This window comes from Lissotriton helveticus, chromosome 10 (genome assembly GCF_964261635.1).
Source record: "Lissotriton helveticus chromosome 10, aLisHel1.1, whole genome shotgun sequence".
NCBI lineage: Eukaryota > Metazoa > Chordata > Amphibia > Caudata > Salamandridae > Lissotriton > Lissotriton helveticus.
Window position 1 is genome coordinate 488152124 of NC_136071.1, and position 288358 is coordinate 488440481.

At 46.3% G+C, this 288358-nt stretch overlaps 1 protein-coding gene across 2 annotated transcripts; it reads right to left on the reverse strand.

Annotated features, from left to right (window-relative positions):
- Positions 1-1318: 1318 nt before the first annotated feature.
- LOC144784285 (calcium-regulated heat stable protein 1-like) lies at positions 1319-160416 on the reverse strand. 2 transcript variants are annotated; one of them, XM_078662968.1, is made up of 4 exons: positions 160251-160416; positions 72857-73061; positions 45858-45980; positions 1319-1710 (listed from the first exon to the last, which is right to left on the reverse strand). In XM_078662968.1, exons 1-4 carry the CDS (start codon positions 160399-160401, stop codon positions 1548-1550), a joined length of 642 nt encoding a protein of 213 aa, XP_078519094.1. In that variant the 5' UTR covers positions 160402-160416; the 3' UTR covers positions 1319-1547. The 2 variants fall into 2 exon arrangements, with proteins under 2 accessions (XP_078519094.1, XP_078519095.1); XM_078662969.1 differs by lacking the exon at positions 160251-160416 and adding an exon at positions 134440-134460.
- Between the last annotated feature and the right edge of the window lie 127942 nt (positions 160417-288358).

Consider the following 288358-nt stretch of genomic DNA (forward strand, 5'->3'; position numbering starts at 1 on the left):
TGCTACATGTCTTAATTACTGAAGGTGCCTGATCCTCCTCTGGCTCCAGATATCTCAGGTGCTAAATGCAATGAACTGGCGAATTACTTCAATTCTAAAATTCAAAACATTTTAAGTACATTGCCGCAACTTGATTGCGTAGCAGATGTCTGTAGCCGGTCTCTGGCTCTTGGCCCTCAGCTTGATGCATTTGACCCAGTATCAGTGGAAGAATTCCTTAAAGTTTTGGCCGCTATGAAAAGTGGCTCCCCTAATGATCCGGTTCCTATGCGGATCCTTAAACAGATTGCTACCATCATTGCTACCCCGGCAACTGAGCTAATTAATGCCTCTCTTTTTCAGGGCACTGTCCCACTCAGTTGGAAGGGGGCCATCGTAAAGGCACTTTTGAAAAAACCGCAGCTCGACCCGCTGGAATTGGCCAATTTTCGGCCGATCTCATTACTTCCAGGACTCAGTAAGATCACAGAAAAAATGGTGAATTACCAACTCGCCCACTTTCTGGAATCTAATGAGTTACTGCGGAGTTCTCAAACAGGTTTCCGTCCAGGCCAGGGCACTGACACCGCCCTCCTCTCAGTCATCGAGGAGGCAAGGTGTATCTTGGATTCGGGAGGATCAGTGGCAGTGATCCTCCTGGACCGAAGCGCAGTCTTTGACACGGTGAATCACCGTGTCTTAATTCAGCGCCTATCCGACGTAGGAGTTGCAGGGTCTGCCCTGGCCTGGCTAACATCGTTCCAGTCTAATCGCACCTTCCAAGTCTGGGAGGGCAACTCACGTTCTGCCTTAATCCCCCTCCAGTGTGGTATACCTCAGGGCTCGTCCTTGAGCCCCACATTGTTCAATGTGTACATGTCTACCCTGGAGGATGTGGTGGCCCAGTTTGGGATTAAAATAGTGAGTTATGCAGACGACACTCAACTTGTCGTCTCACTCTCCCAAGTGGACCAACGTCCTGAGAGTCTTCACTCCTGCTTGACGAAAATACATGCCTGGATGAGCGAGTCTTCCCTTAAACTGAACGGGTCTAAAACAGAAATGATGTTATTAGGACATAAGGTGACTTCTATACCTGTCGCCATTTGGCCTACCTGTCCAGGCACTATATTTATTGGGAATGATACAATGGTTTATATTTATATTATTTAAGGTTATATTGCACGCAGATTTCACCTGATGTACACAACATGCTTAATGCAAAGTCATTTTAAAGTGAAGAACAGTATTGCTAGACAGTTCATAAAATACATTATCTGGCATGCTAAAATGAATAACAAATCTCTACTGGCAAAAAAAAAGACCATACATTATAACATTGATTTAACCTCTTTAATGTATGTTTCAGCTTATTTTAAAAATACGTTTTCCTCTTACACTTATACAAAATGATTGACAAATGTAATATATTCTCTTCGTGAAAGGCAGTGTGTGTCAAATATTCATGGGGATGGGTGGGAGGGATGGAGGTATTTAGGGCAAATTACAGGCATCTTTGTATCTGCCCACAGTCTCTGTCAAGGATCAGTGATCATGGGGATTGGGGTTTAAGGGCTGATAACATGGCCAGACCACGTCTCGTGCTTGGTTCCTGGGGCCAGGTGGGTGATCACAACGTCAACAGCTTGTATCTTCTCATTCTTGGGCGGAACAGTACAGAGCTTGTAGGTGACCTCATCCCCTTCTGTTGGAACATATTCCCCTTCGATGCTGTATACAGAGAAAAACAGACAATTCAGGTGAAATAAAACCTTTTCAATTAAAAATGCTAACACATTCCACCTCCCCACCACCCAAAACAATTGCAAATCGTGCAATGTGTGTGCATCCATAAACTGATGGAGCCGAAGAAGCTTATTTCCCAGTGCTCCTCCACGTTTTTTTCCTGTAGTTGAAAACAACCCAAAAAAGATAATCCAGAAAGAATTGCAGCTGAAAGCAGAGAAAAATAACAGCCAATAGATCAAAGGGAGCAAAGTTAACGTATTTGCATTTAGCCAAAGGTTCTCATTTCTGTTCCTGTCACACCTTTCACCACTTCTCCAAGCATCAGATCACCCCCCCCCTGTAATCTGGTCAACAAATAGTACAAGTTTAGTTTTATTTTCCAGATGCAGATTGGGGTTTCCTAAACAATTATTTAAAAACATAATTAAGCAACATATCTTCAAGATATAATACATGCTGTCATAATTCTTAACATAAATGATTAAAGAAATACATTTGAGATTTATAGCCTGGAATTATAGTCCATGTGTGTTGTCCATGTCTCGCCGCTGCACACCCTTCTCACCCTGATCCCTCAAAAAATATTTACACTTTTTTCTACCAGGGTCCACAATATGCTATAGATGTCTTCAAATTTCCCTCTGGGAAGTTGGTCTTGATTTAAAAAAAAAAAAAAACTATAGTACTTTTACTGTCCACTGAAGGCAAAGCAAAACAACTGAATCATCACATCAATGAGAGGCTAAGACAGTTCCATTTGCTTGCACTCTGCTGTGATTCCCTAACCAGATAAACTACCATAAGGATCGTGACTATGCCAATCTGAAGCACCAGAAATACTTTCTTAAATTCAGAGATAAAAACTATCTGGCTGCATAAGCAGTTGAATGCTGCCATCACGATCTGCAAAAGGCACTTAACATTTACACCAGTTGGTGCCACTACAGAGAAACTATTGCATTTTTATCACAAGAAAATGGATCACAATGCAGGAGGGTAGGATGAACTAAGATACATATCTTAGTTCTCCCCAAGACTCTTTCCACTGATCTGCGTGCTTGGCACAGTGTACAGTAATCAGACCCACAAGGATTTCGCGATTTGCCGCGAAATCGTCACTTTTTAAAAAATGCCGCAATTCTTACAAAAGTGCCCGCGAAATCAGCACTTTTTCAATTTGGACGTGAAACTGACTGAACATTGAAAGTCAGCATCATTACTCACTTTAGGCATTTGTTTATACCAGTATTGCATTCCTAGTTCATTTCTACAGAATAGGACAGTCTCAACATACCACTACATTCCTAGTTCGCCTCTACAGCAGAGCGCAGTTAATTTGTTGGGACATCACTTACAATCCATTGCATGTCCTATAGAAACATCTCTTCGCAGCATGTCTTGGACACCCCCTAGAGCACTATTCCTTAACTAGACTTGTTGTTATGTATGCCTCCAAGCAGAGGGAGTGAGTTCACGAGACAACCCTCGAAGTAGAACAAAGAAGAAGACACGAGCAGACCGGCGAAACCCACAACCGAGTAGTATAAAGTAATATCATGATTGTGGTCCAGAATTACAAGGCAGAATTCTATAAAGACTATAAATCAATCTGCCTCGGGCTATTTAAGACAGATGTTTACTCAATCAAGAGCAAATGCTTGTCAAACTGTCTCAATGCATTAAATAGTGTGCCTGCTTAAAGTGCCTAGACATCTATGCCACGGTAAGGCGCACTAAATACATGGAAAAAGAGTGCAATGCTAATAGCTGGAGTCTGCGTACAATATTCTGGGATTTACGTTAGCAGAGGCTAACGTCAGCAGTACTTTGATGGACTGTGTCATCCAAGTATAAAATGTTTTGAAGGGTTTATACATATATCTCTACACAAGAATTTACACGAAGTTCCAAATTTATTTAGGATTTTTGTTTTGTCAACAACTAGACTACAACTTAGGAATTGACTATGCACTTTCGCATTCTGGCAGCAGTCATGTAAGAACCAAAAATCCCACCCCATACCTTCACAATGATAACACTATTCTTTCCCTGGCAGTTCCAACCCAAAACACCTTTTCACCATTTCAAATTGTACATCTAGGAAATTCCAGTTAACTGTTGTAAAGCGGGACGAGGCTCCACTGGACATTTACCAACATTGCTTCACTCTTGACAATATCAGAGTAAATTGAGGCTGGAGTGAAAGGTGGTGACTCCTTCTCAATGAGCGTACATGCCTAGCTAAGGAACAGACAACATGTCTGGATGGTGCATCCTTCAAGTATCAGGTCCACATTACCACCTAGTGGTGAAGCCGTAACTCGCTTGGTGTGCCACAAAGAAGCACAAAAATAGAAGTTATAACTGAGTGACTCATGCATACATTTCCTTAGCTAGACAGAAGCGTTGCCTGATTGCGGTCTATAACCTGTTCTCAGTAACGCTGCTGCAATGTAACAAACAGTAAGGGTTCATCTATTGTAACAGTCTTCATATAAAGCACAAGGGCAAAGAGCAACTCTGTGGTGCAGACCTGTGGGCTATCGCCAGCACCTCTGACCTATCGCGGAGACCCTGATTAATCCCATAAAAAATATTAAGAATGCCCCGTACCTACTCATTTCCCATTTCCTTGACATGATGCTAAAATTATAATCTTAATTTATTACTATAACATTAACTTAGAGGTCGACTTTTACGTGCCATATTTATTTAGGGCTAGCATGTGTGTGTGTTTTTTTTTATATTTTACTGATATGGTTTTATAGGCATAGTCCCAAAACAAACTATATTTGATTGATTGAGAATATATTTTTACATGCCAAACATTTTCAAGGCTTGGCTCGTGCATGGACTCTTCGAGCGAAGACTGACCCTTAGCTCGGCTTGTGGTTAATTTATTGGCTCACTCACCTCTGCTTAATAGAAATATCATTCCTGGGCAGAGATACATGTGTCTTTAATTATTCTGCAGTAAAACTAGGGGTTACCAGGGATTGTGTGCTAAATTCTGTATCATAGCTTGTTACAAATGGAGGCAAACGTGAGAGGATTTTTACAAATATTCTTCCCTTCTGCAAATCAGGAAGTTAGCTTTAGGATGTGGGAAGAAGAAACCAGAATCATTTCGAGCTTTAAAATAAACGGGCAGAGGTAGGATTTCAAAAGGTTTGCATACTAACAAAGTCAGTTATTTTTCTCACAGTGGGCCTTCTCGGACCTGTTCAACGGGCCATGGCCTGTCCACGAAAGCGGTGTCCAGCCGCCCTCAGACTCTCAGGCGAGAAAAGGGTTAAGGATGTGCCAAACACCGGACCCGCAATGTGTCAAAAGGTGTGATAACTGCTACCAACCTATACTAAAGTAAATGGAGAATTGCATTTCCAAGGGATAACAGCCTTCACCTGTGGGCTGTTTCCTCGGTTTCATATTCCAGGTTGCCTATTCAAAGTGGAATACTTTGCTAAAACAGTTTCTATTGATTTAAGGCTGAAAACGAATGATTATGAGTAAAATAAGGTGCCGCAAAAATGCCGCTAAATTTCCATATTTGTGCCGCTAAATTTCCATATTTGTGCCGCTAAATTTGCGAATCCATGACGCTATATCCTGGGGGAGGGGGGGGGGGGGGGTCTGAGTAATGTACTTGTGGGCTAGTGATTTGTTTTATGCAAATCACTAACCCACAGGTACATTCGTGCAGTATTTTTAATCCGTGAAAACGATTCAGAAAACATCACCTTGCAGCCACCTCTTCCCCCTACTCAGCCAGGGCCCCACTATTACCCTCCTACAGCTTTTTTAATTCATGGTGCTGCACCTCTCCTGCACGGGGCTGTCACAGTGGTCTACAGAACTAGGGGCCTTATGTACAGAACACAACTTTTTAGGTTTCGTCCTGGCGTTGCAACTGCGTAGCAGTTGCTCCGCCCAGGCGAAATCTAATGTTAACTCTATAACGGGGACTTGAAACCGCCCCTTCTTCCATTGGCTAGCTCCATAAATGGAGGCTAGCCATTGGAAGAGATTGCCTGTCAATCACGTTTTCCCGTTAAAACGCGATTCGGGGGCGTTTCTGGGTCTTTTTTAAGCCCCGCCCCTTTTGCCGTGTGCCCCCGGCCGCGCTGTGATTGGCTGCAGGCCCGGGACACCCCCGTGACGTAATTTCCCGGGCCGCGCTGTGATTGGCTGACGTCACGGGGGTATCCCAGGCCGGCAGCCAATCACAGCACGGCCCGGGACCTGACTTGTTTTTTTCGTCGCCTGAATACAGCCCATTGTAATTTGGCACAATAAATCATAAGTAAAGTGGCTCGGATTCCCACGTTCGACTTAATTAAATGAAATCCCTGGACGGGAAACTTGGTAAGTGGTGCTATCCACATATAGGCAACGTCCACTTTCACACTATGAAGCAGCGCTTTTCCCGTATGACACATTGAAGCAAAACCTCCGGTCGCTCTTGCCCCGTCTTCTTCCGAGTGTGTGCGACGAAAGCAGGGCACCACGCCCAGAGAATGGGTAAGGTGAGGCAGAAGCCGCAGGTGCCTGAGTCATTCTTACCCTGACGTCACGGAAGTCAACAAGGGCTAGACCGCCCTTCTCTGGAACGTGATACTGTTGGGCAGCAGCCATGTTGGTATGGGGAACTGAACTAAGCTGCAGACGTTCTACACTAAGAAAGAGTTTATACGCATGCGTCTTGGATTCTCGGTTCCAAGCGATCGTCCTACCCGGAAGTGCGAGTCTGGGCTCGGTTCCTTACCCTGCAGTCTCTGCTCCCGGTTCTCGTGTGAGCCTGTGATCATTGCGGCGCCCAGCTGACTTCAGCCGCTACTATGGCCACCTTAATTTCGGTGCCGTTGAAGAAGACCTCAGAGGTGGACCTGGCAAAGCCTCTCTTCAAGTTTATCCAGGTGACCTACTCTGGGGCCGGTGACGAGCAGGCCGAGTATTGCCGTGCTGCAGAAGAGCTCAACAAGCTCCGCAAGAGTGCTACCGGGCGACCACTGGACAAGCACGAGAGCAGCCTGGAGACCGTGCTCAGGTGGGGCTTGACGGCATCTGCTGCTATGTAGAGGGCGCCTTCCATAGGCCAAATCTAACTATTTCGAGTGGGCGATAAAGTGTTTTGTAGTTGTAGAGTTCTGGCAGCATAATGTTCCAGCAGTTCTGCCTATCAAATTTATAACGATAATCATTTCCCTCCTGTAGGCTCTCTGAGAGCAGCTTTGAATTACAGTGCATCTGAATGTGGCGGTAGACCTCAGCTTTACTTGGCCTCTTTTTTGTCCAACTTTAAATGAGTGATGGATTCTCCAAATGATTATATTTGGGGAGTTGTTCCCCTTAATTCATGTATAATTAATGTTTAACGTTGAGTGCTATTGGCCAGCCAATACCAGATTGATTCTACACTACTTTATCAACCCCCCTTTACATTTACCTATAGTGGCTTTGAGTTGGGTCTGTAGTTGTTACATATGTGGTGACGGTTTTAAACGTGTATTTATTATGCATTGTTGTAATGAATTGACAGTATCAGTTTACACGTTTGATTTTATTCCTTAATTGTAATTTAGCACACGCCCCACTAGTAAAACACAGTATATCCAGGCTTCTAACACCAATCACACTGTCTCGCTCTTAAGCTGCTGGCATGTGCAATATTTATCCCTTAGTCACAGTTGTTGGGAAAGTCTTATGTTGGCACACACTCTAAACTGGTGTTTATGCGTTTCTTGACTGTGCTGTAACTCTCCCCAAGTATTAAAGGGAGACAAACTTTTTCCAATGTTTGAGGATAAAACCTACTTTGAGAACACACAACCTACATTATTATGGAGCACCTTGGATGTGAATGCAGCATTGCATTGCTCCATGATGCACAAGGTTAAGTGGGAACAGATCTCTCTGTGGCGTTTGCCTACTCAAAAATGGAATGGGAATCTAGAGTCGTGATGGTAATGTTTATCTACTAGTTCCTCATATGGAGTTTGTACATGGTTCACCAGATGTTGGTCAAAAAATAATATGCTTTCTAAAGCAATGCCGTTAACATTGAGAAAATAATAGAAATTAGTCATACATTGGAGTACACTGTAACCAGAACTGACTTGTAAATGAAAACTCATTGTATTTGCTTCACGTAGGAATTACCTAAAAGTAGGCAGTATGAAAACTATCCAGATTCCAAGTATTTCTTGGCAACTGTGAATAAATAATACATTTTTTAGGTTTCGTCCTGGCGTTGCAACTGCGTAGCAGTTGCTCCACCCAGGCGAAATCTAATGTTAACTCTATAACGGGACTTGAAACCGCCCCTTCTTCCATTGGCTAGCTCCATAAATGGAGGCTAGCCATTGGAAGAGATTGCCTGTCAATCACGTTTTCCCGTTAAAACGCGATTCGGGGGCGTTTCTGGGTCTTTTTTAAGCCCTGCCCCTTTTGCCGTGTGTCCCGGGCCGCGCTGTGATTGGCTGCAGGCCCGGGACACCCCCGTGACGTCATTTCCCGGGCTGTGATTGGCTGCCGGCCCGGGACACCCCCGTGACGTCAGCCAATCACAGCACGGCCCGGGACCTGACTTGTTTTTTTCGTCGCCTGAATACAGCCCATTGTAATTTGGCACAATAATTCATAAGTAAAGTGGCTCGGATTCCCACGTTGGACTTAATTAAATTAAATCCCTGGACGGGAAACTTGGTAAGTGGTGCTATCCACATATAGGCAACGTCCACTGTCACACTATGAACCAGCGTCCATTCATACCAGTTAAACATCGCATCACATTCTTAACCCCCAAATCCACCCCTATTTCCTTCTTTTCTCTTCAGAGTATCGATGAGTTGATTGATCGGGCGGTTCCTGCCAGCATCCTCCTGGGGAGGCCACTGAAGTTGGATGACCCCGTCTGTGAGTGCATTTTTGTTTTCTTTTTTGTTGAGATGCAATCCATTCTTTTCAATTATGCACTGCCCCCACATTATAAAAAGAAAGATACTGAATCCCCCCCCCCCCGCCCCCCAATCCTTCAAGAGTTTTCACTTCAGAATAGACGCATGCAGTGAACATTCTGTTCTCATGTGAGCATCCACTTGGCGCTGTAAACAATAAAAATACTCTATAGCAAACCTCGCTGCATAAAGGAGTATAAACAAACACGATGCACCTGCTCTGTGGCACGCTAGTACTCTTATGTCCTCAGACTGAAATAGAAAACAAGACTGTCCAGGTACTTGCTGCTGCTTTTTTATTTTCTGTTTAAGGCGCCAGGCTGGCTGTCAAATTATCAAAACATCTAGTGACTAAATGAACTGTCAGAGCGACTCTTAAAATGCCAACACCCCTTCCAATAAGGGCTGTGATTTGATTCTAAACTTCAGACCCCGCAGCTCCTGCGAGGTCCAAGGCCAGTTTAATCTGGTTAGGTCGAGATGACGTCAGACTCTGCGGTACCAACAGAAGCGAATAGCAGACATGAGGGGAAATAGTTCGCGCTCTGCAAAACCGGGGGTGGTGCGGGAGATTATTTGTGGATTTCAGGCATGTGGGGATTGCATTTCGTGTGTTTGCGCTTTTACGGTGAGATTATAGTGGAAAACAAGCAGCAAACCGTATTTTAACTTCCTCTGGGATTGTAAATTAATTCAGCAGCAATTGAAACACGATTCGGCAGTTTTTTTCCTCATACATGACACCAGGGCTGGCTTTAGGGTGGTACGACCGGTGTTGGGGCGCTGTGTTTAGCAATAACTTACAATTTGAAAAGCAACTGCTGCAGAGTTCCTTGTGCCTCCAGCTTTCAGGCAGTAATAAAGATGTCAAGATAACTGTTGTGATTGTTACTGCTAGAGAGTGAGATGCGGTTTGTCTAGTGGCAGTTTTGACTTGTCATGAAGCAGATCAGAGGGTTAATATGCCTGCTGCAAAGAACAGATCTGTATATTTTATGTGGATAGCAGAGTGGCTTAGTAAAGCCTGCCTTTACCAGCCCTTTAAAACAAACTGTATGTGAGAGGGACTAAGGAGAGATATGGGACCCTTTTTAAAAAATATATTTATAGGAGCTCTGTGTGGGGAGGGCTCTGTGTGGGGGGCTCTCTGTGGGTGTGTGTGTGTGGCATTTGCGAGAGATTAAGCTATTGGCATCGTAAATGACAATGCCATTTATCTGTTTTTAAAACCAACACATAAATAAAAATGTTGTCATTTACAATGCCAATAGCTCTAACTTTTGCAAAGGCGAAACCGTTGCATTGTAAATGCTTGTTAGGAGTGGGATCAAGTCTTTGCAATTCACAAAAGAGGCTATGCAAATCGTTGTGAAGGACATACAAGAGGAGACGCCTTCCTCATACTTGCAAGTTGCAATGGGACACATGAAAACTGTTTTTACTTGCAGCCATTACAGGACTTGAGGACTAGGTCTGCTGTCCTGAGTTGCATATTTTTTTAAAGGGGGATAGCCCACCTCCCCAGGCCCTGTAGGGGTGGGGGCTCCCAGAAGGGCCCATCTGCATTTTGTAATTATAATTATATGTGGAACGGCCTGCAACATCCCACCCCGAGCCACTGGTGGGCCCTGGGAAGACAATCCCCCGGCACCATGTGATTAAAAAGTGGCGGAGGCGTGCGGCCCACCTCTCTAAACCTTACAAGGCCCCGGGGACTCCATCACCCGGGGCAGGTTATTGAACTGTGCCCCGGGGAACCCACCCCTGGACACAGTTATGTTCCCTGCCTGCAAGGATGTGGAAAGGTAAAGAAGTGTGCTCCCATCTGGCAGGAGCTCAAATACTTCTGGTTCCCTGCCCGTGTTCTTACGGGTAGGGAAATGCAATTGCTCCCATTTGGCAGGAGCAAGCAGAACTAAGTAGCTGCTCCCGCCGGATGGGAGGAATGCTGGCTCCGGTGAGGCCCTGGGGCTACCCAGCGATCCCCAGCGTTATGTTTGGGCACAGGTGCCATGAGCTCTACTCCCTCAATAGTAATGCATGTGACCACGGGGATGAGTGCCTGGGCCTCTTAGTCCTAATTGTAATGTTTGTGGTCCCAGAAGATTTAATTCCCTGGCTTCTTAATGCTTGCAGGAGGGGGCACGCCCCCTCGCTGAATGTTATTGTATTTGGCCAAAAGGAATGAGGACCCTGGGGCTTCTTAAGGCTTGGGGAGAGGGTCATGCATCCCCTTCTCTTATATTTAAAGTATGGCGCTGAAGGATGGAGTCCTGGCCCCCTTTGGGCTTGGGGGGAGAGAGAGGGGGGGGGATGTGACCCTTCCTCTTTAAAAAGAAAAAGGGGACCCTGGCCAATAGGTGTTTGAGAGGGAGGGGGCTCAACCTCTTCCTATGATGGGGGTGTGCTTCAAGTGGGGGGGTTGGATGCAGATCCTGGGTGCAGTCCAGGTCATTTCAACCAGCCTGTGCTGAGTGGGGTTGGGCTGATAACAAGGGTTGGACAAATCCCATGCCAAAGGATGTGCGTGGTTGCCTGACTGAAGGGGTGGGTGCAGCGCCTGGCTGGGATTGGCTTTACGTATGGAAATAAAATAATACTTTCACTTAAAATAAAGCTCGAAATTCGCTGAAAAAAATCGAAAGGTTAAAGTGACGTTATAGATGGGTGAAAATTTCAGTGACAACATAATGTCTTAAACTCAAGAAACCACTCAAATTCACCAGTTCTAGTAATCTCAAGTACCTATAACTTTTGCCCTAAGGTATGCACTTCTAATTTCCCTACATATTACATCACTCATGACCCGTTCTACGATATCACTTGTAACCTAATTGCAACTTCTAAAATGACACCTTTGATGACAAGACACTGCATGGCATGAGCACTAGTTATATTTACCTTAGGGCACAAGTTGTATACTAAAACTGGTGAATATCAGTGTTTTTCTTTAGTTTAAAACGTTATGTTGTCACTGAAATGTTCACCTAGCTATAACGTAACTTTAACAATTGGTTTTCAGTGAATATACATAAAATTAGCACAGTAAAAGCGTTATAATAGTGTTGTTGACCAGAACAAAACCGCTCAGAATCCTGTTTGCCCTTTTTAGGTCTCAGGCCCACTCTCCATCTTGTGTAATAATGGTAACATCCTCTGTGTGTAAATCTCCCATAACGGTTTGCCTCTCGTGACAAATGAAAATCTAAAATAGAAGGACAAGTTTGTCGGGTGCACTGTGCGTTTCTGTGAAATGTCAGTCTGAAAACTACACTGGACAAAATATAGGTTCGATGCACTGCTAGATACTGGGTCGGCGCTTGTGTACAGACGACTTTTCTTTGTTGCGGTACATGTGCTAATGGATAAAGCCAGAGTGAATTTCCATGCCTCAGTCTAACTGGTAGGTTTAGTTGTGTTTATACTATAGAACGCAAGAGGTGGGAAACGCCCTTCAGAGTCCCATTCAAATGACTGAAATGATGTGAAGCCAGAATTACAATTTCAGGCAACGTGATGTGTAATTAAAATAGTGGTTTCTGAAAGGGAGCGATTTGTAGCCTCATCACGTCAAAGAAGCAAATGTGCTTCTGGTGACTTTATTAAAATGAGATGCAATGTCTTTTTAAACTCGATGTAGACTACACATGAGAAAACGGTCTATTCTGAAAATACCTTTTGGTAAATATATGAAGGCAAATGGAATGAATCATACAGTACACAATCTGTGTTTGCTACGTAGAGTCCCCGAGGACGTCACGTCAAGGAAATGTGGCCTTCAAGCTAAAAGAAGTTATTCAATTGCGGGTTTTTCCTTTGATCCTTAACAGAAAGCAGATCGCAGCAGCTGTAAATGCAAAGGACGATCCGCATTGACTCATTTTCTGTAAAGCCTTCAACTTCTTGACAGCGACAAACCCACAGAAATGCTCACCGTAAAAACGGCATTCTGTTTTACGTTCAATACAAAAGCTCAACACTCTCGTCAGATCAAGCCCATAGAGATTCACCCCTTGTTTGAGGGGTGTGGCGCAGAAACAAATATGCAAGAATGCTGACGGACTGGCCTACGTGGAACCTTCGGCAGAAAGATACCCCGGGTCCTCGGCACACCTTTGATCAGGAAGTTAAGTGGCGTATGTGGGCGTGGTGCACTGACGGCGCCTTTAATTGATCGACACGACCCGCAGAGATAATTGCGATAAGGATACTCTCTTGATAGTAAGGAGCTGTAAGCAACAACTCTACATTGGCTCAGACGATACACACATACGAAATACAAGGACTGAGTTTAGTTCCCACTACGGTATGAGGAAGGGCTTCAGAGGAAACAGGAGTCTCAATTCCTTCAGAAATCGCATTACAACCGGTGATATAAAATGCGACGGTTGGGCCAGGCAAACTGTAAAACGCTGACAGGGCGAGAATACAGCCTTTAACTGGGCCCACCCCAGCACCTTGCTGGGCCAGTGACAAACAATACAACTGATAACTTGCTATACACTACCCACACACTTTTTCTCAGCATCGCAAATTAATTTGGTCGAGATTGAGATGACAAATTAAAACAACTGTTTACACTTGTCAATCTCTGCACATGGAGGCAGCGACTGCTCTCAAATGCATGCTTTAATATCAATGTTACTCGTGCACTGACTGGGAACTTTTCTTATGTACAGCTTATATCACCCTTACTCCCGCTTTCTTTTTTTTTTTTAAATTCCTTCTTGTTTGCATCTGTAATATATTCTTGATGTGATTGTTTGGCAACAGTTATTTTGTAAAGCCCTCCGACGCCTCCATCCCACGTCTGCGCTATATAAAATCACAAAAAAACCTTCCAAGATTTAACTGCAGGGCCGTGTCCTGATGCTGAAACAGGAGGACCACCCGGAAGGGTAGCCTGATCGAAGAGCAAACGATCAGGCTCAAGAGATCTGGGTCCCACCCCTTACTGGCCCAATCAGAGGCTACAGAGATAACTTGGGCTTGACTGTTCTGAGAAGCTCATAACTTGAGGCAGGAGAAGTAGCAATGGAAATGCAGACAAGGTCTGTGTTCCTCTGCAGGCAAAATGCATCTTCTCCGCAGAATGTCCACTGCATAAGTCTTGACACTACACATTCTGTGCAGTTGCAAAATGACCCAGTCAGTGTACCACCTGGTGGAAGTCTTAAGACACCTTAAGATGATGGCGGCATGCACGGTCCACCAGCCAACATCTGATCTGGTATTCAGCGACTCCACCAAGTACGTGACTGCCAAGAAGATACCTGTGGTATCTCCTAAATCTTCTATTTCCATTGTGGTTGCTATCTATGACATGTTTGTGTTCTTTGGTTGGGTTGCCATGTAGCTTATGTCATGGTGGAATCCTTGTGCAACTTGGAAGATTAGTATGTCATTGTAGGGTTCTGAAAGAGAGCGGTTGGAGCTGATCTGGATACTGGTGGATAGGATCTTTTGAAGAGGAATAAACCAGTTTCCTTAAATTCATCGTTGTATGATCCTGCTTTAAATACAACACTGGCGTAGTCGGCAGGTCTTCAACTAAGAGATCCTAACACACTCCAACATACAGTACTGTGGGAAGCTAATGTTACGTTTCAAGCTGCTGGTGAGACTTTATTAAAATCTTCTTGGTGCGTGTTTCAAGTTGGCCGGGAGACTTTACCTAAATATTTTTGCGTATATGATTGGCGCATATAAACCTCAATTTTGAACAGCATTTTCATTACATGCAGTTTCGGCACACAGTGCTCGCTTTTATTATCTTGTGAAGTTTGAGCTGGGAGCGATCGGTGTGCACTGCTTTACTTGGGTGTTGAAAATTAAGTTTGACCGTGAGTTTTACATTGCAGCTTTTCGTCACACAGTGCTCACCTTGTCCTTTGTTCTTGACGTTGGGAGCAATCTGTGTGCTGCTTTCGGGTCTACATATTTATGAACATGGATTGCGCTGGGAAATAAAAACATTTTTTTCCAATGTGGGGTAATGCGCTATGTATTAAAATTTAAACGCAAACAAGCAACGGTAAAGCTATACTCCCACATCGTTCTGCAATTGTTGAGCCTGCATCGCCATGAGAAGAATCCCTCAATGTAACAACACGTGATCCCAAGTCTAGTGGGATGATGCACCTCCTCAACGTGGTTGCTTAGCTAAGACTATTGGTTGTGCTTCAACGCGACCTGAAGCTTCTTCTACGTAGTTGCTTAGGAACAGACATTGTCTGTACTTCTTCGAACTTAGGAACTGAGGCCTACGAAATGATTATTGTGTGAAACGCGTCTTGGCAAGTTATCTTGCGTGTGTTTCTACTGCGATGCACAAGCATTTGGTATCAAAGCTTTATTCGAGAATTATACTCATAAAAGCACAAACATACATTAAAATACATAATTAAAAAGATTAAATTCAAATTTATACAAAATTTTAAGACAGTTGTGCAAACATAATCAATAAAAAACTTTGATATATAATTACACAAAACCCACAAAGAGTACCCCGATCAATTTGCATTAGTAAGAATTGCCCTCCGTCTAATGGACCATGCCCACCCCAAATACTTTGCTGTTGGCTAGGACAACAGGCATATCGGTGGAGGTACAAAGTATTCGTAATGCCTCAACACCCCTTAGTGTCCCTAGATTTCTACAGACTGGGGCTAACCAGGCTTTTCTCTGGGTAATATAAGCTATGCACATAAATAAAAAGTGACCTATACTTTCGTCTGCTGCACCACAGACTGGGCAGCAGGAGGTGGTGGAGCTCCTCCACCTACCCGTCAATGATCTCAAAGGGAGGGCACCTGATCTTAGCTGGAAGAAGAGCTTCCTATCCCCATGGCTAGTAATACTGTCCCAATAAGGTTCTAGTGCAGGACATTGTTTGACTTCAAGAAAGCGCCCTGTCATGGTGTCAGATCTTGTTTTTTTCCCAGAGGCTTTCAGCTACCCAGTCCCAATATAGGCTTTTAATCGTATTTTTACTTGGGAAGGGTTCCACAGATGGATTGTCCCATAAATTGGAAAGGCCAAGATCGCCTAAGGCAGTCCTGAGATTTTTTAGCCAAACTATCTTGTGGAAAGTATCAGCTTCAATTATGGCCAAGAAACCATCTGCATAATGCCGGATCTCCGGGGTGGTCCAGAGGCGTCTCCAATAGAGAATCGGGCGCAACCTCGCTTGGTCGCTAACTGGTCTTCTCCCTAAATCAAGACCAAGTGGGATTAATGGTGTACTCTGCGGGAGTCCTGTGATTCCCCTAAGAAATCTGTTCTCGGATAACTGCAAAGGGAGGAGCTTCCCAAAACCCCACAGCTCTGCCCCATAGAGGGCAGACCCAAGAGCCTTGGCGTCATATACAGCCAAGACCGGTTTGATTGGCTTAGTCTTCGACTTTTTGTGTTCCGCCCGAAGTGCCCCTGAAATCTGTTGGTGCCTCAGAACCGCCTTTTCTACGTGCTGGGACCATCTTGTGTCATTTGCTATCTGTATTCCCAGATAGGTAAACACACTGACCACCTCAAGCTGACAGTTATTCAGAAATATCTTCTGCCAGGGTCTACGTTTTGGTGTAAAGGCCATCAGCTTGGTCTTAGCCACATTGACTTCTAGGCCATGCTCCCCACAAAAGAGATCGAAAATATTCAAAGCTCGCTGGAGGCCAGCCGGGGTTTTGGATAGAATTAGCGTATCGTCGGCGAACATCAGGATCAGAACCCTGAGGCCAGCCAATGAAGGCGCGTCGACACTGGCGTCCAGCATCCGAGCCACTATCCCATTAATAAATAGGGAGGAGAGCAGGGGAGCCATTGCGCATCCCTGCCGCACTCCACGCTCGATCGGAAAGTCAGCAGATGATTCACCATTCATGCCCCATTGAACTTTGGCGAAATTACACTCATGCAACCTCATTATCAGGGTAAGTAACTCAGCCGGAAGACCTGTTTCGCTCAGAACTGCCCAGAGCTTCCTCCTTGGGACCAGGTCGAAGGCAGCCCGCAGGTCAACAAAAGCAACATACAGGCTGCCCTCGCCAAGCACCACCGTCCCCCACTGCAGCAGAGCAAAGCGAAACACCTGGTCGATTGTACTTGTTGCCGAAAACCAGCCTAAGGGGACAGGGCATTGTTCTCATCAACCCAGTCCATTAGTTTGTTTACCACCATCCTCCCTACCACTTTTTGGACAGTGGCGATCAAGCTTATCGGCCTGTAATTAACCGGGAGAGACCGATCCCCTTTTTTATATATCGGTATGATGATTGCTCCCTTCCATAGTTCAGGGACCGCCGTTCCCTTTGCTATAGCATTTCCCAGAAGAAATACATATCTGGCCCACCTCACCTTGTCGTTGACAAAAACATCAGAGAGTACTCCATCTAAACCCGGGGCCCTTCCCCCAGGGGCAGCGTGTATTGCGACTTCGATTTCTTTAAGGGTAAATAAATTCCCGGTAGGGAATACAGCCGAAATTGCTTCCACTTCCTTAAACTCTGCTGTCTCCGCATATTGGGGTTTAAAATGATCCACCCAGGCACCCTCGGCGACATTATTATCGGGTTTATCAGGAGTTCCACCTCTACCCCACTTGACAATATTCCAGAATAACCTGGAATCCTTAGCCCCAAAGCCTCTTTTAGTTCAGCCCAATGCTTTTCGTCCCATGTTTTTTTCGCTAGGGATATGCTAACCTTGTAGTCCTTCCTTGCGCCACTAATCGCTACCCTGTCCCTACTCCTTATTGCTCCGCCCAAACTTAACCTAGCTACCCTGCACTGATGGTTAAACCACCTAGCTGGTTTGGGTGGTTGTTTCCCGCTTGTCTTGCGAGGCCTCAGGAAGTGCGGTTTTAAGAGGGAGAAGAGCCTGTCATGTATATCAGTTATTTCCCTGGACCCAGGGATTACAGGGTTTGCATCCTCCATAGCGGTGTTTGCAATATCTACCTTAGTACTTATAAATGCCATAGATTCTGCATTAGCCAACACACTCGGCCATTTAAGTCTGCGCATGTCGTTGGCCATAATAGGCAGTGGGCCATCGGTCGAAAGAGAATTCCCTGGTTTGTCCAACCCCCAACTGTGGGTCACACAGAGAGGATTATGATCACTCTCCAATCTGCCCTTAATTTCCATGTCGCATACCAACTGCCACAAGTTTAGGCTACAAAGAACATAATCTATCCGGCTTTGATAACGGCCATTGTCGAATGTGCAGGCGCCTTCCCTATCGCTCTTCGTTCTCCCATTTAGGGCTCTTAGTCCTTGTTCCAGGCAAATGGCATTCAGTTGCAATATATCTTTCGTCCATCGTTTAACCGGGGCCACTGCATGTCTTCCTCTTGCCCCAGGGGAACATCAGAGCTATCCAATGGTTCGAAAGTCCTGTTTAGGTCACCAGCTACTACAACTTTATTTCCCAAGGACTGCATTTCCAAATAAGTGGACAAAGCCTCTAGAATGGGTGAATTCCCTATGATACTGCCCCTAGCATAGATGTTATAAATGTCTATCCCTCCCCAGTGTTCTGATGCTAGTCTTACCATTTGGATATCCTTGCAACCCAAATCCACCACTTTGATTGTTGCATGCAGGCTTTGCCGTATCCAAATTATAAGGCCTCCCATCGGTCGGTCGGCCCCTGCCGCCTCTGCTAGCCGGAATTGCAAAATTTAGATAGCCAGGGAGAAATATAGGATCGCAGGCCCATGTCTCTTGGAATAGACCTACATCAAAGCCATTAATGAAGTCTATCCAATTCTGGGATTCCAGCTTACTACTCAACCTCGCAATGTTCCATGAGACCATGTTCCCTAAACAGGGACCTTCTATAAGGGCAGTTCTTACAGACACCCCAGAGTGGCGTGTTGGATTTCCTACAAGCCCCTCCATGTCAACATTTTTGTCCCCATTATTTTGCACGACCTCCAAAGTGCCAGTAGTGCCAGTTGTAATTAGATCTTCATTTGCAAATACCCCAGAAATTGGAATAAACTCCCCACATGTTGCCTTCGAATTCACAATATCCCTGCTAGTGCTAATTTCATTTGGCTCCACATTTTCGATTAACGAAGGAGTTAGTACAGACTCCCCACATATATCCCAAAGATTCATTTTCTCCCAGTTGTTCGTGGTGTGATCAGATTTAGGTTCGACATAACCCACCCTGGATCTGCCATCACTTCAAAACGATTGTATGTTGGTACATTACAATAGTTTCCCTGATGAAAGGGTGCAGCGAAAGGAACAAATCCTGGAGAGGGGGAATGTTGAAGCAACCTGCTTCAGGAACTATGCCAAATTGAATGCCTGGTGGTCTTGGATAGAAGAATGTAAGGTCCACGACACCAATTCCAGCACTGTTTGTGCCCCAATTGTGTCTCGTGATCAAGCGTACCACCCTAGAATCCTGGAAATTAACAACAATACAATCCCCCTCCATGCTCTTGGGAGTACATCCTATCCAATCTGTCCTTCTTACTCCAATGATCAACCCGTCCACTTCCCTGGGCAATGGTCTATTGATCCTTAACCAGTGCATTACTCTGTTTTTCAGCATCTGGAAGGATTCTCTTTGCCCAACCTGCAAAGGTGGAACATTGGTGAGGATAGCAACGAAAGGATAAGAATCTGCGGGGAGATTCATAGGTGGTGTCCTGCGAGGGGCCCTCATAGGAAGTGTAACAGGCGGACCAGGGGCAGGAACAACAGGGCGGGATGTTGGAATGCTTGGTGGGGGTTGGGAATTGTACAATACAGGGTTACCAGTTTTAGAACTGTCTTTATTACCCGTGTCTACAACATCAGTGCATTTTTTGGATTGGAGAGTATTGCTACTCGAGCTATACGGTAAGTGTAAGGTAGTCTTTGGGACTTGACCCGTTGGCCGAGGCCTATTTGTAGTAGTAACTACAGGGGGGAGAGGCTCAGCAGCAGAGACACTGTTTGCCAGCCTTCTAGATTTTGGAGGGTTGTTGCTATCACCCACCCTGGGGTAGGACTTGATTAATGTTTTGGTGGAAAATAAATTATCAAGGGTAGCCTGCTCGAAGTGGTCAAGTCGATCAGCTAGTCTCTTGACTCGATCTTCGATAGGAGTCAAGAGAGACCTCATCAGCCCTTCCAACTGAACGATCAGGGGTGGAACAGGAGATAAGGTCTCGGCCGATCCCACCGTTGAAGGGTCACTCGGGTTAGATGCAGGGCTAGCCGAGGTGACTCCATCCTTAATAATTTTGGCCCCATCGGAGCCAACCCCATTGGGCTTGCAAGGGGTGCACAAACCTAATCCAATTTTCCTTATTTTTTGGGGATGTTTGGGAAGATAGCACTTCTTTGGAGCAATGCATCTTTTCCTTTTGATACACGGTTTGTTAGTGACCACGTGGGGTTGCACTCTCGATTGGACAGTATTTACCTCACTAATAGAAAAGTTAGTTGGTGTAATGGGCGAGGTAGGAACCAAGATGGTCTTATCACCCGCAGGAAAGTTAATCGATGGGCCAGATAACTGGGGAAAAGCATAGGGTGTTTCTAATACCGCTGGCAGGGATAGATATGATAGAGGGACCAATGCCGGGAAGCCCAGAGATGGCCGTTTCTCCAGAGGAATTTTGAGGAGTTCGATAGATAGCCTACGCTCAGCGCGTCGCTCCGCCAAAGCAATCTCCTTATCAATATCTTGGGTTGCCCGACTGAAATATTTGTCTAGGGGACCCAAGATTGTTAACCCCATCTCCGGCTGGGGGGAACTTTGGACAGGGGTAGTCAGAGGGGAAGGCATACTTAGCAAGCAGTATATTTAGCAAGGGGAGGACAATATAAGCCAAAAACACAATTTATCAGGTCACAGTAACAGACTAGGTCAATGAATTGAATGTTCAGAGAATCAAAGTGTCAAAATGGCTTACAAGTGATATCAATGTCCCCAAGCAGTAACGCGATGTCAGAGAGTGGGCCCAGCCCAGCCTCCTTCGGCCACAGACGGTCCCGCCCTTGTCCAGCGCAGCGGTAGGCGGATCTTGCTATGTAGAGTGTGGAGAGGGCAGGGGGCGTGTCAGGCAGGGAGAGCGGACCAGGTGACTCAAATGGATCTATACAGGGACTCCCGGGATACGGAGTCCCTGTTAATGCTTGCAGCCCTGCAACAGTCAATGCCTCAGCCCTCGCACTCCACCACAAGTCCTGTCAGTTCTTCTCCTCGTCCCACGAAGCGGGACCCGCGCAGCGGGTCCGGCGAGCGGTCAACAGCAGCCCCAGAAAATCAGCAGGTATCGAAGCAATGGGCAGCAACCACAACGCCAAACGGACACAAAAGATTCCCACTTGTGAGTCACATGTTAGTTACTTATTCTTCTAATTTTACTGCGATGCGCATGCATTTATTTTAACACAAATTATTGAATATGCTACTTACCAGTATGCATCTGTTCTTGGCATGTAGGGCTGCTAACATTCATATCTATTGCATAGATCGTCGCCTAGTGTTGGGTCCGGATGATTGCACATTGTTGTCCTGGAAGAGTCTTCGAAGTATCACGAGATAGGTGGCTCCTCCCCTGGACTACAGTGCGCATGGGCATCGGCTCCATCCCCAGATTGTTTTTAGCCATTGTGGCAGAGATGGAGTGAAATAGTGTAAATGATGTCCATGCTAATGACTAATGCAAGAGAGTGTCTGCAGCCGCTACGGGCACCGGAGAGGAGGGCGGGCGATATGAATGTTAGCAGCCCTACATGCCAAGAACAGATGCATACTGGTAAGTAGCATATTCAGTTCGAGGCATGTGGGCTGCTAAATTCATAACTATTGCATAGAATACCCAGCAGTCCCTCCATTAAGAGCGTCTGCCCGTGCCAGCTGCAGAAGCTTGAAAAAGTGTTTTGAGAACAGCCTGTCCTACAGCTGCTTGCTGTTTGGAATGCACATCTACACAGTAATGTTTGGTAAACGTGTGTGGTGTAGCCCAAGTGGCTGCTCTACAAATGTCTTCCAAGGGAATGTTCCCCAGGAAAGCCATGGAGGCCCCCAATTTGCGTGTGGAGTGCGCTCTTGGGGGTATTGTTAAAGTGCGTTTCGCTTTTTGATAACAGATTTGAATGCACTTAACGATCCATCTGGCTATTCCTGCTTTGGAAATGGGGTTGCCTTTGTGCTGTGGTGAGAAGGCAACAAAAAGTTGTTGTGTCTTCCTAAAGTGTTGAGTTCTGTCAATGTAGTACATCAACGCCCTCCTAACGTCTAATGTATGAAGCATTCTTTCTGCTACCGTTTGTGGGTTTTGGAAGAATGCAGGCAGGTCAATAGTTTGGTTGATATGAAACTGTGACACCACTTTTGGAAGGAATTTGGGGTTAGTGCGGAGCACTACCCTGTTAGAATGTATTTGGATGAATGGCTCTTGGATTGTGAGCGCTTGCAGCTCGCTAACACGTCTGAGCGATGTGATAGCAATGAGAAAAGCCACTTTCCACGTCAGAAATTGAATTTCGCAGGAGTGCAGTGGCTCGAAAGGTGGGCCCATCAGCCTAGTGAGGACTACATTGAGGTTCCACACTGGAGCTGGTGGTGTTCTTGGAGGAATGACTCGCTTCAGTCCCTCCAGGAAGGCTTTAATGGCAGGCACCCTGAAAACAGAGAGGTGCTGCCTATTCTGGAGATAAGCCGCTATGGCGGATAAATGTATCCGAATGGAAGCGTACGCTAGATTGCATTTGTAAAGATGTAACAAATAGCAGATGATGTTAGGAATGGATGCATCTAGCGGGTTGATATTGTTGTCAGTACAGTAAAAGACAAACCGCTTCCATTTCGCTGCATAGCAAGCTCTGGTCGTGGGCTTTCTTGCCTCTCGGATATTGTCCATGCATTCTGGAGGCAGGTTGAGGTAGCCAAATTCTAAGACCTCAGGAGCCAGATCGCCAGATTGAGCTGTTGCGGATCTGGATGCTGAATGTCGCCATGGTTCTGCGTCAAGAGCCTGGATGTGAGATGCAGCCTTTGATGCGGTACCACGGAAAGTTCTAGAAACGTGGTGCACCATGGTTGGCGTGCCCATGTTGCAGCAACCAGGATGAGAGTCATCGAGTGTTGCTTTAGCTTTCTTGCCACCAGCGGAATGAGAGGCGCTGGGGGAAAAGCGTACGCAAATTTGCCTGACCAGTTCATCCATATCGCATTCCCTTGCGATTCCGGGTGAGGGAACCTGGCGGCAAAGCTTTGGCATTTTGCGTTTTCCCTTGTGGCAAACAGGTCTATCTCTGGATGACCCCACTGCTGGAAGTACGGGTGGAGTACTGATGGATGTATCTCCCACTCGTGCATTTGATGGCTGTATCTGCTGAGCAGATCCGCCATCTGATTGTCCTTGCCCGGGAGGTGTTCTGCCATGAGGAAGATGTTCCTTTGAATGGCCCACTTCCACATGCTCTGAGCCAGATGAGACAGCTGTGGTGAGTGAGTACCGCCCTGCTTTTGGATGTAGTACATGGCTGTCATGTTGTCCGTCCGGATCAACACGACCTTGTTGCACAGATGTACTTTGAAGGACTTGAGCGCCATGAAGATTGCCATCAATTCCAGGTAGTTGATGTGCAATTGTTGTTGCTGCGTTGACCACAGTCCCTGCACCGTGTAGTGGAGCACATGCGCTCCCCACCCTTGGAGAGATGCGTCCGTTGTTAGGACAATCTGTGGCACAGGCTCTTGGAACGGTCGTCCCTTGCAAAGGTTGTGTGGATTCCACCAATGCAGAGAGTTGTATGCCCGACCGGTCACCAACACTAGGTCTGTCAGTTGTCCCTGAGCCTGTGTCCATTGATTTGCTAAGCATTCTTGGAGGGGACGCATGTGCAACCTTGCGTGTGGGACTATGAAGATGCAGGAGGCCATCATGCCTATCAACTGCATGAACACTCTCGCTGGCAGGGAGTGTTGCGGTCTGAACCTTTGGATCAGCGACTGAATGCTGTTGATTCTGACTGGGTTTGGCTGAGCCATAGCAGTCAGGGTGTTTATTGTCGCGCCCAGATACTGCCGCACATGGGCTGGTTGAAGGTGCGACTTTGGGTAGTTTAGGGAGAACCCCAGGCTGTGAAGGAGTTGAATAGTGTGGGACATGTGTGAGGCGCACTGTCTTTCCGACTTTGCTTGAACGAGCCAGTCGTCGAGGTACGGGTAGACATGTATGTTTTGTCTCCCGAGGTGCGCCGCCACTGTCGCCAGACACTTTGTAAACACTCTGGGGGCAGTAGTCACCCCGAAGGGTAGGACTTTGAACTGATAGTGCTTGTTGAGAATGGTGAACCTGAGGTATTTTCTGTGGGACGGGTGGAGTGGGATGTGGAAGTAAGCATCCTTGAGGTCTAATGTTGCCAGGAAGTCCCCTTGGTTTAGAAGGGGAAGGATCTGTTGCAGTGTCAGCATGTGAAAGTGTTCTGACAGTATATACATGTTGAGAGGGCGTAGATCCAGAATGGGTCTGAGGGATCCGTCCTTCTTTGGGATGAGGAAGTACAGAGAATAGACCCCTGTTCCTTCCTCCTCCACCGGCACGAGTTCGATTGCTCCTTTTTGCAGCATTACTAGCACTTCCTGCTGCAATAAGTGCAAGTGCTCTGCCGACATAGGACGTTGTCTTGGGGGAATGTTGGGAGGAGTGGATATTAACTCCAAACAATAACCGTACTGGATTAGTTTTCTAACCCACCTGTCTGTGGTGATGGACGTCCAGACCGGCAGGAACTGCTGGAGTCTCCCCCCGACAGGTGTTGGATGGTCGGGGGGCAGTGACAGGGAGTCACTGTTTGTTTGCGGCAGAGGAACGGGAGTTGTTGTTCCCTCTGCCTCTGCCCTTGGCACTGTTGCCTCTGTAACCCCCTCTACCCTGCTTGGGGTACGAGGATTGTGCACCACCCCTCGCGTATTGTGTTTGTTGACCCAATTGTCCTCTGGTAACACCACGTGCTCCTGAGCGACGAAAAGTGTTTCCCCTGAATTGTTGAGACTGAAGCGCCCCCATGGACTTAGCAGTCTCGTTGTCCTTTTTAATTTTTTCAAGGGTGGTGTCTACATCTGGACCAAACAGGGTGTCAGGATTGACGGGCTGGTTGAGGATAGTAGTTTGGATGTCAGGCTTAAATCCAGATATGCGAAGCCAAGCTTGTCGCCTCAACATGACGCTAGTGTTAATCCCCCTAGCCGCTGTATCTGCCACATCAAGTGCACACTTTATTGCAGCGTTGGAGATAAGCTTTCCCTCTTGTATGAGTGTTTCGGCTGCTTCTTTAAACTCATCAGGTAGGTGTTGAAGGAGCTGTTCTAGGGTGTCGTAATGCGCCCTATCGTATCGTGCTAGTAGTGCCTGCGTGTTTGCGATACACCATACATTGGCAGCCTGCGCTGCCACCCTCTTGGCCGATGCCTCAAGCACTTTCGACTCAACAGCCTTATTCGACTTTTGTGGGCCGGAGGGCGACGGAGTCGATGAAGGAGCAGGCTTTGTTATTTTTTGTAGGACGTCGGCCATCTTAGATTTTGTCGAGTCCGTAGGTTTCGGTTTCGACTGAACGTCGGCCATCTTGTGTCCCGTAGGCTCCGAAGGTTTCGGTTTCGATACGGGTAATGGCGGCTCCGCTTGAGTGTCCGTGGCCGGGCCAGAAGGCGGGGCCGGGGAGAGCGGTGCATGGTCGTGGGTAAGGCTGAGTGGCGATCCCGTGACCTGAGCCTCAATAACGTAGACCTCGGGGCATAGCTCTTCCTCTGAGCTATCTTCCACGGCCCCATAAACTTCTTCGTCGTCCCCTACCTCCTCGACGTATTCAAGGTCTGGGGCCTGTCCTCCGATGTATTCCTCTGGATCGGCCAGGACCTCCGTCGACGGTGGCGAAATCTGGAGATGATGGCTATCGCCTTCCTCCTCGGGGTCGCCGAATATGTTGTCGGGTGCCGGGGTCGCTCGCTGGGCCTCAAGGCGCACCGCGCGCCGAAGCTTGAGCGTCTTCTTAGACCTGAACTTTGAGCAGGCCATGCAGTTTTCTTCGTTGTGGTCCGGCAAAAGGCATTTATTACAGACCGGATGCACATCGATGTGTGGATATTTGGATCCACAGACGGGGCAGAACTTGAACGGGCTCCGCTCCAGGTTAAGTTCGTCGGGTCTTGCTGCGACGAGAAGGCCTCGATGTCCGAGGAGTTACTCGACTCCGGAGATATCCGGCTTAGAGAGCCGGACGACGCTCGAGACCGTACGCAAACAATACCGACGCAGGTAACGAAGGCCTTTTGGCCTTACGATGAAAGTTTATCGGTTCCGACACGGAGACGTCGAAACCACATCCGAACCCAATGGCGGAAAAAAACAATCTGGGGATGGAGCCGATGCCCATGCGCACTGTAGTCCAGGGGAGGAGCCACCTATCTCGTGATACTTCGAAGACTCTTCCAGGACAACAATGTGCAATCATCCGGACCCAACACTAGGCGGCGATCTATGCAATAGATGAACTATTGTTACTTACCTGTAAACAGGTGGTTCTCCAGTATTGGTGTCTTTCATAGATTCACATGCTTGAATATTCCCCGTCGTCGAAGTGGGAGTCCCACGGTATATAAAAAATAGCAATAATGCTAATATAACATAAATGATAATATCATATAATAATAAAATAGAGATAATACACTGTAAAAACCTCTACAATGGTAACTTCCATAGGAAGACAGTATAAGAGAAAAAACTCATTTGTAACATATCAGTGTCATTATGTTGGTCCAAACTGCAGCCAATCAGGCTCACGCACCCTCTAGAACCTTCTCCTCAGAAGCTCAAGCCCTCAGATTTTCGTAGCACTAGTAACAATAGCGTATGAGGAGAAGAGAGCCTCTGAGGGGAGGAAGGGTGGGTCGCATGTGAATCTATGAAAGACACCAATACTGGAGAACCACCTGTTTACAGGTAAGTAACAATAGTTCTTCTCCAGTATTAGGGGTGTCTTTCATAGATTCACATGCTTGAATAGAATAGATAGCAGTAACTCCTTAGCACTGGGATTGCAAGCATCTTCAGAAGAAGTAAACACATAGCTTAAAAGCATATAGCAATCACAGAAGAGAAAGGAGGAGGGAACAGAGGCTCACCTTATTTAAAGAGATGGCGAAGCACTGCTTGCCCCACTGCGGTATCCGCCTCGTTGATGGAATCCAAACAGTAATGTCTGGTAAAGGTGTGCCTATTCGACCACGTTGCCGCCCGGCAAATCTGGTGTAGAGGCACTCCGGCAAACAAGGCGGTGGAGGACGCCATCGCTCTCGTCGAATGTGCCTTTACAGGACCCTGTAAAGGCTTGCCAGCTTGTTGGTGACAGTAGGATATGGCTGCTGAGAGCCATCTTGCAAGTGTCTGTTTTGTCACTGAATGTCCCCTTCGCATTCTTCCATATGCTACAAAAAGCTGATCTGATTTGCGGAAGGGGGCAGTTCTTGAAATGTAAAACTTTAGACAACGGCTGATGTCTAAGGAATGAAGGCGTTGTTCTGCCGGTGACTGTGGATTCGGAAAGAAAGTCTTCAAGAAGACAGGTTCGTTCAGATGGAAATCTGTAGGCACTTTTGGCAAAAAAGAGGGATTGGTCCGAAGAGACACCCCATCTGGTTTGAATTGCAAATAAGGAGGCTTGATTGTGAAAGCATGAAGATCGCTGACACGGCGAGAAGACGTTCGGGCCAAAAGCAAAACGACCTTCCAGGTAAGAAACTTGTTGTCTGCTCTGTGGAGTGGCTCAAAAGGAGGCTTCATGAGCTGTGACAATACCACATTGAGCTGCCATGCCGGAGGCGGGCGTCTGATAGGAGGAAACTTCCTGAAGAGACCTTTAAAGAATTGTCTGATAATTCTGGATGAGCAGAGAGAGGTTGAGCCATCAAGCCTGAAACGTGAAATAGCTGCCAGAAAGACCCTCAAGGTGGCATGAGAGAGGCCAGACTGAGCAAGGCTTAGAAAGAAGGGCAACAGCTGTTCTGGGGCAGAAGTGAGTGGGTGGACATTTGCTTCTGCGCACCAATGGCAAAACCGTTTCCACTTTAGTTTGTACGTTTGAACAGTTGAGGAAGCTCTAGCAGAAGCCAGAATCTCTCTGCATTCCTGGGGCATCTCTAAATTCGCGAATTCGAGGAATTCAGGTTCCATGCCCATAACTGAAGAGTGGTCGGGTCTGGATGGCAGACTTGGCCCTCGTCCATGGACAGAAGATCTGGACGTGGATGCAGACGAATGGGCGTGCATTGGGACAACAGAAGAAGTTCCGAGAACCAAGCCTGTCTGGGCCAACGAGGTGCAATCAGTATCAAGTGGCAGGGTTGCCTGCGCATCTTCCACAACGTCCTCGGCACCAATGGTATGGGAGGAAACGCATAGGCGAACAGGCCGCTCCAGTCCATGAGAAGGGCGTTGCCGCTGGACCCCGGATGAGGATGCCAGCTCGCAAAGGCGGGGCACTTCCGATTCAGTGGAGTGGCAAAAAGGTCCATCAGGGGACGACCCCAACGGCGGAACACCATGTCCAGAGTTTGTTGATGAAGCTCCCACTCGTGGGTAGACGATGTGGACCTGCTCAACGAATCCGCTAGGATGTTTGAAACCCCCGGCAGATGGACCGCCGTCAGGGAGATTCGATGATGAAGAGCCCAGTTCCAGATCTTCTGAGCTAGCCGAGACAAGGGCTGAGATCTTGTGCCGCCCTGTTTGTTCATGTAGTGCATGCTGGTTGTGTTGTCCGTTTGAACCAGCACGGACTCTCCTTGCACTACTGGCAGAAAAGATCTGAGAGCAAGGAAGATCGCCAGCAGCTCCAATCTGTTGATATGCCATGTTCGTTGTGACGGTGTCCACTTCCCTTTGATTGAAAGGTCTAGGAGATGAGCTCCCCAACCCTCCATGGATGCATCTGTGGTCAGCGTCAGATCCGGAGGAAGGGCCAGAAAGGAAACTCCTTCGTTTAGGTTGGATGGTTCTCTCCACCAAAGGAGACTGTCTTTCATGCGAGACGAGACTCTCACTAGATCGTTGAAGGATCCTGACACTTGGCGCCATTGCAGGTCTAGTTCCTCCTGAATAGGGCGAGTGCGGAGCCTGCAGTTCGGAAGCAGAGCGATGCAGGACGACGCCATCCCCAGAAAGGACTTCAACATGCGCACAGAAACTGACTGTTTTGAACGGATGAGGGTGACCAGACGTACTATTTTCACCTGTCGTTCTTGGGAAACGAAGGCTTTTGATAATTCCGTGTCGAGAATGGCACCCAGGAAGTTCCTTCTTTGTGATGGTGTTAAGTGTGACTTGTCCACGTTGATGGTCAACCCCAGTGACTCGAAAGTCCGCAGGCAGAGACTTGTGTCGTGAGCCAGCTGAAGAGGAGACGGAGATTTCAGAAGGCAATCGTCCAGATAAGGAAAAATCTGCACTCCTTGAAGACGTAGATAAGCCATGACTGGGGCCAGGACCTTCGTGAAAACACGAGGTGCCGAACGCAGGCCGAAAGGCAGCACCTTGAATTGGTAATGGACAGTGCCCACCTTGAACCTCAGAAATTGGCGATGTTGTTGCAGAATCGGCACATGAAAATAGGCGTCTTGCAGATCTATCGTGGACAGAAAATCTCCGCTGCAGAGAAGCCGCAAGACTTCTGACAATGTGAGCATGCGGAAAGACTGCTGTTTCAGAAAGAAATTGAGCGCCCTCAAATCCAGTATAGGCCGCCACTCTCCCGTCTTCTTGGCAATGAGGAAAAAACGTGAGTAGAAACCTGTCCCTTGTTGTGATATAGGAACCACTTCGACTGCACCTTTTAGTATGAGAAGACGAACTTGATGTTGCAATTCTAGAAAATGGGGAGGTGGCGGGCCTGATGGCGGAGAATGAGGAGGAATCTCTGTGAACTCCAAGGCATGACCCTTGCGAACAATGTCCAATACCCATTGGTCCGATGTTATCAGAGACCATTGGGAATAAAACTGCGAGATTCTCCCTCCAACTCCTTGTGTGACATAAGAGTCACTGGCGTTTGTTGTTGGCACCCCTATAAGTAGGTTTTCCTTTATAGGGTCGTGACTGATTTTGGCGAGTAGACTGCTGAGAGGAGTAACGTTGATTGCCTTGGTTGAATTGGCGGTACTGAGTGTGTCCTCCTCGAAAATTCGTGGAAGACGAACCTCTTCCACGGGCGCCACGAAAGGGCTGCTTCTTAAATTGTAAGGAGACTAGCGATTTTGCTGTATCGGTGTCCTTTTTAATTGACTCAAGCGCCTCGTCAATGTGAGCGCCAAAAAGAGATTCACCGTCATAGGGCATGTCGAGTATCTTCGACTGGACTTCTTGCCGGAAAGAAGTGGATTTAAGCCAGCCCTGGCGGCGGAGAGCCGCAGCACTGGCGAGGATGCGAAATCCCGTACTCGCCACATCAATCGCGCAGTCAATCATTTCCTCTGACGCCCTCATGCCATCCTGGAGAACTTGCTGGGCTTCCGCTCTGGACGCTTCTGGAATTAGAGAAACGAATGCGGAAATGTCCGACCACATTTGCCTGTCGAAGCGACCTAGAATGGCCAACGCATTTGCAGCGCGTACCGATGTAGAGGACATGGTGGAAAATTTCTTCCCAATGGCGTCCAAACGTCGACCCTCTCTATCAGGTGGAGTAGTGAGAGGAGTCGCCGGATTACGGGATCGTCGCTGTGCCGCCTGTGTGACAACCGAGTCCGGTTTGGGATGCGACAGCAAACAAGCAGGTGAACCCGCAGGAGCCTTGTACTTCTTTTCCAGGCGAGGGACTTGTGCCGGCAAGGAGTTAGGAGAATGCATAATTCTTATCCCTTCTTTCCATACAAATTCTATGATTGGTATGGTGTGAATTTGTTTGTATGGTTTGTTTTTGAAATCGTAGAGAAAGCAATCTTCTTGCCGTTGTTCTCTCGGCAATTTAAAGCGGTCCGCCGCTTTATTCATCAGCACATGGAAGCTTGCTGTATCAATGGTAGGCGCATCACCCGCCTCTGGCTGTTGCGGAGAAGGTGTCTGTATCCGATAGTCATCGTAATCCGCCATATCTGGATCCTGATCATCGTCAGTATCCTGGTGTAATTCCCCTTCTTCACTGTCCGACTCATCCACCCCGTGCGCACCAGGTTGCGGAAGAAGAGGGGGGTGAGGGCGGGGAAGCTCTGTCAAAACAGGCTGCTCCAAAGACTGTGGATGGGTGGCAGGGCCGGAGTCCTCCGCAGGAGCGTGGCTTGGAGTACCCTGAGGGGTAGGCGGAAACCTTCTGTTGTAGTCATCCAGCATATGCTGGAGGTTTGAAAACAAAGAAACTGGAAAAGATGCCATAGGCAACTGGACAAATTGGTCATCCGGTTGGACCACTTCCTCCACGTCCTCCTGGTCAGAACTGGAGTCTTGACATTTTATAATCAATTCTGATGGACTGTGAGCTTCATCGTCATCATCTTCCCCCATAGATCCAGTCTCGTGATCAGTTGCCATCAAAGGCGAGGGTAATTGGAGATCAGGAGGCGGCAGCTGCATAGAAGAATCCCTGCCAGAGGTCAAGGAAGGCAGTGGTACCAGAGGCATGGTGGCAAAAGAACCCGATCCTGACGAGGATCCTGAACATGCCGCTGAAGAAATCGCCATCGTCGACGAGGTAGGGCCCACTGAGGGATTCGTCGTCGACGGTATCGTCGTCGACGGAACGTGCGTCGACGGAGCCGTCTTTGCTGGAATCTGAGGAGACGGAAGCCTCGTCGACGGTGTCTTCGTCGACGGTATCTTCGTCGACGATACTTTCGTCGACGGTATCGTCGTCGACGGTACCTTCGTCGTCGGAACCGGCGTCGCCTTCTTCGACGACGACGCCGTCGTCATGGAGCTGGTCGACGGAGCACTCGACGTCGACGGGGCTCTCGTCGTCGGAACCATCGTTGCCTTCTTCGTCGACGATGCCGACGTCGACGAGGTGGTCGACGGAGAGGCTGACGTCGACGGGACCTTCGTCGACGAGGAATTCTTCGACGTCGAAGAGGTTTTCTTCGTCGACGGCAACTTCGTCGCCGACGAGACAATAGGGATCGTCGACGGGATCGTAGGAGTTCTCGTCGACGTCGAGGATGTCGACATCACCGTCGTCGACGACGAGGAAGCAGACGTCGTCGTCACAGAGGTCGTCGACGAAGACAGCAAAGCCAATCTTGTGGACGGAACGGTCGTCGACGAGCCCGTCGACGACCTGGGAGTCAGGACTGTCAGAATACTGATAGAGCCTGGACAAGACGCCTGAGAGCCAGGTCTCGTGGGCGTTGACACAGAAGGCATAGAATTTGAAGATTGTGCCACAGGCAAAGCCAGCTTTTTCTTTTTCTGAAGAAAAGGAGAAGGCAAGTCTTGAACACTCCCACGCTTGGAAGGAACAGTGGAACAGCCTGACTGAAGACTTACTGCGTCTGACAGAATATCTTCTTTATCTTGGAGGCGCTTCAACCATATAAGAAGGCGACCTTCCCTGTCTCTGAGAGTCTTAGAAGGAAGAGCTCTACAGATTTCACATTCATCCACCTTGTGGTCAGGGTACAGGCAGTAAATACACTTTTGGTGGGGGTCCTTCTCAAACAAACGTAGTTTCCCACATGAAGAGCAAGCTCTAAACAAGGACTTCTTACTTGACATTCTTGGAAAAATAATTTGAAGAGACAAACTTTGAAGAAAACTGAGCAGAGCTCAGGGAGACTCCCTTCACACGACGTGCGGTAGAAAATCTGAGGGCTTGAGCTTCTGAGGAGAAGGTTCTAGAGGGTGCGTGAGCCTGATTGGCTGCAGTTTGGACCAACATAATGACACTGATATGTTACAAATGAGTTTTTTCTCTTATACTGTCTTCCTATGGAAGTTACCATTGTAGAGGTTTTTACAGTGTATTATCTCTATTTTATTATTATATGATATTATCATTTATGTTATATTAGCATTATTGCTATTTTTTATATACTGTGGGACTCCCACTTCGACGACGGGGAATATTCAAGCATGTGAATCTATGAAAGACACCCCTAATACTGGAGAAATGAATTTAGCAGCCCACATGCCTCGAACAAAATTAGCTTCAGCGATTAGCACGCTCTTTGATGTTTTGACATTTTCTAAAAAAACTCACTGCGATACGCACGCATTTACTGTAGCACATGCTTCTTACTGCGATGCGCACGAATCTACTATAGCGCATGTTCATTTATACATGGTGATTAATATATTTATAATAGGAAACCTTGCAAAATTTGTGTTTTGCTTCAGCGATACGCACGCTCATAAGTTACTGTTCACTGTGATGCGCAGGAATTTGATTTCGTGATGCATGGGACTACTTTTAAGATTTAATACTAGCATTTGCCGTGTTTATTATTTCACACACAATTTTATTTTTGCTATGAGTTTCATTTTGAGTGGTCATTTTCAAACATTGCAAGTTCTAATTGAAATATAATAGAAGAATAAGAAATTTTGTTAACTAAGAAATAGCGTGCTAGTATTCCTTATTTCAAGTTTAGAATTTGATGTTTGGTGCCAATGAGAACATTACTGCTGCCTCCAATTAAGTGGAAGAAATGGAAAAAGGTTTTCGAAAGATATGAGAGGGTCTGTGGTGCATCATTAAGTGCTGAAAGAAAGTCTTCCTTGTTACTTCGTTGTTTGGGCTCTGAAGGCCAAGATGTCTTAGATCATTTACCCGAATTGTCTACTGCTGAAGCTGAAGGTTTAAATGACTATGAAATTTGCATATGCAAAGTAGACAAACACTGTCTTCCCAAGGTAAGTACGATACTTGAAAGGTATCACTTTGGGAAAAGAATGCAACGCGAGGAAGAAACGGTAGAAAGTTACTTAACTGATTTAAGAAACTTAGCTTCTTCATGCAGATTTGAGAATTTGTGTGACAAGCACATTCGTGATCAGTTCATGTTGGGTTGCAATATGGATAAAGTTAGGGAAGAGCTATGGCTTAGGGATGAGCCGACCTTGGATGAAGTCTTCGCTGTAGCTGTAGCTAAAAGAATGGAACACTCGCTTAAGTGTGTAGCTATTATCAACAAAGATAAAATGGAGGGACACCAAAGTTCAATTTGTGAACGAAAAGAAATCTATTACTAGAACTTCACAAGAAAGAACAAAAGACAAGGAGAAGTTAGTTAATAATAAAGGAAAAACTAATCGTTCCTCTTCCTTCTCCTCTTTGAGATGTTTTAGATGTGACAAGAGTGGTCATCTTGCTAATGATAAAAAATGTCCTGCACTTAGCAACATTAGCAGTAAGTGTAAAAAAAGGGGCATTATCCTTCAGTTTGTAAAACCAAAAATCCACCAAGAGTTAAAAAAAAAAAAATCGATATCTTTGAGGGTGATGGTGTGTGTACAAGCTCAGATGAATTTGAGTGTGGTCAGATTGTTTCCCAGATTGGTTGTACTGCTACCAAGAAGTCATGCCCTTTTGATGAGATTCTAGTGGATGGGGTTTCGACCCGTGTTTTGTTTGACTCGAGTGCGAAAATAACGATTGTATCTAATGAATTGTACATGAATGAGTTAAAGCACAAGGTGAAATTATTCAAACCCGATATATCTCCGGTGGCTTACGGTGGAGAACCAATACAACTACATGGTTATTTCTTGGGTATGATTGAATATCAAGGAAGGATGATCTCAGGAAAGATTTATGTATCAAAGAAAGGAGATAGTTTAATAAGTTGGTTGCATCAAGGGGATCTTGGTGTTTACTTGGACCCCAACTCTGATCCACAGATATTATTAAAAGACCCGGTGTGTGTGGTTGGAAAAGATTATGATTCTGAATTTACAAGGAGCTTGAAGATGGAATTTCCTAATGTGTTTAGAGATGGTCTAGGTTGTCGGACGGGTTATCAGCATAGAATTAAACTGAAAAATAATTATATTCCCTCATGTTGTAAGGTCAGAGGAGTACCTTCAGCTGTAAGAGACGAAATGGAAAAAGAGCTAAACAAATGAATGGAAAATGGAATAATTGAGGAGGTGGAAGGGACTGAATGGCTTTCTCTGGTGGCCGCTGCAAGAAAAGCAAAAATGGAGTTTTGCGTTTATGTATTGATTTGCGCCAATTAAATAAAAGCGTGGTTGTTGACAAGTATCCCCTCCCTAACATTAATGAATTATTGGTGTTACTGGGTGGTGTGAAGATTTTTAGCACTATCGACCTTACGTCAGCGTACCATCAAGTTGAACTTCAACCATCTTGCAGAGATCGGACAGCTTTCATTACCCCTTTCGGAACTTTCAGTTTCATTAGGATGCCTTTTGGGCTTGTCTCTGCGTCTTCAGTTTTTCAGAGAGTGATGGAGAGTTTACTCAAGAGGATTGATGGAATGTGCATTTACCAGGACGATATACTTGTGTTTGGTGATGACATAGAGCAACATGATTCTCGCCTCAAAGCTATACTTTCCAAGTAAAGGCAATTTGACGGTGAAGTTTGAAAAATGTAGATTCAGATCAGATTCTTTAAATTATCTGGGACATAATCTCTCTGGTAAGGGAGTCAGACCAAAGGAAGATTTAGTTGATTCTATTCATAAGTTGTCTGCGCCTAGTTCTAGAGAAGAGCTCAAGAGCTTCCTTGGCATGATTGAGTATTATGCCAAATTTATTAGAGGATTCTCAGAACTTACATCAAATATGAGATTGCTTCTGAAGAAAGGTTCGAATTTTGTTTGGTCGAGTGCATTTCAGGAAGACTTTTTGTCTATTAATAAAAAATTAGCTAGTGCGCTATTCCTACAGAGTTTTGATACTAAATTGAAATACGTATTAACTACTGATGCAATTGTAAAAGGGCTGGGTGCTGTGTTACAGCAGGTAGGTCCAAAGGGAATGAAAACTATCATGTTTCTTTCTCCGAGTTTGAGAGAACCAGAGACGAGGTACTCTGTGGTAGAGAGTGTGTCTCTAGCTATCTTTTGGGCTGTAAAGAAACGCAAGGAATTTTTGTGGGGTGTCGATTTTGAAATTAGAACGGACCATAAACCTTTAGTGGAGATATTTGAGAATAAAGGTTTGGATATGATATCAAGTAGAATAACCAAGTGGATAATTGGTCTTCAGGAGTACTCGTTTTCTATCAAGTATATTCCAGGTGCGGATATATGGTGGCAGATGTGTTCTCGAGATTAGTTTCTGAGGGTTCCGAGGTGGATGATGGTGTGGATGAGTGGGTCTGTACTGTGGAACCTAATCATATTTCTGAAGAGAAATGGTCCAATGAGGTAGCACAAGATGATACCCTCAAAGAAGTAATGTTCCTGATTCAGAGCAAATGGATAAGTGCTAAATGTGGTTCTGATGTAAGTAAACCCTTTTGGTATGTGAGGGATGAACTGTCTTGACAGTGGAATTTTATTCAGGGGTTCCAAACTCATTCCTCCTAAGTGTATTAGGAAAGAATTAGTGAGTTTGGGTCATGTTAGTCATCCTGGGATCACCAAGACAAAGGAGAGGTTACGTTCATCTTACTGGTGGCTAGGAATGGATACGTTTATCGAGACAGAAATCAGTGACTGTGTTATGTGCAGTTTGAGTGATAAGTCCAAAATACCCAGGGTACAGCCTATGATTGTGAGGTTTCGACCTAAATGTCCATGGGATGATATTTCTTTGGAGATATTAGGACCTATTAACTTGAGGGGTTCTCAGATAGATTTGCTGGTAATAATTGATATGTACTCTCGATGGCCTGAAGTATTTCTTTTGTCTAACATTGATTCAAGCAGTGTCATTAAATGTCTAAAAAAACTATTTAGTAGAGAGGGAATGCCTAAAACCATTCTATCTGATAATGGTGTATAATTCGTCCCTAAAGAGATGGAAGAATTTTTAGGATCTTGTGGGATTTTGCACAAAATATATTCCCTCCATCATCCTGAGGCAAACGGTATGGTGGAAAGGTTCAATAGGGTTAGAAGAGACCATTCCACTTGCAAAATCCCTTTCGCTGGATTGGAGGTGTGAAGTTCTTAAAAAAATAGAAGAGTATAGAAGGACTCCCCATTGCACTACTGGGAAAACTACATTTTTTCTGTTTCGGAGGAGAATTCCTAACACATATTTGGAGCCAAGTTGGCTTAATAAGTACAGTTTGAGCAAAGGTAAAGAGAATGTGTGCAATGAGGATAATCTAGAAGAAAGAAAATTCTAAAGTTCTTAAAAGAAAGATGAATTTTGTCAATAAGAAATCCGTAAAGTTATTGAATGTGAAAATTGGCGATTTGGTGGCAATCAAAAAACCTGGGCACGTTTTGGTAGTCAGTCATTGGTAGTATTTTAACCACTTGGATGCTAAACATCAGCTTGGACATTCAATGTAATTTCCATTGAAATCAATGGAAACTCCATGACGAGCTGAGCTCGTCATGAGCGTCGAAGGAGTTAAACCAATGACTGTCATTAAGGTTTTTAGGAATGCTATCAAGACTCAAGACCATCGGGTGTGGAATCTTAACAGAGTTGTTGTCTTGAAAAATGGTCACAGCAATGTGTATAAGAAAGAAGATTCCATGAACATGGAAGAACTTGATTGTGATAAAAAATTAAAGAAGAAACCATCTACTCCTGCTGTGGAGGTTCGACGTTCGTCGAGAGTTTAAAAATGTCCTAGTTATTTGAAAGAATATGTTTAGTAAGATTGTTTTGTCTTTTTTTTTCATTTTGTAGGGAAGGGAGATGTGTGGTATCTCCTACATCTTGTATTTCCATTGTGATTGCTATCTATGACCTGTTTGTGTTCTTTGGCTGTGTTGCCAATCAGCTTATGTCATGGTGTAATCCTTGTGCAACTTAGATTAGTATGTCATTGTAAGGTTATGAAAGAGAGCAGTTGAGCTGATCTGGATCCTTAAATTCATCATTGAATGAGCCTGCTTTAAATACAACAATACCCTGTTGTGTAGCCATGCCCAAAGGAGCAATGTTTCCTGGCACAAGATCTAGGACAGTACATTGCCTCACTTGTTGCAGTACTACATGGCAATCATGTTTTTGGCAATTAATTGATCCAACCTCCCCTTGATGGTCAGTAGTAAGACTTTTAAGGCCAGCCGGATGGCATGGAGGTACAACTCTATGTGGACTCTGCTTATGACCTCCAACCTCTTAACTTCTCTTCCCTCAAATGATGCCGCCTACCCAGAGACAATGCATCCGTCACTACTATGCGCTCTGGCTAGAGTAGGGAGATTGGCTTCCTGCAAGATAGTTTAGTGTCCATCTGCCATCATGGAAGTAAAGTTGACCAGAGAAAAAAATCATCAATGCTTCCTTCATGCAAAACTTTCCACGGGTGCTAATATTTATGTTTCATTATCAACAACTTCCTCCTTCAAAGTCTTCGTCTCCACCTCCACGACTAAAACCTCTCTGTCCTCGTCGCCTTCTGGTCCTTCTGCGACGCGATCTTCCTCCTCACTGGAGAGTCCCAGGTCCTGCAGCGAAGGTGGTGGTCCTTGGCCTTGCATATTGAAGTTGGCTTGTCACTGCCTTTCTCTCACCCTCAACGTCTTCAAGGTGAAGACGGAGCAGGCGTTACAGTCGTCACTTTGATGATCTAGCGGCAGGCACAGATTGCAGAGCGGGTGCTGATCCTTCTGTGCGTACTTGTGGTGACAGTTCTTGCAAAACGTGAATGGAGTCTTGTCCATTACCATGCACAGGGAGCCCCCTGCATGCGCATTCTCCGATCGGCGAAGATCTTGTTTTTCGACCCTTCATCGAACTCCGGTCGTCTTGTGTTGAAAGTCGATAAAGATGTCCTACCGGTTTTTAACGTCTATTCTTCTCTCCAATCTTCGGAGCTCCTTCCGTATCGATCCAGACCCAAAGGCGAAAAAAAAAAAAAAGAATCTGAAGATGGAGACCAAAGGTGGGAGCTTCCCGAGGAAGCACATTGATGTCACAGAAGGACACCAAATGGTGGTATGTCGAAGCCCACCGACAAAAAAAAGAAAATATACTACAATTCCGGACCTAACCGCTAGATGACGGAATAATGCACATCATGTGAATCCAGAAAAGATTCACGCTGCAAAATGGTAGTTTTTAACGCACGTTGGCCTGTTTTTAAACAATATTTATTTGGGCATCTCCATATTGATTTAGTCACATCTTGATAATTGTGTTCTGATACATGCCAGCAATACCCATAACAATGGCAGGTATTTGTTAATTTCATATTTTACTTAAAGGTAACACTCTCCTTGTACAGTCCTGAGGAGGCAAGAAATTCAACAGGCCGAAATGAACGACTTTCCTTGCATAAGGAGTTCACAATAAATAACCCCAAAAAACATCAATCTATGTATAATAGTATATAGGTCTTTTTGACAGATTGGGTGGCAAGTGGATACATATGTGGACTACCTAGGAGATGGAGCTAGCATATAAAATAAGACATGGGCTGTTAGTTTATTCTCGTAAAAAAAAAAAAAAGTATGAGGAAAGTGTAAAATGTTTACAAAGATATCATTGCCTATGTTGGAGTTGGACACTATTTTGTAAATGAGAAAATAAAACAAACAAGAACCATACCTACAGCTATCTTGAGTAGTTTTTGTTGCAAGGTTTAGGTAATCAGCAGCAAATTCATGACAGTAATCCAATAGCAATTAATATACTATTGTTGATGAAATAATGACAATGTTATCCCTTGTGGAATAATCCAGTCTAGTTTGCACTGATTTTGTAGCATTTTTCATCATTGTGCAGGCTGGTTTGAAGAGGTGTTCAAGCTTGTAAACAAATGTTTTAGTACTCTGTCTCACTTGCGCCTCCCTATTCATCTGTACGTCAACACAGTAGTGTTTTGTGAACGTATGCACTGATGACCAAGTGGCTGTCATGCATATGCCATTTACCAGAACATTTGTCAGGAAGACTACTGTAGCTCTTTTCTTACGTGTCGAATAGGCTCTTGGTTTAATTTCTAGTTGTATGTCAGCTGTCCTGTGACATCTGGATTTCTTGATTAATCCACCTCGCAATGGTGTTCTGGATTTCTTGATTAATCCACCTCGCAATGGTGTTCTTAGGGACTGAATTCCCTATGTTATTGTCTGAGAATGATACGAAAAGATGTTTTCCTTTCCTGATTGGCTTTATTCTCTCCATAGAATACATTATTGCTCTTCATGCGTCTAGTGTAGGTAGTGCTCTTTCTGCCAAAGATGTTGGCTCTTGGAAGAAGCTAGGTGTGTGGATTGTCTGGTTTATGTCAAACTGGGATTTGACATTTGGTAGGAAATGTGGGTTGTTCTCATGACTATCCTGTCCTTGTGTATTTGCATGTATGGTTCCTGGATGGTTCATGCTTGCAACTCGCTTACTCTACGGAGAAAAGTAATTGTGATTAAAATGGCTGTTCTAAGTGTGACCAATGATAAAGTAGCCTTGTGGAGGGGCTCAAAGGGTTTTTTCATCAGGTGGGTCAACACTACATTTTGGTAATTAGGTTTTGAAGTGAACTTTCAGTAAAAACATTGGACTTCTAAAGCACTCCCTTTTGTATATTGTTATTCACTTTATTTAGGTTACGTGTTGGGGTACTTCTTGGTGGGCTATTCTTTTAGATCCTTCCTGAAATCTCTTGATCACAGGAGTGAAGAAGTTTCTTCCTATGTTACCTCTTGTGTAGGACACTTTTGCTGACATGCACTTTTAAAGATGCATAAATTAGTTTGTTGTCTAGCAGGTGTGTGAAGTATTGTATAACTGTAGTGTCTCCTGTCCTGCAAGAGGCCAAATCTCTGGTCCCACCTTGAGTATCTCTCCCACTTAGCTATGTAGCATTTCCTAGTTGTCAAACTTCTTACTTCTCTGAGGACTGCCATTGTTTTTTCAGGTAGTTTCAGGTGTCCAAAATCTATGTCTTCAGGAGCTATGCTGCTAGACTCTGTGCGCTCTGATCTAGGTTGAGAATCCCCCCTTCCTGCATGAAGAGCAGATCCTGTAATGCTGGTTGTCTCAGCACCTTGTTGGGTGCCATCTCTATTAGGTCTGGGAACTAAGGCCGTCTCGCCCACTGTGGGGCGAGGAGTATTAAAGTCATCTACAACGGTCTGCGTTTGTTGATCACTAATGGTAACAGTGGGATTGGGTAAAAAGAGTGAGCAAATCTCCCTGACCAGTCTACAGACAGTGCATTCCCCAGAGAGTGTTGGTGTGGATGTTTGGACACCAAGGATTAGCATTTTGCATTTTCTGGTAGTGCAAAAACTTCTATTTCTAGTGGCCCCTGTTGCCTGAACATATTTTTGATTACGGTCTGATTCAGTTCCCACTATTGTGAGGTAGATGCTTGTCTGCTCAGCTTGCCCACTTCTACGCTGCCTTTCCCTATTCGTTGTATTGTTGTTATGTTTGTCTTTGGATGGCCCATTTCTAGCCCTATTGTGCTAGCCTTGAAACGGCAAAGGATTTCGTGCCTCCTTGTTGAGGTAGGACATAGTTGTTGTGTTGTCTATTTGGTTAGTATGGATTTTCCCCGAAGCTGATTCTGAAATACATTTATGGCTAGGAAAAAGGTTTTCAGCTCCAGTATGTTGATGTGTCTACTGCTTCTGTTCAAGAGATCTCTCTGATCTTGAGCTTCCCCATATGAGCTCCCAATCCCATATGAGAGCTGTCTGTAGTAATGGCCACTTTTAGAGTTGGCAATATGAAGGGTCTTTCAGTCGTTATATTTATCCTGCTCCACCACACCATCTCCTCCTGTACACTTTGTGCTGCAATCACTAAATCTTCCCAACACCCAGCTGCTTGCAACCATTGGCTCTGGACCCATTCCTGAATTAGTCTCATGTGTAACTGTGCATATGGTATTAAAGGTATGCAAGAAGCCATCCTCCCTACAGTTCTCACACTCAAAAACGGAACCTTCCGGTACTGGCGAGCTCCTTGTTCTATCAAAAGCATTCTGTTCTCGTAAGGGTTTGCTTTCGCTTCTGCTTTGCTGAATCTTGCTCACAGAAAGTGTTTCTCTTGTTCTGCTGCGGTTGGCTTGCTTATGGAAAATCTCAGTCGTGAAGCATCATCACTGTTTTTGTTGCTTCGGCACTTGTGTAATGAGTTTGCTTGTACCAACCAGTTATCTAGGTAAGGGTGTACATGTATCCCTTTCCTTCTCAGGTTTGCCGACACTGCTCCTAAGCATTTTGTAAACACTCTACAAGACGATTTGATACCGAATGGTAGCACATTCAATTGATAGTGAGTTATATCTATAACAAAGCACAAGAATTGCTTGTGATTTACTGGGATGTGCAGATATGCCATCTTTAGGCCTATAGTAGCCCTATAGTCTCCCTGCTGAATGACATTTTGCAGCATTGTCTTTTTGAACTTCTGTGCCTTTAGGAACTCATTTAAGAAACAAAGTCTAGAATAGGTCATAGTTATCAGTCTTGCTTTAGGATCCGAAAATATGGCTGATCTCCTTCTGGGCACCCTCTCAATTGCCCTTTTCTCCAGCAAATCTTTCACTTCTTGTCATAGCCAAGTTTTTTCTTCTCTTGTGTGGATGTTTTTCTTGAACTGGTGAGCGTTTGACTAATTCTATGCAATAGCCATGTTGAATCATGTGAAGTATCCACTTTTCTGAAGTGACCTTCCTCCACTCCTGGAAGCAGGCTCCTATCCATCCAGCCCCAACCACAGGTGTTGAGTGTGATTGGGGGTGTTGGTTTTCTAAGCCACTTGCTCAATGGTGCAGCCTCTCTCAGTGGCTGTGATAGGTCTCTCGCCAGTCTACGAAATGGTTGCCTCTGTGGTTCTTGGTACTGCCACATTTGGGTTCGGATCTACACTTGGCTTGCACTTTGAAAGCTCTGGTGTGTGGTAGCACTATCAAAGCCGCCTGGTCCACCAGTCTTCTAGTGGGTGTACATCCTCACCTTTGCTGTTCCCTTTACTATAGAGCTCCTATCAATTTTGCAGTATAGTTATCCTTCTTCAGCTGCTGCAAGGCATCATCCACTGAGCTCCCAAAAAGGTGTTCCCAGTTGAAAGTTGTTTTAATGATATTTGCAGGAACATAATTTTGAAGCCCGACACCGGCAGCCAGGTATGCCTGCTTTGGGTTGCCCCTGCCATCATTTGTCTGCAGCAGCTAGCGAAGATTTCAAACAGGTGTTACTGGTAGTCTTCCCTTCTTCTACGAGGGATGCCGCTCTCTTTTGATACTGATTCAGTAAATGTTTAATCAGCTCTGCCCTCTCCTCTAGTTAGCTATGCGCCACTGTGTCGCTGCTCGTCTTACAAATGTCCTACCCACCATGTCCATTCTCTCACTCTTCTTATCTGGAGTCGGTCTGGAAGTAGTTGGCACCTTTGCCCTGTTCGAGGCTGCAATGATTGAGTCCGGTGATATTACTTCTAATGTATAGTGGGTCCTTTGAGGTGTGCTTGTACTTTTTTCAGCCCTGTGTTTCACAGACCTGCCAGTTGCAGGTTCCTTGAATGTCTCTCCTCTGGTTCAGTATGTTTGGCAGAATGGGCAGGTATTGACTCTTTCTCTGGTGAAGGTAGCATTGTGTCGAATAAAAATATGTTTGAGACTTCTCCCCCTCTTATTGTACACAATACTTGTCTGCAATCCTCTTTATTAGTTGGTTGTACATGGTAATATCATCCAGGGGCGAAGGCCTCGACAGATGTGTGTATTCCCTCCTTCGGGGATTTGGTTAAGAGGTCCTGCCATTGTGTTTAGAGGTATGACCCATCCTTGTCTTGAAAGAGGCCCAAGACTTTGGTTCCTCTTCCTCATTGGAGAACGCCTGATCCTCCTCTTGCTGTCGCTCTAGGGTCATTGGAGGCTCTAGTTCTTCCAAATCCTTGCCCTCTTGTGTGTGCTCCGTCAAAGCTTTTGACAGAATTCTGAACTCTGAGAGAAGAATTTAAATCTTTCATTTTCTGGAGGACTGTTTCCATCTCGGCTTTGAGACACCTATTCTTCCCTTTGATCTTTTCGGTGTCGAGTGTGAGTGTCCATCACTTTTTCGACATTGAGGCCTCTGGTATCGGCATTTCACTTAACCCTTTCTTCGCCTTCACCTCGACGTCGTTTGTCTGAGACGCCAGCGTCTTTTTGGTGGCACGTCCGCCTGCGGTGTCCTTGATGTGGGACCAGAGGGGCTCTTTCAGTGCCTGCTTGACTTTGGTCAGCAAGACCTTTGGCACTGAAGCAGCTTTTGGTTTCTAGAGTCTGTTGTTCGAGGCTCGTCCACACTCTTTCTTCAACATTACCTGTGGCTGTTTATCCTTATGTTTTCAGTGTTCTCGTTAGACGTTAATTACCTTCTTTTCGATGTCTGAGTCCTCTCACTTGTGAGGTTTTCCACCTTGCTCAATAGCCCCAGGTCTTCCAGCGATGGAGTTTCCTTCCACCCCTGCATAGCGTAGTGTGCTTGCCTTTGTTTTTCCCTTATTCTTAAGATCTCTGATTTGAATTCCTACAGGCCTCACAGTTGCTAGCCAAATGACCTCTTGGTAACAAAGGTTACACACAGTATGGTTATCCTTCTGGCCTAACTTGTAATGACATTCTAGACAGGACCGAAAAGGTATGTTCTCCATATAACCCTGAACAAGAGACCCTCTGTCAGTGCATTCTCCAATCTTACTTCGATGTGAAGTCTCCTACAACCCTTACTTTGTTGCGCGTCCGGGAATAACCCAACCGGATTCTCTAAATCAGATCACGTTACCAACAGTTATCCTCTGAAACGTTAGTGTTTTCTTCAACAAACTTTCAGGATAATCCCCTCCTTTCGGCAAGGGTAGATCCTTCAGCGATGCTTCCAAGACCTAACGGCGTTGAAAAAGAATGAAGATTGCAACCACGTGTGCAGGCTTCTGTGGAGGGGCATTTGACGTCAAGAGAGGTTGGAATGGACACTAAATATTGGGGACAGGCTGCATTAAAAAAAAAAAAAAAAAAGAGAGAGAAGGACTACTATACAAGAGAAGAGTTTCACACCCAACTACTAGTTGGCAGAATAATGCACTGCATGTAAATTCTGAAAAGATTTATACTGCAAAAGGGTTTCTGCTGGATGGAAGTGCACTTCTTTTCGGGTACTGCTGGTGGTAAATAGGATTCCAGCTTAAACACATGCATGTTGCCATGTTTGCAGCAGGAGAAAAGAACTTGGAGGAAACCACTATCCTTTGCAGGTGAATATGGTATGTCCTCATAATACACCCTTTCACAAACTCCAAGTCCATGTAAGTTAACACAGTGCATGCCCACACCATACTCCAGGATTCTGAATAATGGAGGAAATTCTCTGGATACCAAATAAAATTAAACATTCCACAAGTTAACTGCTTTAGAGAAGAGGCCAATCGCAGCAGATTATTCTTGCTGTATTCAGAAAAGGACTCCTTCCACAAGCAGACAGCAGTCCACTTGCTGATTACAAATCCTGATTTTTCTTTTGCCTAGTAGACACCCAGATTCCATTTTGGGACAGTGAATGTACAAAAACAATACAAATGAGTTAAGATGCACCATAATGCAGGTAACTCTGTAGTTCACTGCACCTGAATTAAAGTACGTACTTCAATAGTCTTAAGGTTCAGTCATTAAGAAGCAGATTTGTTTTAGCCCCACACAAATGCACATCTCGATCATCAAACCAAAAAGTCCAAAAATGTCAACATGACTGACTGTTCCCAAACCCATTGAAGATGGGAGCCTTGAATTCCATTTGTCAGCATTGAAGTCATTTGGGAGTAGTCAGGGGGGTCGACTCCGACCTTTAAGTTGCTCCCTGCTACTCCTGGCACTTCCTTTGCGACCCCTGGCCTCAGAGGAGCCAAATGTTTTGGTTCCTCTGAGGCTGAGGGTCGCAAAGGAAGTGCCAGGAGTAGCAGGAAGCATGTTAAAGGTCAGAGCTGCGACCCTGGACTACTCCCAAATAATGTCCATGTCTTTCAGAAGAAAGTTTATGCACTTTCCTGTTTGCAGATCGCTGTTGCAGCTATGAAATAAAACAACAACAAATCCCAAATGCCCCACTTTATCACAGTTAAACCAGGGACTATCAAACGCTTACTCTGAAATGTGAAGGAATATATCAGGTCCACCATCTGCAGGAGTGATAAAGCCATGACCTTTGGAACGACAGAAACATTTGCAGACACCTTTATACTCTGGGCCTTCTGAAGCACGCGTCGACCTGTAATGAAAATGCAATGAAAGATTTCATAAATAATGTTATACAAATGCATTCCTAGACAAATTGAAACAAATACTGGCACAATCCAGTGCAACAAATAAACAGCTACAATTGCATGAGCTGGATAGGTAATGAAGGCACTATACAACAGCACTGATAACTTATGTGGAGTCTAAGTTAATGATTTGGATGTAGCACTAATGTAGGTCTTAATGAATATGCTACTTACCAGTATGCATCTGTTCTTGGCATGTAGGGCTGCTGACATTCATATCTATAGCATAGATCGCCGCCTAGTGTTGGGTCCGGATGATTGCACATGGTTGTCCTGGAAGAGTCTTCGAAGTATCACGAGATAGGTGGCTCCTCCCCTGGACTACAGTGCGCATGGGCATCGACTCCATCCCCAGATTGTTTTTAGCCATTGTGGCGAAGATGGAGTGTAACAGTGTGAGCGATGGCCATATTAAGAGTAAGTGTAAATTCTGCAGCCGCTACAGGCACCGGGGAGGAGGGTGGGCGATATAAATGTCAGCAGCCCTACATGCCAAGAACAGATGCATACTGGTAAGTAGCATGTTTAGTTCGAGGCATGTGGGCTGCTGAATTCATATCTATAGCATAGAATATATAGCAGTCCCTCCATTATCGGCGGCCGCCTGTGCCAGCTGCAGACGTTTGAAAAAGTGTTTTAAGAACAGCCTGCCCTACAGCTGCTTGGAGTGCACATCTACACAGTAGTGTTTAGTAAATGTGTGTGGGGTAGACCATGTGGCTGCTCTGCAAATGTCTTCCAAAGGGATATTACCAAGTAAAGCCATGGAGGCCCGCAACTTGCGGGTGGAGTGGGCTCTCGGGGGGATCGTTAAAGTGCGCTTAGCCTTCTGATAGCAAATTTGAATACACTTAACGATCCACCTGGCTATACCTGCTTTGGAAATGGGGTTGCCTTTGTGTTGGGCAGAAAAGGCAACAAAGAGTTGGTTCGTCTTCCTAAAATCTTTGGTCCTATCAATGTAGTACATTAAAGCTCGTTAAACGTCAAGAGTGTGGAGCATCCTTTCAGCCACTGTCTCTGGATTCTGAAAGAACACAGGCAGTTCAATAGTCTGATTGACATGGAACTATGAAACCCCCTTAGGAAGAAATTTAGGGTTAGTGCGCAGCACCAGCCTGTTGGAGTGAACCTGTATGAATGGCTCTTGTATGGTGAGCGCCTGGAACTCACCAACACGTCGCAGTGACGTAATGGCTATTAGGAAAGCCACTTTCCATGTTAAGAACTGAATCTCGCATGAATGTAGAGGCTCAAAAGGTGGACCCATCAGTCTTGTGAGGATCACATTAAGGTTCCAAACAGGAGCTGGCGGGGTCCTGGGAGGAATGACTTGTTTCAGTCCTTCTAGAAAAGCCTTAATGGCAGGCACTCTGAAAACAGAGATGCTGCCTGTTTTGGAGATAAGCCGCTATGGCGGAGAAGTGTATCCGAATGGAAGCATATGCTAGATTACATTTGTAAAGATGTAACAAATAACAAATGATGTCGTGAGTAGATGCATCTAGCGGGTTGATGTTGTGTTCTGCACAGTAAATGACAAACCGCTTCCATTTTGCTGCATAGCATGCTCTGGTGGTGGGCTTTCTCGCCTCCCGTATGATATCCATGAAGTCGGGAGGCAAGTTAAGGTAGCCAAATTCTAAGACCTCAGGAGCCAGATCGCCAGGTTGAGCTGTTGCGGATCTGGGTGCTGAATGTCGCCATGGCTCTGCGTCAAAAGTCTGGGTGTGAGGTGCAGCCTTTGATGCGGTACCACAGAGAGTTCTAGAAACGTGGTGTACCATGGTTGGCGTGCCCACGTTGGAGCAACCAGGATGAGTGTCATCGAGTGTTGCTTTAGCTTTCGCGCCACCAGCGGTATTAGAGGTGCTGGGGGAAAAGCGTACGCAAATTTGCCGGACCAGCTCATCCATATCGCATTGCCTTGCGACTGTGGGTGCGGGAACCTGGCGGCAAAGCTTTGGCATTTTGCGTTTTCCCTTGTGGCGAACAGGTCTATCTCTGGATGACCCCACTGCTGGAAGTACGGGCGGAGTACTGATGGATATCTCCCACTCGTGCATTTGGTGGCTGTACCTGCTGAGCAGGTCCGCCATCTGATTGTCCTTGCCTGGGAGGTGTTCCGCCATGAGGAAGATGTTCCTCTGAATGGCCCACTTCCACATGCTCTGAGCCAGATGAGACAACTGTGGAGAGTGCGTACCTCCCTGCTTTTGAATATAGTACATGGCCGTCATGTTGTCCGTCCGGATCAACACGACTTTGTTGCACAGATGTACCTTGAATGCCTTCATTGCCATGAAGATTGCCATCAGCTCTAGGTAGTTGATGTGCATCTTCTGTTGCTGCGTTGTCCACAGTCCCTGCACTGTGTAGTGGAGCACATGAGCTCCCCAACCCTGGAGAGAGGCGTCCGTCGTTAGGATGATCCGTGGAACAGGCTCCTGGAACGGTCGGCCCTTGCAAAGGTTGTGTGGATTCCACCAATGCAGAGAGTTGTATGCCCGACCGGTCACCAACACTAGGTCGTTCAACTGTCCTTGAGCCTGATTCCACTGATGTGCCAAGCACTCTTGAAGCGGACGCATATGTAGTCTCGCGTGCGGGACTATGAAAATGCAGGAGGCCATCATGCCTATCAACTGCATGAACACCCGTGCTGGAAGCGAGTGTTGTGGTCTGAATTTCTGGATCAGCGACTGAATACTGTCGATCCTCACAGAATTTGGCTGAGCTGTGGCAGCCAGAGTATCTATTGTCGCGCCCAGATACTGCCGCACATGGGCTGGCTGAAGGTGCGACTTTGGATAATTCAGTGAGAATCCCAGATCGTGAAGAAGGTGAATGGTGTGGGACATGTTGGCAGCGCACTGCCGGGCCGACTTTGCTTGAACAAGCCAGTCGTCCAAATAAGGATAGACGTGAACGTTCTGTCTCCTGAGGTGCGCAGCCACTGTCGCCAGGCATTTTGTAAACACCCTGGGCGCTGTGGTCACTCCGAAAGGGAGGACTTTGAATTGGTAATGCTGATTCTGAATGGTGAATCTGAGGTATTTTCTGTGTGATGGATGTAGTGGAATGTGAAAATATGCGTCCTTGAGATCTAACGTTGCGAGGAAATCCCCTTGATTGAGCAACGGAAGAACCTGCTGCAGCGTGAGCATGTGAAAGTGTTCTGAGAGAATGTACTGGTTTAGGGGCCTGAGATCCAGTATGGGTCTGAGGGACCCGTCCTTTTTCGGGATTAAGAAGTACAGGGAGTACACTCCTGAACCTCTGTCTTCCACTGGCACGAGCTCGATCGCCCCTTTTTGCAGCATGACGAGCACCTCTTGCTGCAATAAGTGCAAATGCTCTGTTGACATAGGACGGTGTCTTGGTGGGATGTTGGGTGGAGTGGACGTTAACTCCAGACAATAACCATACTGGATAAGTTTTCTGACCCACCTGTCTGTGGTGATGGATTTCCAGACTGGCAGGAACTGCTGGAGTCTCCCCCCCGACAGGTGTGGTATGGTCGGGGGGCAGTGACAAGGCGTCACTGTTTGTTGGTGGCGGAGGATCGGGAGTTGTTGTTACCACGACCTCTGCCCTTGGTGCTGTTGCCACGATAGCCGCCTCTACTCTGCTTGTTGTAAGAGGTCTGCGCCCCACCTTTAGTGTACTGTGTTTGCTGTGACATCTGGCCTCTGGAAACACCTCTATTGCTTGAGCGACGAAAAGTACTACCCCTGAACTGCTGGGACTGGAGAGCCCCCATGGACTTTGCAGTCTCGGTGTCTTTCTTTATTTTTTCTAGGGTGGTATCCACCTCAGGTCCAAATAAGTGATCAGGGTTTACAGGCTGATTGAGGATGGTGGTTTGTATCTCCGGTTTGAACCCGGAGATTCTCAGCCAGGCCTGACGCCGCAACATTACACTAGTGTTAATGGCCCTGGCCGCGGTGTCCGCTGCGTCCAGTGCACATTTAATAGAAGCATTTGAGATGAACTTCCCTTCCTGAATGAGCATCTCTGCTGCCTCTTTATACTCATCTGGCAAGTGTTGTAACAGGGTCTCAAGTGTATTATAGTGTGCCCTGTCATATCTGGCCAAGAGTGCCTGAGTGTTTGAAATACGCCAGATATTGGCCGCTTGAGCCGCCACCCTCTTCCCTGATGCTTCTAGCACTTTAGATTCCTTGTCAGGGGGAGGAGCATCACCAGTAGTTTGTGAATTTGCCCTCTTCCGGGCATTAGAAACAACTAGAGAGTCCAACGGCAACTGGCCCTTGATGTAGGTAGGGTCGCCAGGTGCCGGTTTAAACTTCTTTTCAATTCTGGGGTTTATAACCCTGGCACGTGTGGGTTCTTTAAAAATGTCTGCAGCGTGTTTTAAAACACCCATGAGCATTGGCAGAGTCTTGACAGTCTTTTCAGAGGTGGAAAAGGTATCGAACAGGAAATCCACCTCAATAGGGTCAGCATGCAGCTGGACGTCGTGATTTTTAGCTGCCCTCTCAATTAGAGCATTAAATGCCGCAGAATCCTCAGTAGGAGAGGTTTTGACAGTATATACTTGAGTGTCCGGGGCAGTTTGCGGATCCCCCGGGTCTCCAGCATCTGCCCACGAGTCATGGTGATCCTCAGGATCAGTGTCTGCAGGGAAGTTGTACTCCTCATTGTCCCCATCCCCAGCCTCCACATCTGAGTAAGTGGGCGAGGGCTGTTCAATGTTCTGACCCCGTGGATTAATTGGTTCAACCAGAACCGGGGAATCCGTAGAAGCTTTTTTCCTTTTCAAAGGAATTGTGTAGGACTCCATAGGCTGTGCCGGTGTGATCTTTCGCTTGTAGAAAGACAGTTTACCGGTGTCGGCGTCGATAAATTGTTCCGACTGCTCCTCCATTAGGGGTTGTCGATGTTTTGTGCTCACAACGGCCTGAGGAGGCTTCTGCCCCGTGGACACTTTCATGGTCGCGTCGTCGACCGTCCTGGGCGCGAACGCCTTCGGCGCCACTTTCGGCGGCAGCGTGAACTGGATCGGCGCCGTCGACTTTGGCGTTTTGGCAGCGGGCTTCGGGGTGGAAGTATCCTTCGGATCGACCGCGGAAGCCTTGTTTCTGATGTGTTGCAACGAGTCCGACACCTGCTTTGTGAAGGATGCGGACGGTTTCGTCGACCCGACAGGCGTTCTCGGTCCGCCAGCATGTGCTGACTCGAGTGTAACAGTACTTTTGGCCTTTTCTGGCCGATGAGCAGGATCGACAGCTTTCGGAGCGCCGTGTCCTCAGTCCGTGTCGACGGCCTTCGGCGCCGACGATTTTGGGTCGGCGGCCTTGACAATCGGTTTTGGTGCCCCGGTCTTCGGCTCGACGCCCTTGAGCGACTTCGGCTCGACGGCCTTGAGAGACTTCGGCTCGACGGCCTTGAGCGACTTCACCGGATCGACAACCTTCTTCGGCTTCGGCCGCCCCGACATGTCTGAAGACGAGGAGGCGACCAGAGCGACAACGCCGTTGTTGCGTCACCATGCGCTTTATAAAACCCCCTAAATAGAAATAGAAATAGAAATAGCGACAGACGTCTTCTGTTTCGACAGCGTCTCTGTTACTTTCGGTTTAGTCGAGACCGAAGCTTTCACTTTCTGTTTCGATTTCAATCAATCAAAGCATTTATATAGCGCACTACTCACCCGGAGGGTCTCAAGGCGCTGGGGGAGGGGGGTCCGCTACTGCTCGAACAGCCAGGTCTTGAGTTGCTTCCTGAAGGCGAGGTGGTCCTGGGTCAGGCGGAGGTGGGTCGGGAGGGAGTTCCATGTCTTGGCGGCAAGGTAGGAGAAGGACCGTCCCCCTGTGGTGGCTCTTCGGATGCGGGGGACGGCGGCGAAGGCGTGGCCGGTCGATCAAAGCTGGCGTTTGGGAGCGTAGAAGTTGAGGCGGCTGTTGAGGTATCCTGGGCCTTGGTTGTGTAGGGCTTTGTGTGCGTGGGTGAGGAGTCGGAAGGTGATTCTCTTGTTGACCGGGAGCCAGTGCAGGTCTCTCAGGTGTCCGGAGATGTGGCTGCGACGGGGGATGTCCAGGATGAGACGTGCTGAGGCGTTCTGGATCCGCTGGAGTCTCTTCTGGAGTTTGGCGGTGGTTCCGGCGTAGAGGGAGTTGCCGTAGTCCAGACGGCTGGTGACGAGGGCCTGGGTGACCGTCTTCCTGGTCTCGGTGGGGATCCACCGGAAGATCTTACGTAGCATGCGCAGGATGTTGAAGCACGACGAGAAGACGGCGTTGACTTGTCTGGTCATGGAGAGGGAGGAGTCCAGGATGAAGCCTAGGTTGCGTGCGTGGTCTGTTGGTTTGGGTGCGCTGCCTAGGGCGGGGGGCCACCAGGAGTCGTCCCAGGCGGAGGGTGAGGATCCCAGGATGAGGACTTCCGTCTTGTCCGAGTTCAGTTTCAGGCGGCTGTTCTTCATCCATTCGGATACCTCTTTCATCCCTTCGTGAAGGTTGGCTCTGGCGGTGGCGGGGTCGTTGGTGAGGGAGAGAATCAGCTGGGTGTCGTCGGCGTAGATGATGTTGAGGTTGTGCTGGCGTGCGATGTCTGCGAGGGGGCTCATGTAGACGTTGAAGAGGGTTGGACTGAGCGAGGAGCCTTGAGGAACGCCGCAGATGACTTCGCTGGCTTCAGATCTGAACGGGGGGAGGCGGACTCTGTGTCCTTCCGGCTAATGACGGCTCCGTAGAAGTGTCCGTAGCCGGGCCCATAGGTGAGACCGTGGATCCAGGTGCAAGATCTTGGGTAAGGCCATGAGGCGATCCCTCGACCTGAGCCTTAGTTATTGTTCGAACGGGGCATAGCTCTTCTTCTGAGCTATCTTCCATGGCCCCATAGGCCTCATTGTCGCCTCCTACCTCGTCGACGACGTCTTCTGTGTCGAGCATTTCGACGTCTACGTCGGAGTCGATCTCTACCGCTGGAGTCGAAATCGGCTCTTGATCTTCCTGCTCGTCTGCTTCATCCCCCTCGAAAATGTTCACCGGTGCAGGGGCCGTCTGCTGGGCCTCCTGGCGCGCCACGCGCCGAAGTCGAATCGTCTTCTTGGATCGAAAACGGGAACAAGCCATACAGTTGGCTTCATCGTGATCCGGCGACAGGCACTTGTTGCACACCGGGTGGGCATCGATGTGGGGATACTTCGAGTTGCACACGGGACATCTCTTGAACGGGCTCCGTTCCATGATGTATCGTCGAATAAGTCTGGTTGCGTCGACTGGGCCTCGAGCACAGAAGAGCCACGCGACTCCTCTGGATGTCCGACTCGGGAACTGAGCCGGAACAGAGCTGGGCACCGAACGCAAGACAATACCGACGCTATAGGAAAAGGCCTTCAGGCCTTAAGGAAAGTTTATATCGATTGCGAACTTGAGTGATCAAATATGCATCCGAACCCAATGGCGGAAAAAAACTATCTGGGGATGGAGTCGATGCCCATGCGCACTGTAGTCCAGGGGAGGAGCCACCTATCTCGTGATACTTCGAAGACTCTTCCAGGACAACCATGTGCAATCATCCGGACCCAACACTAGGCGGCGATCTATGCTATAGATATGAATTAAGCAGCCCACATGCCTCGAACATAAATAAACAGGCGTATCACAGAACTGGGTAACATCTATTAAGAGCCTACACACAATTCAGTTTTTTAGCATCTGGCTGCACACAGCTGTAGTTGACCTTTAGCTTTGATGTGATGTATAGAAGGTGGGTCACCGGTTGAAAGAAAGCTATTCTTCAGAGGCTGCATGGGCAGAACGATGGGATGTCCAGCTCTGTGGTAATAGGATGTGTATGGAATTTATGAGCACAGAGTATGTGGGGGTGCATTAGATTTAATGCTTGCAGAAGACCGCTCTGAAGCGTCTTTGTTGGTGTGAGGTGTTCCTGGATATGCAGGGATAGACAAGCAGTGTCTGGCAGTAGACTCCATTATGGGAGAGTGAGATGGAGTGTGTGGTTTGCAGCCTTGTACTTAAGCTTCAGGTTGATGTCAAGCAGTTCATTCAGGAGAGTAGAAATTGGGCGAGTAATCACACACCTCCTTTGAACATGCTTGTGAGTGGTCGAGTCCTACTCTGGAGAGTGTTTCTCAGCTTTGATTTTGTGCAACTGGACAGTACTGGGAGGCTGTGACAGAGGGCGGCAATAGAGACTTCCAGGAGCCCTACAGGTTCGGTCGTGGACCCGATATGAAGCTCTTTAAGGTTTGTTAGCCCTAATACTGTGGAAAACAAAACAACAGGTAAGCTACAGGTCTTGACATATATATTCCTTATGGGGACAGCTGCAACAAGGAGCCATGTGGTATTAATCAATAGTATACCACAGTGGCATGAATGAGCAGACAACTGTGTCAAATACCTATTGGTGTAGAGGTAGATACATGTCTTATTGTAAACAAGACCACTGGTCAACAAACTTGTGTTACTGTTAATGGGCACACAATTGCTGCTATTCACTCAACAAATGTGGCTATCGAGCATGAAATCTCCCCTGTGCCCTAATTCAGACACCCTCTGACACACTTGCCGGCTTTAATGGAGATCAACCTTGGAAAGTGCGCGCGCCTCCCATACCAGAGACAGATCAGTTTCACCGGGCGCATTGGCTGCTGTGCCCGCGCAGGAGGCCAGTATCGGGAAACGCTGCATGGTGGCCTAGCACGTGGTCGGCCAGTGGCGGTGGCAGCCGCCAGGGACCAGCGGGGAGTATCCCATCCCCCCACATACGCACTCATCGTGCCCACCGCGAACAGCAATAGGGGGGTGCCATAGCTGATACGATCGACAATCAAACACCCAGCTTGGCCAGATTGAAGTACCGGCAAAGACTCCGCCACAGGCGATCAGTGGGCCTGACCACACTAGGAAACTGCTTCGGGTGTTCAAGAGCTGCGGACCTATCCCTCTGGTGAGTGAGCCTGACGTGTACGCCCCTAACATGAAGCTTAAGGGTGGCACAGCGGTGCAAGCAAATAAACTTGACAAATACGAGGTTCCCTAGCAGGTCCCCCCAGATGAAGGAGCCCAGGGTGGACAGACGGGAGACAACGAGCCATCCCTCAGCTTAGTGATGACGGCCATCCAGGTGCTGGGAGCTACGCTTTAGACCAGAATAGACAAGTTATCCATCTAATTGAACTTGTTAAGGTCCGACATGAATAAAACTGCAGACGGAGTTAAGGTAAATGAGACAAACGTTCTGGAACTCCAAACCTACAATAAAAAACTTGAAGAGTGGGTCCAACAGCTCATCCACCAGCACCGCCAGACGGCCCTTAAACTAGAGGACTAGGAGGGACGAGCGCTCCGCAACAACATAGGAGTGGTAGGGGTCTCGGAGGGCACAGAAGGACAGAGTATGGACCTCTTCCTCGAGGATTTAATCCTCAACCACCTCAAACCGAAACGGCTCTCCTCTCTTCATGATCGAGAGGGCACACCGGGCACCTATTCCGCAACCAAAAACTGGGGCGGCTCCCAGAACCATCATCTCAAAAATCCTCAACTACAGGGACCGTGACGCAATCCTACAAGCAGCCCGAACACAAGGAGACCTACGCTACGAAAATGCAACGGTTCACTTCTTCCCAGACTTTACACTTAAGACCAATAAGAGCGGTGCTCCTTTGATGGGATCAAGAAGGCGCTGCGAGAGAGGAATCAAATACATTATGTTTTTCCCCACAAAGCTTAAAATCATGGCAGATGAGAAATCATTGTTTTTCACGACCCCAGCGGAGGTGCAAAACTGGTTGGATAAGGCGACTACGCGGAGATTAGCGACGACCGCAGGAGACAACTGGAGGGACACTCGCGCCCACTCGCCGGGCTCGGCAGATCGGACTTAGACAGGCGGAGTCAACGATCCTGGAGATCAAGGTCCAGCAGCCCGGGGACACTAGCGGCCAAAAGAGACTGAACGAACCGGTTGGTGGTGTTGGGACTTATAAATCTGCCCCAGCAAACTGTAACATATAAACTTTACTATGAGGAGGTGGAGTGGGGGGTATGCCATAATATACTGACCCTGCGGGACTGATGGGTCCTCTAACGGACATTTTAATTGGATATGTGGAGGCAGGCCACCGGCAGCCGGAGCTGGTGCTAGCCTCACAACCGTTGATCTGTTCCTGGGGCGATAGGCACTCTGCTAGTTGGGGATGAGGGTAGTTTTGAACCTACGTAGCAGGGTAGCAGGGGGGGGGTACTATTTTCAGTTTCATTGTAAACAGTTCAGGGATGTTGTGAATCTATAAGCAGTTGTGCACAATTTTGCATTGTGTAGTACACTGATGAGAATTATGGAGTTTTTACTATTGGCTTTGACATGGCCTCATGTCATCTTGTTTTCTGACTTTGCCTTGCTTGAGCTTTATCTGTGTGCACAGCAGCGCTTGCAAGTTGTTTGGGGTAATCACGTTCAAGGATTGTTTTGTGAGAGATCGTTTAATGTACCCAGAAGGCTTTGTGAGCTTCATCGAGATAAAGGCTGGAACATGCGAGATTTGGAGAAGGGGATGTAGGAACTACTTCCTGCCATGGGAATGCTTGCTTCGAACCTGGCCAGTTCTGGTAAGATTCCTCTGGCGCGGGGGAGGTCTCTCCCGAACCTTCTAGTGTGTTTTGAGATTATAAAGCGGAGGGTTGTTGACTTAGAAACCGGGACGGACGCGTCTACGTCGGAGCGTGTAACCCTGGTTGCTCAGGGTCTCAACCAAGGCTGTTTAACTTCCCCAGTCAGGAGTGGGCTGAGATGCAGTGTTTGCACCAGGTGAAGTATTGAGTTTTGACTAGTGCCATTGTGATGTGTGGTTCCAGTGGCTGTGGTCGTCTGAAGTGTTGATTTTTGGTTATTGCCATTGTGATGTTTGGCCAGTGGCTCTGATCATTTGATGCGCTTTCTGTGTGAGTGAGTTGAGGTGCACATCCAAAGTAAAAGTTTGATATATAGATCTTTCTGATCTCTTGCAGGACGTCCAGTATATTTGCTTGAGTCTTATCTCATTATTTGCTGCTTGTTTATTCATTGTATTACTTAACTGCTACATTTACCAAGTGTGTTATTATTGCTTGCATATACACATGTATATCACTATATATCTCCTTGTGTATTTAAATGTTCAGTATTTGGCATCTGGGAAAGCCTTTCTTTTAGAGAGCATTGTGTAAAATAAAACCCCAAGTCTTATTCTGAAAGAGTCCTTGCATTTTGTAAAATAAAACCCTTTTCTAAAGATGTTGTTTGTTTTGTGTTAAAGTCTTTTGCTTCGCCGAGTTTTGAGCTATAGTGTGGAAGCTGGATTATCTGATTGGCGAAAACAAGACAGTACATTACAATTTATTAACATCATTAAAAGCTAAGTCTAAAAAGGAAAAGTTTGTCGGATCATACAACTTCTTTCCTACTGAGCTAAAACTTTGAAAGTAAGCTGGTGTGCAAAAATACAAAATTAAAACGTATTGCTGACTGTGTTGGTACTTAAAATGGACTGGTAGGTCTGGTTTATCGCATATTTGTGCAAAATAGGCTAACATTTTATGGACCTGACCAACCACTGATAGTCCTACTGGTTTGTCTGTGGCATATTTCCTATCGCTAAGGAGAAATGTTTTTGTGCATCCTATCGCTATAGGAGGGATCTTTAAATGCTTCCTATCCATATGAATGATAGAATGAATGATCAGGGCATTCATAATGTACATTGGGAAAAGCCATGAAACAATGGCCCTCACTTTGCTTTGGCACTAAAGTGGTCTGATGTGAAAGTTATCCAGCACCAGGCTCTTCACGAAGAGCTATTTCAAAGAATCTGACTAATTTGCAATTTAACTGTGGATCACTGGGATTAAAAAACGCTATTATGCCTTCCCTGCATGTATGAATGTCTGTCAATTAAACTTTTCTTAAAAAATATTGTAGATGAGGAGTGCGCAGGAGGGCACATATGGAAATCGGATTGCTAAGATATTCTTTCTGATCGTTGCAGTGCCTTCATGCTGTTGAATCGATGTATTTCCATGCTGCTCTGGCTGCTAAGGCTGATTTTATAGCCCATGCATAGAGACAAAATGCTTTGTTCTATGCTTGCTGGGAATGAGATGGACATATATGGTGTGGGGAGAGCATATTACAATGCATTATAACCACCTATGTATGCAAGCGGAGCTAAATTTGATTTTGTCTTCTAGAGAGAATATCAATTTTGTGGCTCTGTTGGTTCCACTTTTGAACACATTATATGGCGCACCTGCTGCCCACAGTTCTGTTGGGCTCAGTAATTTACTAGAAGTGTTAAAATATTTGTGATGTTCCTGTTGTCGAGGGCTGACCATAAGGCTCGGTTTGGGTTGTCTTGAGCACTACTGATCTTGTACGAGTGTCTCTTCGCCCCCCCCCCTCCCAATTGCTGCTGCTCTTCTTGCCAGGTCTTGCTTGAGGAGGCTAAATTCTAGATCAATTTGTGCTAGAGACGAGTTCTGAGGTAGGTTAAATGCTTGCCTAAATGTCTGTCTGTATTTTAGCCACTGTTGATGCATTCCGGCCCGTCATCGCCACACTTTGGCAGGTGATATTTGGCAATAACTTGGAGACAATTACTGTTAAAAGTGGCTGAAATAAAGGCCCATTCAAATTTTTGCCAAAGTAATAAAGGCTTGGATAAGGGCAGACCCCTTCTGCTTGATGTATTGTTTTTGATGCATAAAGGTTCCTCTTGAACGGAGGTATAAGCCAAAATATTTAAGTTTGTTACGGATTCAAGCGGAGTATCATTTAGTAGGAATCTTGGAGAACAACCCAGATGAGAGCAGACAGACGTTGTTTTGGTTATTGAAACATTTACCTCCAGATAACTATTTTTCACATAGTGAGCAAGTACATTCAGTGATTTTTGTGCGCCCACTTTTGTTTGGCTGAATAGTACGATTTCGTCTGCATATGATTGGGGGAAAAGGAGAGGGCCCAGGCGAGGAGAATGGGAATTTGCCTGGATCAAGGCGGGTGGGAGTAAAGAAAGCCTTCTATCTAGAAGACTACCACGGCCCAAAATTCATGCAGGGTGATTATTTTAACATTTGTCCAGGTCTACGGGGAAAGATACCATGCAAAGGTTTCGCCCCAGCAATATTCCACAATAGAAGGCATAAAGCATCTGGTTCAGGTACTTGAGTATTTCCTGTGGAGTGTGAAGCATTTAAAGCGGAGGAAAGCCAGTGCCATCTGGGCCCGATGTGGTTTGTCCGAGGTGTATCCGGGCGTTGGTCCTCCAAGGGATCGGAGTAAGTGCTTCTTGCACCCCTCAGAACAGATATGAGCGTCTTTGCTGGTGTGGAGGACAGACATTTTTTAATAACAGCAGTTAAGGGTAGTTGGATGGCTGAAGTCTTTTTAACAAGATGCCCCAACTTTCAAAGAATGATGGGAAGGAGTATATCAAGTCTACAGTTTAATTTTATTTGCAGGTGGTTAGAGGGGATTCTGTTTGATGACAGTTGTCCGTTGGCTGGAATTCTACTGCTAATAGGTCTACAGTTGAGTTGCTATGGCTCTTAATTCTGGAATCTCCCCAAGAAACCTTAGAATATTTACTCTGTTGAAAATGTCCTACTTACCTTGGGTGATATATTCTGGCTGGAATAAAGTGGTTAGGCTACCCTCCATTTTACAATTGAACTGGGGAGTGGGGTTGGTTTCAAGTTAGCATCCAGGTTGATGAGTTATGGAGACGCAAGTGCGCAGCTGGCAAAGACCAAATAAAAATGGCTTTTCAATGAATTGCCACTTAACCCAGGGGATTTTTCTCTTTTAGAGTTGCAGTTTGAAGAGGCAATATTTGTGAATAAGGTACTACCGATGGGTTCTGCGATTTCTTGCGCCGTTGGCAACTTCAACCACTTTCTTGCAATGGTCTTTTACGAGGAGGTGTGGGCACAGACTGGTATGTCACTATTTAGGTGATTTCCTGTTTGTAAAAAGGGAAGAGACTTGATAATGTTGAAGAGCTCTGAGGAATTTTGAACAGTTGGCACAGGACATGCGTGTGCGACTAGCTCCAGAAAAGACAGAAGGTCCGACAACATGTTTGACATTCCTTGGCAATGAACTGGACGCTAAAGAGATGACGGCAAGGCTACCAGTTAACAAAAAAGCAAAAAATGCAAAACGGTTTGGGCAGTGTGATTAGAGTGAAGGCTAAAATGAGGTTGGTTCAGAAACTTCGAGGCTATCTGAGTTTTGTGTATAGAGTTGTAAAGTCGCAGAGGACGTTCTGCAGGCACACAAGTCTGGCTATGGTAGGAACAAGTTTGCCACATCATAGGGTGTGAATATCTGCTGTAGTGAGGGCGGAATAGTGTATATGGAGGGCATTACTTGAGGAGTGTAACAGAGTTTATATTTGTTTCTTGGAAGAGGACACATTGTGGCAGGTGCAGAATTTTATTTTAAAGACTTGGCAAGTGCAAAGGGTTTTGTCATATTTTTGAATGGAAGGTGGTGCGCTGAGTAATGACAAACATTGGCTGACCAAGGGACGGAGTAAAGCGTTTTTGGAGTTTTTGCTCTCCAAGTTTCTTTGGTCTGGGGGGAGGAACTGGCCGACTGGTCAGTGATATTTAATTTGGATGACAGGACGGTTGAGCAGCTGATCAATAGACAAACGAAGAGGTACTCCTCAAGAGTTTTGAGGCTGCTAAGGAGTTTTTTGTTGTGGTCTTTATTGTTGGATATTGTGTTTACTGCTAAACAAGTACAAGACAAAGAGGGACCCCTTGCAAGGATCAAGGAAAATGAGGTACTTTCAACCAGAAAAAAGATAATCCCCTTGACCACACACTATTGTCAATACACAATGATTAACAGTACATCGAATTGTAAGTACCATAATCAATTCATACATTTCAAACATTTTTTTTTATTATTTCAGTAGATTTTTATTGAAAATTATATTTACATGGTGCAAAGATTTTTAATAACAAACAGAATTAAAAAAGTTTGTTTTTTTAAAAAGTTGACATCACAATTATGATCCAATCAACATTTAAACATACAATACATGTAATACAATGGAAATTAATCAGCTCAAGTTACAAATACCGTTATGACCAGCATAACAGAGACAACAACGTATGTAAGACACAACACCTTGTCATTTACTATTGCACATCTTATGGAAATTACAATACAACACAGCGAGTGATACATTGATTTAATCAGTATCTACACGTCTATGTTGATCCTTCAATTGCGCCTGCAGAAGCATTGTATTTTTAAATATTTTAAATGTTGATTGGATCATAACTGTGATGTGAAACGTTTTTCAACTTTTTTTAAATTCTATGTTTTTTAATAAAAATCTTTGTTTGAAATGTATGAATTGAATATGGTATTTACAATTTGATGTACTGTTAATCATTGCGTATTGACAATAGTGTGTGGTCAAGGAGATTATCTTTTTTTCTACTGCTTAACAAGTGGCAGGGGCAAAAATATAACCAATTGTTTATCCAGTTCACAGTAGCAGAGATTTTGGAATTTGGCACAGGGAACATAAGAAAAGATGACAGAAATGCCATTGAAACGTAGGCAGTAAGGAGAATGAAGGTAGCTGAGTTGGTGGAAAAATCTGTAGCTGTTTTTACAAGAAAAAGTGGAAAATATGGCTGAAGTTTACTAGGTTTTGGTGCATTAGGCTAGAGGGGGAAGAGAAAAGGCGGGGGGGGGGGGGAGAGACAAGGGGATTTGCTGGATTTTGTTAGGAGTTTGATAAAGAGGTTGTTGCAAACTACCATAGCAGTTAAGCTGGCGGGGATACCATTTTATGGTAAACTGTGGTCGGGATGTGACTCGGTGGAAGGGGACTGGGTAAAGAGAGTTTTCAGGGGGCTGGGGAAAAGTGGGTGACGCAGAAGTTATGGGAGCCTGTGACAATAGAGGTATTGGAAAAGTTGATGATGTTTTACCTTTTTATTGTTACGAAGTTTGAGGTTAGAGTTTTTACCTTAGCCATGCAATGGATATTTTTTCAGTGCTTTCAGGGTGTTGGAGCTGGTGGGTACAAGAAGGACGTGGGCCATTGTTCATAACGGAGTATTTCTAGAAAGTGGCAGGCTGAGGTTATAGTTGCGAGCATCTGAAGTAGACCAAAGGGCAGAGGTACATGGCTATGGCTAGGGGCCAGTGGCAGAGAGCGAATATATTTTGTGAAAGAATAGCAGAGGTTTTGATTTGGCAAAAAAAAAAAAAGGAGATTTGAATAGTGTATTACAGCATTAAATGTCTTGGTAGGGTTGCAGATGGCTTTGGACAGGTTGGTTGCAATTTGGGACTCATTCGTTTAGAATTGGTGCATTGACAGAGGCAGCAAGATTAGGTAGGACATGGAGGAAGACACGACGAGTTGAAAGATGGTATTCCAAGTGCTGTGAGAGATATGTGAGGAAGTGAAAGGGGGTTTGGAGCAGTAGGTGGGGCGTGTTTATGAACGATGTTGGTGGTTTTATATCTATGGTGTTTTTGTTTCTTTCTTGCAGTTGGGTATGGGGGACCCTGTGCAGGAAAAACAGTTACTTTTGGATAGTTCGACACTTTTGTGCACCGGGCAGCGCAGATCAGCAAATATATGACTAGTTCATTGGACTTACCATTAGCAGGCAAAAGTATTGTGGTGGGGAAAGAGTGGCATGCCATGGCGGGCCCTTTAATCAAGGTTTGCTGATCTGTATTTTAATAGGGGAAATATTGATATGCTACTCATACATTTAGGAGAAAAAGACCTGCTGCAAATATCTAATTTGACTTTGCTTAAGTACAATGAGGAGGGTTTACTTTTATTTAAGAATATTTGGTCAAGTATTGGCATTGTGTAGACAGAGTTTGTTCTGCAGAGGCACCGGAGGGGTGCAATGGTACTGCAATGGACAAGGCCCAGAGGAAACTGAATAGGGCTATGAGTGTTCTCTGCATGCAGCCTGGAATTAAGGTTTTGGTGCATATTAATATACGTGAAGAGCATAAATATATGTTCAGGAATGTCGGGGCGCATCTATCGAGATTCTGTAAAGTATTTTACATTATGTAGGTATGTTTTTGCTGGGGAAATTGTGGCCTGAACGGCTGTGATGTAGAAGGCTGGAAGACTGAAGATGAAGGACGAGAGTCTATTGTGTGGTAGGAACACACCTTACAGCATGGGTCTTCAAAGTGTGGGGCGCGCCCCCTTGGGGGGGGGGGGCGCAGCTTCACCTCAGGGGGGGCGTGCACTCCACTTCACCATTTCATCTTCCATTGTTGCTTCCTACGTTGGAAGTACGTTTCCTGTCTGGGTTGCAGGCCCCCATCTCGAGTTAGGGCTCTCTCTGATTGGAGCATTCAGAACAGCAAATCAGCATGAAGTTTCTGCAACACTGACGTTCCTCCATAGAAATGGACAGCAGTACAGATGCCCGGGAGTGCCGCGAATTTTGCACACAAAAGCTGCAAAATACTTCAACTTTGCTGATAAAGCAGCGCTTCACCACTGCTGCCTTTTGCCTCCCGATTGCTTAACTTCATATCGGGTTGCTGACCTGTGCCTCGCTTTTGAGGGCTTCCCCAGCGAGGTTATCATGGTTTGTAACCTCGCTGCTAGCTGCCTTTCGCTCCAAGGATTTGAAAACGGGTGCATTCTTCCTGAGGATTCCATTCACCAGCACGCAAGTCTGAAGAGTTTTTTTTATTTTTTTTAAGTCTCCTTCCTTTGATTACAGTCGCAGGTGCTCATTTAAAATGTTCAAATACGTTAGAGCTGAGAACACAAGCCTGAAATAGCAAATATAGTGAAATATGCCACCCGTCTTTCGTAGGGAAAATATAAATGCTTTCTTATGACATGTTTCTGAATCTTTGGAAGGCTGTCTTCTTTATAAGTCAATTGTGTTAACAACTGAATGGCTCTTGATGCTGCTAAAGAAGAAAGGTATATATCCTCTTGAATCACTTATATCGCATATATGTCTGATGTAGATGTCCCCTAGGCCTTATTGAAAAACTGTGGATGACCTTCTACTGGCAACACCTGGCCATACTCCATATAATAAGTGATTTTTCAATTGTGTCAGAAAGCCTGTTTTTCGGGCCCCTTTTCCTGATATCTTATCTAGGGGCAATGATGTGGCACAACAGCCAGAGCTGCTGACTTTGGAGCTGGGGAACAAGATTCAGTTCTCAGCATCTGCTCAACGTCCTGTGATTCTGGGCAAATCACTTAATCTCCCTGTGCTTACAAATAATGAACGTGTCCTTGTGTAATGTGAAAGAGGATCCTGTAAAGCGGCTGTAGTATTCCATGTTAGAGTATTCCATGTTAGAGTTGTAGAGTAGCATTCTGTGTTAGAATTGTTATCATACATTTCCACTGTAACATTTTATGTGGTGTTGAGATGCACTTTCAACTGGGCTTCTGCTGAAGGTGGTTGTTCAAGCTGTCTATTACAATAAACCTACCAACTTCTACCTGGACTCCTTGTAGCTCATTACTACACAAATTTGGCGACGATCGGGATCTACATTAATCATCAAAGACCTGCAATCAATTTTTTAAGAAAAGAACCCGCTCTTTCAAGGATTCAATTTGGTGAAGTTAAAGGTTACTGACAGCGTTCGCCTTCACAGCTTAAAGAAAATTAAGGTATTTTTCCTCTTATGTGTACAAAGATTGCACCAGCGGCTGTTTGTCTCTTTCCTGTGCTTTGATTGCACCAGCGGGAGTTGAGTCTCATCCGGTTTATTTTTTTCTCTTGTTTGAAAGTGGAGGCGCGTTCCTGACTTTCCCAAATCAACTAGCGCTGTGTTATTTTTTTTTTCCTTCTAACGCGATCGTTTTCTACAAATGTATTCTATTTTTGTGCCTTTCTCCCAACTTTAATAACTGTTCAGTCATACTTGCATCATTTAAAAACTTACCGAGCGAGCGCTGCAGCCCGTGCCTCATCAACGTCGTCTGTGTGTAGATTCCACACACACGTCACTGGTTTACCGTCATCACGCATGCATTACGCTCTTGCGTGTGCGTTCCAGCTGCCATTTTGTTTGCCCTTCATCTCCATGGAAACTACCACGATCGTTTTCCACTAACATTCACGATCGTTTCTCAGTTAGTTGCCTCATATATGCACCTCGTTTTGCTACAATCGTCTACATCCCTCATGATACTAATTTGACTTTGCCTAATATACAATTTTTACCACATCGTTTTTTTTTCTTCTAAAAAAAAAAGCTAGAAGAAAGAAGACTTGGAATTCCTTTTGTGACTACTGCTGTACTGACAACGGTGACTACTTTTGTTATTTTGGGTATTTGTTCCTTGTTATATACTGTTTAAATATTTTTCATTTATGAGAAATTATATGTGTAGCTAATTTATAATGTCAAACAACATTGTTTCCCCTGCACATTTTTTACCCACAGCAGGAGATCCAAAGGTAGAATGGGATCTTTGGTATCCCACATTTTTAGCTTATGTGGATGTCGTTGAGGAGGATGGTTGTTCTCCAAAAAGAAAGTTAGCGTTACTAAAGAATTGTTTAGGTGGTGCAGGACTCAAAGAATTACAAAGTTTACCTCCTATAGAAAATACAAGTGGTGGGGATGTAAACGTTTTTGAAATTGTCATAAAGCAGCTAAGTGCTAGGTTTGGGAGAAAAATTAATATCGTAATGGAAAGGTTTAAATTCTATTCCAGAGCACAAAAAGATGATGAGTCTATCGAAAATTACGTAGCCTCCTTGCGCACCTTGGCTGGGTCTTGTGCTTTTGAGACCATTAATTTTGAACAGGTCTTGAGGGACCAAATTATGATGCGCACTAAAAGTTAAAAAAAATCCAAGAACGCCTTTGGATGGGTACTGATTCTTCCCTTAGTGCTGTGTTAAATATTGCCAAAGGCATTGAACAGTCCGAATTATTTGTGAATGAAATCAGAAGTCAAGATGCTAAATCTAAGGTAGTCATTCCTGAAGTCTCATTAGTTAAAAATTTCAATAATTTTAAGAAGACTTCTTTTCCTCCAAGAAAGGATTTCTCTGGAAGAGAGAGTAAATTTCCTGTGAAAAAATCTCAGGTTATCTGTTACAGATGTGGTGCTAATGATCACGTAGGTAACTACAGAGGTTGTCCTGCCTGGAGCAAGATTTGCATAAAATGTAAAAGATCTGGTCACTTTAGCAAAATGTGTAAATCTTCCCAAAGAGTACATTTTTTGTCTTACGAAGAATATGATGATACTGAACAACCTTCTGAGATTAACACATTGTTATGCGTGGGCGATTCAAAATGTAAAGGATTTCCTACTGATATCATCAATATCAATGGTAAGGAGATCTCCATGTTAATTGATTCCTGCGCCTGGTACACTATAATCGGCAAAAATGTTTTTAACCGATACTGGCACTCGACCAAACTTTTACCACCAGATGTACATCCTGGTGGGTATACGGGTAAGAAAATTGATATAGAGGGTTACATGTGGGCAGATATTAAATTTAAAGATAGAACGACTAAAGGGAAGGTCTATGTCTCTTCCAAAGGAGCATCCATTTTGTGTTGGCCTCATCAACACGATCTTGGTATTAAGCTTGATCCCAATGCTTCTCCTCCTGTATACGTAGTCCCTCCTGAAAATGATTTCATTTCCCAATTAAATAACAAATTCCCATCCATTTTCTCAGACAACTTGGGAACTTTTGTGAACTTTAAACACCGCATCATCCTTAAAGATTCAGCCATACCCATCCGACATAAAGTAAGAAATGTTCCTTTGGCATATCGCGAAAAATTAAAAGGAATCTTATCGGATTTGGTTGATAAGAAAATCATTGAGCCAGTTGAATCTTCTCCATGGGTTTCGCCAGTGGTTTTGTCGCTTAAGAGCAATGGCGAACTTCGTCTATGTGTTGACCTTCGTAGTTTAAACAAGGAAAATTGGATCGATAGACATCCATTACCCCATATCCATGAACTCATTTCTTCTCTGTCAGGTGCATCAGTATTTTCTACGCTAGATCTAACTAGTGCATACCATCAGGTTTTGTTGCATGACGAGTCAAAGTTCTTAACGACCTTCATCACTCCGGAAGGCATGTTTCAATACCGCCGCATGCCTTTCGGTTTAGCCAGTGCGGCCTCTGTGTTCCAAAGGCTTATGAAAACTGTCTTAGAGGGTTGTTTGGGTGCCATCGCATTTCAGGATGATATCCTTATTTATGGAAAGAATTATGAGGAGCACGATGTTAATCTAGAGAAAGTTCTAAAGTCCGTCCAGGAAAAAGGTTTAACGTTGAAATTGTCCAAATGTAAATTCAGACAAAGCAAAGTAGAATATCTTGGTCATGAGATTTCTTCTGAAGGTATTAAACCTAAGTTTAATCACATACAAAGCATTTTGAAAGCACCGGCACCGTCAACCAAGGAACAGTTAGTTTCCTTTTTAGGTCTGACTGAATTTTATAGTAAGTTTGTTCAGAACTACGCCTCTAAAGTACACTCTTTAAGATCTCTGTTAAAGAAAGATGTTACATTTATTTGGTGTAATGACCAGCAATCTGCTTTTGACGTTATGAAACAAGAAATAGCAAATGCTCCTTTTCTCAGACCATTTGACCTGGGTAAAGAATGCATAGTATGTGTGGATGCAAGCAATACTGGTTTGGGTGCTGTGTTAATCCAGAAGGGTAATGGGGATGAACATGTAGTTTTACGCTTCCAGGACATTGCGTGGCGCTGAATATAACTACTCCACCATAGAGAAAGAGCTTCTAGCATGTACTTGGGCTTGTGAGCATTTTAGGCAGTTCATTTAGGGGACCAGGTTCCGCTTAAGAACTGACCACAAACCTTTGATAAATATGTTAGCAGCTGGTGGGGGCAGAACTTTAACTGCACGTTTGGCCCGCCTAGCTGCGAAATTGCAAGAGTTCCAGTGTATTGTGGAATATATTCCTGGTCGCTTAAATGTACATGCCGACTGCATGTCCAGGTTACCGTTAATTCTATTTCTCCCGACCTATCTGACTCTGATGTAGTTTTTAACATTGATGATGTCAATGAATGTAATAGCTATGATTTATCTACTGGCATATCTGAGAGTGCTTGGAGAGAAGCAATGTGTAATGATACTTGTTTATCTGGTGTTGTGGATTATTTACAACATGGTTGGCCCCAAGAAAGGTATCTGTCTGGTGATGTTCTTTCCTTCTTCAAAGTTAAGGATGAACTTATGTTTAACCAAGGTTTTCTGATTCGTAGTGACAAGATTGTCCCTCCTTTTACCTTGAGAGAAAAGATTGTATCTATGGCGCATGAAGGCCATATGGGTATGTCCAGCACCAAAAGACGTATCCGTGAATTTTACTGGTGGCCCGGGATTGATAGAATGGTTGATAAGTGGGTAAGTTCTTGTCCTCCATGTGCCAAAAGTGACAAAACTGTGAAACCCCTATCCACAGAAATTTCTCCCATCGAGTTTGTCACCTGTCCCTGGAAAAAACTGGGTATTGACATAGTTGGACCTCTATTTTTGTCTCCGAACAAAGAGGTTTTTGCTTTAGTCTTAATCGACTACTTTTCTAAATGGCCTGAGCTCAAGATTGTGGACAAAATTGGTTCTACACAGGTTGTTCAGTTTTTGGACGAAGTCTTTTGTAGAGAAGGGATTCCAGCTGAAATTGTATCTGATAATGGTCCACAATTTGTCAGCAAAGAGTTTGGGTCTTTTCTTGAAAGGTGTGGCATTGCTCACAAAAGGGTGTCCAATTACAATCCCCAGGCCAATGGTCAAACGGAACGCTTCAACAGGGTCATCAAGGAGTCCATCCAATTAGCCGTTAAAAGCAATCTAGATTGGAGGAAAACCCTGTGTGCTACATTATTGTCCTATCGAACCTCCCCTAACTCAGTTACAGGTTTGTCTCCTTTTGAGATGCTTAGAGGTAGGAAACCTGGTTCAAAACTCCTCCCTTGGTGGATGAAAATTAAATTCCCAGTTGAATCTTCCTTTGACTGTGATGTAGTTAGGGATAGAGTTGAGAAATACCAAAAGAAAATGAAAAACAATTCCATGTCTTTAAACAATTGCAGTAGGAAGATTAGTATTGGTGATTTTGTACGTGTCAAGTTTGGAAAGTCTGTTGGGAACAAGTGGAACAAATGGTCTGATCCTTGCAAAGTTATTGAAATCTTCTCAAAAGCTGTTCGTGTTGAAGGGGGTAAAGTATGGAATTTCAGAAGAGTTTCTCTGTGTAAAAACCCGAATCTGTTATCTCCTCTTCCTTCCCACAATTCCCATCTGGATAACAAACCTAAGAACCCCATTACTGAGGATCATGTACCTTACTCTGCTATGGTTGACACTTTCATGCAGGAGAGTCAAGATTCAATGGTCCCTGTTCCTGCGGTTGGTATTTCTCCTCAGAATGTTTCTTTTTCACTTGTTAATGAAAGCAACGTTGACAATTCCAATTCCCAAGAGAATGTTCCCGGGTCTCAAAGTCCTGTTTCTCTAGACAATGTTGTTCCTAACTTTATTCCAAGGAAGAGTTCTCGAGTTAAGCAGATTCCTGCGAAGTTGCATGATTATTTTTGTTGAACTTCTCCTTAATTTTTTGCTCCTCTCTTTTTAATTTTTTTATTTTTACTTTGTTTTGTTTTCTTCTTTCCCTCATTTTGTCTTAGTTTTTTTTTTGTTTTCAAGGGGGGAAGGTGTGTAGTATTCCATGTTAGAGTATTCCATGTTAGAGTTGTAGAGTAGCATTCTGTGTTAGAATTGTTATCATACATTTCCACTGTAACATTCTATGTGGTGTTGAGATGCACTTTCAACTGGGCTTCTGCTGAAGGTGGTTGTTCAAGCTGTCTATTACAATAAACCTACCAACTTCTACCTGGACTCCTTGTAGCTCATTACTACAGCGGCCAATCCCTTTGGGTCATGTTTGTGCTATATAAAATTGTAAAAAATATATAAAAAATGTTTGTGAGCACTCCAGTTTCTAAGTACCACTCAAAACTGGGGTCCTCATTTACAAGGAAGTGCTGCAGCGCGGCACCCCAGTCCCTTTGCCGCGCTGCAGCACTTTAAAAGCACAGACATGTATCACATCTATAAGGGTATTACTGGATCCCTTTGCTCTCCCCTGCGCCGGCGCACAATTTACTGCCACGTGCCAATGCAGGCACCCTTGTACCATGGTGCAAGTATGCCTGCGTTACGGGATGATTGTTTATGGGCAAGAAGGGACACCTACACATAAACAATCTGAAATGGCATTTTTCAACTTCTATGTGTGCTACATTAGCCACATAGAACTTGCAAACCATCATTTTTTTAATGATTGATTATGTGCAGGAAGGGACACCTTCCTGCACATCAACAATCACCAGAGGTGATTTCCTCTTTCTATATGTGCTGCAAAATGCAGCATGCATGGAAAGAGATAAAAAACTAGGAGAAAAAATACATTTATCCTTGTTGCGCCTCCCTACGCCTACCATGGGGAGGAGTAGCATTCAGATACATTTCCAGGTTTCAATTTTTTTTCTAAATCTGGAACTGTCAGGTTCCATGGGTGTTGCATTGGAACACCCACAGCAACACCCGTGCAATGCCCCTTTCCCTCATAGTGCTGCGTGTAAAGGGGCCATTTTTACAAGGACAGGCAAAGCCACTCAGGGTGGCTTTTCCCATCCTTGTAAATATGGAGCAGCAAAAGGCGCTGCTGGTGCATCACAAAAAGTGATGCACTGGTGGCTCAAGGGGCCAGATGTAGTAGCAAGAATCCATCAACACATTGGCTGTCTCTTTGGTAAACCTGTCTCAGTTTTGAAATTGTATGTATTGATCTATGCAAAATGTTGTTTTATGTGTAACAGAATGCACCCTTGTAATTTTGTTGTGCACATTTTTTCTGGCAGACTTTTCATTTGAAGTTTGTAATAAGCATCTGTCACCTAAACACAGGCAGTATAAAAACTGCAGCTTACTAACCACTCTTACTTTCATATTATTTGCCATGTACGACCTGGACTCTGCAGGTGGGAATGACTAGCAATGATGCAGAATGCGCCAGCTTCCAGAATTTGTTGTCAAGAGGGGGGGCTAAAAAAGTTTGAAGACCTCGGCCTTACAGGGTAGCTGTAGTTTTGGGAGGATGAAGAGTCAGGTGCAGGTGTATCCACCCTTTGGGAGGGGTTGATGGTGGGGGAGGATGACGAGGAGAAGAGTTTGAGAACGCAGACAAGACAAAGCAGGGTTTGTCTGGGGACGATTGGTAGAGAGTGAGAGAGATTTGGGATGCAAAGGGAGTGTTGTAGATGGAAAAAGATAGAGTGAGACTGCAGAATAAGGGAATCCGTATTGAGGAAGGTGAATATTTTGCAGTTTGAGGGAGGGGAATGTTTAGGAGTAATTAGTGAGGACGGTTTATTGAATGCATTTTTGTAAATGATGGTTCAATGAACTTCAAGCCTGTCCTAATAAAGTGACCTTTTGTGCTAAACAGGTTTGTGATCTATTTTTATTACACAAGCTGTTGTAGTACCACTTTACTCTGTAGGTGTTGTGTAGGGAAGGTTCGTTTTAAAATAGAGGCGCAGAATGAGCAAGACAGAGCGTTTACATATAGAATGGGTAATTATATATTAAGGACCGATTTTATCATTAAGAGGTTTGGTAACATCAACCACCTATCACTGTAGTATTCTAATACACATATCTTACCCGATAAATCTTTTAATGTAGCATGTTAAATTTGGTTCAGCTGGCAAGCCTAAGGTGCTTTTTAACAGGAAACTGAAGTACATTTTATCTCACGAAGGATATTCCATCAGCTTTCCGCAATGGTGAGATAAAAATGTGCTACTTTTTGCACCAGTAATGCTAGTTTTGTTTACCTTTCATAGGGAATATGCAGATCAAACAGTGGAAATAACGTGGCTGGGCAGTGCACACTTAAGCTTTTATGACGCAAGTGCATTGCCATAGTGAACAGGTCATCAGAGGGTGAAAAAAATATCTTCCTGACCGAAATCCATAATTCACGAAACTTTCAGTTAGCTATGGAAAATGATTCGTTGGTACAATGTTATCCCAGTGATACATATATGCTTAACAACTTTTTATGTGCAGCAGACAAATATCACACACACTACTACAAAAAAACATTTGGTCATGTGATCCAAGATTTAAGCGCATGTGCATTTTAGGAGAACCACTGTGACCGCAATAGAATACCTAGCATCTTAACTGTGATTAAAAGGAACCAGCAAGTCGTCACACATGTCTTCCCAACAGTATGTCACAGATCTTTATATACCTGGCCCAGTGTTGGGTGTTTATCCATTATTTTCAAATACTTAACTTCGAGAAATAGAAATGTCAGCCATTTATACAGAAACTTCCTGGCTAGTTCACATTTCAGTCCAGCTTGTACTGCTCAGGTCTTTTTCTTGTCATATAGGACTGCCAAAAACTACTAGTGAGAGGCATTAGTCTCTCAATGTTGACAGGAAGTGTCGTCTATTTGGTAATTTTTTCTCAATGCGTAATTCCGGAAAAAATGCAGAGACACAAAATACACGTCAATAGGGTGAGTTCTAGTCCAGAAATAAAAAGACAGTCCCTCCTCTGCTCACAAAAATCTAAATATCCCAGCCCATTTCCTGAAGCTTGGTTTGAATGATCTGAAAGAAAGACTAATGCGGTCCACTACCTAGCCTGCCCATATTCCTACAAGTTCAAATCAGTGCCTTCACTCACGCGGAGTATGTCCTGGTCCGCCGGGTAGGTATCGGGCTGGGAACACGGAGACCCCTCATGGGTGAGTGCGAGCGATCACTGGGTCTGTGGTTCCCTTGCAGGTGGTGCTTTCCTGGTGGTGCTGGTGGTGAGAAAGACACTGGAGAGCCATTTGCTTGGGCAGGGATGTCAGTTGTCGATTCAGTAGACATATTTGTGGTTACACCTGAGACGCAAAAAAGGACAGCACATCTGTTAGTGTACAACTTTCATCACCATTTTTTAAAGACAACTCATATACAAATATCTGCATATGACCAAGAGCAGTATAACAAGTAGCTCTAATCAAGTCATATTTACATTCCATCGCTAACTTCTGTCTAGTTTTTTTAACCAAAATGTATCTAGTTATAAATCATAATAATTTGGAGAAAACAGTACATACAATTCACAGAACTTGGAAGAATGGAAGCGATTTATGTTAAACTTTGTTCCGCGGTGGGACAGAGGAGGTGGGGGTATGGGGCAACCTGGCAACATTATTAGGCTTAGAAGCGAAGCTCCCGCCCATGCAACCACTATCCTCATTGCTCTTGCCTTACTTTTATGTACTGTCCATGCCCACCAGGCCATAAAAAAACAGGGAGACATGGGTGCCAGTTAGAGCTGTGTGCAGCCTTAAGGAGAAGTGGATTACCAGAGACTCTGACCAGCAGCAGTGTGGTAGACATGGCTGCCTGGAGGCGCTTGCCTGGCTGAGGTTAATGAGGACCTGCTTGGAGAGACAGAGCTTTGAGAACGAAGACAGCCGTAGTGACTTGGGCGCTAGACATATCCTGGTGCTGGTGGCAGAGATGGGTCGGCTGACTCCCTGATCACCTAAATCCAGGGCCTTCTGCGCCCTTGGACACTCACCGGAGATTAGGCGGTATCCCCTGTGGGAGGTGCAGCCAGTTGAAATTGGAGGCACAGCTGCTGGGGGACGCACTCAGCAGCCCAGAGGCATTGGGCTGGCTGATGCCGAACTCCATGGCCATGGAAGCGCTGAGTGCATGGATCAGCCCTGGTTCGGGCGACAAGAGGAGTTGGAGCAGGTGGGAGAGGCCAACGCCCTATGACTGGCACTGGAGCAGAGGAAAAAGACAAATGGATGTTGCATGTTCGACCTGCCTGGGTACACTGCCCTGTTGACAGTGTCAGAAGATTTGAAGATGAGGCAAAAAAAAAAAAAATTAACGTACCTGCACCCAGCTGTATCACGCTCTTCTTCTCCAGTCCACTGCAGGCACAGGCTCCCAGACCCGCCCTGTGGCCAATCATGCGCTGCTCTCTTTCATGACAGCACTGAGTGCCCAGAATTTGTGCTCACATGGAGACTGGGAGTCTGTGCCTGTTGTCTCTTTCAGCATTCCGTCCATCATGAGCTTGCATAGCACTTTTCGCCCTAAGTGGTATGGGTATGCCCAGACATGGGTCCCTTGCTCACTGTGCCACTGGATTCAAGCTAGCCTGGCTGCGAGGGGGTAAAACCCAGAAACCAGTCCTAGGATGCTCGTTTCTGGTCCAGGGAGGACCCGGCCTGGCAGTTCGGGCTGGACTATTCCCATGAAGAGCAGGGTCAAGACTGATTTGCATATGGCTGGGTCTAAACTGGGGTGGCATGGTGAGCAAAAGAACAATGGATTTAACCCTGATCTTTTGACTGGGGTTGAATGTCTGATTCATTCAGCATTCTCTCCATCATTTGTTTCGTAGTGTGGTCTCCACACCGGCAAAGCAGCTCGGTTTGGAGACCGCTTCTGTGCGCATGTCTGTTGGCTGTCATGAGATGGCCGGCCAAACCCACATGTGCACTGATACCAGTGCTTCACTTCCCCTCCAGTGACTGTCATCCCCCTGGCCCCACTCTCAAAAACTACGCCAGGAAAGGAAATGCAGCATTAACCACATGCGCGCGGCGCTTTTTCCCGCTGTGCGCTGAGAATCGCGAAATCCCGTGGTTCATGACGAGCTCAGCTCGTCATGAGCGTACGAGCGGTGTACCTCATGACGAGCTGAGCTCGTCATCAGCATGCAAGGGGTTAATAAATAAATACATTATTGTAGTTTTATTTTTCCTTTCCTGCCGTTTCGAGGCAGATAGCAGGGGAGAAGGCACTCCTCCACCATAGGTGGATGGGAGAACTGGAAGACTCAGTGCGAGACTTTAAGACCAGGTTCAGAGACTTTCATCTGCAAACAAGACCGTTAGATGGGGAACAGGATGCCCCACTTCTGGGGTTCCATGAGGGGGGGGGGGGGGGGGGGGCGCAGAAGTCTCTCTCCCTGAGCACTTTCTGTTACAATGGTTTTAATTAATTATACCTACAGATAATCTTTTGCCTTGTTTCATCATCGGACAAGATCACAGCCTGGTAGCCCTTCCCAGTCAATCATACCCAGAATCCTTAACATAAAGATCGAGGCACCAATCTAAGAGGCCCAGTAGAGTGGCTAGCTCATACATGACACTCTGAGATTACTGATTTCTCCAAACTACACTATGCTAGTTCAGCAACAATGAAAAACATTTGAAGGACTCAAGCAGGTACTCCCTGCTATTAACAGACTATCGTCTTCTATTCCCGGCCAAACTAAAAATGATTTAGCAATCTAAAGCCTCCTTTTTGGAGACCCCTGAGGTGGCATGGGAGTGGGGGACCAAACACTGCATTTTGAAGAGGCCTGGCTCTATAGATAGAGTCAGCCTTTCACTGATGGCGAGCCAGAGTCACAACAACACAAAACCATTATCGAGTGTCACACAGTCGCAATTAAAAGGCTGGCAAATTTAGGGTAGCCGGACGGGGATCTGGCTCCAAGACAGCTTCCGCTGGTGAAGCCATGATGACCTGCAGACTTCCTGAACTCTGTATGAGATCTTAGAGGAATGCCTCCTCCCTCCCCTTCACCCCTACAGCACTACCTGGAAACATACAGAACCTGCAGCATTATGAGCCTATTCAGATCTGGTGGAGAGGCCCAGGGTTGTGGTTGGTTGAGAAAGGGCTATTTACACATCTAGATACATGGTCCACCTAGAGATTATGATCTTGTTTGGAGGCGCGGTGGGGATGCTCTACACTGACGATCTCCTCTCACTTTTGTGGGTAGAGCGCTTTCCCAGTTGCTTGTTCCGGTTTGTAGATTACAGGAGCAAGTTAAGAGGGTTGTTCAAGTCTGGGCGACAGATGCTTGCAGGTGGGAAGTGGAATCAAAATTATTTAATACAATATCATACAAATACGGATGGGTTGGCACACACTGGAATATTGGCCAGGAATGTCAATGGGCTCTTTCATAGAATTAAGGGGGAAGCATAGCTGCAGTATATTAAGAAATTAGTCCAAAAGGTCATGGTGTTGCTGAAGACCCACAAACTGTGACTTTGGTTACCAACTCAAACGTCTTAGGTAGATACAGGTATATTAGGGTGTGTCATGCAGGTTTTACTAGGGGGCTCCAGAGGTTTAGCAATCCTCATATATAAAATCGCTCTCACAAGTAATAATAAAATCCCATACAGACAGACAAGGGTGTTTCCTCATTATTAAAGTTTCATTGGATCCCCTGGGTGCTATGTAGAGTCTAAGTACCCCCTTCACTGGTAATTCCCACTTTGCAGGCCTAGACTGAGGCTTGCTTGCCAACCTGCGGAGATGCACTGATCCTAGGTCGTGACGGAGGCCACTGTTGCTAAATCTGTAGACACCCCTTCAAACCTCAACCTCTTCCAGAACACCAGCCCTATATAAATGGGCGACATTAATGGGGCTAAACAATGTATGGCACACATGGCATCTCCATGACTGACACTTTACACCTGCCTCTGCTGTACATTATTGCAGCTCATGGACTACTTTTTACTATCCCATTCCATAGTATGCCCGCAGTGAAGGGCATCTGTATCCTTCCCAGGGATGGCTTGGATCATGCTCCAATAGAGTTAATGATACACATCCCTCAGTTGAGTCAACAGGGCGTTTAATTCTGGAGTCCCTGGTGCTTCAGACATGACTCCATTGTGGACCTCGTATGTTGCTGCATAACAGAAAATTTTGCCCACAACACTCCAGAGTGCTTCTGGAAGGCATTTAAGACGGTGGTGCAAAGATAGGCCTTTGCTGCAATACGTGGCAGAGAGCAGGACAGGGTGAGAGATATAGTGGAGCTGGAGGCCCCATCTTACACCCTGAATGGGCGAAAGCAGATACCCACCTAGGAGTATGGCATACCATGTTAAAAGTACTATCTACATAAATTATGTTAACACAACGGATGTGTGGATTACAAGACAATGATGCTGGGTGCAATTGGAAGGCTTAACAGAATGTACATTTTTAAGGCTCTTTAATTGTGAAATGTCATGTCTAAGAATTATGTTAATTCCATAAAAAGGCATAAGTTGTATCCTAGAACGCTGTGAATGCTGACATGGGCATTGATGAAAATGCCATGCCCTTGGCGGGTTTGCTTATTGTTGCTTTTTTTGGTCCCAAAATAATGGAAAAATGTGTAGTTAAAGAAATTAACCAATGTTTTAATAAGATCACTATAGAACTTCCAATCTGGCTTCACAATGGGGCACAATACCAAATTCCACTGCTCAATGTTGTGGACAACGCGTATCAGATTCAGAATATGGGGGTGAAGTCTCTTTTCCAACTCTCCTTGACCCCTCTGCTGCATTTGATGGCATTTCACAATGCCTGGAAGCACGCCAAAATCAGACCGTTACATAAAAAACCCTCCGACAACCTCAGTAAGCTCAAAATCCACCGTCAATCTCCTTGTTCTCATTCCCAGCAAAGGTACTGAAAAAGATCATCAACAAGCAACTCATGACACACTTGGAACAGAACCACCAACTCAAAGCCTCCCAATCTGGGTTCAGTAGCAATCGCAGCACTAAAACTGCCCTCATCGCAGCAACCCTTAACTCTGAACCCGCCTTGACCATGGAGGAACCGCAGCTCTGATTCTCATTCAACTCTCTGCAGCCTAAGTAGGTCTTAAACAGGGTGGGGCTGAGAGATGACCCTTGAGGGATGCCGCAGATAATCGTTCTGTGTTTGAAGGTGTAGGGAGGCAGGTGGATTCTCTGGGTTTTTCTGGTGAGGAAGGAGGTGAGCCATCTGAGGGAGTCTCCCTTGATTCTAATGTAGTGGGATACGGCATTAACTGCTGCTGAAATGTCCAGGAGAATCAGGGCTGCTGTTTCTCCTCAGTAAAGGAGGACTTTAATGTTACCCGTGGCAGCGATGGGGGTGGGTTTGGCACTGTGATTGGCAAGGAATCCAGACTGGGAGATGTACAGAAGGCTGTACTCCAGGTGTTCCGTGAGTTGGCGGTTGGTGGCCTTTTTGAGGACCGTGGCAGGTTAAGGGAGCAGAGAGATGAAACTGATATTCTTGAGCTCACTGTAATTGGTGGACGGTTTCTTGAGGAGGGGGTTTAACCTCAGCGTGTTTCCATTCATCAGGAAAGGTGGTCACTGCGATGGATGCATTGAAGATGGTGGTGAGTTCATTGCTGAAGGTTGAAGATGTGGGGGCAAGGGTCCACCAGTGATTCTAGGTGGATGGAGTTCATTATGGCTGTGGTTTTCGGATTGGTGAGCTGCACCCAGGTGGTCAGGGATTGCCTTTGTGGGGCAATGAGGCTGAGGATGTTGGTGGGTTGGAGCTCGAACATTTTTGTTGAAGTAGGAGATCTTGGCATGGAAGAAGTACGCCAAGTAGGCACAGAGCTCCTGGAAGAGGGTGATGATGTTTTCAGAGGCTGAGGGGTAGGAGAACTCTGACGATGTTGAATAGCTCTTTCCAGAGGTCGGCACTAGCCTTGACGCGGTTGGCAATGGCGCTTTTTTTGTCCTTGTCAGGAGATAGTGGTATAGGTTAAGAGATGTTTTCCAGGATGTTTGGTTTGTGGTGTCTTTGCTGATACGCCATCTTCTTTCAAGTTGCTTGCAGTTTCGTTTGGTAGCTCTTATTTCCATGGTATACCAGCCTGTTTGGAGGGTCTCTAAAATGTTGTGGGCTTCATCGGGGCGGCTCATCAGCGCAGTCAGAAATCTGGGCCTAGAAGTTCTTGACAGCCTGTTCTATGTTGGTTGAGGTGTCTGGGTGGTGTCTGGGTGGGAGGAGTTGAGGGTGTTGATCTATTGGCTCTCAGACACTTTGTTCCAGTTTCAGGGAGGGGTGCTGGGGGGGAGGGAAGGGGGCTGTGATGAAGAAGTGGACAATGGTGTGGTCTGTCCAGGTGAGTTTTGCGACGTGGCTGTACTGGACTCTGTCGCTGGCTATGAAAATAGGGTCAAGTGTGTGTCCTGTGGTGTGCGTGGGGTTGGTGACCAGTTGAATAAGGCGAGGGTGTTCATGCTTTCGAGATTGGAGGTGGTGGTGTCACCAGGGTCATCAATGTGGAAATTGAGGTCTAGGAGGAAGATGTAGTGCTTGGAGTCGATGGCAAGTGATGCGATGAAATCAGGGATGGCGTAGCAGAATTTGAGGCTAGTGCCTGGAGGTCTGTTGGCAAACGTGCCTCTGATAGTGATTTTGCCGTCTCTGTTGAGTTTGAAGTTGAGATGCTCCATGATCAGGGTGGCGTTGTCTGCGATGGTGGTGCAGTGTAGGACTACCTTGTGAATTATGGGGATTCCACCTCTGTGTTTGTTGACGGAGTCTTTGTGTGTTATCTTTTAGCAGTCAGGCACTGCTGAGGCAAAGTCAGATGCCAATGCGGGGTTGAGACAGCTCTCTAAAGACAGTCTATTTTACCTCAAGATGCATTCTTCACAAAACCTCCAGCTTGATGCCCTCTTAAATCCCTGCTACAAATTTGTAAATTCTTCAAAAGAACTTGATCACAATACTGTACTTTATTAAAAAAAAAATACAGAATGGATTGCCCAACTGTTGTATGTCCACATACTCTTTCATTGTGGAGATTTCTTGCATTTAGCTGGGAGAGAAGATTGAATATAGGTGTCCAATCTTTAGACAGAAGCCGTTTTTCACAACCATACCAGTCATATTACAATCCTACGTTTTCGTGCCAAGTCATATTAGTCAGAAACTAACATGGCGAGAAAAAAACAGATCTTTGAAGAGGGAGAGGAAGGCGGAAATACAAGAATTAAAATGGAGTATAGAAAAGATTGACAAAGTAAGAAGGCAAGAGGAACAAGGGAAGAGAAAAACAGAAGGAGAAAAACAAGATGGGAAATGCACTTCCTTTTCTTAATACACATTCCTGATGGAATCACTGGAGAATAAAGTCATATACGGTACCAATACAATCAAAGTGCTGAATTAAAGCTTTACCCATTTCTTTTCTTTTGTACAATTTAAGGTTTTAACAGATGTTGCAAAAACTCCATTTTACAGTTTCATGTTGTGCAGGGGGCATCAATTGGCTGGGCTTGCTTATCGCACTGTAAAGACGGCGTGATTTTTCATATTTTATATATGATATGGGGTGGGTAGGGGTATTGAGTGGTAAAGGGGCTTATGGGAGGGTGAGGTGCTCGCTGATAAGGGTGTTTTTATGATGGATTATGGGTATAGTAGGGTGGTAAGGGTGATTTTAGGGTTTAGGGGTGGGTAAGGGTATTGGGTGGTAATGATGTTTTTAGAGTTGGGTATGGGTATTGGGGGTAGGGGTGGGGGTATTTTTAGGGTTTATGGGCAAGTAAGAGTATTTGGTGAGAAGGTTGCGTAAATAAAAATAGGGATTTCACTTACCTGATATATACTTACCCTTTAGTTGCAAAGGCAATATGTAGTAAAGGCCATGTGTGGTAAAGGCATTACATGGTAACGTCATACAACCAAATTAATGGCCTTAATATAAATAAACACTAAAAACTAAAAAAAATACCAGATTAAAAACACTACCAGCAGATACTAGGAGACACTGAAAGCTATGAAGTATGCAACCACAAAAGCGGGAAAAGGAAAAAAGGTACTCTTTCTGTGAAAGACCCCAAACCAGTGAAGGAGCCAATATACTTTTTAGGTCTCGCGTCTAGCGGTGCAGTGTGCAGCGCGAAACATTTAGTAGCTAAAAATGGGGTTTCGGAGAGTGACGTAGAAATCGCACACGCTTGTGCTTTTCCTTTTGTGTCCCGCTATTGGCCTTTGTGTGCTTTTTTTTTACCAAGACAGCACGAAATAGGCCAAAGGCGGGCGCATAGCTCCGCCCATGGCCTATTGGTGTCTATTACGCGCACCAAAGGCCATGTTGTTTCAATTATCTTGCCCAGGCATGGGCGCGATAATTGAAACCACATGTTTCGCTGTGGCACACGCACCACTCGCGGGCTTCTTTGCTTGCGATATCGGTTTCTCTAAACTAAGTCTACAGTGGCTGGTCTACTTTGTGCAATTACTAAATACGTGGCAGCCATCTTTGAATTATTACATTAGTAATTCTCCATGTTTGAGTCGGTTTGGTACCGCTGGTACTGTACTTGTATAATCATCTATTATTTGAGAGAGCATCAATATTAAGAGATGGCTCGGATCTTTCCGGTTAACTTTTATAATCTCACGCTGACAGCAAACTTTCCGGTCACAAAGGGCGATGAGGTTCATAGTTTCGAGTTATTGTCCATGCCTATGCCTCACCTACCGCGAAGTGTTGTAATTGTTAAAAGATGCAGAGCCTGTGTGTGGACGTTTAGTGTCTTACTTGAAGCGTAGACAGCTGTCGGTGCTGAGTTTTAGTCTGCGCCTTGCCGCTTCCCTTCTTGGTGACAAGCGCTATGCGAAGCTGGGGCCCTAGATTTGCACCATGTCATGGCGCTCTGTAGTACTGGCGCTGCTGCTCCTGTGGCTCGGATGCACTAGCTGCTATGCCTGGGCATTGGCCAGTGATGGGGTGCCTGGGCTGGACTGCCCATCTCCTCTGCCGTTCTACGGCTCCCTGCTTGTTCCCCGCCCTCATACGAACACTATCTTTTACCTCCCGGGGACGAGTATGGGCGGTGCTCCCTCCGGGACTGCTGCACCGGATGCGGGAGCAAGCCCGTGGCATGTTCAGCTTTGGCTAAGACAATTATATGCGGCATGGCTTCCCACAGGACGAGCTCAACCCGGTGCTGTTCGGTGGACGTGGCCCTGACACCAAGAACCTCTACGTATTCTAGCGGCTGAGGGCCTCTGTACTGCCAGTGTGTGTGCAGTGTATTCGCTTGTACTGTTCTGGGCGACCAGTGTGTGTGATCTTGGATTATTTATTTTTTTACAATTATTGTGTTGTTTTTTTTGTTGGGGTGAGGGGCGGTTAACCCTAGGATTCTAGTGGGGCAGTTTCTGGGTGAAGACAGGTATACAAGGTGTGTCCTCATATTGCCAAGGTTGCTGAAGCATTGATTTGTAAAATTTTGTGTCACACATTTACATTTTGGACACCATTCTTGCGGCCAGATCGGAGATTAGATTCTTGCAGTTTTCATTTAAATATATCTTTTTGATGTGGCTAAGTGAGATAATCCTTGAATGTGTATTGCTGTCCACGACCGCCCCCAAAAGATTTTTTACCTGGCTCCCGAATCCTACCTCTCTGGCCTTTCAAGACTGTTGATTTTAGAAATAGACTTTCGGAAGTACTCACAATATAGCTATTGTTCTGCCTTACTTTACGTTCTGTGAAGGTGAACTACAGATTAGCATTTTTTCCTTTTCTGCAGAAAGAAACATAATACCAAAACAAGCATTTGCAATGCAATAGGTCTCGCATTATTAAAATTTGAGCTATTGGCATTACTAAATAATGCAACACCAATAGCTCAAACTTTAATAATGCGAGAACTATTGCATTGCAAATGCTTGTTTCCCTTTCTGAGCAGTAAGAAATTTCATCAAGAAATGCTGTACAACAGGGAGATAAACACTGACTTTGTGTGGATATGATACAAGATGAATAGTGGTTGAGATACAGAACAGACATGGCAATTTTCATATTTACATTATATTAGCATAAATACGTAAAAGGAGTTAGAGAATAGGAGGCAGGCGAGTTACAGATGAGGCAATCAATCATCTGTCCTACTTTTGTTGTTTAGAAGGTGTCCTTAGAGCACTTTTGAAAGTGAGGAGATAAAGATATCGAGAAAGCACATTTCAGTGATATGGGACAATTAGATTAGATGAGAAGAGAAGAGACTTACCAGAAGGATGTTTAGGAGTAATAAGAGGTTAAAAGTATCAGAGTCACGGTAGTGTAGAGGTACAAATTGTTGTGTTATGCAAGATAAATAGTTACAGAAGAGAAGAGATCTTAAAACTGTGTGGTGCATAGCAGTGTGAAAAGAGACAAGGATGTGTTTTGCGAATGCTGGGTACCTGGCATCAGCCCACAGTGGCTGTTACATAATGTATGTTACTTGATATACGTCTTGAAAAGTCTGCTAGTAGAATGTGGCCTTAAGTTCAATCACAAACGAAACTGGACGACTTAAAGTGACCATATGTGTGTCTGAGGAGACTTTCTATCTCCCTTTAATATTCGGTGGCAAGTCAGAACTTCAGTGACTGAGTTATTCTGAAGCCAAACTTTAAATGTATTTGTTTTATTTGCAAAAGCATGCACGTGATGATGCAACATATAGATTCTTAAAAGAAAAACGGCAGTAGATAAGATTGAGTAAAGCCAGGCATGACCCTCAGATGTAATTTTCTGCATTCCAAAAGGCTGGTATTTTAAAACTTTGGTCCATGAAACACAAATTGTCTGTCCACTGTACCATCATTCAACATCACCTATGAATGCGTGCCCTCATTCTACCCAATTCAGATATAGATCAAGTTAAAGCATAAGAGTAACAGTTTCAGATTTAAAAAATACATATACAAAATGCCGAACGTTTGGCTCTTTAGATAAAACAGTATAAAAATGTTTTATTTGATAATAATGGGAAAATAAAAATGATCTGTTAGTTTTGGGTACTGTTACCTTAAGACACAGTTACATTATCGGTGACCAGTCATTTAAACAGGGCTATTTCAGATTCATTCATTTCTGAAAATGGCCGTCGTCAGAGAATCCGTCGCCCTTGTGGGAGACTGACGAGGACCTGCATTTTACTGGAGTAAGTGTGGAATGTCACATCAAGCGGGTGCACGAGGCTATTCGGTAGTTCAACATGTAGGTGCAAAAGTAGCGGAGAGATCAGGGAGACGAGTAGCACCACGAAGTCAGTGGGTCAGACATTCTTCGAGAAATAATGCACACCGTTTCTTTGTTTCTCCAGACACACATACATACTTTATCCGATACTGACCAGGAGAAGGCCAAAGTAGCAAAGGCTATGGCCAAGTCAAAACGTACGTGGCCTTTATTAGTCACGGGCAAAATATCCGCTACACTAGTGTTATCTCAGATAAACGCGCTATTATGTCAAGCTGAGTAATTATGTGCCATTCGGAGAAAAAAAATTGGGCAAGCGCATTGCAATGCTGCAAATGAGCAGACCGCAAGCGGCTGTTTGCGGGTCGTGTTTTTAGTGCTTCTTTATTGTTTTCAGTGTGAAATCCATACACTATACCCAAAATGGATGAGATTATGCTCTCCTCACTAAAAAATAGGGCACAATTGCGATTTTGCATTTCCGTTAATTTCCCCAAAATGCTGAAAATTGCGCGTATTTCGTACCCTTAATCAAACCCTTGATATACAACTATGCTGATTATAGCATTGACCTCGAATAATCAACACGACAATACTTTCCATAAGTGTCTTCTTTAATATCAACAACCCCTTGGCAGGCGAGATGTAAATCCAAGGACACGAACAGTACAAAATGACCTTATTTATATTATAATATATACCTTAGACTGCATGCAACAGGGATTCGACAACTAACACATTCTACCCATGCTATACTAGATTCATTAACAATACTAATATATATATATATGCGGTTCATCCCCTGCTTTAATGACTCTTTGGTGTTCGTGGCTGTGACGGTATTGGGGGACCGGAGGAGGCACCGGATGACTGGCACACCAAAGCGGTATTTCCATCACAGCAAACTCCAGAAGCTCACGCTGTTTCCTGCCCCCCCGCCTTTGACATTTCACCATTAACGGTAACATTCCTGCACCTAGGCTCCAGGCACCACTGAGTTGCATCCTGGGATCTGTAGTCTTGCACCACATGCAGGACTACACAGGTGTGGGTACTAACCCTAGGGGTGGAGCTGGCTTGCATTAGCAGGCGTTTAAAGGAGGGACTCACCTGCAGCATGACATCTCGCTGGTAGGATGCTTTGGGCGCTGAGGAAGGCAGAATGGCTGCCGAAATGCATTCGCATCTGTGCCATTAAAACCAGTGTTTCCACCGTTTCCTCCTGGGTCGCTGTTTTTCTTTCGTTGGGAAGAATCTGTGTGTACAAATTACAGCGCTATCCAGAGGCGCTTTTTGCAGATGACCCCCGTCACGTTTTGGGCGACCAGCGACACTGGAACCTTCGGACTCTTGCAGTCCGGTTTATTTTGCCAGCGTTTGTTGGACTGGCTGCAAGCCCGCCATCGAAGCCGAGGAGAAAAACGAGCAGTTTTGGAATGGACAATTTCATGCTGGGTAGAACACATTGCGGTTCATCCCCTGCTTTAATGACTCTTTGGTGTTCGTGGCTGTGACGGTATTGGGGGACCGGAGGAGGCACCGGATGACTGGCACACCAAAGCGGTATTTCCATCACAGCAAACTCCAGAAGCTCACGCTGTTCCCTGCCCCCCCGCCTTTGACATTTCACCATTAACGGTAACATTCCTGCACCTAGGCTCCAGGCACCACTGAGTTGCATCCTGGGATCTGTAGTCTTGCACCACATGCGGGACTACACAGGTGTGGGTACTAACCCTAGGGGTGGAGCTGGCTTGCATTAGCAGGCGTTTAAAGGAGGGACTCACCTGCAGCATGACATCTCGCTGGTAGGGCGCTGAGGAAGGCAGAATGGCTGCCGAAATGCATTCGCATCTGTGCCATTAAAACCAGTGTTTCCACCGTTTCCTCCTGGGTCGCTGTTTTTCTTTCGTTGGGAAGAATCTGTGTGTATATATATATATATATATATATATATATATATATATATATATATATATATCTTCTCATGAGCTATTTCTAGAATTGACAGGATCGTGGTCAATTGCATTTAAGCATTAACAAGTTAAGACAGTATGTTGTTTATGTCTATTACTAGCAAGATTGCATTGGCACTAGCACTTTAAATTGAGCACATACGCCCCTACACGCTGTCATGTGATCAAGGCCGTGGTCGACCGAAACGCGTAATGGTGGTGTGGTGGAGAGCAGAATAAAATAACCAGCTCCAATTCCTGGGTTCGCCTCGTCATTTTTCTGCGTGACTGCAGAGACGTTTTGTATGCCTAAAATACCTTCGGGACTGCTTCCCCGGATTTGGCGAACCCCTCCACGCTTGGGCTCTTGGGCGAGAAGCTGTGATTCCTGCCGGGATCTTTCCTTCCAGACTCCGTGAGGAGTGACCCGAGTGCCCCGGGAGAGTGGAAGCTTCGGACATAACAGCAGGGAAGACCGTGGGAGTGGTTCCGGGTCGGAGGTCGGCATCCGCTGACTGAGGACACAGGCTGCTTCTGCGAGTACCTGTCTGCCAAACGGAGCTCCACAGTAAGTCCCGAGTGGAGAGTGCATTGTATATCCGTCACAAGACTCAGCTTATTTAACGGATATACATAGGATTTATAATTCTGAAGCTCACATCTTGACACCATGTCCACCGACACATTGCAGGGGCGAATAGAAGCGGCGAAAAGTATGTTTACTGACTCCCCGGCTGGGGAGCTGTCTGCCAGTACAACGGCAACCCCTACACAAGATACGCATGGTAATGTGAAAGATTTGTTTAAAGCGCTGGAAAAAGCCAGTAAGGCCGAACAATCCAAATGGTGGGAACACTGGTCACTCACTGGATATTTAGAGGTCGGTAGAGTACCACGCGGCTTAAGAAACATGCTTGCGCCGTCCTACGAAAACCCCGACCCTCGCATGCTTGCAGACTGGGCTGAGTGTAACCTGGAATATTCAAAGAAATTAATGATTATACTTGCCCGGGATTCAACTGGTCCCTGCTTCGGAGGCTTCTTACAAGTGCAAGGTATTGCAATAGCCCGGTGCCCGCCTCTCAACACACTGGAATTCAGGGCGGACGCAACGCGGATCGTGACTTCACGGAGGTGGAAATCTGCATTGTCATTTCTACCCCTGGCCGTCTGACAAGTATCTTTGAGGGGCTGGAACGCTCGGGGACGGAAGGAAGCACCTAGTGATATCAACCTCTGGACATTGACTGCCTGTCATGTCGTGAACCTGCCACATTTTCGTGAATCCACATGGACACACCGCATTAAACACTTACCTGTGAATTGCATCCTGGGGTTTGTAGTGGTTTACGAACTGCAAGCTGTGTTGAAACTCCACAAGGGGGTGTGATGACCCACAACCAATGGGATGGTGGCAGGGGGATTTTAAACGAGTGACTGTCTCCAGTAAACAATTGATGGCAACTGAGGAAGGCCACAACTTGGCCGAAATGCATCTTGCCGAATTTCAAATAAAGTGCTTCCATCAGTGTCTCCGGTGTGGCCTCTACCTCTTCAGGTGTGGGAGGAGTTGCATTGATTTATATCATTTCTTTAATTCACATAGAAAATCATTAAAATGATTAGGGTTCTTAACAATTCTACCACAAGATGTTTTTACCTCAGCAGAATATGAAGACACGTCTTGATTCTCCTCATCTTGCGTTAGTTCACTACTACTTCCAATCCTAGATTCACTATCCTACAAACATCCTCTTCTCATAACACACTCCTTACTCTCATTGACGCAAATATCATCATGACATGTTCAATCACATCGGGGGGGGGGGGGATAAGATTTTCATCATTACCATTTAACCAGCAATAATCATGGCTTGGAGTAAGATCTTCAATCAACTTACCACTACATTTTCCTGTTAGAGCAAGGCGACTCATGTGCCAAATGTCTCCATTATCCAATACCAGTGTTTTTTTACTTGGACAATTCTTCTAGGTTCACTCAACATACTCTCCCCTTTAGGCAGTTTTTACCACGCTTCACATGTACCCACTGACCAACTTGTAGATTTACTGGTTTAGTGCCATGCTTCATATCTTAGTAACACTAATTTTTCATTTGAGATTTTTCAATGTTAATTTTTACAATTTCCAAATCATACTACTACTTTTTTTTTTACTGCTTTCCATCCATCCATGATTCACCTTAGAAAAGGGAATTCTACCTCTCATTATAGAACAAGCATTTGCAAGGCAATAGGTCTCGCATTTGCGAAATTTTAAGCTATTGGCATTGCAAATTGCAATGCCTTTTATTTATCTGTTTTCAGAATCAACACATAGATAAAAGGTTTGTCATTTTACAATGCCAGTAGCTTAAATACTCGCAAATGCGAGGCCTATTGCATTGCAAATGCTTGTTTAAAGGGGGCCTCAAAACGGGTGTCTATCGGGCTCTGTTGTGTACCCTGGCACAGGTGTACCGTTTATTTCCGGACTGCAGTGACAGCAGGCACATGGATGTGCATTGCTCACCCTGCTCACTTCTCACTAGTGGAGAAGTTACGGCATGAGGTCATGCCTGGTGAGGTTGTAGGGGGAAGGGAAATCCTTTAATGAGTCATTTTCTCTCTGGATTTCCCTTGTCTTTTTGAAACTCAGTAACAGCAGCATTGCCGTGGTGTCACCAGGGCTTTGAGTGGGAGCTTTTTCAATATTATGCATGATCCTTTTAAATGTAGAATTGTGTTTCAAGAGATCATCAGAAAAATGAACCTCAAAGTTTTTTAATGGAGAAAACTGAGGATCCACCATCAGTGTTTAATACAAATTTGCACCAACCTTCACAGTTTTGCCCTCCCATTTCTGCACTAGGCCTAGAGGTCCTAGTGTTTGAACGTAAAGTATTGGAAGAGATCAACTCCTTAGAACACATTCTGCAGCGTTAATCTTTTAATAATGAGTCATGATGATTGGCGTGCTATTCGGAGCTTACAAGAGCATCCATTGACCACCATAAAATTAGCGGATAAAGGTGGGGCGGTGGTTGTTATGAACACCACAGACTACGAGAATGAAGTCATGAGACTGCTGGATAAGCGTGAGAATTTATCTGCTGCCTAGTGATCCAGTTAGTGAACTACATGGGATTATTAAAGAAATTGTCGGAGTGGCAAAGGAGAAAAAGTGGATCACTGAAGGAGGCTGAATTCCTGGTGAATCCCAAACCAAGACCCCCGGCGTTCTACATATTACCAAAAATACATAAGGCTCAAAGGCCCCCGCCGGGCCGCCCCATAGTTTCGGGCGTGCAATCAGTCCTCGAGCCTTTGTTACAGTTTGCAGATTTCTTCTTAAGAGAATCCGTAATAAAACAACCCTCATATGTCCAGGATACCAGGGATATCCTCAACATTTTGGAGGACATACAATTTGATGCAATGTGTGACTTCTTGGTTACGACTGACATTGAGTCACTGTATACGAGTATACTCCAGGCCACCAAGCTGGTGGCAGCAGCGCGGGCACTTGGGGAACAAGAGTGGTTTTACGATACTCCACAGTCTTCCGTATTACAGTACATTGAAATAGCTCTTACCGTGAACTATTTCTGCAAGGCTCTGGGACATCAACCTTCGCCCCAGTCTGTCCTGCATTTATGTGGGCCAGGTCGAGGAACATTGCATCGATCATCCGTCTAACACCTTCCAGAGGAACATTCGCCTCTGGAAGTGGTATATAGACGATGTTTTAAGTATCTGGTCTGGAACAGAGACCAGGCTGCTGGAATTTCTAAATTGGTTGAATACTGTAGACACAGTTTGAGATTCACTTGGTCTTTCAGCAACCGGAATGCAGTGTATCTAGATTTGGACATAGTGGTGAGTAATGACAAGCTGTGCACCACTGTACACCAGAAGAGGACTGCAAAGAATTCACTTCTGCGTTACCAGTCATTTCACCCCCCGCTTTAAGAGACAACTTGCCGGTGGGTCAATTCCTGCGATATCGCAGGAACTGCTCCGCTACAAATGATTATGCACAGCAATCAGAGGAGTTATGCGAAAAGCTGGTGGATAGGAAATATCCGAGGAAAATAGTAAATCAAGCTAGGAAAAGAGCCCTGAACAGTCCACGGAGTGCACTTCTTGAAAAAAACTTGCGAGCAAAAACAGACTGTCTGCCGGTTGTGATGACCTTTGATCCCTTGGCAACAAAAATCTGCCAGGCTATTCGTAAACATTGGGCATTATTGTCAACATCTGAATTTAAAATGCCACAACCAAGATTCGCCTTTAAGAGAGCTTGTAATTTAAAGGACAAACTGGTGCATTCCCATCCAAAATCTAGCATTAAAGAGTCCACGCTCCCTCCGGGACATTACCCATGTGGGGTCGTGCTCTGTATGTGATCTCACGGAGAGGACAAAAGACGTACAGTTGATGAACTGAAAAACATGGCATCTTACAAAATTCAGCAACTGTAATACGGTGAATGTGATCTACCGGTTGACCTGTTCATGTGGATTGAACTGTATAGGGCTAACATCACGGAAAATCAAGATTTGGATTTAGGAGCACACGAGTACGATCAGAGCAGGAAAATTAACGATGAGGCTAGTACAACATTTTAAGGAGAACCATGATGCTAGATCACGGACTTGGGCGGTACTTGAGAAAGTGGTAGGTAACATCCATAATATTGTCAAAATATTATCCAAAAGGGAGGCCCGTTGGATTTTCTTGGAGAAAGTTGACCAGGTTGGTCTTTACGATTACATTGAGTGGAATAAGGTCAGCATACGAGTGAGTGCATCAGGGCCTGGATATGGTTCACATAATTGCTCCTTTGTTCAGTAGAGGATATCTGTACAATGTTTTTTTTTTTAAATCCTCTGGAAGATTGTTTTAACTGAACCCAATGGAACACTGCATGTTCGCTTACCCAATAAATGCCTGCAGGATGTGTACTTCTAGAAAAGTCCTAGATCATTTTGTTACACATGGAAGTGATTAATAAAGTCCTAGAGGTCAGTTTGAAATAGAAGTTTGGGACCATTTACTTATATATAATAATTAGCCCGAGACGGGCATGTGGTTTTGTGTATTTAAAAAATATCACAACATTAGTGGATGGCTCGTGATAAAATTACAATATTTGTAGTTTGCAATATAAGTTTGTGCTTTTGGAGAATATTACACCATTAGGGGATGCCTCGTGATAGAATTATAATAATTGCAGATATCAGGAGTGAAGTACTGTGAGAGTTCCCCTCTCCAAGGTAACCCTCACAGAATAGTGATGATCACGTGATACGGAAACGAGTGAGTTTCCGGTTTCACAAACTGCTGCATTTAAATCTGGACCGGCTGCGACCCACACAAGAACGAGAAAATGCTCGTCCAGTAGTACAGGCGTAAAGGGGTCCCAGGCTGAGGTTTTGTGATGCATGGGGAGATTGGATAGTGAAATGCGTGGAGAGGGGGTTAAAAAACCAGTATACTGGTGAATACCCTATGTGACCTCAGAAACTGACGTCTCTGAGCGGCGGAGCAACTCAGCGATGGGGGCGTTTTAAAAGTGATAAATAGGCGTACTCGATCAATGTGCTATTGGAAGGCCTGGGACACGAGTAGGTCACAGTTATGTGCGGTCACCAAGAACTACACTTGTATGAGCGACACGGGGCGCAGAAATTTAACCATTTACAGTTGTAAACAACCACGTTGAGCGCATAACTACAAACGGCATACCGACTCAGCGATGGGAGTGGGGGTATTTTAGAAAATGTGAAAGTGGTGCACCCGGGTAATATGTGAGGAGGCCACAGTAATGTGCAGCTATAATAACAACAAGCTGTACCCATATCAGTGGCAAGGGGGTGCAACATTTTAACACTCGCAGTCATGTATGTTTGTTTGTCCCCTCCCTTTTTTTTTTTAAGTTGGAAAACACAAGTATCCGAGTATTGCAACAGGGCTCATAATAGCATTGAGCTCCAGTGTGATGAGGTGGATAGCTGGTACGAGGGGCCTAGGCTACTACCTGGTAAATATGAACCTATGGTGTGGAGACACAAGGCATGCGTTTTTTAAGAAGTGAGATTAGTATTTGGTTGGACTTCCCTTTTAACGAACCTAGTTATTAACATTTCACTGTGTGTACAGAACAAGGGTCCAGAAATGTGGATTAAGACCCCATGCCCTGAAGAAATTGCCTCTTCAACACACAGGCAATGAAACATGTCGGCCCATCATTATAAGGTCTGCAAGCATGCAGTTGGTTTTTACTTTGAATTGGCCCACCAGTTCAGAATAAAGTGGTTTGGTGACGGTGTGGCCTATTTCAAATTTAACCTCACTGGGTTGTGTTGTCGTCAGCAGACGCACATTTATTTTTCACTAGTTTTCTGGAAACCATTATTTTTTACGAAATAGCAACCGATGATGAAAAACGTGAGCACAACTGGTGATAATTAACCAGTAAGCTCTGTTGGTGTTGCGCACATGAGGTGCCATCTCATTTTTCACATTTTTTCCACAAATTCATTCACAATGTTATGTCTTAAATACAGCCCAAAACCTAAAAATCGATCTTTTTTAAAAATTGTGGTAACTTGCTTGTTTTTAATTTTGTCCACTCCTACCTTGTCTCTGGGGCTTTTGCTCGTTTCCCTGACCCCCACGCAGCCGAGGTGGACGCTGCTGCGGGACAGGCTCTCCCCACTTGCCGCCATCAGCGAGCCTCCCCTCAGGCCACGCCCACCTGTACGAGGCCACGCCCTGAACATCGCTACAAAACATGTGCTTTCCCCGTACGCGCGCCGAAGGCGCGCCTAAGGCAAGCCGTCTGCGCCCGTCCGCGACGGGCCGGGACCAGGGGCCATAGACCCTGCCCATTCTCTGGTATACTCTTCAACCCAACTCTCTGCACATCCGGCCTCTTTTCCCCCTTCCCCTTCTCTGTTGCAACGTCTTGACTCTTTTGGTATTCTTGCCCCCCACCCTCTTTCTTCACTCCCTCTCACCCACAGTTCCATCTCTCCCCCTTCTGATCCTCCGCCCGCCACTCGTTTTTCACCTGCCCCCCCTTGCAGCTGCTGCTTGCCTGCTCAATACTCGTTCGGCAGTCAAGCATCAGATGGAACTCTTCAACCTTTTGAACACAGACTCTCCAGACTATTTATTTCTTACCGAAACCTGGTTTTCCGCTGATTCTCTTCCAGATCTCCTGGCTATTCTTCCTGATACCTATTATGCTCTCCGAGCAGATCGCCCGGTAGGAAAGGCTGGCGGTGGTGTGGCGATGATTATTCGCTCCACCTTGAAATTTCAACTCCTCGCCCACCCCCCCATACCTAACGTGGACTACCTGGTGGCTCGATCTCTTAATCTTTCCGACACCCTCACTGTTGTCCTTATGTACCGTCCCCCTCAATCCATGCCTTTATTTGTAGCTGCTTTACAGGATCTCTTGGCCACACTGGCGGTCAACAACTCCTCGGTTATCCTGCTTGGTGATTTTAACTACTGGCCAGGTGACCCAAGGGAAGATCTTCCTTCCAAAGACTTTACTGCCACCCTTCAGTGTCTGAACTTCTCGCCTCACATCTCGGCCCCCACCCATGTCATGGGTCACATCCTGGACCAAATCTGGTCATTGCGCCGTGATGTTTCACCCCCTTCTATACTTCCTTGCATTTGGTCTGATCATTCCATTATTTCATTTTCCATTTTTTCGGCCTCGACCGACAAACTGTCTCTACCCAAATACATACTAGCTCGCAGTTGGAACCAAACGGACCATGACTCGCTCTCGCTCTCCCTGGCCTCTTCAGCGCCTGATTTTACTGACCTCTTTTTAGATTCGCAGACAGAAGCCATTAGCACTTGGCTTTCTTTCTCCTGCGATCAGGTCGCCCCGCTTAAGAAGGTCAAATCCGTCCGCCCCTATGACGCACATAAATGGTTCACCAGGGAGCTCAAAGACCTCAAACTCGATCTCAGGCGATCGGAACGCCATTGGAGACGAAACTATTGTCCCACTCTCCGTGCTAAATACAGACTTCTCCTCAACGACTACAAAAAAGCGATCCTGGCGGCCAAAACTAAATACTTCACCGAGAGAGTTGCCCTCTCTGCTAATAAACCCAGAGAAATTTCCTCCCTGGTCCATCACCTTGCTACCTCTGACCGCACTAGTACCAGTCTTGCTCCATCTCAGATCCTCTGTTCTTCACTCAATGATTATTTTATTGAAAAGATCGCCAACATAAAGGCCAACATTCCTATGGTGCATCAATCTGGTGCCCCCTGCCCCCTCCCTCTGCCCTCCTCCTCTCTGGATCACTTTCCTCCCATTTCCATGGACCGCTTCCTTAATCTGCTTTCAAAAGTCAAGTCCGGCTCTCCGGCGGACTGTGCTCCGGCACGGATCCTCAAAACTCTTTTCACCAGCTGCCCTGCCCCCCCCCCCCGCCCTTGCCCTTCTCAACGCTTCCCTGGCCCTGGGCTCTGTTCCTTCCTCTTTCAAAACCGCTATACTTTTTCCTATTCTTAAAAAACCTGGTCTAGACCCCTCTCTCCTCTCTAATTTCAGGCCTATCTCTCTTCTTCCCTACCTGGGTAAGATCCTTGAAAGCTATGTTACCTCTTGTCTGTCCACTTATGTCGAGGAGAACCACCTCTTGGCCTCCCATCAGGCGGGTTTTCGCCCAGGACACTCCACGGAGACAGTGGTCATCGCGGTCCTGGACGAACTCAAGGGGAAAGCGGACATCAATCTTCCCCAAGCCCTGGTCCTCATCGATTTGTCCGCTGCGTTTGACACGTTGATCATTCCATCCTTCTCGACCGTGTCAGCGCAGCGGGCGTCCGGGGCGCAGCCTTTTCTTGGATTGCGTCCTTTCTTCAAGGCAGGTCCCAAGCGGTTCACCTCTCAGGCTTTTCCGCTCCCCCTCGTTTGGTTACCTGTGGGGTCCCCCAAGGCTCCTCCCCCTCCTTTTCAATCTTTACATTTACCCCCTTATCATTTCTCTTCGCGAGCTGGGGGTCTCTGTGTATAACTACGCGGATGACCTCCAGCTCGTCTTTGATCTTTCCTCCCCCTCGGACTCTCTCCCTAAGTTCTGCTCTACTTTAGTCTTTATTTCTGAATGGATGAGCATCAACCACTTGAAGCTCAATCCGGACAAGACGGAGCTTGTCCTCACGGGTGGCCCTTTAAATCCTTGGGCCACAGTTCACTGGCCCCCTTCCTTTGGTCCCCCCCCCTCTCCGGTTTCCTCCGTTCGGACCCTGGGCATCAAGGTCAGTCATGACCTGTCCATGCACGCCCAAGTTAGTTCCGTTGTATCTTCTTGTTTTTTGTCCCTTCGCCTCATTCGGAAGATCTCCCGGTATTTCTCTGCGGACGCCCTCAAATCCATAGTCATGGCTCTCATCACTTCCCGCCTTGACTATGGGAATGGCCTGTACGTGGGCATACCCGCTTATGAAACCCGACGTCTTCAGGCCATCCAAAATCAGGCGGCCCGCCTCATTCTTCGCCTTCCCAAATCTTCCCACATTACCCCCGCACTTAAGTCCCTTCAATGGCTCCCTGTGCACCTCGGACCTTTTTTTAAATTGGCCTGTCTGGCTTTTCGGGCGCACACCCACTCAGCTCCCCTCTTTATCAGTTCTACGATCACTCCTTACGTCCCTAGCCGCACTCTCCGTTCCTCTTCTCTCTCCCTTTTGCACGTCCCCCGCTTCCGCAAATCCAGAACGGGGGGCACCCATTTTTCGGTTCTGGCCCCCCGGTTCTGGAATAGTCTTCCTCTCTTCATTCGTTCCATTCCCATTTATACCCATTTCCGTAAAGCCCTGAAAACATTCCTGTTTTCCCAGGCATTCCCTTGCTAGCTCCCTCGGATCACCCCGTTGAGTCAGGTCTAGTCCCCAGCGCCAGGAAGCCGCTTGGCCGCAGTGCGCTTTATTACGTTTCTTTTTCATTTCATTTCATTTCATTTCAACTGTTGAAGTGGAGGGTATTTGTCGATGACACAGTGACTTAACTTGAAGGTCAGTTGTATAATTTTTGAAAAGATATGGCCAGCGCAAGTAGAGACCATACCTTGGAATTATGAAGGATTGTTGTTGGGGTAAAAAAATGAATTCCCATTAGCACTCAGGAAGTTAAAAGAATTAAGTGCCCGTGTTGATCAAGTCTAATTGAGTTTGTTGGTTGCTTTGAGTGGAGGGCGACCTGATTTGTTTTCCCTCTAGAGCTCCTTTGTGTTTGTAAGCAGTTCAGTAGGCAACAGACATTGCTACCAGTCAACAAATTGTAAACAAAAGGTGGAAGGCACACCCAGTAAGGTCGGCTGTAGTTGAAAACCGGTCGTGATGTAAGAAATCGCAATTCCACAAATCTGGGAAATGCAGATGCTCTACTCGATGAGAATAAATCAGAGAGCGGACAATGATGGGCGTGGTCTTGGAAGGGGAAGACACAGTCCACTGAGACAGAAGAACTCTCCTGAATCGAATGGTGAAAAATGACCTCTGCAGGATATGTAGACCTCCTGGCCCCCTTCCATATCCGTCAAGATAGTTAATTGCGAAGTGAGGTCTTTAATTGGTATGTATTGTCTCCTTTTAATGGAAAAGGATACTTGGCCTGCGTCTAAAATCCAAACAGCAGCCACACGGACCTTTGAAGTTCCTGGTCAATAATAACGACCTCTCGGCATGGTAACCAGGGTTTAGTGGATACCAGTGCGGCCCGCCGGACCACTTATCGCAGGCTGCGCACACGCTGAATGATTCTGATGCCACTAACTGTGCAGCTCAACAGGATTGGAAGTGGGGTCTTGCTGACCGCTGCCTCCGGCCTATCGGTGGACAGCAGGGCTCACAACTCAGATCCAGTCGCGATTGCCGAAGACGCAGTCCAGTAGGCAACAGACATTGCTACCAGTGCGGCCCTCCCGAACCACGCCTCATCGCTGGCTGTGCACACGCTGAATGCTTCTGGTGCCACTAACTCTGTGCAGCTCAAGTCAAGGCCACGTGCTGTGGGCCCTTGCCGACCACTGCCTCCGGCCTACACTGCGGTCAGCAGGGCTCATAATTCAAATTCAGTCTTGATTAATTAATTTCAGAGGCCAGTGGGCAACTAATTATAAAGTCCCTGAAACCTACATATTTCGACAATGTATTCCATACACATTTCAGCTTTTGTTCCTTACTCCTACACTGCGGTCAGTAGGGCTCACAATTCAAATTCAGTACGTATTTATTAATTACAGAGTGAATTGTACTCCACGTCCTCGGATTTTGTCAAGAGGAAGTGACAAAAAGCATTCCTCGATGTCTGTGCTGACTACTGCCTTCGATCTACACTGCAGACAGCAGGGCTCACAATTCAGATCAAGTCACGATTGCAGATGACAGTCCAGTAGGCAACAGACATTGCTCCCAGTGCGGCCCGCCTGCACCACGCATCGCTGGCTGCGCACACGTCGAATGCTTCTGATGCCTCTAACTCAGTGCACCACAAGTCACCGCCACGTGGCCTTATTGAGGCAGAATTCATTAGGCAAAAGACATTGCTCCCAGAGCGGCCCGCCCGAACCACGTATAATCGCTGGCTGCGCACACGCTGAGCGCCACTGTTGCCACTAACTCATTGCACCACAAGTCAACACCACGTAGTTGTGGACCCTTGCTGACCGCTGCCTCCGGCCTACACTGCGGTCGGCACGTCTCACACATATCCAATCCAATCCTGTCCTGCAAGGACACGCCACCATCGCTGGCTGACAACACGCTGAGCTCTTCAGGCGCCACTAACTCTGTACATTAACATCTCATTGACCCTTTAAGATTCATGCTGTGATCACCGGGCGCAACAATATCACCTCAGGCAGCAGGAATATTCAGAAGGGACATTAACCATTTCTTCACATGAGCACGCTCATCTAAAGTGCCCCGTACCTCACTGCACCACTATTCATGGACCCTTTCCGATAGAATCTTTTGTGTGTTATTTACGATCTGGTGCCCCTATCTTACTGCACCACAAGTCATGGACCCTTGATGATTGAATCTCTGTGTGTGATCCGATGATCACTGTTATAGTTGTTTCCAGCACCAACCATTCCCTGAGGGCTGGCTTACACTCACCCCACACGCATCCAGCACAGAAGTCACTGGACATGCGACCCTGGTAAAAAAAAGGGGCCGAGTACACGTGCCTGTAGCCAGCTGCAGTTCCACTATCTATCTAACTGTGTCCGTGTGTTCATTATGTGTGCATGATGGCACTGGGCTCTACCATATTACATTGTGCTGTTTACCGCGCACGCAGCCATGTTACCTCTGGCAGTGGGGAAGACCTCGGTTATGTAACTTTGTCTGGGTCGTTCTATGAGTACATGGGTAGAGACTGGATGAATAGAGTACTGCACGTAGAGTGTATGGTGAATTTTTAAGTGCTTGGGGATTGGCGGAGTGATTGGATAAGTACATATGTTGGCGGAGCCTAACCCCAGAGCACGAGCTTGGCTCTAATTGGCTGTCAACCAGTGGCAACCCCGGTGGAGTGTCAGGATTGCAAACCAAGCCTCGGGAGAGCCGACACTACGCACGGAGCGTGACTAGGCATCGCACCGGTTCCTGAGGCACCCGCCTTCTTTGCTACGGGACCCCCCCACAGGCTTTACATTAGTACCCTGGGTTCCCGCTCACTAAAATCTGGGCCACTGGCTAGAGGGAATACCACACGGATGCCTGGAAAATCGAGTCCAGGAGCTTGGAATTCTCATTGCGGTATACTGCATTCTCATTTAGTGGATACCCTCCCAGGTCGTTGATCTCTTGATAAAGGAATTCTGACTGTTGGATCCCCGGAGACCCTTCCACTGGATCCCCTAAAGCGAGCTGCTGGGTCCGTAAAGCACCGGTAATAAAAGGCCCAGAATCCGGTCTGCAAGCTATTCCCAGCCCCACTGCTGGATCATTGACATGCAGCGGATAGAATGTACTGAATTCTGTAAGCGTAAGCGGAGTGGGCAGAGCTGGCATACGCCAGTCAGTGGCGCAACTAGAGCCACATTTCGGGGGAGGCCTCTAATTGTTCCAGTCATAGGCAGAGTGGAGATGCAGGGGTTCTCAGAAGGAGTGAAAACACAACAAAGCCTCATTAACAGGTATATGGCCTTTTAAAGACCTGTGAAGTACTCGGGTGCCGCACAGCCAGCGCGTTCACACTAGGGGGACGCGCTGATAGCCGCGCATCCAGTGCGTTCACACTAGGGGGCCGTGCTGAGCGCCGCGTTAGGATCGCCACTCCAAACTTTTCTTCAAAAAATGATCCACTTCCATTAATTTATATTCGCCCCGAGGACCCCATCCCCCAGGGCATGCCCAATTCATGAATGTTTTATTAATCATTAGAAAGGGGCGTGGTCCCCCTTCCCATGTCCACCTCTGGCCCCGGGGATCCCATCCCCCGGGGCCTGGCCTCTTCGTTGGGGACCGTGGAGGGAGCCCCACTGCCCTCACGGTCCCGCCGGCTCTCCGCCTCCTGCAGGAACTGGCATTGCTTTTCAGCAAGGGGAGCTGCTAACATGCAGCTTCCCTTGCCCAAAAGCAATCCTGCTTTGCTTCATTGAAGCGCGAGCAGGTTTTCCTACTCTCGCTTCCATGAAGCAAAGCAGTGTTTACTATGACAGGGTGGGAGCCATGCTCCCGCCCTGTCATAGCAAACAGCAATGTACCGGGAGTCGGTATCCCTGTACATTGCAGGAGCCGGCCCTGGGCCCCCTCCCTCCATTTTCAAAGCTCCGGGGAGGTGGCGTGTCCCTGGGGCTTCGGGGCCCCGCAAGGCCCACCCTGCATATTTAATTAAAGCCCCGGGGTGGTGGTCCCCAGGGCTTAGGACGGCCTCGGAGGCCCCCAATAATTACAAAACAAGCCCCAGGGAGGTAGTGGTCCCCGGGGCTGCGGAAGGGCTATGTGCCCTCCCGCACCTAATTTACATAGCCCCAGAGAGGTGGCGGTCCCCTGGGACCCGCAGGCCCCCGCAATATAATTATAGGATAGCCCCCGGGACCTGGCCCACCCGTTGGCTCATTTAAATGAAGTGGAAGAGCCCCCGCTTTATTTTTTCCCCATTTTTTTTTATCTGGATTCGCGCACCCAGGGGTCCTTGTGGGACGCCTGAGCAGGCATCAGCAGGCCTAGGGGGTCAGGGTGTTTCTACCAGAACCCCTTATCTTTTTAAATCTTTTTTTCTATTGTTTTCCTGTGACTCGGTTCTACAGAGTCACAAGATGCCTGCCAACACTTCCTGGTTTGGAGTGTTGGCTGCCAATCACAGTGAAGCTCGTGCACGGTAGGGTTCGCAAACCCACCGCTGCCCCAGGTATCGAAAGTTTTATTTTTTGAATTTCTCAGCAACTACATAACAAATTTACACCATTTTAAAAAAAGGTCGCTTTCTGAACCAAGTGCTACCTTTTTGCCAAATTTGGTGTCATTCCGTTCAGCAGTTCGGGCTGTAGCCTGTAATAAAGTTTCCTATGGAAAGTAACATGGAGAAAACACTTTTTGGGACCCCCCTTTTTTCTCAGCCCCCGCTTGACAAATCACCCCCAAACTATCAGGATAGGAGCTGACCTGGATAGACCTTTTTTTGGGAGAATTTCATAAAGATTCGTCAAAAAGCGCTCTTCCTATGGAAACTAGGTTATAATTATAACTACGTACTGGCGACCGCCAGTAGGTAAATATATAACAATTTAGTAGTATTCAATGCAATATCTTTACAGGGCGATATTTCACTCATGATATAGTACAACACCTCTATTTAAACTGCCAGGGCACGAGGAACATTTCTAGATGAAAGACTGTTTTGTAGAACTCAAGCTCAGTAGTTGCACTAGAACCTTGTTACCGTATGCTCATTCAGCTGCTACTAGTAATCATTAGGTGCTCTGCCTAACTGGTCCTTGCCAACTAATTGCTGTTCATGAACAAAGCTCTTTTTTGACTTCCTTTGCATTTGGTTTACATCGCTGTTTGCAAGCCCCACTAGTCTAGCTTACAATGTTTTGTGCCAAGTAGGATCCTTCAGTGTACGCCACGTCTGGAAATGCATAAGTAGCCTTCAATACTGTAGGGTTGTGCTACCACTTGGTTTGCTGTGTTTTTTTAATTCAGATTGTCTCATGGGAAAAGCCAACTTCACAGGACAATGGCAGTATAATTACAGAGCAGGTCCCCTGGCATTAGACAAGGAGCCCGCCTGCCTCATGAGTTCATAGATTTAACTTTGTGCAGCACTTTGATTCTCCTTGTAATCCTCCTGAGTGCCATCCGGTGCACTGCAAACACTTTTCCCTCTCTATTTAGAAGGGAAACAGGGGCAGTGAGCATGGCAGCAGATGGGGAGGATGGTGGGAGGTGGGAGTGAGTCTTGGCAGAGGAGGCACAATGTCTCAGAACAGAATAATAAAGCGGCAACTTAATTCAGTCCAGCATGGAACAGTGTCCCCGAATCCAATAGCCTGCTTCACACACTGTAATCTTACAAGTTTCTCATTTTTATTCCTTAAATGTCTAAATAAGCATAGGTGTCCATTTTCATAATTTCCTCTTAAGTGCAGGACGGCCAGAAAACTGAATCAACATTAAAAGCACTTGGAAGGCAGCCTCACCCACTCCCCTCTCCCTTCCCATTTGCAATACCATTGGGGTTGCAATGTTTAATGTGGCAGATTGCCCAGACATGGCAAAAACTAAAGTAAGCTTCTAAACAACACATTTCCCTAAGGACCTGCAGCATCAGTGTGTACAGCCTGGGATCAGCAAACACAAGACTGACACTGGAAAGTGTCACTTTAATAATGCCTTTGAGTTTGGCTATAAACGATTCGGTACTATGAAATTACTTTGTGCAGCTTACTAAAGCAGATTTACAAAAAAAAAAAAAAGGATATAGCCACTTCCCCCAAAAGAAAACAAGCATTTGCAGTGCAATCAGCCTCGTATTTGTGAACGTTAGAGCTATTGGCATTAATAATATTGATTTTTTACTTATGTTTTTTGTTTGGAGTGGACGTATGTTATTTGCCATTTGTAGAAGTACTGCATGGTGATGCATGGAGTACAGCGAGCACAGAAATACATTGATATGGGAACTGGCTGAAGCGCTCACAAACGACATGATGAATTGAGAGTTCTATTGCTACTTTTTGTTAAATCATTCAGGCCCTTGACATTTCCTGAGAACACGTTCAGTCAAAAGATTACCTTTTATGTTTATCGATAGTCTCTATTTGAGAAGATGAACATACAGAGTGAAGCTGAAAATGTAAATACATTAGTGCAAGCTCTCAGGTAAGAAAGCAAAAATCCCAGCTAATTGTCTAGAAACACCACAAGTAACACTTAAAGAGAGAGACTATTCTCATCAGAATGTAGAAGTGGACCAAAGGACCACTAAGAAAGGTGACAGCCTCCAAGTGCAAAAGGACCATAACAAAAACGTGGCGACGAAGTCAAAAGTGGTGGAAAGAGGTAATCTTAGACAATAATGCATTCAGCGTTCCTTGCACCCCACATAGAGAAATCGGCTCAATAAAGCAGATGCAGCGAAGCGCTTCGTGAAGAACAGATGCTTTGGAAGTTTAAAAAAAACAAAAATTAGTCATTTAGTTTGAGAGCTTTTTATCGAGGAAGTAAACAAGGCGCACCTACCGCCATTAAGGAACGCTACTTACTGCAAGAGGCAGTTAGCTAACCGAAGACAAGGCGGCCATAGTGTTCTCTGTCTTTTACCATTCTTTGCATGGGAAGCTGGCGGGAGTGACATCATCCTTTGGGTGATAATGTATCAACAACAATCAAGGAGCGGATGGAAGGCAGCAGCCACAGACCATCTGCAGTGAGACCTCTAGGGGAAGCAACCAGCAGTGGGGAGGAGCTGCACAGCGCTGTGGAGAAATAAGGCGAGTGTGTTTAGCGCAGTGCTCAGCTCGGTTCCTTAAATTTAACCCCTTGGCTGCCAGGTCTCCCCCTGGTGCCAAACTTTTTTTGGGCTATATGGGGGTAGTGTGCGCTTAGCCCCCCCCCCCCCCCCAACTTTTTGTCCACATACGGTATCAACGCCAAATTTGTATTCTTCTTTCTAATATTCCAAGGATTGCAAGTGGCACCAAGGGTTTGTGGAGTCCCCTGGCGGAAACCGAAAATAGGCAAAATACAGCTACATTTTAGTTTTTGGAGCGGGGGGGCGGAGAATGGGGGAAAAAGTGCTACAGAAGAGTCGTCCTTTCCCTTGAAATCAACAAATGATTTGTGGTGCTTAATGCCTTAACCGCTGCGGTTTTTCCGCCGCGGTGCGGGGGTTCTAAAGGGTGGGTGGGGCTGAATAGGTCGTTGGCAGCACTGGGGAGGGAGTGCTCCTTTTGGCCAACGAGCAAGGAAGGGGTTAAATCACCAACCTCCCAGTTTTCATGAACAGGCAGACCTTTGTCAGAACACCAACATTTTCTACACAGTTTTGGCATTTTACTGGAACACAGCCAATTGTTCCGTTTTTTTGTTCTTTCAGCCTCCTCCCAGTTAGTGGTGGAAATGGGTGTTAAACAAATAACGGATCCCGGGAGGCTATACATTTCTAAAAAGTAGACAAACTTCTTCATTCAGCAAGGGGTCATTTGTGTCGATCCTTCCAGGTTTCCCTACAAAAAGTAACAGTTGAAAAATACATATTTAGATAGAGTTGAAAAAAAGCCATTTGTGCCTACATTTTCACCTGTAACTTCTAACTATCGTAGATTTTTAAAACCAATATACCATTACATCCGTGGGGCCCTTCTGGTTGCGGGATATATGGAGTTGTAGGTTTACCAAGAACCTGAGGTACACAGAGACAATAACTGAGCTGCACCTTGCAATTGTTTTTCATTGTGTACTGGGTGTACAGCAATTCATTTGGTAAAATATAGAGTGAAAAATAGGTATCAAGGAAACCTATGTATTTCTGAAAACGGAACAAGAAATGGAGTTTACAAGAATTTGTGGATTCCCATTATTAGCATTTTTCAAAATCTTTTTTTTTTTTTTTTACCACACTGCAAGGCAGAAATGCATATAAAGACAAAATGGTAATAACACTTGGTCAACTATTCTGTGTTCCCCCTAAGTCTCCTGATAAAAATGGTACCTCACTTGTGTCGGTAGGCCTAGTGCCTTTGACAGGAAACAGCCCAAAACGCAACGTGTACACATCCCATTTTTCTACTCAAAACAGACCTTTTTTCTGCCACGTGCCTAGCCATGGATTTTGGGCCCTTGCTCAGCCGACATCTAGGGAAACCTAGCAACCCTGTACATTTTTGAAAACTCGACATTCGGGGGAATCCAGAATGGGGTGACTTGTGTGGCTCTCACTAGGGTCCGTTTCTAAGAATCCACTGCAAACCTCAATCTTTGTTAAAGAAAATACAATTTAAAAAAACATTCCTCACATTTCTGTGATGGAAAGTTCTTGAATCTGCGGTGAGCCACAAACAATACTTCCACCCAACATTCCCCCCAGTCTCCTGATAAAAATGGTGCCTCACTTGGGTGGGTGGATATTGTGTTTGCGACTGGAACCGGCCCAAAACATAACGTGGTCACATTTTTCCACTGAGAACTGACCCCAGAGAAGTCCAGGGAGGTGTGGTTTGCGTAGATCCCCCAATGTTTTCTTATCCAAAATCCTCTGTAAACCTCAAATGTAGCTAAAAAAAAGTTTTCCCACATTTACCTTACATTTCTGCGCGGGATCACTGCGCCTGAGTAAAAGGATCACTCACTTGCGTGGGTGCCCAGATCAGTCTCAGTCCAACAACGTATTTAAAAAATGCCCTCTTTGACCAGCATTGGTCCTCCCTCCATCTCTACACGTTTTTGGCCCTTCATTGTCGCAGGTACTTGACCCACCCACATAAGTGAGGTATCATTTACTCAGGAGACCGAAGGCGAAGGAAATGCTGGGCGATAGGAAATTTGTGCTAGTGCGGTGATCCCACGTAGAAATGGGAGATAAATGTAATTTCTTTTAGCTAAATTTGAGGTAAGACATTTCTTATTTATTTGAAAAGTTTTATAAAGCACGAACATGACGCCTACGGCCAAATCAAATACTACTAGTGGGCATGCCGCACTGGTTGTGCCACCCACATAAGTAGTCTTTCAAAGGTGTCTCAAATCTGCCAATGCAGTGTCTGTGCGCAGTTTTTACTGCCATATCAACCAGGCAAGTGCACCCACTTGCCAGGCCCTAACCTTCCCTCTTACTACATGTAAGGCACCGCTAAGTTAGGCCCAAGGTAGCCCCATTGGCTGGGTGCAGTGTAAGTGAAAGGTAGGACATGTAGTACTGTGTTTTACAAGGCCGGATAGTGAAATACTGTGCATTTCGTTTTTCACTATTCAAAGGCTGTCTGTCATATAGGTTAACATGGGAGCAGCCTTGTAAAATCTTACAAGTGTAATTTTCAAATGGGACAGGATGGAGAAATGGAGTTTTGGATCTCTGAACTCAAATTTTGATAACATATTTTCGTAAAAGGTGGTTTTTAAATTGGGTGTTTGAAATGACACTTTTAGAAAGTGGACATTTTCTTACTTAACCATCTCGTGTGCCTCTGCCTAAGGCCTCGAAAATCCACTAGCCCACTTGCAATTGGGGGTAAAATGTTATCAGGCCGTGGTATTTTTAGCACCCACTAGTCCCATCTGGCAAGTGAATTTAGGCTGGAAAAGAGCAGGTGTTCTGTTCATTCAGAAAGTGAATGAGCAATAAAGATGCCAATAAATCTTGTTTTTATCTAGACACATTTGCGTCTGTTCCTGTAAAGAGGTCAAATGTCTGTTTGTCTTTTTACTAGTTGCTGCTTGGAAAAAGGAGTTTATTTTTCTCTTACTAGAGAGGTTTTTGTTAGGTGAGCTGTCTGAATAGGTCAGTTATTTTTCTCTAACACACAAAATGTACATAAATAGCCTGTTAATATTACAAATATTTCAAAATATATCTGGAATTATGAAAGCACATTATTTGTAATTAAGGAGTGTGATGCAAACAAAGAGTTAAATAGGAGCAATACAAACCAGAGAACTTTATTTGGTGAGATGCAAATGACACATATTTGCAGAAACTATTTCCAAACATTGTTTGTACACTATAAAATAGTATCAGTAATCCCACATGTCAGTGGGAAAGTTAGTGGCCATTTCAATGTAAAATTTGCTAATTATAAATAACAGTGTGCTACCACTTAATTCTTTAATTATGTATTTATTAAAAGTGAAAGTTTTTAAACATGATTTGAGAAACATTCATGCCCCGCCCTGAAAACAATGCTGCTAATGAACTAAGAGGCAAGTCAGGGGTCATGTGAATCCTGTGACTAGATTTGGATTATAAATTGAAAAGGTTTTTTTATACATCCGACATGGTGAACTTGAACATTTGAAGGAGCGCTCATGTGGTAATGAAGAATATGGCAGCTCAGCATTAAAATAGTTGCCCACGTTCAAATCATTTGAAACCACTTTATGGGTCAAGACAAGAGCATTACAAATAGGTCGAGTAGATTATTTTAATCACTAGACCTGCAGGTCTAGTAATATTTTTATGATTTTTCGAGGCCTGTGCCCGTTTGTATTTTCACCGTCTGGTTTTGGAGTGACAGGAGCTGGATATGTGCATTTACACTAGACAGTCACAAGGGGGTTGAGGTGTGTCCTCCTTTCCTGTAATACTCATAGCCAGGCTGAATAGACCTTTTCTGCATTTAAAGTGGTGGGAGGAGTTTTCACTAGCCCCGGACTAGGCTGTGTCTGCTCTGCACAATGCGTCTCCACCTCCTGTAGTGAAGCAGGACCAGGGAGGACAGAACTGGTTTTCACTGATCTTCCGAGACTTTCTGCCTAAAACTTCAAAGGGAAAAGTAGTATCAATATTGAGACCCCAACACCAGAACTTTATAACTTATTTCGACTAAGAAATCTGTGAAGATTAAGAGCTGGATAAGCTGTTAGGAGGAACTACCACTTTGCTGTGTTAACATGCAGTGGCTGCTTCTGTCCTGGGGTAAAAGGACTGGACTTTCTGCAACTTATTTTCTTGAGTTAATCTATGGGTTTGAGGTAGAGCTTGCCCCCAGTTCAAAAAGTCTCAGGAACAGCAAAGACTTCAAGATCATCTGCTACCAGCAATAGGAACTATGTGTTTTGTGCTGCAACAAAAGACAAACTTAACCACACACCGTTAACGGCACCGCTGCTGGCTGCATGACCTGTTGGAATCACAGAAAGCACTGCCACCCTGGTCTCACCGACGACGACCCACGCTGCGACTGAGCCGCTGCTTGCACCATCACTTGAGGCCACCACACTTCGCACTGCCACGCTTCATATCTACACCCTGGTATCCCCGACACACACCGCTGCCTGCACCATGGCCTGGGGGCACTGCTCGTAAGTTGCTCGCGGCACCAACTTTTCCCATACCGCAGCCTTTGCCTACTGACGCTGGCACCATCGGCTCCAAACAGTCTACCAACGACAACTCTTCAGCAACGCCACTGCTTGCACAATGACCTGCCAGCACTGCGAGGAGCATCGCCCCACTTCACACCGCAGCCCTGGTCTCACAGACACCGCTAAATGCAGTCACCGAATCGCTGGCTGCACCGCGACCTGAGGACACCACACCGCTCCACTTCGCACCGCAGCCCAGACACCTGCCGGGGAAAAAGAAGCTCCCTGAATGTAAGGAGTAGAAGGGTACAAATGATCCAATCAAAAGTATGATGAATAAACAGCTACAAGGGAGGGGCAAACACAAGATGGGGAAAGAGTCACTGAATAAGAAGAACTGAAATTAGAATGACTAGAAAACTAACCAATGATAAGCACTGGCTCCCAGAAAGCCTCGACCCTAGCGCCTTCATTTAGTGTTTAGTACAAAAAAGGTCTTTCAACAAGACACACCTACAGGCGGTTAGTAGTCCATGCCTAAAAAACAGGAAAGCAAGAAAAGCAAATAGGGTGGGCAGGAGCAATAACGATAAAAAAGGGAAGAAAAATAAGAGGGAAGAAAAAAAGCAGTGACAAGAAATAGGGAGTCGGAAGGGAAAAGGTAGAAGGAAGGGTGAATGCTGCAAAGAAGAAACAGTGGAAGGGATGGGGAGTAACAGAAAAGTAAATGGGTGAATATTTCACAGATGGAAGGACAAAAAGCGTGGATGGATAGTTAAATGTAGAGCTTGACGGTTGGGAAGAAGGAAAGGTGAACTACAGAGTTTCTTGCCGCAATCCCTTTCGAGATATGTTTCAACGCATAGGATATTTTGTTCTTCTGGTTATCCAACGTAGCTAGCATGGAACTATCGAAATTTCAACCGAAAACGCGTGACCCTATTAGAGGACAGGAAAGCAATCGCTTAAGGAAATGAGGCATAACGTGCAAACAGTTGCTTCGGTGCAAAAAAAAAAACAAAAAAAACGCGATGCGTTCCCGGAGTGCAGGTTGGATGAGCTCTCCTAGTGTAGACTTTAACGCATTAGTACAGGGTGTGCGGTCGCTCACACAGTGCAAAGGACTTCTAGTCATTTCTCCTGCATAATAAATCAAGCCCAGGTCTACGCTGAGATTTAAATTGCTTCTGTTGAACAGGGCATTGATAGTACTAAATAATGAAGGTAGAGCAGGGAAGCTAGCATCGATTAAAAGGGGACAGATCGGTTTTCTTGACGTCAGGTTTTCCCCTCCTCTGCTTCCTTGAAACAGCTTTCCGCCTTTTACATCTAATCTGTAGTTTGAACGCTCGCTTTGATCCCAAATTAAAATGTAAGCCTCCGTACAAACAGGAATCTACTGCTCATATCTGGTAAATCCAGTCACTGTAACAATGTCTTTTAAATGTATTTTCTAGCATTTTAGTTATTGGTTTGTGTATGGTCAAGTGGACAGCTTTTCGATCAATAGCTGTCTTTGCAGCCCAGGGGCCTTGAACAAAAGATTTATAATAGGAGGGGGGGGGGGGTGTTCTTGCTGAGACTGCATTATATTTTCCACTTGCTCCTAGACTGAATGTTAAAAACGATGGTCAGGGGTGGCAGGGATGCCTGTATTTTATTACACCGCAGCCTTTCTCTTCCTGCCATCTGAGGTCCCGAGTGTTTTGTAGACCAGAGCCTGTGGCTCTGGTTCTGTGGTGTTTGGATGAAAGGTGCCTGTGTCAGCCATTAGTGCGGAGTATTTGTATTGTGCACGATGCTCTGTGTGCTTTAATATTCACACAGAAGTGCATAAGAAAGCAGAGAAGTCTGATGATAGGTTTGCAAGCAGCATATACAAACCAGTCAGGATGGTCGCCTTAGCCACGTTGCCACAGTTGGTATGGACAATGCTTTCACCACATTTGATTTTTGCAATGCTATACTGTTTGTGAAAAATATTCCTAATACTTTTTAGACTGTTTTTATTTTCTTTCTTTAAAACTTCATGACAAACTGACACACTGCAGGTCGGCATGACCAAAAATTGCCTTTAGTTTATTGTATTTTAGTTAGTTTTAAAGAGCACGACACGGACCTTAAACTGGTCTCATGATGCTTAGGAGTATTATATTTTTCCTTTCCTATGTGGATCTACCACTTTTCATGTGCATGATTCTTCAGTGGACGTGCCCTCGGTTGCATATTTGATGTGTAAGATATGGAGCATGTGTATCAGTATTGTAACAAACTGTTGTTTCTATTGCGTATTTCTATATGGCTACGAAATGTTATGATACATTTACACATTTTGTATTATGGAACGTACTGTGAACCATATAAGAAAAAAAAAAAATGATATTTTTTTTTTTTTAAATGATGCTTAGGAGTAGACAATTACTGGTGCCAGTCCTTTACAAGGTAAATTGCCAGGCGCCAGGTCTCTTACAAAACCTGAGAACTGTAGGCTTGTATCACTTCTGGGAAGGAATTTCCCTAACAAAACTCCTGAGTGAGTGAGTTAGACTGATAATCTCTAATCAACTATCTTTCTACCCAGACGGGTAAAGGATTATACTGAATCTATTTCCACCCTCACATCCTACACTAGATTCCATTAAAAAAAAACATACAGACCAAGAAATCATCTGCTTGGGTGTGCAGGTTGAATACCCACTTGAATGTCACCAGGGCCGTAGCTATCGTTGCCGCAGAAGGTGCACTGGCACCTGGGCACAGCACGGTAAGGGGTCCGCTGCATGAGAATTATAACTACATTTTAATACCCAAAAGACCTCCAGGAGGGACTCATTTTCTTGGCTGGATCGAGGCCCATGTCACCAAAGCTGTGGCCTGATTACCAAATGTGCCTCCTTTTGAGAGTTGTACACTACTCGAGGGTCACAGACTGTCCACAACGTTGGTATTGGATAGGATACATCACAGTTGAGTTAATCGGATTTCAATCCGCTTGGGTGATCAATGCAGACTCAAACAAGCAGAAATTCGTTCTTATCAATACATCACGGCATTCAGTCAGAACACTCCACTCGCAGATGCCACACATACTAGACCTGCTACCTTTAATTTTGCTCTCAGAGCATCTGTCTGAATGACTGCAAACTCCTATTGAATGATGCAGGCAACCACAACCTTTACCTGGTAACACATGGAATTTCCAGCATCCAGTTTGCCCGATTAGTTTAAGTAACCCTCAATACACCCACAGCTTCTTCGAAGGTCGCTGTGCTTTGTCAGACTAAACATCAATGGTGTTGGTTACTGTGGATAGATCAAGATTCAGCAAGAGGTCTGCACGTTAATCATTTAAGAGCATGAACAAAGACTGGTTGATATTGAACAAAAGCCTTTCTAGTTTTATTCCAGTCAATACTCTTCCTGTCATTGCAAGCAAACTGAGCTGTTAGTTTTCACCTTACCTAGGTGACACACACGAATCAGGTATGGGATGCCTCCCTACAAAAAACTGCCAAAATTCAATGTTTCCAAACTTGCCATGTTTGCCACAGAGATGTGGATTTTTTTAAATGTGGTATGTCGGCTACACATGATAATTCGAGAGAATGTATGGGGTAATTGTAATAGTGAGAAACTAGCCAAAAAGGTGCTATACAAGACCAAAGGAAAGCATTGAAACAGTAAGTGATAGAAGGGAAAGCAGTGTATTTGAATGTTACTGCATCGTGAGGTAGTGTTCTTTAAAGAGGTGCGTCTTCAACTCTTTACTAAATCTTTCCATGAGAAAACTTTTTATACTGGTCTTGACTCATGCCAACCAGGCAGCTCTCACTTCAGAAGTTCTGTGTAATTCAGCTGCGGGCCAAATTTTTCAAGGGCTGCCACTACTTTGCCATAAAATATGAAACATTTTACACCACCAAGTGCCAAGGGTCTTTATGCACTACACGAAGAACCTAAATAAATAGGACACCTTAAACTGGGCTAGCCCTGATTTGGACAATTTTTACAGTTTTCTTCCCTCGACGGATTATTCTTACCGTTACTAATGTGGCTCAATCACCACTCGAAGCTGAAACGATCTATGGTTACAATACCAGGCAGCAATGGTGGTCCCAATAACCCATATCTTTTTATAGCAAGGTGGTTTCATCCAAAGTAACAAAGTCAATTCTCTCTGGTTTCTATGCGACTGTCCAGGACGATTTATTTAAAAACTAAAAAGAATTTAGGTCTTATGCATAAGAAAAATCTTTATAACTGGCAGCAAACAAAACCTTCCACAGCCTTGCCACTATCACGAATGAGGAAACATCAGCTAGGGGATGCTGCGGTTGGTGATAAAGAGCCACCAAGGTGGTGGAGAGAACCCATGTTCTGCCAGTACTTGGATTAAAATGAGTATTATTTTACATTTCTATGAGCAGCTAAGTCGATAGCAGTACTTTCAAAAAGCTGCATGTGGTGTACTCAAGTAGGTTCGCCTTGAAGAGCAGTAGCTGAGAGCTACCAATGAGAATAGCACCTTGGATGGGAGCGTAATTTTGTGTACATCTGTGAGTAATTTATTCACCAACGTACGACCTCTATACCAAAACTAATTATTAGAGAATGTTCAGTGTGTGTATAAAATATGATCTCTAAATAACGAGGATCACTGAGTTTGGCATCAGTAAGATGCACTGCTCCAAAACTTCAAAGCTTAAGGCAGCGAATGCTATATGCAAACAGAAGGGGCTATTAAAGCAAACATTAAGATCTGGAGAGAAGTGTCTCCAATACAAGCAGAATGCAGAATCCAAGAGGATTACTATGGATCCACTGCAAAAGAGGAGGGTGTGCACAGGATCCCGGACACTTACTTCACAGGGGTAGAGAGCGAACTCAGAATGTTGCTTTGGGATGGTGGATCTCCTCATATAGCAATGAAAAAGCGGACCAAGGGGTGGTACGATGGGGGCATCGCTCTCCCAGACATCTGTCTTTACTACTGGGCTTCAGAGCTGGTGGTGGTAAACCACTAGATTTACAGATCCCCGGTGGATCCAGCATACATGCTAGACAGATATCAGATGGGAGGGGCGGGATATCTGGAGGCTTTGTATTCTAAGGCTCAGACAGGTCAATACGTAGGGCGACAGCCCACACAGTGATAAGGCACCTGGCAAACTCCTGTCTAGGTTGGGCAAAGACCCTCACCAAAGCTACGCCTCTGTGGGGCACCCAGAGCTTGGGTCTTCTTGGCCATCATCCCGGGTTTCACAAATGGGACACTACAGGAATCTATACAATAGGAGACTTGGTAAAGAAGGGTGCACTCCTCAAATTCGGAGACTTACAGAAGACATATGATTTGGTCCAAGGGGAGGTGTTCAGATATCTACAAATTAAACACGCCCTCACCACGGCTCTCCCAGACATGTCAAATATCCCAGACTCATCCCCATTGGAGGACAGGCCATCTCACTCACATATAAAAAAACTTTGCAACAATCTGCCGGATCCCTTCCACAAACTCCAGGAGAAGTGGCAACAGGACTTAGGGCCAATTGATGACGATGATTGGCAGGCTGCATTGATGTCTCCTCGGGAGGCAGCCATAACACTCCGGTATAGACTTATCCAATTAAAAATCCTGCATAGGTCATACATGACGGGAATAAACTTGGCGAAGATAGGTTCTAGGACAAATGCACTCTGCCTTCGAGGTTGCCAACAAGATGCAACTTTCTACCACATGATATGGGACTGCCCGGAGGTGAGGCGCATATGGGAGGGAGCCAGGGAACACATCCCTGAGGCCCTGGGGAGGGAACACACCCTTACATCCCAGCTGGGTCTCTTGAACATATGGGGGCAGACATACCTTACAGGAATTGAACAACAATTCATGACACGAGGCTACACGCTGGTCAAGAGGGAGATAGCGAGGAAATGGGGTGTAGCAAACAGACCCTCACTTCGGACGTGGGTAAGAGAATATGATAAATGCATGATTGCGGAAAAAGGGGTCCTTAAAGAAAGAGGGTGCCCGAAGAATTGGGATAGAAAGTGGGGCAAGTGGAAAACGCATCAAGGTGATATATGTGTGTCCCCATCAACAGAGTTAGAACTGCAACATGCAGAAAGGCGACGTTTTCACCCTCTCTAATTGTAATGACTATATCACTCAGATGACTGTTTTGTATGATGAAATATGCCAAATATTCAAATTAATATGTGATCTATCATTGTTCAAATTCACTAAAAATATTTTTAATTTTTTTAAAAAGAAGGGTGTGCATGTACCAGGGAGTTTAGTGCCCTTAATATCATCAAGGAAGGACAGAGGCTCCTCAAAGCCCCTGCAGTAGCTACTAAACAACTGCACAGACCAATTAAAAGGCAAAGGGTGAGTAATCTCTGCCAGAGGGGAGCATTGAGCAATACAGAGCCATGAAGAAGAGGGCCTTTGTATTTCTGCAGGCGGGGAATGATGCCAGCCCCTGCAGTACCACTGCCAACGAGTCAGAAAATAAGTCGGAAAGAGCTCCAGTTCCTATCCTTGTGTGTAAAAAAAATTAAAAGTCTAGATAGATGCAATAGCCATTGAGCAAACCTTCAATACTACACATTTAAATATGACACAAATACTACGGGGGGGGGAGGGGAGATACCCATCAACAGAGAACAGGATTTGACAGTACAAAAGAGATGCTTTATTCTGATAATGGAATAATATCCTACAGGGAGACTAAACCTACTTACCAGGGGCAGTTCCTCCGTTTCAGCAGAGGAGCATCACCCCACTTAAAATCCCCCCAAAGCCCCAGAGATAAAAAAATTAAATGGCAATTAATTACCATTTTATTTTTCATCCCCCAAGTAGAGCATCAGGACGGGGTGGGGCCACTGCTAAGCAACAGCAGCAGTAAGGAGAGGGCTGGAATTGCATTGTTTAAAGTTAGCATGTCTTTTTGGCCTGCCGTCTTGCGACGGCAAGCCACACATGCGCACTATTAAGACATCTCTAACCCAGCTGTCTTAAGACAGCTGGGTTAGAGGAAGCCAAAGCCTCCAGAGCACTGCAGAGAGCTGAATGAGGCCACTCTCACCAACACTAGCATTGCTCTCATGCTGGTGAGAACAGAACCAGGATTGGCCAAGGGAGTTCCAGCATCCAGTTTCCTGTGTTGGCAAAAGAAGAGGTCGGGAGCAGGACGTCGCCTAGTTTGTTAAGTTTTATTTTATTTATATTATTTTACATTACCGCACCCCCCTCTCCCTTAGATGCAGACCGCCCCTGCTACTTACCCACCATGGGCCATCACTACCTCTCTTCCACCAACATTAAGTTGATCCTCCACACCTCTAGAAGTAATGGGGGTACACGGCCCCACACCATTCAGCAGAAACCTACACTACCCATCGCCCACATGCAATGGAACCAAAGCCAGCGAGGTTTTCTTTTTTTGTAAAATATTGAAAGTTTTACTTTCTTTGATGCACTAGATTTCAAGACATTATCAAAACAGTGCGTCTTAGGCATTGAATACTGGTATTACATCATCCATGTAACAGCCTAGTTTCCTTCACATTCGCAAAGATGGTCTACTCTGTGACTAATAATATATCAGAAGACTTCATAATATCCCTTCTGCTTTGCAGCTAATCTCACTCCACAGACCTTTTCATCTAGTCTCATTGAAGTCTATTCAAAACACGGGACACAACAATACATCATTAGGTATCTCCCCATACCACCAAGATCACGTCTTAATTCTCAAGGTAACCCTCCCCCTTAATGCATTAAAAATTTTATTCCAATGCACCGGTTGATTCCCTGCCACCAAACCTCAATATTTGCGGTCAGGGTTTTGGACTACTTCCTAGCGACCTCGCTCTCTCTCTCTCCTAGCCAGCATCAAACGTAATGCGCTTAACATTTTTTGTATTTGAGTATTTCTTTTCAAGCCCACACTCCGAGTACAGCAGAAGAGCCACAGGTTCTGGTGTACTTTCTCCCAAAACGTTTGATACAACTCTTTTTTAGGACTGACCTAGAGGTCACTTTAGCGGTCTAGCTGGCCCAATGTTTTCCCCAAAAAGCACTACTATACATACATATGTATATTAACGGGACTTGCAGTCGGTTCCCTCCTCATCCATTGGCCTGTTCAAATGTCATCCACGTGTTCCTTCTGCTCACTACAGCACGGGGCAGTGCGCAGAACCACCACCGGAGGAAGATCCTTCTCCTACCTGGCAGCCAAGACATGGAACTCCCTCCCCATCTACCTTCAGCTGGCCCAGGACCATCTCTCCTTCAGGAAGCAACTCAAGACCTGGCTTTTCGAGCAGTAGCGGACCCCTCTCCCCCAGCGCCTTGAGACCCCTCCGGGTGAGTAGCGCGCTATATAAATGTTATGATTGATTGATTGGCAGTGCATCAAACCCCCTCCAGCTCACTTCACAGTGACTGAAGGTATTTCACTTTTAGTTTGTAAACATATGCATACCACGTCTAGATGCTGGTCTTCAACCCGTTCCGTGCTCCCGTCGATCGAAGCACTCCCTCCCTGGTGCTGCGAACGACCGTTCCCCGACGCAGCCATGCCCACCCTTTAGAACGCCCGCACCGTGGCGGAATGTAAACTGGTTAACTTTTATTGCTTTTACACATGTTTAATGCCTACTTCACACATGGGGGATAGACAGACAGATAAGATGATAGATTTTTTTTTTTTTTTTTTTAAATGCAGGCTTGCCAAGATCAGATCTATTGGTTTTTCATAGCCTGTAGGATCTGGGCTCAAAGCATACAACATATTTTGGCCCTGTATAGGATTTTAAATTGACATAGCCTTGCTGGCCAATTTCCCATGATAGGCCCTTACCCTTTTCCAACGCAACATCTCCCATGAGGCTTAGGTTTACTGGCCATCTAGTTTTATTGTAGCAAACAAACTGCACACAGAATCACTCCTAGATGCTTGATAGATTTTAACATTGGTTTTTGGATTTGCCCATTTCCCTGAATTGAGCGTGAAGATCTCCCAGAGTAGGGCAGGCACTTAGCAGTGCCCGCTAGTGTGGATAAACACCTCTCAGGTACCCTGTTCATTCAATCTTTGCCCTCTCATAAGGAACTGGTAATGCCAACAACTCCAAATGTGATGAACCTGTCCCACTTTCCATGCAACCCACTCAATCTTCGAGCAATGGGCCTTAATGTCTTTGTTTATGGCTTTCAGCAACAACAGTGAGGAATGTTTTGCAACTGCAAACCGCTCTCATAAGTAAATACCAGGCACTATTAAGAGCTTAGTGCAACAAACCACCCCGCAGACAAGGATTACCTAAAAATAGATCTGTGTTTACACACGTCCTAATGGCAGCAGCGAGAGGATCCGAACACACAGGCCTAGAAACCCTTGCCAAATATGTGAAAAGGCGACAGCAAGAGTGTGATGAATAGCAGCTGTGTCTTCTGTCAAATAAGACAGAAGACACATTCTTGCATTACGGCAATACCAAAAACTTGCAAGCCATAAAAACTCGAATTATCCAGCAACAGAGGTTAACATCTTACGTTACAGATGACTGCATTTTGCAAAAAGAAAAGGTAAATTATGCTCTATTAAGTCACCATTTTTGTCATTTCAATACACGTCGATAGTGTCTGGGCAAAAGTTGAAAAAGGATGTGGCAAGCACAGTACAATCCATAAGCATTCAAAAAACGCTGCAACCACAAAATCACATATTCCCAGTGGTCTTAGATAGAGGTAACTTCTCATTTAATGTTTTTAACAACATAACGTTATTGTAAGCCAGCTCACAATTTAGATAGACTCTGTATGGATGACTTTAAAAAGTGCACGTGCGCTGTATAACTGACGTCTCGTCTGTTGAAGTATCAAGTAAGCACTATAAAAATGCAGTAACTCGTGGTGGCACCAGGTCAAGAGGGCTTTGAAATGTGCAATGCGGGATGTAGAGTTTGAATTGATGTGCACAAACTCTAGATTTGATTTAAGTATTCTTTATTGAGCCCGGAGCGCCGGGAGAAAGTCCGCTCTTGCAGCGGTCGGCGCCGATAAACAATATGGCCGCCTTCCGCTTCCTTTAACTTAACTTCCCCTTCCGGTGACTGGGAACTAGACCGTCACCACATATCTCCCCCCTTTATGCAACAACAACATTAACCAACAAAGTTCTTACTTCCAGTCCATTTCATAGTCTTTGAACTTCTCTGGTACCTTTACCGCTCTCCCAACTCTGGTTCTCATTACTTCGGTTCTACCTTCTTCTCCCGATCCTCTTCTCTCTAAACTTCTTCTTGCGCTTTCATTTTCTCTGTCATGTGCCTCCTCCTTGCTTTCAGCTTTGCTCCCGCTTCTCATCTCTTCACTCGCCTTTCCTTCTCCTTCGCCGTCTTCCACTTGCCGCTCTCTTTCTTCTACATCCTCGTTTTCCCTTCCGCTACGTTCTCTACCACCTTCATCTTCTACTTGCTGTGTTCCTTCTTCAGTTTCGTTAACCCAATCCAAGATCTTGCTGCATTTAGCCATTCTGTCCTGTGACCATACCTTTCCGTCACTGAGCAGGGCAGACCGGGTGTAGGGCTCCAGCACCTGCAATGGTGGTGAAAATTTGCTTTCCCCTTTCTTCTTGAGGATGGCCAGCTTTACTCTCACCCAATCACCCTTTTCCAGTTCTGCACCCTGAACGTTGCGTTTCTTGTTAAAGTGCGCTGTATACACTTCTTGGGCTTTCTCCAAATTCCTTCTGACAACGGCCGGTGACCACTTACTTTGCACCACCAACTTCCTCCATGCCATGTTGTCCTTCGTAAAGGCTTCTCTTCCTCTCAACACCTTAAATGGGCTGTATCCCGTGCTTCCCGGAGTGATGCGATAGGCCCAGATCATTTTCTCCAATTCCTTCTCCCAGTCCATGCCATCGTTTATGGCCGCCTGAATGGTGCCCATGATCACCCGATTGAACCTTTCCACTTGACCGTTCCCGGCAGGATGGTAGATGGGAGTGTGTTTTACCTCTATGCCGTTCCTGGTCGTGAATGCGGTCCATTTCGCAGAAGTGAATTGCGGCCCATTGTCACACGTGATAATTTTTGGGATGCCTTCTCGGACGAACGAGGTACGCAGGAAGCGTATCACTGCCTCCGTGTCCACTTTCTCCATTATCTCCACCTCAGGCCACTTGGAATATTTGTATATTAGAACTACAGCGTACTTCTGTGTTTCTTCTTTGTTGAGGACAGGGCCCATGATGTCCACCGAAACCATTTCCCACGGTCCATCCGGGACTGGGAATTTTCCCAAAGGTGGTCTTAACATGCTCTGCGACTTGTCTGCCTTGGCGCATGACTCACAATTCCGCACATGTCTTTCTATCTGGGCATCAATGGCTGGCCACCAATACGCTTGTCTGGCCATGGCTTTTGTCTTGGTGATTCCCTGATGTCCCTCGTGCATTAAATTCATCAGGTGTTCCAGTATGCCTTGTGGAGGAATCACTTTGTCGCCTCTGAGCAAGAAGATGGGGTTCTCAGCCAACGATAGTTCGTCTCTTACTTCCCAGAACTTCCTCAATTCTTCCTTGAGGTGTCTTTTCTCTGGCCACCCATGAACTACATATCCTTTGATGGCTTCCAGATCGACGTCTTCTCGGTATGCTTCTTCTCACTCCTGGGCGCTGATCACTTCCTCTGTATCCTGAATGGTGGCTACTACATAACCTTCCCATCTTTGTTTTCCCTCGTCATCTGCTGCTTCCATCGCTGCCGCCCTGCTCAGGAAGTCAGCTACTTTGTTCTGTGGTCCTGGAATGTGTTCCACCTCGTATACGAAGTCCAGCAATCTAAGGGTCATCTTGGCAATTCTTGGTGTCGCGTGAGCATGGCCACTTGAGGTCAATACACGGACCAAAGGTTTGTGGTCCGTTCGGACCAAGAATTTCGCTCCCCACAGATACTGTCTGAATCTCTCCATCGCCCAAACCACTGCCAGCATCTCCTCCACCACACTGAACTTCTCCTCATTGGGTGCAAGCGACCTTGAGGCGAAGCTGACCGTCGATACTTCTCCGTTGTCCGATTTCTGCATAAGGACCGCTCCTAGGCCCCGGTCACTGGCGTCAGTGGTGAGGATGGATTCCGCATTAGGGTCAAACCCCTTGAGGGGTATGGCCGTGCCCATTTCTCTTTTCAGTGCTTCAAATCCGTTTGTTCCTCCTGACCCCACACGAACTTGTTCTTCTCCTTCAGGAGTTGGCGTAAGAGATGCGTTTTCGTGGCGAAGTGTGGAATGAACTTACTGTAATATTCGGCCATTCCGAGAAACGACCGAACATCCTCCTTTTTGGTTGGTGTGGGAGCGTCTTGAATCGATTTCATGTTAGCCATTTTCGGTAGTATCCCGTTTTCGCTCACTTCATGCCCTAAGTACGTGACGGATGTCACTCCGAACCTGCATTTTGTCCATTCGGCCGTCAGGCCATTGTCCTGCAGTGTCCGTAGTACTATGTGGAGTTTCTCGTTGTGGTCTTGTTTAGTTCTGCCCATCAACATGATGTCGTCTTGAAAAAACTGCACGTTCTCTACTCCTTTCAGTAACTTGTGCATCAGCTTCTGAAAGACTGCCGCTGCGGATGCTAGCCCGAATGGCATTCTCACAAATTCATAGCAGCCAAACGGCGTGATAAAGGATGTAAGATGGCTGCATGATGAGTGTAGTTTTACTTGGTGGTAGGCTGACGACAAGTCAATCGTTGAAAACCACTTGATGTCTTTGGTTCTCGCTAGCATCTCGTTGATTCGTGGTAGGGGGAATTTGTCGATCACAATGTTTTTATTCAGTTCTCTCAAGTCGACACACAGCCGCACTTTGCAATTGGGCTTCTGGGCTACCACTAGCGGGGAAAGCCATTCAGCACTCTCAATAGCTCTGATGACTCTCTCTTTCTCCAGTCTGTCCAATTCGGATTGTACCGCTTCCCTACTGCGGAAGGGAATGTTTCTCACCTTGTGCACCACTGGTTTCGCTCCCTCCTTTAGCTTTAGGAGGTGTGTGTATTTCGCTAGTTCTCCAATTTGTCCGTTGAATACTTTGGGGTACGCTCTCTGCCATGACTCCACGTCATCCTTCCTTTCCATGTCCATTAGTAGTATTTTCTCAATGCCCCCTGGGTTGAGTTGTATTCCCAACGCTCCTTGGTCCTTCCAACTCAACACTGAGGGGCCTTTCTCAGCAATGTATAGCTTGCATTGCGCATGGCGACCACGGAACTCAAACAGGAGGGGGCAATACCCCAACATGGGAATTCTTTGTCCCGTATATGTGACTGGCCTCAAATCCATCGGGTGCAGCGTCTCTTTGATCTTGGTAGCGAACTTTTCTTCCCACACTTGTCGTTGCACGATGGAGATGGGTGCTCCACTGTCTGCGATCATTTCCAGGGGTATCCCACCAATGTGCATATTCAGTCTGGGTTTGTCTGTTCCTTCCCCTTCCATTTCCAGCACCTGGACATCGATGTACAAGAACTCTACCTGGTCTTCTGCGTCTTCTTGGTCTTCTGCCTCCTCACTTTTTTCCTGGTCTACATATCTGACTACTGCTCCTTTGGGCTTGCGGCGGCACACCTTCTCATAGTGTCCGAACACGCTGCAATATGAGCATTTTGCCCTGAACGCCGGGCACGCTTTGTCATTTCCCATGTGCGTGGTACTGCCACACCTGTAGCAGCTCGGCTTACTTCCTTTACTTGATCTGTTGTCTGTTTGAGCGTAGTTGTTGCTGTTGGACCTCCTTCCTTCTTGATTCCCTTGTGGTTCTTTCTGCCGCGGCCGGTCATTTCTCGCCTGCGTTATGATCTTGCATACCGTCTGTGCTCTGCCTGCTTCTTTCTTGGCCGCTTGTGCGCAACGCTTTGACATTTCCGCCTTTTTGACCATGGCCCATATCTCTTTGAGAGAAGCATCTCCGTTTATCCAAAGTTTTTCCTGGACATGGGAGCTGGTAGTGTGCATGATAATCTTGTCTCTAATTAGGTCGTCATGCAACCTGTCAAACTTGCACGTAAGGGCCAACCTTTGCAAGGCCACGACATACTCGTCCACTGTTTCTCCACTCCTTTGCTTCCTTTGAAAGAAATTGTATCTGTCTATTGCGACGCACACTACTGGTCTGTAATGTGCATCGAGATCCGCGATGGCGTGACTGAATTCGTCCGTGTCTGTACAATCCCTCTCTCTTTTGACGATAGTGTCGTAGATCCTGATCCCTTCAGGGCCCAAGTTGTGCAATAGTATCTTTTTCCTTCTCTTACTTGAGAACGGAGTGTCTCCTTCCTCTTCCAGGGCTTCCAGATAATTGAGGAAGTACCTCTTCCAGTCTTCCCATTTCATCTCCGGTTCCCCACTCTTCGTCAGGAATGGCACCAATTGGGTGAGGGAGGAAGACTTGACCGCCATCTTGGATGCACCTCTCTGCCGAGCTTGATTGGGGACTGTCTTACCCTGTGGGCTCCCCGGTGTGAGCTGCTCAGTGGTGTCGCCTTCGCTGAGGTCGCTAGCGCTGTCTTCACCTCTTTCCCTATTCGAGGGACCAGGTAACACCTGTTGGGCGTCCCCTGTGGCTTGGGTCGTCGAGCTGGGTGCTTCTGTGCTCGGCCGCTGCTCCGCCAGGGTGCCTTGCTCCACTGACACAGCTGGGGAAGGAATACTCCCTTGCGGGCTGTGAGTAGCCACAGCTTGTTTCATAAATTCCACAGCACTGGCATTGAACAGTTGTATTGCCAAGTGCTTGTTTGTATGAAAGTCACTTTTAATTTCCAGTAGCTTGCATGAGCAGAGCGACGTCCAGAGGACTCACTTGTGTCACTGGGTTCGTTGTTGGACGAACGGTGGGGCGCCCTCTCGTTTCGCGCCCTTTATGATGCACAATCTGCTCCTCTGCCACGCTCCGGGCTGCAAGTGGTGCTGAAACGGCACCACGTGGTCGGTCCGCCGTGTGCACGCGGATCACTCCGCATCTCTCGTCGCCATTGTAGAGTTTGAATTGATGTGCACAAACTCTAGATTTGATTTAAGTATTCTTTATTGAGCCCGGAGCGCCAGGAGAAAGTCCGCTCTTGCAGCAGTCGGCGCCGATAAACAATATGGCCGCCTTCCGCTTCCTTTAACTTAACTTCCCCTTCCGGTGACGGGGAACTAGACCGTCACCACACGGGAGAGAGGCTACAGGGAGGTACGTCCACCATGACGAACAAGGCCTCCACATTGTCAATTTTCTGCAGTACACAAATCCGTCACTCTTCTTCTAAGGTCAATATTCATATACAATTAACTGAATTGACAAATTGGCAAAGTTAGATTTCCCCATGCAAACTGGCTTCCCAAACACCTGGGGAGCTGGTCAAAAGCGTGCGCAGGAATGTAGGTGTTAGGTACAGTTTTCAATTTGATGGCGAAATGGTAAGGGGCAAGGTTTCTTCCACAGCACACATCTTCAAAGGCTCCATCCGCGGACTACACCATCACTTTTCTCTTGTTTACATCCATACACAATTCTAACAAAGTCGAACGGTGTGGTTGGTATAAACTGCATACCAAAGAGACATGTAACAGAGGCACATGTTGTAAATGACCCTGACCAATGCATCAGATGCCAATTTCCACAAATTTGTCTCAAATGGGAACTGAAAAAATTAGACTGTATTAAAACCCCAACATGCAAAGCAAATACACATGTGCGCTGCGGTTTGGTTTGCACATCACGGTTGTCTACTGCCAAAATGGAGAAGGTGCACACATACACACATTGTCACACAATTTTCCTCCTTGGAAATGATAGTCCGCACTCACAGGATCTTGAAATTCCTCTGGTTATTTTATTTGTACAGCAGCATTCAGTGATAAGAAATACCGACGCGTTTCGTTACACCCACATAACTTGTTCACGGTTCAACCGCGAACAAGTTACGTGGGTGTAACGAAGCAAAGTGATTAACGCACTACCCTGGTCTTCATACAAAGCACATTATGCTGGTAGTACACACTTTGCTACATCCACTAGGCGTTGTGGTAAGGCGTGCGTACACACTTTGCAACAGACCCGGTCTCGTACGAAGGATGTGTTGAAAATCAAAGTGAGTCAGATCAAGGGCAAAATTTAAGTGGCTGTGAAAGGTTTGAATCTATTAGTCTGGTTTCATCTAGGGCGTTTTGAAATGGTTCTTAACCCAGGTGCAAAATAAGTCCTGGTGGTGGATTGTGAGGATGCAGACTGATTGGAGTAAAAACCGTCCTACCATATTTGGAGATGGCCGAGTAGTATTTGTGGGCTTAATCACAAAATCAAAGTAAAAGGGCCTGTGCAGATTAAACACAAGCTTAGAGTTGTTCCCTTCTGTATCAGAAAAGATCTTGAAAAATAACTCAAGTCCTTTGTGAGAAGGGAATTATTGAGCCGGCAGGATCTTTACTCTGGTTTTCACCCTTATTGGTGGCAGGCATGAGGTGTGGTCAGTTACATGTTTGTGTGTATCTCAGATTTCTTAATAAGGAGATTTCAGTGGATTCTCATCTATTGCCCAAGATCTCCGATATTTTCCAATACTGCTGGAGCCAAAGAAGAAATCTACTCAATCCCGCTCTCTCTCTGGAAACACGCCCTCCGTCTGAACTCCCTCCCCAAAGACCTACGTTGCAACACCTCCTACCTCAGCTTCAAACAAGCATTTACAATGCAACGGTTTCACCTTTGACAAAGTTAGAGCTATTGGCATTGTAAATGACAAATTATTTATTTACGTGTTGGTTTTGAAAACAGATAAATAAATGGCATTGTCATTTACAATGTCAATAGCTTAATCTTTCACAAATGCGAGACCTATTGCATTTGCACACACACACACACACAGCCACATGCACAGAGCCACACACACACAGAGCCCCCCACACACAGACACACACATCACCCACACACACACAGCCACACAGTACCACACACACACAGAGCCCCCCCACATACACACAGAGCCACACACAGACCCCCCCCCCCCACACACAGAGCCCCCACACACACAACACACAGAGCCCCCCACACACAACACACAGAGCCCCCCCACACAATGCAAGCCTAGACGATGGCGCCATATAGCACAGTAGACCAACATCTGCAAATTAGGGCCACATAACAAAAAAAAAAGTTGAGCCCCATTTTAAGGTAATCTGTTGTACTCAGATTTGCAATCTAGCTAGTACACCACTCAGATTCTTAGCAGCGTGCATTTACACACTTCAAACATTGTTATTTTATAAACTGTCAGATTATACATTATGAACTCACCCCACAGGACCGGCGTAATAATATACTGAAAGGCGGTAATGCATACCGTAGGAATGTACGTTTTGCTGTCTGGGCAATTAGTCTTTTGTAATGCATGCACCAGTGCCTTGCATTATCTCAGCACAATCTGTGTGGCACAACCCGGGCTTTTCATGCGTGTGAAAATAATAAGGAAAATAAAAACATGCCTGTTGTCAACGCAATGTTCCATGACTAAAACTGTGAGGGAAGGCCAGGGGGTTAATGCACATGCTGCGCGAATGTACCAAATACTTTCTGGTCTGCGTTGTGTGCTGTGGCACTGTAATAGTAACTTGTTCTAGCAGCAGCGAGTGTTATGTGCGACTACAGTTGCCGTGACAGCGGTTGCAGTGCCCTGCTCTGTCCTACACAGCATCACTGACAGCAGAAGGTGCATGTGCTACAGCCATGCGTGTACAATAGTGAAAGCAGCGCCACAAATGCGTCTCGCATACACACACTGACAGCAGCAGGGTGGATGTGACATGCTCAGCCTTACACTCGCGGACAGAGGCAGCCGGGGTGCGTTGGTCTCATCTGTCCCTGTATATCGCAGCAAGGTTGAACGGATGAGCGCGTGTGCCACGCGCAGTCGTGCAACAGCATTGACAGCAGCAGAGTCTTTGAACCACGGGCATTGGTACAAACAGCGGCAGCAGGGTGCTTGTCTAGCCCTATACAACATACCAATAGCAGCAAGGTGTGCGTGTTAGCCCACTCCTACCCATCACTTACAACAGCATAGAGCATGCACCAGGTCATATATCTGGCCAGTCCTTTAAGGAGCACTTGCAGCAGCAGTTTCTAACCCAAAGTAGCTGTATCTTTCATAGTAGGAGCCACGTTGGTGATGTCCCGCTTAGATAGTGGAATTCCCACCTCTAAATGTGGACACTGAAAACGTACCTCCACAGTGGACACAGCAAGGTCATTTAGCTCGCAAAACATTGCCTCCTCAACAGAACATCCATATTCTGCATCAACATACATATATGATGTTCTCTGGAGTTATCGGAACCTCACTAAACTCGCACAACAATGAATTGAGCAACATCACCTGATCTGTTTCACCCTTGATGTGAAACGTACCATATTTGCTTTTTAATGTTTTCAATTTTTTCTCAACTAAAGGTCTACTAAGAGAAATGATTAATTGTGTTTACAGGATATGCACTGTTACAGTGTATGCCTTTTTACCAGGACAGTGCAACATCCAACATAACAAATGAGACACACTACTGGCACCTTCACGCACACAACACAGCACCAAAGACATATAGAGTGCTAAGCATTGCCACCTTAACAATATACTTATGTCTAGGTGTGTTTACTTCGACCTACACCAACAGAATAGACCAAACATTCACGTTGTAACGTTATGTGAATAAAAATAGCACCAAAGCGAAACAGATGGCCAGGAATAACCACCTCAACAAAACGTCCATAACAGGTGTGTTTAGTTCAAGCTACACCAACAGAACACACGCCAAATATACACATCTTTTAACATTGCATGCACAACATAGGATGGAAGGCATGTGGTTGGAAAAACGTTGGCATACCAATGTGTAGACCCGGCGGCGCAGGGGGATCCGAGGCACCGCTGCGGATGCGTGTCGACCGTGGAGAGCGCCCTGTGCCCGCAACATGGCCCGGATCCGGGCAGGTGGTCGCCGGCTCCCGCGGAGGCTGACCGGCTGAGGGGCGAAGGAAGGTGAGCGCGGGGGCGCCAGTAAGGTGCCGGTGAGTGGGGGAGGGGCTCGCCAGCCTGCCAGGGTTGTGCGCTATGGTGCTCAGAACGGGGACTCCCCCTTATCGATTCTGTTTGTGATACGGACGGGTGTCCGCGTGGGTGACCCCGTCCGCAGATGTGATGGCAAACTTCACAGTGGCTGCCGGGGAGGAAGGTGGCACACGCTGTGCCATTGTCTGGTGCTCGAGAAGAGCGATCAGTTCGCGAATGAAAATGGCTGGGATTGTGGCAGCTGCGGGCTGATGTTTGGGCTCGTAGGCTACAGATGCAGAAGTCGTAGATGGCGTGCGTGCAGAAATATGTCTGCAGCCCTGCATGTATGTTTGCATGGCTCCCACCGGGCAAGGAGACCGTGTTGGGTGCCTGCCCCTCCAGGCTAGGTGCGTCTTCTGTACTGGTGTGACCGAGGGCACTCCGTGCTGGGGTTTACGCATCGGCCAATGCTCTGTTGACTGAGCAATATTTTTCGATGGGAATTTCGAGTGCCCTGGGTTGCTATGCATGCACCGCTGATACGAAAAGATCTCATAAGCATTTCTTGCATCCTCTGCAATAGTCCTCTGGCTCTTTTGTTCCGTGATGTGCAAGATTGGAACATGCGTTGAGCCCACAAACTGCGGAGCTTCGCAGGCAAGCTACTGCCCGGCCGCCATCTTCAGAGAAACGACAAAAACAAACCTTGACGACAAAAAAAAAAAACCCCTGCCCACAGCCGCATGACGTGGGCAAAAGCCTAACATTCTCGGGAACGCCCACGAATCTGCTCCGGCATTGACGGACAGATCTCTGTTCCAATGGCTAGCCTCCATTTATGGAGCTAGCCAATAGAACAGAGGGGCGGGACAACACACACATACTGTAGACATAAGATTTTGCCTGCGCGAAAAGCATCGCAGTGCGCAGCTTTCGACAGGTGAAATCTAAAAAAGACCTCAAGCCGCACCTTCTCAACAAATACTGGGGTTCTGAATACCTTGTCACTGGACATTCATTCTTACCCCTGCCCTGACTGTTTAGGTTCCCTCTAATTATTGTGTCACCCCCTTCCCCCACTTCCTTTCAATCTGTCATTTACGACTACCTCTCCCCCTAAATTTTTCTGGTAGTTCCCACCTATTCCCACCTGCTTTCCCCTCAACTCTCCAGTCGCCCTCCACTTTCACTCCCTCCCCCCTCTTCATCACCAACCAACTATACTAGTCCTGCTATCTATGACCGGTTTGACTTATGTATTCCTAGTTCATTTACCTCATTTAATAAGGATACTGTTTAAAATGTTCTAATTGTCTTGTTTATTACCTCATTGTACAAATGTTAAATTGAAATTTTCCATTACCATACCTTGTAAAGCGCTCCAATACTCTTGGGTCCAGCCAGACCTATATAAAACCGTTTAAATAAATTAATAAAAATAAATAAGCTATACCTGGCAAGTGGTTATAAGATAGAGCTCCATCCGGACTGCAGACATCTTACTGAGTTTATTTCTCATATTGGTTGGTTTCAGCATCGGAGGATGGGGTTTGGTCTTGCTTCTGCAGCCTCTGTTTTACAGAGAGTTATGGACAACATGTTGAAGGATGTTAATGGGGTTCTGGTTTTCCAGGATGACGTGTTGGTGTTTTCTAAGGACACAGTCTCACAATGTTGTTCTCCAGTGGGTGTTGCCAATTTTCAGGGATTATGGTGTGGTTTTGAAAAAAGAGAAGTGCAAGTTTCACTGCAGTGAAGTGGAATATCTTGGACACGTTATTTCCAAAAATGTGCTTTAACCCAGACCTGGTTTAGTGGACTCGAGTGTGGGGCCTCCACCTACCACTGATAAGGCGGGCATTAAATCATTCTTGAGTCTGTGCAAGTTTTACTCACGGTCTTCTGCGCTTTGTTTAGTTTAGGCTCCCGGGTTGCGCAGGTCCCGAGGGGTAATAAAATAATGATGGCGGGCCCCTAAATGATGCTCCGCAGTCCCGGGGACCGCCACCTCACCAGGACTGCTTAAGTGAAATGTGCAGCCCCGGGGACCGCCAACTCCCCAGGGCCAACATAGTAAAATGCGGGGGGGTGGGAGGGACCCCCGCCCCCCTCTTGGAATAGCCCTGGGGACCGCCACCCCCTAGGGCCGGTTCAGGCAATGTCCCGGGGTGCCCACTCCCAGGACATCGCAGTTTGCTAGGGCTTGGTGGATGCACAGCTCCCTCCAAGCCATAGCAAACTCAGGTCCGCTTCATTGAAGCAGGAGCATGAAAAATGCTCCTGCTTCAATGAAGCGGAGTAGAATTGGACAGAAGGAGCTGCATGTCTGCAGCTCTCTCTGTCCAAAAGCAATGCCGGCCCCCGCATGGTTGCCATGCCCTGGGGGATGGGGACCCCGGGGCAATATTGGCCGGGGGGCCCTTGCCTCCGCGCCCCCAAAATGGGCATGCCCTGGAGATGGGATCCCCAGGGCCAAAATCGGCAGGGGGGGGGGGGGGGGGGAGCAGCCTCCTCCAGTTTCCTAAATATTTTTTTCTTTTTAAAAAGGATCAGGTCCCAGGGGATGGGGTCCCAGGGCCCAAAATGGTCCACGGAAGGATAGCCACCCATCCCTTAAACAAAAACAAAAAAAACACCCTCAGGCCCAGCTGCCTTTCTCCAATACTCTGCAAATGCACCTCCTGGCGCGCTCCTATTGGGAGGAGTCCTTTGATGCCATGAAGACCTCCTGTTACCGCCAGTAAGCTCCACGTAGTGGGATTGTAAGACGTGGTCTGAGGCCTTCCTCCACCACTCTGCAAACGCGTCTCTTGGCGCACTGTTGGTGGGATGACGTCCCCTTGCCTCCTTAAAGCCTCAGGACTACAGTGGACTTCTTCCCCCAAGCAGCACGGCATCGGGTGCGTCTGCAGAGTGGTGGAGAAAGGAGGCGTGGCCTACCAACAGCTCTCAGAAATCCAGCTGGGTGGGCATTACTGGAGGTAACAGGAGGGCTAGTTGGCCCCCAAGGACCCTCAAGGGCTAATTGGACTTCATTCCCCAAATATTAGTGTGCCAGGAGGGGCGTTTGCAGAGTGGAGGATAAAGAGGGCGTGGCCACCGAAAACCTCTCAGAAAACCGACCGAGTTTGCTGGAGGTAACTGGCAGGGCAGTTGGCACTCAAGAGCCCTTTATAGCCATGGGGACTTCACCCCCACTACTACCAGTGCACCAGGAGGTGTGTTTGCAGAGTGGTGGACAAAGGATGCGTGGCTTGCTATCCGGCCTCAGCAATCCTGCTGTATGGGACTTACTGGAGTTAATAGGAGGGGTAGTTGGCCCCTAAGGACGTCCCTTTTGGAGGTCTTGTATGCATTTGGAGCAGCATCGGGGCATAAGGTCAACAATCAGAAGTCTGTTATGTTCCCGCTGGTGACACTGATTGGGAAAGAGACTGTCGACCCCCTCCCACCCCGGCTGGAGTTTAGTTGGGAATTAGACTATTTCCGTTAGCTGTGTATTCAGGTTGCGCACTTTGTCAAGGCTCAGTACAAGTTGAAAATGGGAGAGGTTCTTTCGGGTTAAAAGTCTTCTGTTAGCTTCTGGAATCGCCCAGTCTATTATGGGGCTTGTAGCTTTAGCCAGGATGGTCCTGCTGCAGCGCTGCTTCCATGTCTTTTAAAACTACTTTTGCTTAATTTCCATGACTACCTTAAACACCCTTAACAGTCCCCGTATCTCTTTGGTAAGTGCTAGAAAATGTAGCAGGGTAAAATTAAGAGATTCTGAACTGATTTTGGGTCTGTGGGGGCTGGGCCTCCCAGACCTGCCCCATTATTATCTTGCAGTCCTCCTCCAATATGTGGCACAGTGGTGCCTGGAAGGCCCAAATATGGAGAAGGAACTCTTGGCGGAATGGGAGCGGGAGGCTAATCTCCAAAGATGTCTTATGATGGGACACAGGACTCCCCTAGATTATCCATTTGTGGTTCGTCAGGTTGCGTGGGCCTGGAAACGGGCGGATACCCTAGTCTTGCATAGGTCTCCTTACACACAAATGCTCACTATGCAGTGGCTCCATAGCTTCCGTTATATACAGTCTGTGATGGACTGGACGGCTCGACTGTGGCCATCTAGCGGCAGGTAACTTTTACCACAACGGGTCCCTTCTCTCCTTCACTGATGCTAGAGAATTCTTTTAGATCTCAGAAGGATAATTTTTGCAAAACGCCAGTGAAATATGGCCCTATTTTCCCTTAGAATCTCGTACCTTGTTGAAAATACTCGACCCGGGCTCCCTCAGGGGTCTGATTTCCCACCTGTATGAGGCTCTGATGGCAGACCGTAGAGTTGACGTTTCCCAGGTCCGAACAGGTAGTCAGAGGATCCACTGTTAGCTCTTACTGGGGGGAATGGAAAAATGTGCAAGGTTCGGGAGGTGGCCATCAATACTCGCTTCTAACTCGCGCAATTTCACTACCTGTACCACACATTCCCGACCCCTAAATCAGTTGGCACGGTTTAGAGCAGTATGTTCCCCGACATGTTCATGCTGTAGCGCCATGCCCACGATGTTTGCGCATATGACATGGGATTGTACCCGGCTTCGGGCCTACAGGTCAAATGTACAGGGGACTCTCCGGGAAGCCACGGGTATTCAGGTCGAGACTGTCAAACATTGTCTTTTCGGGGTTCTACCAGTTCCCAAATCTAGGACACAATTGCAACACAAATATACACTACTAGGACTTGTACTAGCCAAATGCTGCATAGCTATGCATTGGACGAACCCCTTAAGCAGACTAGATGGAAAGCAGACATGCATGAATGGGGAGCAGCAGAGGAGCGACGTTTATGCTTCGTTCGCACTGGCGAGAATGACGACTATGATCTGGAGATGTGATCTGGAGAAACTACAGATGGCCGGGCAACCGCGAGGGGACGCGGGTGGCCTGTCCCAGACAGGGAGCTCAGGGACACAGTCGCAGAAGATACCGGATGCCCTGTCCGATTGACCATCGTCAGCTTGTGGTTGGGGCGGGGTGATGGGGGTGACAGATGTATGTATTCTGAATAGCCAGTTTTGACCTCTGGTTTGGTGCAGGATGATGGGGAACCCCCCTCCGGAGGGGGTGGGGGGTTAGATGGTCCCCATGTAAACATGACTGTAGTGAAGCAATACCGGCAACACTACCTATCCTGAGAATTACAGGAATTTAAAAGATCCAGGGAGGTGGAAAGCACCCGTTCACAGTAGGCAGCGCGAACAGGTGAGGTTTTTTTTTTAACGCCACCTCTGCTTGTGTGAATATAACACAAATCTTATGCAAGCTGTAATGAATAATGAAGAAAACTAAAATAAGCCTCTCCCCAACAGACAGAGTGTATTCGAGGGAGTTATGTACAAAAAGGAACGAATCACGTGCTCCTGGACTCCAAGGAAGATTGTACATTGCACAATACCGGACCCCCAGCAGGTAAAGAACGATGGCAAGCAGTTATGTGCCTACCAGACATGCGTTAGGGTGCCTAAATAAGTAAGCAAACAGAATAAATATAAGGTATTTTTCCTTAGATGCAAACCGGCATTAACCTTCCATATAACGCTGAAAATATTTGCACCAAAGAAGATAATAGAAATACCTGCCCCCCATGTGGTGTCTAATCTGAAGGTAAGAAACAGGCTGGCTGTCTTAAATATAAAGAGGAAGGTCCCGAGTGGTTGGTGCATTCATTTTAGACTATGATAACTCATTTGTAGAAACCTGAGGAATATAGGGATCGAGATATGCACACCAGATCGATAAATGAGAGGATGGATTAATAGGAGATAAGGTAAATTCAAATTATGACTTCAGCCCTAAATGTTCCACCTTTTCTTATGTCTGAAAAAACAGAGTTCAATACTATTAGGACGGTTGTCACCCTTTCCATTTTTTCATCCATGAGATAAAATAATGAGTTTAATGGAGTTGTAAGGGATACAAGAGAAATGTGGTAGAGCCCTTTTGCTAGAACACAATAGAAAACTGTGAATGTATTTTTAATATACAAGGTTATGATTTGTAAACTGTACCCTGGAAAATTATTTCTAGGATTTAAGTGTACCTTGCATTTGGAATAAGTTAATTTGGCTTTCTATGTTTTTATGCCTAAATACAAATTGATACATGAGACAGTTTGATTGCCCTATTGTAAAACAATTATTCGATTGTATCTGCCCACAGGAAACAAGAGAAATTGGCAACCAACCAGTGCCTTTAAATAAGAGAGATGTATATTTTTTGTCTTGAAAAAGATGGAATATCATTTCTACATAAACAACAAAGAAACTTGGATTGGAATAGTATTGTGCTCCACGCCCTCTATTTGGTCTTCTCTGGAAGCCTCTGCCTCTACCTCTGTTGGAGGTACCTGAATTTGAATTACCTTGGTCGCTTGAACCAGAATCGGAGCGAGAAGATGAATAATTAGACCCGTATCTCTTTCCTTTAGAGTCGGTAACAGGAGCTATATAGGAGTCACTTGTATAGGCATAGGCTGATTCCATTGAAAAACGCGCCAGATCTTTCTTGAACTTGTCAACTTTGTTCAGCAGAATGTTATCTCGGTACTCTTTATTAGTTTTGTTGGTCTCATCCATATTCTTCTTGAATAACACAGGACGGCTGGCCGCATTGATTTGGCCCTCCAGTACTTGAATCTCGATAAGTATGGCGTCGCCTGCTTTCTTGGCGGTTTTAATGATCAATATAAGCCAATCGTGAGTGCAACGCCACGCGATTAGCGCCCAATCTCTCATAAATTCTTTATCAGTTAGAAAAAGTCGAGGTGTGGTAGTTACAATCAAACCTGACGGTGCACACTTACCATGTAGGTACTCATTCATTATCACTCCGTGTAGGGAAATACGGGAATGATTCTTCTTCAAATTCAACAGGGTTACCCAATCATCCTCTGTGGAGGTATTGGATGTCGAGGGTAGGTCATCTAGTATGCTAGGATTATTGGTGAGGATAGTATTCAGATCCTCGTCATCAAACGCAAGCCCACCGAAGTCAGCCATAGTCAGCAAACTACCACGGGCAGCAAGATAAACTGAGTGAGCGGATAGCAAAGCAACACTGGCTGTGTGGTGCTTAGAGATAAAAGACCCGCAGCCAAGGATGCTCAGTACAGAAAAACAACAACTTTCAGAGGAGGGTCAAAGGGACTATGTTTAACGACCATCCAAGTTAATACCCCTAATGAAACTACATAAACAACAAAGAAACTTGAAGGTCTAAATTGGCTGAGTAAAAAAGACTATCACCAACCGCGGCACACTGGGAGTGCAGTGCATCAGCTACCACATGATGGAGAGACACTTAAAACACTGATATAAGTCCTATCAGCCCACCCATGTGGCGGAGCCTCATCATGTAGGACATCTTGAACTAGGTCTGTGTCCCCAAGCCCTGATGTACTGGCTTTGTATCACTAGGCCATAGTTCAGAGGATAGAAGTGTCCTCACCACTGGCGGTGCTGATGTAATGCAGTGCAATGAAAGAAAAAGTGAGTGGTGTGTTTTAAAATGACGGTCAAGGCAAATGGAGAAATTTAATAATATTCACCTGGACGTCAGATTAAGAAAACAGTGTAAGAACAGTGTGATAAAATCACTGTCAACTTTGCTTGGTAATCATTCAGGCCAACATGTTTCTGCCGTAAGGTGGAAATTCACCGGCATTCATCAGGGCCAAGCTAACTAGTATGCTACTGCAAAATACACTATTGGAAGTGACAAAAACTCAAACGTGATTAGATGAAATCCAGCAGACAATATTTTGCCTGTGAGTAGTGACAAAATGGTCAAGAGGACCATCCTACCGTATCCTCTTAGTCGATGCGAATGTGGAGGATGTTATCCCTGTAACAATCAGAGAAAAATGTTTTGGTTTTTTTTGCCATATCAAAGTACAGTCATGAAAGTTAAGCTCACTTTAATAAAAAGCACAATGATGTGAAATTTGCAAACACAGAGATGTGCAACAACATGATAGTCAGGAGAACTCAGCTTTGCCAATCATTACTATGATAGCCACAATATTATAACTGCGCTGTAATAGTCGCCATCAGATAATCTGTGAATTTATAGAAAGTATTTTTAAATGGACTTACCCAACTATGTGTGGGAAGATAGCCTCACCTCACCCGGCAACGGCTCGGAGAATGAGGCCCCGCTCTAAACATATAAACAAGGACACTTTCAAAGGCATGATAAATGTCACAACCAATTTCTTTCTAAATGTTTTTTTAAAAAAAGGGAAAAATAGGTTTTAAAGAACTCTGTTTTCTAGGTTGCCCACAAAGCCCGCCGCGCAGTGGAGACCAAGGTGGTCACACTCAATGCTTAGAACTCTGAAAGCAATCCTCTAGCATGTCTAGAAAGGTTACTGCACCTATATAAAATATGATGCAATACCCTCTGCTATAAACGACAGCCTCTCTCAATAGCAGGCGTGTAAATGCTAATGGGGGCTCCTCTAAATCCTAGTGATTGTTTGGAAAAGGTCTACACTAAGGCTCTGAGTATCTGCTATTTGAGCTAGAAGTAATGAAAACGCTGATCAGTTAAAACAGCGCTACTGCTCCCAGAACCACCAAAATAACATTCAATACGTATAGCAAGCTTACCTATCCGTCGGTACCTCTCGGCGTAGTCCAAAGCCGAAGGGGAGGCGCCGACGGTAGGTATGGGCCGCGTCTTTATACCGACGCTGATTGGAGGAGTCTCACTCAAATGAGAATCAGCTGGTGGGGATATTGTATTCAATCGGCGTTCTCGCCGTGGGGGGACATCATGCGCCTGCGCGCACCATAGTCTGCTACTTCCTGATTGAGCGTGCGTGTCTTCCAAAACACGCATGCGCAACAGGTCTCCCTTTAGAAGCTTAGACACTACATGGCACACTAGTGCCGATAGACGGAAGTAAAGCTTGTTATGAACAAGCCTGTATCTGAACACAGCACCGTGTTCACTCTGAATACGGTCTATATTGGAATTTCAAAGCCGGTATGATCAATTTTTAGGTCTCGTGACCCATCAATGCGCATGCGCATTGAGAGAAGCGAGACTATAGGCGCTTAAACAAGGTTTACCCAAGGTTTGCCTAGACTGGCGATTTGGTGCTGTGCCCGCGCGCTTTTAGGTCAATGCGCAAGCGCATTGACCTAAAATGCGCGTGCACAGCATCAAATCGCCATCTGTTCCCCAGCAGCACTCCTCCCACTCCTTTGAAGTGAAGCTTAGCTTCACTTCAAAGGCCCCTGACGCTCTCCCCGCTCCGCCCCCTGCTGCGGCCGTGTCGCACTTCTCCTCCCCCCTCCCCACATTAATGCCCTCCTTTTGTCTCTCCTTATCCCTCTTACTTCACCTTTTTCTCTCCCCTTCCCTCTGCTTCGCCATCTCTTCTTTCCCTCTCGATTCCCCGTGTTTCCTCCTTTCCATATTTTTTCCGTTCTCTACTTCTCTCTGTCCCTTACCTCTGAGTTGTCCGCTCTCCCCTTTCTCTCACCGCACACCCCTTCCCTCCCTCCACTCGTCTGTTCTCTCCCTGCCCCCTTGTTTTTTTTTCCTCGCACAAATGTGAAAGCACTGTACAGCAGCAGAGAACAGGCTCCGCTTCCCTTGTGTCGTGTTTCCAGTGACTGCGGTAGTGTCCCTTACCTAATGAATGAGTGCTAAAATATTAATTGTGCACAAAATGCATCCCGGACGTTCCTATGGCAAACGACCAGAATTAACGGGCAAGGCAACAGGCTGTTATGCAGGCACATAAGTGTTTCATTATTAGCCAACAGTGTGAAGTCCAACATTATCAAGAGCAAAAATAGTATTTTACAGCATGCGGTGCACATATTCGCCGTAATATAAATAAAAGTGCTACATGAGAAAAAATATTTTAAGATACATCTTTACCAAATGTGCAGCTCACAATGTAATGTCCCAGTCCTGCTATATGCACGTGCACTCCTTTCTCCCTCTCTCCCGCTGCCTAGTCCTCCCACCCCCTCCCTCTCCAGCGCGCGCTCCACTCGCATCTGCCTGCTGCTCCCCCGCCCACCCCCCCACTCCCCCAACCAGCAATTCACACACAGCAACGCCACTCACACACGCAACGCAACTCATCGACGCAACGCCACTCACCCACGCAACCCCACTCACCCACGCAACCCCACTCACCCACGCAACGCCACTCACCCACGCAACGCCACTCACCCACGCAACGCCACTCACCCACGCAACGCCACTCACACACGCAACGCCACTCACCCACGCAACGCCACTCACCCACGCAACGCCACTCACCCACGCAACGCCACTCACCCACGCAACGCCACTCACCCACGCAACGCCACTCACCCACGCAACGCCACTCATCCACGCAACGCCACTCATCCACGCAACGCCACTCATCCACGCAACGCCACTCATCCACGCAACGCCACTCATCCACGCAACGCCACTCATCCATTTGCAAAACCAAAAGGTCAAACTCTTCTATTGCGAGACCTATTGCATTTTCAATGCTTGTTGTATTTAGTAACAGTGTGAAAGATACATCGAATACAGCCCTTCAAAAGTGCACTCCCAAAACGTAATGTGAATACACATGTCCAAACAATGCCTCGTTTTAAAGACACACATACAAGGACAGGTCAGTTGTTCAACCGCCGATCACAACTATACCTTAGTCACATTTGTTGACCACTGCTGCGTGTTAATTGTAGTGTACTTTTCTTGATACTTCTTATTATCAACTAGAGGCTATATGTCTTAAAAGTTCAAGAAAAGACTTCAGACTGAATGGTAGTGATTGGATGTATCCTAGCCCGGTCAGATGTTCAATCTTAATTTAATAAAATGACCACTGCTACAAGTTTATATAGTGTTGCTCGTCTTAATCCTTATGATGATCATCCAAAGGCTCTACATTTACGTGGTACTAATAAAAACTCCGGTGGAGACGTAATTGCTCAATGTGTCCAGATCTAGTCGGGCACATACCTATCCTAACTGTACAATGTTAGCACAGTGCTAGCTAGAATGTCTGGGGCTCAGCCGAGCCTCACAGAGACCGGACGGTAGATACAGCAGTACTACGACTCAAAGGGTCTACTATCATCTGTGAACACAGTGAGTCTGAAATAAGCTGATCTCATTTGAAGAAATTGCTTAATGTCATGAATTGAGTATCATTTCTAACCATCGAAACGCGTCGACGCTGCTTTTTACGCAATCGAGGGGAACAGCTCATCCTATAGATAAAAAATATTAAGTATATTTAGGATCAGCCAAGAAAAATGGTTTACCCTGATGTGCGTTTCTAATGAAAAAATATATTGTCTTTTTGTGTCTCTCTGTTATTCGCTTGTCAGTATATATTTCATGTAGCTTTGGTATAGAATTGTCCCTTTTTATTGCTTAACATAAGTTTACAGAATTGGTTTTTCTCCCCCTTTTTCTTGACGAGATATTACTCTATAATGTGCAAAACTATTTGATGTATTTGTAATATTGCAATTAGTTTTTTAATTGAACGTCAAATGTTTATTATGTCGTCTATGGTTTTATAAAAATAAAATACTAGTTTTTTACTTATTTCTTGTATGAATGTAGGCTCAATTGGGAATGTTTAAGTTCTAACACAGGGGCTGATACCATTGAGTCAGCACACAGAGCTGTTAGAAAGTGCAATCAACCACCAAGGGAAATCCATTTTTAACGCGATTGAAGCACAGACATATCCATGCCACCGGAAGGCCATAGATTGGAACAGATGCTGCATGGGGCGGCCTGGTCAACTTGTTACACAGTGTACTATGGGTCCATCCGGACGAAGGAGTGCTGCCTAGGTCTTCTCTTCTTTTTAGATTCTTGTTTATCTCTTTTGCGCGTCATTGCCAACTGTTTATCTTATCTTGGGTGTACAACACTCCCAGCATTTTTAAACGTACTTCATGAAGTCCTACAGGGTCCGAACTTCAGATTGTCCTGGGGGCATCATAGATCCAGGGTGGGAGCTTAAATCCACAAATTGTACTTTGATATGACATCATTCGTGCACAATACGTTTACGTGCGATAAAAATATGTACCGATGGCTGTATACTCCAAAATAAAAACAAGTTAAAAAAAACCTATTCTAACTGTTGAAATTTGGACTAACCATTATCCATGATATTATGACAAATGTGTTGTGCTAAAGCTGTATCATATGTTTACAAAACCCAACAAAAAGAACGGAAAAGAAAAAAATAAATCAGTGGTGGACACTGGCAAAAGGTGTTAAGATTGGTAACATACCTGATCCTTTTGCAGTATCTCATGATGTTGATGACATGGTTGTACAAAATAATATGGGTTTCTCTCACAATGTTAGTGGTCAGTGTCAAATTTCTAATAAATGAAAGACTTCCAGAACGATAAGTAAGCCAAGCAGGTTTCGCTCAAGAAGTTATGGAAAAGTTGTACTATTTTTAGGGTTTTCAATATCTGGTTGCTGTGGTGTGTTCGTACCAGTTCTACTCCGTTTGGTGTCACCGTATTTTTGTGAGCAGACAATATGTAATGCTGTGTTTGGTTGACAAGGGAAGATGTGTAATACATTACATGCAAGTTGGAGTATTCAGCCTTCGTGAACTCTCAGCACTGTGTATTCTGTGTTAGAATGTTATGATGCGGTGCCCATGGAATGTTGGGTTTATTGAGTTGGCATATGAACTGTAGCTGTAACTGTGCTGGCAGCTGAGGGGTCCTTGCGTGTTCGCTGTCCTATACGTGTAGCTCATAAGTAATAATAAACTTACCCCACTTTGCCCACGCACGAGCGCGTAAAAAGTCCAGAGCGATTCCAAGAGGTGTAAAAACTTTATTGTATAGTTAGTAAAAACCATTACAAATTTTAAAAAAACATGTATTAATAGCATCAGTTTAGAACTAGTCAATATGCATTCATAGTTTAGACTTCGCAATATTAATAAACTACATTTTATCAAAGAACGTCCAGTGCCTAGTCAATTTGATTTTATGATGTCCATTAACTAGTTGTGGAACGGTGAGTTTGACTCATCTTCCTCCACTGTATCCATTGACTGGCAAGGAAGAATGGCGGGTGCAACTTCTTGCATGACAGTGAATCTTAATTTTCAGCTTTATGCAGCGACACCCCTTTTGCTCTCAAACCTCATGACAAATTTAACTGATCTGCAGATAAATTGTGGATCTGCTGCACACAGGACTTGCATAACGGCGTAACGACAGGTACTTATTCCATGTTCAATAAACTTTGCCTTAAGCCAGTGCCGTCGTAGTGCCGTCGTTCCTGATCCAGTGCAGGACAGATGCAAAGTAGATGGATGAAGTCTTGTTTTGCATTGCCACATAGATCACACTCCTTGGTGTCAGGTTTCCTCCAGTCCGGTTAATCTGCGTTTGTCGGCAGGTTACCCATCCTTAGGTTGAGGTATTTCGATTTGACATATGAAGAAAAGGAAAGCCCAAGACATGCTGCGGGTTTGAGCATGTTGTATGATTGAATTAGCATCCAGGCATGTGCTCGGTGACTGAAGATCGACTTATCGTTGACCAGCGAGTGCCTATTTGCAGCTTTTTTAACAACTAGCTTGAATGATGGTACCGGTAGCTCAGTTTGCCACAAACATGCAAGTTCAGTAGCCTCGAGGGACAGTTTTAGATACTTGGCATACTGAGAGTTGGGATTATTTAGCATTGCTTCCCACGTGGCAATGTTGATTCCAAGAGGTAGTTTTACTAGGGCAGCGCATGCGCTGCTTTAGGCTCGACCTGAAAAACACTTGTATCCTCTTTCTGGATGTTGAAAATCCGATCTGTTATGGGGCTTACTTCTTCAAAAGTATATTGCTATGGGCATATCTACAAGGAAGCCCAAGAAATCTTCAGAAATGACGATCGTAATTAAATGCCAAAAACAATGAAAGAATCTCTCAAACTATTTATATGCTCAACATTTCTGAAGGTATAAAAAAGCAAGTTAATTGAAAACTGCACTGTCCCTACTCCTCGCGAAAGCATTTTTCCTCAGTCTTATTTTACCTGTCTTGGTGTTAATGCCTGCAACTGATCTACCAATGGAACAGATTAGTCGCTCAAGCAGTGCCAGTTGTGTTTATCGCCTACAGTGCTATTTAATACTTTCCTCCGCTGCTTTGGTCCAGTCATTTTTACTTCCTTTAAACACTAAACTTGCTCGCCATTTGTAAATTCAGGCAGAACATCTGCTTATGGTTATTGAAATGGTCAAACTCTGCAGGGAAATCAAGAAATTTGGTTCACTGGAAGAAAGAAGCAGATCTCGCCTATCTGACCTATTGGTTTGACCAAAGGTTTTTAGCCACGCAGCACAGCCTCCTCAATGACGTGCAGCACGGCTAAAGTTATTTTTTTAAACCAACCTTTGACGGATCATTTAGTACACGCGCACCATGCATGTGTGCGCTGACAAAATGACGCTGGTGCTTAGCATAGAGTGCTGTGGCATGGAGTGTAACGGCGTAAAGTGGTATAGAGTGCAGTGGTGCAGAGTAGAGTGGCGGTGAGTGCAGTGTTGCAGAGTGGGGTGGAGTTGTGCAGAGTACATTGAAGTGGACTGTAGTGGTGTAGAGCACAGTGACGTAGAGTGCACTGGCGCAGGGTAGAGAGGCATAGAGTGAAGTAGACTACAGAGTAAAGTGCAGTGCCGTAGAGTGCAGTATTGAGAAGTGGCATAGAGTAGAGTTGTGCAGAGCAGATTAGGGTGGTAGAATGGAGTGGCGCAGTTGAGTGATGTAAAGTGGAGTGGTGCAGGGTAGAGTGGCATAGATTGGAGTATGCATGGTGTGGTAGCACGCTGTCATTATAGACAACACATTTTCAATTGAAATGACCATTACATTTGCACAGACATACACTTTTGCTAATAAAACTATACAGCACACAAGCAAAGTGTGGAAAAGGCATCATCTAAAGTTTTGATCATAAAAAAATATTTGCTTCCAACACACTTCAAAATGAACACTTATTAACAAAAAAGTGGTTAATGTGTTTGTTCATAATTGGGATATAGTCTGAAATACTTGCACAGTTCATTCAAATGTTGAGTGCTAGAAAGAAAATAAATCACCTTGGGCAGTCTAAAACCAAACCCGCAAATAGAAAGCCAGAAAATGTGAGTACCAAACCAAAAGGCCAATGGTAAGCAATGGCTGGAATTAATTCCCACTGAAGCTTTCTTTATTGCCCCAAGATGTCTTTAGCAAACTAGACAATTACCCCGTCTGGTAGGCTTCGACCTAAAGAGTAGGGCTTGAAAAACAAGCAGTGGAAGCAGTAATGCCAGTCAATCAAAGGAGATTGTAAAAGGAAATGCTCCATCGAAGGGACAAACAAAAGATTGATAAGCTGGGACACCAAAAAGAATTTGGCAAATAAGAGTGACAAGGAAGCCAGCCAATGGCCATCAATGGGTGGGCTCCAAGTCACTATGTTCTTGTTAATCCTCAATACGCATTGTAACGGACAGAGCATGTGTTGCCTTATGTGGGCTAGACCTAAAAATGAGCAACATGGATTTGGTCTGCTCCTAGTATTTAGTAACCACTGCACTTACTTTCATTACATGCATGCTCTTAAACTTTCGCATAGTCACATTTTAAAGTAGACATGAAAGCTCAAGTACAATAAAACATTGTAATGGGATGTACGAAAGTTAAGTCACTTAACCATGTTACCAGTTGGTGATTGAATGTATGTGAAGATTGTTCTTCCCACTAAATGTGCATCAATTAATACATCAGTTACAATTCCACATACCTCACCCAAGCACCTTACTTAATAGATCTCCAAAAGGATTTAGCAGTCTAAATACACCTCTGTGATACGTCGTAAGTGCTGCCAAAAACAATATGAAGTGCTGAAATCATGTTCCTAAAACAGTGATCGCAACAGGAAGGTACCCTATAAGGGAAGTCTTCAAGCACAGTGACGGTTCCTCCGCAATGGCGTCGCCCCACTGCCTGGCTCAGAGCCAGCAAATGTAAATTAAGAAGATGTTCTTATATCGTTTTAATTTACATTTGCCAGCACTTAGCCAGAGCTGTTGGGAGGGACGGGCTGAGGTATGGGAGGGAGGGGGGAGGGGGAGGAGGAAGGACTGCTAGTGCACTCCATTCCCTAAGTGCACATATGTGGTTTGGCCGGCTGTCTCAAAATACACATGCACACTTAGGTTTTCTCCATCCCAGCTGCATTGAGCAGGAGGGTTGTAGAAACCCCACAGACACTCTGGTCGGAGCAGGGCACCTTTTCTGCGTGTTCAGAACAATCCACGTGGTGATTGGACAGGGAGTCTGTCTCAGAGGCTGCTGGGACCAGCACAAAGGAAGATGAGCGGCTAGCGGCAAAAGGTACGTTTTTAAAAATATTTTCAAAATACCCACGCCCGACCCCACTACACTTTGTTTATGGCGACCGCCGCTGTTAAAGCAGCTCCAACTGCAGCTTGTGTGGTGTTAAGCAAAAGAACATACACGTGAAGGGAGAAGAAAAGTAAGTGTAAGAGGTTAAAACATAAAATGTTAAAAAGATCATGAAACCAGATAGCTCACTCCCATCAGCAGTCACAACTATCAGCACTGCCATTAAATAGAAACTGCTTCATGCATATAGGTCAACTTCAGAAATGAACACCTTACAACAGAACCAATTCCATCTATGCTACACAGGATCTGTAATTAATATTTCATAAGCCTCAGGAAGAGCTTCACAAAAGGTACAGCTAGCACAAGGTAGGAAACTCAATCACTGTAACCATACCAGATGAGAGGGAATTACTTTCCCTGGCTGCTCAGACACAAAGAAAGGCGATAACACTATATTCCAACAACAAGCTGATCCTGGAAACTCTTCCAATAGATGCCAAGCTTTCAAAACTGAGGACTTTAAAGTTTCCGTTCATGTCAAAGGCAGCATTCAAAGGTGAGCGACTATTTAAAAGAAAACAGTTACTGATGGGTAGTATGGCTGGCACAGTGTGTACTCCAGAAGCCATTTAAAAAATTTAAATAACAGAACATGCAAATAACTAATACAAATATTACAAATCCTAAGCATTTGTGCAGCAATTTAGTGGCAACTTAAGAACGTTATCTTTACAGATCAGAGTCTGCTCCTGTGGCAAATAAAACAAACATAACAAGCATTTGCAATGCAATCAACCTGGCCTTTGGGACCTTATATGCATATAGCTATGCATCACATTAGCCTGGGTGCTGAAACATCTACAGCTCTTTAACATGGAGGGAAAGTAAGCACCAAACTGCATGGCACGCCAGGTATGGGAACATATGGAGAGAATATTGCCTTTCAGCTGGAATTGGTATAGTCCAACGCTTATTTTTTAATATAAAATCAGGGCCTTCGGTGGTCATATCACTGAAAATACAAGATTTGAAAAAAATATTGTCTACGGGTGCTCATGGAAGACCATTTCTATGGACTATAATCTGGAATATGCTAAAGTGATTCTGGTATTTTACAGACCTCTGCTGGTCGTTTTCTATCAAAAAAGTTAAATAGAGGCAGTTGAACAGAAAAACAAGTCCCTATGCGGAAGCAGACATGTCCTAGGGCTGATCTCCAGAGCCCACAAAGTACATAAAATATATACTAAAGTATATACACAAGAGATCTCGAATGATCAACCTAACAAGCATTGACATAGCCAATAGGTCTCGCTTTTGGGCCCTTATAAGTATTTAGTTATGCAGCACATTATCCTTGGTTCAACATCATCAACTGTTGCATGGGTAAACACTTATATGGTCCCAAAGGCGAGACTTATTTGCTATGCCAATGCTAGTTATGTTAGAAGACACTATGTAAAGCATATCTGAGTAATATCTCTGGAAGTACACTTCCGTTTGTTTTGGTTTCTTACGATAAATAGTATAGACTGGACGCTGACCTATACCAAAGGCAATAACCTAATTTAATTTGCATCTGAAATGAAGCATCACACCACGTGATCGCCTGCTCAACCACACTTACCCCTGGAGAATTAAGGAAACTGAGGGAGCCTTCACTAACCTTTAGGAGCAGATAGAACAAGGACAGCAAGGTGTTCAATGAACTACAGGAAATGGCTGCCTAAAAGTGACAAAATAATCAGCAAGGAAGAAAGATAGAGGGACACCTCTATGGGTGTCAGTGCAGGGGCTGAAAGTTTAGAAAGAAGGGAAACAAATGGGCGAGAAAGAGAGAGAAAGGAGATAAAATCGTGTGAGAGAAAGGAGATAAAATCAGGTGAGGGAGAAGGGAGTGACAGTGATTTGAACATGGAAGGAGCTGAGAGATATAACGAAAAGGATATAAGTGACAAAGGAGCGAGGTTATTTTTTTATTAACAAGTCGTGTTCGTTACTTTAAATAGCAAGTGCAAAACATGAGAAGTAGAGAAATCGCGAGGGAGTGTCCTTCAACAGGATTTAACCACAGAGCTTGGTACCTCGTTATTTACACACACAAACATTTTGAAAATCACACTTCAAGCGCCAAATGGTTAAATGTTAGCATAACTATAGGTCATCACCAAGATTTATATGGTAGCCTGCGAGTACCATATAAAAGAAACGCCATCACTCCACATTCTTTGATAAAATGTTCTCTGTTACTTCGTCCGTTAGCAATGCCATTCTATGTAGCATAAAGGAACTGGGCAAATGTATGAATGAGTTGATTCTTGTTGCAGATGCAGCAGCTCACTGTGTGTCCAGTCTGTATCTCATGAGCTTGATCTGTGGGCGGAGTGCCTACTGCACCAATCTGTGCGTGTGATCTACGTCTCGTCTTCACAAAGGTGAAGGTCTGAAGAAATTTGGAACTGTACAGGTTTAAAAATCTTGCAGGTGGTGGATTCTCTTTCTGAATGTTTTGCCCATAAAGGAAGTGATGCACTGTAAGATCAGATGACCTCCCCTAGGTCATTTAATTTAAGTCCAGTTTACAACAAAGGTCTAGAACTGCTGACTCCAAATTTATCAACACAAAGTGTGCAGTCTATCAGTTTTCTTGTACTACTGCACAGGATTTGAATATCGTTTTTCAATAAAACTCAACACTCCTAGACCATTTATGTAAAAGAAAGGAGAACAAACTAGGTTTGTTTCCTAATGGCATTAGCGAATCTTACTATGGGTCTCAGTCATGTTTCCAAAACTCAGAAAGACACATTCAGGATACACAAAAGATCCTCAGATATGATATAGATTGCATGTGAATGCAGCCAAATGCATCGGAACACAACCTTGCAAATTTGCTGTTTGCCAGTGATGGAAATGAAATGTCACAACCAGTTTTCTCCACTGAATTGCATTTATTTTGCCCCTTTAAAAGCAGAACCGTTGTCACACAGAGTGCGCTGCAGGGTGGGGGGCATTACCCCGTGAGCAGTCTTCAAGGATATTCAGTCAAAAGGATTGCCTGTAAGCTTGATATCATTATGTTGGCCATCTGTAGGGCTGTAAAAACAAGTGTGAACAGTACACAAGCCCCCGAGACAACAATGGTGGGTTCCTTGGGATAAAACAAAGAGACAAAGAACACAATCTGCTGCTGTAAATGCGTGCCACAGACCTTGAGGATGAATCCACGGACAGCTAGCTAGCTGCATGTCACATGACGTTTGAGAGGTGTTAGAGTGTGCATACTGCTTTATGTGGGGGATGCTACCCGAGAGGGAGGCGGCTCTCCAGCATGAGCTAGATAAGGCTTGTTACAAGAGGCCTTGCGAAAAAAAATACAAAGCGGAGCCCATTGCGGAGGTGCGCTATATAAAGAAAAGCATTTGTAAAGTAACAAAAATACGAGCAAAACAGTAAAGTAACAAAAAACCAAGCAAAATACCAGTAGCCTGGGAGGGGTGGTGGGGTCCTGCGAGCAGTGTTGTGGGAGGGGTAAGTGGGAGGCACGGGAGATTAAGGGGCATGAAGCAACTGAAGCAGTGTTGTGGGAGTGGTGAAGGAAGAGAAACGGAGATAAAGCGACTCAACAAAGTTTCATTTCACAAGTAAACCGAAGTCAACGAGCAAAGAGGCAGGCCAAATTAAAATAAGTAACCTAAGACGAGAACGCAGCTTGCCCTCGCCGCTGCTGCGTGCTCAATTTATTTGTTAAAAACAAGCCGGTAATGTTGGTTTAAATAAGACGCGCAAACGCAAAAGAGAGTTGTGCGTGCGCAAAAGTGGAACGCGAAAGTGAAACTGATCGCGGTCCAGGTGGCGCGTCGGGCGGTGAAAGCTGGCGGGTGCGCCCGTGCACGCACACGTAACTGCAAGCGCTAGGCCAGCAAAAGCATGGGGTAGCACTTCAAAAACCCCACTTACTAAATGTCTAGCAGAGCAGCGAATGCGCTGGCTCAGGCAAGACCTAAAAAGGACAAAGTATGAGTAGACCCTGAAAGTAATTCCTAAACTCCAACAGTATGATTATAAGACGTTTATTTTACTTTAATAAAAAAAAAATTTTTTAAACAATTGCACTTGAGCGAAGGGGAAGGAAGGCTGACTAACTCCAAAGTAGCTCCTCAAGTCAATAGCACATTCACTGACCCACATGGTCAGGTTACACTGAAGAGATGGATCTTGTTTGCTCGACTTTAGAACAGGTCTTCAAACTGGGGGAAGCACCACTAGTGGGGCGGTCTGAACTGATCTCAGTAGTAAGCAAATTTATATAGACCATAGTCTAACAAAAATGCTAAATACTTACAATTATGTAATACCATTAAAATTATGATAAGAATATCAATCTACGTAACATTTTGTGTTTAAAATACACTTACAACTATTTACTGCTAATAAAAATCTTCCTATTGCACGTTACACATACACTAATATTGATACACACATATATATACACACACACACAGTGTGTATGTATATATATATATATATATATATATATATATATATTATCCAACTCCCTTACACGAAGGAAAAAAGTTCGCTCTCACAGAAGATATCTTTCCCAGCTATTCTTTTATTCGTCAAATTGCAGCATTCCAAGTACAAAACCAACGCGTTTCGCAACCCACCGGTCGCTTGTTCTTACCGTGAACAAGCGACCGGTGGGTTGCGAAACGCGTTGGTTTTGTACTTGGAATGCTGTAATTTGACGAATAAAAGAATAACTGGGAAAGATATCTTCTGTGAGTGCGAACTTTTTTCCTTCGTGTAAGGGAGTTGGATAATATAACCAAAAGCAGGGCTCTGCTTAGCAGTTCGGCACCGGTGAATGGAGCGCCATTGGATTACAGAAACTTTGAGCCAAGCTGTGGAATATATATATATACATATATACATACACACACACACACACACACACACACACACATACATACATACATATACACAAATATACACACAACCTCAAATTAAAAAATGAACACCCAATGCATGGCATGTGTAGTAGCATCACCACGGAGCTCGGTGCAATCACTAAGCCGCAGGCGGAACCAGGTAATGGGAAATCGTACCCGTTTTGTATTTGTGTTATTTTATTTGTCATACAGTTATTCCCTGTTTTTAATTCTCCTCACCGCATTGCTGCATTTAAACTGTTCCCCTCACCGCTGTTTAGCGGGCCGGACCCTCGCGCCGAGTCATCGGTGGGCGCCATCTTGGATAGGGACAAGGTTAGTTTGCAGCGACCCGCGCTCTAGCAGTCAGGTGGACTGGCTAGAGACAGTTCGTCGGCTCATACTATTTAAGGGACACAGTTAGGAGCTCTCCCTCTTGCTGGTCCCGCCTTTCAGCGCTTGTACTCGCGCTACTTGTATTTTAACTTGACCCATTTTGTATTTGTGTTATTTTATTTGTCATACAGTTATTCCCTGTTTTTAATTCTCCTCACCGCATTGCTGCATTTAAACTGTTCCCCTCACCGCTGTTTAGCGGGCCGGACCCTCGCGCCGAGTCATCGGTGGGCGCCATCTTGGATAGGGACAAGGTTAGTTTGCAGCGACCCGCGCTCTAGCAGTCAGGTGGACTGGCTAAGAGCCCTATATCTATCAGTACCTATGGCGCGCAGCGTGTGCGCGCAGCGTGTCCGCCGCAGCCACGCCAGAGTCACGCCAGAGTCCAGCCCGTCTGCGCCCGTCCGCGCTGAGGACGGGCTGGACGGCTGGACCTATAGGTCGGACATAGTGGGGCACGGTGTATTGAAATATTCTTTACAGGATATCTTACGCCTTCGACCTATCACTGCACCATGCTTCCATAGAATCACTCCTGAAGACCTCCCCGTGTTCAAGGGATGTGGGTGCTTCCAGATAGACCCGTCCGGCGTGAATTCTGCCCCTCCCGTCCCCCCCTCGGGAGCCTTGCTCGCTAGTAGCTCCTAGTGAACTGAGCGTAAATTGCCTGCTCCTTAATGCGCGCTCACTCATTAAAAACAACATTGTTTTTAAGGAGCTTGTTTTGGAGAAGAACCCGACATGGGTTTTTATTACGGAAACGTGGGCCAAGGACTCATCGGGTCCAGACCTCATCGAAGCAGTCCCAGATGGGTATTGCTTGACTCGGCAGGACAGAATAGGCCGGGTCGGTGGTGGATTAGCTATCCTGCATAGAGACAGTTTTCAATGTCATACTATGCCTTTATCTGACCCCAAGGATGCTATCCAGGTGTTGTATTTTTCATTACATGACTCCTATATCTCTCCATTTAACGGGATTCTGGTCTATCGTCCGCCCGGTCCTAGAGCAGATTTTAGCTTAAAACTGCTTCAGTTCCTGGAGCCCTACTTTGGCCGTGAGAATCTAACGATTCTGGGTGATTTTAATTTTCACTTAGAGTTATTGGAGTCCCATGACACCTCCGCGTTGCTGGAAGCACTGACAGCATGTGGACTCACCCAACTGGTGAAAGGACCCACCCACCGAGCTGGTCATACGCTCGATGGGATTTTCTCTAACGATCAGAGACTGTCAGTAACGGATCCTTTCTCCCTTTCCTGGTCAGACCACCTGGCCGTTCCTTTCAACGTGGCCCTCCTTAGCCACGAAATTCTCAGGAAAGTTCCGAGTACTTTTGAAGTACGTAGGAATCTTAAAAACATCGGGGAACACTCCTTTGACCCGTGGATTCCTAGTTTGTCTTCTATTCGGGAGATGGATCCCTCTTCGGCGGTGCCGCATTATGATAACATTCTTACAGAGGCCTTGGACGAACTGGCGTCGGCTCGGTCCTGCTATTCAGCCAGGAAAAGACCATCAGCCCCTTGGTTCTCTGAACAACTCAGACTCCTTAGACAGGAAGTAAGGAGACAGGAGCGTCGATGGCATGCCAGTTGGGATCTCAAAGACAGGGAAGCTCATAAAACCCTGCTTAAGAGATATAAGTTGGAAGTCATCGGGACCAAACAAGACTACTTTGTGGCCCTGACTTCCTCCCTTTCATCTCCCAAAGAGCTCTTCAGGATCGTGGACTCTCTCACATCTCTTCAGGTCCCCGATCCTGTCATTCCATCTCAGGAGCTCTGCAATGACATAGCTCTCTTCTTTCAGTCCAAAATATCGGACATCTATACTTCCCTGGAGTCACAGAGGCTTTCAACGGCTGAGCCACCGGCTACTGTGGTCCCGGATGTCTCCTCAGCGGAGCTTCCCTTGGCCGGCTATCTGGAATCTTTTCCTCCGCTCTCCCTACAAGATCTTGATACGCTGCTTGAGAAAACGAAGTCAGGGTCTCCGCTAGATGCTTGCCCTCTTAAGATCATGAAGCAGTGTAGAGGATCTCTTTTACCCCCTTTACTTGAGATCATGAATGGGGCAATGAGGGAGGGTGTCTTTCCACAGCAGTGGAAAAATGCTGTGGTAAAACCTCTTCTTAAGAAACCCTCCCTAGATCCCGGGGTATTAAAAAACTTCCGCCCCATCTCACTGCTGCCGGCCCCTGCAAAGATGCTTGAGTCCCATCTAAATGGGCATCTAGCTGCCTTTGTGGAGAATTCGGGCTGCCTGGACCCTGCCCAGCATGGTTTCAGGAGGGAACATAGCACCGAGTCTGCCCTCACCCTGGTGCTCGATTCCATCCGTATGAGTGTGGATGAGGGTCGGACATCCCTCCTGATCCTCCTGGACCTCACGGCTGCCTTCGATACCCTATCTCCCCGTGTCTTAACATCCCGACTGGGTGAGATTGGGGCCTGGGGGGCAGCCCTGGGGTTGCTCTCCTCTTTTCTCTATCATAGAGAGCAGAGGGTAATGCTGGGAAAATTTCTATCTCCATCCCTGTCTGTGCAATGTGGGGTCCCTCAAGGGTCGGCGCTTAGTCCCACCCTTTTTAACATCTATGTGACCCCCCTTGCCAGACTTATTAGATCTTTTGGGATGGAGGTAGTTCCCTACGCGGATGACACCCAGATCCTCGTGTCTCTCTCCCAGTCAACTGAGCTGACAGCCTCCAGATTTAGATCTTGCATGGAGGCTGTCGGCCAGTGGATGATTTACAACTCACTGAAATTGAATGGGGAGAAGACGGAGGTGATGGTGTTCGGCGGAAGGGAAGACATTTGGTCCATGGAGTGGTGGCCTGACTCGTTGGGTTCCTGCCCTAAACCTACCTCCTCGGCTAAAAATCTCGGGGTGATGATTGACCCTATTCTTGATATGTGCCAACAGGTCAACAGGACGGTATCTACCTGTTGGGGTATAATCTACGTTCTTAGGAAAATTAGGAACTACCTTTCCCTGCAGGCAAGAAGGCAACTTGCTGTCGCCCTTCTGGGTTCTCGTCTGGACTACTGCAATGCGCTGTATGCTGGACTGAATAAGAGTCAGCTGCAGCGCTTGCAGGTAGTCCAGAATGCGGCAGCCAGATTTGTCCTCGATCTTCCCCGACGCTCTTCGGCCACGCTGGCCAGGAAGCAGCTTCATTGGCTTCCGATAAAGGAGCGGATAGTCTTTAAGTCCATGTGTATGGTCTATAAGGCCTTGGCGAAAAGTAGCCCTACAGGCATTGGATCCATCCTGACCTACTACAATCCTGGCAGGAACCTCCGCTCCTCCAATCATCTTTTTCTCCACATCCCTCGCATTCGGAAAGCCAGATGGGGTGGTAGGGCTTTTTCCCTTTTGGCTACCAAATGGTGGAACGATCTTCCATTAGAGCTCAGGTCCCTCCTCTCCCTTCAGACCTTCAGAGCTGCCCTCAAAACACGCCTTTTTGTACAAGCGTATGAGTAGTTGTGCCCTGCTTTTTGATCTTTTTGTTAGGCGCCTTGACACCTTCGGGTTTTAGTTTGCGCGTTACAAGATGCATAATAAATGAATAAATAAAATCAAAGAGGCGGGATATCGGGGAGGTCTGCAAAGCAAAGGTATTGGCTGTCCCAGAGCAGCCGCTGCTGGAGTGAAGGGAAGGAAGAAAGCTGAGCCTGCGAGCCGCTGCCAAGATGGCGGCTTGAGCTTCCGACCCAGGGGAAGCCCTGTACTTCACTGAACTGCTCGTCAAAGCACAGTGGATCGCTGGACCATCCTGGAGTGAGGAGTTGGAGGAGCGCTGCAGACACCTATGGGGCGTGGGTGGCGTTTTGAAGAGGTAAGCGATGCCCGGGATAGCGAGTATAGAAGCCCGACGACAAAGGTAGGAGTCGGGTGAGATCCACTCTAAAGCGGCCCGATATCTCTGCAGCAGTAGGAGCCTGCAGTGCATGGAGGCCGTGACGACCATATGCCTGGCCCGCAACCGACGACGGCAGAGAACGCACCTTTTTTTAGCCAGGCACGATCCACGGTCCTACGGACTGTAGACAGAGGCGCGCGTCCACCATAGAAGTTTGGGGCAGAGGTCTCTATTGCTCTGCGGACCTGTTGGGTGTGTTGCCCTTGCCTGGGGGTGCCAGAGGCCTGGGTGCCTACTCCCCTGCATGCTGCTTGTTGATTTTCACATAGAGGTCCGTTTCTTCCTCGTTTGCCAGGACTCGGGAGTGGGGAGTGGGGACCCTGCTTCTCTGCATATATGGGGCCTAGCAGCTGGACAAAGGAGAGTACGGTCTGGCAAGAGACTTTTGAACTGAGTGGGCATGTCTGCGATCTTGGGGACTCACTACCCTTGCCTTTGTTTCTCCACGCTTCTCATGATGCAGTGACCATGACTGCACTGTGCTGCGAGGCAAATTAGACCCTTTTATTGGGGAGTTGCTCTCAAAGACTCCTGCCAAGAAAGCAGAACACGAAAAAGACTGCAGCCCACCTTCACTGTCCCCCTCACAATCCTCACAAGCTACCAGCATGGGAGATGAGGACCCAGTTACCCGAAGCTTCATGGCATCCCTCTTCCACAATCTAAGAGTCGATACCGCGAATCTGCGCCAAGAGGTGTCCTGTGAAGTTAAAGAAATCTGCAAGGACATGAACAACCTGGGGAAGCGAGTAGAAATGTTGGAACAGAGAGCTGATGCAGGAAAGGAGGAGCTGAAAGTTTGCTCAGCCAGATTCTCGAGCTCCAGGACCAGAACACAGCTCTCAATTACTATTTGGAGGAATTGCAAAACAGATCCCACGGATCTAACATCCGCATTAAAGGAGTTCTGTTGCAGGTAAACTGGAGGATTACATAATCTTTCGTTATATAGTACCTGGCCTAGCCGACAAGGACGTGATCTTTGACCCCACGCACACATCGGGCTGGCTGTCTGTCTGGGCAACCTGGGTCCTTGCAGGACATTCCAACATGTCCCCATAGTTACCGTCAAAGGGAGTCATTTATTTCAGCAGTACGGGACTTACCCCATATCACTTCAGAGGGAAACAAAATCTGGCTCTACCCGGAAATATCCTTCATTATGCTGCAACGACACAGGGCCCTGAAACGAGCTACATTTTTCCTATGGGAGGAAGGGATTAGTTGTAAGTGGGGGCACCCATTCTGCCTCACTTTTGCTTGTGGCGAAAAAAATGCATGTGGTCCGCACATTGTCGGAGGTGGTGCCAATCCTGGGCCTAGCCCTGGAGGGATCAAACTCACGGTTGCAGCAGCCGCTTCCCTCATCTTCACAGTCTGCAGATCCAGACCTCGGAACAGGAATAAAACTAGAAGACCATCGGTGAAGGCGAGTCTCAGAGAGAGGTCTGCCTTGCCGACTCAGCTTACTAATAGGGGAGCGTCGCCAGACTCAGCGGTGAAGTGAGGAATTGGAAGGTCTCCCTTTTCCGTGGTCGCTCTGGAATGGTCACACTGCTGTTTAGCCAGTCCTACCATCGGACTGACCCCTTGTGAGGAGACAGGTTTGACTCCGGGGTGCAGTGCTTTTTGGCTGACCACCCCTCTCCCTCACCTCGAGATGCCTGGAAGTCACGCTTGTCTATTCGGGTGGCGGGGCTCCCATGCATCTACATTTCCTTGCTACTGTCTAGAAGGATTGACAGCGACGTGGACCCTCTACTCCAGACCCGGTTTCTTCACCTGTTGGCGTAGTTCATATTTTTGCGTTACTTATTTTTGTTGTTAGTTATGGATGCTCGTAGTATTCTCAATACTATAATTTTATTGCTCTGCCATGCTCAATCACGACACACAAGTGAATCACGGGGTGGGATGATCCGGGGAAGATATCCTGGTTTCTTTCTATTCGTCACAGATATGGTTAAGATGTTGAGTCTTGAACGCCCCAGCCAAACGATTGGCTTTGATGTCTCAACTGAAAACCTTCCAATGCAATATATGTTTATTGCAAGAGACTCATCTGCTTCGGAAAGATTAGGGTGGCCTGAAATCAAAGAGGTTCGATTGTCAATACTTCTCTTCCGGTCAAAGAAAGAACGCTGGGGTTGTGATGCTTCTGTCTACATGCTTCCAGGGGTAAGTAACTCAAACACTCTGAAATCGTGGGCCATTTACTTTCCCTATGCTCCTCTCTACAAGCGCTGCTTTACAGTGGCCCCTAGCGATAACCAAGAATCTTTCATACGCCAGCCGCCTGGGGACGTCCTAACTTCCCTAGATGCGAACACCCTGATCGGGGGAGACTTCAATTTGGCATCTATATCACTCCTGGAATGCTCAATACAAAGGGCGGGACCGGCCGGGACATACACTACAAATGGTCTTCAGTGGTTGAATGAAGCAGGTTTGGTGGAAGTGTGGAGGCACTTGAATCCTACAACAAGGGCTTTCTTCTCTTTCACAGCGGCACACCAGTCTTAAGCTTGGATACTAATTCCTCGCAACGGCGTCCTTAGTGCCTGTTGTGTCCCACACAGATATGGGGCGTGGGGGCGGCCCTTTCAGACCAGCCCCTACATTTTTTACGCATCCTCTACTGAGAATACCAGGACTACATATACCGAGAAATAGCAAAAGGATCAATGGTGTAGGGATCGGTTTCTGACAAATGCCAATGATGTACCACCATAAGAATCCTAAACTACCCACATGGAACCCCCAGCTCACTGAAGAGGAGACTGCTTCTTAGTCTTTTTTTTATGCCAAATTTGTAAATGCGCAACTTTCACCCAACGGGTATCTTGGTGCTGTAGCACGTGACATCAACACCCACAGATGGAAAGAGGGGGTGGATTGGCAGTGGGCGTGCACCCACTTTTTCCAATTGAAACCATCTTTTTTGGGTCTTGCATAGACAGAGCATGAGCTGTGTCTTCGAGACATTTTGCTTACAATCAGTTGACTTACAGACCGCTCATAGCTTAACATTGGTTACCTTCATTGTCACGCATTTGCTTTGCTCCCATTTGTCACAGCACAAGGCGTCATGTTTTCTTCTAGTGTTTGCCCTCCCCTGGAGCGTGGGCTAAGTACTCAGCTCCCATTTTGAAGTTACTGTTTTTGTACTCAAGCACTTCTGCAAGTGCTTGTATTTTCAGGCTGTCTACCATATTTCCTTCCATGTTCCTTCATCTTTTCTCTCCCGCAGCTGCTGTGCAATTCTGTGAAACTCAAATCTGCACCCCTATTGCTTTATCTCGCCCCGCATTCCCCCTCTTCCTCCCTAAAATTTCTTTTTGCACACTGGCATAGCCCGAAGTAGGTATCGCAGAGCTTTACATGAACACCAGTTGCTGCACCCGATGTCATATTTATTTTGTAGGCATGGGAGATGTAGTGATTTACCCAGAACAAAGGGATTTTGAGCCAACACAGAGACTTGAACATGGTTTCCTATATCCAAATTAAGAGGTTCTGGCCATAATCCACACCCTTTCTCGTTGTTTCCACCTTTGCTCCGACTCGGTTGGTTGTGTTGCCTGCCCTGACCCGACCCTTGTGTTGTGTTGCTTGCTCAGTACCCCACTGTTGCAGGGAGGCTCTGCTTTCACCATGCTGCAAACCACCACACTCATGCTTTTCTGCTTGCCCCTTCTTGCCCAATCCTCATTTCCATCAACGATACTTCTTGCATCTAGTCTGTAGCTGAATTTTAGCCCTCGTCAAACATGCCTCTGATCTTGTTGTTTGCACACCTAGTCCACCATGGGACAACATATTCATACAAATAACAACAAATGTTATGTTCAAAGCTTAAACAACATGGAGCGGAATTAAGTGATTGAGAGGTGAGCATTACAATATGTGCCAAAGTAGATAAACTTGGAGACACTGTCCATGGAAGGTGCTATGAGCATGCTTCTTCCAGAAGTTTGTGCTCCCACAGTTTTACAAGCATGACGTTACTGTAACATTACTTATAAGTAACATAGCTGACCCTCGACATCACTCTTTGGCGCCCAGCCTACTCACGTTCCAACCGCTGACATCCATGCCAGTGTTAAGGTGGAATGGTCCTCCTTTTAAACCCTGCAATTAAACTGGCTGTAGTCCCCCCCTCCCTGAGCATTTTTAGGCCCAGGGGACCCCATCCCTAGGAAGAGGGGGATTTATTTAAATAGGATGGGGAGCGGGACACTCCTGCCCGAGTTACTATTGGCCTTGGTGACCCTATCCCTAGCCAGGGGGCCCTCATTACTTAAAGGTGAGTGGTCTGGTGCCCACCCAGGTCACCCACAACATACTTGTGTGGAGCCCAAAGGTCCCAGCCAACTCCCCATATGGTTCCCACCTCGAGGGAGCAGCTATTAATGCTGCTCCCTCAGGCCGGGAACAATACTTTGATGAGTTTGCCTCATCAGTGAGGACAGGAAAACAGATCAACAGTCTGCCTCCCAGCCAGCTGAAGCATTTTCAAATCTCCCGCCAGCTGGGTACAGATTGAGTTTGCTCACACATAGCAGGACATTTAAAAAAAGCTCCCGCAAGCTGGGAGCAAATACAGGTTTTCCTGCCTGCAACTGCTATGTTCCAGGGGTAGAATCCGCCAAACAGGGCTAGTGAGCCGACCCCAGGAGATGGGGTCAATAGGGCATTAATGACTCAGGGAGGTGGGCTCGCGAGCCACCTCCACGTGAAAAATCCATTGGTGCCATGGTATGGGGCCCGGGCTGAAATAGGCCTGGGGAGGAAGGCTCCATGCACTCTGCCTCCAAATAAGATTTCGGACCCTGGAGGGGTGGGGTCTCCGGGCCAAAATCAGCCTGGGTAGGGGAGCCATGCATTCCCCCTGCTCCCAAAAATATAAACTGCCCGGCCCTCCCCAGGCAGGTTCGGATTTTCCTACCGATTAGTGGATCCTTTGTGAATTTACGGTTAAAAAAATGTAATTACATTTTGGCCCCAGGCAGAGTCTCTCAGGACCCGACCACCAGGCCTAGGGGGTCAGGGTATCGCTACTATGCTCACTTATGTCTTTCTTTAGGATTCAGGTCTAAAGCCGGAGTCCTAAAATGGCTGTGACCACTTCCTGTTTGAGGTGGTGGCAATCAATCAGATCTCGGCTTGAGATCTGCCTGGAACTCTGGAGGCTCTGTTTCCCTAGATACACAATTTTGTGGAGTTTCGCCAAACAAGGCCAAAGTAATTAGAAACACAATATATGGGGGCTTTCAAGTAGGTCATTTTTATATCTCATTACATAAGTCGAATTTTTTTCTGTCCACAGCAGTCAGCATGTGGTAATGGGTCAGGCAACTGCAGTCATTGGCTAACTTCATTCATTGTGAGTGACATTATCCTCTTTCACAAAGGGCATAACTTCATTCATTTTGAGTGACATTCTCTTTCACAAAGGGCAGATCTGCACACAAAGTAGATCCACTCAGTGCCAGAGACTACTACGGGAGTGCTTTATGAGACTGAAAAAATATATATTTAGGCGAGGTCATGGAAGCCTCCTCCACAATAAAGGGATACAAAATACAACCGGCATCGACAAAGCCAAAAGGCTGGCCGCCAACGCCAGACAATTTAGTTCCCAATGGTTGCTCCGGGTGCGATCGGGTGGACGGCAAATCTCCCTGGATTTCTTTCCCTTCAGTTTTGGGATTGTTAGAGGCACTTGTTTACACTGTGGGTTTTGGGCTCATACGCAGTTTTTGTCTAGCCTCCTTTGGATTCCAGCCCCGACTATGCTGCAATCTTGCTTGCCCCAGAGATAAGGCTATTTCGGGCTAAGTAGAAACCGGCGGAAGCGCGCTCCCATTTTCCCAGCTAATTGACCTCCAAACACACCCATTTCGGCACAAAGGAAAGAGGCAACTTCTTGATAAAGAAAATACACCAAGTGGTCGAGGGCACACCCACTGCATTTCAAAAGTAAAAAAAAAACGTCTAGGGAAGGAGGGGGCACAAATACAATAGTGAGATTAATTTATATTCACATGCTGCAGAGTGCGCGATGAACACAAAATCGGTAGCAACCGGTTCCTTAATGTATTGCGCCTTTTTCAACAGGATATGGGCGTTACATTCCTTTTCTTTATGTCAGTTTGCCTAAAAATTCATTCGAGCGCCGGTAAAAACACAGCAGCTGAAGATGTATTATCTTAAAATGCACAGATTGGATTATTATGCCGATGTTTTCCTTTAAAGGGTACTAAAGGCGAGAATTATCATAATTTGTTCGGCTTCATATGAGTTTTAAAAATGCACAAAATCCTTCACCAGAGAAAAATAGAACGTTCACACACTGTCCTCCAAAGTAAAATATAAACTGTCAGGTTACTGAAAATATATAACTCGAACAAAAAGTTATTAATTCTGTAACATGCTACTCTTACAAATCTGATCAAATGTACTTGCTTTGCGTAATAAAATTCTAAAGAGCAAATTCTAAAGAGCAGCAAACTGTATGTATGAACAGTTTTATAGTCCTTTAAACTTCAAATTCAAGTAAGTTGTCTGACATTGCAAGTGCCACGGAAGGACTCGACAGTATTCGTGCTGCAGAAGAACTCTGAAAAATAGTCTGCAGCCCAGCCTCACATGAGAATTTCCTGTTTCCTTTTATACAGATCTTTCCTCCAAAATAGGGTTGCGGCGGAACTTGGAAATGGATAATTTCATTAGACAAAATATTATTTGTCTCAATCACAGAAAGTTAAACTTATTTTAGAGAGTTTAGAAGAAATGGCTCAGTGTGTTTAAGCAAACAGAGAAAGTACATTAATGGCGTATGCATAAAAGTGCTGGGAAAATATTTGCGAAATAGGTTTATGTTAGCATTTCCTGCCTTATTTTCTATTCTTGCCTCTCGGGTACTTTGCTTTCGTGTGTCTATAGGCAGGTTTCAACGATTCAGACTTCTCCACCCGGTCAAAAAGCGGCCATGTATGATACTTTTCGGCAGTCCTGACATGTTGGTCAACAGATCTTTGCATGTTGGGACTTGTAGTTTCGCTTTGAACATCACACGGTGTCAATATTTAAAAGCGAAGATGCTGCAGGTTAAAAAGCATGGGTTCGCTGGCGACGCGGCATGTAATACTGGGCATCTAACCCTCATGCACACACTTGCCACCTCTTTAGACGCACTTCGTTGTGTTGAGGAGTCTTTAAACGTGAGTTGAAGGCAGGGGATCTCCCCCACCCTCTCTGCCAACTGGACGCAGCAGCCCAAGAGACACACGTGGCCATCTTCTCTCCATACACTTTGGTTTACAAATTAACCAGGGCGGGGTCACATGCGTTAGGAGATTACGCCCCCTCTCCTCAAGTACTCAAAACACACACTGCCAGGACCGACCTTAAGAAAATATCGACGCAAACGCAGACTGTGGCGAATGCAGCTCATGTTCCATCACACCCGCCCATCTTCGCACAGTACTACTTCCAGCCCTCATTCCAGGATTCTGCTATGTATGTAGGTACCAACACTACCCCCCCACCTTAGTATCATCCAAGCACCTCAAGCCTGCCCCCTACAGGGAGCGCACACTCCTTGCCGAACGCGGGAATTTCCAGAGATCCCCTCAGCGTCCCCCTCGCTTCCTGGCTCAGAAGGGAAACATGTAAGGGGTGCCCCGGCGCCACACTATCAAGGCAACCGACTTATCTTCACCGTACATTTTACAGTTTTCAAACTCCCATTGAAAGTTAGAGAACACTACAGCGAGAAAGGGCGGTGTGGGGTGTTAAGCACTGTTAACCTTTTTCCTCAACAATCATGCAGACGTGCTGTTTGCCCGGGCACTATACTTCTGCAAAGCACGTGGGACCATAAGCAACGTCATAACTCTCATCAAAAGGGAAACAAAAAAAATCCCCGGTACCTTGGCTTGACCCCGAAGTTCTCAGCCGCTTTTCTCCACCGAAGGTCGCGTCTGCGGTACCGAGCGCTGAACGTACCACCCGGGTGCCGTCCTGAGTGTGCAGCAGGCAGCTGGAGTAAGGACAGCCCCCTGACTCCTCCCCCCGTCTCATCTCCGAGCCCTGCTCTCCTGGCCCTACGCCTCCGCCATAACTCCACCCACCCACAGCTCTCCAACTCTGTGTTCAGCGCCTGCTGCAACACGATATGATACCAGTGTGCGAAAGGTAAACAAAGCAATTTAAAGAAGCTTCGACAAAGCCAATCCGTTATCCGTTTTTATTAAATGAATGAAAGTAATTCTTCATTGATTGGCAGGGCTCCGTGAATTTGTTTTTTTTTGTTGGGGTGGGACAATACGTGACAAGTGGGGGAGGGGGAGTTAGTGGCTTCAGCCTAAGTTTGTCTATGGCAGGCTGCTCCAACGAGTAGCTCCTGAGCTACTGGTAGTTCCCCAGCTACCTGGAAGTATCTCTCTTGTGGCACAGCATACTAAAACAGAAACTTTTGTGGGGGGGGGTTGAATTAAAATATGTATCCCAAAATTGAAAGGTATGTTTGCAATGAAGATGTGTGTGTTTTAAGAACTCATAAGCTGACGTTTGGGGTAAAATGAATTTCCAAAATATATTTAATGCTTATATTGAGGGCTCAAGTCGAGGGTACACGTGGGTGGATGGCGTCCCCCCACTCTTTTCACAGGGTGGACACTGTCCTCCCTGCCAAGAAACTGGGCCCCACAGAAATTAGCTGAATGTGTTCCGGTGTTACTTTCAGACACTGGGACACGTTCAGCACTGACGTCATGGGGTAATTTGCATATTGTCAGTCCCCCCACTTCTTTTTATAGGACTTGTGCCCTGCTTATATTTGAATGATAAACCATGCAATATTAACAATATTACCCATGTGCAAAAAAAAAAAACAGTTGATCCCGAAACCGGTCCTAGGATGCTTGTTTCCGCTCCAGGGAGGACCTGGCTTGGCAGTTTGGGCTGGACTGTTCCCATGAGGCACAGGGTCAAGACTGATTTGCATATGGCCACTAAACAGGGTTGGATTGGTGAGCAAAAGAATGATGGATTTAACCCAGATCTCTTGACTGGGGTGAATGTTTTGATTTGTTCTGCATTCCGTCCATCAACTGTGTGTCCGATATTACCCTTGTAACTGGGGCAATGCAATTATAACTGCCTTGTATTACCAATGTAGAGGAATTCCAAATTGAAAAAAACTTTTTGCATTAGTGATGGCTGCTCTGCATGATGCACAGACGTGGTTACTGCTGGTAATCTTACATGGGGTGGCCACTAAAGTTGTCTTATCTTTCGTGGTCACTATTACAACACTAATAATATTAGTAGCTCAGTATCACTTTCATTGAACAGAAGTAGATCTAATTACAGAAAAGGTTTGAGGCCCCTGGCCTATGGTGTCACAACAGCGTCCATTTCACTATGGTTCTACAAAACTGGTTCATGAATACGCTTCAGCACTTGACTAAGATACTCAGTGGTAGCAATGCATGTTAAGTTTTTTTAGCAACAAAATATATCCAGGCATTAACAAAGTAGACAACTGGCAATAATAAATCACATCAAACACAAGTAAGAAATACTAACACATAATCATGATATCGTAAAATGTAATGATACTTAATAAAAATGATGAGCATATTCAAATACACACTCATAATGATAAAAGATACGCAGGATAATAAAAAAAGAATATCATATTCAATTATTATGTTCTATAAAAATTAGTGAGGAGAAATAAGCTGTAATGATTTCCCCAGCTGATTGGAAAGATTGATGTCTGTCTGCCAACGCGTTTCGACACCAGAGTGTCTTCGTCAGGACAATATCAGCATGTATCACTTGTGGATAGTTCTATGTTCCTTCGTGTTTTCATTCACTACGATTCGTTCTGTAAGAAACTGGAACAGCATATCATGTTCTGTTTCTGACGTTTTTTCACTCTCGTGTAATTTATTGTTGGGTTGACTGGGTTGACCGTGGTAGCGAGGCAACTTCTTGCTCTGAGATTTATTCAAATATTCCTTAATTAAAAACAGGGCTGCTTATAAGGATATTCAGTGGCGCTTATACAGATATTCCGAGGTATTCTTTGTTTAGAGGCCAAGATTACTTTCTCATGGGCGCCCAGATTGTTTGGAAGGCGTCCCAGAAATCGGAAAACTTCTTTTATAGCGGCGCTCAAGGAAAATAGCTTCGCGGCAGTAGGTTCCCGTCGTCGAACCTGCTGTGAGCGAAATACCACGGCGTATACGATGGCGGCGAAGGAATCCGAAGGAACAGGTCAAGGAAATGCATGTTAAGGACAGTAGTTAGCAGGGCCGAACTGGCTACTGGGCGTTTTGGTGTGCTGCCAAGCTGGGGGCTGGTTTCGTTGATGGGGACCTGCGTGTGCTTAAAACAATTAGTTTTGCTTTGTTTATTTAGAAGCACACGCAGGTCCCACCAACAAAATCACCCCCCACCGCAGTGAAACCAGCCCCCAGCTTGACAGCACACCAAAACGCCCAGTAGCCAGTCTGGCCCTGGTAGTTAGTAGTAATAGCTCCAACGGCCACAAGCTAATAGGTATGAGCCCAGACAGAAAGGATATCACTAACAATAGCCATACTAAAAACAGAAGCATAATTAAACCAACATTTCACAGACAAGGTGCAAAAAAGGCTAAAGAAAAGGCAAAAAACAATAAGGCAGACGCTCTTATGAAGTAGTTGGTGGCAGCCTCCCTTTGTAGAAGATGAAATAACAGCAAGCATTTGCAATGCAATAGGTCTCGCATTTAAGAGAGTTAGAGCTATTGGCGTTGTAAATGACAATGTCTTTTACCTATGTGTTTTAGTTTGGAGTGTAGTGGGTGTATGCGGTTGGAGTGAAATTATGTAGGTTGTATTGGAATTGTGTGGTGTAGAGTGGATTTGTGTAGTGGAATAATGTGGCATGGTGAATAGATAGGGGTAAGAGCAGCAAAGAATAGATAGAAAGGAAGAGAAAGGGATTCATAGATTGACCTGGAAGTGGTGAATTTACTCCAGACAGAGGAGCAGAAAGAGTGTGTAAGAAAGAGAGAAAGAAGCAGAGTGCAGCATCCAGTTCTCCAGTTTTTTGCAGGGAGGGGTGGGGCCAAGAAAGACATGCACCACAATGAGGTCACAGCGGCCGGATGAGCCTTGTGTGACATGAGGTGGGGAGGTCGGAAGCGGGGATTTGCTGGGACCCGAGTGGTTTGGAGATGGGAGGAAACAGATGATTAGCTGGGGGGGGGGGGCGGGGGGGTTTGCTGGCTGGAAAGATGTGGACAAGGGGGCCATAGTTCAGGTGGTACAGGCCGGGCGAGGGAGGGCAGGGGGTGAGGCCTGATGGGTAAAAAAAAAGTGGCAAGGTAAAAGGGGATATTGAGACTACACAATGGGGTTTAGTTATGGCTGCGAGCAGTGGGCACCAAGGAAAAAGGGTGGGACTGGGAAAAGGGAAGTTTGCGCAAGAGGAGAAGCAGCCAGGTCCCCGGTGGGGCCCCACAGCATCATTGGAGCTGTGAGGGTGGTTGGACAGGGCCCTCTGGGGACTCCGGTTGTGGGGGTCTGAGGAGGGGTTGGAAGCGGGAGAAGCAACCACAGACCAGGGAGATGCATGGGGAAGGAAGGGTGCGGAGGACATGGGTAAGGGACGGGAATGGGGCTCTGCATCAGCCATAGTGTTGGCTATGCTGGAGTGGGGTGAAGGGGAGGAGCAGTAATGGGAGTCTGGGGGAGAGACATGTAGCGGAACCTCTCCCACCGGCCAAAGTGTATACCCACCGGAGGGTGTGGCAGGGCGAAGCCCCTGTGCGAAGGGGGGACATTCACGGCGGTAAGGAGGAAAGGGGTAGCACATCAAGAAATGGGTTGGGGTGACAGTAACAGGTGGGGAGGTTGGGGGACCCCAGTGGAGGAGCAGGACAGGGGAATTATTGACTGTAATGTCTGATCCCAGGGAGGGCTGGAGAAGGCAGGGCTACTAACCCCGGCTTGCCGGACCTTACTTTTTCTTTACAGGATCAGCAGGCGCAGGATATGGCAGATGGTGGTGACTCACATGCGGCTCTGTGCTACCGAGGTGAAGCGATGGCACAGTCCGGGGATCTAGCCGGAGTGTGTTGTAGGACGGTCAGGACACTGCCATGCGAAGGTCAGAAATGGCCTCAGTGTTGGAACAACCCTGTTAGGTAAATGTGGCCTCTGTGTCAGCGTTGAGAGGGACAGGGCAAGAGCAAGTGGCTGGAGCCAAAGGATTTCATGCAGCCCATTGGTACCTGGTGGTGGATCTAGTGGAGCTAATTTGCAGCAGGTGCAAAACTGCAGATGCATGTGTGGAAGAGCTGACAGGCGCTGGGGGTAGAGATTGAGGCTACACAGTTGGATTATGATGAGGATAGCATAGAACAGGGGGAGGTTGTCGAGTAAGAAGCAGGGGGCACAGATGGATGGGGGAGCTGTTGTAATGTTGTGCCTAGTCTGTTTCCGAATCAGAAGAAAATAGATGTTCTAGCGGCCCTGTACAACGCCGTTTCGACCCCCTGTACGACTAGTTAGGTGGCTGGATCCAGTGTGGGCGCCGACCTTGATGTCAAGTAAGGGCAAAGGGGGGTAGGGTCATCATGTTCTTCACAATGACAGGGTCTCGGTAGGGGCTGATGCAGATGGAGGTGAGGCAGGTGGGGAGGTCCGTCTGCGAAAAGGTTTGAAAATGTTCTAAATGTGCTGGGTGACACCCTTTGACAATGTTTTGGGGCAGGATACAACGGGCAAGGGCAGCAATTTAGCTAGGGGTTCTAGCACAATGGACCCTACAATAGCCAGCAGGAAAAGCAAATGTCAGGGGGCAGGGGAGGGAGGCGAGCACAGGGTTCCAAGAAGAAAGGTTTGTACACCCATTAAAACAAGAATGTCTGGATGCTTGGCTGGTATATTACCCCTGCCGGGAGGATGCCGTATTACTGAGTCTCAGTTTTAAGGAGGGCTTAAGGCTGGAGTACGAGGGTCCACGGTCCACCGTCCACCAGGTGGGTGGAGAATTTGAGGTCAATGGCCTCACAAGAGGCAGTAGTGCGGCAGATGTTGTTCAAGGAAGTTGGTGAGGGGTGTATGGAGGACCCATTCACAGATTGGCTGATCAGAGACCTGATCATTTCTCCAATTTTGGTGGTGCCAAAGGAGTATGGCCATTTTAGGTTGATACAGCACCTGTTCTGGCCGGAGGGGTCTTCCGTAAATGGTTTAATCTCTGAGGAATTGACGTCTGTCTCATATTCCTCAGTGGATGTAGCCAGGGGATTGGTTGAGAATGTGGGCAGAGGTGTTGAGATGGCAAAATGTGATGTAAAGTCTGCCTTCTGGTTACTGCCAGTGCACCCTGAGGATTTTCAGCTGCTAGGTATTCAGTTCAACTGACAAATCTTTGTGGACAAAGCATTACCCATGGTCTGTTCCATCTCGTGTGCCTTGTTTGAGCGTTTCAGATCCTTCCTGCAATGGGTTTTCTCGTGGCAGACAGATAAAGAGATGGTGACACACTAGCTTGATGACTTCTTCCTGGTAGGCCTGCCCTGTTTGACAGACTGTCAACAGCAGCTGACAAGTTTCCAAGAGCTCGTGGGGGTACTGGGGATGCCCTAGGCACCAGAGAAGCCACAAGGTCCAAGCACAGTGTTATACAACAAAGGGAGGGACGGGGGCCAGTTTTCCACTCAGTTAAGACTGTGTGGTCCAACACAAAGGCTGCCTCAATCAATCTCTACAATCAGGGGATTGTGTTGTTCCTCTAGAGAAAATACTGGAGGAGTCACGAGTAACTAGGTCGCACTATATCGAGGGAAGATATAGGTGGGGATCCATTTGTTGGATCTTAATGCCCTCACACACCCTTTCAGGTGTCATGCTTCATCATCTGGCCTGCTCCTCGTTGGGTCGGCGGTGCAATACCCAACGGGCTCCCTAAAGTAGGGGCACTTTGTCGGAGATTTTCTATCCAACTGACGTTTGGTGAAGTGCCGGTGTGGGGCCAGAATTATTTTAGATGTGATGCAGTGATTTAAAATAGGAATTGGAGTACCTAGAAGGACAACTTTATTCTGGGGGTCTCCTATCCTAGCTAAAAACAGTGTGCAAGGCACACATGCTGAGGTTGATGGCTAGAGTGGTGGTGTCCTTGTTAGAGTGTGTTGGTCAACATGTTTCTCGCTATCCTGTTCATTGAACTAGCGATTCTTCAGGACCTAATTAAGTGTAATCTACATCTAGTGGACGCAGCGTACAAAATCGCGTGTGTAAAGAGTTTCAATTAGACACCGATACCTTAGTACAACCTGGACCTACCTGTAGTGGGAGACAACAGGTGTAGAAGGTAACATAAGTGATGTTATTGATGAAGCAAAGCTTCGCATATTTTGCGGCTTGCCGAAGTCAAGAACCTCGTTTATGTGTAATAAGGTAACAAATGTATGTTTTACTAACGTTTATGTTAAGTTTGAACATAGATAGTGAAGCTTGCACATGTGTTTTACTAAAATAATTTACCCAAGTCACCTAAAATGGCCGCCGCTTGTATTTAGTTACTGCGCATGCGTCAGCCACACTCACGTGTCCTGACGCGTCTGCAGAAGTGGAGGGAAAGTTATGCGCATGCGTAATTCATAGCTGTGCTTATCATGTGGTACTGCTCGTGCCACTGCTCTTGTGACTGTGTCAATGTAGCTAACATTTTAATGCAATAGTTTTATTTCTTGATGATGAGTCAAAAGTACAAATCCTGTGATGTATTTTCATAATGACATTATTATGTATTAATTTGTTTTTCGCTTACTTTTTATGTACCGCGGGGAATGGGGTTTGTCTGTGCCGAGAACCATTTTGGAGGTCCTTCTGCGCCTGCGCGACCTGCCAAGCCAGAGCAGACCTTGAATGATGGAACTCAGCCAGTTGGCAGTGATGAGCAAGATGCTCCTGAGAACGACCCGAAAACTCGGCTGAACCAATCACATGTGCTCACAGAGCAACAATGTTAAAGTTGCCATTGTATTTCTGCACCAGTTCTCATGAGAACCCCAATCTAGTTAGGCGGTACCCTATTATGCAAATGTAGGCTTGAAACTCTATGTCGTGATTGGTGTGCTACCCAAATCCTACCTTAGGACCAATCCAAATTGAAGGATTCTGACACTTTGCAACATTGGGGGGTGGTACACTGACCCCAAACTGTATATCTACCCTGGGTTCACCTAGTGAACCGTCCGACTTGTCTGGTTTAGCTGACCTGTCACTGACCCAACGCACTCAATAGGTGACTGAAGATACAGAGCGCTGCGAAGCACTCTGTCCGAATTTGACCATAGACTGAGGTTCTACTGAACCTTAAAGTGCTGGCAAGCACTTAGCTGGGAGTTCGCTGACCCAATCGGGGTCTTGATCGATAGCTGCAGAACGGGTGGAGCGCAGGCGTTGCTTCCGAACTGTGGGTTCCGGTCCTGTCCTGAAGAGGGTCCTGTCCTGAGGGTTTGCTGTCCTGTCCTGAGGGTTTGCTGTCCTGTCCTGAGGGTCCTGTCCTGATTCCTATTCCGAGGGTATCCTGTCCTGTCCTGGGTGTCCATTCTGCACCTGCTGTCCTTTGAGGGGTATCCTTCCTTGAGGGTTTCCTGTCCTTAACTAACCCGTGGCCAGGGTTTGGTTTCCACACCTTTCTAGGTAAATATTGCTCTGAAAACTCTTTAAATCTTGCACCTTCTGAATTTCTGACTTTTGCTTTAATAAAGTTCATCATTGCATATGTTATATTTTCCATGCCTTTCCGCAACTATTGAAAGTCAATTACATGTTTTCCATAAGGTTTTGTTCCTATGTCTTCTCACTGGTTAGAAATTATATTTTGCATTGCAGTCTGTAATTTTATGATATGGTCTAGAACTTCATTGCCTAGATTGTTCAAAGGCCCATTCACCTTAAGTGAAGCGTGTTACTCTTTATAGGCCCTCCCATAGTTATTCATGCATAAACTGTCCATGCTTAAACATTTCTGAGATTTTATAGTATTTTCCATCTGCATTTCATATTACATTTGAATGATTACCCTGTCATTATTTCTTTATGCCTATATAATTTACGTTATCTTGGTTATTGATTGCCTTATTTTACTGTACCTCATGCAAGGAAATATTGAATTTAGATAAACATTTTAAAACTTCCAGTTGTCCGTGGTCATTTAAACAGTATTTGAATGATATTGTTTGGGTTTGCATTTTGCTGCCTTTCTTTTACAGCTAGCTCCCTGATTCATTGTGGTCATTAGGTACCCGCATCGGTGGATGGTAAGTCGGGTGCACTGAAAATTATTAGCAGGGAACACACACACATCAACTTCAGCAGGAAAAACAATTGAGTAACATGGTTAAGAATGCTGAGAACAAAAGTCCTGGGGGAGGGGGTGGAGGAAAGCCCCGGCCCAAATTTAGCAGGGAAGAGGCTATGAAGAAATTTCCCTGCCATCAGTGCGGCGAAATTGGACACTGGCGAAACGAGTGTCCCCAATTAGTAGATGCTAATGAAAAAACTCCTGATTTAACTCCACAGACGCAGAAAGAAAGACCAAGAAAGACTCAACCCCAGGTAAAAACAGTCCAGGTGCCGCGAGCACCCAAGCAGGTATACAGGGGAAGACAGGCAGAAGATGAAGAGATAGAGGTTTGGGAAAGCGGGGAGAACAGAAATACAGCAACTTCGCAGTATCTGCTAAATGATACCTTCCTTTGTAATGATCAGGACTGACGGGGCCTGAGAGGGGAGGACGAGGAGTGCGTACTTGGCGCTTCCTTGCCGGTAGACCAGTCTGGACCATATATTGAAGGAAAGGTTGACGGAAATGATGTCACCTTTCTGTTGGACACTGGCGCTACCCGTTCTACTGTAAGAACAGTGGACGTTCCAAACCTACCCCTCTCGGGAGAAAATATCCAAGTAGTGGGTGTATCTAATCAATTGATTAGTACTCCTGTTACCGAACCAATGGAGATTTCAATTGGAAATTTTAAACAGATGCATAGATTTGTCGTCTGTGACACCAGTCCAGTGAATTTACTGGGTCGTGATTTGCTGTGCAAAATGAACTGTACCATCTTTTGCACACCAAAAGGTGTTGAAATACAGACCCCAGATGAAGATGGCATTTATAAATTATTGTTACTTAGACCTGACTCAGAAATTAAAAGATTGACCCTGCAGGACTTGCCCCAAGAACTTCAGGAAGCCGTAAAGCCAGAGGTGTGGGATTTCACTGGAAAAGATGTGGGGTTGATGAAAGATGTGGACCCCATACAGCTAGCCATCAAGGACAATGCAGTATATCCTAACACTAGGCCCTACCGAATGAATGCTGAAGTGAAAGCAGGTGTCACTCTGGAAATACAAAAATTATTAGAAGGAGACATCATACAGGAAGTGATGAGCAGCCCATGCAACTCACCGATTATGGGCATCAAAAAGCCTAGTGGCAAGTATAGGGTAGTGCAGGACCTGAGAAAGGTTAACAAAATTGTAGTTCCTTGCTGCCCTATTGTCCCGAACCCTGCAGTGATATTGTACCAGATTCCTTGGGATGCTGAATGGTTCACTGTGATTGATTTATGTCATGCATTCTTTTCGATACCCCTGCACCCCGACAGCAAATTTCTTTTCTCATTTGCCTTCGAAGGTCACGTGTATTGTTGGAACCGGGTCCCTCAAGGGTATACAGAGAGCCCCTCTATCTTTAATCAGATCTTGAAAAAATGTCTAGAGACTTTGATCTTACCTGGGAACTCTGTGTTAGTGCAGTACATAGACGACCTTCTACTGGCGTCTAAAAGTCATAGGGACTGTGTAGTTGACACCATTGCCCTCTTAAATCATCTGTGTGAGAAAGGGCATAAAGTGGCCCCTGACAAACTACAGTTCTGTGCGAAATCAGTGAAATATCTGGGACACCAAATAGAAAAGGGTGTCAGAAAAGTCACATCAGAGAGAGTGAGAATAATTCAAAAGATGCAGTTGCCCCGTACTCAAAAAGATGTCAGAATGTTCCTGGGTGTATTAGGGTACTGCAGGCAGTGGATTCTGGGATTTGCAGCCTTAGCCAGGCCCTTGATAAAAATGACCACGAGAGGAATGCCAGATGTTGTAGAGTGGGACGATGAAAGCCTAATGGCTTTCACAAGACTGAAAAACTGTCTGTGTACAGCCCCTGCGTTGGGAATGCCAGATTATTCCAAAGAGTTTGCCCTATTCTGTGACACTCGCGATAATTGTGCATTGTCAGTCCTGACTCAAGAACATGGCACGACCAGAAGACCTGTGGCCTATTTCTCTGCCACTTTGGACCCAGTAGCTGCTGGGTTACCAGGCTGTCTGAAAGCAGTAGCTGCTACCTGCGCAAGTTTGGAACAGAGTGAGTCCATTGTCATGGGACATCCTGTGACCGTGTATGTTTCACATGGAGTGGTAATTCTATTGACCAGAACTAAAACACAGTATCTCACCCCTAGTCGGCTGACTAAATACGAGAGGATTCTTGTGGGTGCAGCAAATGTAAGCATTGTTAGGTGCGGTATTCTGAACCCTGCCACTTTACTCCCCGACCCCTTGGAAATAGAAGGTGGGGATGATGATGAACATGATTGTATTGACCTGACAGAGTTCAGTACTAAACCACGCCCAGACATAAAAGAAGTGCCATTGCCTGAACATGATAAAGAACTATTTGTGGATAGTTCCTGTCTAAGACATGAACTCGGAGGCTTGAGTGCTGCTTATGCAGTAGTCTCTTTCACAAAAATTGAAGAAGCAGGTTACCTATATAACATCAAGTCTGCACAAGTAGCCGAATTAATAGCTATGATAAAAGCTTGCAAAATTGGGAAGGACTTACGCATAACAGTGTATACTGACAGTCAGTACTGTTATGGAGTTGTGCATGACTTTGGCCAATTGTGGCTGCAGAGGGAATTCATGACTTCCTCAGGTACTCCCATTCGGAATGCAAAGGTTGTTCATGACCTTTTAGAGGCCATCCAGTTGCCCAAAGAACTGGCAGTGGTAAAATGTGCTGCTCATAAAAAGAGCATGGACAAAGTATCACTGGGAAACGATTATGCTGATCGAGTGGCCCAATGGTGTGCCAAAGATCGGTATATTGTAAATCCAAAAGGAGGGGGGCCAGGAACCAGCTGCCAGCTTCAGGTGTTTGAAGAAGTGCCTACATGGGATGAAGTGAGAGAGTGGCAGGAATCGGCTCCTTGGCAAGAAAGAGAGAAATGGAAGGAGGATGGGTGTAGACCGAGGCGTGTGGATGGTGTGATTTTGGGCCCAACTGGTATGCCTGTGTTACCCCGACACTTGCTTGGCGCAATGGCAAGATTAATACACGAAGGATCACACATTGGTAGGGATGCCATGATTCTGGTATTTCAACAGACTTGGTACAGTAAAAAGTTCAGGAAGGTAGCAGAGTCCCTCTGCCAGAGGTGCCTGTCATGTCAACAGATGAACCCAGGCAAGAGGACAATGGTTGAACTGAGCAAGATTGGGAGATCAGGGGGTCCCTTTATAAAAATACAGATTGATTTCATCACCATGCCCCGTTGTGAAGGAAAGCGATATGTCCTTGTCATTGTTTGTGTATTTTCAAAATGGGTAGAAGCTTACCCTACTCCCAAAAGTGACGCACTGACAGTAGCGAAGTGTTTACTAAAAGAACTGATACCTAGATTCGGCATACCATACATTATTGAATCAGATAAGGGTGGACATTTCCAGAATGAGATACTGGCTGAATTATGTAAGGCCTTCGGAATAAGGCAAAAATTGCATTGTGCATACCACCCAGAGGCTTCTGGAATAGTGGAACAAGTAAATGGAACTATCAAAAACAGACTAGCAAAGCTGACAAATGCTACTGGCATGACCTGGGTGAAGGCCCTGCCCCTGGTCCTGATGGGACTGAGAAGTGTTCCTGACCGCAAGACAGGCATAAGTCCCCATGAAATCATTATGGGAAGAGTGATGAGACAAGCATGGGTGCCAGGAAGCAAACTGTTGAATATTACTGATGATTTGGTGCTTGAATACTGCAGAAGATTGGGTGATCAAGTGCGTTCTATCTCTCGCCAGATTGGAGACGGCGGCATCCTCAATCCAACGACTCCTCTCCACAGCTTGGTTCCAGGAGATTGGGTCAAAATAAAGAAGCACACTCGATCAAGCTGTCTGGCACCAAGGTGGGGAAAGAAACGCCAAGTAATCCTGGTAACAACCACTGCAGTGAAAGTCGCAGGTGTTCCCCAGTGGATCCACGCTGGACACACCCAGAAGGTATTACCAGACAGAGGATTTGAAGAAGAAGGGCAACCAGCAGAGGACCCTGAAGGAGCCAGACCAGAAGCAACTGACAACGAGCAGCCCAGCACCAGTCAGGTTGCAGGAACAGCAGACGTTGGCCCAGGAGTAGTTGACTACGAACTGCCAAGAATCCAGCCTGCTGAAGGGGTCCAGGAAACTGAGCCAGGAGTAGCTGAAGACGAGCTGCCAAGCATATGGCCAGAAGAATGGATACCGATGATTGATCTGACCGAAGATCCTATCAGAACAAGAGAGCGACTTAGTGAAGGTAGAGAGTGGACTAGTCAGGAAAAGCAAGGCACAGGCGAAGAACCTCAGCCGCTTGAGATTCACATCAAAACTGAGGAAGGAGAAGGTCAGACAGGGACAGAGCAGGTGTTCGATACACCACCGCTAACACCTGATGCAGATAAAGGAGAGACTAGAAATAGAGTGATAGTTCGAGCAGAAGAAAATCAAGAGATCGAAGTGCTTGAACAGGATCAGAGAGGGTTAGAAGAACGGGTTCAGGAAACAGAAACAGAAACAAAGACAATCGAAAGCCAAAAACAAAATATTCCTGAACAAGGCCAGATTAGCAACCAGGCAGAAGAATTTGATGCTAGCCCTGGAACTAGCCAGATAGGGGAAATAGAAGAAGAAAATGGAGAAGAATTACCACAAGATAAAGAGAACAAGAGAATAAGAGAAGAAAGTGAAGTCCAAGTACCGACTAAGAGACTAAAGAAAAGAAACAACCTTGAGCCTAGGTTTGTAAAAAGATTGAGACTAAGGATAAAGACAGTGGAAGAAAAACGTGCAGAAGCAAGAAGAAGTGCTCGGATAGCAGAGCAAGAAGAAGACTCTTCCAAAAGAAGGAGTGAACGAATAAAAAGACAAAACAAAAAGTACAAGTCTCCTGAATGGACACTGGTTTTGGAAGAACTTGAAGATCTTGATATAACTGACGTGAGCGACGGAGAGCCCGTCCCTGAGTACTCAGCTGAAGAAGAAGACGAACCACCGTGAATTTGCACAAAGTAAGCTAGTTGTGTAAAGCCAAAAAGAGGGGTTCGAGAAACTCCTTCCGAGCCAAAATGTCTGATTCAACAGTGAATGGTAGACCTAGTTGCAGCCGTTTTAAGACGTGTTGCAAGGTGTGTATATGTAGTGTAGTAGTACTGATAGTTATCTGGATAGGATTAACAATTTTCATTCCCTTTGCTGTAAGTAAAGATACTAACATTGTCCCTACTGAAGTTGTAAATACTGACAGTGAGGAGCTAACAACACAGAGTGTAGCACGACATGAAAGAGCCCTGAGACAAACAAAACAGAACTTAGAAGCATCAGATGAGGGAGGACTACATTATCATGGAGTTAAGAACAAGACACACTTAAATGTTTTCGCAAACTTATTAATACACTATGTAGAGACTATGGAAATTGAAGATTGCTATGTCTGCATGAAGCTACCTACTTCTGTGGCTGAAGGCGTGACATACCATCACCTGCCATTGACATATGGAATCTCCTGTAGCATTTTAGCTAGTTTATTTTACAAAAGGGGACCGTTACAGTATTATTACTCTAACAATGACGTGATCTTTTCTGAACTTCCTATACGTGGGAACTTGAATCCTGTACATACCAAAAGTGACACCATAAGATATATGGGAGACTACTTTCTGACTATAGGTAACATTGACATAGCAGACGCACACAGAGATAACTTGACCTGTTCTTTGCGTGAGCAGGAAAAGATGTTCCTGAACATGGCAGAGAAAAGAAGAATTAAAATTCAAAAGAAGGCTAATGACGAAAGTCAGAAAAAGCCAAAGTGGGCAGAGAACATGGAAGGCACCTCATCTGGTGGAGCGGGTCCTGCTCTGTTGCTGGATTTTGAAAAGAAAGGCAAGCTATGTCTTCACCGCGAGAAGACTAGCTATTATAATAATGTTTTCATTGGTTCCAGTGAATGCGAACATAATTACAAGGTAATTGGAGGTTGGGGTTTCAAAAATGGGTCAGAGCCTGTGTTTCCTGGAATTTATTATATTTGTGGGGACAAGGCTTATTTCAAATTGCCGGATCACTGGTATGGAAGCTGCTACTTTGGCATTGTCTTCCCGAAAATATACCATGTGAATGGGAAAGCTGGAAGCAATGAAGATACTAATGGCTTAGTGCGTAGTAAAAGAGAAAGTATAGGTGAAATTATGGGTAGTATTTTCAGTGCACTGATACCTGGAGTGGGAGTGGTTCTGAACACTCACAGAATTTGCAAATTGTCTACTATAGTAGATGTACTGTCTACTGAAACAGCTCATGGATTTCTGCTGGTCAATACTGAAATGGTTGCGATCAGATCAATGGTTTTGCAGAATCGACTTGCTCTTGACACCTTATTAGCGAAAGAGGGCGGAGTCTGCCGGATGTTGAAGGCGCAACATTGTTGCACTTATATTCCGGATAAAAGTGTACAGATCAAAAGATATGTGAAAAACATTACTAATTTGGCAAAGGAACTCAAACCACTCGAGGTTGATAGTGCCTGGAAGAGACTGGTAGATGGTCTCTCAAATGTAGGTCATTGGCTTGCTAGCATAGGTAAAAGCTTATTGTTCAAAATTCTGATGCCAATTGGTATTATAGGTCTTATTATACTTTCCATTTTCTTATGCTGTAAATGCCGCAAGCGCACCAAAAAGCACGAGGTAAATGCAAGAGGAGTGAAACGAAGTGTGGATGAGATTGAATTAGAGGAAGTGAATGATCAGATATACAAAAAGGTGAAGACTTCTCACCCTACTAAAACTGAGAGAGAAAAGTTAGAACGGTTGCTGGAAGAAATAGAACTTTATAAAGTGTGAAAGAAAGTTGGCATCTGGTTCCATTATAATTTGTGATGATAGTAAATATCATCAAAGAGGGGATTGATGAAGCAAAGCTTCGCATATTTTGCGGCTTGCCGAAGTCAAGAACCTCGTTTATGTGTAATAAGGTAACAAATGTATGTTTTACTAACGTTTATGTTAAGTTTGAACATAGATAGTGAAGCTTGCACATGTGTTTTACTAAAATAATTTACCCAAGTCACCTAAAATGGCCGCCGCTTGTATTTAGTTACTGCGCATGCGTCAGCCACACTCACGTGTCCTGACGCGTCTGCAGAAGTGGAGGGAAAGTTATGCGCATGCGTAATTCATAGCTGTGCTTATCATGTGGTACTGCTCGTGCCACTGCTCTTGTGACTGTGTCAATGTAGCTAACATTTTAATGCAATAGTTTTATTTCTTGATGATGAGTCAAAAGTACAAATCCTGTGATGTATTTTCATAATGACATTATTATGTATTAATTTGTTTTTCGCTTACTTTTTATGTACCGCGGGGAATGGGGTTTGTCTGTGCCGAGAACCATTTTGGAGGTCCTTCTGCGCCTGCGCGACCTGCCAAGCCAGAGCAGACCTTGAATGATGGAACTCAGCCAGTTGGCAGTGATGAGCAAGATGCTCCTGAGAACGACCCGAAAACTCGGCTGAACCAATCACATGTGCTCACAGAGCAACAATGTTAAAGTTGCCATTGTATTTCTGCACCAGTTCTCATGAGAACCCCAATCTAGTTAGGCGGTACCCTATTATGCAAATGTAGGCTTGAAACTCTATGTCGTGATTGGTGTGCTACCCAAATCCTACCTTAGGACCAATCCAAATTGAAGGATTCTGACACTTTGCAACATTGGGGGGTGGTACACTGACCCCAAACTGTATATCTACCCTGGGTTCACCTAGTGAACCGTCCGACTTGTCTGGTTTAGCTGACCTGTCACTGACCCAACGCACTCAATAGGTGACTGAAGATACAGAGCGCTGCGAAGCACTCTGTCCGAATTTGACCATAGACTGAGGTTCTACTGAACCTTAAAGTGCTGGCAAGCACTTAGCTGGGAGTTCGCTGACCCAATCGGGGTCTTGATCGATAGCTGCAGAACGGGTGGAGCGCAGGCGTTGCTTCCGAACTGTGGGTTCCGGTCCTGTCCTGAAGAGGGTCCTGTCCTGAGGGTTTGCTGTCCTGTCCTGAGGGTTTGCTGTCCTGTCCTGAGGGTCCTGTCCTGATTCCTATTCCGAGGGTATCCTGTCCTGTCCTGGGTGTCCATTCTGCACCTGCTGTCCTTTGAGGGGTATCCTTCCTTGAGGGTTTCCTGTCCTTAACTAACCCGTGGCCAGGGTTTGGTTTCCACACCTTTCTAGGTAAATATTGCTCTGAAAACTCTTTAAATCTTGCACCTTCTGAATTTCTGACTTTTGCTTTAATAAAGTTCATCATTGCATATGTTATATTTTCCATGCCTTTCCGCAACTATTGAAAGTCAATTACATGTTTTCCATAAGGTTTTGTTCCTATGTCTTCTCACTGGTTAGAAATTATATTTTGCATTGCAGTCTGTAATTTTATGATATGGTCTAGAACTTCATTGCCTAGATTGTTCAAAGGCCCATTCACCTTAAGTGAAGCGTGTTACTCTTTATAGGCCCTCCCATAGTTATTCATGCATAAACTGTCCATGCTTAAACATTTCTGAGATTTTATAGTATTTTCCATCTGCATTTCATATTACATTTGAATGATTACCCTGTCATTATTTCTTTATGCCTATATAATTTACGTTATCTTGGTTATTGATTGCCTTATTTTACTGTACCTCATGCAAGGAAATATTGAATTTAGATAAACATTTTAAAACTTCCAGTTGTCCGTGGTCATTTAAACAGTATTTGAATGATATTGTTTGGGTTTGCATTTTGCTGCCTTTCTTTTACAGCTAGCTCCCTGATTCATTGTGGTCATTAGGTACCCGCATCGGTGGATGGTAAGTCGGGTGCACTGAAAATTATTAGCAGGGAACACACACACATCAACTTGGTAGAGCTCGTGAAGTCACCCGATCGATGTATATGGTGGTTTGAAAGTATATGGGCCCTGAAGCCGGAAACGGCGAAAACTATTGGTCGGGTGGCCTCGCGCGCTCTATCATTGTTACATATCAAAAGTTTTGAGACATAGCCTCAGCGTGACTTAAATGCTAAAACTACACAAAAGTGGTGAATACAAATGCGTAGGGCGAACATTAAAATAGACAATGGATAAAAACATTGGTGGTGAACAACCACAGTGAGCTAAGGTCACTAACAGCCCATGTGGAGAAATAACAATAAACAGAAGAAACATTTCTGCGAGGACTCACCCAAAACATGTGGTCCCCAGGCTTCAACAGTGCCCGGTGGATTCACGCACTAGGCATTGTCTCCTGTGTGTGAAGAACTGGGAAAAAGGGGAGAGTGATCACATATATGGCAAACAATTGTATCTACATGTGTAACTCTCGTCAGTAATCCTGAATATATGGTTGTGTCCCTGTCCCTGTCCCTGTCGAGGCTCATGGCAGGGAGCTAGTTGATTGGTTAGCGGGGGATGACACGGGTAATGGTGTGGCTACAAAGATTCCACAATTAAGAATCTCTATGAAAGTGTACAAAGTCCAATTAAACAGAAGCAGGGCACCCAGGGAAGTGGAGAGTTAATTCCCCGTGCTGGTTAATGATCAGAAGTAGGGGCCCCCTGAGGCTAAGATGAGTGGGCTCACGTAATAAATTCGGTAACTCGCGAGGTCACAGATATTATCCAGAACCTAGTTAACCAGAACCGGGCTACCAAGTACAGTGGAAAGTTAATACACCAAGCACAGTGTTGTCATTTCTGGGTATTGAATTGGACTCGGTGGCTATGGAGACACGCCTACAAAGGAATAAGAAGCTGCAGATGCTGATAGATGACATTTTAGTCAGGCAGAAAGTGACAGTTAGGGAGGTACAAGTGCTGCTAGGGCATCTTAATTGTACATCTAGAGTAGTACGGACAGGAATAACATTTTGTAGGACACTGAGCAGGTCCTTGGCATGCCTTGCACTGCTGCACCATCACATACGCTTGTTCGTGGGGACGAAGGAAGACTTATACATGTGATGCAGATTTTTTGAGGATTCCAATGGCATTCCCATGACAGCACCTAAGGAATGGGAATGGGATGTCCAAATATATTTGGATGCAGCAGGAGCTAGTGGTTTTGGACTGTACGGGGAAGGTAGATGGTGCGCAGAAGAGTGGCCAAGGCACTAGAAGAATGGCGGCAGGAGTATTGCCTTCATGGAATTATTTTCCCTAGTGGTGGCAGTATCAGTGTGGGCACAGGATATGGCACATAGGAAGGTCATTTTCAGCATGGACAACATGGCAGTGGTAAATGTGTTCATAAAGCAATCCACCAGGGCGGAGCAGGTGCTTGGGCTGATGAGAGTTTTCTTTCTCAGTTCTTTGAAACATGATATTTAGTTTCAAGCCAGAAATGTGCCAGGAGTAGACAATTACATTGCAGATGCTTTGTCTTATTCACAGTGAGTGGGAGAGGTTCCATGGGCAGACCAAAGAGGCGTACACCTTCAAGACACCGGTGCCTGTGGGGATGTGATCTATAGGAGACAAAAGTTGCTGCAACTGGTGGTAGGGTCTTTGGCTGTCTCCACTAGGAGACAAGCCTGGCAGGAGTTCATAGAGGGAGGGGTGCAGAAGAGGGTGGAAATTTTGGAATGGTAGGAGGATGTCGTCCAGGGATTGCCTTTATGGGCAAGCTTTGGTGGGGTTATGCCCCTTCGGGGGGGGGGGGGTGAGCTTGGCAGGCGTATTCTTTTTTTTTAAATATTTCTTTTTATTGAATTTTTTTATATAAACAGCAAGGCAGAGAAATATATTACATACAGTACCGATTCCAAGACGGGGAAGGAAAAGCAATACATAGAAATCAGCAATCAATGTAGGAGATGGGGAGGGGGGGAGGGCAGGGCAAAGTTAAAGCATATATAGTACAGTAAGTGGAATGCGGGGTTAGGGGGAAAGTGGGACATCTGGGACATCTACAACAGGTGGCGTACATATATCTCCGCGGTAGCTATTCCAGGGTCCCCATACTCTACACCATTTCCGGGTTCGGCCCCGGGCCAAGTACACAGTCTTTTCCCTGAACATGCACCAGTCCATGTTTTCCTTCCATGCTGCGACCGTAGGCAGCCTCGGGGACCCCCACAATTGAGCAATATCTCTCTTAGCAATCATGGCCTCCAGGGTCACCCACTGAGTCTGCGCTACGTTGTGGTCCGCAGGCTCCCAAACATTCAGTAAACAGCATCTAGCCTCCGGCAAGAGGGCAATCCCCGTCACCTCATTCATTACCTCATGTACCTCGCTCCAGAAGGTCGCGATCTCAGGACATTCCCAGATAATATGGAGGAATGTCCCCACCAGCCCACATCCTCGCTTACACAGAGCATCCTCAGGAAAACCCATGTGGACCAAATAAGGGCCCGTGACATAAATCCTATGCAGAATCATTCATTCATTCTTAATCTTTATTTCGATCACAAGATCATAAAAGATATACACTTAATACTATACAAAATTTAAAAGGCATATTAAACAACATTGGTGATCGGCTAAAACTGAGTTTAAAATATGACGTAGTTTTAAGAATGTCTTGAGACTACAAGTTCCTAACACATCATTTTTAAGCAGCGACATCGGGCATACCACATTGCAGTTAAAAATTTTGATAAAGCAAATACTACAGTAGGGGATAAGTCTGTTTTTAAGACTCTGTAGGCAGGTAGAAAAGTTCTGAATCCCAAGTTCTTAAGTAAGGGGACCAGCCATACTTTCCTGCTTCTTGCATACCCCCTGCAAAAGAAAGCAACGTGAATGTCATTCTCCTTTGCGTAGCCACAAGCCGGGCAGGTTTCTGAAGAGGAGTGAGAAGACCAGGATGCTGTAAAAGATGCTAAAGGGAGGGTTCCATATCTCCATTGGAGAAATAATTTCCTTGTTTTTTTTTTTGGTTTTTTTTTTTGTTCAAAAACCTTTATTGGAGTAAGCATAGAAAAGTACAAGAATGGGCCTACAACCTCACGGGCTGGCCGCTAATAATAAGGCACAATGCATGAAGTAAAAATGTACACCCGTGGTCAGGCAAAGCTCGAGCCCAAAGCATTACTCTACATATATCACAGAACAATTTGAGTTTTTATTTTACAAAAAGAAAAACAAACATTAAGAGGCGAATGCACGGTAAGTCAGGTCAGCCCAAAGAACGGAGGGGATGGTACACGATCAGGAGAACACACCCAGAGCCCTGAGGCTCCAACCAAGTCGGGAGGGGGAGGGGAGCAGCGGGGAGAACCGGAAATATAAGAAACAGTATGGAAGAGTTCCGGGAACGCTCGCCTAGGGAGATAGGACAATCTCAGCAGTGCCCACCAGGGGAGGGGTGCAGATACCCCCACGATAATCATTCCATTGGCCCCAAATCTTTGTCCACGCCCTGGGTCTGCCCCTGGCCACATACACCGTCTTCTCACGAAACATGGACCAGTCCATGTTGTCTTCCCACTTCGAGACCTCAGGGGGCCTGGAAGCTCCCCAGAGTTGCGCAACATCCCGCTTCGCAATCATGTAACCCAGGGTAGCCCATCTGGTCTGGGCCACCGAGTAGTCAGTGGGCTCCCACACATTCAACAAACATCGCCGAGGCTCCGGCTGCAGGGCCACACCAGTCACATCAGTCATCACCTCAAGCACCGCAATCCAGTAAGCCGCTACAGCCGGGCACTCCCAAAGGATATGTAAAAAAGTCACACTCGAACCACAACCACGCTTACAGAGCCCATCCGAAGAAAAGCCCATCGTAACCAGCCGCGGACCCGTGACATATACTCGATGAAGGATCTTAAGTTGAACCAAACGGAGACGGGCAGGAATGGCCACCTCCTTGGGAGAAGAGAGTGCCGACTGCCAATCCTCGTCGTCCAGTTCCAACCCATCGCCGACCCAAGCCTCCCGAAGTTGGACCAATAAGTCCGCCCGATTGTTGATCAATTTTTTATAAATCAGAGAAATAGTGCTATCAGGAAGATGCCCATCAAGAACACGGTCCTCGAGGGGGGAAGACTCGGGCGGGGCCTCATCAGGAACCAAAACTGAGGCGAGGGCGTGCCGGACCTGCAGATAGCGAAAAAATTCCCTCCCACTCAAACCATATTCCGCCTGGAGGGCCTGGAACGACTTCACACAACATTTCGAGTACACATCCCCCACCTTACAAATCCCAATCACATCCCAGCGGTCGAAACCCTTGGTAGACCAGAGGCCGCCCAAACGTTCCGAGGCATAAAGCGGCGTCGCCAGCGTCAGTCGATCCTCCCACCCCAAACTCACATTCGCTGCTCGCCATACAGTTACTGCAATCTTGGACGGGCCCACAAGATGGCGCCCGGCCGATCGAGAATAGAGCGCTCTATTAAAGTCCCCGCCCGGAAGCTGGAGTCTATCCATCTCGAATGCAGGATTACGACCCGGGGAAAACATCATGTGATTAATGGCAGACAACTGAGAAGCCCAGTAATATCGTTTGATATCGGGGAGCGCCATGCCCCCGTCATACCAAGGGATGGTGAGCTTCGCGAGTGCAATTCGCGGACGCCCATCCCAAATCAATTGCCGTTGAAGACTCTCAATCTCTCGGAAGTAGGTCGTAGGGATAGCGTCATAGGAGTTTTGGAGCGCGTAAAGGAAGCGCGGCAAGGACATCATTTTAAACAGGGCCGCCCTGCCCAGAGGAGACAAAGGAAGCTTACGCCAACTGGCCACATCCAAGCGCAATCGAAGCAACGGTGGGAGGAGATTACGCTCAAAGCGGAGCGACGGATCCAACGTAATAAAAATCCCTAAATACTTGAAACCCGACTGGACCACCTGAATAGGAAGTCTGCTCGGCAAGGGGGGCAAAACACCCGAAAGAACATACACACAGGACTTGGTCCAATTAATAACAAGGCCCGAGTTGGCACCAAAGGAGGCAAGAACGTCAAATAGAACAGACAGAGATTTACGCGGGGAGGTGAGATATAAAAGAATATCGTCCGCGTAAAGTGAAACGCGGTCCTCAAAGTCCGGAGACCAGCGAATCCCCTTGAGGGAAGGTTCCCACCGAAGCCAAGCAGCCAATGGTTCCAAGGCGAGAGCGAACAGTAACGGAGACAAGGGGCATCCCTGACGGGTACCCCTACCAAGGGTGAAAGGAGCCGAGACTCTACCATTTACCACTACCTGCGCCAGAGGTTCCGCGTACAGTAACTGGACCCAACCAATAAACTCAGGCCCAAAACCAAATTTTTCAAGAGCCGCCCAAAGATAAGGCCACTCCACAGTGTCGAAGGCCATGGAGGCATCCAACGATGCCAAAATGGCCGGCTCCGTCAGATGCCCCGCCCTCGCAACCGCGCCGTGAAGACGACGTAGGTTCAGAGCCGTGTTGCGGTGCGGGATAAAGCCAGATTGATCCGGATGGACCAAGTCACTAATGACCGTCAAGAGACGGGATGCCAGGAGTTTCGCCAATACCTTGGGTTCAACATTTAGCAGGGATATCGGCCTATAGGAGGAACAAAAATCACGCGGTTTACCATCCTTGGGGATAACAACTATCGTGGCCAGTCGCTGATCATAAGGGAGAATACCCCGTTCCCGGGATTCCAGAAACATGCCGCGAAGATACGGAGCCACCCTGTCGGGACGCAACTTGTACAATTCGATAGGCAACCCGTTCGGGCCCAATGCTTTGCCCGAACGGAGGGAGCGGATGGCAGTAGCTATCTCATCAACTGTAAAGGGGGAATCCAACGCCCCACGGTCTAAATCGGAAACACTGGGCAGGGCGATATCACGCAACAGAAGGCGAGAGTCGGCCACATCCCTCACAGACACAGGGGTATACACCACACGGAAGTACTCGGCAAATCGGTCAACTATTCCAAGCGGGTCCGTTACACTCACACCACACGCAGACTGAATCACGGGTACCACATGATTAGCTCTCTCCTTCTTATCCAGCCATGCCAGCAATTTACCCGCTTTGTCACCCACATCATACAAACGGCCCTGTTGCTCCCGAAACATCACTTTAGCAGCATCTGTGACCATGGACTTATAAGCAAATTGTTTCAGACCCAGGGCATGGAGCTTCTCAGACGTGACACCAGATTCCAAATCCTCCTCCAATGCAGAAATCTCCCCCTCAAGATCCACCACCTCTCTATTCCTCGCCCTCTTAGCCTCAACAATAAGGGAGAGGGCCTGCCCACGAATCACTGTCTTAAAGGCCTCCCATAGGGATACAGCCGAGGAAACCGACCCCTCGTTGTCCAGAAAATACGCGTCCAAAGACTGAAGCAAAAGGCTACGGGTCTCGGGGGAGGTAAGGTACCACGGATTAATGGGGGCCACCCGGCCCACTGTCTCCACCCCAACCTCAAAACGAAGCCAGAGCGGAGAGTGGTCAGAGATACCCCTGGGCAGGTGCACAATCTCATGCACCGCTGGGGACTGAGCCGCAGGCATCAGGAAATAATCCAGCCGGGACAGACTCCCATGGGCCCCAGAGTGAAAGGTGTATTGAAGCTGAGTAGGATGCAAAAGCCTCCAGCAATCCACCAAGCCAAAGGTATCCAAAAATCCACCCAACCACTGCTGAGCCGCCGGAGTATCCCTAGGGGGGTGGCGATCGTGGAGACCGGAGACTACAGAATTAAAATCACCAGCCAGAAAGAGCGTACTATCAGGGAGGTCCAACAAGACACGGCCCAAATCTGAAAAGGTAGAAGTCTGCAAGCCGGGGGGCACATAAACAGTTAATAAGGAGAGGGTACGGCCTTCATACCGACCCACAAGGACAGCATACCGCCCCCGGTCATCCTGAATCACATCATCAATAGCCAGGGGGAGGGAAGCCCGAATAAGGATACCCACACCCCTAGAACCCGAAGTAAACCCTGAATGTGCTATGAGGCGATAGCCCCACCTATTCATTGCATGACAAACATTGCCTATCAAATGAGTCTCCTGCAAGAAAACAATATCAGGAGATAAACGTCGTATACATTTCAACACCACACTTCGTTTGATACGATCTCCCAGACCATTAACGTTCCACGAAACGAATCTCAACCCGCTACCCCCCATCCCACCCGACAAAGCCCAAACCCCCCACCAATGAGCATGACCGCAAAAACAAAATCAAATACAGGAGAAAGTCGCCTTGAACACAAAACACATAAACAACGAACTTCCCAACCACCCACCCCCCAACTAAGAAGAAAACACCCCCCACCCTGCACCCCTGCAAAAAGCTAAAAAGCCACCCCAACCTGCAGTGTGCCTGTCGCCCAAGAACCCCTATTCTACACAAAGACCCCGGAGGAGGAAAGGCTCCGTCCCACCCGCCCCCCGCTCAAACCAATGACGAGAAAAAGAACATACAACAAAACACATATGAGGTAGAGGAACATAGGCATACATCCCTGGAGAAGGTATACAAAACAAGGCATCAGGCAGAGACGAGACGTTCAGCTCTCTACACCACCTTCAGCACCGCCCGGGTGGGCTTCGGACTCAGTCTCAGGAGGTCGGTTAGGCAGGGAGTCTAGCCAGTCATTCACCGCATCCGGCCGATCAAAGAAGAAAGTTCGATCATTATACTCAACCCGCAGCCTGGTCGGAAAAAGCATTGCGTAACGCATCCCCATGTCCCTAAGACGCTTCTTGGCACCACGAAATCCCATACGCTGCTTCTGGACCTGTTGGGAGAAGTCCGGATAAAAGTTCACCGTGGCATTTTCAAAGGCCACCGGGCCCTTCACCCGCGAGGCCTGCAGGATAGCGTCCCGATCTCTATAGTGGAAAAGCTTCGCAACAATAGGTCTCGGCGGGGCGCCTGGCTTGCCCTGGCCCCCCGGAACACGATGTGCGCGCTCCACTGTGAAAAATTTACTAAGGCCAGACGGAGAAAGGTGGTTCTGGATCAGGTCTTCAACCAGGAGATCAACAGAGTGAGGTTCTGGATTCTCCGGCACACCAACCACGCGAACGTTACAGCGACGTGCCCTGTTCTCAAAATCCTCCAAGCGCCGGGTCATGAAATCGTTCACCCTACGGAGATTGCCAATCTCCGTCTGTATATCAGAGACGTCCGTCATGAGGCTGGATGATTTGATATCCAACGACTTCACCTTTTCGTTCGTCTTGGAGAGATCGGCCCGAATCAAATTCACCTCAATTGCCACAGTGTCAAGTTTGTGGGCCAAGGTTTCGTACTGGTGGCCTATGGATTCCCTCATGCCAGAAATGGCGCCCATGATGTCCTGCAAGGAGGGCTCCGTCGACGCATCCAAGACTTGGTTAGACGCAATGGGACCGGGCAGGGCAGCTCGGGGGGACCCCTTAGAGTGGGTATAACGGTCCATAACATTAGATTGAACCAGTCCCCCGCGCAGAGGTGTCTTCGTCTTGCGCGTCTCTCGGTCCCCTCTGCCCGCCATTTTGAAGATGCGTCACGAGTAAAGTCACCAGGGTCGACGGACCGGGCACCAGAAATGGAGGCCCCGGGACCAAAGGATCACAAGAGGGGTAGCACTGGGATAGAGGCAGCCAACGCAAGGAACAGTTCAGCCAAGGGCCCGACAACCTACGCGGGTCCCGGCCGCAGCTCTGGCCCGACCCTCTCACCAATGTCCCAGTCTGAGGCAGAATCGAAACCGAAACTTAAGAAGGGGACCCACAAGGCCAATCCCCCTGCCGTTGTTGTTCAACTCCAAGACGGCCACCGAACCTCACCCAGTCCCGGGCGCACTTCGAGGGCGGAGCCCAAAAGTTCAATTGAACATAATTCAGTCACCCGATGTCCAAATCAGTTCCTGAAAGGTCCAGGTAGATCAGCCCAACGTCCTCTATAGAAATCCTCGCAAGAAATCAGGATTAAAGCAGGATATTAAGCCGGGAGCGGCAGGGGTCCGGAGAGCGCTGTGCTCACGCGGCCATCTCGGATGCCCGCCAAGCTCCTCCCATCAATAATTTCCTTGTTAGTTGTGGAGATATGGGATCTAGGACGCTTTCAAGGTGATAGGAGTCTTTTACTTGTGTGAACTCATTGGACAATGACCCCTCCCGTGCACGTGCACTATCCATGGATCTAAGGAGCATGTGATTGTAATAAGCTCTCGCCAGTGTCTTTTTTGAAATTTTTGGGGACGTGTTTAGTGGGTCTGTCCATAGCTCATAAAGTCCAATTGCCTCCAGCGTTCTCCTGATGTAAATCAACCATGGCATTGTTTTGGCATTAGGTAGCTCTAAAAATTCTTGGAACTCAGTTCTATAGCTTGTGAGATCTGGGCTGCTCCATAGACGCCGCCAAAATGTAAGGGGCTTTAGTCCCAGCTCCTCCGTTATAGGTCGAATGTCCAAGTCCAGTCTGAGTGGGAGTAGTGGAGTACTCTGTGGTAGAGCAACTATCCTTCTCAGAAATTTATTTTCAGTTATTACTAGTTTAGGTGAAGGAATGTGCCCCCACAGCTCACCCCCATACATGACACCACCCCGTGCTTGGGCTTTATAGATGTATATAATGGGGCTGAGTGGGCGGAAGGGAGATTTATTCGCCAGTGACATGATTCCACCCACCAACTGTGCCAGTTTGAAATTCACTTTCATCTGGTGAGACGACCATGTTAGGTGTTCGTTTAAAGTAATCCCCAAGTATTCGATTTTATGGACTCGTTCCAGTTGTACTTCTCCCAACCTAGGCGGGGGTCGATTGTGTGGCCTAGGATTAAGGATCATATATTTAGTCTTTTGGGGGTTAATTTCAAGTCCTCGATCTAAACAGAACTCCATAAATCCGTCTAAGACTCGTTGGATGCCCATCGGGGATTTGGACAGCAGCAGGGTGTCGTCTGCAAACATAATTGCGGGCACCCTGCTGCCGGTCAACCTTGGAGCATCGGTGTTTGGAATCCTGGTTAGGTGGTCAATTATCCCGTTCACAAAGAGGCAAAACAGGGTCGGTGCAAGCACACAACTCTGTCTTACCCCTCTGCGAACGGGAAACCTTTCAGTTAGATTGCCCCCTCTACCATACCTAACGCGGGCATAGTTGTTATGATGCAATCGCATCAAAATACCCAGAATGTCTCCAGGGACTTTCAGCTCCTCCAACACCTTCCACAGCTTTGGTCTTGGTACCAAATCAAAGGCGGCACGCAGGTCCACGAAAACTGTGTACAGGGTGCCGCCCTCGATTATAGCTGTCCTCCAGTATAGCATGTTCAACCTAAAAATTTGGTCTGTTGTGGATACTCCTTGTCTGAACCCTACCTGGTAAGGAGTCAGTATGCCCATCTCATCAACCCAATTCTGCAGTCGGTTCAGAACCAATCTCCCGAAGAGTTTTTGTGATATGTCTATAAGGCTAATTGGACGGTAGTTGGCTGGGAGCAGAGGGGACCCCTTTTTATAAATTGGGACCACCTCTGCGCCCAGCCAAGTATCCGGAATTTCCATGCCTCCCAGTATCGCGTTAAATATTAATGTGAGGTATGGGGCCCATATTCCTGGTTCTTGTTTAAATAAATCCCCAGGTACCCCGTCAAGACGGGAGCCTTTCCAGCGGGAAGGCCAGCTATAGCCGCCCTCACTTCTTTTTCCGTAACACTATCGCCTCTTATACCTGGGCCTGGCATGCTGAAAGAGCTGTTAGGAGACCCTTCCTCTTCTGAGTATAATGCCTCGAAATGGCTCTGCCATATACTGGGAGCAATATTAGGCTCGGTAGCTGAGGATAACTCCTCTGTACCGTTTGAAACCAGGCGCCAAAATTTGCGCGAGTCACGAGTACTTAATGACCTCAAGAGATTTTCCCAATATTCTTGGTCCCATTCGGTCCTTGCATCTACCAGGAGCTTCTTATAAGATCTTCTCCTTGCCTGTATTTCATCCCTATCCTTACCGCTCTTAATAGCAGATAGGAGTTTGGTCTTGGATTCCCGACAAGTAGCATTGTACCAGGTGGACCTGGCTGGGGGTCCCGTTTTTTTTCCTGATTTGAAGAAAAGGTCCATCTCTAGGGTACCAATTAGCTCACCATGGACCCGAGCGAGCTTTTCCCTATTGTCTGGCCCTGGTACTTCTTCCCCAATCTGGAAGGCCTTCTCCAGATGCGGGATGATCCTAGCGTATAGTTTAGGTAGACCATCTCCCCTGGTAGCTAATTTCTCCCACCTAACTTTCCTCCGGTTATTTTCTAGTAAAAGCCCTGACCCATCCTTATCTATACGTAACATAGTGGGTTCATCCCCTGGTGAGATGTAGATAAGTTCAATGGCATTATGGTCACTGTTCCTTCTCTCGGTGATTTTTAAATCGACTACTTGTGGCCACATAGATAGTTTGACCAAGATATAATCTATTCTCGATTCCCTACCATTTTTATTATATGTGCAAATGCTAGGTATATCTGATTTGCAACGGCCATTGCAGGCCCTTAATCCTTGGTTAAGGGTGAGGGCTGTAATCTGCAAGGCCAGGGGAGTCCATGCTCTCGCAGGGGGTGACACAGTCGCCGGGATACGCCAGCGTATGTCTTCCTCCAGCGAGAAGCCATCAAGTAGACCTACTAGCGGTTCATACTGTGCGTTTAGGTCACCTCCCACCAGACAAGGCAGTTCCCCGGGAATGCCATCTAGAAACACAGAAAGTTGCTCTATGGTGTTTGATTCCTTGGACATTGGTACCGGCCTGGAATAAATGTTTACAACCACTAATTTCGCTAAATTTGGCCATTCCATCAAAACGGCCAAGATGTCATCTGAGTCTATCTCTAAGGATTTCGCCTGGCAGCCTAAATCTGTTGCTATCCATGTTACAAGACCTCCTGATGGTCTTCCCCTTCCACCCCATTTAGCAGGTTTGGAAAAAGATGCAAAACCCTGGAGCAATATTTCCTCTCGTGCCCAGGTCTCCTGGAAAGTATAATTTTTTTGGATCTAATGAATGATTCCCAATCAGGAGAATCAATCTTATTAGCCAATCCTGCTACGTTCCACGACACCAGGGTTAGGGGGCATGGTTTTGAAAGGAGTGGGCCCGTAATGGTGCTGTTATTAGCTTCCTGGCACCCATGAGTAGCCACCTGGTGCGCCGAGGGACGTCTTATTTTTATTTTGGATCACATTAGGAACCTCTAATAAGGGCTCCAGTGCTTGGTTTGGTTCCAAGGGATTTCGTGTCCCTATAGGCAAAGTAGCTAATAGAAGTGGGCTATTCCTCATCCCTTCCTGTAATGTCTGCTTGTCCCTCATATTGTCCGTGTGTCAATCCACCATTTCCAGAGTACTATATCTATTGTATACCGGGAGATGTACTGGATAGTGCATTCTATGAGGCCCTTGAATACCTCTTACGGGTCCTCCACCACGACCCCTCCTCCTTGTACTAATTTCCCAACCTTCATCTTGCTCAAACTGCGTAAAATGGTCAGCAGATTTTCCTCTAAAGTTGGGGGGGCCACTTTTCTCCCTTCGGCCATTTCCCCAATCATCTAGCAAGTCTTGGTGATGTCCCCATCTTTGGTCCTCCACGTTATATGGGCTTGGTGGATAAAAGAAAGAGAGGGGGAGAGGTTGAATGATGCTGTCTTGGTCATCAGAGTCCCAGTCACAGATGTAGGCAACAGTGCCCTGTTCTCTAAATGTGACCAATACACTATGCAGAATCTTAAGTTGAACCAACCGGAGTCGAGCTGGGATTGCGACCTCCTTTGGAGAGATCACAGATTGCCAGTCCTCGTCATCCAGTTCAAGACCGTCACGTGTCCACAAGTCTCGAAGATGCAATAGGAGGTCTGATCTATCATTGATTAGTTTTTTATAGACTAGGGAGATGGTGCTATCAGGCACATAGCCATCCAACAATCTATCTTCGAGCGGAGACGATTCCGGAATTACCTCCCCGACCGGGAAAACCGACCTCAAAGCATGGCGAACCTGGATATAAAGGAAGTATTCCGAGTTACTTAAGTCAAACTCCTCCTGCAACGACTCAAACGATTTCACCTGACCCTTGACCCAGAGGTCCCCCACCTTACTAATACCAATGAGGTCCCATTTATCGAACCGCTTGGTATTCCACAATTTGCCAAGTTTATCAGAACCAAATAGTGGGGTCGCCCGAGTCAAACGATCCGTCCATCCCGTCGCGCTAGTCGCGTCCTGCCACAGGTGTACTGCTATCCTCGTAGGTCCCGACAAAGCCTTGATCACCGATTTAGAGTATAGTGCCCTATAATAGTTGCCACCAGGCAGAAGCCACCTATCCATGGCGAAGGCGGGGTTCAAGTTGGGACCATACATGCCGTGATTAATCGCTCCCAATTGGGGGGGGCGTGGCTAACCGCGCAGCGAAATGGCCGCTCTGTGAGTGAGCTCCGCCGGCTGCACACCAAAAATCCTGGCACGATCCTTTTTATGCTGTGGAGAGACCCTGATTTGCGGATGACCGGACGCTAAATGACCTAGGGAACACTCGGCTGAAATCCTACGGCACGCTGACACCGGGCGCCCGAGTTCTGGTGCGGACGATCTGACCGGCTCTACTGCAGACCGCTGTGGAACCCGAAGCGGAGGCTGCTGTTCACCGGCCCCCAAGGATTGGAGGGCCTTTTCGCCTGCAGAGTGACGGAGCTGTCGGAACCCCAGGGACGCTAACTGACAGCCACAGTGTGTGGTGGAGCTGCGGCTGCGGTGTCGGAGCCCGGCAGAGGTACTCGCCGGATACCGAGTGCCCGCGAAGCGGACTGACGCCGGCCCGACAGAGCGGCCGCCATTTTGGTGTGGTGTTGCGGTGCAGAGGACCGCGGCCTGTACACTCGGCTGGGTGGTTTGCGATCTGCTCCTGTTCGGCGGTATTCAGTGCTCCTGCGGCCCACTAGCCACGCGGAGACCTGCTGCATCCCTGGTGAGTGAACTCTGCCTGTACACGCGGGGAGGACTTGGGGGCAAATCCACGGGGCACACGGCACTCGGATGTGACCTGTTGTTGGGAGACCCGCCATTTTCCCATCCCGAGGCCCGCCTGCTACCGCCGCACCCTTCCGACACCTGCACCTAGTGGAGACCGCCTGCGGACACACGCTAATATTCCCCACTTGAGATTGAGTGATCCTTGCTCTGGGCTGAAAAATCCTTGGGGGCGGACTCAAAAGCACTCGAGAGTGGGTGGACATACGCGACCTCCGTGGAGGCCTCCAGGTTCCAGATGGGTGGAAATAGGGATGCGAGACAGCCCAAGCTCACTTTCAAGCAGAAACAGAAGGCCAAACAGATGCCGGCAGATCAGGAGGCAGCGTCACCCCCTTCCACCAGTCCTACACCGGACATAGATTTTGGCGCCTTAATTATGGAGGTCCGCTCTAGCCTCAAAAGCATCGACTCCAAGTTGGACGCAATGGCTTCACAGCTGGAAGCGGTCAAAGCTAAGGTGGACACACATGAGACACGCCTCGACAAGCTCGAAAACAGACAAACGGAATGCTGCGAGTTCCAGCAACAGACCAAGCAACACGTAACAAACATTGAGCGCGAACTGGAATTCCTGAGAGCCAAAGCGGATGATTTGGAAGCACGTTCCCGCAGATCCAACATTCGTATCACAGGCATTCCGGAAACTGATAATACTGGGAAAATGGAGGTCTTTGTAACGGATCTACTGCACGAACTGTTTGACCCCGACCTTTCCCAGGTTTTCACGGTAGAGAGAGCGCACAGAACCCTTGGCAAGAAACCTCCGACGGGGGCCCCTCCTCGACCCATCTTGGCGAAATTGCTAAATTATCAGGATCGTGACCGTGTCCTACGGCTGGCTCGGGAGAAGGGCAAGATTACCCACAAAGGGAACCAGCTCTCATTTTATCCTGACTTTACCCCTATGGTTCAAGCGGCCAGGATGGAGTTTCTACCGGCCAAGAAACTGTTGATGCAAGCCGGGATACCGTACTCCTTGCTGTATCCGGCCAAATTGAAAATAATGCACGAGCGAGAGGCGCACTTCTTCACGGACGCGAAATCTGCCCTGAAATTCTCCAGACACATATGCGGAGCTGGTGCTCGCCGGAAATCACCCAGACTGGAGGACAGCGCTGACCGAATGAGCGACAATGATTGACAACATCGGACCTGGTTGGCCGAGAGCCCCCTCTGCATGAAAACCTAGACGGGGGACCCTGGCTTCGTCGTGCCTATTGGACACTGGCATGGTTTGCCGACAGCAGCCTGAACTATTTTCCATGCCCGAGGATCGACCGAGAACCGAGTGCAGTCCCGGGTCTAAGACACTGCTGTTTCCCATATTGGTACATTAATGGCACTTTCGTGAGTCTGGCTATCTCTGGAGAGCTGTGAATCTTCTGAGATGTGCAGCCACCCCGAGCAATCGGGGGTGTATGCCGGGAGCACCTCGCCCCCATGGGGTATTTCCCGCTGTTATTGTTTCTACTTCACTGGAGTGCTGGTCTAAGCACGCCATGGGTTTTAACGCAACCTGATTGGGGGGTTGGCGTGGGTGGGGGGGGGAGTATGGGGTTGGGTGTTTGGTTATTTGTTTTGAACTGGTGCACAATTGCTTACGACTTTACTTGCTCGGTGCTAGAGGGGCTGATGGGTGCGGGGTGTGGGGACGCTCAGACGATGTTGGGGTTGGTGGCGGAGGGTATTCAGTCACTTCGACCCAACTGCTGGAATGGGGGGGGTTAAGCTATGGACCTGGAATATTAGAGGGCTTGGGTACTACAAGAAAGCTAAGCTGATGCATGGTGTGCTATCCAGGCACAACGTTGACGTTTGTTTCCTGCAAGAAACTCATCTTAATGCGACTCCGTCGCCCAGGTTGAAACACAATAGGTGGTCCCAGGTATATTCCGCCATTTATTCCAATTATGCTAGGGGAGTGGCTGTTCTTATACGTAGAGGGCTGGATTGGAAAGAACATAGGTGCGTGCTTGATACTGAAGGCCGCTTTGTCATTTTGCATGGTTCGCTGCAGGGCAAACTTCTAGTTTTGGCTGCTATATACGGTCCGAATGTGGATGACCCGGACTTTTTTCGCGAGGTCTGGGCACAAATTACTTTGTTAAACTGTAGCTCGATTGTGATTGGAGGGGATTTCAATGTTGTGTTAAATGATGAACTGGACAGGCAGGGCGTGGCCAGGCCCACACATGTCAAAGCGAGACAGGCTATCCTCGATGTGATGGAGGAGGGATTACTATCTGATGTGTGGAGAGTTAGGCACCCTGGTGAGAGACTGGGTACCTGCATCACATGCCACCATGCTGCTTGGTCTAGGTTGGATTTTTGGTTGGTGACACCTGAGGTGGCAACGTGGGTGGAGAGGGTCGACGTCCAAGCTAGGTCGCTGTCTGATCATGCCCCCTGTGCACTGGAGCTACATATTCCTGGTTGCACTGCCAAGGCGTTTGCTTGGAGATTGCCCCCGCATGCCCTCACAGATCAGGTGTTCACTGAAGAAATACGTACTGATATTGAAAACTACTTCAAGGATAATGAGGGGTCGGCCTCCACGGAGGCTATTGTGTGGGACGCCTTTAAGGCGGTAATACGAGGACAGTGCATAGCCAGGCAAGCAGGAGTGCTACGTGATATTCGACGTTCTCTGTCGAGGTTAGAACAGGAGCTGAGTGAGTTGGACCTGGCCTTCTGCCGAGACCCGAAATTAGAGCTAGCCAGTAGCATCAAAACCAAACTGCTCGAATTCAATGAGGAGGCGCAGCGAGAAGTGAAATTTCTGGGTAAACAGGCTGAAGCGCGTAGGTACGGAGAAGGAGACAGACCGAGCAGGACCCTGGCCAGGTTAATCGCCCCTAGGTCAGAAACACACCACATACACACTATTCATGACAGCGCAGGCACTCTGGTGGTGGGTCAAGAGGCAGTCCTAAAAACCTTCACTGATTTTTATTCATCCCTATACAGAGCTAAACAGACGGACGTCCCTGATTCCCTAGATAGCTTCCTGGATTCTATTGCCCTGGTCTGGTTCAATGACAATCACAGGAAATACATGGACCTCCCCGTTACTGCACAAGATATAGCTAAGGTTATTAAGAGCATGCCATCGAACAAGGCGCCTGGCCCGGATGGGCTTACGACTTCCTTCTACAAGACATATGTGGAGGAACTGGCCCCGAAACTACACTCACTATTTGCTGAGGCCCTTGAGCTAAATTCACTTCCTGACTCGATGCGCGAAGCCCTAATAATTACGCTCCTGAAACCCGACAAAGACAGCATGGCACTTGGCTCTTATCGTCACCTCTCCCTTATTAACGTTGACGCCAAGATTTTTGCTAAAGTCATTGCAGACAAGCTACAACCCTTATTGCCCATGATAGCTCTCCCTGACCAGTCCGGGTTTATCCCAGGCCGCGCGACATCCCACAACCTCAGAACTCTCTTCTCCATATTACACTATTTACACCCATCTGTCCGGGCTGCGGTGGTGTTCTTGGACGCCACCAAAGCGTTTGACTCCTTGGAATGGCCTTACTTGTTCAAAATCTTAGGGAGAATGGGGTTTAGTCTTAACTTCATCACACTCATTAAACTGCTGTATGATGCACCTAGGGTGCGGGTGAGTGTGAATGGCTTGGTGTCCGAGCCCTTTAACATATCTAGAGGGACCAGACAGGGGTGCCCCCTATCTCCACTCCTTTTCGCCATTGCCATGGAGCCGCTAGCGGCCAGGGTTCGTCAACATCATACGGCGAGGGGGATAGGTTTCAGCTCCCGGAGTCTGCTAATCTCCTTATATGCGGACGATGTCACTCTCTACATTAAAGATCCCTCTGACAATATGAACCCACTGCTCCGAGAATTCGTGAGATTCGAGGGCCTGGCTAGAATATCGATAAATTGGTCGTAATCTGTAGCATTCCCCCTAACTGACGCGACCACACAGCCTCCCTCGGAATATCCCCTGAGGTGGGAAACTGAGGCGGTGAAGTACCTGGGCGTATGGGTGAGTCGGGACATACAGGAAATCTGGTCCCTGAATTTCGGGAGAGCGGTGGACTGGCTTGAAAGCAAAGTAGAGATCTGGACCAGACTTCCCCTTTCCCTGGTCGCACGGATAGCACTGGTGAAAATGGTAGTACTCCCCAAATTCCTGTATTTATTTGTGAATGTTCCCATCCCAATGACGGCGCACTTCCACGCGCGCGTAAGGTCGATACTTCTAAAACTGGTGTGGTCCGGCGGCCAGGCTAGGTCTTCTTGGGCCCTATTGACCCTCCCGCTCAGACAGGGTGGCCTTGGAGCGCCGGATTTCAAACTGTATTCCCTATGCGCACAGGCGCAGTTCCTGCATTTCTGGGTCTTCCCCACCCCGTACCAGCCGCATGTGGCGGTGGAACTGGCCGCTGCCGCCCCATCACCTCTACAGGTGGCGATATACGGCGGGGTCACGCGCCCATCGAAAGACATCGACACGGTGGAAATGATCCGCTGGTCTTGGCGTGAACTGAGGATCCGTGCGAAACTCCCGTTGCTATACGCGCCATCGATCCCACTACGTGGTAACCCGATGCTACCGTGCCTCTGTACCAGGGGAGACACCATTCTGCTTTGAGGGAAACGCATACTGACGTTTGCGGATCTCTATCCCGACGGGAAATTCGCTGAATTACCAGCACGAGAGGATGGCCACCCTGACTCCTTCTCGGACGCACTGCTGCACCATTCCCTCCGGGAGTCCTGTAAGAAGTTGTGGCCTAAATTCCCTGAGGAGCCGCCACGCCTAGACGCACTCCATAATTTGTTTTCACGACCATCTTCCGCGAAGCTGGTCTCTAGACTATATAATTGTATGCAGGAACAAGCTCCGATCACAGAGCCAGCGGCCAAACAGGCTTGGTCTGCCGACCTGGATGACCCCCTCACTGACGACACATGGGACTACTGCTGTGCACAACTATCGGCGCTGTCACCGAATTATAGGTTGAGACTGGTACACTTTAAATTCCTGCACAGGTACTACCGCACTCCGGCACTGTTACACCGCATGGGCATCAGAGAAGATGCTTCATGCTGGAAATGTGGTGGTGCAGATGCATCCTTTTTGCATGTGGCGTGGACCTGCCCAAAGTTGCATGAATATTGGTCGGCCATCTTCAATGCAATCAACCAAATGCTGCGCAGGTCAGACGAGCCTACCCCGCTTGTGGGCCTGTTAGGTTATGTGAAGGACACTGAGCCTTGCGACCGGAAGCTGCACGCGATATTGCTCCTTTATGCGAAACGCCAGGTGGCAATAAACTGGGGCCGCAGGACTCTACCTGCATTCGCGGCGTGGGTTAAAGACGTGACTTATGGTCAAACACAACTCACGCACTACTGGGAGCCGATGCCCACTGCCACCAGGCCCAATGACATTTGGGAACCATTCCTCCAGTGGGCTAGGGAGAAAACAGGCTCTGCTACCTCCGGAGGTTCCCCTGACGTGGGCGTCTCCGATGACATGGGTTGAGATTCCTCGATTGAGTGCGCGTTACCTATGGCGAGTTGAGTGCTGCCAAAGAGACTGCTCCTATGGCCTACGAAACACCCTACCCATACACTGCTTCTGCTTCACCTAGCGCCCGCCAGACTTGTCGCTCTGCCCCGTTCATTGATCACACGACAAACTAGTCGGTCTGTTCCCCCCCCCCCCCCCCCCCACCTTCCGTGAGATTCTGGAGTCCCTCTGTTACTGACCCTGCCACATGCTTGCATGTTACTTCAGCTGTCTGTACCTCACACGCACTGCCCCGAGATTGCTATTTCAGCCATGTAGATCTTGCTCTGCTAAGCGCCACCATGTTCTTTGTTACCCTCACACTGTTGTGAGGGGTTGGGAGTAAAGGGTGTCGCGAATTTTTCTATGCTGACCTGCTGTTTTGATGAGTCATGACTACCGTTCTCGTCCTTATGGCGGTGCGATGTCTAGTACATGTGAGATTTTGGCTATTTGCGACATCAACTACAAAAATGTAAGATTATGTGATTTGCTTCTGTTGCACTGTATGTTTATTTACTTTTACCATAGTTTACAGGTACGGCCAGTTGCGAGACAACCGGATATTCTGGAAATTCCCCCACGGGAGACCTGTTGTTGCTTGACACTTGCATGTATCGCGGCCTACCTCCGGGTTGTTGGCATGACGCAGTGTACCTCTTGTATATAACCAATAAATGTCTTACACTAACAAAAAAAAAACAAAAAAAGTAGGGCTTCCAATCAGAAAAAAAAAAAATAAATCGCTCCCAATTGGGACGCCCAATAGTCTCGCTTTATATCCGGGAGAGCAATACCCCCATCGTACCATGGGAGTGTCAGTTTAGCGAGCGAAATACGAGGTCTACCGTCCCATATCAATTTCCTTTGAAGATCCTCAATTGCCCGAAAATAACTAGCGGGAACAATATCGAAAGTATTCTGAAGAGCATAGTGAAAACGAGGTAGAGACATCATTTTGAAAAGGGCTGCACGACCAAGCGGTGAAAGTGGAAGCCTACACCAACCCGCAACATCTTGCTTCAATCTAGACAAGGGCGGAAGGAGATTACGTTCATACCGAAATGCAGGGTCCAATGAAATATAAATACCGAGGTATTTAAACCCCGTTTGCGCAATCTGGATGGGACAGTTGCGTGGGAGAAGAGGGACGTCGCCTGAAAGGACGTATAAATAGGATTTCGTCCAATTAATAATGAGGCCTGAGTTCCTACCAAATGAGTTCAAGACATCGCATAATACTATCAAAGAATTTCGTGGCAAAGTCAGATACAATAAAATATCGTCCGCATAAAGCGAGATACGATCTTCGAATTCAGAGGACCACCGAATACCCTTCATCGAGGGCTCCCACCTGATCCACGCAGCGAGGGGCTCGAGGGCCAAGGCGAACAGGAGAGGCGACAAAGGACAGCCCTGACGTGTCCCCCTCTCGAGACCAAACGGAGTTGAGATGCGGCCATTAACAACAATTTGCGCGAGGGGGTCCTCATAGAGCAACCTAACCCAGCCAATAAAACCTGGTCCGAACCCAAACTTAGCCAACGCGGCCCATAAGTATGACCATTCCACGGTATCAAAGGCCATCGTGGCATCTAACGACACCAAGATGGCCGGCTCACGCAACGTCGATGCTCTCGCGAGAACACCATGTAGGCGCCGGAGATTCAGGGCGGTGTTCCTATGCGGGATGAAACCGGATTGATCCGGGTGTATCAGCTCACCAATGATAGTGATCAATCTATTAGCCAGGACCTTTGCCAGAATCTTAGGTTCGGCGTTTAATAGGGAAATAGGAAGATACGACGCACACCTGTCTCTGGGCTTTCCCTCCTTGTGAATCACCACAATGGTCGCTAACCGCTGATCACGGGGGAGAGAGCCACACTCCCGAGACTCCAAAAACATATCTCACAGATAGGGTGCAATTTTATCAGGTTTCAATTTGTAGCGTTCAATAGGTTGGCCGTTAGGACCCATTGCTGTCCCCGAACGCAAGGAGCGAATCGCTAAAGCCACCTCATCTGCTGTTATTGCAGCGTCCATTTGTTCCCTATCATTATCAGAGAGTCGCGGCAAGGATATATCCCGTAACAAGAGATGTGAGTCCTCCTCTGGTCTATCCGAGACAGAGGAGTACACCGTCCAGAAGTGATCTGCGAACTGCTGAACGATCTCTTTAGGGTCAGAAACCCGATCACCAATAGCCGTCTCAATCACAGGCACTACCCGACTAGCTCTATCCTTCTTATCCAACCACGCAATTAATTTACCAGCTTTATCCCCCACATCATAAAGGCGTCCCTTCTGCTCTCTACTCATGGCCATAGCTGCTTCGGTGACCAAAGCCCTGTAGTCAAGTTGCTTCAGTCGTAATACATGCATCGCAGCGTGGGTTACCCCCCTTGCCAGATCTAGCTCCAAGTCCGCTATCTCAGCCTCAATCTTCCTCGTCCTTCTGTTTCTTAACACTCGCTATCAATGACAGGGCCTGACCCCTAAGGACGGTCTTGAAAGCCTCCCAAAGAGATATGGCCGAGGAAACCGAGCCCTCGTTCTCCGAGAAATACTGGCCAAGGGATTTTACCAAGGCCGTTCGAGTTTTGGGGTTTCGGAGGTACCAGGGGTTGATCGGGGCCACCCGCCCTCAGTCTCAGAGCCCAGCTCCATCCGTAACCACAATGGTGAGTGGTCGGAAGTACCACGGGCCAGATGTTTAACCTCGGTGACGGAGAGGGCCTGCGCCGCCGGTACCTATACATAGTCAATTCTGGAAAGGCTACCATGCGCACCAGAATGGAAAGTATACTGCTGCTGTGCTGGGTGCAACATTCTCCAACAATCAACCAAACCCAGGGTATCAAGGAAATCAGATAGCCAGTTTTGTGCACTTCTCAGATCCCTGGGTGGGTGCCGATCCAAAATACCAGAGACCACCGCATTAAAGTCACCACCCATGAGCAGTGATCCCTCAGGGAGAGCTAGGAGAACCTGCCCCAAGTCCGCGAAAGTAGTCGACTGCAGGCCAGGGGGAACATACACAGAAACCAAGGAAATGGTCCGGCCCTCCCACCTACCCGTAAGAGCAACATAGCGCCCCCTATCATCGGGGACCGTGGAGTCAATTTCAAGTGGGAGAGAATTCTTGATCAGGATACCCACCCTTCTGGAGCCAGAGGAGAACCCGGCATGTGCAGCCAAATGGTACGCCTTCCTATTCATAGCACGACAAGTATTGACAATCAAGTGCGTCTCCTGAAGGAGGACTACATCTGGGGAAAGACGCTTCAACAGTTGCAACACGACACTACGTTTTATCCGATCCCCCAGACCATTTACATTCCAACTCATCAGTTTCAGCCCTCTACCCCCCATCCCGAAAAAGAAAGAGGATCCAACCCCGGGTAGAATACAGCACCTCGTTCAAACTAGACATGGATACATTGCCTTGCGAAGAAACACACACATTCCCCAACAAAAACCCCCAACCCCCCCAGCAACATCGCATTACAACACCCCCCACCCTGCACCCCTGCGTAATATTAGAAAACCGCCCAAACTTGCAGTGTGCCTGTCGCCCCCCCATCTAACTAAGCTACAAGAAGAAACACAGAGGAGGAAATAGACCCGCTACTGACCCCGCAACCCCCAAAATGTATATCAAGTCAATTGTCAGGATTATCGAACCACCGTTCGAGGCCAGCAAGAGACCCCAGGATACCATCTGCCGGCACCTATTCCTGTTCTGTTGGTCCTCCCTCCGCTCCACCAGACTGTTTCTCCGATGGAGGCTGATTCGATAGAGTGTTAAGCCAGTCAGCCACCACCTCCGGACGATCGAAAAAATAAGTCCGCTCCGCATGTTCAATTCGTAACTTGGCCGGAAAAAGCATGGCATATTTGAGGCCCATGTCTCGCAATCTTCTCTTCACACACATGAAGCCAAGTCTTTGCCTCTGGACCGATTGGGTGAAGTCCGGGTAGAAGCTGACAGTGTTGTTTTCAAACTTTGTAGAGCCGTAAGGCCTGCAGGATAGCGTCCCTGTCTCGAAAATTGAGGATTCTGGCTATTATAGGCCGCGGCAGGGCTCCCAACTTCGGTTGGCCACCCGGAACTCTGTGAGCACGTTCGATCGTAAAGAACTTACTCAGTCCCTTAGGTGCAAGATGGCGAACAATTAAGTCCTCAACAAAGAGGTCAGCTGCCGGATCCTCCGCTTTTTCCAGGACCCCTATGATATGGACATTGTTCCGGCGAGCCCTCCCTTCATAATCCTCGAGACGACGTAAAATGAGATCGCTGTTGGTCTTCAAGCGACGGACATCTGTCTGCAGATCAGTGACATCACCCGTCAGACTGGATGTCTTAATGTCCAAAGATTTAACTTTCTCATTAGTTTTGCCCAGATCTGCACGGATCAGATTGACATCAATCGCCACAGTGTCAAGTTTATGTGCGAGAGCCTCAATTTGGTGTCCTAATGAGGACTTAATTCCATGACATCTTGCAAAGTCGCCTCGATCGCCGAAGTAGGCGGCTCCCTCATGCCAGCTCCACCGGGAGAACCCTTAGGCTGGGTATAGCGATCCATATTGTTAGATTGAGTAGAGCCACCCCGCCGAGTGTTCTTAGGTTTTAGCCTGTCACCCTCTGGTTTCCCCGCCATTAGGGGAGATGGGCCAGCGTGGTTCGAAGAAACCAGGCAGGAAAATGGCGACCCCTGGCCTCCTCGGGCGAAAACAGCCCCGGCCAGAGGGCACAAGTCGAAAGTTCTCCAAATCCGGCCAAAACAGTCAGAATCACATTCGTGGGTGACCAGGCAGCTGTCTGTGGGCACAGGGGTAGGCTCGTTCCCAGTCACAGGTCACTTTGAAGTTAAAACCGAACGTGAAACCAATCGGACCGGCCGTACCAGTCCCCTTAGGCCGATGTTGTTCAACTACAGCTCGGGTAGCATGGCCACTCCACAGCCGGGCATCACGGAGGCATAGGCCGCAATCTTCAAGGCACCGTAACTCCGGCTCCCGGGGTCCGATTAAAAATCAGAATGCAGATTTCGCCTCACGCGTGGTTCGTCTTCACGAGAACATCGATGAAGAACAGGATATAAGACAGGATAGATGCAGGAGGTTGCGAGGGTCTCGGGAGCCCTAAGCTCACGCGGCCATCTTGGTTGCGCGCAAAGCTCCTCCCCGGCAGGCGTATTCTTGAATGCTCGGTTAGGGAGAGGCGGGCCAGACCCCGGGTCAGGAGGCCAGTGTCAGAGGCACTTTTCATCAGGCTCTTGAAGGTTATACCAGGGATCTGTAGGAGTCCTGAAGAGACAAAGTTAATCTCCACCTTAATGTCATGGATGTATTTTGGCACATTCCTGGTGTCGGAGCTGTTGGCAAGAAAAGGAGTGTTGGGTTTAGATTGGAGGGAATAGGCATTAAGGAAGGGGAGCTAGGGGTGGTGGCGGTGAAGCTCAAACAATCTAAAACAGACCAAAGGGGAACGGGTAAAGTGGTACTAATGAGGGCCAGAGCTGATCCCGCTTTAAGGCTGGTACGCTGAGGATGTACATTTGGAGGTATAGCTGTCAAGGGCCCTGGGGTGGTTTTTCACAGGGTTTCAGGCCAGTTGGTGACTGCGGCACAGCTTTTGTGGGTGATGCAGAGAGCTTTGTTACAGGTGGGGGAAGCCCCTGGTAACTATGGCACTCACTCCTTTAGGATTGGGGTAGCTACGGATGTAGCAAAGCAGGGCTGGGATAAGGATATGATCGTGCACTTGGGGCATTGGACTTCTGATTGTTTTCAGAGATATGTATAGTGGGGAAGCCAGGGTACTGCAAAGTGTAATTTTTTCCATGTACTTACGCATGTGTCTTTTCAGGTGCAGTGGTGGAGCCAGTTACAGCAGAGATGCCCATTTGGATAGTCGGTCATTCCTTTGTAAAGTGAGCTGATTGTCACAAACTTCAGAAGGGGAAAGCTTTGAACCTTGATCTGGACACGTCTTTAGTTAACATTTCTTGGCACAGGAAGGGTGGCATGCGATGGCACGAGTTTATGCCCTGCTTGAACGAATTACTGCAATGTCACATTTGCCCTGATGTTTTGATTAATATTTTGTAGGGCCAAAGGTTTCAAAAGAGTGGTGCACCTCGAGTTGAGGTATGCAGCGGTTTACTTCTTCAGCGGTTCAGGATGGAGCTATATCTAATTCAGATAAAAGAGGTTTTGGACAGGGAATTAGACATACGGTTGTACCCTAAATCTAGTAGAGTAGGGGGGTCAGAAAAGTCATAGAGATGGAGAGACTTTTCTGAGTAGCTGTTGGTAGCTAGTTTTTACATGTTTATAGTTTAAGCTTACGGTTGTGAACAAGTTACTCTGGGAGCAGGCAATGAGGAGAAGTTAAGATAGGAGATACTTAGATAGATTGGTGTTTAGAGAAGTAGGTAAGAGGTTACAGGGTTAAAGTTCAACAGTTAATGACTCAGTAGGGGGTTTGAAATAGTTGCAAGGAAAGGATAAAGGGGGAAACCATAGGGGTTGGGGAATGAGGCAGGGTAGGCGAATAAATGTATAGTGAGGCGTAGTTTTGTAAGGCAAAGGCCAAGGTTAATGGTGTGAGGTGCACCTGTCTTCAATAAAGCAACCTTTTTTGCACCTAATGAGCTGCGCCCCCATTTGGCCCAAATTGAAGTTCTGCAATGATATTGGTTAATAATCATACATTAACAAGTATATGTTAACCCTATAAATATATAACTTGCCACAAAGAGGGTCGGCAGTAGACGTACCGCTCTGTTTTCTAATACTGCAGTGCTCGTGTTGGATGACGCACCTAACAGTACTGCAGCTCTTGATATTAAGCACACAAACGTGAATCTCCCATCTTTAAAAATATCAAACAAGGTAAAGCAAGGCTGCAGGTGCAGCAGCAGACTGAAGGGTTGATTAGCATCACTTGCAAAGTAATGTAACTCTGAAAAATAACTCTTTACGAAGTGAATCGAGAAGCCATCTTGGTGAGGTCTCTTCCCCTTGGATCATGCTCAGTGGCACAAAGAGCTAACTATAAGAGCTATGTTGATAGTGCCTCTTTGAGATTGTTCCCTGTATACCTATGCAGGCCTTGTTCAGGCGGGAGCCTGCGGTTCCATAATACCAGACCTGCCAAACTTAACAACAAGTTTAACTTACTGCTCACTGAAAAAGTGCTGAGCCAATTTATGTGAGAGCTGGCCAGTGCAAACAAAGCTCCCGTCTGGATCAGGTTGTGAATAGGCATCACATGGTTCCTGAGAGTGTATGAGACTGGGCAGCGATCTTAGTGTAGAAAAAAGAAAATGAAAAAAAAACCAACAGAACATGTGCGCACTCATTCCTCCTCCCAGCCACCCGGCTAAATGTTACAGATGACAAGAAAGAACCTCCTCATCATACCCTTTTACCCTACCCCTTTCCCTTCCTTCTCTCCATTTCCTAGTCTTCTATGGTCCTTACATGTTTTTGTCTGTGACTAGTGACCGCGGAGACCTAGTTTTCTGGCCGACGCCCGGTGGAGCTACCTGGTAGCTAAAGAGGAGATGGGCTGTGGACTTTCCCCCTTGGTCTTCACCTACCCAGCTGGTCAGTGGGCAGATTTTCCTGCGTCTCTTTGTCATATGCTCCCTCCTACTCCTTTACCCTAACCCCCTTTCCCTCTACACTTTCACTTATCTCGTCTTCCATGCTCGTGTAATATTTGTCTAGCAACTGATGTAAATTGTAACTGATGTAATTTTGTAATTTTGTGGAACCTCATGTAAAGCGCTCTGATACCTCCGGGTCTAGCCAGCGCTATATAAAACTCTTAAAATAAAAAAAATAAATACACTACACAAGGTTTTGCACTCGAGAAACGCGGGGATACATACTCCTCCATCAAGGATTACAGCTAACTTTTCACAGTGGAAATGCGGAAAAAACACACTTGCTTAGCCTTGACCATGCACACAAAATTTGGCTAATTAATACATTACAGACGTTTTGTGCTTGAGAAAAGTAGGGATGCATACACCTCCATCAAGAATTACAGCTAACTTTTCACAGTGAAAATGAAGAGAAAACACACTTACTTAGCCTTGACCATGTGCACAAATTTAGGCTGATTAATACATTACAGAAGTTTTGCACTCGAGAAAAGCAGAGATGCATACACCTCCATCAAGTTTTAACGCTAACTTTTCAAAGTGGATATGCAGAGGAAATGCACCTGCTTAGCCTTGACCACTTGCATGAAGTTAGGCTGATTAGTACGTTACAGAAGTTTTGCACTTGAGAAAAGCAGGGATGCATACTCCTCCATCAAGTTTTACAGCTAACGTTTCACAGTGGAAATGCAGAGAAAACACACTTGCTTAGCCTTGACCACGGGTCCAAAGTTAGGCTGAGTAATACGTTACAGAAGTTTTGCCCTTGAGAAAAGCAGGGATGTATACACCTTCATCAAGAATTACAGTTATCTTTTCACAGTGGAAAGTTCAGAAGACAACGCCTACATCGGGTTTTGTGTAGTAACATCACGACTGGGATTCACACTGGCGCAGTGAATCAGCTTAAAGCCCCGCCCACTGGAAATCGGGCTTGTTGAGAGTAGCCAAAGCAAGTAATTAAAAAAGAAATGTGAAGAAGCATGAAGTGAGGCGGCCTGCCATGTAGCGGGGAGGGGAATGAGAATCTTACGGCAGATTTGGCTTGTTTACATGACAAAACATATCTGATGTTTCCCAAACAGTGTGCTTGGTGCCGCACCCCTGGCTACTTTTTACGGTGCACCGGGGAGCCGCAACACACATATTGTGAACCACTGAGAAGCTGTTCATTTCAATTAAACAAAAAAAGTGACCCCAGAGGAGCTCTGGGGGCAAGCAAGCAGTGTTGCGGCAAGGGTAAGGGGATACGCATGTTTAAAGCGAAAGCAACTAATAAAAAATAATATGAGGAAGCATAAAACAAGGCGGCGGCGTGGAGCAGGGAGGGAGCGTCTTTAAAAGATCATGGGCCATATGTAGGTACATTTATTTTACCGATTCCTAAATACCGAATTTTACTGAATCGGTATTCAGGACTCGGTAAATGAGATGTAGGAAAAAATTCGGTAACATTTACCGAATTGAAAAAATTCGGAAAATGTGTACCGAATCGGTATTTACCGAATCGGTAAATACAGAATCGGTAAATACCGAATCGGAGATTTAAAAAAAAAGCAATTGAGGATTCAACCAATCCTGTTCATCCACCCCACCCCACAACCAGGAAGTGGCCACACCCATGCAGGTACAGACAATCAGAACCTTCTGGAGAGCTGGGAGCAACTGAGGCACTGGAGGAACATTGCTGAGGAGAACTGCAGGTTGGCATCCAATGAATCAGAGAGGTAAGGAGCAGAAAAAAAAGGAAAATGAAGTTCAGTGCAAGTGAGCTTCAGGTCCTTGTGGAGGAGGTGGTGAAACACCACACACAGCTTTTTGGCAAGCAGTCCCTGCAGGTAGCAGAGGCTGTGAAAGGGAAGATCTGGCTGGCAACCCAGGCAAAGGTGAATGCCATTGAGGTGAGCCCACGTGACATAGATGACCTCAAAAAAAGGTGGTATGAGCTTCGGATCATTACCAAGAAGAAGCTGGCTGCACAAAGGAAAGAGGCCAGTGTCACAGGGGGAGGAAGGAGCAGGGCACCAGCCCTCACTGACCTGGAGCAGCTTGTTGAGTCCACCCTGGAGCCCGAGAGTGTGTCTGGAATCGGGGATGCAGACAGCACAGCCTGAGCTGCCACAAAACAAGGTAAGAAGCATGCACAGCAATTCTCCCCCCTTCCCTATCCCCATTCCCCAATGTGGCTGTGTGACTCACACTCCAGTACAGGTTTTAGTATACACCAGCAATGCATTATGGGAGATGTAGTCAGTCTTGCTCCCTTCTTGTTCTCACTTTATATCAACAATCATGAGAGAACTCTGATTGCCCTGAACACAGACTGTCCAAAAGCCGGAACGCATCATATTCCGGTACTTTTGTACCCGGATGACGCGGTCCTGCTTGCTCGCACCCCGTGGAGCTTACAGTGTTTTATCGACGGATTTGTAAAATTCATGGACAGTTTAGACCTGTCTGTGAACTTAAGCAAGTCCTTTGTGATGTTGGCAGGTAAAAAGCCTTGCAGGAACTTTGCATACAAAATAGGGTCCCACACTTTAGAAACGGTGCTATTTGGGACTCCTATTTGATGGGGCACTAAAATTTAAAACCCTGATAGAGGAACGCTGTTTAAAATTGGTTTCCTCAAATGGTGCTATACTAAATTTTGCCCGAAGGCTGGGCCGCTGGTCCCCAGAACAGGTGATGAACCTATACGGCTCCATAAGCACCGCAAAAGCCCTGTATGGAGCAGATGTTTGGGGCTTGAAGAACCGGGTTATTTAAGACCCAGCGGCGCCAGGGGCATGCCCAAAGTCTTCGGGTTCACCTGTCTTAGAATACAGAGACACGGGATACTTCTGAGTGGCATCAAAGATCAAATTTATTGGCTGCAGCCAGTAACAGAAGTCCTAGAAATCATCACGGTATGAGTTCTCAGGAGACTGCTCAATTTTACAAAGCAAGTCATCCCTTTTTATGCCAAAAATCACATTCCAGACAAATACCTAACATTTACAAACTGTCCAATCACATGTATCTACACCAGAGGTATCGCATGACAGTAAAACTCACTTTTCAGTTGCCCAGCCCATGATCAATCATCGGTCAAACCCAACATTCTTCTTTAGACAGGTCGAACGAACCCATAATAAAAAAGGGCACAACCCAATCATAAATAGACCATACAGAAAGGTGCAGAAACAGGTGAGAGTAGGATAAGCCATATTTGTGTGCAGTAAAACTTTATGATGTCCTGTGCTCTGATCCTTAATCTTGATCAGCTAAAGGGCAGGAACTGGTTTAACAAGGTCAGCTTCAGGCAACAGGGTCAGTTCACTCAGGTCAAACAGGAGTCAGCACGAACTCGAGCTAAGGTGTACATGTCCTTAAAAGACTAGTTCAACCACAGTCATCGGCCTATGTGAGGGCAACCACAAAATGGCTGCCAAACACAAAATGGAACCCAAGGGTTCAGAACGAAATCCCTAAATACGTAGTGAAGCCATCAGTCTAACATGACGAAAACACTCATACTTGCCGCACTAACTAGTTACGGTTCGCTAATATCAAATTCGTAACGAAACCATGACCTTTATGAAATGGGTTCAGAATTCACGGAACCTCAGACCTCCTTTTGCCCTTACATAGGCAATAACCTAAACTCACGTCAATCTGAGTCCAGGTCTATATTCATCAGATCATCAAGATGTTGCTGGAGCATATTCCTATTACTTAGTACCTCTCTTTGGGCAGGCTTCCTTGCACACGTAGTAGCACAGAGACCACATATAGCAGGAGCGCACTGCACACAAAGACAGAACAGAAAAAGAATCGCTAAAGCCATCCCAATGATCATCAGAATCTTCCATCCCCAAGTGGATAACAATCCCCAAAACCATCCCATCAACGACCAATCTCCTTCGTCCATGTGTACAGACTCGGAGATCTTATGTAGCTTGGAAATGGCCTGGTACACTGTAGGAGCATTGTCTGGAATAAAAATGCAGCAGCTCGATTGAATCAATTTACATACCCCTCCTCTGTCTGCAAGTATGACGTCTAACGCAACTCGATTCTGCAACGTCGTAAGACGATCCGATTGGAGCTCAGCAGTCAAATTACTAAGGGCACCGGCAGTCTCAACTATGGTGGACTCAACCACTCTCGTCAATTGCCGTATGTTCCTACTATTAACCATAGGTCCCCAAAACGTCAGGAAACCCTTAAGAAAATCTCCCAATTCTTGTCCTGAAGTATCTTCCTTACTGAAGACACCTCTAACTACTCTAGTTCTGTGGTAATCTGCCGCTGCAGTATACGTAGGGGGACAACAGATACGAAACATAACATGTTCCCGAAAAATCAAGGGGACAACCATGTATATGCTCTATCATAGCACACAAAATACGTACCCTTAGCTGCTAAAAACGGTGGGGAAGTCTGGGACGCAAAAACATACGTCTCAGTACAAACACTCTTCCCTAACTGAGCTCTCGGATTCTTGCCATTACCTTGCAGACAAAAATGACCACGATGGGGCACGATCCAAATCGGGGATGATTTTTCCCTTCGCTGCTTTTCACTCAGACTAACACCATATCCAGTCACGTTCCAACCAATATAAGCTAGTGTCTCATCTTTAGGGATAGTCTCATAGGAATCGATTCCTCTAATCATATCTACTATTCCTTTCACTAGAGCACTATAACTTGGATTATCATTCATAGAACGCAGGGGGTAAACTTCATGGGCATAAATAAACATCGTCCTATATGCCCATACAGATCCATTATAGCTGAATGGCAGAACCAGGTAAGGAATACCCTTATCCGTGGTATGAGGCATAAGACCACACACCCAGCAATTAGTGGTGTTCACTACTAACTGATGCTGATGCAGAAGCTGCACAAAGGAATTATTAATGAATTCCAATCTTCTGATAGATTGATGTTCAGGCAAAGGATGAAAAGAATGCGAAGAAGTAGTAGTAGGAAAAGACATAGGTTGTATGGTGGGTGCAAAAGTCACTTGGAAAGAAAAAACAAGATATCCCACTAAGAACATCGTTATGCTAAGTAACATTAAAAGACATGTTATCAAAAAACGTTTGCTACTCATTAGTCTACACAGTCTCGTCTTAAAGTTAATTTCTACAACAGCTCTCTCGATCTCAAAAAACTCCATCCTCTAACCGTGCTGTTCGCGGCAGATGGTTCTCTTCGGCTCAAAGGTACGTCTGTAAGTCCAGGGAACGCCCTAGAGCAAACCAGAACTGTCGACCTTATGTCTACACGGCTGTACACTCCAAGGCTTCATACCGCGACCCTACAGCTGAACCCGGATGGCAGTTCGATAAAAGAAAAATAGATCAAAACAGCTTTTCGGATGAGAGAGTGTTTTTTGTTGTTTTGTTTTTCAAAAGCAAAAAGGAATTAATCGTTTATTAGTCCATCGGCTCTCGGTCGTAGATTATAGCGGCCTTTACCAGGCACTGTCTGATCTCAGAACAACAACTCAGGCTCAGTAGTGTCCAATCGTGCAGGTGGAGACACAGCTTCTTGCAAAATATTGTTATCCTCGCGCTTAGAACTTGTCCCAACCAAACGTGCGTCACTGAATGGAACGTAACGTGGCACTGTATCAGTCTCTGAATCACCAACACCCTCCTGGACCCACTGGTCGTACGGCAGAGGCAATGATACCCTCTTCGAATGTACGCCGTGGATCCAGTTCTTCTTGCCCTGAACTCTCACTGCGGTACGCGTCGATAAAAGGACTTGAAATGGTCCAATCCAGCGGGGCTGATCATTCTTTGTCCGCTGAAAGTTGCGCACCAACACCCAGGAACCAGGGTCAATGGCGTGTCCTGGGGGGTGCGTGGCTTAGCCACCAACGGGAATGGACGTGTGAGCACGAAGCTCCGTGCCCACCTCTAAGTTATCCTGTTTGATTTAGCCCTGCTGTCCCTGGAAGGCTGGCCAGCATTTACTACGGCTGCGTAGCCCCTGTGGAACCGCCCGCTGTGGCGAATATTGCCCTGCAGTGACGACGTGCGGAATTGCCCGGGAGTCCCCCCGCCCGGCGCCGGCCATCTTGCTGCGGCCTGCGCCGCTGGGCTCATCCCCGGACTGGAGTATATGGTTGACACAGCCGGGCAGCGACCGCGCCGGCCTCCACCTGCGGCAACACCCGGTGACCTGCAGTGACATCGGAGCGAGGACGCGGATGGTTCGGCGGACCTCGGATCGCCCGGTGGTCCTGACGGAGCCTAGCTGTGACTGTGGTGAGTGGAAATACCGCGGCGGTCCCGCGACGCTTGACCCTCGGGGAGTGGCTGCGGGGCGGCATGCTACGAGGAGCGGATCTCCCCGACGGCCGCCTGGCCTCTGAGACCGGAGTGTGCCAAATGGAACAGATACTGAAAGACATTGCTGACACGAGGGAGGCCCTCCATCATGACATCGCCCAGGTGTCCACTGGCCTGGGACTCCTGCGTGCAGACCACGGGAAGCTGGTGGACCGTGTCACGCAAGCCGAAGTCACGCTGGCTTCGCTGGCGCCGGCTCACAAAGCGACGGACGCCGCCCTGGGGGACCTACAGAGGAGAGTACAACTGCTGGAAAAGAGGGCCGAGGATGCAGAGTGCCGCAACAGACGTAACAATATACGTGTGGTGGGTCTGCCCGAAAAAACAGAGGGGTCTGATATGGTGAGCTACCTGGAAACATGGCTACGCGAGGTGGTTGCGCCGGAGGGCCTGACTCAATTTTACACCCTGGAGCGTGCTCACCGGGTTCCGGCCCGCCCTCCGGCACCGGGGCGACCCCCTCGCCCTGTTGTGGCGCACCTTCTGCACTACAAGGATAGAGACACGATCCTGCAGAGTGCTCAGGCGATGGGGCCCTACCAAGTGGACAAAACACGTGTCTCCATCTACCCCGATTACTCTTTCGAGGTGCAGCGCCACCGTTCCTCGTTCCTTGCCGTGAAGAAGGCTCTTCGAGATGAAGGTATCCGGTACTCACTCTTGTTTCCAGCCCACCTACGGATAATGTTGGATGGCAAATCCTCCTTTTATAATACCCCTGAGGAAGTGTGGCACTGGTTGGAATCTTATAAAGCTGGGACGGATGCTTGCACGGCGCCGGGGGAGCTACAGAAATCTGCACCCAAACCTAGGCAGAGTCGACGGAACTGAGGACGAACAGCGCGGATGCCCTCGGAGTCACAGACGGAACTGGAGCGCAAGGAGGCCCTCAAGGCGGTTTCCACCATTTCCAAGGCGATGTCCTCTACAGCTACAGTGGACTCCGGTTCCCGAAGGGGATCGGCTGATGCAACTTCTGAGGGCTCGGGGGGCGGCGATCATCCGCTGCCCCATGTCACGCCACGGACTGCGGATGGCCTTTTGGACGAGTGACCCTGGCACCTCCCTGGACATGGTATAGTACAAGACTGTGCTTCAGTACCCGGTGCGGGGGGCGGAGGGTGAGGTTTCGAGGGTTGCGGGCCTGACACGGTACTGGAGGCAACCTTTGCTTCGAAGTCTTTATGATGGCTGCCTCGAACTGTGGGACATCAGGGGAGTTATAGGGGAGGTTGGGTGATCAGATTACGAGTACCTCGTTGTCCACCCTCCTGAGGTGCTGAGCCCCCTCGCTCTCACACTAGCTGTGAGACTCTGGTGGCTACCAGAGACTTTCTTTAATTGGGGGATTTTTGACTTTGGATGGGTGCCTGCGGTTTAGAGCCTGTTCTGGGGGAGGGTGGGAAGGGGGTTCGGTGGGTTAAGTTGGGGTTCCTGGGGTTTGTCAGTGCGCCCGGGGATTTGATTTTTTTTTTTAACTCTTTATTAGCAACTGCATATCATCACATTATACCATTAAACATTCCATCAGTGTACAGTCTTTTCTGTTAACTCCCACAACTAGTAACTCCAGACCATCAAGATTCAGCCGTAAGAGCTTGTTACAAACAGATCTGAAAATTTGTGCACAGTCTTAAACCGTAAAACAGTATACTCCATTCACCTCCAGCATAGTTTCTCTAAAGTTGCTGTGCCTTCGGCTTATCGCCCGGGGATTTGATGAACAGACGATTTGCAGATCTGCTTTTGAATGGGGACCCTACCTGAACTGAAATGTATAACCTGGAATGTGAGGGGATTGAACTCCATGATAAAGGGACACAAAGTACATGCCTATTTGGTGCGCAGAGGGGTCCAAGTAGCTTTTGTGCAGGAAACGCATCTGGATCAAACTGAGGGGAGGGCCTTACAGCGCAGGTGGAGAGGACAATTGTTTTATACTACCTTTTCAGCTTATGCACGGGGAGTTCTGGTATGGGGGAGAGCAGGGGTGCCATTCCAACCCCTGACTACAATGGTGGATCCCGAGGGGAGATTTGGGGCAGTGCAGGGTCGACTGGATGGGAGGGACTTAACGCTCTGTAGTGTTTATGCCCCAAATGTAGAGCAAGCGGCCTTTTTTGCATGCTTATCAGGTAAACTGGCAACGGTCCTGGCGGGCACGATTTTACTTGGGGGGGATTTTAACTCTGTTGCTGATGTAGAGCTGGATAGGTCACACCCACCACTGGCTCAGTCCCCGGTGCATAAAGCGGCGAGGGGGAGACGGGAATGGCAGGACACATGGGGTCTGGTTAACACTTGGCGGACGCACCACCCTACCGAGAGGGATTATTCATTTTATTCTGCGCCACACGCCCTGCATGTCCGGTTAGACAGTGTTTTATGCTCACCGGATATGCAGGGGTTGGCTCGCCACAGTGAATACCTAGCGAGGACAATTTCTGACCATAATCCCTGTTTGGTGGCGGTCCAGTGGACTAGGCAGCGGCAGGCGATTCCCACCTGGCGTTTGAATCCGCTGGTGTGGAAGACACGGTTTTTAAGTCAGGAGAGCAGGAAGGTGTGGAGCGTTACTTTGCCGAAAATGAGGGGACAGCGTCCAGTAGGGCCCTTGAATGGGATGCCTTTAATGCGGTGATTCGGGGAGTTTGTATTTCATCCACGGCAGGGGCTCGCAAGACTCTGCTGCAGGATCTTGCGAAGAGTGAGGATCAACTACGCTTGGCTGAGCGCGCCAGCCATGCAGCTTCAGGGTCTCCCGCTGCGGTCGTGAAGAGGTCGCGGTGCAAATGGAAAGACTCCGCTGCTTTGACCATAAGGAATACCTTGTTCGGGCTCACGCTGAGCGGGATAAGGTGCGCTCCCTGCTGGCCTGGCTGGCTAACCCGGCCGCCCGCGGTACCCCGATTTTGTCCCTGTCCACTATGGAGAGTCGTCTGGTGTATTCCCAGAAAGAAATGAATGACCAATTCTTTATTTATTATGAACGCCTCTATAGGAGTGCGATGCCTGACATATCTGGAGATCTTGATGGTTTCTTAGCTGCGGCCCAGCTACCGCGTTTAGCCCCGGAGCTGGCGGATAGCTTGTGGGGTGAGATAGCAGAGAGCGAGATTCGTACAGCGATCAAGCATATGGCTCGCCGTAAAACCCCTGGTGTGGGCGGTTTACCAATCGAGTTCTACGCGGCATACGCGGTCCTCCTTGTTCCTCGGCTGCAGGCTATTTACAAGGAAGCTTGGGACACCAAGGTGTTGCCTGCAACCACCCGGGAAGCGCTTATAATTCCGTTATTGAAACGCGGGGGGATGCCGGATCTCGCTCGGCTTATCGGCCGTTATCCATGCTTACAGTTGACTATAAAATCTTGAGTAAGATCCTCGCGACGCGACTCCTAACGCACATGAGGGCCCTGATTCACCCGGATCAGGCCGGTTTTATTCCCCAGCGCACCACGGCGACATGTATACGTCGGCTCATTCGGCTGATGGGGGAAGACTTCGGAGGGCTACCAGAAGCTGCTGTGCTTTCCATTGATATAGAGAAGGCCTTCTACAGTGTTGAATGGCCTTATCTGTTCCGAGTGCTGAGGGCGTTTGGACTGGGTGACCGGTTTGTGAAATGGACGACATTGCTTTATAAGGCTGCTACGGCTAGAGTGAAAACGGGTGCCATGATATCAGCCGCGTATCCGGTGAGTCGTGGGACGCGCCAAGGGTGTTCACTGTCCCCCCTACTGTCCGCGCTGGCCATCGAGCCCTTGGCATCTCATGCTCGGATGGGACAGGCTTGACTCTGAGGGGTGAGGCCCAATATATCTCTTTATATGCCGATGACCTGCTGATGTTTTTGGCGGATGTGGACGAGTCACTATTCGGGGCCAATCACCTGCTTCATACTTTTGGCCAACACTCGGGGTTGAAGGTCAATTGGGGAAAGTCCTGCCTATTTCCAATGTCTCCTAGAGTAGATACACCCCAGATCACCGGGACCTTTGGTGGGAGCATCATTGTCTCCCGTATTTGGGCACCCACATTTATCACTCTCAACCGGATCTGTTGGAAGGCAACGTGAACAGGGCAATCCGGAACCTAAAGAGTTGCATGGGGTTTTGGCGCACCTTACCTCTCTCGGTGGCAGGGAGGGTGACTCTGCTGAAAATGGTAGCGCTCCCTCGCCTATTGTATTTTTTCCGCACGCTGCCGATATGGATTCCAGCATCGATTTTTCGGACGCTGCGCTCCTTGACCACTGGATTCATCTGGGGATCGGGCAGGCGACGAGTCGCCTTGACCACTCTGCTGCGACCCAGGGTTGAAGGGGGTCTAGCGGTCCCTGACTTTGAATGGTACTACCTGGCGGCGCAATTGCAATGGCTTATGCAGGCGGTTGCTCGGGAGTATAGGGGGCCGGATGGTCCTCAGGGCAGGATAATTCCAAGGCACGTACTTTCTTTTATAGTAATGTGTCAGAAAATAGACTTAGTCCAACTCACTCTTGAAGAACGTACCTTTCGGCTCTGCTGGAACCGGAGCCACAAACGATCGGGTGCCACCTATCCGTACGCCCCAGAGATTCCTTTGGGAATGTGTACCGCTCTCCCACACAGTGGCAGTTGGTCGGCGTTGGCTAATTGGGAAGAGCTCGGGCTGCATATGGTTGGTAATTTATATAAAGATGGGGTCCTACTGACCTTCCAAGAGTTGCAGGACACACACGGGCTCCCGAGGGGAGATTATCTACTTCATGCCGCGTTGATCACCGGCATTCAGCAACAATGGAGTATGGGGCTCTCTGAGCCACCAACTTCTCTGGGTTGCCAATATGTGGTCATGGCGGCTGGTACTTTCAAAGCTGTGACATGCCTGTATAGGAGGCTATCGGCCAAAACTTTATTGCCCCTGGAGGGCTTGCATGGCAGATGGGAGACAGACATTGGAAAGCCCATCCCTGAGTCGACTTGGTGCCTGGAAGGGTACTAGAAATGTTCGATTTCAATTGGTTCAGTTTTTTACGTTACATCGGGCATACTTGACTCCGATTAAGATCTCACAATATTTTAGCGGCACGTCCTCGCGCTGTCCGAGATGTGGAGCTAATGGAGCTGATTTCCCCCACATGTTTTGGTCCTGTCCAGGATTGTCGAACTATTGGACGGCAGGGGTGGATTGTTTGAATACTATAACGGACCGACAGTTAGCGGCGGACATGGGCACTTGTCTATTACTATGGTTCCCACATACCTCCCGAACGAAAGTCACTAGCAAATTTTATGACCTGGGTTTGATTCTGGCCAAGAGAGAACTTACCATGCATTGGAAATCGAACGTAGGCCCGAGTTTTCTGAGATGGAGGGCGGCTTTGCTTCGCTGGGCACAAGCTGAGGGAGCGCTCCGATTGCAGCAAGCCCGGCGATTAGATAATGAGAGATCTCTAGAAACAGCTAGGGCTTGGGTGGCTCTGGCAACAACACTCCAGACCCCGGCAGAAGGTTCAAGTGAGGGTGAGGGGGACAGGGATTAAGGACACACTACCAATTGCAATGGCGCGGCGTGGGGAGGGGTTCACCGTGGGTTTGTCTTGAGATGTTGCCCCCTTTGCATTCCCTACTGAGAAGGATTTGTGAGTTCGGGAGGGTACTCCTACCGGAAAGGTTTCCTAAATTGGATTTTGGGCGTACTGACAGAGGGTGGGATTTAGGGGAGGTGGGGGGTTTAAGTTTACCTTGGCGAGCTTCAATATCATTTACCATTATGCGATATATTGATGTGCTACATTGCTACGATATTCTGCACGTTGCTTGTCATGTTGTCAAATAACAATAAAGTCTATTTACAATGGCGTGTCCTGAATCTTCAGATGCTTGAGGAAGTGTATCGTAAACCTGTTGGTGTAAGACATGCAATTTAGCCGTCAAATCATACAAGTAGTCAACCAGCACGGGATGTTCAATCTCGCTAAACTTTGATGGCCTCAGCCCTCCCCATACATTTGCCGGGCGGCCAAACACGATCTCATAGGGACTAAGACCAATTCGGGAATGCACTGTAGTCCTTGTTGACCAAAGTTCCAACGGCAAAGCATCGGGCCATTGAAGACCAGAGCTCGCCTGAATCTTGGCTAACTTTAGCTTCAAAGTGCCATTGTAACATTCCACTAATCCAGCTGATTGGGGATGATTCGCAGCGTTGAACTTCTGACCAATGCCCAAACCCTCACACACTTTCTTCATGATCTGGCCCACAAACTCACTTCCATTATCACTCCACACCATCCTTAGCAATCCAAACCTAGGCAAATATTCTTTGAGCAAGACTTTAGCTGTGGACAAGGCAGTGTTATCTTTCAGGGGGTATGCCTCTATCCATCTTGAAAAGGCACAAACAACTACAAGGACGTATTTTAGATTATTACACCTTTCCATGTGTACGAAATCCAATTGTAGCACCTCGAACGGATACGTCGGAGGCGCAAAGTGACCAGCTGGAGTTGGAGTTCCCTTGCCAGGATTATACATCAGACAAACCATGCAGTTCTTGACCAGATTCTCCGCACACTTAGGAATTCCAGCATTCTGCCATACTGGAGCCAACAACTTACAAATCCCATTCGCACTAATGTGAGCCATTTCATGCGCCATCGTAACCACTGCAAGCACATACGCATCAGGTAACAACCATCGCTGATGTTGTGACAACTCAGTCCAACAACCAGTCGAATCCAATTTTCCCTTACTCTCTCTCCACACACTCAATTCTTTCTCCGTAGCTTCAGCCTGAATTGACTTCACACTCTCTATCGTATCTTCACACATTCCTCTATCTAGAACCCATCTTGCTGGGCCCGCAACATACATTCGACTCGTCACATCTTTCGCCGCTTCTTTCGCAACTTCATCCGCAAACGCATTACCACGAGAAACATCATCGGTAACCTTCTTATGTGCACTGCATTTCACGATCGCAACTTGCATCGGCAACGTAAGTGACTCAAGAAGCTCATTCACCAACTGACCATGCTGAATCTTCATACCATGCGAAGTAAGAAATCCACGTTCTTTCCACAAATGCCCAAAACTATGAGCAACACCAAACGCATACTGGCTATCGGTATACACAGTCACTCTCTTTCCTTTCGACAACACACACGCTCTCGTCAGTGCAATCAACTCTGCTGCTTGGGCTGAATTTTGTGGGATACGTGCAGCTTCAACTATCGTACACAATGTCGTCACAGCATATGCTGCAGTCGTATCACCATTCGGGAGCTTGTAGCATGACCCATCAACCCATAGCGTACCATCAGGATCCGAAAGAGGAGTGTCTTTCAGGTCGACTCTACCCTTCGTCTCCTCTTCCGTCCTCAAAAAACAATCATGCTGTTCCTGACCATCTGTATCCACAGAAATCGGCAACAATGTTGCTGGATTCAATACATTACACCGCTTGATGTGCACATGACTAGCCAAAAGCGTCAACTCATAACCCGACAACCTCGCACTAGTAAGGTGCTGAGTCTTTGTTCTATTTAACAGAGTATCCACTGCATGTGGAACCATCACGACCAACGTATTATCCATCACCAGCCCAGCAGACTGTCGGATAGAAACAGCCGCTGCCGCTGTAGCTCTTAAGCAACTTGGCAACGCTCTAGCTACCGGATCTAAAGTCGACGAGAAATACGCACATGGACGTTGCTTATCACCAAATTGTTGAGTCAAAACTGACAATGCACAACCCTCTCTCTCGTGGACATAGAGTGTAAAAGGCTTACTGTAGTCATGAGTACCCAACACTGGAGCAGAACACAATGCATCACGCAACTCAGAAAAACTTTTCTGACAATCGTCAGACCAAGGAAGAGGATTCGGTGTATCCTTACAAGTCAATGCCAATAGAGGTTTTGCCAATAGAGAGAAATTTGGAATCCACTGTCTACAATACGACGTGATACCCAAGAAAGCACGCACTTCTCTCTGCGTACTTGGCACAGTCATTCGAGCAATCGCTTGAATTCGTTCTGGGGTCAACCTTCTTCCCTCCTTTGACAAGAGATGACCTAAGTAGGTCACCTCTTGGCAACAATACTGAAACTTAGAAGGTGACACTTTATGATGCAAGTCCGACAAATGTCGCAACAAAGAAATACTAGCTTCTTTACAAGTTTCCTCATCAGCAGCAGCCACTAATAAATCGTCAACATACTGAATAAGAGCAGTACCAGCAGGCAGCACAAGAATATCAAGCTGAGTCTTCAAAGCCTGGCTATAAATAGAAGGACTTTCGCAATAGCCTTGGGGAGCTCTCTTAAATCGGAAGCTTCGGCCTCCTAAAGAGAAGCCAAAAATAGCTCTACTTTCCTCGGCAATTGGAATGCTGAAGAAAGCATTCTTCAGATCTATAACCGAAAACCAGGCAGCTAAAGCAGGAATCAAAGTCAACAAAGCAGTAATATCCGGAACAACTGGAAACTGTGGCTCGACAATCTTGTTAACCTTTCTAAGATCGATCACAAACCTATGAACAGGTGGCTGAGTAGAGTCAGTGCGCTTCAGGACAGGCAAAACGGGACTGTTACACACATTACCTCTCGTTTCTTCAATCACATCTTTCTCAATCAAATCATAGATGATCGCTAAAAGCGCTCTTTCACCATCGCTAGAAATCCTATATTGGGGGATGCGCGGCAATTTAACATTCGCTTTAAGTGTTACAACGTAAGGTGGAATCTCCAAAAGACCCACATCATTAGGAGCAGTAGCCCAAAGAGTATCAGGGAGAGAACGCAATTCCGGTGGAAGCCGATCTTTAGACAAATACATCGGAGAGATCACTCTCTTACCCAATGTAAGCTGTACTCCCGAAGGAGAACAACGTAATGTTGCATGCAACCTTTTCAACAAATCCAAACCCAACAAATTCTCACCACAACCTGTCGTTAAAATGAGAGGTGCTTCCAACTCACAAGGCCCTATAGAAAGAGACAAGGGACTAGAAACTGGGTTACGAACTGGGGCGCCAGAGAATCCTACTGAAACATTAGTTAAGCCAGACAAAGGTGCGCCAGGGAGTTTAGAGTGCATGACAGAACTCTTCGCTGCACCAGTATCCAAAAGAAAAGGCTCTACCACACCCGATGTGGCTACTGCAGCATAGTACTGAGTCGACTGACCAGATGCAATTTTCTGTTGATCAAAGCATTTCATAGAATTTTGTGGGGGAAAGGAACGTTTGTTCTGAGGAAACGCACCACGTCCTCTACCTCTTGACACTTGCTGAAAACCACCACGGCCTCTCGGGGCCGGCATACCACTCGCGCGTTGTCGTAAAACAGGGCACTCATTTTTATAATGACCTTCCTCCCTACAGTACGCACACTGATTCAAACCCAAGGGAAGTCTTGGAGGAAAATACCCAGCGTTCTGTTGCGGTCTCTGAAACTGTGGAGGTTGCTGAAACTGTGGGCGCTGCTGTGACTCTTGCTGATTCGAGCGAGGCGGATACGCCTGCTGTAAAAGAACCTTTGTCTTGAAGTCTTTTGTCTTCTTCTCTGCTTTTTCTTTCTCGTCCTTATCCCTATTCTCATAGTACTGTGCAGTCGCCAATATCTGGGCCGACGATGAAACAGCCCAAGAACTTTTAGAATCTTTCAACTTATTAGAAAGTTCAGGGAGCAAATTAAAGACAAATGTGTCCACAAATAATCTTTGCCCACCTTCCGTACTCATGTCCTGACCACTATGATCTATAAATATTTCTTCAAACCTAGTGAAGAAATCAGATACACTTTCATCTTTCTTCTGCTTACATGCTGCTAACTTATCCCAATTCACTCGTAAAGCAGGCATCATCGTCTTCATTAAATTAATAATTCTACCTGGCAATTCCGTAACCAAAGGTTCAGGTTTAGCACCTCCCTGTTGTCTACCATCTGCAGCAATAATATTCGCCCAAGTATCTCCTAATTCTGCCGCATGATTCTCATGACGAATCTTCGCCCACAAAGGTTGCGGAACTACATTACCCATCAACATATCGATGTCGGCAAAATTCATAATACATGCATCTACTGTCTGGGACAACTCTTTGTCATAACCAGCAGGATTCTTACGAGGATCAGGTAAGGTCTGCTTAAGAGCCAAGACCTCTGCTCTCTTCCAAGAGACATGTACCCATACTCGCTGAAAATGAGCCGGTGCGGCAACAATACCCTGATTTACATTAGCCTGAACTGCTTCCTTCCATACAGGAGGAACTTCTCTCATGGGATACTGTCTTGCTTTTCTTCTAACAGAGGAATCAGGTTCGTACAATGTCTGAGGCGGAAGGCTAGATCCAAAAGCCAGTATCGTCTCTACGGCATCTGTAATATCAGATACCACTATCATCCCTTTAGCAAAATCCGACTGAACATCAAGTAGTTCCTGCGGGATCAAACCCAAATCATTATCTTCCCATTCCTGTTGCAGAAACATACACATTACATTAAAAACATACCTTTGCTTGGGCGGTTCCCACTGAAAGAAAACATCCATAACCGCTGGCAAACTATACCTTGAGGCATTCATAATCCATTTACGAGCTAACAAATCCAACACAGCCCGTTCCTCGGAACCAGGAAGCTGACTACGACTCTGCCTATGTTCTGAAACAGGGGTCATATTCAATGACCCAAACAATGGAGACAATAAACTAGAAACAGTGTCTGTCATTCGTTTTCGAACAGAAGGAGAAGAAGCAGACATAAGAACAGGAGAATAAGTATTTTGAGGCAAAGAAGGTGTAGGAATAAGAACAGTAGGAGTCTCAGATGCAGAAGCGGAAGGCAAAGGAGTTTGAGGCAAAGCTGGTAGTGAAGCTTGCGACCCTAGAGCGGGTTGCACAGGAGGAGGTAAAGCCATCTGCGGAGTAGCGGGTGGCTGAGCAACAGCAGGAGGTTGAACCACAAAGGGTGGAACAACCGGAGGTAATAGAGGTGCAGTAGCACCCTGCACATAAGGAGGTGGTAATCTCAGTAAATGAGACATCAAGTGATCTTTTTCAAGATCTTCAGTCGCTTTTGGAGGAGGAGACGGCAAGGCCGGATAACATTTATCTATGGCCATACAACGCTGCCTATCTGAAACTTCACTCGCTCGCTCCTCTCCATCATCCATATACTGCCTAGCAGCTTGTAGTACCGACATATTCCTATCTTTCCTATCTCGTTTAGCTTGTTTGATTTCTCTCTGTTTGGCTTCTTTACGCCAAAGGCGAAAGGAGTCAAACATTGCCGGCCGGGCTTTCTTCCTAAAAAATTTCGTTTCTAGATTATCTAAAATCTCAGTATCAAAACTACCATGTTGGGGCCATCGTAAAACCCCATCTTTCCTAGTGTAACGGACCCATACTTCATTAAACAAAATGGGGCCCACGCCGTGTTTAGAATAGAGCTCATAAGTCGGAGTTCCAACTGGAGGTATCGGACATTAATCCTCCAATCGGGAATCCCTGTTACAACCACAACAAAATATTCTCCCAATTTCGCTAAGACCAAGCATCTTCGCTCACTAATCTAGCTTCAAACTTCAAGGGATTATCTACAACGATAGTCTCGCAAATATACAAGTCCCTCGGCTTTGGAAATTGCAATTTTCAAATCAAAACTAAGGACCAAACAAACTAAGAACCAAGAACCAAAAACTAAGGACTGGGAGCGACCCACTTATACTTAACTGAGGTATCAGTCACGCCACCAGAAGACCCGTCTATCGTCTCGCCGTACAAAGCATCACAAATGGGTCCAAGACAGGGCGACAGTCAGGGCAGCAGTCCTTAGTAGCCGTCAGGAAAGCGGGAAGCCTCGCAGAAAAGACCTTCAGTCCACGTTCGACATGCCGGGGTCGATGAAGTGGTGGCCGTTCTCCAGAATTTCCTCACGAAGCTCCTCGCGATCTTCAGGCTTGGACCGGTACCGCTGAAGTCGCCCCACGTTGGGCGCCAACTGAAGAACCGGGTTATTTAAGACCCAGCGGCGCCAGGGGCACGCCCAAAGTCTTCGGGTTCACCTGTCTTAGAATACAGAGACACGGGATCCTTCTGAGTGGCATCAAAGATCAAATTTATTGGCTGCAGCCAGTAACAGAAGTCCTAGAAATCATCACGGTATGAGTTCTCAGGAGACTGCTCAATTTTACAAAGCAAGTCATCCCTTTTTATGCCAAAAATCACATTCCAAACAAATACCTAACATTTTCAAACTGTCCAATCACATGTATCTACACCAGAGGTATCGCATGACAGTAAAACCCACTTTTCAGTTGCCCAGCCCATGATCAATCATCGGTCAAACCCAACATTCTTCTTTAGACAGGTCGAACGAACCCATAATAAAAAAGGGCACAACCCAATCATAAATAGACCATAAAGAAAGGAGCAGAAACAGGTGAGAGTAGGATAAGGCATATTTGTGTGCAGTAAAACTTTATGATGTCCTGTGCTCTGATCCTTAATCTTGATCAGCTAAAGGGCAGGAACTGGTTTAACAAGGTCAGCTTCAGGCAACAGGGTCAGTTCACTCAGGTCAAACAGGAGTCAGCACGAACTCGAGCTAAGGTGTACATGTCCTTAAAAGACTAGTTCAACCACAGTCATCGGCCTATGTGAGGGCAACCACAAAATGGCTGCCAAACACAAAATGGAACCCAAGGGTTCAGAACGAAATCCCTAAATACGTAGTTAATCCATCGGTCTAACATGACGAAAACACTCATACTTGCCGCACTAACTAGTTACGGTTCGCTAATATCAAATTCGTAACGAAACCATGACCTTTATGAAACAGGTTCAGAATTCACGGAACCTCAGGCTTTGGGGATGCAAAACAACTGCAGCTGGAGGAAGACAAATTTCTCCGCAGGATTTTAAAAATCCCGCAGAGGGGGGAGGAGCTTGGCGCGCACCCAAGATGGTCGCGTGAGCTCAGAGCTCCCGGACCCTCGCCACCTCCACCGGCGACGCTTGTCTCCGGATGTGGTTTTGCTTCAGGAGACGCATCTGCTCGGCAACACGTGCCATGCACTGAATAGGCGTGGCTATCGTCTCATTGCACACTCAGGTTTCACTTCTGGCTCCAGGGGCGTGGGTATTATGGTTCGGACCTCCCTCCCTCTCGCCGTAGACGATATTTTACTTGATGATAGAGGGCGGTACGCCGCAATTGTTGGGCGTTGGGAGGGGAAGGTGATCACTATGTTTTCGGTCTATATACCTCCGGGCCTCCAAACTACGACTTATGCCGATCTGGGAAGAGTGATTCTGGGGGTCCCCGAAGGTTTGCTGGTGGTTGGGGGGGATCTCAATTCGGTAGTGTCCGGAACATTTGACCGTTACCCTCCCCGTGTTCTCACACAATCTCAATCCTGGTTGGGGGACTTCCTGGAGGCGCTGGGGCTGGTTGATTGCTGGCGTTTACATCATCCTGGGCAACGCCAATACATCTTTCACTCTGGGGCCCACGGTAGCCTTTCGAGACTTGATTACGTACTGATGCCCTCCTCCCAGGCTTCCCTTATAGGGGAGGTTAAACATCTAGCCAGGGGTATTTCGGATCATTCCCCGTTGTGGTTGGTTGTGCATGCACATCTGGGCTCGGAGGGTCGACTCGCCCCGATTAACCCGTGGTACCTCCGCGATCCTAAGATCAGGAAGGAACTCCTTGCAGCGATCACTCACTACTTTGCTGACAACGTTGGTTCAGTGACCTCTTCTGTTTCTCTATGGGAGGCGTACAAAACAGTAATTCAAGGCCAGGCCCTCTCATCGATTGGCCATGTTAAGAGATGTAGGGGGGAGGTGGTCGTCCGTCTAGAATCTGAAGTTTCCGCCCTTGAGGGGGAGTTGGATTCTGGGGTCTCCCCTGAGAAGCTACACCTTCTAAACCTGAAACAACTTGAATATAGAGCGCTGGTGACTGATGCTGTGAAAGAGATGGGTCGTGAACGGCAGGGGCGGCTGTATGATGTGGGCGATAAGGCTGGGAAATTGCTGGCTTGGTTGGATAGGAGAGAATGCGCGAGTCGGGTAGTTCCTGTTGTGGTGGATGAAAATGGTGTGGATGTCACTGATCCAGCGGGAATCGTGACGCGCTTTGCTGACTATTTTCGAGTGGTGTACTCCTCGGTGTCCGATCGGCCGGAGCGGGACTCCCACTTGCTTCTACGACATATATCACTCCCATGCCTGTCTGATCAAGAGAGGGATCTGTTGGACGCTCCGCCCACTGCGGATGAGATTGCGACCGCTATCCGCTCAATTCGCTCGGGGCGGGCCTCGGGCCCGAATGGGCTCCCCATTGAACTTTATAAGCTCTGTCTGGATGTACTGGCGCCGTATCTCCGATCGATGTTCTTGGAGTCACTGGAGGCGGGATCTCTTCCTCCTGACCAAAGACTGGCCTCCATTGTAGTTATCCATAAGGAGGGTAAGCCGCGTGACCGTTGTGAATCCTTTAGACCTATTTCCCTGATAAATGCTGAACCTAAGATCCTAGCTAAGGTCATTGCTAATCGTCTGGTGTCTGTTATAGGCGATCTGATTCACCCGGACCAGTCCGGCTTTATACCGCACCGAAACACGGCACTTAACCTTCGGCGACTGCATGGAGTCCTCGCGAGAGCGGGGACTCTGCGGGAGCCGGCCATCTTGGCGTCCTTGGACGCCACCATGGCGTTTGACACGATTGAATGGCCTTAGCTTTGGGCGGTCCTCAGTAAATTCGGTGTTGGACCCGCTTTTATTCGCTGGGTGCAATTGCTCTATGCTGACCCCTTAGCCAGGGTGGTGGTGAATGGGCGGGCCTCGACCCCCTTTGCTCTTGGTAGGGGGACACGCCAGGGTTGTCCTTTGTCCCCGCTCTTGTTTGCCCTAGCTCTGGAACCACTGGCGGCTTGGTTGAGATGGGAACCGTCCTTGAAGGGAATTAGATGGTCCCCGGACTTTGAGGATCGGATATCTCTGTACGCTGACGATATACTTTTATACCTTACGTCACCTCGAAAGTCGTTAATCGTCCTTTTTGATGTTTTGACTTCCTTTCATAAAAATTCCGGTCTCGTTATCAACTGGTCAAAATCCTGTATCTATGTTCTTTCCGGTGACACTCCGCTTTTGCCACGTGGATGTCCCATCTCGGTGGCGCTGGAGGGTTTTAGGTATCTGGGGATCTTTATTACCTTGGACCCCGTACTTCGATATCAACGCAACTTGCTGCCCCCCCTCCAGCGCCTCCGTGCGGATGTTGGAACGTGGAGTCGGCTTCCTCTTTCTCCTCTGGGACGAGCAGCGTTGTTTAAGATGATGTCGCTCCCCCGATTTCTCTATGCACTTCAGAATTCGCTGGATGTTGTACCGGCTAGCTATTTTAGGGAGATCGAGGACCTCCAGAGGCAGTTGCTATGGGGAGGCCGGTCTCGCATTGCCCTTTCTAAGCTTACACTCCCGTGGTACGATGGCGGCATCGCTCTCCCTGACATCCGTCGCTACTACTGGTCCTCTCAGCTGGGGGCCATCAATCATGGCACCTACACTCCTTCGCCAAATCCGGCCTTTGCGATGGATAAATGGTTGTTGCCCGGTGGTGACTACAACAGGGCTTTGTATGCGAAGTCGACTGTCGGGTCACTTACGGGGCCCACCAAAACAGTCGTACAGGTGTGGCATCGGGCCACGGCTGCTACAGGCTGGGCTGATAAGTTGACCCGTGCCACGCCGCTTTATGCCTCGGATAAACTTGGCTCCCTCTGGCGGTCGAAGGGGTTCGATCGTTGGGACATGATTGGGATCAGCAAGGTTGCTGATGTATGGATCAAGGGTAGGGTCAAGTCGTTTGATGAAATGAAAGTTGAATATGGGTTGAATGATAGAGAATCCTTTCGATATGCGCAGGTCCGACACGCGGTCCGGTCTGTTTTCCCCCTGGGCTCGGATATTCCGGAAGCGTCCCCCTTGAGGATCGGATACTGGATGGACATGTCCCTGATAGCACGATCTCCCTCATTTATAAAAAGTTAATCAATATTAGGATTGATCTATTGGATAGCCTTCGGGAGTTGTGGACTAGTGATGGTCTGGAGTTGGATGATGAGGACTGGCAGGATGCGCTCTCTCCTCCCAAGGAGGTAGCTATTCCGGCACGCCTTCGATTTGTCCAGCTCAAAATTCTTCATAGGGTTTATGTGACTGGTCCGCGTCTGGTGCGCATGGGATTCTCGGCGGATGGATTGTGCAGACGTGGTTGCGGTATGGTGGCCACGTTCCTACATATTATTTGGGAATGCCCTGCTGTACTACACTATTGGAATCGCGTGCATGAGGTAATGAGTGAGGTTACGGGTGTGCGGTTGAAGCCTGAAGCGCGGAGATGCTTGTTGAATGTTTGGGAACCGAACGATTGTACCCAAACACAGCTTAGATGGGTGACACTGGGTAACATGATAGCCAAGCGTGACATTGCCCAGCTCTGGGGCGCTCAGAGGCCTCCTACGGTTCTGGCATGGCAACAGAACATGGACTGGTCCATGTTTCGTGAAAAGACTGTATATGTCTCCCGGGGCAGACCTGGCAAGTGGGGGAAAATTTGGACTCAATGGAACGTGTACCGTGGAGATATATGTACCCCCCCCCCCTTTCGGACTTTGATACCGACTTGTCATCCTCCCAGCCTGATGTTTCCTCCGCAGCAGTATAGATGTATTGATTGTTTCTGTTCTCCTTCTCTTCCCCCCCTTCCCACAATCTATTTTGAATGCGATACTGTTAGCTGTACGTTTGTAACCCCCCCCCCCCGCGAAACCACATGATGACATGCTTGTACTGGACTGCCTTGTTTTCTTTTGTTTCACTATTTTCTTGTTCTTTATATTTAATAAAAAGTTTTCAAAAAAAAAAAAAATTCCCGCAGAGTACCCCAGCTGCAATTGTGCACAGCGAACTGGGAAGCCCTTACATCGTAGATCAGGTAAAATTGAGCCCCATTTTAGCATGGCTCAGAATTTGGGTAAATCCCGAGGCAGAATTAAATAGAGTAATTGTAGCAGACTGCTTACAAAGGGACAAGGGGTTACAAATCCTGTGGCTAAATTATGTCAAGGTTTTGCTAGAGGATATAGACCGGAAGGATCTTTTTACCAACCCGAACCTAATTTCTACCTCTTGTAAATTACAGATCAAAAAACTGCTGCTAGCAAAGTTTGCATTTCGCAGAACAGGTCCTGAATTGTTGAAGCGATCAGTAACTGCTCATTGTCTTGTGAGTAATAGTGAGGGTATGGAACCCTATCTATTTTTGATGTATAACTCGCAGGACAGGTTTTTAATGTGTCGTTTTAGGCTCAATATGTTACCAAATATATTGTCTTATCCATCTGGTTTTACTCAAACAATTGAGCAGAAGGGTGCCTGCGGCTGCGACAATAGGTCTCCGCAGGACACCCTTCATTTTGTACTTCTATGTCCTTTTTATCAGATACCTCGACGAAAATTTTTGGTGGCTATTTTGAAAGAGGCAAAGTTTCGTCATGCCAAAACTGCCTTACTCTTCTTACAAAGAGCAAACGATATGCGAACATTATGTTCTATTATGAATTTTTTAAAAGTGGCAGTAAGATTAAGAATTACAAGAGGTTAATGTTAAGGAATGAATGTATACCATACTATGTTTTATAATTGTGCACCTTTGTTTTTAGATAAAGTTCAGATATGCTATTTAATTAATTGTTTAACTGTATATATGTATTTTTATGATGGTTTTTAATCAGCGAAATAAAGATTTACTGAACTGAACTGAACAGTGAAACACCCATCATGACAGTCATCACACTAAACAACAAGGCATGCCACACACATCAGTAATAAGCAGAAGAGGACATTGAGATAGTGTGATAGGATTGTAATTTAATATTGCAATGCAGGGCTGCAGGACCACTGAGCTAATGTCCATATCTGTCCACAGGAGAGTCATTGCGCAGGACTGCGCAGGAGAAGGAGGGAAGGGCACCCCGTAAGGGAAGAACTGAGGATGCCAGCACAAGTGCAGGCCACAGCACTCAACCACCACCAGCACCAACCAGAGGCAGCCGTAACAGCAGAGCCAGCATCGACACTGCTGATTGACTCACACCACAGCAGGCCTCACAAGATCTGCCAGCCTCACCAGCAGCAACATCATCTGTAGTGGTAAGGCCCAGAATGCATGCTGTTGCCACTCTCCATGTCATTGAGTCGCCCTCTGAAGACACAAGGGGGGTGACACACCAACTCGTCCACTGGAGGAAACAAATCCTGGGCTGCAGTCCACCTATGAGGGTGTGCACACAGGTGCGAGACGCCGCAGGGCCCGGGAGCACAGCACAAGTCGGCAGGGTGATGGGGTCTTCGGAGGGCTGGAGGCCAGTATGGTCAAGGTGCAGTGTCTGCAGGGGAAGGCGATACAGTCTGTTCAGAGACAAATGCGGCACCTAAAACAGAACATGGTTAATATTGACAGGGGCGTCAGCTCTATGGCGGAGGGCATCAAGGAGATGGCAGAGGGCATGTGGGACATGTCCCAGTCTTTGATGGTACTTTGTGACAAACTGGACGAGGACAGGGCAAGAAGGTTCAGGGAGAGGCAGTACATGGAGCAGCACACCAAGGCAGTGAACCGCCTGACAACTGCCACTTCCCTGCTCTGCAGGCACTCGGTGGCAATGCAGGAGGGTCTTGTGCACTGCTGCACTGATGTCACCAGGGGGATGGGGAAGGTGACAACCGCACTGGAAGTGCTGCTGACCACCCAGTCAGCCAACGCTGGTGCACTAGGTGTGGGGGAGAATGATGAGACCACCAGCAGGAGCAGCATTACCCCCCTTGTCCCAGACACGCGGAGGAGCAGCAGGCAGCGTATTGCGGGCCCTGGCTCAGCAGACAGTGAGGAAGGCCAGCTGCAGGCATCCAGCAATGTTGTGCGTGGGCGCAGACGTTAATGCTGCCCACATATTTTTGAACATATTTAGGGTGAAGTAACCCATCACTACCTATTAAGGTTGTCACCATTTGGATTGGCATGGTGTGCCGTTTGTTCTTTGTCGTAGTGCCTAGTTATTAAACTACGTCATATACATGCAACACCTGGCTGTGTCTCCTTACTTACTCAGAAAAAGTTGCTTGTGATCTCTGCCCGTCTCTGTCTCCCATCTGTTGCTGCTGCTGTGTTGGGCTGAGGCTGTGCATCTTCATCATCATTATTCTCAATATCTGTTAATTCTACTGCTGTTCCTTTCCTAGTGGCAAGGTTGTGCAGCATTGCGCAAGTTACAATTATTTTACAGCAGATGAGGGGTGAGTACTGACGTGCGCCTCCGTTTTTGTGGAGGCAGCGGAACCTGCTTTTTTTAACAGCCCAAAGGTGCGCTCCACGACGTTGCGTGTAGATTTGGGTGCCACGTTGTAACGTCTCTCACTCGGGGTTGATGGGTTCAGGTAGGGAGTGAGGATGAATGAGCGGACTGCATATGCCCTGTCGCCTATGTGGAAAAGAGAGAGCCATTACTCACATGCACAACAACACCTACATCTGCAATATCTATCTGGGTGTGTCACAGTGTTTTACCTAGCAGGTATCCTTCTCCAAATTCCCCCGCTGTCAGGCGTGTGTAGATCCCACTGTTCTGGAAGATGTAGGAGTCGTGGGTGCTTCCTGGGAATTTGGCCACAATGTCTGTGATTATGTTGGCAGCATCATAGATTACCTGCACATTTATTGAGTGTGTGAACTTTCTGTTCCTGTAGATGTACTCAGTAGCTGCAGGTGGGCAGATTGGGATGTGTGTGCCATCAATGCAGGCGATCACATGTGGGAACTGTGTCATTTGGTAAAAGTCAGTCTTGGTCTTCAGCAGTTCCGCATGTGTGTCAGGTAAGCTGGTGTAATGATGCATTCTCTGCATCATGGCATCCAGGAACTTCCTGAAGAAACGGGACAGGCAGCTCTGGGACACCCCACCTAACGCAGCTATCACCCCCTGGTAACTGCCAGATGCAAGCAGGTGTATGCTACAGAGCACCTGCACATGTGGTGGTATGGCGTGCGCCCTTGGTGTTGGGTGCTCCAGGAGTGGGTGCAGGCCCCTTATCAAGTCCAGGATGGTGTGGGGGTGTAGACTGTACCTTTCATGGATCTCTGCCTCAGTAAGTTGGAAGAGTGTGATCCGCTGTCTGTAGACTTGCTCCTCCCGTCTCCAGTGCCTCTCTCCTGCTGCCTGTAGCCGTAGCCGCCTTCCTATCACATAGAAAGCCGCCATTCTGATCACACTGTTGCATTTTGGGGCCTGTTTTATGGCCTGCACCTGGTTACCACCTGCTTTCAATCCATGGTAATTACCGACTCTTAAATACAGAATTTCATGAAATTCGGTATTTTCAAAGTTACCTACATCTCTATTCTCATTTTCACTGTTTCTTATTTACCGATTTGGAAAATAACGATTCGGTAAATACTGATTCGGTAATTTTGAATTCGGCAATGATGAATCTGTATTCATGTCAAAACTTTTTTGTTCCCTTAGTACTCTGTCTCTTCCGCTCTGTGTTGTTTAGTTGTGTTGTGCTGCTACCTTGTCGGGCGCCAGGACGCTCCTTCGCTGGAGCATCTGTGCGCTTAATAAATACGCATAACATAACATAACATAACATATTTATCGAATCCTTAAATTTGGCCTCCTACATCTCAAATGCCTAAATACCGGTCGGTAACGGCAAATTTACCGAATTTCGGCCGTTACCGACCGGTATTTGGCTACCTACATATGGCCCAAAGTGTGGCATCCATGATTGGGTGCCACGCTGAGCCATGGAAACACGTGGACTTTGGTTTGCTGAAGCGGAGAGCAGAGAACCTGTTGTGCCTGCAACAGCAGCTAGGAGAAAGTGATTACGAAAATAGTGCCCACAAACAGTAAATAAAACATCCAGAGTACCAACACATTTAACAGGAGCAGTCCTCATGGGAGGTTATTATAAGAGAAAAGAAAGGTACTGAGAAGGGAATACTAAGCCTATTAATGAATTAAAAGCCACCATTTATAAATGGCAGTAAGGGTAGCCAATTGAAAAGATGGGTGGAAAGTAGGCGAAGCTTAAATTCCATACCTGGATAAAGCATGCCTCGAAGAGACAGTGCAAACGCGGCCTAGGCGAGACCTAAAAACAGAAGCAATAGAAAGTGCAAATCACTACCCAACATTTGAAAGAAAAATTGCACCGCAAAGAGACGCCATAGATGGGGAACCCAAGTCACCATGAGGAGCAGGGACCATGCCAAGAGACAATAAGCAAGGTAGATCAGCCATCTCCACTAGGAGAGGGAAAGAGTGTAAAAGGGAGTGAGTGTAAATGCATCCTGCCAGGTCACACAGGTTGAGCTAAACGATCTGCACGGGACGGGTACAAGTTCATTTGCCCCACACTGTGACTAGGAGCACAGGAGACAGCAGACTGATTGACGAAATGACACTGGATGAGAAAACACGCCCAACATGCCCCAACGAGCATAGAGGCGAATCCTCAATCCCATGTAGCATCTACATGGAATGTAATATTCCGCCCTCAATTGAGGTCGCTAGGGAGGCATGACAACCTCAATAGGGCTACCATCTTGAGACTTTTTCAATATATGGCCTGATTATCACGAATAACAAGCACAGATCTCCTAAGCATTCTGTTAGACCTGGCCCTTTTGACAGGTTTATCCCCACACCTTTTGCCTTTTGCCTCCTATTCTTCTGACCCTGATTTTGTTGGCTGTAGGATTCTGGGCACTTTACCACTGCTGATCAGTGCTATAATGCATATGCTCTTTGTATAAATGATTGGTTATCCACGAATGGCTGTTGTGTTGCTCAGGAACTAAGCTTTGGTGGGCTGGAGATAGAAGCCATTAGTGCAGAGTTCATCTTGGATGGTGGCAGCAAAAATGTGATGTCTAGTACTGAGAGAGAAGTTAATGCAACCAGAGATGGGGCGCCTGACTTGAAGGAGGGGGTTGACATATACCAAGGGGTTCAAGAATATGAGGTAGCTCCAGTGGTGCACAGGGTCCTTGGGGTTTATTGGGGAACAGGCACAGGGGTTCATAGTCTTAATAGTGGGAGAGACACTCTACTGACTGTAGATGAGAGGTACAAGGAGAAGGGTTCCCCCATGGTAGAAGTCCTGGTACGTGTGTTTGGAGACCGCCCAGAAGAGTGTGGGTTGAATGACAGAAATAGTCAGACTGTTAGGAATTAGAAACCTTGACATGTGGGATCCCCCCATGCAAATAGGGGGAATAAGAGGTCCGTTATCTACAGAAGAAAAGGATAAGAGAAGAAAGCTGAATCTATGCTTGTATTGTGGCAAAGGGGGTCATTATGCAAAAGATTGCCCAGTTCGCCCCAAAACACCAAGACTATCAGCCAGCAGCCTTTCTAGTTTGGAAAACTAGAACGCTTGAGGAACAGAGAGATCAATTCCTCAAGCTACAAACCCCAGCAGATCTCTACCAACAAACTATTAACACATCAAGTGGTAAAACACTTTACGTTACCTGTCACCCTCACTTACATGAATCAAAAACAGTACAACTTGTCTATTCTTTTAGATTCCGGAGCTAATGGAAACTTTTTTGACCTAAAACTCGCTAAACAACTGGGTTTGTCTTTTGTTGCTAAACAACAACCTGAATACATATGGGCTGTAGACGGGTCCGAGTTATCTTCTGGGTTGATAAGTTATCAAACCTTGCCTATGGTCATAGTTTTTAACAATGGACATTCGGAGAGTATTGTTTTTGATTTAATAGATGCTCCAAATTTCGGTGCTATTTTGGGAGTTCCATGGTTACAGGTACACAACCCGTTAATAGACTGGGTAAAAAGAACTGTCACCTTGATATCCCCGTACTGTAAAGCCCACTGTTACCAAGAAGCCATAGAACAAGAACTCCCGTTATATTGTGCTGTTCAAACAGGGGCTGACCTGAGACTACCTGACCATTATCTGGATTATAAAGGCGTATTTAGTGAACAAGAAGCTACTAAGTTGCCTCCGCACAGGAGCTATGATTGTCGCATCGACTTAATACCCGGTGCCGACTTGCCCTGTAGTCGCATTTACGCCCTGACTCCCTCAGAAACAGATTATCTGAAGGATTATTTAGATGACATGCAAAAAAAGGGGTTTATCAGGCCCTCTACTTCACCTGTGTCCTCCCCTCTGTTTTTCATTGATAAAATTGAAGGTGGGCTCAGGGCATGCCTGGATTACAGAGCATTGAATAAGATTACTATCAAAAACAAATACCCACTTCCTCTAATTCCTGTCCTCCTTGATCAAATTAAAGGAGCAAAAATCTTCACCAAAATCGTTCTCAGGGGTGCTTACCATTTCATACGCGTCAAGCAGGGTGACGAATGGAAAACCGCCTTTCGCACCAAATTCGGTCTTTATGAATATTGCGTCATGCCGTTTGGTTTGTGTAATGCGCCTGCGGCGTTTCAATATTTTATCAACGACATCTTAAGGGAATATATCGATATTTTCGTCATAGTCTATATTGACGACATCCTTATATTCTCACAGAATGAAACTAATCATGTGAAGCATGTTCGGAAAATCTTGAACAAATTGCAAGAAAACTTCTTGTTCGCCAAATTGGATAAAAGCGTGTTTCACACTGCAGAAGCGGACTTTCTGGGATTCATAATCAAGCCTGACGGCATACAGATGGACCCCAAGAAGGTGGAAGCTTTGGTTAAGTGGACGAGTCCTACCTCCATTAAAGAAATACAGTCTTTTTTAGGCTTCGCCAATTTTTATCGGCGATTTATCGACCGCTTTTCTGATTCTGTTTCCCCGATTACAAAACTTTTGAAAAAAGGGGTGCCTTTTGTATGGTCGGCCGAAGCAGAGCAAGCCTTCTGTGACTTAAAAGACAAGTTCACCACTGCTCCTATCCTTCATCACGCAGATAACACACAACCATTTTTTGTGGAGGCGGATGCTTCTCAATATGCTGTAGGGGGAATTCTTTCCCAGAGAGACACCGAGACAGGACAAATGCATCCTATAGCATATTTCTAAAAAACCTTATTACCTGCTGAGAGAAATTATACTATAGGAGAAAGAGAACTGTTGGCCATTAAGCTATCCTTTCAGGAGTGGAGACATCATTTGTTAGGATCCCCCCATGTAGTCACCGTTTATTCAGACCACAAAAACCTTCAGTTCTTTAAATCTGCAAGAGCTCTCACGCCAAGGCAAATGAGGTGGCTGTTATTCTTTAGTGAATACGATTTTCTGATCACCTATCGACCTGGGTCACAGCAGGGAAAGGCTGATGCTTTGTCACGTTTAGGACATGAAAAAAGCACAGACAAGGAACAACCCCTTCCTATTATTCCTGCGAATAAGATACTTGGGGTGGGAGAAAAAGACTACAAACTCCTTGATGATATCAAGGAACATCTCCTAGCCATGCCATCTGAAGACTGGTTGCAAAATCCCCTGTATTACCATGAAGATAAACTGTATGTCCCTACTTCCGCTCTTCAACAAAAGATCATAGAGTGGTGTCATAGCAGCACCTTGGCCGGACATCCTGGCAGTCGTAAAACAAATGAGCTGTGCCACAGATGGTTTTGGTGGGAATCCATGTCCAAAGATGTGTTAGCCTATGTATAATCCTGCGCCACCTGTGCAAGTTAAAAGGCTTCGCATTGCGCGCCTACAGGGCCCCTAAGACACCTAGCCATTCCTCCATCACCATGGCACACCATAAGCATGGATTTTATGAATGAATTGCCCTCCTGTCAAGGTTACACCACTATTTATGTAGTAGTGGATTTGTTGTCTAAAATGGGACATTTCATACCTCTGAAAAAACTACCTTCCTCTAAAGAACTAGCGTCTGTTTTTTTGGACAATATAGTAAAACTGCATGGATTACCCACAGTTATCATCTCTGATAGAGGTCCCCAGTTTGTCTCAAAGTTCTGGCGGGGGTTGTGTTCCGTTCTGGGTATTGATCACAGACTTTCCACCTCCTATCACCCCCAAACAGATGGGCAAACAGAAAGGACAAATCAGACCCTAGAACAGTTCCTGTGTTGTTTATTAACATCCATTCCATCTACTTGGGTTCAAGCTCTTCCATTGGCAGAATTCGCTTACAACAATTCTAGTCACTCCGCCAAAGACGTCTCCCCTTTTTTCTTTTTGCATGTGCAACACCCTAGAATGATTCCTATTGTGTTACAGCAAGATGAAACATCTGTACCAGCACTAGATGAACATCATGCACACATTCAGGATGTATGGGAATCAGCAAAGACAGAGCTAGGTAAAGCCAAAGAAGCCATGAAAAGACAAGCGGATAAACACAGAAGGGAAGAACCTATGTACACAGTAGGAGAGAAAGTGTGGCTGTCCACAAGAAACCTTAGGATGGAAGGTTCGAAAAAATTCCAACCTAGGTTCATAGGTCTCTTTCCTATAGAGAAAATCATATCCCCTGTCACCCTGAAACTGCAATTGCCCCCATGTATGAAAATACATCATGTCTTCCACAGTTCCTTGATCAAAAAATACCTACCCTCCGTTGTCCCTGAGATTCCTCCTCCCCCTGTACAAATCAATGGTGAAGCTGAATATGAAGTACATAAAATTCTGGATTCCAGGAAATCTAGAGGCAGACTCCAATACCTCATAGATTGGGTAGGGTACCCCCCAGAAGACAGATCTTGGGAGCCCGCTGAAAACATCCATGCAGCCAGATTAATCAGACAATTTCACAGACTCCATCCCTCCAAGCCTGGTCCTGGGAATAGACCTTTGAGGAGGGGTACTGTTAGGAATTAGAAACCTTGACATGTGGGATTGGTGCAGAAACTCCGGTATTTAGACCATAGCCCTAACCACTGTAAATTCATAGCATTTATTGATGCTCCCTAGCGCAAGAAAAGAGGCGCGTCGGAACGTAGCCGTTGCTTGGCTTACTGTTCCAGTACCACGCCCCCTTTCCACTTCCTGGTTCCTGATCGCGTCCTCCGTGGCGTGTTGCAGATCCCTCTGGGCGTTTGTGGAGAAATTCCTTCCTGCATCTTGCCGCCGTCTCTTGCTGCAGTGCCCCGCTTTCCTTGTGCTCTGTGAGAAAGTTCTTGCCGGTGTTCGGCATTTCTCTATTATCGCGCTCGAGCAAGCTTTGGTTCTTTCCCTACCTTTCCTCACGCATTGTGCGGGCCTCCTGCTCGACTCCTTTCCTTAACCGCCGGCTTTGTGGCACTAAGCAACCTTATTTCTCCCTTTTACATTTTGATTCCTTCTGAGAGAGAGCGCTCCGCCCTGGTTGTCCCTAAGGGCCGGGTGTCTCTCCTCCTGAGTGTGTTTCCACTCCGCTGTTCACTCCCCTTCACAGCCGGCTGGGACACCTCACTCCTTAACTTGTTTTCTTTTGTGTGTCTGGTGTGTGAGTCCTTTGATAGTTCTGTCCTTCCTGGCCTGTTATTTTTGGGTCTACTGAATTCCCTCTTCACAGAACTCGTCTATATGGCGATCACGACCTTCATTTGGGGTAAGAATACCTGGTACAACCCTGCATGTCAATGTTTTAAAAGTTACAGTGATATCTAGATAAGAGTGCATATTACCTAGTGCTACCTGGTTTTGTTTCCTAGCCTGGACCACCACCTGAGACTCTTCCTACTACAAGCTGACCCCCTCGTATGAGGAGAGTGGTGGACACTCCTTGGGTTATTCCCTCATACTTTTAGGGGACAGTAGACAGGAGTGTGTTTCATATCGCATTCTTGCTTCTGTGTCCTGGAGATGGAGGGATTCTTCTTCGTTCCCGTGGAAGTTGGTCAATTTGTTAACACAGACATTGTCATGCCAGTCTCAGGAGGGTGATTTGAGGTACATTTGTGAGACACTGGATGGTGAGGTGAAGAGGGGAAACATCCTTTACAACGCAACTTTTACCACGCAGTGCCTTTACGACGCAACTTTTACAACGCAAACCATTACAACGCATTGCGCTGGGGGGCGCTCTAGGATAGGGAATAGATTTAATTTACTATCCAACACCTTCCCTACTATCCACGGGGACTGGAGTTGGAATAGTACATTAAACTATTCACTATCCAGTGCCCCAAATCACAATGCGTTGTAAAGGTATTCGTTGTAAATACCGCGTTGTAAAGGCATGCGTGGTAAAAGCATGCGTTGTAATGTCATACATCCGGTGAAGAGTAACGTGGTTAAAACATGTGAGGCGCAATGTGGCTCAATTGTTGGAGAGCATACAAGTCCCTTCTTTTCCAGAGCTAATCCAACACCCAGTGGAGTATGAGGTCTCTGATTCCAGGGAGCTTACACTAGAGGCAGACCTTTTGATGGATTCCAGAGGGTCTGATGAGATTTTTGGGAGTGATCCTGAAGGAGGAGGGGCAAGTTTTCCCCAACCAGGTGAGGCAGGGGAGGTTCAGAATAACCCAGAAAGGTCCCAGTGTAGTGGGATAGGTGGAGACCCATGTCCTGTCTCTAGAGGGAGTGGGGGTGGGCAGAGTTCAAAGGTATACGCAAGGTGTCCGTAACCCAGTCCCGGAGCCTGGTTGGTTCCATGAGAGAGCACCAGGAGGGTGGCCTAGTTTGTACCGGGAGGCCATCTCCTAAGGGGATCGCAAGATGTCAGGTGAGCTGGGGGGGCTGCTGTAACAAGTGTCCCACCAGTTCTGCTGTATGGCAGCACCATTCCAGTTCGGATAATGCATGAGTCCAGAGAAAGGGGTGAGGGGGGAGACAGTCCCCAGTGGAAGGACCAGTGGGTATGGGGTTGCCAGCTCTGAGGACAGAGCACCCCAGGATTGACCCTGGTGAGGCCACTTCTGGCCTGGGGGTGGTGGGTCTTCATACACTGTCAGGTGGACAGGAGGCTGGAGACCTGCGCCAGGCAGACTCTTGCACAACTCATGAGGAGTGTGTTCTTCTTTGGGGGGGGGGGGGGGGGGGGGGGTTTGGCGTACTCCCTAGAAGTCCTGGGTTGCCAGGCACAGGTCCAGCCTATCGGTACAGACTCTGGGTTGAAGGGCTAGGTTCAGGGTGTCCCCCCCTGACCTGGAGGAAGGGGTGACTGCTAGCAGTGCCCTGACCGGTTTGTTTTCTGGGGGTACCACTCCAGGTGGGAGGGTGAAGAGCCCCAGGGAAGAGGACAAGGTGTGGGAAAGCCCACCCTGTCTCCTGTCCAGCCTCAGGGTACAGACCCTGGGCTGGTGGGTCAGTGTCAGGATGTCATCTCTGACCTTGCAAGAGGGAGATTGGACAATGAGTGCCAGTCCCCTGGGGCTACTGGCCCCCACTCTCTGATGCCACAGAGGTTAGAGAGCCTCAAGAGGCCTGAGGCCTGGCTCTCGTCAGTGACAGGTGTCAGTGGCCCATATGGCTTGCTGTCCTGATGGCCAGAGTTATCCCTGGGAGGGGACAGGAGTCACACCCTGAGGGTGGACTAGGACACACCACTGTGTTGGCCATGTGGATACTCTCTGCCTGCTGGGACACCTCTGTGAGCAAGGCAATCTTAGGCGCTGCACAGATGGGGTCCACAGGCATGGAGAGGGTTCAGGAAGGCGTGGAACTGGAGCAAGCCCCTGCTGTTGCGGGCCCGGACCCATGTTCTATCGCCCAAATCAGGGAACTCCATCAATGTGTTTGATTGGTTCCCCCTGGCTTTAGGCTTGTAGGGGTGTTTTATAAGACTTGACCCTTTTGACAGGTTTAGCTTCGAACATTTTGCCTTTTGTCTCTTATTTTTCTGACCCTGTTTTGTTGGCTATAGGATTTTGGCACTTCACCACTGCTGATCAGTGCTAAAGTGCATATGCTCTCTGTGTAAATTGTGATATGATTCATTATCCATGATTAGCATATTTGATTTACTAGTAAGTCCCTAGTAAAGTGCACGGTGTGTCCCAGGGCCTGTAACTTAAATACTACTAGTGGGCCTGCATAACTGGTTGTGCCACCCACACGAGTAGCCCTGCAAAGGTAACTCAGACCTGCCACCACAGTGTCTGCACATGCAGTTTTTAACTGCCATGTTGTCCTTTCAAGTGCACCCACTTGCCAGGCTCAAACCTTCCCTTTTTTAGGTCTCGCCTGAGCCAGCGCGCATGCGTTGCTCTGAAAGACTTTTTGTAAGGGCTTCAAACTGGTACCACAAGCTTGTGCGTGTGTTTTTTTGTGGGCTCCCACGCTATTGGCCTTTGCGTGCGTCTTTCTAAGAAAGACAGCACGCAGCTGGCCAAAGGTGGGTGCATGTCCCACCTTGCCTGGAATTGTAGCCGCCCGCGGCCTACGGCTTGTGGGTACGCGCAGCCTGCCACACAGCGCCATCAGTTTGCAATTAGCTGCATTCCAGTATCGAGTTACTAATTAACCCAGCGACCTTTCACTTTCGCAACCGCGCTTGTTTACACTGCTTGTTTTTTAACGTGCCTGTGCTAGGAGTCCCTCTTCCATTTCACTGAGTGTTCTCTCAATCTGTGACCATCTGATTAGTGCACCCTGGGTCCCAGGCAGGATGCTTTCAGTTTCTTTGTAGATTTCCTAAGAGCACAGCTTCTCCAAACACCAGGATGTGCTGCTGGGTGGAAGAGGTCTGTCAAGGGCATTTTATTTGGTTCAAACATTTACCCCTGGTGTTAGTAATGGGCAGGTTTTATTGGGAACGTGTGAGTAATCACTGCAGGTCGTAAAAGTGAACTTTTGAACTTGGGCAAGGGCCTTGGAGCAATTATCTGAAGTCATAACCGTGAGAAAGCCTGCATTACAAAGGGGTTTAGGGGCATCAAGTAGAGAAAACGTGCGCCGAGAACTCGCACGTGTTTGCTTTAAGTGTACGTCTCTAAACACACCGGAACGTTACATGGAGTCACCCCACATCTGTGCGTTGTGAGTGTGACATGTTACATCTGTGCGTTGTGAGCGAGCATCTCAAAACCCACCGACTGTGTCAGCATTATAGCTACATGTGTGCAACAGGAGCATGACGACTGTGATGGCTGTGTTTGGAAGAGCAGCGTGTGTTGGACCCTGTAAAGAACCGGTTACAGAGGCCACGCACCCGCCTTTATACTGGGACTTTTATATGGCTCATCCCAAGGGAGAAAGCGGATTTGCACAGACTCACACGGTTTGTAGTACTCGAGAGTAGAAGCCAGGATTAGAGCTCTGCCTCCGGGTTCTAAAGTTCCTCAGGACATGTCAGGCTTGTTACTTTGTTGAATTTATTGAAGCAAGCGGCCCAAAAGTTAATTTACCTGCTGTTGTGTATGGTGGTTCGTTGTTGTTATATATAACAAAAGAAAAACATGATTTTTAGAAACAAATGTTACATTAAATTCCTACAGTTTTACTTACTGACCATTCTACCAAACTTTAACACAGATCAAGACATTTAGAGGCCCTGAGCACTTTACTTACAAGATTTTGGTGCCCCAGATATATCTAACTCAAAATATAAACGATAATAAACCGTAAAACACAATTTTATTTTTCGAAATGAAAAAGGCTTACAGTAAGATGGAAAAGAATGTTTCTTTTTTGTATACTACCACTTTATAGGTTCAGCTGCAGCATGTGCAGCTTTGCCCCATATGGTCCATGGTAAATCTGGCAATGGAAAAGTTCTGTGGTGCCCCCTCCCTTGATGCCCTGAGCACGTGCATATTTTGCATAATGGTTAATCCTTCCCTGCACAGATCAATGCACAATGCCATGTCCGCACTTAATTTTGATTTCGGTGTTTAAAGAGCTTGATTTTCCGAGTGTAAATTCCAGCTAGAAGTCACAAAACGTGAATTTACATTTGCTGATTGATTTTCTCACACCTATATATGCACCACTGTAGTATACTTTTATTTTTTAGGTAAGCTGTGACATGGCTAGGGAGGGTCAGGATACCTTTTACAGAGATGGCTGCCTGTAAACTGCTCTTTTTTTGTCTTTTTAAGAAATGCACATTCAGGTGGAGACCTTCTCCATCCATAGGCAGGAGACTTGCACGTGTTCTGTTAGTTTAGACCATGGGTACTCATAAACATTTTCCCAGGAGCCAAAATGTTTGTCTTTTTATGTGACTAAGGGCTGCATTGATGCCAGCAGGGTGGTGGTTGGGCTATGGGGTATGGGGTTGGCTTGGGGGGATGGGGTGTTGGTGGGTGTTTGTGGTATGGTGGGTATAGGAGACACTGAATATATTTATACCTAGTGGCTGAACAGAACAATGTGAAACCCGAAAACATAGGATTACTCACGGCTTCCTCACTTTACCAAATTGTGTCATCCTAGACAACTGTTTTATTACACTTTCCCTCCCTTTTCTTCATTACTACATATGAGGACCTCGAAATACATCACTTCAGGATGTGCGCTTTACAGAAGCTTCTTCTGTATTTGATTTAATAAACTATAATGTTGTTTATATATATATAAGAGGAACCCAGGCCACCCAGAGGGTGCACGTAACACCTGACCTGCCTCTTAGTTCACTGTTGGCCTTGTTGTCAGGGAGGAGGGAAGAATGAATCTTTCCAAATTCACGTTTGGAAACCATCACTTTTTAAAATAATACTTCTCAATGCACTCATCTAATCTCATATACCAATTATATATGGTTCTGCATATTATTGATATACCCTTTTTGAATTTTAAAAATACTTTATCATATTTTTACAGGTTTGTTGCAATATGTTTTCATTTTACCTTAACATAAAAGCGTTTCCGTTTATTTGACGTTTTTGGAATGTTTGTTTTGAGTTGAGCCAACAGCCCAGGCCTGCTGTTGACCAGGGGGCCCCTTGCGGCCCTGGGGCCATACTTTGAGTATTACTGGTGTAGATCATGTGGCCGCTTGAGGGCATGTCACCATGGCTGGGACAGGCCTGGTCAAGGTATAATTGAACCTTCTCTGCGTCCAGCCATTGAGGGCTGGAATAATTACACAATTTTTGACCATTCCCATTGGTCAAAAACAAGTGTAAACTTACTTCCAGGGCCGGTCAGGCTACCTGGGCAGTTGTGTGTGCTGCCGTGCTGGGGGCTAATTTCGGTGATGGGGACCTGCGTGTGCAAAACGAAATTCGTTTTGCTTTTTTTATTTCAAATTACACGCAGGTCCCCATCAACGAAATAAGCCCCCACTGCAGAGAAATTAGCCCCTAGCTCGGCAGCACACACAACTGCCCGGTAGCCAGTCCGGCCCTGCTTACTTCAAACACAGGAGTAAACGTGTCAGGTGTCACAAAGTGGCCTGTAAGCGCTATGTTGAGTTCTGGAAAAAAGAGTTTTAGAATTCAAAGCAAACTTGCAGTGTCACGCTTCATTACGTCTAATGTTACAGAGACTCAGGAACACAGAAGAGGCCAACAAATAAAGACCAGTGGCCACAGAATTTAGTGAACATAGAAGGGTACAGAATGTGCTTTTTTTTTTCGATCAGTGGTGTTTAACCTGTGATTAGCAAACCCTTGGGGATCCGCGATTGTTTAGAAAAATATTAACAGATTAATAAAGTATTTTTACATAATACCGCTAAATTGAACATTTCAAAATGCGAAGGAATTTCAAATTGGATGCTAAAAAGTATGTAACCGTCCTTCGCTTTATTTGAGGGTGCAGTGAAAGCACAGAAAAGAGAATCTGGTATGGGCAAATACACTCCACATAATGCAACTCAGTGCCATGTAATGATATGCTACATAATTACACTGTACTCAATGCAACATACACCCCAAATAATACCACTCAGTGCCACATAATTACACACCACATAATTACACTCAACTCAATGCAACATAAATACGCTCCACATAATACCACTCAGTGCCACATAATTATATGCTACTTTATTATTACACTGCGCTCAATGCAACATACACTCCAAATAATACAACTTAGTGCCACATAATTACACTCTACTGAATGCAACATACACTCCACACAATACCACTCAGTGCTACATAATTATATGCTACATCAGTACACTGCACTCAATGCAACATACACTCCATATAATAACACTCAGTGCCACATAATTACTCACCACATAATTACTCTACTGAATACAACATACACTCCCCATAATACCACTCAGTGGCACATAATTACATGCCCCATAATTACACTCTACTCAATGTAACATAAATACACTCTACATAATACCAGAATCAGAAAAATGCTTTATTCGATTTTAGCAAATGTATAAAATCATAAAAGCAGCAGTTAAAAACAGACAAATTCATACAAAATCACAATTAAAAAATTATTCCATACAAATACAGTGATATTCCCTTTCAATAAAATAACTAGCAAGTTATAGTGTTCCGTTTCCTCAGAATACTCTTTAAGAAACCAGTCATAATTACAGTACAATGTTCATTGTCCAGTTGTTGCAAAGATAAATAGGCTGGGTGGCATTGCCGCCAAGGACCCTGCTTCAGATACTGCTTAATCCACCTTATACGTTCTCTGTCATAGTATTTACAAAATAAAACCACGTTAATGGTGGATTGCAGAGAAAGATAATCGCATGGGCAGAGCACCAAGTCCCTCGACCAGTCATTTTTAGTTGGAAAAGTTACCAGGCGATGGAATGTTTCAAATCTGAACCTGGTCAAAACACATCTATCAAAACCCCTTACACAATAAAGCAAATAGGGTTGTATAGTGTAACAGGTCAAGGTAATTTGGTGCTGAATCACAGATTTTTTAGTGATTTCCCCTGCTAATCTAAGCAGTTCAAAGTGGTTCATAAATAATATTTTCAGTTCATTTCTAGATATAGAACAAATCAACTCAGGGTTATCGTAAACTTCCGGTCTATTTAATTCATTTAACAGATTTCTGACATAGTTTAGCCATGGAATCTTTCTAACATGAGCCACGGCCATTATGTCCTTAATGATTTCTCGATTTAAGCCCAGCGTGAATAAGGACCAGACTCTATGCCAGAGTAAAATGGGTTGTAGTTTAATAGATCTGTAATAAACTCAATTCCCAATTCTGCATGACAATTAAAAACTGGTGTGCTCTGAGGAACAGCTAAAATGTACCTTAAGAAAGCGTTTTCTACAATTTGTATAGACGCTACATTATAAAAACCCCATATACCCGCCCCGTAGATCGCTATGCTTCTGCATTTTGCTATGTATATTTTTAGTAGGATCTCCGGAGGTCTTTTCCCCAATTTTTGTGCAAAACTCATTAATGCCGCGGTCGGTCGTTTAATCAAAAGAGTCCTGCTCTTAACCGCTGGCCCCCAGGAGCCTGAGTCCTCAAGAAGTATTCCTAGATAGCAAAATGTTCTAGTATATTTAATTCTTACGTCACCCACTACTAGATTTTTACTTTTGGTTCGTCCTTTCCCGCACATCATCACAAAAGATTTCTTTGCGTTGAGTTTTAGGTCCCTACTGGCCATAAACTCAATATATGTGGCAAGTGCTCTATGTATGCCTATCTTGGTTCTTGACATTAACACCGCGTCATACGCGTAGAGAAGGTAGACAATCTGCTTGTTATTATATTTCGGCAAGTCTATTACATTGGCCCCCAGTTCCTTCTCCAAAGCGTTGGTATATATGGAGAAGAGGAACGGGGCCAAAACGCAGCCTTGCCTAACTCCCCTCTCCCCGTGGAATGACTTGGTGCACTCTCCCTTTAGGCCATGTCTCACCTTCGCCGTGGCTCCAGCACACAGTTGGCGTAAAAATTACACAATAGAGGGTTCTACCCTTATGTCCTCTAAGATTCCCCATAGCTTGTTATGGTCTATGCAATCAAAGGCGGCCGTAAGGTCAACAAATATTGCTTACAGGTGCCCTATCTTTGCTTGCGTATATTTCCCTTGAAGTAACACAAAATTTAAAACCTGTTCTACAGTGCCCATCCCCACCCTAAAACCACATTGAACCAGGCTCAGAATATTATTGTCTTCGGCCCAGATTTGAAGTTTATTTAGCACCACCCTTCCTGCAATTTTCATTAGAGAGTCCAAAAGTGATATTGGTCTATAACTAGAGGGATTCTCCCGGGCCCCTTTTTTATAAATGGGTATAATAACTGATTCAGACCAAGATTTTAAAAACCCCTCTGAATAACATGCCTCTAGGACACGTGTCAGAAGTGGGGCCCAGAGATCAGTAGTCAATTTAAATAAATCAATAGGAATCCCATCGGACCTGGGGCTTTATTTCCTTTGCTTTTATTAATCGCCAACAACACTTCCCCATGGGTAAATTCAATGGCGATCGGTGAGTAAGCAAGTTGACCTCCCCCCACCTCCCTATTCTCACAGTGGCTTACAGCGTTACCTGCCTCATTGCTATAAACCTTGGAGAAGAAGTTGATCCAAGTGCTTTCATCGATCGCAATTTCCACCGCGCACTTTCATTATTGGCAAAAAAGGGGCAATCACAGCCTGCCAGAATGAGTAAGAGTCTCTACGCTGAGAGGCCTCATACAGGTTATCCCATGCCTGCTCTTTTATTTCTTTTTTGCGATGTTTCCTGGCTAAGTTATAGGCCTTCCCACAGGCTCTAATTTCCTCGCCGTCCCTCGTAGATGTGCCAAGTGCGGCCTTAAGAAGGGAATAGGTTTTGGTACACTGGCTATCAAACCACCCTTTATTTCTATTTTGCTTCTTCTTATTAGGGGTGGACAGAGAATTTTGTATAACGTCAGTAAATTGCATAAAAGCGTTTAAAATGTCAACATAGGGAGTCTCTTCATTTAGGCACACTAAAATTGGTGTTAAAGCCTTTGTTATTATATCGGTATTCATCGCCATGGGATCTTTTTTCCCCCACCTCAATGAATATCCGTTTTGGCGGGCCAGTACAACTTCTTGAGACCATGCCAAACACTTTACAGTAGAGAGAGCATTGTTGTCAGGTACTATCAGATTCATACTGAGTGGTAAATGGTCACTAAGACCGTTAGGGTGAATCATGAATTCTTCCACCCGGTTAGCATAACCCATTGGAAGAATGATGAAATCAATCACTGATTTAAACCCTCGACCTATGTATGTAGGACAAAAATTGACGGTTGGGGAACACATCATGTTAACAAACCCAAGATCAAACATCACCATAATATCATTAAATTCTTTCCCTCTATCTGTATGAACAAAGTGTTTGAGGTAACCATTTTCATCTCGTTCATTTTCCCGAACACCACACACATTCAGATTACAGACACTCATATTAAAATCCCCTCCTCATATCAAAATTACATCTCTTCCTTTTGGGATAATTTGATCATTTAGATCTTCAATAAGGCTTTTTATCACATCCACAAATTTAGCTTTATCGGTTATTATAAAAGTTTACAACCAACAATTTTACAGGTGAGGCCAAATAAATAGAGACCATTTGATAATAGGCTGGACTTTTTAGCATTTTGATGTTCTCAACCCTTAGCAAATTCGATATATATACAGAAATTCCCCCTTTATGTCTCCCATGGACTGACCGCAATGCAGGAATATGAAATGTTTTATATCCATCCAGATGTTTCTCATTTAATAACCACGTCTCTTGAAGACATAATATATAAAAATTCTGGATAAAATCCCCCCAGGCATCATCGACTCAAGGCCACAAATTTTCCCAAAAACTATTCTAACGGCCCCAAGTATAGGTGCAGATCCAGAAGCTAGATCACATACTTTATCTACATAAACCCTCATTGCCCCCATCAGTGGGGCAATATCCACGTGGTCTTTAACTTCAGTAACTAGATCCTGGGATTCCCCTATTCCATAAATGACTGATTCGGCCGGGATAGTTGCTAAGCTAACAACAGGGGATGGGTCATCATTGCTATGGGGTTCTGGGTAAACATTATGATCGGGGTGATAAGGGGTCACTGAGGTTGCTAATAATGGTAAATAAACCTCGCTCTGAAGTTCTAAATGAGCTCTATGTTTGGGCTGTTTACAGGACATGTTCTCTTTTATCCCTGGGCTACCCATGTTATAATAAGTGCCATGATGTCAATCCACGTCCTCAAGATACAGTAACGGATAAAACCTGTTATTTACCGCTACGTTGTAAATCGGGTTATTGACAGGGATGGTATATCCCAAAGCGGAATTTTGCCTCCCTGTCAAACATGGGCGATAAAAAAAGCCCAAGGGGAGAACATTGATTCCATCCACTCTCAGTTCATCAGTCCCGAGCAGTTTAAAATTTCACGGACCAGGGCCAGTGAACTCAGGGTCAAAACCACGCAGTCCCCCGATAGGGTCTTCCTATCCAAACCAACCCATGAGACGCGTCTCACCATTTTGAACGCCTCGAACATCTCCTTCGTTAGGCCAGTCTTAGTACCCAAATGGTAGATGGTCTTGCGCAACGTAGCCCAGGATTCTTTATCTCGCTCGTTTATCAGCGGAACGTTTGCTAAGAGGATAGTATAGGGGGCCATGGCAGGTGGAAGGTTTAAAGTTATACGTTTTGGGTGGGCCCTTTGGGAAGCAGACTTTAAAAGCCTCTGCTGTAAATGGGCATTGGTGGGTGGTAACACCCCTTCTTTTCTTTATCAGTGCCTCCTACCTCCCCTATTCCTTCTGGACTAATTTGCCCTGAACCCCTTGATGGAATACCCTCTCTTGTAATTTTTGATAAATTGCTGAGGTTTCTACCTCCCTGGGTCTGGGAACAGGAAATCTCCCTGGCGATTTTTTCACCACCCTCGTTTTTACCTAACATAGGTAATCTGGATACTAGTACGGTTAGTATGTTCATAATGGAGGCTTGTCCTGATTCTAACTGGATTAATCTATCCTCTAGTGGGCCAATAAACGCCTTTATAGTAGAGGCCAAATCAGAAAAAAGGCACTTAATTTCAGAAGAGAAATTATTATTTTGGCCTTTAGGGTTGCCTTTAGAGTTGTTATGGTTTTTGCCTAGTTTGCCCATTTTTTTTACTTTATTTGTCCCTGTGTTTATCTTACTTGGCTCTGATATTAATACAGGGGCATTTTTTTTAGGAGATGCAGTGGTTATGTGGAGCAGGGGTGGAAGACTAATGGGTGGAACTTTCTTTTTCTTAGCACAGGTTCTCTTAGATGGTGGAAGAATAGGGACATCTTGATCGTCTGACGAGATCTCATCACCACCTATAAAAATACATCCATTATTTGACTCATCTGGCATTTTTCAAATGTTATTTAATCCAGGAGGCATTACCCTAGGGTGACTTAGAACCCTGCTAGATTCAACCAAAGTCAAAGCTTCCTTATCCTTAGTCAGGGCATCTTCTACACTGGCTATTTGTTTTTCAATAGCCCCACCGCCCCAGTCAAGTAGTTCATTAGTGACATATTGTCTGATTTCAACTTATGTGACAACAGACCCGAATTTGATTTGTTTAACTTCCTTTTCCCCATCTTTTTGATAATTAATCCTGTCACGTATACAATGTACAATGCAATTTCAGTGCCCAAATCAATATAGTCTTTTTACCAATAATATCAGCTTCTGTTCAGTAGTCCCGCTGGTCTAGAGTCAAGAAGCCAAGAGACGGGGCCCAGCCCAGCCTCTTCCGGGCTATGATAGGCAAAGACGGTCCCGCCCTTGGCCCGCGTGCGTCTCGCGCTGTGGGAGCCCCCGTAGGTCTTTATGGTCCCAGGGTCCGGTGTGGCTGCTCCTCTCCTCTCGCGAGACCGCACTGCCCTCTGGGTGTTGTGGACCGGGCAGTGCGCGGTCCGCGGCCGAGGAGGAGACGGGTCACCAAAGCAGCAGGGCTGGAGTAGCAGAAATCCCCTGTGAGCCAGGCATGAAGAAAACAACAGCAAGGTGGGCAAAGTAAAGGAGGGCGTCCCACGCCACGGGAGCCCCCGTAGGTGTTTATGGTCCCGGGGTCAGGTGTGGCTGCTCCTCTCCTCTCCTCTCGCAAGACCGCGCTGCCTTCTGGGTGTTGTGGTCCGGGCAGAGGGCAGTCTGCGGCCAAGGATGAGACGGGTCACAAAAGCAGCAGGGCTGGAGCAGCAGAAATCCCCTGAGAGCCAGGCATGAAGAAAACAACAGCAAGGTGGGCATAGTAAAGGAGGGCGTCCCACACCGCGGGAGCCCCCGTAGGTCTTTATGGTCCCGGGGTCAGGTGTGGCTGCTCCTCTCCTCTCGCGAGACCGCGCTGCCCTCTGGGTGTTGTGGTCCGGGCAGAGCGCGGTCCGCGGCCGAGGAGGACACGGGTCATCAAAGCAGCAGGGCTGGAGCACCAGAAATCCCTGTGAGCCAGGCACGAAGAAAACAACAGCAAGGTGGGCAAAGTAAAGGAGGGCGTCCCGCGCCGCGGGAGCCCCTGTATGTCTTTATGCTCCCGGGGTCAGGTGTGGCTGCTCCTCTCCTCTCGCGAGACCGCGCTGCCCTCTGGGTGTTGTGGTCCGGGCAGAGCGCGGTCCGCGGCCGAGGAGGAGATGGGTCACCAAAGCAGCAGGGCTGGAGCAGCAGAAATCCCCCGTGAACCAGGCGCGAAGAAAACAACAGCAAGATGGGCAAAGTAAAGGAGGGCGTCCACTCAGTGCCACATAATTACACTCTAATCAATGCAACATAAATACACTCCACATAAATACATTCTAGACCACATACCACCAATCAACATAAATGCACTACACACCATGATACAATTTCACTCAACACCACAGTTCCAGGCCACACAATTGAACTCCACACATTTCCAATACACACCGCTTAATTAAACACCCAAAAAAATATTTCAACTCCACAATCCACAACGTACCTCCAATTCACACTATATAGTGTTACCACCTTAGCACCAAACATAATTCGCCACCACCATTTTGCATCAGCGGACCACCTAAGCATCACATCTGTCTGCCCTTGGAATCTGGCATCTTTTGATTCTCCCCTAGTGTCCGTCCGCTGCTCGTGTTCTAATTAAATTACTGTTTCCCAACCTCCACTCCCCGTTATTTATGTCCCGCTCCCCCATAACAATAAAAATTATAACAAACAAGCATGAGAACAGGCAGGAAGAAGTTGCCAGCAGTGCAAGTACAAAAAAAGTAGAAGACATTTTTTATATTAAAATCTTTTTTTAATCAGGTTTTTCAGTTGTATATAATGTCGCCTTAGTTTGTATAACGGTAACAAAAATGCTTAACACTTTTTATTATAACTTAATGCACAGCAGTCACAATGCTCTACAACATAGCCAAAAGTTCTGGCTAAACACATAAGATCCCAATGGCGAGACCTACTGGCTATGCAAATGCTTGTTTTACATGTAAGATACCCCTAAGGTAGGCCCAAGGTATCCCCATGGGAGGGTGCACTGTATATGAAAGGTTGGACATGTACTTATGTGTGTGACATGCCCAGATAGTGAAATACTGTGTATTTCATTTTTCACTGTTGAAAGGCTGCCTGTCCCACAGGCTTACTATAGGGGTTGCACTGTAACATTTTTACATGTGTAACTTTCAATAGGGACAAGATAGAAAAATTGAGTTTAGGCTCTCTAAATCAGAATTTATTATTGCACCCTTTTGGTAAAGGTGGTTTTAAATTCTGTGTTTGAAAATAACACTTTTAGAAAGTGGGCATTTTATTACTTTACCATTCTGAGTACCTCTAGCTGTTTGTGTATTCAGCGTCTGGTGTTTGAGTGACAGAAGCTCGGGATGTGCATTCACTCTTGACTGTCACTAGGAGGGTAGAGGTGTTCCCTGCCTTGCCGAATCATCGCTCGCCTAAATAGACCCAGTCTACAGTTAGAGTTTATGGAAGGAACTTCTCTTGCACCTGAATAGGCTGTCCCCGTTTTCACAATGTTGTCTCCTCTCCCTGTGGTCATGTTGCACCAGAGAGGACAGGACTGGTTTAAACTGGGTTCAGAGACCCTTACAGCAAAAAGAACAATGACAAAATGGGGCATAAGTATTTCACCTAAAACCCCAAGACTTTAGATTACTTCAAGGAACAAGAGGACCCTAACAAGAAGAAGAGCGGAAGGACTGTGTGAGGAGCGCTGCCTTTTCTGTGTGAGTGGCGGGTTGGCTTGCAGTTGCTGCTTCTGTCTGTGGTGGAGGTAAAGGACTGACTCTTTTTGCTTTGCTGTGGTATGCTGCTTGTGAAGAATCTCCAAGGGCTTGTGTGTTATGAACTGGTCATATTTCCTCATTACCGCTGGACCTGGAGCACCTGTTTTTGCATCTCTTAGATATTCCTCCTTTGGCCAATCAATTGTAATTTTACATTCTGTCCATAAATAGGCAGGTACAACTATATCAAACAATCCATCTAAGTCTTCCTACAACACCTTTGAAACCTTCACAAACCTATCTACTTGTCTATACCATTCTACAGGTTTTTCTCGTTATTTTGGAAAATCATTAGTAAATGATAATATATCTTGTCTAGTCCATGGTACATATACATAACCTACTCCTGGTATTTCTCTCATCGGATATTCTGCTACTACTGGTTCATTTTCTTTAACAGGAAAAGCTAAGGTTGTTTTATCATTTGTCTCTTCTTTTTTCTTTATCCACCTGCTTCTCCATCGTTCTACATCTCCCCATTTTCTCAGTAATACAATTAATTATTTTACCGGTGTCAATCTTCCTGCTGTGTTTAAATTATCTGTATCCTTTTCGGTGAAATCCACTGTGTAAGGTTTTTGTAATATTTTTATTTTTGCAAATTCTACTCCTAATTCATTTGCTGCTTCTTCTAGTTTTTCATTTAGATTTTTTGCTCTCCAAGTTATACTTTTACACATGAACATCAGCTCTTCATCCTGATATGATTTTAGCCTATCGGTCACAATTGTTCCAATAATCAGTTCTTCCATGTCTATTTTTAATCTAACCACATCCAAGAGTTTAGGTTCTGAATCTTTCTTTTGTAAAGTTTTAACCCAATCATTTAATTCTTCTACTATTGGTCCTACTGGAGTTTTAGACAAATCTATTTTATCTATACTTCTTTCCGGAGTTTCTGTTGTTGATTCTGCTCCCATAGGAATTCTATATATTGGACTTTGATTCATAGTTAAATCAGGTGGTGTCGTTCTAATTGTACTTTTTGGTTCATTAATGTCAGGATACATTTTTTCTCTTACTTTTTGCATACTGGAATTCAAAGGAATCGTTAACGAATGCTCATCTATTTTCTGATTCTCAAAGACCGGTATTACAGGACCTATAGTTACTTGCACTGTTACAGCTTCTACATTTTTCGTTCATTCTTTTATTTTCTCAGCTAATTCTTTTGTAGATCTTTCTAATTCAGAAGTACTAGGTTTTTAAATTTGGATTATCTCCTGCTTTTGAGAGGTACTTTTTACTTCAGAATGTCGTTTTGGGGTTTCTGTTATTCCAATCTCCATTGGCGGTGCATTTGGTGTCACCACTACAGAAGTTGGTTGATATGGAGTGGGTCTCCTATTTAAAATGTCCTCCAACACCTCGTCCTCTGTGTCACTAATTCCACAACCACCCTTTTCTGGTATTTGTTGTTTTCTTTTCTCTGTACACTTTCTCCCTACTTTCTCATCAACTGTCCGCATAGGATAAATTCCATCCCACATATAAGTACATCATTATCTTTTCATCCTACTCTCATGTGTAGCTCCCCATAATACTCTTGGACTACATCGATTTTCCTTTGCATCTCTGAATCTCTCTCTTTCTTTTTCATACATCTCATCTTCCCATTCCTTCAAAGCTTCAAATTGTGTTGGTCTAGGTCTCGGCTCAAGTTTCATAATTTTTTCTTTTAGATTTCGTAACACTGCTGTGCTAAACAAACCTATTTCTGGAAATGCCAATACTCCATCATTTTTAGTATATTTCACCCAATTCTCTACCGTATACAAGTAAGATAGCCATATTTCGTCATCATGTATGATGCAGCCGTTTTTGGCGGAATAAGAACTTTTCCCAATCTAGTGACTATTTCTTTGTCTTTCTTAAAAAGATTCTTAATTTTCTTAAACCATGTAGGTTTCTCCCTGTCTTGTTGATAGTAATAATCAATTTTTAAAATGTTTTACTCAAACAAAATCGTACTCTCCCTTTCAATCTGTTCCGATAGTCTGACTTATCTCAGCCCGCCTCACATTAACGCACCAATCAGATCAGTAAACGTCACAATCACACGGACCTATCCTAACACGGTTCTCGCTGATGCACCAATCAAAACTGTATACGTCACAGTCACTGGACCTATCCCAGCACGATTCTTCCTGATGTCTACCCTCGCTTCTGCTGACCCCTCCTTTACAAAATCTATCGGTACAGTATTTATATTTATTTTACACTATTGAAATCAGTTAGTTACAACACAAAACATTTCCATTGTCTATTTCACTAAACCAAAGAGATAGTTTGTTTGAGCAAACAAGAATTCTGTATTTCTAGTAGGCAGCGCTTACCTCTACCCTGCCACAGAATTTTGTTTCGTCGATAAAGTAGCACTTCCCTCTACCATACCCTTCTATCGAGCAGAAGCCAAACCATTTTCTCTGGGGATAAAACACATGTGGAGACTATACTGCTCCTGAGAATTAAGGCTAGAGTTTTACAAGGATACCTAATGCTATTCACTCAACGTGACTCACACAAGAATTCCCTAACATAACACCTTCCTGTGTTATTACTATTGAAACTAGACAATGTACAATTCCATGTAACTACCTTGTTAAATATTCCACTCCCTACTTCCCGGAAGCTTAAAAATTCCGACACATATAACGCAATACAAACACGACATGTAGTGTTAAACATAAAACATCAATAATCAATAATCTCCAAACTGACCTATAGTAACCAGACTCCTGCTACCATGAAATCTGACGCAGCGCGGCTTTCAAACAACCCTCAAACTCATCCCACTAACTCAGGAGCACTTCATTTTACTCGACGGTGGAGCCCATAGCACCACGAGTAACACATTCACATACAAGAATACACTACCCCTGAATCAGTGAAAAGAGGGCAAGCTGCTGGATAAGCGGGGTACCTCAATAATCTATACTGTATTTCTTTACATTTTGTACATTTCAAATACTCAACAGTCATAAGTAATAAAACACCAAGGTACTCCACTATTTGGTCAATGGACCAACTAGTAGGAATTAGTTGATGGCGATTAAGTCCAGCTCAATCACAATATTCCCATAACTTCTTAACGTTTGATTGTCATGACTATTTAATCTAATAAAAACAGACTCGAGTTTATATTTTATAGAGTTTTATCTAGATTCATTAAGGAAGAACATATTTATATTGCAAAATCTTATTAGACAAGCACATTCTGAAACATTATTGAATACATTTTAAGAAATGAAAATTTTGGAAAAAGCATTACCAATCTGCCATAAAAAGATGGCAGGATGGCATAGAACAGGTTTCCAAGCTGACTGTCTTTCTAACCTGCTGGATGTCTCCCTCCCGAAATAGATTCTCCGCAATCGATCTTGTTTCATTTCCCCATCAACGCTTGAAGTCCAAACTATTTCGAAGTCTCTTGCACCATAAAATTGTTCAACCCAATAGCATGTTTTGGTGCAAATAAAGTCCACAGAACCAAAAACTTGACACATCATTTGCACATACCCTTTTCACTAACTATCTAAACTTAAATTTGAAACTTTTAGGGTCCACACTCATTTCTCATTGGCCCTTTAGGGGGTGGTGATGATCACCTCATGTCCTCCATGTTTGAATCAGTTTGTGAATTTGTACAGTAATTTTCAAGGCTTTCTCATGACTTAATGTTCACATTTGGACTTGTTGTTCATTGTCATGTAACCATTTCAAGCATTCTAGTTTCAACTTCTTCCTTTCCCAGACTTTTAAATGCAGGCAACTTTGGCACAACTCCCGTTCATAGGCCAGGCTGTCCATGACATCTCTTGCTCTGGGCATAGGCCATGCACTTGTAGAATGTTATTTATATCGCGCATGCGTGGGGCCCATCTTTGGAATCCAATTCCACTATTATTATTATTATTATTATTATTATTAATGGAGTTTTGTTAAGCGCATTCTACCCGGAGGCCTCGTAGCGCTATATTGTTTGAGTCAGGAGAGATCACAGAGCCAGATTAGGTGAAGAGGAGCGTTTTCAGTTCCTTGCGGAACTTCAATAGATTAGGCTCGCCCCGGAGGGTGTCAGGCAGGGAGTTCCAGGCCTTGGCGGCATTCCAAGAGAAGGAGCGTCCTCCCCATCTTGCCCGTTTAGTTCTATTAACGGTAGCCAGGAAAGCTGAGCTGGATCTCAAGCTTCGTTTAGGAAGATAAGGGTTTGCAAAGGAGCAAACCATGGCTGGGCCAGTTTTCCACATGGCTTTGTGCATAATGCACATAGATTTAAACACGACTCTGGCCTTGATGGGCAGCCAGTGCAGTTTCCTGAGTGCGGCTGTGCCTGAGTCTCGCCGGCCCAGGTTTAGAAGAAGGCGTTCTGGGTAGTCTGCAGTCTTCTGGTAGTGGAAATAGGGGCTCCTAAGTACAATGAGTTTCCGTAGTCCAGACGGGACAGGATACTATCGCGTTTAAACAGCCATTTCAGACAAGGCCGTGCAGGCCGCAATGGGAACTAATATGAAAACAAACACAACAGAAATTAGATATAGAAATGTAACTCTTCTGTTTACCTCCCACCATTTTAATCTTCCCATGTTAGATATTACCTAGCAAAGCGAATAAATAGGCGTTGTTTACTTACATCTGCATTCTTTTTGCCACAATTTTTTTTAACATAAGCACAAAACACGTACGTTTATTCAGTTATCTCTACAATATCACAGCTCTATGTTAGTATGACTCATTGTTTTTATTAGCATATTAATGTTTTGCAAAACAGCAGTTAGTTTTCCCGCATGTTGTGTCAAATTCAGGTGCTTTTGATTGATTCGTTTACATACTTCACATAACTAATATTATTACGGTTATGAGAGAATGACTTTACAAGGGGTACACAAAAATGCTTGTCTCTCCCCTGCTCCATCAGCACCACCAAGCATCTTCCTTGTGGACCAGAAAATACAATTACTCCTAGCAAAAAAGAGGGGCATTAAACCCCACGATCCAAGAGGCGGATACAAGCTACCAAAGGTGAAAGATTACATTATAGAGTAAACAAGACCAACCTTAATTTTATTCTGTGGAATGTCTCAGGTATTGCAAGTGTCCAAAATAATGGAGCAGCTATGGAGGAGTTACAGAAGGGGGATATACTCTGCCTGCAAGAAACTTGGGCAACCAACGATGTACATCTGGAAGACTTCGCTGGTCTCCATATACCAGCAAGGAAACCCAGGCACATCAGGCCCTCTGGTGGCCTTTCAATATATGTGAAGCATTCTCTAGAAGTCACCATTAAAGAGGATAGTAGAATTTCGAATACACTTCAGTGTCACATTAGAGGGCATTCATGGTGGTTCAAGAGGGAAGGATCTATTAATCATGAATGTATACCTAAATGGACCGAGATTTTCAAAGCTAGAGACAACAAAGAAGGCAATCTCCGCATTAGAAGAGATACTGTATGAGTACCCGTCTATGGTCTCGGTGGTAACAGTCTCCACCATCTGGGAACAGACGTGGCCAGAAATAGAAGCAGCACGCCCACGGAAAGAGAATTTAACAGTTTCCTTCAAGCTTGTGAATTGGCCTCAGCAGAGAATTGGGCCTCTGAAGCACAACTTAAGTCACCCAGCATCTTCTATTTCAAAAGCAGTACTACCATAGATTATATGTTTTTAAGTAAGAACATTAAAGAATGGATGTCAGAATTTGAGATGCGGTGAAGTGAATTAAGCGATTCCCCCATTCTCAGAGTAAATTTCAACCTCAACATAGAGCAACTGGGACAAATTGAGGCCAGCAGTAACACCAGGGGCACTGAGGAACATAAGCTACTAAACTGGAGAAATGGATATTGTAAAAGGGAAATGGGTGGAATAAAGAAAACGCCGTCCCGCCTTTAGAAAACTGGGGAACTTTGATGGCAGACTATGCACTGCCCTCTTACGAAGTGTCCGGACACCTACACACAAGAGAAACTGGAAAGCCAGGAGCAATTTAAAAGATAGTAGATGCCTATGGGACAGCATTAGCACCCTAAGGCAGGTGAAAAGGATCCACCAAAAAACTGGGACACAAGACACTGAGATAGCATACAAGTAATTCAACCGAGAGCATAAACACTTCGCCTGGAAATTAAAACGAAGGCGTATAGAAGAGGACTGGATTAAGATATATAGCTGTGCAAAAACAACAAATAGAAGCAATCTGAGATTATATAGCAAAACTAGAGAACAAAAAGATAGATCAGCAGAATTCAGTAACAGCGGAAGCATGGCAAGCTTACATAGCAAGAATATATTTAACCAATTCAGGTGCACCGTGGCAAAAGGGCCAGGGAGACATCATTGGCAGGTAATATATCAGCAGGTGAAGGGTCCCCAAAGAGAAAATATGGTAATGCACAGGAACAGTAGGATGTTGAAAAAATTATAAAAAAGATATGAAGAGATGGTGCACCAGAGACCAACGGCCTTCCAGGTGGCATGTTCAAAGAAGGTCTGGCATATTGGGCAGAGATATTATCTATTCTGTACATGGAATGTAGGGCTCAAGAAGATTTTCCTGATTCCTGGCGAGGCTCCATGAGGCAACCGACATACAAGAAAGAACTACAGGCTAATTGCCCTGTTTGACATAGAAGGGAAAGCACATGGCAGCACTCTTTTAAACAAGTTAAATGACTTCTACCAAACAGGGTTTCAAAAGGGCGGCTCAACCATCGACACCAAAGTAGCACTATCATACTTGTCGCAGCAGGCGCACACCAAAAACAACTTGCCTGTGTTCACCTGCTTTGTGGACTACTCAGCGGCGTTTGATGGTGTCTCCAGAAATAAGCTACAGAAAAAACCAAAGAGTTGGAACATTCCAGATAACCTCCTGAAGGCTATTATCTCACTATATAGTAACACCTGGGTGAGGATAAAATTGACTGGCAGCACAGTCTCCCAGAGGCTGTACACAGATTTGGAAACAAACAACAAACGCCTAGGCACACATAAAAGAGAATAAAGTTAATGTGAAAAGCAATGTGAAAAGACAAAGAGTATCCTCCAGATGGAAGGAAAAAGTCTTGAGGTGATGTCAATGTACGGTTAGATCAAGTTGAATCTTTTATTCCTTTTCAAACATAAAGGCGCGTAGAACAAGCCAGCCGACACGTGTTTTGTCGCACAATGGAGTTTTGATAGTGTTCTCCTTAGAAATGTGAGTTATGAAGTCCATTCAAATAAAGGACGATTAAATGAATATTGTCATAACGAATAGTGTGTAGTGTGGTTAATGAGTGGATCGTCTATGCAACAAAGAGTGGTGGATATCCGAGAATTAAACAAAGGAGATAAAATAATACCTGTAGCAAAGTCTATCGATCTGTGTAATCTATGACAAAAAATAGCACAAAAAGAGCACAAGGTGCGTAAAGATAAGAAAAAGAATTATGTAGTAAAACCTAATGAAAGTTGATTAAAAGAAAGGAGAGAACTTTACAAAGTTGAAAATAGAAAAGGAAAGGCAATAAGGCAAACAAGATATGTTTGGGTAAAGACAAGAGAAATCAGATAAGAGCAAGTCAATCCAACGTGTCCTAAATGTAGAAAACCGCATGAGAGAGAAAACCTGAAATAACCAGGAGCCATACTGCTCAGCCGGTGATAATTCCAACCCGGCCTGGCTAATGTAGGTCAGGCGAAGTGTTCCAAATGATCTGATGAAAACAGAAAAGTGTTGGAATGTGGAGGTGTAAGTCATGACGTTAAAAACATTAATCCTAGTCACAAAACATTCGAGAAAAAGAGGGGACGGGGATTGGTGGCAAGTGTGGCTTACCAGAATTGTGGAAAAATGCAGACACTATACTGTTAACTGTATCTAATCGGTCTGTGGAAAAATAGAAGAAAGGAAAAAAATAGTTTTAGCCGCTTCTCTAAGAGCCAAAATTCTAATCTATAGTAGCACCCCAACAAAATTAAAAATCATTCTACCTTGTGCGGGTTGTATTTAAAATATTCTGGGTCATGGGGGAGTCTTCAAAATCTCTACATCAATTGACCTTGTCCATTTTCAAAATATTGTAAAAGAGAGAGGTGGCTCACTCTATCCCAGGGGGCTGAGCCTAGTCTAAGGAAAGCAAAGAAAGGCCCCCCATGACTTTTGTGGGAGATAGGAATACACACACAATTCTAATATACACTCACAACTGATTCTGCTTCACACACCCACTTCCTTAAAATCACAGTATATTCCCCCTTGCGACATAAATCTATACCCAAACTAGAAAGTAGTGCTAGTATGTATTTATTCTCATTTTTTTAAATTAAAAAAAGGCAATATAAACAAATATTTGATTGTATCAATATAAAGTGTTAAAAAGATCAGCTCCTAAACAATTTGTACATGGAGAACACTGGTCCATTAAAAACATCACAAAAGACTTTATAAAAACAATGACAAATTATAAACAGTTCATAAAATCAAAATACAAGACCCTAAGGCCAACAACCCGATAATGACATTAAGTTGTAGCAAGACTATTGATCCAAAGCTGATATATATTGTAAGGTAATTTCGGCAAACAATTTGTCTTTTTTGTCCTGAAACAACCCTTCAGCGGTGGATTCTTTACAAGTGCGTCAACGCCTTTCGGTGGTATTAATACTTATTGCCCAACCACCTTCTTCAGGACTAGCATTTAATGGGTACAGGGTCTAATGTTCCAATATTGCAAATCGTTAATCTAAACAAGAAAAAACAAATATCAGACTTGTCTCCATAGATTGTACATATAAAAACAGTGCATATTACTATGTTGCCTGAGTACATGTAGGTACATTCCCCTTCCTCTATTCACATTCCACTGTCTCAGGTGCCTCCCTCATTTTTCTCACCCCGGTATCATAGCCTCAAGTCTATACTTTTAATTTAGCACTACCTTCCATTCTGGGGGTCATACGATTTTACAAGTACCTCCCCTTAGGGGTCCTCCCTTCTACAAAAGGTAGTCCTCCCCATACAGGTTGTCCCACTTCATCCTTACATGCTCATTCATCCACAGGCACTCTAATGTTATATAATTTCATCCACTGACCGTGGAGTAGATTACTTTCTTTTTGTATATCCATATCGTGTGTTCATGTCTGATATAAGGAATTCTCCCTCTAAATGGAGCTGGAATAATATAAGAAGTTAAGAGGCCTTATTAGTTTCTATGGTCATTTTGTAAGCACCTTGTGAGCCGTTAGTTGCAATGCAGCTATCTTACCTTACGTGTAAGAAATGCTTATTCCTCTTGCTCTCTCATATGTGGCATTTTCGTTAAAAGATAAAATAAATGACTCCCTGCATGGTGATATATGGAGGGGTTTTAGTGTTCCATTGAACACCATTTTACAATTTTGTGTGTGTCGATAGTTGGGCTTACCTTGGTAAAGGTCTGATTTAAATTGAATTCCTTTATTTCTTTTTAGGTTTCGACCTGGCGAAAAGCTGCGCAAGCAGCATTTCGCGCAAGGCGAAATCTTTTGTTTAGAGTATGTGGCTTGGGAATCCGCCCTCTGTTCCATTGGCTAGCTCCATAAATGGAGGCTAGCCATTGGAACAGACATCTGTCCGTCATGGCCGGAGCAGATTCGTGGGCGTTCCGGCCATTTTTACTCATCCGCCCCCTTGCGATCGCCATGCGGCGGTGGGCGGTGTTTTTTTTTTTTACAGCTTTGTTTTCAACCATTTCGGGAGCAGGGGTGGGTTGCGCGATGTCCCGCTCTCCGTTCCCGCCCCCCCCCTCCCGCTGTCCATGTGCCTGTTCCTGCCCCCCTCCCGCTGTTCGTGTCCCCTTTCCTGTCCCCCCTCCCGCTGTCCGTTCCCGCCCCCCATCCGCTGTCCGTGTGCCCGTAGGTGCTTGTTTTAAACAGCAGTTTGCTAAATACTCTAGGAAGAATCTCAGTCATGCATCAAGCACCTAACTCCTCCGAAGCACCAAACACTCAACAGGGGCACCTATACACCAGCTGGGTGGCACAATGTAGGCTGCGCAGCAGGCTCCCCCTCCTCACCTCAGAGCCACCCCCTGCAGTAGAGAGGTAAACACACCTCTCCTCTATCGGCACGGGCGGCCATGAGTTGCTGCACGTGCCACGCACGGGCTGTAATGTGTTCTTGACTCGCTCTGTGCAACAGATGCCTGTGGTGTCATGTGAGCTCCTGTTTAAAGGAAACCTGTGTCATCCTCCTCCTCCACTTTGCTTCATCTTACGGAGCACCCATGAGCTGGCTAAGATATTTCCTGCCTCGCCGCTGATTTCCGTTCTGGCAGATTAGCAACATCCGTCCGAGCACAGTTCTAAAGGCTCTTGAGTGACTGATTCGGGCATTAGATATGATCGTGTTAGACTGAGCTCCCCGACGCCAGCCGTCAGATGAGTGTGCGCCCTTTTCAGGTTGTCTCACTCTAGCGCTTTCTACAGGCTCAGGGCGGACGGAGGGAGTCCCTTCATAAATTTTCCTCTAGCGTCTCACTCGAGCGCTTGTTTTTTAAGCTCAGGAAAAAAACACAGTTGGCTCCTTCTGATCTGGCAGTCGGTGGCCGTACTAATGTGATTGCAGCTTCCTTGTTTGTGAGGAAAAGATGCAAACGTTGTTGTTCCGTCCTTTTACCTTCCAACGAGGAGCCTGTCGTTTTCCACTCCCTGTTGTTTCTTCCAGTTTGAAGGTTATGAAACCCTGCGCTAACAGGCAGCAAGGCAGAGCTTGTGCGTTATACCTACCGTAATTGCGCCAATAAGGAAAGGGGCATGAAAGACATTGGATTGTGAACTAAAGCCATCCATATCTCTCCCAAAGTTCAAGTCGAGTCGACCGGTGCATTGTTTAGTCATTTAAATGAATAAAAATGTTGTGTTTTATTTTTCAGTTTTTAACTTCTCAAATGTATTTTTCCGATTTGGTTCACTGAGGTGGGTCAATAGATACCAGCTGCAGGCTCCGCAACATTTTAGATTTCATTCTGTCATTTCTACCTGCAGTGGCACAGCTTAAAATGACAGATCCTTTGCGAAATATACCGAGGTGTCCCTAAGATTCCCGTATGTCACTTACTTAGGTCTTGCGTACACACCAACATTTGAAAGCAGGGAACATGAATATTTTGAATACAATTGACTTGTTTTTTAAATCTCTACCTCTAGTGAACCATTCACTCTCCCCCAGCACCCTCCCCTCCCTCACAGACACACACACCAAGGTGCATGGAGGCAGAGTGCGGGCTATAGGCAAAACGCAGAGCCTGATAAAAATGTATGAAATGGGACCACTTTCCGACCAGGAACTTCGGCCTCGAAGCTGAGGAACGGGGTTCGAGTCTCTGCACCGACACCCAACAACCTCACCTGTGATTCTGGGCAAATCATTTAATCTCACCGTGCATAACACAATGAATGGGTCCCTCTTTAACGCAACGGGTGCTCATATAAAGTGCTCTGATACCTTCGAGTTGAGTTCACGCTATATAAAACTCCCTCCATCCCCAAGAAAGACTGACAGAATGGGTGGGAATAGAAGGAGTGGTTGCGAGAAAGATGGAAGAAGGGGCGAAGGTAAGGTTTGAGAGGGCAAGGGATGAGAGAGTGAGGGGCAAGAAAATAGGAAAGACTGGAAGGGGAGAGATGTAGGAGGGGGAGGAGAAAGGAAAGGAGATACGGTGAAGTGACAGGCAATGGGGGGTGAGAGCGTGTCTGTGTGCACACACTGGGGAAGTGATTGAACAGCTATTGGTGTATTTACTTAACAGTCGTATATAGCGCCTATGCACCAACAGTTGCTAGGATGCTTTACATATAAACCTGGAGTTACACACAATTACAAAAGACATGCCTGGAAACAAGCAAGCAAGTTGGGAGGTGGAACACAGACCAGGTCGTGGCTTCTGAGTGGGGAGAACATTTGTTGAACAATGGCAGTACCTACACAACTACTACTAATTAGCACACTGCAAGTGTGACAATTCAGTCTTTTCCAGGCTCCCAAAGATATAAAAATAGCTTGGGCAGCAGGTATTTGTTGTTTTTAAAGCGTACTGAATTAATAAACATTTGCTGTTTGCTCATCTCTAATTTATACAAACAGCATCATAATGTGGTGGCTGTCATAAGTGCCAGTGTCGGCAATTACATGTCGGTGCAGACAATTAAATGCTGGTGCCAAACATTAAGTGCCGTTGCCGAGCACCGGAAACCACTGGCTCAAATTACGCACTGGGGAACAGATGTGCTTCTAGGTGCTTCCCCGAAGCAGAGAAGGTGGGCTCAATTCTGGAGCCGAGAGGTGAAGTGTCCAAGCAACAGTAGGGCTGCACAGCGTCCCTCGAGTATACCAAGACACCCTCACCGCAGCACAGCACAGAGTGACAGTCATTGTTACTGCACTGGAGAGACCTCACTGCAGAACTGTAGAGCCTGACCCTCACTGCAGGGCTGAACAGCATCCCTCCAGTATACCAAGACACCCCCACAGCAGCACTGCACAGAGGGACCGCCATTATTACTGCACTGGAGAGACCTCACTGTAGAGCGTGACCCTCACTGCAGGGCTGCACAGAACAGCCCTCCGTGCAGTACTACACAAAGAAGCGCTTAATGGAGAAATGCACAGAATAATCTTCATTACCACAGTACAAACAGTACCCCCCTCAGCAGCACTGCACTAGAGGGCAACACTGCAAGGTGATAATCATTACATCACTGCCCAGACCGACTCTAATTACAGCACTGCACACTGTGGCCTCCTCTGCAGCACTGCACACTGTGGCCTCCTCTGCAGCACTGCACACTGTCTCCTCCTCTGCAGCACTGCACACTGTGGCCTCCTCTGCAGCACTGCACACTGTCTCCTCCTCTGCAGCACTGCACACTGTGGCCTCCTCTGCAGCACTGCACACTGTGGCCTCCTCTGCAGCACTGCACACTGTCTCCTCCTCTGCAGCACTGCACACTGTGGCCTCTTCTGCAGCACTGCACACTGTCTCCTCCTCTGCAGCACTGCACACTGTGGCCTCCTCTGCAGCACTGCACACTGTCTCCTCCTCTGCAGCACTGCACACTGTGGCCTCCTCTGCAGCACTGCACACGGTCTCCTCCTCTGCAGCACTGCACACTGTGGCCTCCTCTGCAGCACTGCACACTGTCTTCTCCTCTGCAGCACTGCACACTGTGGCCTCCCCTGCAGCACTGCATATTCACCCTCACTGCAGAAATGTGTGTGTGGCTGGCTGGCTCTGGGTGTGTGTGTGTGTGGCTGGCTCTGGGTGTGTTTGTGTGGCTCTGGATGTGTGTGTGTGTGCTAGTAATTGCTGTCTGCTGAGCTCGTCCGTAGGGTACAATAGGTCTCACATTTGCGAGAGATTAAGCTAATGGCAATGTAAATGACAATGCCATTTATTTATCTGTTTTCAAAACCAACACATAAATACACATTTTGTCATTTACATTTACAATGCCAATAGCTCAAACTTTTCCAAAGGCGAAACCATTGCATTGTAAATGCTTGTTTATTTAGGATCCATCAGCATCCCACAGCTTCTAATGCGCTTACTTGTGGGTCATACGCCAAGGTACCCCAGCGTTGATTCACAATGAAATCTATATGGGTCATAAAACAATGGTCTGTTTAGTCCCTAGTTCATGCGCTCCTATGCTTTTTCTATTTCTTTTAATATAGGGGTACTCTATTTCATTTACTCGTCGGCCACTGCTCTATTTACTTCAAGTGGAGACTCACATCAGAATTGCTCTAGTTCGCAAACCTGTTGTCTCAAATATTCCAACCCCATATGGTCATATTACCCCCGTCTGCTCCCATGTGGACGGTTTTCATGTCGGACACATTCGCTTTGAATTCAGTTCTTACACTGCCCTCTACACCTTATAGTTAAAATGTTCCCAGGAGTTCCCTGGGTTTATTGACGTGAAAAACACCCCTCTCGCGCCGCCTCTACGCTTTAAACTAAGGTCACAGCGCAAAAAAAACAGACCACACCCGGATTCCCTTTCAAAAACCCTGCTTACCACTTAGACCTGAACTGGGAGGGGGGAGATCTTTCCTACTCTACCAAATGGGAGGCCTTAAAGGCGGTCATACGGGGCAAATGCATGGGCCTTACATTCGGAGTCCGGAAACAGTTGCTTCGAGATTTACGCGTGGCGGAAGCAGACCTTCTGTGCCACCAAACCGTGTCGGATCCTGAGGATCAGGGGCAAGAGCTGGAACAGTTGGCACGGACGTGTGTACATGATGTGCTGGAGCGCCTGGACAAGTACTCACTGGGCCAATATAGGCAGTGCCTTCACCGCGAAGGCAACAAGTCAGGCCGCCTGTTGGCCTGGATTCTTAGACGCGAGTTTGCCCCGGAGAGGACTGTGGCTCTGAGGGGGCCAGCGGGGGAAATGGTACACTCCGAGAAGGCCATACTCCGGGTCCTCCGGTCCCATCTGCAAATGGTATATACCGCGGACCCCGCGGTTTCCAAAGCCTCCTTTATACCGTACCTCCAGGGACTCGGACTTCAGACCCTTTCGAGGGATGCTGCGGAGGACCTGGACGCTATGTTGTCGCTCCGTGAGGTGAAAGTTGCGATGGCGGCCCTGCCGAGGGCTAAATCCCCGGGAGGTGACGGGTTCCCTCCTGATTTTTATCAGACGTTTGCAGACACGCTAGCCCCCCTCCTTATGCAGGTATATCTGGAGGCTTTTGAACGGGAAGCCCTCCCGCCCAGCATGAACCAGGGCGAAATCTGTATGATTCCGAAACCGACTGGAGACTGCTGTGACCCGGCGGCGTACCGGCCCATAACCATGATAAATACGGATATAAAAATATTAACTAAATTGCTTGCTGCGCGGTTGGCGCCGCATATGGGGCATTTGGTACATGCTGACCAATGCGGGTTTATCCCGGGCCGCAATACGGCCATGAATCTAAGGAGACTGAATCACATTATGCACGAAGTACGCGGCGGGGAGGAAAAGATGGTCCTAGTGTCGATTGACCTCGCCAAAGCTTTCGACACCGTTGATTGGAGGTACCTCCTGGAGGTCGTTCGGATGGTGGGATTGGGTCCAGCCTTCTGCCGCTGGATCCGTATACTGTATACAGCCCCTCTGGCCAGAGTACGGCTCGGGGCAGCACGATCGGAGGAATGGCCCTTGGGGAGGGGGACGCGGCAGGGGTGTCCCCTCTCGCCGCTCCTCTTTGCCCTAGCGATCGAGCCCTTAGCGGTCCGCGTGCGGGCAGAAATGGCACAATGGGGCATTACAGTGGGCGACACGTGTCATGTGATCTCCTTATATGCGGACGACGCCCTCTTCTATTTAATGGCACCACGTGAGTCGCTGCCCGCCCTGATCCGGAATCTGGACCGCTTTGGTGCGGCCTCAGGATTGAGAGTCAACTACGGGAAGTCTCTGGTCTTCCCGTTGGCAGGCTGCGGTGAGAGACCGCCCCCGGACCTGCCGCTCCTGGGACTGCGATGGGAGCAGGATGCGTTCCGCTACCTTGGGATCCACGTAGCCCCGACAGATACATAACTGTTGGCCCGCAATATTGACCAGGTTCTTCACTCCTTACAACAGTCCGTGACCTTCTGGAACTCTCTGCCTCTCTCCCTTATGGGACGGCTGGCCATCGCGAAGATGGTGATGCTCCCTAGGACACTATATGTCCTTCAGAACTCCCTGTGCCCGCTCCCCCCACGTGTCTCTCGCATGCTCAACACCTTGCTCACTTCCTTACTCTGGGCAGGACGACGTAGCCGAGTAGCCCTTCACACTGTTGTCCGCAATGGGAGGAGGGAGGCCTGGAAGCCCCAAGATTTGACCTTTACTACTATGCGGCGCAATTGTTGCCAGCTGCTCGGTGGTTTGCGGACCTCGACAACTGGGAAATGGGTCTTCTAGCCGGGAGGGCTGATGGACGAGCCTTAAAAGTGGCACTGATGAGAGGGCGAGGAGCGGACGAGGCCTTACCCTACATCGTCCGCCACACGGCATCAATCTGGCAGCGGTTTGTGGAGAGAATATTGAAACGGGCACCCTTTCACAGGGAGTTACCGGTCTGGACTCTGGCCCCTATCGTTGCTATGGAGGAGCACATGTCCGTCAGGGACTGGAGACTGGGAGGCTGTGAAACCCTGGCGGACCTCTACCCAGCTGAACTGTTCCTGACCTTCGAACAGGCTTCGGAGGCTTTTGACTTGGGGGAGGGACAGTATTTGCACTATCGGGGCCTGCGGGAGGTGGCGGGGGCAGCATGGCCCAATTCCCTGAGGCGCCCCCGGTATCCCATACCCTGAACACCCTTCTTTTGTGTGGGAGAGGGCGCAGTCTAATATCATTGCTGTATTCGGCCATGAGACAAGATTCGGCCCCGCCGAACCCCCCCTCGTGGGTAGCTTGGGAGGAGGACCATGGATTTCCTTTAGACCCCAGTCAGCGCAAACGTATAGGGGGCCTTACCCGCACAGTGTCCTTTAATGCCAGATTCAAACTAACACACTTCAATTTCATGCATCGCACCTATTTGACCCCGCTTTCCTTGAGGCGCATTTCAGAGGATAGGGTAGATAACTGTCCCAGGTGTGGTGCAGAAGGAGCGGGATTCTTACACCTGGCGTGGAACTGCCCCCTGGTCAATAGCTTCTGGGTAGAGGTGGTGGACCGCATCCACGCCACGACCGGCCATCAGATTGAACTGACTCCGCTCCACTGCTTGTTGGCCCTGGTACCTAAGCCTCGGAAGAGGAACCTTTCTTATAAACTGTTGCACTTAATGTTAGTATTGGCAAGGCGTAGAGTAGCGATAACCTGGATGGGGCGGAGGGCCCCTGAGATATCAGCCTGGCTTAGAGACATCAAGGAGTGGTCTCTGGCAGAGGAGACGCATATGCAGAACACACACAGAGACGCAAAGTTGCAGAAGGATTTGCTTGCGTGGAGATTCATGTGTACCTCAGAATTACACCACAGTGATTCAGACGGCACGAGTGCTGAACTCTTTTCATCAGGAGGGTCGGGATCCGATGGGGAAGGGGAGGGGACCGGGGCAATGGAAGCTGTCCAAGACTAGTCCTATGCTTCTCCCTCAAATGCATTTGATGTTATGGTTGTCAAAATCTCCATTTTTCAGTTGCTTATGAATACGGCCTAAACTGTGATTATACTGCCCACGGGTGCCATAATGAGATGGTCGAACTGTATGCATGCTCTACATGATTGATGCTAATGTTGGGGGGTTTGTTTATTCTTCTTCTTGTTGAAAAACTAAAAATAAAGTTTATAAAAAAATTTAAAAAATACAAAAAAACCCTGCTTACCTGCTATATGACTGGATGTTCGGCTTATTCTGTGTAAACAGGCGCCAATGCGGGGATCCTTCTTTTAATGGACAGTCTGCGTCTAAGCAGCGTGTGACGTCATAACGTCCCTTGGTGCGCTGCACATGTCTAGCGGCCATCTTAGGTGTATGTTACTAAGCGTAACAGTTGGAATCTTATACCCTTCGCATGAGTGTTTTTGTTAGCAATGAAGTTGCCGGTTACACTCAAATTATATTAGTTGCCCGCAGTAATTGAAGTGGGACTCTTATTGTTTGTTACGATATTGTCCTAATTAAATGTCTATTCTCAGCAATTATTGGCCTCAGTTGTTCCCTGTCAGTTACCCGCGATTCTCAAGAAAGACCTATTATTATTTATTATGATGTACCCTGATATAGTGTCGATTGCCCTCCATTATTAAAATACAATTCTTATTGCATATTATTTGTTGCAATAAAAAATACATACCCCATTTGACCTATTTCCTCATGGGTGAAATGTTTACATTGCGTGTTGCTGTATCGCATGCATTGTTAAAACCTTTTGAGGCTACAATATTGCCCATTATATTAGTGCTTAATCCTGTCGCTAGGTACTAATTATATCCGCTAAACGCGCTTGATACCTCAATTTTTACAATAACACATTTCCAGGTTCCAATTCCCGGATAGGTAGTGTGTGCCATCATAGTCCAGAAACATGCTACCAGGATCCCTATGTATCCCTTCACCAGTTTAGGTTGTGATAATCTTCTCCCAATCCTCTCTGCTATTAAGTCCATTTTTGATAGGGTCAAACCTTACCATATACCACTGTTCCTGCTATTTCCTTCGTTGTACACTATTGCATAACCTTCTTTGCTCTTTCATTTTCTCTAAAATCACCCATTTCATTTCATTCGCTTTATGGCCCTTTTCTCTCCAATGGTTGACTAGAGGTGCATTTTCTTTATTGGTGTTTATGGCAGATCTGTGTTCACAAATCCTTTGCCTCAGTTCTCTTCCCGTTTCTCCTACGTAGCCTTGGACAAAGGATAAGATATATAATGTTCTTGCTTCTGCAGTTATTGAGGGTCTTTATGTCATGTTTGACTGAGTTCCGGGTTATACTTTTTGTGGTAATGCTGAGGTCACAAATGCTGCAATTGCCGCATCTGTCGTTCCCTATCGCCTTGTCCCCATGAATGGTGTGTTGATGTTCTCCTGCATCTTCTCTATACGTATACACCAGTGAGCTACGTAAAAAAAAAAAATCTTGTTTGCGAACATGGGTTTAGGTCATTTATTCATCTCGCCTTCATTTAATACTTTCCAGTTATGGTTAATGATATTTTTAACCTTATTGCTGATGTTAGAGAATTGGCTAACCATTACTATCTTCTCTTCCTTTCCCTGTGATTGTTTGCCTTCTAATAGGGATTCTCTATTGTAGAATCTAGCTCTCTTGAATGAGTGATTAATAAGTCTCTTAGGATAGCCTCTCTTTCTGAATTTTTCTTTAGTTTTCTCAGAATGTTTGTAGAAATCTTCTAAGGAAGTATAATTTCTTCGCAACCGAAGGAACTCCCCAAAGGGGATATTATCCTTTTGGCTCCTGGGATGATACCTGCTATAATGTAGTAGGGTATTCCTGTCTGTTTCTTTAGTGAATAGTTCTACTGACAAGCATCCACTATTGTGTTTGATACTGATGTCCAGGAAGTTTACTTTACTATTACTGTATTCACCTGTGAACTTTAGGTTCTTATCTCCCAGGTTAATCCATTCAAAAAATTCAGTTAATGCTTCATCGGGGCCCGTCCATATAAAGAAAATATCATCTATGAAACGGACCCAATTCCTTATATTTTCCAAAAAATGGACTAATTTCATTATATATATGACGCTCCTCAAAGGAGCTGACATATATACAGGCTAGACTCGGTGCGCAAGTTGCGCCCATACTGGTACCTTCGATACACAGTCTAGAATGAAGCTCTTCTCTGCTCCCACGGTCTCTGTCTCTTCTAGGGTCTTTCTAATAACCTCGATGGTATCTATTTGGGGAATATTCGTATGCAGCGCCTCGATATAGAGGGTCACCATATATTCGTTGTTTTCATTAAACTGTATACCTTCAATCTTGGCGATCATGTCGGTGGTATCTTTAATGTAGGATTTTTGTTTCGGCACTATTGGTTTGAGGAATCTATCTGCATACTGGCTGAGGGGTTCTAACAATGATTCAATTGGTGCCACTATAGGCCTAAGGGATGGATTGTCTAGGCTTTTATGGACTTTAGGTAGTCCATAAAATGCTGGAATGTTTAAATTTTGATTATTTAAAAACTTGAATTCTTCTACCGTGATAGCCTCATTATTTCTCACTGTCTCTAACATGATTAGTACTTCACTTTTCAAAAGGTCCAATCTGGATTGTTTGACTTTATGGTAATGATCCTCATTAGAAAGGAGGCTCATTACTCTTTCCTCGTAATAGCTAGTGTCAAATATTACTACTCCCCCTCCCTTGTCCGCTGGTTTCATGGTAATAGTGCAGTCTTTGGAGAAGGAGTCAATAGCTTCTTTGTGAAGTTTAGACATATTTTGTGGTTGGAAGTGATTCTCTGTTAAAAGGTGGCCTACCTCCATTTTTACCATGGCCTCAAAAATTTCAATGTTCTTTCCCACCATACCTAACTTGGGGTGAATGTGGATTTTGCTCGCAGCCCTGAGTCAGTCTGTGTTTCCCTTTCTGGTCTGTTTTCAAAAAAACGTCTCAATCTTACTTTCCTAAAAAAGGTTCTTAAATCTTTTTCCATCTGAAATGTATTAATTTTAGTTGTTGGAACCAAACTAAAACCCATTCCCAGTACTTCCTCCTCTATTTGACTCAATTGCCTATGGGATAGATTGATTACAGGATTATCTTTCTTGGCCTGTTTTACTTCCAATACCTTTTGTTTCTCGTGCTCATATATTCCTGAGGAAGAGAGTGTCTCTGGTATTCCTGTTCCTGTGATTCTCATGTATTTTATACCTTGTTGAGGTTCCCCTTCCCCTGTACGTATATCCCCGTGTGGGTCTCTGAGCTCGCTGACCTAAAAAATCCTCATGATTTTTGTCGAATGGCTGTCTCTGTCCCTCTGGTCTCCTTTGTACATCCTCATCTCCACTACTTTCGGAGGTGTCTGAAAAGTTTACATGTTTGGGGCGCCTTTGATAGAATCTACCTCTTTGTGGTCCATCCCAGATTTGATTTTGTGGTTCTGTGTAGTAATCTTTTTTCAGGTATGGATATACCGTCTCTTGGTTAAACCTAGCCATATCTTTTTTCAATTTTAAAGTTTTCCTATTGATGAGATAATCACGATACCCATGTATATCTTGATTAATCTTATCAATCTTCTTTTTGGCTTCTTCTAGGGCATCCTGTAGAGCCTTCTCTAGATCTTCTATCTCTCTTTTTTCAATTAAAATAGTTTCTTGTGCCGTTTCTATAATCACATCGATTAGAGATAAATGTCCAGGTTTCCCAAAAATGTTTACAATATATATCAGCTTTGGATCCATAGTCTGGCTACAACTTAATGTCATTATCGGGTTGTTGTTGGCCTTGGGGTCTTGTATTTTGATTTTATGAACTGTTTATAATTTGTCATTGTTCTTATAAAGTCTTTTGTGATGTTTTTAATGGACCAGTGTTCTCCATGTACAAATTGTTTAGGAGCTGATCTTTTTAACACTTTATATTGATACAATCAAATATTTGTTTATATTGCCTTTTTTTTAATTAAAAAAATGAGAATAAATACATACTAGCACTACTTTCTAGTTTGGGTATAGATTTATGTCGCAAGGGGGAATATACTGTGATTTTAAGGAAGAGTGGGTGTGTGAAGCAGAATCAGTTGTGAGTGTATATTAGAATTGTATGTGTATTCCTATCTACCTCAAAAGTCCAGGGGAACCTTTCTTTGCTTTCCATTTTCAAAATATTCCATCCACAAGTACAAGTGAATTGCTTTATTGCAGAATAGGCAATACGGGTTACTGTAAGACTACACAGTCGGTCCAAATCATGTTAAATAACGGTAAACGAACCTGTTATAATGGGAGAAAAAACTCCTAATCATCTCACCTCATTGAAGTCTGTAATCGCAGCCCCACGACACACCACTCGGTACCAGGTAGCGGACGAGTGAGAGTGTAGACCCGGAAGTGAATTTGACTCTGGTCCGTGAACGCTAATCGGCTAATACACACCACGAATGCTAGAACGTCAACCTCAATAATGTTAGTGCATAAAGCGCGGAAATAATGAAGAAAGACTAAGTGAGTAGCGATAGTCTCGTCATTCGAAAAAACTCCCAATAGACTGAAATGTGAAAAAAGAATTTCGCCGCCCTCTGTGTTCATGTCGGTGCCTCACCGCACAAACATGAGTGATGAGAGATAGATTAGAGCAATGGAACCTAGTATGTTTGGGTAGGCGATTGGGCACATAGATTTGGGCCTGAAACAGACCTGTGTCCTAGCCCCAATGCTTTTTATCCTTTACACAGCAGATTTAGGCATGGCCCTTCAAGGAGCTACCTTGGTTACCCCAAATATTGGGGCTACAGTATGACCTGGTAATTTTTTATCACATCAGAGTAGGCTTAAAAAGGGGCCTGGAGGCCCTGAAATTATACGATGAGGCCAGACAGGCTCTAGGAATCAATAAAGAAGTGAAAATAGAACAAACAAGTCGGTGGAGGCAGAGAAAATCAGCTGTGAGGTGCAAGAAAACACTGCTATCCCTTGGTGGCTGGGATTGCGAACATAGAGCCTTGACTCACTGAGTGGTGGCACAGACATGCGGTCCGAACTCAGAAGTTGACGGCATCATTAGGCAGGTCACAATTGGAAGCATTGTGAAAGCTAGGGATGGGACCTACCATTGGGGCTGTCCTCAGTGGGGAAGGATAGACTCACCACGGCAAAGCCAAAGCACAAAGCATTTTATGCACAATCATATGACAATCTGAATGTACGAGGAGGTCTTATAAGCCAGATTTGTTTTTATTCCTGGGAGGCAGTCATCAGATCGATAGGAACGGGGCCGGTGCAAGGCATGTGCAGTGTGGGTAGCTGCCCAGGGCCTTGCACTCAGCCCACCAGCATGGGGCCCGCACCAGTTTAACACACCACCAGCCCTCTTGTACTCCTGCTGATTCAATTGAAAAAAAGGCGTCTCTTTGCATTTAGGCCCATGAGAGAGAGGGGAGGGGACCCTCATCTGGCCTTTTAGGAGTTGTGTCCCAGCTGCAAGGAGATGCATTTTGCAGGTTTGTCCTGCAATTAGACCTCCTCACGGACTGCCCATTCAGAGACTCCACGAGACGCCCATTGTCAGCACTTTATTGCACACAGGTTTAACTCTCAGCTCCGAGCAATTCTCACATCTTTAGCCCTAAATGGTCTGTAAAAGAGGTGCTTGTAGGTGGTTGAGAGGAAGCCCTGTGGCTCAGAAGTCTGAACAAAGCAGCTTCTGGGGCCCTGAATATATCACGTATGCAAATTAGAGGCGCCTCGCACATTCCCTGTTGGCCCAGGGCCCCAAAAATCCTAGAACCTGTCCTGGATAGGAAACACGGAAGTATTGGCAGTCCTCATCACTTTTTTAAATATATTTTACCATCATAAATGTTCAATTACAATGATTTTAGGTAATTATGTAAAGGCATTTTTCATTCATTCATTCATTCATTCAGTAGTCAGGATTGCCACCTGGTCGTCGGCATGACCAGTAGTTTTATTCTCCAGTTCTTTAAATGGGCTGGTACTCACAGGTACCGATTTTTGTCCTAGCAAGTACCTGAACTTCTCCAGGATGGAGGGGTGTACTGGTACTCACTAATGCATGCCGGGTTTGAGGCAAAATGGGCATGTCAGCATGTCGGCATTTCTATGGCTTGAGTGATTTTCCTAATTGTTGTACTGGCAGGGAAATTCGCCATGGCAGTAAAAACAAGCATTTACAATGTAATGGTCTCGGCATTATTAAAGGTAGAGCTATTGGCATTGCTTATGACTTTTTTTTATCATAAATAAATAGCATTGTCATTTACATTGCCAATAGCTTAATCGTTAAATAAATGGCACTCTCATTTACAATGCCAATAGCTTAATCACTCGCATATGCATGACCTATTGCATTTACACCCACAGAGAGCCACACACATACATATACAGAGCCACCCACACAGAGTCATTTACATAGAGCCACCCACACACACAGAGCCACCTCCACAGAGCCACCCTCACACAGACAGAGCCACCCACACATAGAGCCACCTACAAAAAAAGCTATCTACACAGAGCTACACACACACACACAGAGGCACACACACAGAGGCACACACACACACGCACAGAGCCACACACATACACACAGAGCAACACACACACATACACACACAGCCACACACACACACACACAGCCACACACACAGAGCCACACACACAGAGCCACACACACACACAGAGCCACACACACACACACAGAGCCACACACACACAGACCCAGCCACACATACAGACCCAACCACACACACAGACCCAGCCACACACACAGACAGAGCCACACACACAGACAGAGCCACACACACAGATTGAGCTATACACACGGACAGAGCTACACACAGACAGAGCTACACACAGACAGAGCCACGCACACACACACACAGACAGAGCCACGCACACACACACACACACACACAGACAAAGCCACACACACACACACACACAGACAGAGCCACGCACTCACACAGACAGAGCCACGCACACACACAGACAGAGCCACGCACACACAGACAGAGCCACATGCAAACACACACAGAGCCACGCACGCACACACTTGGCTTGATTACTAAAACTTTCTGTAAATTTCTAGTGACTGCACCCCTCCCTCTCTACGCGGAGGGGGTTTCATAGCGCTTCACATGTCCCGCCCTCCCTGCACTGGGGGAGGGGGGGTTCATAGCGCTTCACGTGTTGACATCCCGCCCTCCCTGCACGGGGGTTCATAGCGCTTCACGTGTTGACATCCTGCCCTCCCTGCGCGGGGCTTTCATCGCTTCACGTGTTTACACCTCGCCCTCCCTGCGCGGGAGTTTGATAGAGCTTCACGTGTTGACATCCTGCCCTCCGGCGCAGGGAGGTTTCATAGCGCTTTACGCATGTGTTTCGAGGGGGGTCACAGAGGCTTCTTGGGGGTGCAGCTCTAGCGCCTGCCGTCACTGGGTAAACAGCGGTAGCTCCTCGGGGCGCAGGTGCGCCTTCTGAGAAACGCCAGCAGTGTTTGTTGTAGGAACGAGTTGTGCCGCCTGGGAGGCCGGATGGAGACCACTAACAAAGGCGGCTGCGCCCTGGAACCGCCCGGCATTCAGAGCCGGCGGCACTGCCGAGAGCCAGTCACTCAACCCTGGTAAACCCCTGACAAGCCGAAACCCTCGACCTCCGAGGAGGGGCCCCGAGGCTGCCTTGCATACTGATAGTCACCCCCTGGCCAGGAGGCACTGCACTGAGGCTGATACCGAAACCCTCGAAGGGCCCCAGCCCTCCTGTATTCATGAGTGGCTTGACTTTCCAGTGGTGTAGAAGAGTGTTACTCGCGTGACACACCTCTGATTCCAGGTGCATCGCACTCAATCCTTCATTCTTTTGATGGCACTGGAATAAGTGTCACTCAGTATACTGCCGTTAACTGATCACAATACAGGGGCTTGACATAACATGTCTGTGGTCTCAGCCTCTCGAAGGTGCCCAGTGACTCCCAGCTTCCCAAACATACAGCCCACTGCTGTGCCAATCTAGGGGCCTTCACCAGAGCCTCAGAAACCAGGGAGACACACAACAGCCTAACGCACGCAGGGGGTCAGGCAGTCACCAGACAATCTCTGGGTCACTGTCCCACCGGAACACACGTCCTAACAAGCACTCACCTGAGGTGAAAAAAGATCAAGAATAAAGGAAAAAAAGACTACAATAATAGTACAATAGATCCATTAAAAGCCCTTGCAAACAGAGCAGATGATCAACTTGTACTAATGGACAAGTAAAACAAACCAGCTGTGGCATACTAAGATCGAACAAAGAGAAAAAGTGCCAAATGAGTTGAGCAAAGTTCCTATATTGAGTGCTTTTTAAGTACTATGGCAATTTAAGTAAATGATTAATAATAATTGTATTTTGTTTGCCAGTTGATTGAAGTCATTGCAGTATGTTAAACGAGTATAATGTCAACAGAAGCGCATTAGAAAAGTAACAGTGGTGCATTAAAAATGAAAATGATTGTATTACAGCTTTAGAACATGTTCTCATAGGGGCCATAGTTTAAAATCAATGATAAAATCTGTCATACATCAGGACACAGCCATAGGAACACAACACAAGGAAAATCCCAAACCAATTTAGAAAAATAGAATGTATTCTAATAAATAAAATGACACCAAAACAACTAAAATCTGATAAATAGAACCAGAGTTATGAATTTAAATGAATTTAATTTAAAAACAGCACCAAAAAGAATTGAGGTCCAACTACAGTGATCTGGTTGTGCCTGACTGGGAAAACGGTATGGTTTAAAGCTAACCACGATGGAGCACTGGTCCGATACAAGGGCTAGGTTCGTCCCAATCAAAAAAATACCTTTGACCTAGAAACTTTTAATGGGGCAAAAAGTCTTCAGTGGGGCAAGGCAGCAGGCTGTGGTCGAATCTGAGCTTGACAACAATGGGGAGACAAAATCCGAGTGAAGCAGTGAAGACAGGAAACCTTCCAGGGGTGAAAGCTAATGTTTCGTGCCTATGCAGCCCCCGACATCGATCGCATACAGACAGCAGATTGGCCCAGTAAAGTTTTCTACGAGTTTTATTTCGAAACCTTTCTGGAGGTCAGATTTCCTTAGCAGACATGACTGCAGGCTTTGGGTCAAATGCTGTTGGAATCCCTTAACTAACTAACATACAGACGTGTGAGCCAAAATCATTGCTGCAGCCTGCAGTGGGAAAAACTGTAAGACCGCTGGTCAGTACTCCGTTTATTATGCGATTGTATGGTTTATCCTACTTTGAAACTAACTAAACTTACCTTAGTGGATCCTTTCTTTCCTTATTGGTGACCAGCAGTGCTCTCCCAGCCTAGGCTTATACATGCACCAGCAGCAGGATTTCTCAACATGAGTGTATTCACGGTCCATAATTACAGAATGTAATTATTGTTAGGGCCTTGTCATCTGAATCACACTAGTTGTGGCTAATATTGGCCCCTCTTATTTTCTCCTTAGGTGCCATGGACCTCTTTAGGTACCCTCTACATGTCCCTCATGCTATTGTGCATGGGTGCAGTTTCATTCTGTACCAGGGTTAACGCCACTTTTCCAACTTTTCCTTTTAGGCAGCAATCATCTCTTGTGTCTTCCTTGTCCTGATGATGACATTGAGTCATGAAGGTTGAAACGCCGTCGGCTTGTAACAGCAAATTTGGATCTCTAATTATGACATGATCTCGTATTGCTATCACTGTATTCAAACAATTCATGCATAATAATCTTTCAAATTATTTCCAATACTCTGTTTTACTTTTACTCTCATTTGTCCCATGAGCCACAGGGTCACGGCTGATTTGCATATGGCCATGTCTGAACTGGGGTGGTGTGGAGTGCAAAAAAACGATGGATTTAGGCCCAGATCTCTGTACTGGGGTGAATGTTTGACATTGTTCTGCATTCTGTCCATCAACTGTTGTTTTTGCATTTGTCACCCCGAGTGGGACAGGTATGCTCAGACGTGAGTGCCATGCTCTCCACACCATTGGAGTCAAGCTATCCTGGCTGATGACGGCTGATGGCCAGAAACCGGTCCTAGGATGCTTGATTCGGGTCCAGGGAAGACATGGCTTGGCAGTTCGGGCTGGACTGTTCCCATGAGGCACAGGGTCAAGGCTGATTTGCATATGGCCATGTCTGAATTGGGGTGGTGTGGAGTGAAAAAAATGATGGATTTAGGCCCAGATCTCTGTACTGGGGGGAATGTTTGACATTGTTCTGCATTCTGTCCATCAACTGTTGTTTTTGCCTTTGTCACCCCGACGGGTATGCTCAGACGTGAGTCCCATGCTCTCCACACCACTGGAGTCAAGCTATCCTGGCTGATGACGGCTGATAGCCAGAAACCGGTCCTAGGATGCTTGATTCCGGTCCAGGGAAGACATGGCTTGGCAGTTCGGGCTGGACTGTTCCCATCAAGCACTGGGTCAAGGCTGATTTGCATATGGCCATGTCTGAACTGGGGTGGTGTGGAGTGCAAAAAAACGATGGATTTAGGCCCAGATCTCTGTACTGGGCTGAATGTTTGACATTGTTCTGCATTCTGTCCATCAACTGTTGTTTTTGCATTTGTCACCCCGAGTGGGACGGGTATGCTCAGACGTGAGTGCGTGCTCTCCACACCACTGGAGTCAAGCTATCCTGGCTGATAGATATTCATTCTGCATTCTGTCCATCAACTGTTGTTTTTGCCTTATTTATATAGGCCACATCCCTTGGAAAGGGTATCTAGCTACTCTTCTTTGGCCACAACCAGTTTAGAGACCAACCACTGCTTTCACCACCCTTCAAGCACTGCCCACACATCACTACCATAAAGAAAAACAGACACTATTTTACACCAGAATATACTTATTTGAAACACGACCCCTATCGTGTTAATAACAAAGGTGGATAATCCACCTAACCCTGAGGAAACCTGTTTAATCAGGCTAGTTACATGTAAATTCCAGTTCCCATTCTTCTGTAAAACTGTTCCAAGATAACTATATTCCTCAACTATTTCAGCCTACTCTTTCTCAATAAAACCATGACTCCTTTCACAAATGTTTCCCACAAACAAATATTTTGATCCTAGAGAGTTTGCATTTTAGTTGCAGTTTCTAAAAATATAATCTTGCATACTTTAAAAGACTTTGTAAAACTTGGGAGATAAGAACGGTGTTATCTGCAATATAAAAGGGCATCATAAACGGAAGGCCTCAGCTTCTGGACATCTGTGTTCCAATCCCCATTTTGCATGCCAAAGTCTGCAATATGTAGGAGAAATAATACTGGACCGCGCAGGTGCCATGACATACGCCTCTAGTAGACCCATAGAGCTTACACAGACTCAACAGGAAGAACTTTACTCATATAGGATTTGAATAGCAGCCAATAGCCCCTTTCCGTACCAATGTAAGCTAATTTTGCCCAAAGCAGTGATAAATTGACTGTTCAGAAAGCCTGAGTAAGAGCTAAACATGCTAAATACAGTCGCACACCCAATTCTGATCTCTAGTAGCATTTTCGGCACTGATCAATAGCCCACAGTAAAAATTATAGTACGGGTGCACAATATCTGCTCTGTGTACACTTTTTGGGGGAGGTTTGAAGTTTTCATTGGCTGAGATTCTAGAATCTTCTATCTTCATAACTTGCTCGTGTTGGATTGGAATGCCCAACTACGTACTTTTATTCTAAAAATATAAATGCAGTAAAAAGCTAAAACAGGCTTTCATTTGAATTGCACCATATGTCAGTCAAACTAATTTGTTCCTGCCCTGGACTAAGCGCCAGACATGTAAAGATTTCTAAAAACGAATAAAGTAACACACCTCACGGTGGTTTTAAAATAATTTACTGGTTCCTGTTGTTTGAGCGATTGAACCCTCCAATAAATGGAAGGTACAGGTGCATTGTGTGGAGCTGCAGTGCATTGTGTGATATTAAGCTATACGTCTTCAATAGGACACTGTTAATTTATCCCGTTTTCCATGTCTTCTGTGGGGTCTGGATGTCTGGATTTCGCGGGCACTTTTGTAAAAATCACAGCATTTTTACAAAAGTGCAGATTTCATGGGCACATTTGTAAAAATCGTGGCTTTTTTTTTTTTAGAAACGTGCCGATTTCGCGGCAAACCGCGAAATCGCGAACTCCTGGAGGGTCTGATTAGGACTAGCGGACGTACCCTTGGCAGGGGTTTAGATCGTGGGCCCCCTTGCTTTTGATCTAACTGTTGATAGGGGTTGTTGTGGGACCCGGTTAGCAATGAGTGGGTCCCTTAACCTAATTTGCCCTAATACTATATATAGGCGCTTAGGCAACAAGTTCAGCAGGGCTTTAGCCACCATCTTTAAACTTACATTAAATTGTACGTTTGCAATTAGGAGACTGTTGGGCTCATTTTCTAACCGCTCTTGCCACAAGACAAGTCTTGATTTTAAAACGCAAGCGTGCATAAGGTCGGCAACACACTAGGGTTCTTACACTATTGTTTTAACTGCACAAGCGCTATTTACAACACAGACTTGCAATAAGCCTATGCTTCCTGGGCGTACTGTTGCTGTCTAGGGGTTAGAGCTTAGCGCACTTTTCTCTGCTCCGCTAGTACATTTTTGTACTAATAATAGTATTGCACTTACTGCTGCTAGCGCCCACTGTCACCTATCTTGGACTGGTTCATGTCTAGCGCGTTTCGTTAAGACACAGGTACATCGTACCCATTGCTGCGGTTGCCTAAGCCCAGTGTTACTTAACTTGGACTAGACTTTAGCTGTATTGGAGATATTACGATGTAGCCTACTCGTAACGCTGTATAAAGAACCCATTAAGGCCCACTTCCGTTTACTCATCTGAGTCTTTTCCATATAGATACTCATTGCCTCCACTACGGATAAACTCAACAGAGGCGGATACTTGAGTCCGCTCATCAATTGGACTACTATTGCTTCTAACTTGAGAGGTTGGTTTGATTGAATACACACAACACATCCTGCTTCATAAACAGATGGGAATTTTGTTTACTGATACTATCCCTTAAATTGCCTAGGTTAATTCCTCTCACATCCGATGTCCCGACGCAGACTTGATTAGAATTCGGACCTATTTTACTCCCCTGGCGTACTGACTACTATATGCTACCGGTAAGCGTACTCCTAATTACTACGCTCACCCTTGTCGCCCTTCTCATGTCCTCTTCTCTTTTTTTTTTTAACTCAATCTTTTGGGACTTTAGCAGTATCTTCCCCAGCACGATGAGAATACCTGAAAGTATTGAGAATACCGGTCTTCCGTCACTACCCACAGCATTGTTCTCTTGGCAGGACTCTCCTCCCTCACTTTATTTCCTTTTTTTGTCTCACACTTTACCCTGTGTTTATTCTCACCATCAGCGCTGTTAATACAAATCACCATTTATCCTGCACTCAATAATACTTTGCTATATGTTTGGATTTTAAATACGTGTATATATTGTATGGTATTACAGCCCTGAAGAAGCCCATGTTTGGGCGTAACGCGTTGGCTCTCTACTTACGAAAACCGAGTGCATCTTTAATAAAGACACCTTAAGGCCATAAACAACAATGTGGAATTCCTTTTTTCGCTTTCTGTGCATACTATATGATTTACCTTGTATATATATTGCCTCTCATACCCTTTTGAATAGAGTCAGGAGTAGGTCGCAGAGGTCATGGTCAGCTTCGGCACAATCTTTACAGAAGCATTACCCTACCTCACGTGCAGTCTTCAGAAGTAAGCAGCATAGCTCACCCGGGCATGCTTCTGTACGCAGGCCGGCCAGCAATTGTTCTGGTTGAGAGACTGAACTCCACACTTTCTGGACATGCAACACACTCTACTCAGTGTTCTTCCAGTCAGCTGACCAAGACCACTGGAGGTCAAGCTGCTGTGGCACTTCAGATCCATCACAGTTGACAGGGTCCTTCCTCTCTCAGCAGCAGTTTGGTTTCAAGGTGCTTCAGATCAGAGGGTCATCTCCTTCGAGCAAGGCAAGACTCCTGTTGATGTACCCTCACCTCTGGGAAGCTGACTGTTAGGCAAACATCAGCCCTGGGTGCACAGTAGTCCTCTGAGTAATCAGTGGTGCACTCTCTTCCTTTGTTGAAGAGAACTTGGAACTGGAACAAGTATGTCAATGGATGACATTTTTTATATAATCAAAGCAAACAGGGAAAGCACATTCTTTTTCTGTACTTTCAGAACTAGTGTGGGTTGTTCTCTTTTCATCTGTCCTCGAGGCTGCTGTTCAGACACAGCCTTTTTGTGGTGTGAGGCTCCTCACAGCATGGTAATCTCCAGCCTGGAGTACTAACACCCGCCACAAAGAGGTGTGAGCTTTTTGCACCTGGCTATCAACAACCACACTAGACATGCATCAGAAAAAACCCAAAAAGGCTGTCCTCACCTAATCGTCCCTTCTCGCTTTAAACAGCAGAGACTACAGTTCAACCCTTAACCCCCCCCCCATTTATTAAATGGTAGTGCTTACGAAGACTAATCAGCATTCTCTCTCGGCAAAAGCACCAAATATAAGGGCCGATTAGGATGGCGGACGGACTTGCGTCCGTCCGCCATCCCAGAGGTGGAGGGACCGTCCGCATGGGCTGCGGCGGTCCCTCCGTGCAAATTAGGATGTGACCGCCACCCTGGCGGTCACATCCTGGATATTTAACATTGCGGCGGGTGCTGCTTCAAGCAGCACCCGCCGCAATGTTAAAAGTGCATGTTTTACATTTACATGCACAAAGCGGCAGGCACCGCGCGGTGCCTGCCGCTTTGTGCATGTAAATACTGGGGCGTACCACAGGTACCCCCCATGTGCACCCCCCCACCCGCCTACACCCTGGGGGCCCGCAACAGGCCCCCAAAATCAAAAGTACACATGCTTTTCCACGGGGGAAAAACCGCCGCGGAAAAGCATGTTTACTAATGCATCCTAATTTGGCTGGCGGTGTCTGATAGACACTTCCAGCCAAATGAGAGCTTTTCCGACGCGGTTTTAATCCGACCGCGGCGGAAAAGCAGCGGACAGAAACCAAGACCCACCAGCCATCGTAATGTGGTGGTGGGTCTTTGGTGACTCCGCAGAGGATTTTCCGCCTCCTCCGGGCCGGCGGTGGCTTCCGCCGGCCCGGAGGAGGCGGAAAATCCTCCATCCTAATCGGCCCCTAAATGTATAAAGGAACCCTGTCTCCTCTTCCCCACTTCAGGGCCTCAGTCCCCTCCCCCATGTTCAAGAATGTCAGCAATAGCTTTCCACCATATAAGAAAAGAGACTCACAGAGGTGTGGCTCACTGGTTTGAGGCGGCAGACCTGTATGCAGAGAACGGCCCGGGACCAGGGTTCAATTCCCGACGCGGCAGGGTCTTGGACCAGGGTCAACGGACTCGATAATTCTCGCCTCAGTGCCTACTCTAACCAGGGAACACACTCGGTAACTCTGGGCATTAAGCTTGCCTCATCTCTACAACGGCCCCCCACAGACGCCGGGGATGCCTGGTTTCACCCTGGAGATACCCAGAAAGGGACTATCTCACAGGGAAAACCAGGACGGGTTCCCCGGCGGTCTACAGCGCCAGGACACTCGGGTAGAGTAACAGTGCGCTTTACAAGTATCCCACATTTGTACCTAGAAAGGGTCAGGGACTTTCGAAATGTAACCTGCAGGCCTTCATTATTCTAGCTCACTCATAAACACAATGCGTGTAGCACCCTGGATAATCACATAAACATACATGACATGCTCTCAGGATGTTAACGCTAGGATCTGGATTACCGCAAAGATGCAGAACTTTATACAAGTGGGCCAGTAGACCCCCACTCTAGTAGCACAGGTAAAAAGGTCCAGACCCAACTATGGATTCAAAATCATGTTACGCTGCCACCAACATCTGTTGAAGCAGGTGGAGTGTTTGGCTGCTGCTTTCCAGCCATGTCCCATGTTGATTATGTGGCAGAGAAGGGTCCTGTTTTTAGGTCTTGTCTACAGACAGCTTTGTCTGTCTGTTGTCAAATACCTGGTGTTTACAGGCTCATATACACAGTGGACTCTCTGTTAGGATTACCTCATGATAGGTTTGCTTTTTTGCCTATCTGAGTTCCTTGCTCCTTATTACATCGCTTTCCTCCGTATTTTTGTGTTTGTCCAGCCCCAGGAGCATTCCTCTCGACTTTCTTTCTAATTGGTTGCGCATATCTTACGACTGTTCATGTGCAGCTATTATTTGTTTTATTTCTGTTTCAGTGCTCTATTGGAGAGAGTATCGCTTTCTTGCTCTCTTTCATCTGCTCACTATTACCCCAATACTCTTCCTCACTCATCCACTGTTCCCACTCCTTGCATCACCATTTGTTGTCTTACAGACTGTAAGAAACATTTTTGCTTTCTCTTTTTTTTCTGCAAGGTATGGGCAGCTGCACACAGCTTCCAGTCCACTTGATTTTTCTGTCAGTTGCTCCTCACTCCTTTCTCTAATACATGCTGCCTTATTTGGGTTATTTTTTGGGAGAGTATGGTGGCTGAAGAGTGCAGCTTACTTCCCAAGGCTTTGCTGCCATTTCATCCCCTTCCTGAGCGTGTCTTTTAAAAATATTACTCCTGTAATTGTAGGCTTCCATAACTGTTTGTGTAATGTTTTTTCCATTGCTAGAAGCCAGAAGACTGAGGGGCATATGTGCAAGAACTTAACGGGAAAACATGGCGGCCGGCTAGTAGCGGGTCGCGGGTGTGAGGAGAGGCGGTGGTGCGTTTGTTTTCTGCAGGCGGCTTAATCAATGTCTAGCGGAGGGACAGGATAACGGTTCTTTGGTTAAATTATACCACACAGTTTAGATTGGCTTACGGTGGTTCCACGGCGGCTTCACTGTTGAAACTGTTACATAGAGTTGTAAACTGGAATCAGCGGTTCCGTATGGAGCCAGGCAACGGAGAGCTTACCTGCGCTGCTAGCGAGTGCTCGGGGACGCCGAAGACGCGGGAGACTCCGGAGGCGCTGGGGAGCGCGAATCCAGCCGTGGAAACCCTGCAGGAGATCGAAGCGGCAGTAGCTGCGGGAGTTCGGGCGGATTCAGTCGGCTGGGGAAGGGCAGCAAAGGAGGTAGGAAGGGGGCGGCGAGCAGTGGCTAAGATTCCCCTGAGACCGGCAGGAGGTCGCGGAAGAGGGGCAGAGGCAGCACTAGGACTCTCGTGTAAAGAGATTGTGAAAAATAAAAATAATCGGTTTAGGCTAGAGGCTCAGTGCGGGACTCAAATAGAAGCAGAGACCGCTGGAGGACAAGTAGAACAAGTGGAGCAAACTAAACAGGCATATATTTTGAGGAGTGCAGCAAAAGGTGTGGAGAAAGTACCTACAATTGACGCGGCTAGATCATTGAAAAAGGCTCTTAAAAATAGCACTGCCAGCAAACAAAGTTGTAAATTGGTGAAACATCCGGTGGTGCATAAAACAAAACCAACCCCCTCCCTTAACGCGTACTTTAAGCCCATTCCTAAAACATTAATTTTAAGAGCGGACACTAAGGAGCAAGGTTCAGATTTAGAAGGCTGGCAAGATTGGTCTCCCCTTTTGAGCCCCAATAGGTTTCAAATATTAGCAACAGAGACGGATATTGAGATGCAAGGCGCAGATACTATAGATACTCTAGAGCTAGTAGGTAAGACGGATCAAGATAGTTCCGACAACACCTTACTGCACACACCAGATGAGGTAGGGGAGCTGCTCGTAAATGGGGTGCAGGATCTAAGAAAAAAGGAGGAGGCTATGGAAAAGCAGAATATTCTAGATGATGACGAATCAGAGCAGGGTAACCCGGATTTACCTATAAAAGCATTACTGCAGAAACTTGATAGAGACATGCATGAAGGCTTCGACATATCACGGGCCAACCAAGAGAGTATTTGAGCTTCTTGCAACTTGTTAGAAGCTAAGTTTTGTGAGCTAAGCTCTCGCACAGACGTTTTAGAAAACGAGACAAAGCAGCTCAGGGAGACGGTAATAGGAAATCGTAAAGAGATTGAGGAGATTAAATTCAGAGAGAGGCTCCAGGAAGATAGAGTGGAGAGATTGGAAAACATGCAGAGACGGAACAACATATAAATGTTGAAATTACCTGAAGGCAGAGAGGGAACTGATATTAAAAAATATGTAGTTCACCTATTGAAGACAGAGTTAGAATTGGAAGAGGAGGAGGAGCAGATCTTTATAGATATTCAGCGGGTGCATCGGGATCACTTCAGGTTAAATGTAAATAGAACCAAGCCTAGGAAAATATTAATCAATTTTCTCACATATAATTTAAAGGAGAAAATCTTGTTAGCTGCTCTAAGGAAGAAAAGCATAACTGTTGATGGAATAAAAGTTGAAGTAAGGTTCGACCTGTCCCCAGTAACAGCCAATAGGCAGTGGGAGCTAGGGAAGCGGATAGTTCCACTTAGAGAGCTGGGAGCAACTGTCCAACTTAAATTCCCGGCATTTTTGAAAATAATGTGGAGAAATAAAATGTACTCTATTCGCACTGTCGACGAGGTTGACATATTTATTGAGCAATGTCGTGAGCTATCGAAAGAGGCAGTGGTTAATCCCTAGCTCCAAATCTAATCTAGGCTGGCAAATAGACCTGCATAAAAGTATGTAAATAGTTTGATGATAAAAAAGCTGAGCACCACCGCCAGCCACA

What these genes read in the sequence shown, in the direction of transcription:
- LOC144784285 (XM_078662968.1), bottom strand. Translation starts at nt 160,401, where the DNA reads ATGAGACGGGGGGAGGAGTCAGGGGGCTGTCCTTACTCCAGCTGCCTG. An exon ending in AACTTCGGGGTCAAGCCAAG is followed by an intron (nt 73,062 to 160,250) that starts GTACCGGGGATT and finishes TTTGCGTCTCAG; the next exon opens with GTGTAACCACAAATATGTCT. An exon ending in CGGACCAGGACATACTCCGC is followed by an intron (nt 45,981 to 72,856) that starts GTGAGTGAAGGC and finishes TTTTCATTACAG; the next exon opens with GTCGACGCGTGCTTCAGAAG.